The following is a 288,358-nucleotide window of genomic DNA, read 5'->3' as shown; positions in this document are numbered from 1 at the left end:
CTTATAAAACCCTTGGTTTGATTTTACCTTTTGTGCCAAGGGGTGTTTATGGGGATTGTTGCAAGTATTGGGAACAGCATCATTAAGGTGGGATATCAGCTAGGCCTAAGTTATTCAGCATTGTGTTCTGTTTTGTTTGTTTCATTTAGTAATCTTGTAAATAAATTCTGTTTTGTTTAAAACTAAGGGATTTATCCAGCTGTGTCACTCCTAGAGTATCCACTGCACACCTGCTTAAAACTGCTAGCAAAGTTTAGGGTTTGGATTACTTTGTTGAAGTGTTTTGAGGGCATCTGGTTTGGTCCATTACAGGACCCAACTATAATTTAACTCGATCCTGTTAGGAAATCATGGCTTCCTTCTTACTCTGTAGAAAAAGTAGATAAATTCTTCTCTGGGCCATGCAATAAAGTTGGCCTACTCCACTGTGGGCACCTCATAATCTCATGAAATGATTCCCAAAGGCTAGCCCATCTCCTCGTCACTGATGCTTCCACCAGCAGGTCTCCCGTTGGGCACAATCACCTTTCTCAGATTACATAGCATCTGTTAAATCTTCAGGGATGATAATTGAATCAGTGAAATTGCCTTTTTTTTATTACACAGTACGTTAGCAGGAGTTAATTGGCTAATACATAGATAAAAATAACACAAACAGTGTGAATTGAATTCCCATTCTGGCTGAGGTAGAATTGGGACCTGCCCCATGCTTGATACTTGGAATCCCTCAAGCTAAATCACTAATTGTCGGTCTAACACAGGAAGATGTCTGTGATCATTTTTGTACTATGGTTAATTACGTATTATGTGATAGCATCACTAATGATTATTTCAGCATTGCAGCTCTAGGACCACAAGTGCATTAGTTTGCAAATTGTAAACAGATGGTTTTAATGTTAATTTAACTTAGTTTCTTCGTACTAATGGGTTTGAGCTCTTTCTTCCTCTTAATGTCCAGCATTCCAATAAGGAGGCAGAGGAAACTGTTGTAAGTTGACAAGAGGTAGGAAGGATATAGTGGTGGGTGTGGCTGGATAGTTTTGGGATGTAAGGTGGAATATGGATGTGGAGAATTAGGAGAAGAGAGTGTTTGGGAAGATCAGCAAGATGGAGACAGGAGGCAGCGATACTAGAAGAAATGTATAAGACAGAGTGAATGAAAGGGGGGGCTCTGCCAGTTATGAATGTACCAGAAGAAAGCTGCTGGATGTGACTGTGCTGACGGAAGGGTTTTCTAACTTACACTTACATATCAATAACATTATTGATCCTTAAGAGAACTATTGATCAAAATTGTAACAGTTTAACATAATAGATATATTCAACAAGGAAGTATATGTCCCCCAAAATGTTACTCATGCTGGTGTAGCTCTTTATATACATCTATTTTAGAGTGGAATATGATGTGATTAAAATTGTGAGAAACCTCTCTGCATAAATATTACACTACAAGAATTTAAGCTTTTTTACCCAGGTTCAGCTTCTGGGCTTAAGAAATCGCAATTTTACTGTCTGCAATGTCCAGACACTTGGGTGCATTAGGAATATGTAAAAAATGATGCACAGCTATGACCCACTCTGAAGGCAAGTGTAAGAAGAGTGTTAGTTTCAGTGCTTACGGGAAATGTGATGATGCTGTGGCTTTTGTCTTGGTTTTTCTTTGAAGAGTGGATGTAAGACAGAGGCACTGAGCAGTCTACCAAACCACTGCAGTGAGGCCTTAGACCTTTTTTTCCAAACGTTGGAACAATGGAGGCAGTCTGGTTGGGTGTAGCCAGCACGCTCACACCAGTCTCTGACAGCTGGCTACACCCAACCAGGTGGCTTCCATTGTCCCACCGTTTGAAAAAAAAATGTACTAAGTGTCTGGAAATTGTTTTCTGGCTTTAAGGCTTAGCTTTAAGCAGTTGTTGTTGTGGGCTTGAAGTAGAACCTATCTTTGCCTCTCTTGGCTGCAGCTAGAAAGTGGAGTTTCTCTCTGCTGCAGGCTCTCCTACATGAGAAAAAACTATTTTCCTGAACTTTCCTTTTTGGCAAGGAGTGTGTTTATGGGATGTTACTACACTGAAACAGTTAATTAGTAACAGTTACTGAATCTATTGTTGTTGTTGTTTTAAGTTTTTCAGTAGAGTTAAGTTATTCTACATTCCTCTTTCTTTGCTTGTATTTTAACTATAGTGTATAAATAAATTGTGTTTTGCTTAATGTCGAGCACTTTTGACCAGTCGCATTACATTGGGAACATAGCATTTCACATTAAATAAGAAAAATTTAGAGTCTAGGCTACCTTCTTAAAATATTTTGAGAGGAGTCAGATCTGGACCATGAAGTCATTATGAATATTTCTAGACTGTTGAAACCAACACAATTTACATGGCTTCCTGAGCTAGCACACAGTGATGGTGACCAGGAATACATCTACCTCAGAAAACAGCACTGTCTGACAGCTAATGAAGCACTCCCATTGATACAAAACATCAATCCATGCAATCGTCTGAAATCATGTGGCTCCTACTGCAATGCAGTTCATACTCTACAAAAGACAGCCCACCTTTTGCTGGCACACCTCCTAGCCGATAGTAAACCTCAGTAAACTGGCAACTGACCCAAGCGATAAAGGCCTAGGTTACAACCACCTATTTGTTGGGGACGGGCCAAAGAAGCAACTAGAACATGAGGCGTGTGTAAAATTGTGACTGTGCCCATCCAAGTCAAACCATTTTCCACAAATAGGACACATTTCTGCTCTAAGCAATTCATTCTTGATGGTCTCGCAATCATTCACCCTGTGCCAGATGAAGGTGTTAAACAGATTGTTAATCTCGATATCAAACTATAATTGCTTTCCTAGCTGTGTAAATACAAATAGGTATATAATCCCATTTAGAGCTAAAAAATGTGTTGCTGGAAAAGCGCAGCAGGTCAGGCAGCATCCAAGGAGCAGGAGAATCGACGTTTCGGGCATAAACCCTTCTTCAGGAATGAGGAGGGTGTGCCAAGCAGGCTAAGATAAAAGGTAGGGAGGAGGGACTTGGGGGAGGGGCGTTGGGAATGCAATAGGTGGAAGGAGTTAAGGTGAGGATGATAGGCTGGAGAGGGGTTGGGGGCGGAGAGATCAGGAAGAAGATTGCAGGTCAAGAAAGCGGTGCTGAGTCTGAGGGTTGGGACTGAGATAAGTTGGAGGGAGGGGAAATGAGGAAGCTGGAGAAATCTGCATTCATCCCTTGTGGTTGGAGGATTCCTAGACAGAATATGAAGTGCTCTTCCTCCAGGCATCGTGTTGCCATGGTCTGGCGATGGAGGAGGCCAAGGACCTGCATGTCCTTGGTGGAGTGGGAGGGGGAGTTAAAGTGTTCAGCCACGGGGCAATTGGGTTGGTTGGTGCGGGTGTCCCAGAGGTGTTCTCTGAAACGTTCAGCAAGTAAGCGGCCTGTCTCCCCAATGTAGAGGAGGCCACATTGGGTGCAGCGAATGCAGTAAATGATGTGTGTGGAGGTGCAGGTGAATTTGTGATGGATATGGAAGGACCCCTTGGGGCCTTGGAGGGAAATGAGGGGGGAAGGTGTGGGCACAAGTTTTGCATTTCTTGCGGTTGCAGGGGAAGGTGCCGGGAGTGGAGGTTGGGTTGGTGGGGGGTGTGGACCTGACGAGGTAGTCGCGGAGAGAGTGGTCTTTCCGGAACGCTGATAGGGGAGGGGATGGAAATAGATCCTTGGTGGTGGGGTCTGTTTGGAGGTGGCAGAAATGACGAAAGATGATACGATGTATCTGGAGGTTGGTGGGGTGGTAGGTAAGGACCAGTGGGGTTCTGTCCTGGTGGCGATTGGGGGGGGGGGCGGGGTTCAAGGGTGGAGGAGCGGGAAGTGGAGGAGATGCGGTGGAGAACATCGTCAACCATGTCTGAGGGGAAATTGCGGTCTTTGAAGAAGGAGGCCATCTGGGTTGTTCGGTATTGGAATTGGTCCTCCTGGGAGCAGATGCGGCGGAGACGAAGGAATTGGAAATATGGGATGACATTTTTACAGGAGGCAGGGTGGGAGGAAGTGTAATCTAGGTAGCTGTGGGAGTCGGTCGGTTTATAATAAATGTCCATGTTGAGTCGGTTGTCTGAGATAGAAATGGAGAGGTCTAGGAAGGGGAGGGAGGAGTCTGAGACAGTCCAGGTAAATTTGAGGTCGGAGTGGAAGGTGTTAGTAAAGTGAATGAACTGTTCAACATTTCTTGTGGGAGCATGAGGTAGCGCCAATACCGTCATCGATGTAGCAGAGGAAAATGTGGGGAGTGGTGCCAGTATAACTGCGGAAGATGGACTGTCCCACATATCCGACAGAGAGGCAGGCATAGCTGGGGCCCATGCAGGTGCCCATGGCTACTCCTTTGGTTTGGAGGAAGTGGGAGGATTGGATAGAGAAGTTGTTCAGAGTGAGGACCAGTTCAGTCAGTCGAAGGAGGGTGTCAGTGGAAGGGTACTGGTTGGTTCGGCGGGAAAGGAAGAAGCGGAGGACTTGGAGGCCTTCGTGATGGGGGATGGAGGTGTATAGGGACTGGATGTCCATGGTGAAGATAAGGCATTGGGGGCCGGGGAAGCGAAAATCATGGAGGAGGTGAAGGGCGTGGATGGTGTCCCGAACGTAGGTGGGGAGTTCTTGGACTAAGGGGGAACAGGACCTTGTCGAGTATGCAGAGATGAGTTCGGTGGGGCAGGAGCAGGCTGAGACAATGGGTCGGCCGGGGCAGTCAGGTTTGTGGATTTTGGGTAGGAAGTAGAAATGGGCGGTGCGGGGTCGTGGGACTATGAGGTTGGAAGCGGTGGATGGGAGATCCCTTGAGGTGATGAGGTTATGGATGGTCTGGGAGATGATGGTTTGGTGGTGGGAGGTGGGGTCATGGTCAAGGGGGCAGTAGGAGGAGGTGTCCGCGAGCTGGCGTTTAGCCTCAGCAATGTAGTGAGGTTGGGATTGGAGCGGAGGGAGTGGAGGGCTGCACGTTGCGAGGATGAGAGGTTGGAGTGGGTAAGAGGGGTGGACAGGTTGAGGCAGTTAATGTATAATCCCATTTACTAAGTATAGAGAGATACCATTGCCTAATATAACACACTAAATGAATACCATAGATAGAGATGGAAAGAACAGCAAAAGGTGATTTGTAGATGAGGATTCACATAACAGTAGCTGACCAAAAACTAAGACCTGGAGGAACACTCCCCAAAGTGTGAAGGGGAAACCTATAAGAACTTAAGTTTAAAGAATAAAATGGACCAAAGAGTCAATCACCCTGAGAACTGCAATGGTATTAGGAAAAATCTTGAGAAAAAGTCCATGAGCAAAAGGCAGAAGTTTAAGTTTTGTATACGTAAGCAGATTATACCAATTTAAATAATTAATCAGCAGAAATCTTACAGATGTCTAGATTACAATAACTCACACAGCGATCTTGTATAGTGCCTCTACCTCGAGGCAAGAATGCCTCAAAAGGTATGTCACACCAGGTTGATTAAAAATATCTACAATAGCTCGCACAAATTGATCTAATAGCCTGAAATAACAAGCAAGAATATTGCTTAGATCAATGGAATCGTGAGCCAGTGAGGAAGCTTGGGCATTGCTGGTTGCTATTCACATGTTAGCTGGCAGTGACTTGGCATTCACTCGTAGAGTCATAGAACTTTACAGCATGGAAACACACCTTTCAGTCCAACTTGTCCATGCCAATCAGATATCCTAAGTAAATCTAGTCCCACTTGCCAGCATTCAGCCCATATCCCTCCAAACCCAAGCTCTCAAAGAGATGTACAGCTCAGAAACAGATCCATCGGTCCAACTTGTCTAGGCCAACCAGATATCCTAAATTAATCTAGTCCCATTTGCCAGCATTTAGCCCAAATCTCTCTAAACCCTTCCTCTTCATATGCCCATCCAGATGCCTTTTAAATGTTGTAAATGTACCAACTTCCACCACCTCCATACACACACCACCCTCTGCATGAAAAAGTTGCCCTTTTGGTCTCTTTTAAATCTCTCAATGTGTAGTCCATAAACAGGTGCTACCACATAACATACACAGAAAAAAGATGCATAAAAGTAACATTATCTTACTAACAAAATTACTGTTTGAAACAGAAGGCATTAAGACTATTAATAAGATCAAAGGTATTAAGTCAAAACCACGCAGCCACACTGAGGAGACCATAATGCTGATCACTGTGAAGCTGCAGAATGCCTGATTGATAGACAAGTTGAAGAGATGACTTAGCTGATAATTGGATATTAATTATCTTTAATCATATGCATGTGATCAAAATTAACAGGGACTTCACATGCCCCTATAAATAGACACAAATTGAAACAGTGCTCGTTAAGTTAGGTGATGAATGTATTTATTGTATATCTTTGTAAATAAATAATAATAAGTCCGTCAAGTTTGGTTTCAGTACTATCTTTCACCACCTGGCTTCCTTATTACAACACATTCTTCCTACTTTGCACATTGCAACTTTATGTATAATTTTGTGAATGTATTTCAGCTGTTGTTCACCCTGGATTATTGAACACCATGCCTTGCTATTTATCATAGCAACAACATGCCTGGGATTGTAACTTGGTGTATCATAGTATTATCCTGATGCTGAGGGTGGGCCAAAACCCTGAGAAGCCAGAGCCTATCATTGACAAAAGCAAATACAGAGTGTGTCACTTTCCAAGACAGGAGTAGGTGTGGGCAGGGTTAGCAGTTGCCGTTTGCTTGAATCATTTCATAATTCCAACCTTTAGCCAACTCTGGAACAGCTGGTCAATCTCAAGAATGAATCATACACCGACTCTAATCACTTTGCCCTTTGCAAAGCATTGATATAGGCATATTGGTTAGACAGAGCACCATTTACCCATGGCACAATATCTGCTCTTCAGATAATTATCCATTTAGTCTTGAAATATGCCCTCACCACATTCTCAAGGGGATCCAGCTCAAATTTGACTGTTTGCTGTGTAAATAAAGGATTTTTTCTTAAGCCACTGTAGGTTCTTTTATTGATTCAGTGCCTTCCCGTCCTTCCAATGGAAATAATTTCTCCCTGCCTCCTTGGTCTTTATCTCTCATGACTTTGAAAAGCCTAATCAAATCTCCTCAAAATATTCTCCAAGGAAAGCAGCAAAATTCACTAACCTATCCACGTAATTGCAGTTTCACATCCCTGGAACTATCATCATGAATCTTTTCTTCACCCACCCTAATGTCTTGATAATCTTTCTAAGGTGCACAGAACTGGACGCAGCACTCCAGTTGATGTCCACCATATGGAATCATCTTGCTTCTGTACTCTAGACCCGAAGTTAAAAGGCCAAGATCCTGTATTCTTCATCAACATTTTCTCAACCTGCCACCTTCAGAGATCTTTGCAAACATCCATCCAGGCCCCTGTTCTCTTACAGCCCCCTTTCAAATTGCACCCTTTAATTTATTGTGTCTTCCCTCATTCCTCCTGCCAAAGTGAATGACTTCATACTTCTCTGCTCTTAAATTTAACCTGTCAACACTCCAGCAGCCTTCTGTGTCATCTTGAAGTCTGTCACTATCCTTTTCATGGTTTGCACTGCTTCCTGTAAAATTGAAATGGCACCCTGGAAATAGGTGTGATGGGAACATGAGAGCAGGAGGAGGTCATTTGGTCCCTCAAACATGGTTTGAAAATTCAGCAGCGAATTTGCAAACTAGTTCCATAGAGCACCTATCAACACGAAGGGATCACTGGTCATTGGATGACCGTTGTTCCACTCAAAGGGATACTGTCCTACAAATGAATGACCTCACTCTGCGAGGAGTACCTCCACTGCAGATGGGAGATGACTGACTCTAAGACAGCGCTTCTCAAACATCTTCCTGATGTGACCCCACTTTAATGTCCCAGATTTTTGTCTGATCCCAGAATGAGAACTGCGGAGAAGGAGGATGAGAGAGCTGTTCATGAGACTTGCAGGGTTATGGTGGTGGGGTGTGGGAAACAGGAAAGGAAGGACCAGGAGGCAGAGGAGTGGTGGGCTGTTTAAACCTGCTGACTTTCTGCTGAAAAAGGGTAAAGGGCTTCCCTGTTTACAGGCTGTAGTAGCAGCAGCAATTGACCTTCGAGAACAAATGAGCAAATTGTGCCGACTGACAGCAAATTTGCATTTAAAGGGGCGTCACAACTGTCAAAATTCAGACAGAGCTCCACAGCTGTCCTTACTGCCTCAAAGGATGCCAGAGGCCGTGGTGGGGTGGCACGATGGCTCTATGTGGAGTTTACACATTCTCCCCACATCTGCGTAGGTTTCGTCCCAGTGCTCCGGTTTCCTCAGACAGCCCAAAGGTGTGCAAGTTAGGTGGATTGGCTGTAGGAAATGTAGGGTTACAGAGATAGGGTAGGGGCGGTTCGGTCTGGGTGGGATCCTCTTCAGAGTCAGTTTAGACTTCCTGGGTCAAATGGCCTGCTTCCACACTGTAAGGATTCTACGATTCTAAAAGTAACTATAATTGCCTTTACCACCCTGAAAGTCAGAATGCAGGAGATTACTTCTCAAAAGTCAGAATTCAGATGTTTTGCAACATGCTGAGGTAAGTGAATCACTGTCAAGTTTGGATGTCTACCTACCTCCTAAGGGACCTGTCCCATCTTCTCATCTTCTATATTGTGTTTGGGACTCTGGACATGTTTAGCCTCCACATCATCTCTGGAAGCCTCCAAACCTTCACACAGACCCTCATGGTGCAAATGCCCACTATGACACTGACACCTGCACTTTTGGGTTGTCCCACCTGGGACTATAATATGGTGGCTCAGTGGTTGGCACTGCTACCTCACAGCACTAGGGACCTAAGTTCAATTCCAATCTCGGGCAACTAGCTGCATGGAGTTCATACGTTCTCCCCGTGTTGCGTGGGTTTCTGCTGGGTGCTCTGGTTTCCTCCCAAGGACGGACAAGTTAGTTGGATCGACCATGCTAAATTGCCCTGTTCAGGGATGTGTAGGTGGGTTAGTCGTGGTAAATACATGATTACGATGGTAGGGTAGGGGGCTGGGTTTGGATGAGATGCACATTGGAGTGTTGATGCAGACTCTGTGGGATGAATGGCATCTTTCCATACAAAAGAGGGATTCAAAAACATCTATCTGACCAGTTTTCAAATCTATGCTTATATTATTTGCCTTGAAACAGGACGCGTGCTGCACTTTAACTTGCTTCAATGGATTCCTTGAAATGGTTAACAAGCATTGAGGCATTGTCCATCTGACAGACTACAGTTACATTACAAAATAAAAACAAAATTGCTGGATTGCAGAAAATCCAATGAACGGTGGCTGGCCCTGACAATTAATACTTTAATTGTTGCCCCCGAAGCCATGGAAATCTAATTAAATCAGCTGTATTGTTTACTCTGAGAATGGAGAACATTCTCCTCTCGCCCACGCCAGTGATAGCCTCAGATTTTCTCTCCCTCTTCCTAATCAGAAGTGCACACAGCTTTATCATCAACCCTGATTGTTTATCGAATACACAGTAAGTTTTTGAATCTTAAATGTGCTGAGGATTCATCAATAAATCCTGAGTCATACATTTAAAGCAAAACACAGTACTGAGTCTGAGAGGTTGGAAAGATGCTCATGAACCTAATGACTAATTAGTTATTTCGGTAAGGGGCAAGATCAATGGCTACATTGCTAAACAGCTCATATGTAATTGACAAATGTGTTTTACTCTTTCTGTCTCACGTTGCTAATTAAGCTTAAATTGTTGCATTGATTAGGGTGAAGATTCTTGGAATATGTACAAATTCAGAAAACTTTGCCATCCACAAAGACTTCCAGATTGTAGCATTGGAATCAGGTCAAAATAGATCCGAAAAATTATGTCTTGAGGATACAGGTGACATTACAAAATAAATCCATTTTACATGTGTGAGGAACACATTGATGCTTTGAAGCACTATTCTTCAACAACAGGTTTTCAGAATGATGTAGAATAACAAGCATTCTCTGGGGGAAGTAACTGGTTAGGAATGAGATAGACTTCAATGATTAAATGTTCTGCACAGAACAGAATTTCCTGCCCTGTTTGCTTTGATCATTATTTGTGAGATCATTTAGCTCTGTCAGTCACACACTGCTTCTGCTATTTAGCATCCTGGAAGTCCTGTGCACTAACTTTATCAGGAGAAAGTGAGGACTGCAGATGCTGGAGATCAGAGCTGAAAATTTGTTGCTGGAATAGCGCAGCAGGTCAGGCAGCATCCAAGGAGCAGGAGAATCGACGTTTCGCCTATCGCATTTCCAACACCCCTCCCCCAAGTCCCTCCTCCCTACCTTTTATCTTAGCCTGCTTGGCACACTTTCCTCATTCCTGAAGAAGGGCTCAGGCCCAAAACGTCGATTCTCCTGCTCCTTGGATGCTGCCTGACCTGCTGCGCTTTTCCAGCAACACACTAACTTTATCAGCAAAACACCTCATTTTAGTAATTTCTGGTATATTCTTCTGTATTAAAAAAATATTCCATTGCTCCATCTCAAGTAGAACAGATCCAGGGATGATTATGAAAGACTCTGAAATATCATCTCAAAGGCATGTTTTGGTGAGAATGAAGTTTGTTGCTGTCCTAGCTCTTCTAATTATGGTGTATGTCTCCGGGTGTCAGTGAAGAGGATGAGAGTCAACTGAGCTGGGGTGTACTTTTGTCAGTTCTGGTACGTAGTTCGACGCTGAGGGCCTGTTCCTGTTCTCCTTCTGGATATTATCGAATCAATCAGTCCCGTCACATTACACATCTCTGGAGCAGGTGGTACTTGAACCCAAATCTTCTGGCCCAGAGATAGGAGCACGGTCACTGCAACACAAAAGCCCCTTTTCTTCCTCTATTGTTTAAGGCCACTTAAGGGCTGATCTTGATATGGAGTAAGAGTTTCCTGCACTGCTTTAAATGCTGCCTTCATTGCTGTGCATAACTTGGAAAGGCTCCTCCAACAGCAAAGTCTAAACCTTTGTAGAAGGATAAGGGCTATAAGAAGGATGTTATTAAATTGGAAAAGATTTACCAGGATGTTGCCAGGAATGGTGAGTTTGAGTTATAAGGAGAGGCTGGATAGGCTGGGACTTTTATTTGCTGGAGTGTAAGAGGTTAAGGGGTCAACGTATAGAACATAGAACATTATAGCACAGTACAGGCCCTTCGGCCCTCGATGTTGCGCCAACCTGTGAAATCAATCTGAAGCCCGTCTAACCTGTACTATTAGGGTGGCACAGTGACTCAGCGATTAGCACTGCTGCCTCACAGCACCAGGTCCCAGGTTCAATTCCAGCCTTGGGCGATTGTCTGTGTGGAGTTTGCACATTGTCTGCGTGGGTTTCCTCCCACAGTCCAAAAATGTGCAGGTCAGGTGAATTGGCCATGCTAAATTGCCCATAGTGTTAGGTGCATTAGTCAGAGGGCAATGGGTCTGGGTGGGTTACTCTTTGGAGGGTTGGTGTGGACTAGTTGGGCTGAAGGGCCTTTTTCCACACTGTAGGGAATCTAAAAAAAATTGCATTCTCTTCCATATATTTATACCATTTAAATGCTCGTAAAGTTGGTGAGTCTACAAGTGTTGCAGGCAGTGTATTCCATGCTCCTACTGGGGAGAGAAACTACCTCTGACATCTGTCCTATATCTATCGCCCCTCAATTTGAAGCTATGCCCCCTTGTGCTATCCATCACCATCCTTGGAAAAACAGTCTCACTGTCCACCTGATCTAAGCCTCTGATTATCTTATATGTCTCAATTAAGACTCCTCTCAACCTTCTTGTCTCCAATGAAAACAGCCTCAAGTCCCTTAGCTTTTCCTCGTATGACCTTCCCTCCATACCAGGCAACATCCTGGTAAATCTTCTCTGCACCCTTTACAAAGCTTCACATCCTTCCTATAATGCAGTGACCAGATCTGTACTCTATACCAGAGTTTTGTTCAGCTGCAGCATGACCTCATGGTTCCCAAACTCAATCCCTCTACTAATAAAAGCTAACACACCATAGGCCTTCTCAACAACCCTATCGACCTGGGTGACAAGTTTGAGGGATCTATGTAAATGGACACAGATCTCTCTGCTCATCTACACTACCAAGGACCTGACCATTCACCCAGTACTCTGCATTCCTGTTACTCCTTCCAAAAATAGAGATTGATAAAATCATAAAGGGTCTAGATAAGATAAATAACAAAGGTTTTTTTTTCCCCCAGGGTAGGGGAGTTCAAAACTAGAGGGCGTAATTTGAAGGTGAGAGGATAAATATTTAAAATGAAGCTGAGGGTTAACTTTTTCACACACAGGGTGGTTCATATATGGAACATTTTGCCAGAAGAAATGGTAGAAGTGGGTACAATTACAACATTTAAAAGGTATTTGGACAGATACATTGATAGGAAAGGTTTAGAGGGATTTGGATCAAATGCAGGCAAATGGGATTAGCTTAGTTCGTGTGACCTGGTCAACCTGGACCGAAGGGTCAGTTTCCATGCCGTATGATTCAACTAATCTATGATTTGTATGGCAACCAACATCCTCACCATTTGCAGGCTCCCCTCTGAGACACGCATCACCTCAAATTGAAGTGATATTGTCATTCCCTCGTCATCACTGGCTCAAGATCCTGAAACTCCTTCCTCTCTGCGCTGTAAATAAATAGACACAACGTGAGCTGCAGCATTTCAAGAAGGTAGCTCACCAGCACTTGGGGAAATTAGGGATGAGCTTGCGAGGATACCCACATTCAGTGAATAAATTTTAAAACATAGTTACACATCAGTCAGCCCTGAATGATATTAGTGAACCACATTATTTATAAATAACAGCCTACTTCTTTCATCATCACCATTACTGGTATTCATGATTGATTTAATTTAAATTCTGCAGTTGGATTTGAATTCATGTCTGCAAATTATTCACTTCTAAATAACCTAGCATTATTTACCTATGTATTTTCAGAGCTTTGATGTTTTCCTACTACAAGCAGCACAGTGGTTAGCACTGATGCCTCACAGCACCAGGGACTAGGGTTCAATTCTGGCCTTGTGCAACAGATGGTGTGGAGTTTGCAAATTCGGTGTCTGCATGGGTTTCCTCCAGATGCACCAGTTTCCTCCCACAGTTCAAAGATGTGCAGGTTAGGTGGATTGGCCATGCTAAATTGCCCATAGTGTCCAGGGATGTGTTGGTTAGGTGCATTAGCCAGGAGTAAATATAGGGTAGGGGAATGGGTCTGGGTGGGTTACTCTTCAGAGGATCAGTGTGGACTTGTTGGGTCGAAGGGCCTGTTTCCACACTTTAGGGATTCTAATGCTAAAAAACAACTCGAGTCTAATTTCAAACTCAGAACATGAGCCCTTGTATAGATTCGTTAGGAGGAAGGAGCTTATTTTTATCTAATAAAACAACTCTGAAGCAATTAAATTGGTCCCAAGCTGTGTGGTAAAGATATTTTCGTAGAGAAAGTAAGAGGAGCTTTGAATGTTTTGCTAAGCAGTGAAATTCACAAGATGCTTTCGTGAAAAGGAGAGATGTGATAGTTTCATTACTTCATTCACTGTCAATTAATGAAGAAGGCAGCAACAGAACTAATATTACCAAAAATCAGCCAAGTGTCAATTTTGATGAGTTTTTGGAAGGTTTTCTTCCATGAGGCCTCGCAATATTTCTCATGCTATCTTCCCAAACTCCCTTCATTTTCCATGCACCATGCCTCATGCACCTCATATTGTTCCCCTACCCACACATAAGTATTAGCCACAGGCTGAACCTTCCAAGATTCCTGATGGCAATGCCACCTTTAAAGCCCAGCTGTGCACCTGGTCAAGCTATGGCGGTCCTGCACAGTTCCTGTCAATTGCCTCAGACATGATGTACAAAGGGAAATTGGCACCCTGCTTTACCAATGGAAGTCCTGCTAAATGGGAGTTACATTCAGTCATTGCCCATGGATTATGTGCTGAAATGTTGGTTACTGATAATCAAATGAAGGGCTGGAGAGCCAAGTGGCAAGCTGGAAATGTCAGTTTATCACTCAGACTTTCACGTTCATAAAACTAGAAGTCCATGAGGTATAGGACTAGAATAAACCCATTTAGCCCATCGAGTCTGCTGCGCCATTCAATCGTGGGTGATATGTTTCTCAAACTCATTCCCCCGTCTTCTCCTTGTAAACCTTGATCCTTTTACTAATCAAGAGCCTATCTATCTCTGTCTTAAATACACTCAATAACTTGGTGTCCACAGCTTTCTGCAGCAATGAGTTCCACAGATTCACCACCCTTTGGTTAAAGGAATTCCTGTTTATTTCAGTCCTAAAGGATCGTTCCTTCAGTCTGAGGCTGTTCCCTAATCTCTCCTGCTAGTGGAAACATTTCTTCCACATTCACTCTATCCAGGCTTCTCAGTATTCTGTAAGTTTCAATGAGATTCACCCCTCATCCTTCTAAAGTTCATTGAGCAGAGACCCAGAGACTTCAACTGTTCCTTGTGTTAGGAAATGTCACTATTTTTGCCTATTTTGTATCTGGGGAATGGGAAACCTGCTGTCAATGAGGCATGATGACCATGCTTGTTAATGTATGAAATAGGCCTCTTGCCACTCATTAGTGAAAACTGTCTCACCCTTCTACATTTGAATGGGAAACAGGACACATTTTGCTTTCAATATTGGGAAGCTCTTTACTGCTGATCTTATGTCATTCTCCCAACTTTCTATGCATTGCACACATTCCTTCAGGGACCGGGAAGATTCTGGAAAGATCCATTGATATTTAAACAAGTGGTCCCTGAACATCCTTCCTCAATCCTCTCCAATATACTCAATAACATCTATCCTTGGGATATGGAAAAGTAATTCATTTTCCCAGAGGTCAGTAGGTCTCAAGATTGGATCTGTTTAACTTCCTTGATATTATGAGATGTTTTCTCCTTTAAAATAAATGCTGAAAGGGAGGATTATTTTTGCCTGAGATGAAATAAAACTCTATCGAGGGTGATATCAAATCTGTGAACTGACCTATTTGATTCCAATCAAATCCAACCTACCAATTGGCACTGTAAATAAAACACCAAAACCTGTTCAAGGATGTTATGTTGTATCTGTGCACATATTTATGGACAAAAAAAATCTATGAGAGCAACTAATTCCTTTGAAAAGTATGCTTTCATATTCTATGTTTTGGTTTAGCTTTCTGTGTTTTAAGATGGCGCAAGAGAGTGGCAACTCTATATAACAATTTTCATTGTATTTTGGAACAAAACACATGTGACAATAACTAAACCAAATCAAAATCAAGTATGGTTGGTCGCATTTTCCATTTCATTGGGAAACATTGTGACAGTTATAATTCTACTTGTAAAGAATCCTTCACCACACATTACACCTTTTATGATATTGTGTACTGAGTAGGAAGGTATGTTTATCCAGGCTAGCTTCATAACAATACCTCTGTTTGGTCTTTGGAGAGATAGGACATGCAAGGCCAGTTATATCTAATAACATACCATGGATTTGGTGTTGGCTACTTCCCCCATCTCTTTGACAGTTATGAACTGAAGCGATGAACAGCAATATCACATCATCGCTCACTCAGATCTACGTACAGTATAAACTATCAAATCGACAAGTGACTCAGGCAACAAAAGAAAATACCTTTAGAAATTTATGTAGAGCATTTACCAGACAGGGAAATAAGTTAACGTTTCTCCACTCCAATCAGTTTAATCCTGTTGTGATCTGAAAACAAGAATAAGAGTCAGAACCATAGAGATGTACAGCAAGGAAACAGACCCTTTGGTCCAACTCGTCTGTACCGACCAGATATTCTAAATTAATCTAGCCCCAGTTGCCAGCATTTGGTCCATATCCCTCTTAAACCATTCCTATTCATACTCCCATCCAAATGCCTTTCAAATGTTGTAATTGTACCAGCCTCCACCACTTCCTCTGCAAATTCATTCCATACATGTACTGCCCTCTGCATGAAAAAGTTGCTCCTCAGGTCCCTTTTAAATCTTTAACCTCTGACCTTAAACCTTTGCCTTCTAGTTCTAGAATCCCCCAACTCAGAGAAAAAAAACCTTATCTATTTACTCTATCCATGCCCCTCATGATTTTATAAATCTCTATAATGGTATCCCTCAGCCTCCAACGCTCCAGGAAAAATAGCCCCAATCTATGACTTTTGTTTTATTAGCCAATGCAGAAAAACACCCATTGCCTCTGATCTTTTTGTACCTCTTCTCTCAGTTTCACCCTTAAAGATTAAAGGAAGGAATATTATATATAAATTATGAGACAAAAGTTTGTAATAGGAACCATTACAAATCTGAATCCACCAAAGTGACCTGTTTAACAATTATACAGATTCAGTCAGCTTAATCTGTGGAACTAATTGGTCAGCATTATTTGAATAACATCTTGTTTAGACATCCAATTGTGCTTTAAGTTCTTTTGGGTCATGACTTTTTGCAGTCCCTTCATACTGCTCACTAAAAAAGTGACTCTTGGTCCATTCAATGTTCCACTGCATCAAATCAGCCTTCTTTTTTAATAACAAGTGTAATTAATGTTTTATGGAAAAATGAACACAGCAATGAATCTAAGCTTGGCTGTCTTTACTGATTGAAGAGAACAGTCAGCACAAGGCAACATCATCCATCTTTGTCAGCCAAACATCAAAACCAACATGACAGCTCTGCATTTCAAGGATGTCATTTCTGTAACATCTTTGGGAGCTCAGAACATGCCCAAATGCTTTACTGACAATGAAATGCAACAGTTATAATGTAGAAGACACGCCAGCTAATTTGTACACCGCAATCTCCCACAAAGAGAAATGTGATAATGTTCAGATAATCTGCTTTAATAATGAACCATCAGCAAGACCTGCAGGTCAGCAATAAACATATTTATAAAAATAGACTGTCATACTTAGGAGGTACGAAAGAGATTGTACATTATTTAAGACGACTATACCTTTTTGTTTTTTTAAACATGGATTTTAGTAGCTTAAAATAACTGCTACAAATCATATGATTTCCATGTCACCGACAGTTATAGTAATTTCCATCAGCATAATTATAAAAACGAAGGTTAAACCTCACCTTCATGGGAATTCATGTCTGTTATTGTGTGGATCCATTTCAAAAGTGATGAGACAAAAGAGGACAGCAGGGCTTATGTCTCCAAGCCTGGACATATAACAAAGACGCTAAATTAATACTTACTATACCTACAGCAGCGATAATAGACATTATCGATTTCTTAAAGTGGACAATGGATTTTGGCCAGAGGCATTCAGACTTACTTGTTAACCTAACTGATTCATCCACGGACAATGTCGCATGACAAAATTCCCCTCTGGTCTTTGAGAAATTTTAATGATATCCACTTGAACCTTTATCTCCATCGGCTTTTAAAGTCAAGTCAGTCTCCAATACCATCAACAAAAGCAGGTCTCCAATCTGAAAACTAAGCATACCTCAAGTCCAAGTTTCCTCAAAATATTTTTCTGGAAGATCCTTATAATTATCCACAAAGTGAACTGAAGTAACAACAGAAATTGCTCAGCAGGCCTGGCAGGATCTGTGGAGAGAAAACAAAGGTCATGCTTCGATTCCAGGGGCCCTTCCTCAGAACAGAGCATCCAACAGTCACATTTCTTTGATTTATTGTCAAGTTTGAGTTTGATTGATTGTCGTAATATGTACTGAGAGGCAGTGAAAAGTGTTATTTTGCGTGCCATACAGGCAGATCGTATCATACTAAGTGCATCAGGGTGGAAGAACAGAGTGCAGAATACGATGTTACAGCCACAGACAAGGTGCAGATAGACAGAGAGAGATCAAAATTAACATTCGAGACGTTTGTTCAAAAGTCTGATAACAGCAGGGAAGAAGCTCTTCTTGAATCTGTTTGTGTACGTGTAAGCAAACTTTTATATCGTCTGCCCGATGGAAGAAGGTGGAAGAGAGTGTAACAGGGGTAGGAGGGGTTTTTGATTATGTTGGTTATTTTCCCGAGGCGGTGGGAAATATAGGCAGGCGGAGTTAATGGATGGAAGGATGTTTTGCATGTTTGACTGGGTTCTGTTCACAACTCTGTAATTTATTGTGGTTTTGGGAAGAGCAGTTGCTGTACCAGGCTTGTGATACATCCAGATAGAATGGAAGCAGGCCACTTTGCCCATCGAGTCCCCACTGACTCTCCAAAGGTCATCCCCGACAGATCCACCACCCCCCCACCCCCCCACCCTATCCCAGTAACTCTGCATTTCCCATGGCTAATCCACCTAGCCTGCACACCTTTGGACAAAACCAGAGAGCCCAGAGGAAGCCCATGTCAATACAGGAAGAATGTGCAAACTCCACACAGACAGTTGCCCGAGGGTGGAATCAAATCCTAGCTCAGTGCTAACCAATAAGCCAAATGGGATGCTTTCTGTGGTGCATCTATAAAAATTGGTAAGATTCCTTTTGAACATGCCAAGTTTCCTTAGCCTCTTGAGGAAGTAGATACATTGTTGTGCTTTCTTGACCATCGCATTGACATGGGTGGGCCAGGACAGATTGTTGGTGATCGTCACTCTCAGGAACCTGACGCTGTCGACCATCTCCACCTCAACACCACTGATGCAGAAAGGGGGTGACCCCTTCCAGACTAACATTATCTTGTGGCATTATTTCTAAATCTCATGCCCATGCATCAACCATTGGCGCATCCTTGAACTTTAAACCGTGATTGAAAGAACCCTCACTAGATTCCATGCATTGATTTTTAGATTTTTGTTTTAATATTCATCTCTTTTCTTTCCTGAATGATTTTAGAATCATTAGAAACTACAGAGAGTTGTGAACACAGCTCAGTCCATCACGCAAACCAGCCTCCCATCCATTCAGTCGAAAAGCGTGGCGCTGGAAAAAGCACAGCAGGTCAGGCAGCATCCGAGGAGCAGGAGAGTCGATGTTTTGGGCCTAAGCGCTTCATCAGGAATGGGCTTACGCCCAAAACATCGACTCTGCTGCTCCTCGGATGCTGCCTGACCTGCTGTGCTTTTTCCAGCGCCACGCTTTTCGACTCTGACTCTTCAGCATCTGCAGTCCTCACTTTCTCCTCCCATCCATTAGTCTGTACTTCCTGCTGCTTTGGGAATGCAACCAACATAATCAAAGATCCCTCCCATCCTGTTTATACTCTCTTCCGCCCTGTAAAAGTTGTATATATATATATATATATATGAACAGATTCAAGAACAGTTTCTTCCCCATTGTGATCAGACTTTTGAATGGACCTCTTTAATGTTAATGATGATCTCTCTCTGCACCTTCTTGGCAGTTGTAACATTCTATCCTGCACTCTTACCCTGATGCACTTGTATAGTACGATTTCTCTGTAAAACATGTAAGACAACACTTTTCACTGTAACTCAGTACATGTGGCAGCAATAAATCAAATCAAATCATTTTTGTTTGCTTGTGTATACATGTGTGAAGTCACAAGTAACATTTGGGGTTTGAATGTATGAAAGATAACAGCCCTTTTTTAAACTTGCTGTGAATCATTTTTTTAAATATTGACTAGGAAACTGACCACAGCTATTTGAAACTAAGTTACTTGGCTTTCTGACAGAAGATGAGGCGAATTCAAAAAATCACTCTATCTCTTTAGAGGGAAATCAGGAGGTCAAAAAGGAGGCTGTGAGACAGCCTTGGAAGATCAGGTTAAGGTTAACCCAAAGAGTTTCTACAAGTACATTAAGAATAAAAGAGCAAGTAAGGAGAGAATAGGGCCCTTAAAGATCAACAAGGTTGCACATGTGTGGCACCACAGGAGATGGGGAAGATACTAAATAAATATTTCGCGTCTGTTTTTACTGTGAAGTAAGATGTGGGGGCTAAGGAATTAGGGGAAATAAATATTGATGTCTTTAAAACATTCCACATTACAGAAGAGATCTTTAAAAATATAAAGTTGGATAAGTCTCCGGGAACTGGTCAAGTATATACCAGGACATTGTGGGATGAAATTGTGGGGCCCCTAGCAGAGATATTTGTGTCATGTACAGACACAAATGATGAGGTGCCTGGACTGAAAGGTGACTAATGTTCTGCCTTTAGTTAAGAAAGACTGCAAGGAGAACTCAGAGAACTATTGACTGGTGAGTGTGACATCAGTGGTGGGTAAGTTGTTGGATTGGATTCTGAGTGATAGGATTTACATGCATTTGGAGAGACAAGAACTGATTAGGGATAGTCAGCATGACTTTATGTGTGGGAAATCATGTCTCACAAACTTGATTGAGTTTCCTGAGAATGTGACCAAAACGATAGATGATGGTGGAGTGGTAGACATTGTCTGCATAGATTTTGGTAAAGCCCTTGACAAGGTTCCACATATAGACAGGTTAGTAATGTTAGATCACATGGGATTCATGGAGAGCTTTCCAACTGGATACAAAATTGGCTTGATAGTAGGAGACATAGGGTAGCGGTGGAGAGTTGTTTTTCAGGCTGGAGACTTGCCATCAGCGGTGTTCCAAAGGGATTGGTGTAGGGTCCACTGTTTTTTGTCATTTATATAAACAATTTGGATGAATATAGACAGTGAAAAAAAAATCTAAGATTACAAAGAGATCTTGATTAATTGGGCCAGTAGGCAGATGGCATTTAATTTGGATTAATGCAAGATATTGCATTTTAGTAAAACAAACAAGGACAGGACTTTTACCATTAAGGTTAGGCTCTTGAGTAGTGTTGTCGAACAGAGCGACTTAGTGAACCAGTATATAGTTCTTTGAAAGTTGCATCACAGGTAGACAGGGTGTTTAAGAAGGCTATCCTTCATTATTCAGAGCATTGAGTATAAGAGTTGGGACATGTTGCGGTCATATATGATGCTGGTAAGGCCACATTTGGAATACTGTGTACAGTTCTGGTTGCCCTGCTAAAAGAAGGATATTATTAAATTGGAGAGGGTTCAGAACAGATTTATAATGAAGTTGTTGGGATTGAAGGGTTTGAGTTGTAAGGACAGGCTGGATGGGCTGGGATTTTTTCCACTGGATCGTAGATGATTGAGGGGTGACCTTATAGAGGTTTCTCAAATCATAAGGGGCAGAGACAAGGCAAATAGCAAAGGTCAGGGAGTTCAAAACTAGATAGCATATTTCATTTGATTTAATTTGATTTATTATTGTCACATATACAGAGATATCATGAAAAGTGTTGTTTTGCATGCTAATCAGCTAAATCATACCTTATATTAGAATAATAGAACAGAGTGCAGAATACTGTGCTACAGCTATAGAGAAGGCACAGAGAAAGATCAACTCTAATTTCTGAAAGGTCCATTCTTAATGGCAAGGAAGAAGTTGTTCTTTAATCTCTTGGTACATGTTTTCAAACTTTTGTATCTTCTGCCCAATGGAAGAGGGTGGCAGAGAGTAAAATCGGGATTATGTTGGTTGCTTTCCCAAGGTAGCAGGAAGTATAGACGGAGTCAATGGATGGAAGGCTGGTTTTCGTGATGGGACACAGCTGCGTTCAAAATTCTCCGTAATTTCTCACATACCAAGCCGTGATGTATCCAGGCAGGAAGTTTTCTATGGTGCATCTATCAAAATTGGTAAGACTCACTTTGGACATGATGAATTCGCTTAGCCTTCTGAGGAAGTAGAAACGTTAGTGTGGTTTCTTAAGTCGACATGGATGGGCTAGCACAGATTGTTGGTGATATTTACTCTTAGGAAATCGATGCTCTCAACAACATCCACCTCAGCACCATTGATCAAGTCAGGGACATGTCTTCCATTCCACTTCCTGAAGTTTTTAAGATGAATGGAGAAAGATCTAAAAGGGACCGATGGCCAAATGTTTCACACAGACAGTCGTTTGTATGTGGAATGGACTACCTGAGTTAGTGGTAGATGCAGGTCCAGTTGCAACATTTAAAAGACATTTGGACAGGTAAATGAATAAGAAAGATTTAGAGGAATATGGGCCAAATGCTGGCAAACGGGACTAGTTTAATTTGAGAAACTTGGTCAGCATGGATGAGTTGGACCAAAGGCTCTGTTTCTATGCTGTATGACTATGAATCTCCCTTGGCTGTAACAGTATGGATTCTATATAATTAGACATGATCAGTTACCTTAGTAAAATGCACATGATGAGCATTCTTCAACTAAGAGCAATATCATAATGTAGTGACCAGATATTTGGGCCCTATGTAACTAACTCTCTGTCTTGAATATGTAGTAATAGCTTTTTTTTTTAGATTAGATTAGATTACATTACAGTATGGAAACAGGCCCTTCGGCCCAACAAGTCCACACCGACCCGCCGAAGCGCAACCCACCCATACCCCTACATTTACCCCTATACCTAACACTACGGGCAATTTAGCATGGCCAATTCACCTGACCTGCACATCTTTGGACTGTGGGAGGAAACCGGAGGACCCGGAGGAAACCCACGCAGACACGGGGAGAACGTGCAAACTCCACACAGTCAGTCGCCTGAGTCGGGAATTGAACCCGGGTCTCTGGCGCTGCGAGGCAGCAGTGCTAACCACTGTGCCACCGTGCCGCCCACTGCTCTTTATTCCTTAGAGCATTAGCCGCATCTGTCTCACCATAGCCCTGGTGATGGTTTGTGCCTCAGCAGCTCTTGCACATGGCCAGAACTAAAGAGAATTATAAAACAAAGAACTGCAAATGGTGAAGTTCTGAAAAAAATACAGAAATTGCTGGAGAACCTCAGCAGCATCAGTGGAGAGAAAGCAGAGCTAATGTTTTGAGTCCAGTGACCCTTTTTCTTTTTCTCAGGAGAGTCATGTTCCTTAGAAGTCATCAATCAAGCCTTCCTCACTCTTCCAACAACAGTGGCTGTGCAGGAAGTTACACAATGGCGGGGTCGTCAATACTCCCAGGAGACAGTCACTTGCGATCACATTCTGGTCATGAAGACCTGCACAGAACACATGAATGTCATCAATAATGCCTTGTGCCATACTGATTGTGGTTGCATGAGAAAAAAACAAGAGCAGGAATGTCTTTTGCTACAGCGCTGCCTTGTTTTCCATTGGGAGAAGTAAAGGAACTGCTTTCTCTGCAAAATGAGGGTTCTGCCACCTGTTTTATGCATCTGCTGATTGAGAAATGTTGCACACATCCCTTGCTACCAGTTTAAAGGCTGTCTGTAGCATACCAATTTGAAACTGTAATAATCTTGTCAGCCACCAGTAAAGCGCCCATGTTGTCTGTAGGTCTGGCTTGAGGAGAGGGCCTAATTCTGTGACAGTCTTTCTGATTAAATTTGGTTGGCGCAGGCAGATCTTGCTAGTCACGCCTTTTGATCTCTGGAGACGCATGCTCGAGTAAGGACAGATGATTGGCCTCTAGTTGCACCATCCCTCCGTGGACTTGTCTCTAAAATATGCTAAACGGATGCATTTCCAGTGAGTCTCCTGTCATTTGAATTGTTGGAGCAAGTTGCAGCTCTTAAAAAAATAATTTTAAATCTTCAAACAACCAAATATATGAATGAAAGAATCTGATTATAAATTGTCACCTGCGGAAAATGAATGAGCTCCACCATTGCAATGACACTTAATGAAATGGCTGAGGGATCTACTGTTCACCATTGTTTAAGATCCAAGTATTTTGACAGGGCCTGGTGATAGTATGTACAACAATCCTTCACACACCTGGTAGCTGGGCAAAATGTTGAAAAGTGAGCCAAAAGACAATACAAGTGATGACACCCAATTGACAGTAGTGCTTTCTGCTCAGCCAAGCCTTGTCAAAGTGTTTGGTAGTAGGTTAGGTTCACAGGCAGAAACTATATAGTAAGTAATAGTGCTAGTAGTTCCACAGGTTTCCCAGTACAGACCTTAAAAACACTTATAGACTGTGACTTACAATCACTCATACTTATGAATGCCACCTCATACAGCAATGTATGAACAATATGCTGCCTCACAGCAACAGGGACCTGGGCCCAATTCCAGCCTTGGCTCTCTGACTGTCTGTCTGGAGTTCGCACATTCTCCCTTTGTCTGCATAGGTTTCTGTCAGGTGCTCCTGTTTCATCCCACAGTCCAAACATGTGTAGGTGAGGTGGATTAGCTATGCTAAATTGCCCTATCGTACCCAGGGATGTATAGGCTATGGAGATTGACTATGGTAAATGTGGGGCGCTGGGATTCTCTTCGGAGAGTCAGTGCAGATTCAATGGGCTGAATAGTCTCTTTCCACACTTCAGGGATTCTATGTAATTTTAAATGTCAAACAGCTGTTTAACATTGTCTTGCACTGTGTTCTGACTTGTGAATAAATCAACTTGCGAACTTCAGAACTGGACTGCCTGCACAGGAAACGTGTCTTATATCCATCTGTAGCCTTTTTATCTCTCATATGCAGCCCACCTTTCTGATTATCCTAGCCTCCGTTTGTTCTACTAATGTGACTAAGTTATAAACCGGCTAAACTTCTCATTTTGCTGTCCCTAAGCTACAGAGATGGAGCAGGATGGTGGGGATGAGATTTACTTAAGGAAAGTTGGAAATGGGTGACAGCAGATTAAAAAGCTCTTGGGCATCCAGTCTAACGTTCTTTTCCACTGATTTCATTGGAAGTATAAAACCGGACATGTACATGATGGGCAGCAGGTTTGATTTCATTTGTTCAGTGCCTCTGTTGAATTGAAATGTTACCCTTTCTCCTTAATGCTGCACACCCCTCACGATTCTTACATTGCTATGATGTTAAATTATATAGAACTAAATTGATCTCCTACACCAAGCCATTACTTTTCCTCAGGATTTCAAAGCAGCATCTCAGCTATTCTGTTTTAACCACAATCTATAAGATTTTAAAATGCAAACTTGGTATAAATTAATATTGATTATCACTAGTATTAATTATCACATCTTCCTTCATAATCTTGTCAAACCGGTCCACAAAAATACCAATGTTACAAAACAGGAGCCTATTAGCTATTCACGCAAGATATTTATAGATCAGCTTGAACTTTACTGTGCTTGAGCCCTGAGATATTTGGATGGATTTTCTTAACTGTGAATCCATCATAAGTGAGATTTTTGTGGCTTTATCATTGCGGCTTTGTGAAGGAGAGACGTGATCAATTAACAATCCCACCGGGGTGGAGTACAGGGAGACAGTGTGACAGAAACAGCAAATTGAATATGTTCATGAATTTTAATCAGGCATTCCAAAGTAATAGCTGAGGGCTATTGGTCCTATTCTAAGTCAATATAATGCTTTGATAACAATTTAGAAAATTTAAGATATTGCAGCTTTATTCAGTAGGCTCAAATACAATGTATTACTATGGAAAATCATAAACTGAATAATCCTCCACGCTTTTTCTGTCATAATATTCCAACATTCATATGAGCTAAGTCACAGTGTTCTTATTTTGTATCAGGCGAACATCTACCGACAAAGAAATATTTAATGAGCCTCCTGAAGGTATGGCAGATTTCAATAGATTCAAGGTGAACACATGTCATGGCTAGGGTTGTCAATTTCCTGGATTGTCCTGGAACCCCAGAGAAAATTTATAGAGGTATTAGAAGACTGTGAATTATTTTCTTTTCTGGGAAGAGATTAGTGTGGTCAGGCATCATTTCCTTCATGATAACAAATATATTCATTTGCCATAGACATTGAGATAAAATTTTAATGTGTTTACAGATTCTATGACTATGTTTTGCTCCCTTTATTTTTCACGTACTGTTAAATGATCTTCCCGTACTGTGTAAGTCAGAGAAACTTGTGTGAATGTAATCTAGCCTAAAATAGTATTGCGCAGTATTGCACTCCAACGTCAAATTATTAAGCTCCCTTCAGCCTGAACTAAGTGTTAAGGACTAGGCCAGACTACTCAAAACATTCTTAAGCAGGCAGCCCTAGACCTAACTTTGCAATTTGTCTCGGTAAGTGTACAGTGAAAATTACCGGAGTAAGATAGCTAGGTTGACTACTAGATTTTAAAACAGACAAAAACTTTATTCACAAAATTATACAATTAAACACAAAGAACAGAATAAAGAACCTCTACAGAACTCAATCTATCCAGCTAGACTTAATTATACTGTTCCAAATACACACAACAGTCCCAATAAACAAATTCCCTTTAAAAACCAGTGTAAATGGAATGTATGCTTACAGGTTGAAGTTGAAGGGCAGAAAAGAGAAAGAGTTTCCACACAGCTCCCTGTTGAACTTCCCAGTTCAAGACTGAACTAAAACTGCTCAGTTCAGCTTAGCTAAAAAAGCTGACTGCTCCCCTTTCTTTATACAGGTCACTTTTAAAGCATGACCACTTTGGCCTGAAGTCTCATCTGTTTACATATAAACAAAAGGCCTCTCAAAATCCTTCTCATCTCTGTACCAAACCACACTGATCGGAATCGGGCTGGTTTATTGCCCCCTGAAAAATATCAAGGACAGAGTCTCCTTGAGCCAAGGAGCAGCTTTTAGAAACAAAAATGGACTAGCTTTATGACATAAGCAATTTCTCATTGCTTTGTGAATTGGGTTTTCACTCACAGTGTTCATACTGCTGTAAGATCATATATACGCTATCTCTGCAATTACCCTCAGAAGAATTACTCTTTGACACAAAGTTGCACTCATGGGTTTGATAGGATTGTTGGTCCAATGGGAAGGGTAAAGTTGATTATCAATAATGAGTGAAAGGTTGACAAGATCAGGATTAATAGGATTTGGCCATGAACCTGAAAATGGCTGTGATCCCTCTTCAATTACTGAGGGCAGAACAGAACTCATGACTTGATTAAATAATAAAAGACAAAATGCCTTTCTGTGGTTGCAAGGTTTACTAATCATTCAATGAATATTGATCGGAATGTATCATGGATGGCACTTGTAAATCAGACGTGCACCCAGTATCACAGTTGGATTCATGAGGCGCAAGAATCATATAGTTGGCAAAATGTCAGTGTTTGCAAATGGCACCTAGAGATATCCTACTTTATTTTAATATTCATTCATGGGATGTGAGTGTCCCTGGCTGAGCCAGCATTTATTGCCCAATTCCAGTTGCCCTTAAGAGAGTAATCCCTTCATCTACTTTGCAGCCATTTATCAGGCATGCAGCCATTCTCTCCAGGATTGTTTAATGATAAATATTGGCACAGTTCTACTCTCTGCGGGAAAAGAGGTAATCAGTTTTAACCAATCTGACTCCTGCACCTCATAAGGATTTGTGACCCTTTATGACAATATGATATTAATAACATACATAGTTATTTGTGTTGAAAGTATACTATTGCAATCAATATATTGGAGAATTGCTAACAATTAAGCAATCACTCTTAACATTTATTAATCCATTGTTGATTAGTGTATCCCATTGCTGACCATAACTGATTGTTACAAAGTCACTATGCAAGATTAGAATCAAAAGAGTTTTAGTTCCAGTTTTAATGTCACCATCTGTGAATAGACATGTATATCCATTGGAGTAGGAGCAACTTTACCATACATAAGGGAAGTGAAGATCATGTCCACTCCCCTCATTGGAGGAATTGAGATGGGCGGTAAGAGGATATTGCATTGTTTATGTTTTCATAACCCTGACCTTTAGTGATTAGATCTTGTAAGTTGTTACATCCACTAGTTAACCACCTTATTAAATAAGTTGGTGAGCTTTGAGAAGATTTGTAGCTCAGGTTGAGGTTCTGGATGTAGGTTTGCTCACTGAGCTGGAAGGTTCACTTTCAGACATTCCATCACCACCACTCCTGGAGGCTCACTGAAGATGTTACCTAGTATGGTGATGAAACATCTGAAAATGAGCCTTCCAGCTCAGCGAGCAAACCTACATCCATTATTAAATAAGTGGTTATTTAATTATTAAAATAGAGTACTCTGTATGTTCTCATCCCCTTTTGGTCCCTTTCCTTTAATCATACCAATATCCAGAATTGACTTAGTCTGAGTAGTGATCTTCCGTTATTTAGCAGTGTGGGGAACCACTGCTAAGGGATGACTATTGGGTTCTTTATAATGCCATCAGCTGATTAACAAAATCTTTGAGAGTGTGATAGCATTTATCCTATTCATCTTCTTCATTCTTTGAAAGGTTGGTACTACCATACACTGAGGCATGAGGCAACAATGCCTTTTAGAGATTAGAGGGAAGCTCACTTTGCAAATAAGTAAGCAACCACATCAGGGAAGTTGAATTGAATTGAGTATGGAGTGAATTGTGATTTTTCTGGAGTGTATCCCTTATATGCAAGGGACATTTTTCACATTATTTGTCATCTCATATCTTCTCAGAATTTTACAGACAAATTTTTAATAAACAATAATCATTTGGTCATACAGAACTTGCGTTTTGCTGTAAAAGATAACATTTTGTCAAAGTCTTTCTTCTTGCACTCAACAGGAAAATTCACCATTTGAGGGGAAAACAAACACGTGTAGTACATGAGACGAAACTGCTGAATAATTAGCAAGTTGGAAGGGACTCTGATTTGGAGAGGTGTTGCCATGGCGCATGCACCAATTAGTGATGATTGGCAGTTAACAGCCAAGTGTTGTTAACGTTCTAAACTCAGGCATTAGCCTGAGAAATGAACCAGTGAATGGCTGTCACCTATTTAGTTTAGCTGAAAGAGGTGCAGAGCACATACAGGTTTTTTCTGTCTGCAAAGAATTGAACCTTATGCATTAATAGATGTAGCTAACTGTGAACTCAATTGACAATTCTAAACTGGGTGTCAGTGTAATTCTTTGTATACTTTTGTATATAAATATTAACAACATTTAAAAGTCAAATGGACAAATACATGGATAGGAAAGGATTATAAGGATTTGGGCCAAGTGCAGGGAAATGGGGTTAATGTGGATGGACATTTTGGTCGGCATGGACCAGTTTGGGCCAAAGGGCCTGTCTCCATGCTGTAGGATTCCATGACTGTATGATTCTTTGACTTTTTCATATAGGACAGTAAGTCGAGAGCAGCCTAGGATACCATCCAAGGGTTTGGATACAATCAGCCAGCTACATGTGTGTACAGAGTCAGAATGCTCTCCACATAAGGGCAGGGGAGCTGCATGCTCGGTAGCCCACCATCCATCTTCAGTCTTTCTCCCCTGTTATGGGCTGTTTGTCTCCTGGAATGAAACAGAGGTAGGTATTATGGGGGATGAAAGTGGGTAACAACAGCTCTGCCTCTATTGATAAAATCCAATTATCACTCATTGGTGCATTCTGCATGCCCTCCTGGAATGAGAAAGAGGCAGGTATTCCAGGAGATGACGTGGGTGGCATACTGTAAGTGCAAGTGAGTAGGCAGCACGAGGGCATGCACGATTAGTAGTGTGTTAGGGTCTAAAATGGGTGAGAGTGGGCGAGGGAAGGTGCTGCAGTAGTGAGAGTGGTAGGGCATGAGCCTTGATGGGAGGTGGGTGCAGTGACAGAGATAGAGGGAGTCTGCGGTATCAGAGAGAAGATGGTGAAACCTAGGATGGTGGCAGAGTGGAGAATCCTTTTTCCTGAAGTGCTGGCATTCTGCCAGAGGGCTGAGACTGCACTGACCTGGCTGGTGGCCTCGGACCAGTCTAGCATAGTCTAGTGTTGTGGCCTCTTCTGCTGGGCGCGTGGGATAAGGATGTCCACTCCACCTCATCCAGCAGGATCTCCAGAACCTGGCCCACACAGTGGGACACAGATTGCCCCCCTCCCTGCCTGTCGTGTCCAATTCTAATGTCAGGAACCATGCAGGGAACCCCAGACAGACAATACTCATCCAGATGCAAAGCGGGCTTTTAAAGATGGCAAAACATAATTTAAGTGGATATCTGCTGAGTGGCGAGATATTCCAAGAATGGTGTTTAGTAAGATGGGGCTAGGGTTGAATGAAGGGTCAATAATATGGAATGATTGTGCAAAGTTGTCAGTGTAAAACATCTCTCTGATGAGGATTTGGCATTCCATCTGGCTGGTATAGAAGCAGAAATATAGGTACATTAGGGAGTTAATGAAAATAGTTTAGTAAAACTTCAATCCAACTCACACTTCACCAAAAAAAACCTCATAAGATTAGCTCATTGCTACTAAGATTATTGGGAATATGGATGATACATCAATCTCCCTGCAAGATCCAAATCTATTCCCCTGATTTCCCCATCAAAACCTACGTAACATCATCTGATTGGGTGGAGCTTAATGCATTCTCCAACATGAACAGTTTCAGAGTTGATACCTTATGCTACAAGACTCTAATACCTAGCCCTGAGCAATCCTGATAAATACTATCTTCCAGTCTGAAATTTGCTGCTGTGCTCCTTTGAGGCAAAGAATAAAGTGAAATTGTGTGAGTGCAATGAGCATCCCATAGTGAACAACACCTCCAGTGGAAAGTGGACAGACTCTTTCGCGCTTATAAAAAGTTTGGTTGGTTCAGGAGGTCAAATGCAATGTCTCGGATGTTACAATGTTAACATCTATTGGCGTTGACATTGTGACATTGGAGGTTGTTGACAGCTTCACATAGCTTTTCATTTGATGCCGAAATCAACACTCACATCACTAATGGAGGCCACTGAACTGCACATCTACTGAGCCAGCAACTCCAACGTATCCCTCTTCAATATTGCGACCTGAGCAAACAGGCAGGAGAAAAGACTGATTAATTTCCCCCTTTGCTGTCTCAGACCCATGCTCAGCAACTCTTGAAAGGACAAGGTCATCAAATCAAGAGATCCTGGTGTGCTAATTCCATCACAATACACACTTTGCTAAAACAACAATATCTACACTGTTTCGGTCACATTCGTCAGATGAAAGAAAGCCTTAGAGTCAAAGATCTTCTGAATGGCGTCTACATCACAATCTGATGATTGCCCTTACCTTTGCCAGGTGGACTTCAGGTCATGCAGCAACGCAGAGTGACTGATAGCCAAGTTTGGTACCCATGACGATGGCCTCACCCGGACTTTGGGTTCATGTCACATTACAGGTGACCCCACTATACTATACTATCTCTCTCTCTCACACGCACACACAAACACACTCTCTCACTTGCATTCACACTGACATGCACACACACACTTTTTCTCTCTCCCTCACATGCACACACACATGCATGGGGTGAATTTGCATTTGCACAATTATATTTGCAGATACATTCTATTTTTTCTCAAAAAGCACACAATCTACAGGCAGTCAATGCAGGCTGTTAATCTATATAATATTTTATGAATTCCTACTTTGGAAATAAAACCAGTCTGACTGAAGATTGGGATACAAACAGACTCTAACCTCACATCTCTAATACATTGTCTGAGCTGAGAAGTCACCTTTTTTTATAAAATCTTAAGCTATCTCAAGAATGGGACTTAAAAGAAGTTCTGGGATTTACATATTAATGAACCAAAACCTGCAACCCATTCTAATAGATGAAAGACATAACAGCAATCGAGATTTGTTCAATATATCCTTTTAATTGCATGACACTATGATCTTTGTCATAAACTCTGTGTCTTATGATCCTGCCCCACTAATTACCTGATGAAGAAGCAGTGCTCTGAAAGCTAGTATTTCCAAATAAACCTGTTGGACCTGGTGTTGTGTGATTATTAACTTTTCTACAAGGGCAGCGGTGATATGGAATATGAAAACCCTGGATATTGAACACAGTTGGGAGCCAGTTGTGGGTAGTCAGGTTCTCTTGAAGCTGACTGTTTGCAGGAGGTGAGCAGCACTGTACAGCTCCACTGGCTGAAAAGATGATTCCTGATGAAGGGCTCCGACCCGAAATGACAATTTTCCTGCTCCTCGGATGCTGCCTGACCTGCTGTGCTTTTCCAGCAACACACTTTCAACTCTGATCTCCAGCATCTGCAGACGTCACTGTCTCCTGGCTGAAAAGATGACCCAAAGAAAACAAAAGCCAATGAATCCTGCACCCATTCAGTTCATTGTCTTTCACTATTGATGAATGTTTCCAAAACCATCATACTGGAGTGAAACTCTTGAGCAACACCACTGATGATTAACACAGAGTTGGCCACCACAGCACAAACTATCATCTTGAAGACCGAATGGATGATTACTTTGTACTGTGCAATCAGATACACTAGTAACCCAAAGGACTGCAGATAATCTTGTGAAACTTTTTTTTTCTGAGATTATCTTCAAAGAAATTATCAGATTTTTTACAATGGCAAATTATTTCTCAGATTACTGGATCATAACCTTTCACCAGCTTTGGGTCCTGCTAAAGGAAGCTGTTACTATTTTTAATTCTCCTGTTTGGAGTTTTGTTTTAAACACCTACAATTGTTTTAGCAGCTCTGGAATACCCTCTGCAACACCTCTCATCTTCTTTACCTTGTTTCTTTCTTGAAGACAGTTCTTAAAACTTGACTAGGTAAAAACAATGACTGCAGATGCTGGAAACCAGAGTCTAGATTAGAGTGGTGCTGGAAAAGCACAGCAGTTCAGGCAGCATCCGAGGAACAGTAAAATCGACGTTTCGGGCAAAAGCCCTTCATCAGGAATACAGGCAGAGAGCCCGAAGGGTGGAGAGATAAGTGAGAGGAGGGTGGGGGTGGGGAGAAAGTAGCATAGACTTAAAACTTGACTCAATGACCCAGCTTTTGTTCATCTGATCTAATATCTCCTTATGTACCTTAGCCACACTCTGTCCTAAAATGCTACAATGAGGCAGCTTGGGATATCTTAAATAAGTTTAAAATGCTAAGCAAATATAAGTTGTTGATACGATGGAGAATAGTTAGATAGCACAGACAAATTTGTACACTTTGTTTACATTATATAATTCCGGGATATAACCTGTCCCAATACAGAGCTAAACAGTGTCTGATATAAATCTCAAGCATTCATTTGCATCTGAGTGTTTGCTTTTAGGGGCTTTAAAGGGAATAATTTTTCCTGAAAGCTAACAAATTTCACAACATTAATGAAAACTGCAGTTTCCTCTCGTACATGTTGTTCTTGGAGTTCAATGTAATATATCAACATAATGGCACAATTCTCGCAATTTATCACAATATCCCAAGAAGGATGATTCTCCTTTTCATTGTTGATCACCAGGCTACATGTATGTGTTCAGCTCAGCAGAGCCTAGATAAGGCTGTGCACTCCCACTACAGAGGCTTCATTACAGTCTCTGCCACCACTAAACCTGATGAATTTTGAAGTGAGTCACTAGGTGAAAACACAACTGTCTGACTGCTGTCACTGAAGTGCAGTAAAAGCTGGGATAATCTATGCTGAAGATGAATCCTGCAACCGTGTGAAACTTCTGCGGAATAATTATTGGTAACCTCTGCTGACTCCTGCAGCACCTGTGCAAAGTGGGCACTGTAGATGCTGGAAATTAGAGTCAATATCAGAGTGGTGCTGGAAAAGCACAGCAGGTCAGGCAGCATCCAAGGAGCAGGAGAATTGATGTTTCGGGCAAAAGCTCTTCATCAGAGTGAGGCTGGGAGCCTCAGAGGTGGAGAGATAAATGGGAATGGGGTGGGGCTGGGGAGAAGGTAGCTAAGAATGCAATAGATGGATGGAGGTGGGGACAAAGGTGATAGGGTGGAGCAGATCCACCTATCAAACCCTGGCAAAGGTAAAGGGAAGAATTATCATAGAATCCTGTGAAAGCAGGCCAGTCAGCCCAAGTCTACAGTGACCCTCCAAAGAGATCCTACCCACACCCAACCTCATAACATTGCATTTACCCTGGCTAATCCTTTTACCTACATATCCGTGGGCACCATGGGCCAAATTAGCATGACTAATCCTCCTAATCTGCACATTTTTGGACTGTGGGAGGAAACCAGAGAACCTGGAGGAAACCCACACAGGGAAAATGTGCAAACTCCACAAGGTCACCCAAGGGTAGAATTGAACCCTTGGTACTATGATTGGAAAAGAACACTGCAGATGCTTGAATCCAAGGTAGATAAACAGGAGGCTGGCAGAACACAGCAAGCCAGGCAGCATCAGGAGGTGAAGAAGTCAACCTTTCAGGCGTAGAAGAAGGGTTACACACAAAATGTTGACTTTTTCACCTCCTGAAGATGCCTGGCTTGTTGTGTTATTCCAATGTTGACTCTTAATTCCAGGTGACACAAATTTCAGTTTAAAAAGAAACAAACTTTTAATTCTGGATAGCCGGTGAAAGATTCCGGCTGACACCAAAGGAGTCTCATAGCCTTCTTGTGGTGGCACCCCTCGATGAATCTCTGAACATTGCATGCAAGCAGTATACTTTATATCTTGTTCAGGTGTGACAACTACAAAGTTCTTAACATCACATGGCGGACTGCTGTTATATTGTTAAAACAGGTATTTCTCAATCCTCCGATGACTAGTGATTGCTACCTTCCTGTGACAAATACCAAATTGTTCACATGAGCCGGTTACTGAATGATTTGGATGTGAGCACAAGAGGTATAGTTAGTAAGTTTGCAAATGACACCAAAATTGGAGGTGTAGTGGACAGTGAAGAAGGTTACCTCAGATCACAATAGGATCGTGATCAGATAGGCCAATGGGCTGAGAAGTGGCAGATGGAGTTTAATTCAGATAAATGCGAGGTGCTGCATTTTGAGAAAGCAAATCTTAGCTGGATTTATATGGTAAGGTCCTAGGGATTGTTGCTGAACAAAGAGACCTTGAAGTTCATAGCTCCTTGAAAGTGGAGTCACAGGTAGATGGGATAGTGAAGAAGGCATTTGGTATGCTTTCCTTTATTGGTTAGAGTATTGAGTACAGGAGTTGGAAGGTCATGTTGCGGCTGTACAGGACATTGGCTAGACCAATGTTGGAATATTGTGTGCAATTCTGGTCTCCTTCCTATCGGAAAGATGTTGTGAAACTTGAAAGGGTTCAGAAAGGATTTACAAGGATGTTGTCAAGGTTGGAGGATTTGAGCTAGAGGGAGAGGCTGAACAGGCTGGCGCTGTTTTCCCTGGAGCATCGGAGGCTGAGGGGTGACCTAAGAGAGGTTTACAAAATTATGAGGGGCATGAATAGGAAAAATACACAAAGTCTTTTCACTGGGGTGGGCGAGTCCAGAACTAGAGGGCATAGGGTTTGGGTGAGAGGGGAAAGATATAAAAGAGACCTAAGGGTCAACTTTTTCACGCAGAGAGTGGTACGTGTATGGAATGAGCTTCTCGAGGAAGTGGTTGAGGCTGGTACAATTGCAACATTTAAAAGGCATCTGGATGGGTATATGAATAGGAAGGGTTTGGAGGGATATGGGCCGGGTGCTGGCAGGTGGGACTAGATTGGGTTGGGATATCTGGTCTGCATGGGCAGGTTGGACCGAAGGGTCTGTTTCCGTGCTGTACATCTCTATGACTCTATGACTCTATTATGTCAATAGGTAGATAATAGTACCTAGTATTGTTCTCATTGCTGGTCTTCACATACCCTTGTTAATAGCCAAGTAAGTATGTTAATAGGAACAGGAGGCAGTTAATAAGATCTATAACCAGGGCTCACAGCCTTATTCAGGGAAACAAATAGCATTGCCAGAGGGCTGAGGGCAAAATGCACACCTATAGCTCCAGATAATTCCAGAGGGCAAGGACGCAGTCAAAATTATAGTAAGCCAGTATAATATAGGTCTTTTAGCTGTTGAATTCCCAATGCCCTGATAGGCCATTATAATAGACATGCTTTGCAGGAGCTGGTGTTGGACTGAGGGGTACAAAGTTAAAAATCTTCATTATAGGCATCATTCTAATGGAATATCTATATAATAAAAATCATTATAATGGAATTTTTGCTGTTGATTTCCCAAAGCTTTATCACCAGCCTCCTGCTTGTCTACCTTGGCTCCATGAGACAGCAGTATTAACCACTGAGCCACTGTGCCAGCCACTTGGAAGGAAAGAATAGTGCAACCTAGCATTTTGAAGATAATTGAATTTCTCTTATTTCTGAAATCAAGTCAATATTAATGAGTGTTGAATGACATGTGCATGTGTCAGATTTGATTCTGTCACCAGGTAGTCCAAACATGTTTCCTGTAGTTACAGGCCATTAAGATGCCACTGATCTTCATGTTTTTCACCTCTGAAGTTGTCATCCTTGAGGTGTGTAGAGAAACCACCTCCAGCTCCCTCCACCTGCCCTGTAGTTTGCACCCCTTTCTCTTGCAATGGGTAAAACGGCAGCCTAATGACTCACTGTTATTGTTATGTATTCACCTAATCAATGGAGTGTAATTGCTGATCGTGACCCACAATCCCTCCAAACCATTCAAGGTTGCACAGAAACAAAAAATGTGTCTGGGGACCAAACAGGCTGTGAACGAACAATACTTCCTTTATAAAAACTGAAAGAACCGAGGATGCTGGAAAACAGGAATTGCTGGAAAAGCTCAGTAGGTCTGGCAGCATCAGTGGAGAGAGAGCAGGGTTAACATTTTGGATCTGGTGACCCTTCCTCAGAACTGGAACTCAAAACAGTTCTGAAGAAGGATCCCCAGACCCAAAACGTTAACCCTGATTTCTCTCCACTGATGCTGCCAGACCTGCTGAGCTTTTCCAGCAATTTCTGTTTGCAGTATTTCCTTTATGTTGGACGTGTGATCAACAGAGCAGCAATCTTAAAGGGCGCAGAAAAAAGGGTCATGAGAAGGAACAAGGGGGGAATTAGAGGGAGTATTGTTGATGATTGTCAGTGGGACAACAAATTACACAAGAGTTAGTCTGAATGGCTGGTAGTGGATACAAAGATGGAGGAATGAGGAAGTGCATTAAAGTATATTCTGGGAAGGGGAGGGATGCTGTGATAGAATAGGCTTAATAAGCAGAGTGAAAATTGGGAATGGAGGTGATATGCACAGCAGAAAGCAGATGAAAGTAAAATTGTACTGACCTTTCCAGGTTAGGTCATTGAAGGCTTCTTGCATTGATCCCAAAGCTGGGCAGAGAGCTCTTGTTGCAGGTCCCCTTTGCCACCTCCAGCCAATCCCATCATGTTTCTTTCTCCTGTGACTGGGTAAAAGTATCTCTACCCAGCTACTCATGGCACAATCCCAGGCACCACTGAAGTGGACACAACCTTTAAGTATTCTGAATTTATTGCCAAAGTTTCTCTTCTCTTGCTTTCAAATCTAAACTCCTCTGTTTTGCATTTTTGGATTAGGTCTTCAAACATTGGAGTTCAGAGCTCCTCAAGCAGGTTCTCATCATGTCTGCTCACAAACCTGGAATTAAACTGATAATGAGTTAGGTTGCTTTAACATGCAACACACAGATATACTGAACTCATTCCTGGGTTTCCCATACAGTACCAGAACCATTCCCTCTTAGAACTACCCTCCATCACTCTCAATATGCTGCCAAGTAATTATCTGAGCTACTTTCTTGCAAGCAGTGCATACCATCAAGTTAATTTCTTCCCTCAGTCCACAGTCACTGCCATATGTACAATTTTAGGAATTGGCTCCACTTCCTTAAGATTCAATTGGATTCCCTACAGTATGGAAACAAGCCATTTTTGTCAACAAGTCCATACCAACCCTCCGAAGAGTAACCCATTCCCCTACCTTATATTTACCCCTGACTAAAGCACCTAACACTATGAGCAATTTAGCATGGCCAATTCACCTGACCTGAATTCCTTTTGATTATGGGAGGAAACCAGAGTACCCAGAGGAAACCCGCGCAGACACAGTACTCCACACAGACAGTCGCCTGAGGTGGGAATTGAACCTGGGTCCTTAAGTGCTGTGAGGCAGCAGTGCTAACCACTGAGCCACCATGCCACCCACAAAGATTTGAACTCACAATCTCTGGTTAACTACCACTGTCTCCAGGAATGCTTTATTATTTTAAGAATTCCTATCCTTTGTTGATTATCTGATTGCATCCTAATTAAGAATTTTTTCTCTGTTGCCCTAGAGTTCATTCTATTCATTCCTTATCCCTCTGTTTCAGAATCAACTTACAGGGTGACTTCAGAATGGAGGTATGCTTGTCAATGATGCAGTTAAACACAGTTGGACTGTGAATGCTTACATGAGTAACATCTACAATGAGGTCTAATCTGATCATAGATTCTCTTATAGTGTGGAAGCAGGCCATTAAGCCCATCGAGTCCACAGGGACCCTCCGAAGAGCATCCCATCCAGCCCCAGGCCCTTCTGTAACCCTGCAATCCCCATGGTTAACCCACCTAGCCTCCACATCCCTGGGCAATTTAGCATGGCTGATTCACCTCACGTGCACGTCTGTGGACTGTGGGAGGAAACTGCAGCACCTGGAGGAAACCTGTGCAGACACTGGAAGAATGTACAAACTCCACACAGTTGCCGGAAGCTGGAATCAAACGTGAGTCTCTGGCGCTGTGAGGGCTCCCAAACCACTGTTATCTTCCAATAGGATTTCAGCCACAGGAAAGATACCCCCATTGACCTCAGTTTTACTGATGATCCGAGTGGTTTTGGACGCTAAGAGATGGTTGAGTTGCTTTTCCACCTCCACTTCTTGAATTGTCTTATACTAATTTTACAATCAAGGTACAAAATAGCCAACAATTTAAAATCAAACCTGGGTGCTTTACTAAAGCTCCCTGGATTTAATTATTTCCACTTATGGTTTAATGCACATTTGACCTTAAACATATATAAGTGTTGGAGCTCCATCAGGTCCTTATAAAAATGGACAAATTCTGGAAAATGAACTCCAGACATTAAATTCCAAGGAATTCTGAAGGAAACCGAAGGTGCATCAATATCCTGGCAAGGAGGATTGCTAGGGCCACTCAGAAGGGCTTAAACTGGTGTGGCAGGGGTTGGGAACCAGAACAGTAGGTCAACAAGTGAAATGACTGAAGAAGAGTTAAAGATTTAGGTCCATAAGGCTAAGAGAAAGAACAGACAGGGAGAGATTATAGGAACATATTATTGCAGATGCTGGAATCTGTACTACTCTGATAAAGAGTAATCTAGACTCAAAATGTTAGCTTGCTCTCTCTCCATGGATGCTGCCTGTCCTGCTGTGATCTTCAGCATTTGATGTTTTCAGACAGGGAGAGATTACTGTACATGACAGGAGTGGTGGCCTGAAGTATATTTGTTTTAATGCACGACAGATAAAGCAGATGGACTTAGAGCTTGGATTAGTGCATTTAACTGTGACATTTTGAATGATGAATGAATGATTTTATGGTCACATGTATTTTACATTGAGAGAAACAGTCAAACACAGAGAAAAGTTCCAGACTTATTTTGATTAGTTTTAAGAAAAAAAAAATTGCAGCTTAAAGCGAGTCCATCAGTCCTAAGCCAGCTCATTGTCAACAATGCCTGCACCGCCATCCCTCCTCCACCGCCTCACTACCATCTATACTGTGCCCAACCAGCATTCAAATCACCCCTCCTCAGGTGCAATCTTTTGCTGCTGAGCCCAATCTCCTCAGCCCTGGCCTTGCTGCTACCTGCGCTGGACCAGACCAACACCAGATCCACATCTCTTGCCCACTGGGCCCACCTCCACATCGCTGTGATGCCCGGCTGCAACCATTTCACCAGTGCTGGACCCAATCAATGACAATGTTGCTGATGCACGGGCGCCATCTTTGTTGGAGAAGATTCTTAAGTACAGGATTTTTTCACTTTTGGAACAATGTGGACCTATTAGCAGCAAGCAATATGGCTTTGTGCAGGGATTTGTTTCACAAACTTGACTGAGTTTTTTGAGGAAGTGACAAAGATCATTGGTGAGGATAGAGTGGTGGCTGTTGTCTACATGGACTTAAGCAATGCCTTTGACAAAGTCCCACATGGCAGGCTGATACAGAAGGTGAAGTCACATGGGACCCGCAGTGAACTGGTAAGTTGGATACAGAACTGGGTTAGTCATAGAAAATGGAGATTAGTGGTGTAAGGGTGTTTTTTCTGACTGGAAATCTGTGGCTAGTGGTGTTCCACAGGGACTGGTTCTGGGACTGCTACATTGATGACTGTATCGGCGCTACCTCGTGCTCCCACGAGGAGGTTGAACAGTTCATCCACTACACTAACACCTTCCACCCCGACCTCAAATTCACCTGGACAGTCTCGGACTCCTCCCTCCCCTTCCTAGACCTTTCTGTTTCTATCTCAGGCGACCGAATCAACACGGACATCTACTACAAACCAACCGACTCCCACAGCTACCTGGATTACACCTCCTCCCATCCTGCCCCCTGTAAAAACGCCATCCCATTCTCCCAATTCCTTCGTCTCCGCCGCATCTGCTCCCAGGAGGACCAGTTCAAAATACGTACAACACAGATGGCCTCCTTCTTCAAGGACCGCAATTTCCCCCCCGACGTGGTCGACGGTGCCCTCCACCGCATCTCCTCCACTTCCCGCTCCTCCGCCCTTGAGCCCCGCCCCTCCAACCGCCACCAGGACAGAACCCCACTGGTCCTCACCTACCACCCCACCAATCTCCATGTACAGCGCATCATCCGCCATCACTTCCGCCACCTCCAAACAGACCCCAGCACCAAGGATATATTTCTCTCCCCTCCCCTATCAGCTTTCCATAGAGACCACTCCCTCCGCGACTCCCTTGTCAGATCCACACCCCCCACCGACCCAACCTCCACTCCCGGCACCTTCCCTTGCAACCGCAGGAGGTGCAACACTTGCGCCCACACCTCCCCCCTCACTTCTCTCCAAGGCCCCAAAGGAAACTTCCATATCCGCCACAGATTCACCTGCACCTCCACCCACATTATCTACTGCATCCGCTGCAGCCGGTGTGGCCTCCTCTATATTGGGGAGACAGGCCGCCTACTTGCGGAGCGATTCAGAGAGCACCTCTGGGCCACCCGGACGAACCAACCCAACCACCCTGTAGCACAGCATTTCAACTCCCCCTCCCACTCCACCGAGGATATGCAGGTCATTGGACTCATCCACCGCCAAACCACAACAACGCGACGGTCGGAGGAGGAGCGTCTTATCTTCCGACTGGGAACCCTCCAACCACAGGGGATGAACTTGGACTTCACCAGTTTCTTCATCCCCCCTCCCCCCACCTTGTCTCAGCCGAATCCCTCCAGCCCGGCACCGCCTTCCTGACCTGCAGTCTTCTTCTTGACCTCTCCGCCTCCATCCTACTCCGACCTATCACCCTCACCTTGACCTCTTTCCACCTATCACATTTCCAACGCCCCTCCTCCAAGTCCCTCCTCCCTACCTTTTATCTTCTCCTGCTGAACACTCTCTGCTCATTCCTGAAGAAGGGCCTGTGCCCGAAACGTCGAATCTCCTGTTCCCTGGATGCTGCCTGACCTGCTGTGCTGTTCCAGCAATAAAGTTTCAACTTTGATCTCCAGCATCTGCAGACCTCACTTTCTCCTCGACTGGTTCTGGGACTCCTGTTGTTTGTACTATATGGTCTGGAGGAGAATGTAAGTGGTCTGATTAGTACATTTATGGATGACCCAAAGGTTGGGACGGCTATGAACAGTGAAGATGATTGTCAGAGGATACACCAGGATATAAATAGGCTGGAGACATGGGGGGAGAAATGGCGGATGGAATTCAATCAGGACAAATGTGAAATATTGCACTTTGGAAGATATAATGCACGAGGAAAGTACACAGAACCTTTAGAAGCATCAACATACAGAGGGATTCAGGTCTGGTTTAATGAAAGTGGCAACATAAGTGGATGAGGTGGTCAAAACATTGTATGGCATGCTTGCCTTCATTGATTGAGGCTCAGAGTATAAAAATTGCCAAGTAATGTTGCATCTGTATAGAACTTTAGTTCAGCCACATTTGGAGTATTGTGTACAGTTTTGGTCGCCACACTACTAGAAGGGCATGAAGGCTTTGGATGGGGTACAGAACTGGTTTACCAGGATGTTGCCTGGATTGGAGGATATTAACTATAAGGAGAGATTGGAAAAAAAACAGTTTGTTTTCACTTGAATGGCAGAGGCTGAGGGGGTGGCCTGACAGAAGTTTACAGCAAAATGAGAGTCATGGTTAGAATGGATAGTTGGAGTCTTTTTCCCAGGCTTGAATGTCAATTACTAGGGAACATAGGTTTAAAGTAAAAGAGGGAAAGTTAGTGAGAAGCAAGTTTTTTTTTACACAGAGGTTGGTAATGGACTGCCAGAGGAGATGGTAGAAGCAGATACAATAGCAATGTTTAAGAGGCATCTTGACAGATGCGTGAATCAGCAGACATTAGGGGGATATGGACTACATAGAGACAAAAGGTTTTTAGTTTAGTAAGGCATACCATGTTGGTGTAGGCTTAGTGAGCTGAAGGGTCTATTCCTGTGCTGTATTGTTCTTTGTGTGTAGCTGTAATGTTGAGTTGAAATAATCACTAGCCAAGCTTCCTTAATACATTGTCATCATCTGCTCTGCGCTGGGTATACTGTCAACCTTACTAACCGTCCATACCGTAACTTCCATCATTTTTCAAACAGTTTGTTTAGAACATTCCAGTTTGCTCAGTGTAATTCTAAATATACTATTTGTCCTATTTTAGGTATTGTTTTCTTAAATGTTTGTCTGGCAATTCTCTTCTTCCTTGGAAATGTCAGAAAGGCATATGATCAATATTTTCCTCTCCTACTGGAGGGCTGAAAGTTATTCTTTTATTGTAGAAGTGGGAGCTGCTGACTCACTTTGTTTTATTGATACTGCAGCAGTTTGAACTTTTGAATTCATTGTTTCTTCTGACATCTGTGAGTTTGCGTAATGGTTTTGGTCCATCCTGACGTCAAATTTATTTTTCCAGATAAAGGATTGTGATTACATTATGTCCAACTGTACAGGACACAACATAGCAACTCATCAAAGCATCTTTCAAACCTAGTACATCCTTCACCTAAAAAGAAAAACAGCCAAAGGTGCTTAGGAGCACCATCAACCTCTAAGTTACACATAATCCTGACTTGGTTGAATATTGTCATCTCTTTATCATTGCTGGATCAAAATTCTGCAATTCTCTGTTTACCAGTTTTTCAGGACTATAGCTACAACATCAGTTAAAGATTAAGGTCTCCCACCATCTTTTCAATGGAAATCAGTGGTGGTGGGGGGGGGGGGGGGGGGGGGGGCAATGAATGCTGGTTGTGTTGCATTCAGCTCTGGGCATCACACTACCAGAAGGTTGTGGGTGCTTTGGAGAGGGTACAGAAAAGATTTACCAGGTATGGGGAATTGTCTGGTATGGGGAATTTTAGCTATGAAGAATGGTTGGATGACTTGGGTTTGTTTTCACTGGAACACAAGGGGTTCAGGGGCAACCTGAAAGAAGTTTATAAGTTTGTGAATGGTATGGATAGAATGGATAGTATGAGGCTTTTTTTCCTCAGGGTGGAGGGGTCATTTACTCGGGGTCACAGGTTCAAGGTCACAGGTGGAGAAGTTTAAAAGAGATGTGCAAGGTGAGTTTTTCACACAAAGGGTAGTGAGTGCCTGGAATACGTTGCCAGAGGAGGTTGTGGAAGCAGACACAACAGGATCCAGAAACATCTGGATGGATACAAGAACAGGAAGGGAATAGAGGGATATGAATCATGTAAGTAAAGACAGTTTTAGTATGGAAGACAAAACGTGTCGTCACAGGCTTGGGCGCCAAAGGGCCTGTTCCTGTGCTGTATTATTCTTTGTTCTTTGTTTGTTGTTGTTCAAGACACTCTGACACTGAAAGTAAACTAAAATAACAATGAATATAAAGTTATAAAGGAAAACTATCAATGCTGAAAGCCTAAAACAAGAAATGCTGTAAATGTACAGCAATTGAAACATATATATAGTATTTGAAAGAGAAATATTTCAGTGTGGAGATCTTTCATGAAGTCTGAATATTAGTCACGCAAAATGTTAGTCACGCTTGCTGGTGTACCTCACCCTCAACATATTTCAATACAAGATATTCTCGTTCATCAAAGTTCAATCTGTCTCAATGTTTCCTCATCACAGTACACCAGATAAATTCATATATATTTGAAAGTTTAAGCAAATTTATCTATATATGTATAATACACATGTATTACTTTCTTAATATCTCTGTGTCACTGCACATGGAAAACAGAAACTCAGTCATCAAAACAATTTCTCTTTGGAAAATAATTAAGCAAGAGTTTGACTTGCTTCTGAGTGTGGAAACCATCTCATACAAGAGCTAATCATCTAGTAATGTTATTCAGAGCAAGAGTGGTCTCCTGGACTAGATTGAGTTGCCAAACTAGATTAGAAAGGAGTTTCCAGTTTTTTTGTTCATTTCCCCTAATTGGCACAATCTTTCATTTTCTTTTTGTTGTCTCTCAAGACAGATCAATGTCTCCTAACTGAAAATGTGAATGTATCTATTGTGAGATATGAACCATGGTAAGTGTATGCTTTGTGTATGTTTGTGTGTGTGTGTGAGAGGTTTTTGGTCCCTCAGAACAAGGATGATTCTTACTCTTGGCAAGAACCTGCACATTTAAGATGGAGAAGCTGTTGTTTGCAGTTCTCACATGATTATGACTGGCCAGTAATCTGCCGCACTCCACTGGGGGGATTTTAACTTTTACAATAAATCTATTTGGCCATATTATGTCACAGCTCCTGTAACCATCAGATGAGGGGATTGGTTTAGCTCATTTGGCTGGTTGGTTTGTGAAGCAGTGTAATACCAGCAGCATTGGGTTCAATCCCCATAACCCACGAGGGTTACCATGAAGGAGTCTCCTTCTTAACCTCAGACCTCGCCTGAGGTGTGGTTGCCCTCAGGTTAAATCGCCATCAGTTGTCTCTCTCTTGTGAAAGAGAGCCCTATGGTCTGGTAAGACTATGGTGACTTGAACCATCAGGTCCTGAGATGGAACTTGAACCTCCAGCTTCTGACCCAGAGCTAGGTGCAGCTCCAAAACTTATGGTACAGCCCAGCTGGATCATTAGGCTTTTTCCTATAGAATTTTCTTGTAATTGATATATCTCTGCTGTTCCTAACTAGTAAAGTTCAGAAGATCAATATACTGGATCTCTTTATCCATGCAAAATATATGATCGAGTGAGTAGAATTTACTTCTGTTCGAAAGATTCTCTCCAAACAGGTTATAATTATTTGTGTCGGTATAACATGCACGTTCTGTAAAGCTGAATCCTCCCTCTTGCAATGTGTTCGCACAACCACATTGCTGAGAATACCTCATCCACAGGATTGGATGAATTGAAGTAGTAGCCTTTATATTTCAATCCTGGTTTTCAGGTTTCATTTTGATTTACAGTATGTTATCCAGCAACAGAATGCCCAGGTAGTGAATCATACACCAACGCTGCTGGAGCTATCGCACAAGCAATGATAATCGATAATGAAGTAATCAATCAAAAGCAAGGAAATTTAAAAATCCAAGCGAGAGGACTGATACTGTCATGGAGCCCTGGAGACGAGATGCTTTACCCTTTTAGCTATAATCTTTTTCAATAGGCAGGAGAGCCACTGATATATTGAAAATGGTATTTTGTCTGAAGCATCTTCAAAAGCTCTCTGGCGAGCAGCCCACAAAGTAAACTCCAGTGGTTTAGAAACTCCATGATTCTTCATTGATGCTTACAGTTTTTCTTGCATGTAGCTGTAAAGTAAAATGTTTTTTCGATTCATTCATGGGATGAGGGGTCACTGGCTGGGCCAGCATTTGTTGTCCATCTCTAATTGCCCAGAGAGTGATTAATTATGAGTCAACCACATTGCTGTGGGTCTTTAGTCACAAGTAGGCAAGACCAGGTAAGGATGCCAGTTTCCTTCCCTAAAAGCCATTAGTGAACTAGATGGGATTTCCCAATAATAGCTTCATGGTCACTTATGGCTTTTCATGGTTCTTAATATCAGTTTTTTTAAAAATTGTATTTCAAATTCCACCATCTGCCATGGAGGAATTTGAAACCAGGTGCTCAGAACATTACCCGGGTCTCTGGATTAACAGTCCAGCAATAATATCACTAGGCCATTGCCTCCCCTTCAAATGGGATCAGATTGGGAGAACTTTGTGTGTGCTAGCTGACTGACTGCTTCGGTCCCCTCCCCACCAGTCCTTTGTTTCTCTGATGGGAATAACTGGGTTGGAAGTTAACTATTTCTTACGTTCCTCCTATGTCTACTTGGAGTCCATGTTCTCTCTCTCTCTCTCTTTCTCTCTCTGTCCATTTGCTCCTTCATGGCTGTCAAGTTCCATTGTTCTCTTGCTCTGCCGCCATGTCCCCATTTCCATTCCTTCTCCCATTGACATGTTTCTCAAAAGCTTTAATTTTCACATGGTAGCTGCACCAGCTCTCTAATACCTCGTGCCCACTGTCATCCAAATGCTTATTGACAGCCCACTTTGCTCTTCCTATTTGCCCAACATTACATATTCACACACCCAATAACTAATCTCTACCATCCAAGTTCATATCCAAGGGGCAGCTTTTTCACGCAGAGTATGGAACGAGCTGCCAGACAAAATGGTGGAGATTGGTACAATTACAACATTTAAAAGGCATCTGGATGGTACATGAATAGAAAAGTTTTAGAGGGATATGGGGTAAATGCCAGTAAATGGGAGTAACTTAATTTAAGATATCTGGTCAGCATGGATAAGTTGGATCAAAGGGCCTGTTTCCGTGATGTACGTCTCTATGACTCTATATTGCCTCACTCAATGTATCTGTCGTCTACTTTTCCACCATCCAATAAACCAATTCTCACCACCGTACTTCCAGATACTAATTACTATTACTGTAATTGCTCAAACTCCATCAATACCTCTCACCATGATTACTTTCTATTGCAAATTCCCTGAGTACCCTCCTAAATTATGCTTGCACAACTGGAAATGAAGTGGACTAGAATGGTTGTTAACAGGCTGATCCCTACCTCTTCAACTGTTTTGCACTCTTACCAACAGACACCAGCACAATATGCTTCATTCTTTCAAACTGTCAATTTTTCCTTGGCTCACTACTGTTTCCAAAATACTCACTTGCACACCCTTCAGCTTACGTTACCAATTGATCTATTTTTAAACTCCTTCCCAAATCAATACATGACCAATATCTCTCTCAAACACCACAACAGACCATTTATTGCCACCATATTATTTCCATTAGAATAAGATTAATCCAACTTTGCAGCAACAGCAATGTGACAGCAAATTCATTTAGTATGTATCATCACATATGGGTGTCGCATTATTGTAGTGACAGGATTTAATAGTTAGGTCAATGGGCCTCTTGGGTAAGCAGTGGTGCCTCTGAGACCTTTGGTGGCCTTGTTTAGGGTCCCACTAAGAGGTGGAACCTCCTGCTCCAATGCCCTACCACCAGGTACAGTGTAACAATAGGCATATGTTAATACTTGCCATGGAGTCTGGCCTGAGATTGTATCAATGTTCAAAGAACCCAGATATGATTTTGTGTGATTTTGTGAGACACAGTAGGAAAATTATGAAAGTCAATGTGGATCTGCCCTTTAGTTAATCTTAGAATCTGTCTAGGATCAGTTGGTTTCCAAATGGCCTCTGACCATTGCATTGCAATTAGGTACCAAGGGATACAGAGTAACATAAAGTTGTAGTTTAGCAATGGAACCATACATTAGAGTTAATTTTAACTACTGGCATTGATAAATGGTATCAGATTGGTTGAATGTTATATATATTTCCTGATTCTCATTTCCATTCAAAAGCTAAAGCTGTGGGTTGTGTAAAAATCAGATCAATAAACTGTGAAAGGACTGGGTGACTTGTTGTTCTCAGACCAAGTGAATGAACAAGACACCTCATGTCATAGCAAGTGACCTGCAATATAGTTGACATGTTTTGTATGGAATGGCTGAATTTTGTCCTTTGACTGGGTTCTTCTTTGGAGCAAGTGTTGGGTTCCTGAGAAACCATGTGAGGTGTCAGCCTAATTTCCTGCGGCAACTCCCTCACAAACATCAAAATGTTCCTCACATTATGGAATCTTAGGAAACCAGGTAAAGAGGCTGCTGCAACAAATTCAGTCCCCCTGCGCTACAGAGGTGAGCACGGAAGACAACAGGATTCAACTCCAGCAATACAATTGACAATGTTTGCTGAGATCAGGATTGTTAAACTGCCAGGTTCGAAAAGGGTACAGAATCTGGATAAATGGGATCCCCTGCTGTTTCGTAAATCATACATTGAATATAACACCAGCTGATTAGAGTCAGCAATTAGTTTACATAAAGCACTATTAAGCCAACCACGCAACAGACAAAGAACATTTGTTTCCAAGACAACATATCAATAATCTTTCTTCCCAAGGACAAATCGACAATGGAATAAGCTGCCAAGGAGATAGTTACAGCCATCATTTTAAATCATCAAAACTCATCTTTGTACTATTATTTCCATTTTCAATTTATTCATACTCATGACTACCAGATGAGCCAGTCATGTCTGCTTTAGCTGATGCCAACCAAATAAATGTTGCTGGAAGATGAATGTTAACATGTGATCCCGACAACAACCAAAGCAGAAGTATGTGGGAAAATATTCCAAGTGAATAAGACAATTATTGTGAAGTTTTAATATGTAGAACCACTTCAGGCCTAGGACTTTTGTTTGAAAGAAAACACCATTAAATGAATCTGATTGTTGTGTTTTAAAATGTCTGCAGAAACCACCTGACAAGTTAAGCTGGTCAAAATCCACAGGAAGTCATAAAATGGCTGCCTGATCAATATCACAAAGGATATGATTTGTATGAAGATAATTCAAGCTGTCAATAGGTGACATACTTCACTTCTGTGGGAGTGGCCAGGAAATCGACCAGAAATCATTACGCCAAGAACCGCATGAAAGCTTCCTTTTCTACTTCAATGGCACCTTGATAGTTTTGTGAATGGGAGATCAAAACTCCTATGTTCATATAGATTGCCTGTCTTGTAGTCAGCTAATACATTACCCCATCTGAGAATAACTAAGATTATAAACTTGTCTGTGTGTTGTGGAGGGCTCTGGCATCAAGAAGGCCTGCAGAATGGAATAGTTCTTTCTCAACAGTGTTTTCATTTGATTTGATTTGATAATCAGCCGCAACATGATGTCCCAACTCCTATATTCAATACTCTTACCAATAAAGGAAACCATGCCAAACACTTTCTTCACTATCCTGTCTACCTGCGACTCTAGTTTCAAGAAACTATGAACCTGCACTCCAAGGCCTCTGTTCAGCAACACTGTTCAGTTACCATTAAGTGCATAAGTCCTGCTAAGATTTGCTTTTTCAAAATGCAACACCTCACATTTATCTACATTAAACTCCATCTGCCACTCCTCAGCGCATTGGCCCATTTGATCAGGATCCAGTTGTACTTCTTCACTGTCCATTACACCTCCAAATTTGGTGTCATCTGCAAACTTACTAACTATACCTCCTATGTTCACATTGAAGTCATTTATATAAATGACAAAAAGTAGTGGACCCAGCACCGATCCTTGTGGCACCTCATTGGTCATAGGCCTCCAGTCTGAAAAGCAATCCTCCACCGCCAACCTGTCTTCTACCTTTAAGCCAGTTCTGTATCCAAATGGCTAGTTCTCCCTGTATTCCATGAAATCTAACCTCTCAAACCAGTCTACTATGGGGAACATTGTTGAACGTCTTACTGAAGTCCATTTAGATCACGTCCTTCACTGCCCTCATCAAGCCTCTTTGTTACTTCTTCAAAAAACTCAATCAAGTTCATGAGACATGATTTCTGACACACAAAGCCATGCTGACTATCTCTAATCAATCCTTGACTTTCCAAATAGATGTAAATCCTGTCTCTCAGGATTCCCTCCAACAACCTGCCCACCATCCCTGTCAGGCTCACCAGTCTAAAGTTCCCTGGCTTTTCCTTACCATCTTTCTTAAATAATGACACCAGGTTAACCAACCTCTAGTCTTCCAGCATCTCACCTGTGACTATAGATGAAGCAATTATTTCAGCAAAGGGCCCGGCAATCACTTCCCTAGCTTCCCACAGAGTTCTAGGGTACACCTGATCAGGTCCTGGGGATTTATCCACTTTTATGCGTTTCAAGACAGCCAGTACTTCCTCATCTGTAATATGGACATTTTTCAAGATGTCACCATCTTTTTACCCACATTTTATATCTTCCACATCCTTCTCCACAGTAAACACTGATGCAAAATACTTGTTTAGTATCTCCCCATCTCCTATAGCTCCACACATAGTCTGCCTTGCTGATCTTTGAGGAGCCCTATTCTCTCCGCAGTTACCCTTTTGTCCTCATGGTATTTATAAAAGCTCTTTGGATTATCCTTAACCCTGTTTGCCAAAGCTATCTCATGTCCCTTTTTTGCCCTCCTGTTTTCTCTCTTAAGTAAACTCCTACTACCTTTATATTCTTCTAAGAATTCACTTGATCCCTGCTGAGGATACCTGACATATGCTTCCTTCTTTTTTTCTTAATCAAAACCTCAATTTCTTTAGTCATTCAGCATTCCCTACATCTACCAGCCTTTCCTTTCACCCTACCAGGAATGTCCTGTCTCTGGACTCTAATTATCTCATTTCTAAAGGCTCTCCATTTTCCAGCCGTCCCTTTACCTGCAAACATCTGCCCCCAATCAGCTTTGGAAAGTTCTTGCCTAATATCGTCAAAATTAGCCTGCCTCCAATTTAGAACTTCAACTTTTAGACCTGGTCTATCCTTTTTCACCACTATTTTAAAACTAATAGAACTGTAGTCGCTGGCCCCAAAGTGCTCCCCCACTGAAAACTCAGTCACCTGCCCTGCTTTATTTCCAAGAGTAAGTCAGGTTTTGCACCTTCTCTAGTAGGTACATCCACATACTGAAACAGAAAACTTTCTTGTGCACACTTAACAAATTCTTCTCCATCTCAACCCTTAACACTGTGGCAGTCCCAATTTATGTTTGGAAAGTTAAAATCCCAGACCATAACTGCTCTATTATTCTTACAGATAACTGAAATCTCCTTACAAATTTGTTTCTCAATTTCCCTCTGACTATTGGGGGGTCTCTCATACAATCCCAATAAGGTGATCATCCCTTTCTTATTTCTCAGTTCCACACAAATAACTTCCCTGGGTGTATTTCTGGGAATATTTTTCCTAAGTACAGCTTTAATGCTATCCCTTCTCAAAAATGCCACTCCCCCTCCTCTCTTGCCTCCTTTTCTTTCCTGCCGATAGCATTTGTATCCTGGAACATTAAGCTGCCAGTCCTGCCCATCCCTGAGCCATGTTTCTCTAATTGCTATGATATCCCAGTCCCATGTTCCTAACCATGCCCTGAGTTCATCTGCCTTCCCTGTTAGGCCTCTTGCATTCAAATAAATGCAGTTTAATTTAGTAATCATATCTTGTTCTCTGCTTTGTCCTTCCTGCCCTGACTGTTGACCTGCTCCCTGTCCCAACTGTACCAGTCTCAGATTGATTGCTTTCCTCACTATCTTCCTGGGTCCCATCCATCCACCACCTGCCACGTCACTCACTTAAATCCTTTCGAGCAGCTCTAGCAAATTTCCCTGCCAGTATATTAGTCCCCTTCCAATTCAGGTGCAATCCTTCCTTCTTGTACAGGTCACATCCACCCCAGAAGAGATTCCAATGATCCAAAAATGTGAATCCTTCTCCCATACACCAGCTTCTCAGCCATGTATTCATCTGCTCTATCCTCCTATTCCTACCCTCACTAGCTCAGAGCACAGGAGTAATTCAGATATTACTACCCTCGAGGACCTCCTTTTTAAATCCCTGCCTAACTTTCTATATTCTCCCTTCAGAATCTCATTCTTTTCCCTTCCTATGTCGTTGGTTCCATGACCTTCTGCTGGTCCCTCTCCTCTTTGAGAACATTCTGCACCCTCTCTGAGACATCCTTGATCCTAGCACCAGGGAGGCAACACAACATTCTGCTTTTTTGCTGCTGGCCACAGAAACGTCTTTCTGTGCCTCAGACTAGAGAGTCCCCTATCACAATTGATCACTTGGAACCCAACATACCCCTTAATATAAGCCTGTCTTGATGCCGGAAATTTGGCTGTTTGTGTTACATTCCCCCTGTGAGTCCATCACCCCCTACATTTTCCAAAACAGCATACTTGTTTGAGATGGGAATAGCCACAGAAGTCTCCTGCATTACCTGCCTACCTCTCGTACCTTTCGTGGAGTTAACCCATCTATCTGACTGTACCTGCAACTTTTCTGCCTTCCTATAACTGCCATCCATCACACCCCATTGTTCTTGTAAACACATCTTGCCTCTAACTGTTGCTCCAACCGATCAATTCGATCTGATAGGATTCGCAACCAAAGACGTTTCCTGCAGACATAATCTTTAGTAATATGTAAACTCTTGCTAAACTCAATCATCCAACAAGATGAGCGTATCACTCTGCTCCTTCACAATCAACAGACCCAGAAAAATAGCATTGTATTATTGCTCTAAGAAAAAACACTGTTCCAGGCTAACTTAATATGTTTGGCTTATATTTTTAAAACTTTAATCAAGAGACAGATCTCAATAAAACATATAATGAAGAAAGAAGTCACTCTACTCACCATTGTAGATTTAAAGCAAGGCTACACTTAAAAACTATTCACTTATCTGTTCCTGTGCTGTGAGCTCTCCCACACAGATTCCTCCAAGATCAGTCATGAATTTCACTGTTTGTTAAGCTTTCCTAGACGCACTCTGATGTCCAGAGATACATTAATTCAAACAGCAAGACAGTAACTGTGCAAATTCACTGTTGTGTCAGTTAGTAGTGTGGGTTTCTTTTTCTCTTTCTCTCTCCTTCACTGACCAAGATTAGCTTATATGATGGAATTGCCTGTGTTCACAACTCTTTAGTTTCTTATAATGTTTTTCAGGATTGGATTTTATCTCAGTTACAAGTTGCAATACATCACTGTGATAGATCATTTAAAAATAATAAGAGCTTCAAGTACCATAGTACCCACTCTGGGACTGATTACAGTTTAAAAGATATTGTCTTCAAAAGAACTGTCTTACATTGATTGCAACACCATTGGACTTCCAGACAACAAAAGGACCTTTGGAACATATAATTCTTTCACTTATGTACCTTGTTCTGCTTTCTTCCATGTTGGTGTATTTGCATGTTGTAGGATAGAGGACGGGTCTTAACTTTGAATAATGCTTTATGATTTAAACAGAGTGAGTTTTTTAAATAACAAAATCTAGCTCAAGAGGTCTGGCTGACTTGTTTCTTCATAGCTAGACACACAGAGTCAAGTACATCATGAAGTGAAACAGGGCATGTATTTTTAATAACAAAAACATACAAAACTCACCAGGTCTGGCGGCATCCATGGAGAGAAAGCAGAGTTAGCATTTCAGGTCCAGTGACCCTTCTTCAGAACTGAAGCTGCCAGATACTGCCACAGCTGTTGCCAGACCTGCTGAGTTTTCCCTGCAATTTCTGATTTTGTTTCTGATTTCCAGCATCCACAGTTCTTTTCTTTTTGCTATGTGCTTTTAATAATTCAAACTCTGTTAACACTGACATTATGAGAGAAAAGAGAGGGATTTGTTATACTCTTCCAGAGTTGGTTGTAGCAACATTCATTGAGGTCCAAGCCTAAGGGCACAGCCTGCAATGATGCATCAGTCTTGTTATACAGGATTGTTAGAAGCCAGTAGCAATGTTGATCAATGCCTTCTTACTACTCTCAGTAGTAGTTGATGTAATCCCAGAGGGCCCCATGGTTGTTCTCTCATTAGAGAGAGATGAGGGTTCATCATGGTTCTGATGAATGGCAAAGCTGAGGAGGTAGGATCTTCATGATAAGTTCAGCCTGTATAGGAATTGAACCTATGTTTATGGCACAGAGTCATACAGCATTGAAACAGACCCATTGGCCCAACTCATCTGCATTGAACATGCTCCCAAACTAAATTAGCTCTATTTGCCTGCAGTTGGCCCACATTCTTTTAAACCTTTCCTAATCATGTACCTATCCAAATGTCTATTACATGTCGTAACTGTACTTTGTGACAATGCTGTCTCTTTAAGAGGCTATATTGTCCTTTTTTTTGAAAGAGAGGTTGTAAGGCGGAGGTGTAGAGCTGGCTACTGAAGACCACTTGAGTAAGCAGTTTGGGAGACCTTGGTTTTTTTTTACCAGTCTGAATGGGTATGGCCATCTCTCTCAGATTAGGATTTCTGAGTAACAGCAGAAGGCATTGGGGTCTCAAATGAGTTGGAAACTTCAGTGAATGTCTCTTGACTGCTACTTTCTCTGAATTTCCTGTGTCTAAAATTGCCTTTTTGCCAATGGGTGTGTTTATGGGATGTTATTATATTGGAACAGTTAATTAGTATTAGATGCTATACCTATTAATCTGTTAAATTTTCCAGTGGAGTTAAGTTATTCTAAGTTCCTCTTTCTTTGATTGTATTTTAACTACAGTGTTTAAGTAAATTGTATTTTGCTTAATGTCGAGTGGTTTGGCCAGTCAAATTGCATCAGGAACAGACACTTTATAATTGCCATTTATAATAAGAAAAATTTAAGGTCTAGGCTACCCTCTTAAAATATTTTGAAGGGATCTGTTCCGGTCCATAACAACCTGCATCTATCACTTCCTCTGGCAGTTCATTCCAAGTAGGAACCACCTTCTATGTGAAAAAGTTGCACCTTAGGTCCTTTTAAAATCTTTCTCCTCTCGGTGTAAAATTATGCCCTCTAATTTTGAACTCCCCCAACCTAGGGAAAAGACCATTGCTATTCATATCACATATGCCTATCACGGTTTTGTAAACCTCTCTAAGGTCACCTCTCAACCTCCTACAATCTTGTGAAAAAGGTCCCAGCTTAACCAGCTTATGATGTAAACCCTCCAATTGTAGTAACATGCTTATAAATCTTTTCTGAACCTTCTCCAATATCCTTCCTATAGCAAAGCAACCAGAACTGTACATGGTATCCCAATAGGCCTTACCAATGTCCGGCACAACCACAACATGACATCCCAACTCCTAAACACAATGGTCTGAGCAATGAGGGCAAGCCTTCTTTACCTCTCTATCTACCTGGAATGCAATTTTCAACGAACTGTGTCTGAACTTCCAGAGCTCTCTGTTCTACAACACTCCCCAGGGCACAACCAATAACTGTACAGTTGCTGCCTTTATTTGTTTTACCAAAATGCAATACCTACCATTTACCCAAATTAAATTCCATCTGCCACTTCTGAGCCCATTGATCCAATTGATCAAGATCCCTTTGTAATGGTTAGATAATCTTCCTCATTTTAGATCAGAGTGGTGTTGGAAAAGCACAGCAGGTCAGGCAGCATCCGAGGAGCAAAGGCCTGAAACATCGATTTTCCTGCTCCTCGGATGCTGCCTGACCTGCTGTGCTTTTTCAGCACCACTCTGATCTTAAATGAGGAAGATTATCTAACATTACAAAGGGATTTTTTTCCAGCACCACTCTGATCTAAACTCTGGTTTTCAGCATCTGCAGTCCTCACTTTTGCCTAATCTTCCTCACTGCCTACTATACCACAAATTTTAGTGTAATCCGTATACTTACTAGCCATGCTTCCTCTCATCTCATCCAAATCGTTTATCTAAATGACCAATGACAGTGGACCCAGCACTGATCACTCAGACACCACTGGTCACTGTTTGTCTGAAAACCAACCCTTGACTACCACTCTCTATTTCCTATCATGTCTCTGCTATATAGACCAGCCAATGGGGCTAACCACCACCTCCACCTTCACACCTTTCCTGGCTACTGTTGAAGAGCTGCTCAGAGACTAACAGCCAGTGCTGGAACAATATCTCTCAGTGAAGGAAACTGGACTGAACTACAGGCCCACTAACTGTCCCTCTGTGATTTTCTGGCCTGGAGACTGAACGCAAGGACAGTTAAACCATTTTGGCAGCCTGTCAGCTAAAGTGCAGTGAGATAACGTGGCAAATAAGGAAATCATGACATGGGGTAGACCCAACTATTGATTTGCCCTTCTTGATTTCTCTTATGTGGATATAACTATTAACGTTCTATACACTCATCAACACTACACCATATTTACTTGGAAAAACTTATGTCAATTTATATTTTTTATGTTTCATTTTAAGATTGGATTTTAAATAACACATTGATATAATTGAATTCCAATCTTTGATGTTTCATTATAGTGGATTGTAGCTATTACATTTTTTATGCTCTCTCAGAGCTGATCCACAAAACTGTAGGAGTTAAATTAAATAAATGAAAATCAGATAAGGAATGGCAAATCTGATCTACAGTTGGCACAAAGATAGATATATCTATAGATCAGTATCTTGAATAGAAATGCATTTCCTGCAAAGCCTTAGACACTCAACCTTTAGTTAAGAGATGTGTTGTATGGCGGCTTCGAGCCATAAATTGTAACACAGAAAGCTAACCCAGTTCCTGAAGTAGCCAATTCCTTATCTCAACCCTTGCTGTCACAAAATTAGAGCACATCAGACAGTAGGGCAGATAAATTAGTGGCAGATGAACTCCAAGATAATTCTTGAACAGTGGGAATTAAAAAAGATGTTTTTTAAAAAAAAAAAAAATTAGAAAAGGAGGAAATAAATATTGATTAAGAATGAAGTAGTCAATGGGCAAAATCTTTCTTGTAAAACACAGCATGTTACTCTTACTGCATAGATACACTTTTGCTTCTTAGATTTTCTCTTTTCATGGGGAAGCCCAGCACATCAGTGCAAAAGGTATGGCTGAAGCGTTTGTAATGATTTTCAGCCAATAGTTTCCACTAGCTGATCTATCATGACCGCCTCGTGAGGTCCTCAACAGCACAGTTGCCAATCTTTAGCCAATTTGATTCACCCTATGTGATATCAAGAAATTACTGAATGCATTGAATACTGCAAAGACTGTAGCTCCTGATAATATTCCAGCAATAGCAATGAAGATGTGTGCTCCAGAACTTGCTGCACCCTTGGCCAAGCTGTTCAAGTACAGCTATGACACTGGCACTGACATTGTGGAAAATTGCCCAGTAACGTCCTGCACACAAAAAGCATGACAAATCAAACCAGTCAATTACTGTCCCATCAATCATCAGCAAAGTGATGGCGGGGGTTATCAATGGTGCTATCAAATACTTCATTGTAACCTGCTGACTGACACTCAGGCCAGGGTCACTCAGCCTCTGACCTCAGTACAGCCTTGGTTTAAACATGGACGAAAGAGCTGAACACCACTGGCGAGGTGTAAGCAACAGCCCTTGACTCAAGGCTGCATTTGACCGAATATATCATCAAGGAAGCTAGAGAACCTAGGGTTAATTTATATGAGAGGGAAAACTCTCCATTGGTTGGAGTTATACCGAGCACAAAGGAAGATGGTTACAGTTTTTTTGGAGGTCAGTCAGCTCAGTTCTAGGATATCACTTCAGGAGCTGCTCAAGATAATGTCTCAGGCCCAACCATCTTCAGCTGTTGGATCAATGACCTTTCCTCCATCATAAGTTGAGAAATGGGATTGTTCACTTATGTTTACATAATCTTCACCACACCCATGATTCTTCAGGTACTGAAATAGTGCATGTCTTGCAATGCAGTTGGTCCTGGACAATGTTAAGGTTTGTGCTAATAAGTAGCAAGCACATTTACATTACATTTCTTTTTTATCACTTTTGTGTTTTTTTTTCACTCCCTTCTTCTATCTTGGTGACATCCTGAACTCAGCGTGGACTCAGACTTTTAGCCTCAATGCTGACCTGGTGAGGCATACTCTCAATCCAAATTGGTGTTCTCCCGGCCAGGCATGGTGTCATCCCAGCTCAGCGTGGTGTCCTCCCTGCACAGCATGGTGCCCTCTCAGCCTGGAATGGCATCCTCCCAGCTCAGCGTGGTGTCCTCCCGGTTCAGCATGGCATCTTCTTGGCCCAGCATGGTGTCCTCCAAGTTCAGCATGGCATCCTCTTGGCCCAGCATGGCGTCCTCCCGGTTCAGCATGGCGTCCTCCCAGCTCAGCGTGGTGTTTTCCCGGCTCAGCGCAGTGTCCTCCTGGCTCAGCGTTGCGTCCTCCCGGCTCAGCATAGTGTCCTCCCAGCTCAGCTTGGTGTTTTCCCGGCTCAGCGCAGTGTCCTCCTGGCTCAGCGTTGCGTCCTCCCGGCTCAGCATAGTGTCCTCCCAGCTCAGCGTGGTGTTTTCCCGGCTCAGCGCAGTGTCCTCCTGGCTCAGCGTTGCATCCTCCCGGCTCAGCATAGTGTCCTCCCAGCTCAGCGTGGTGTTTTCCCGGCTCAGCGCAGTGTCCTCCTGGCTCAGCGTTGCGTCCTCTCGGCTCAGCATGGTGTCCTCTCGGCAAGGCGTGGTGTCCTTTTGGCTCAGCTTGGCATTCTCCCGGCTCAGCGTAGTGTCCTCTCAGCCTGGCATAGCATTCTCTCAATCCGGCGTGGTGTCTATTCGGCCCGGCATAGCATCCTCTTGAACCTGTGTGGCCTCCTCCCGGTTCAGCGTGGCATCCTCCCGGTTCAGCATGGCATCCTCTTGGCCCAGCATGGCATCTTTCCGGCCCAGCATGGTGTCCTCCCGGTTCAGCATGGCATCCACCTGGTTCAGCGTGGTGTCCTCCCGGTTCAGCATGGTGCCTTCTTGGCCCAGCATGCTGTCCTCCCGTTTCAGCATGGCATCCTCCCGGTTCAGCGTGGCATCCTCTTGGCCCAGCATGGCATCCTCCTGGTTCAGCATGGTGTCCTCCCGGTTCAACATGGCATCCTCTTGGCCCAGCATGCCGTCCTCCTGGTTCAGCATGGCATCCTCCCGGTTCAGCATGGTGTCCTCTCGGACTGGCATGGCATTCTCTCAATCTGGCATCCTCTTGACCCAGTGTGGCCTCCTCCCGGTTCAGCGTGGCGTCCTCCCGGTTCAGCATGGCATCTTCTTCGCCCAGCATGGTGTCCTCTTGGCCCTGAATGGCATCCTCCCGGTTCAGCATGGCGTCATCCCGGTTCAGCGTGGTGTCCTCTCGGCCCTGAATGGTGTCCTCTCGGCTTAGCGTGGTGTCCTCCTGGCTCAGTGTGGTGTCCTCTTGGCCTGGCGTGGTGTCCTCCTGGCTCAGTGTGGCATTCTCCCAGCCCAACATGGCATCCTCTCGGTCCTGCATGGCATCCTTCCAGGTCAGCATGGTGTCCTCCTGGTTCAGCGTGGCATCTTCCTGGCTCAGCGTGGAATCCTCTCAGCCCAGCATGGTGTCCTCCCGGTTCAGCGTGGTGTCCTCTCGGCCCAGCATGGTGTCCTCCCAGCCCAGCATGGCATCCTCCCAGCCCAGCATGGTGTCCTCCCGGTTCAGCATGGTGTCCTCCCAGCCCAGCATGGTGTCCTCCCGGTTCAGTGTGGTGTCCTCTCGGCCCAGCATGGTGTCCTCCCAGCCCAGCATGGCATCCTCCCAGCCCAGCAAGGTGTCCTCCCGGTTCAGCATGGTGTCCTCCCAGCCCAGCATGGTGTCCTCCCAGCCCAGCATGGTGTCCTCCCGGTTCAGCATGGTGTCCTCCCAGCCCAGCATGGTGTCCTCCCGGTTCAGCATGGTGTCCTCCCAGCCCAGCATGGTGTCCTCCCAGCCCAGCATGGTGTCCTCCCGGTTCAGCATGGTGTCCTCCCAGCCCAGCATGGTGTCCTCCCGGTTCAGTGTGGTGTCCTCCCGGTTCAGCATGGTGTCCTCCCAGCCCAGCAAGGTGTCCTCCCGGTTCAGCATGGTGTCCTCCCAGCCCAGCATGGTGTCCTCCCAGCCCAGCATGGTGTCCTCCCAGCCCAGCATGGTGTCCTCCCGGTTCAGCATGGTGTCCTCCCAGCCCAGCATGGTGTCCTCCCGGTTCAGCATGGTGTCCTCCCAGCCCAGCATGGTGTCCTCCTGGTTCAGCGTGGCATCCTCTCGGCCCAGCATGGCATCCTCTCGGCCCAATATGGTGTCCTCCCAGTTCAGCGTGGTGTCCTCTCGGCCCAACGTGGTGTCCTCTTAGCCCAGCATGGCAATCACTTGGCCGATCTGATAGTCTTTCAGCCAGGTGGCACCTTACCTCAGTGTGGACCTCCAGCCTCAAGACTTTTCAAGGCCTGGCGAGGACTGATGTAAGTTGCCAGTGTGAAATCGGTTAGAAAGACTGTTATCCTGACCTTTTCATTTCTTTATTTTTCTAATTTGTTTTTCTAAGAACTTGTACTGAAGGATCTGTGCCTAGGTTCCTTGCACATAAGATGGCACCGTAAGTGGCAAATTGTAAACATTTTACTGTATCACTTGAGTCCACGTGACAGTGACGCTAATTCAATTCAATTCAATTCAATTCAATTCAATTCAATGATACAATTGAGGCAATGGCCATCTCCAATGAGGATAGACCCCAACCATTGCTCCTTAATATTCAATAGCATTACCATCACTGAATCCCACCCTATTGACACCCTGGGGACACCACTAGCCAGAAACTGAACTGGACCTCCCCAAATAAATACAATGGCTACAAAAGCAGGTCAGAGGCTAGGAATCTTGCATTAGGTAATTTTCCTTTTGATTCCCCGGTTCCTGTCTATCATCTACAAAGCACACATCAGGATTATGATGGAAATGTTTCGACCTACTTGGATGACAGAAGCTCCAATAAGAATCTTGACATCATCCATAACAAAACATTTATTCCCTCTGTCACCAATGAATATTAGAAGTGGTGTATAATGCACTTCACAACCACATGAAACTCCTTAGACAGCACCCTGCAGGCCCTGAGATCAAATGATACTTGGAAATGCCATTGTCTCCCTGTAAGCCACTCACCATCCTTACTTGGAAATATATCACCGTTCCTTCACTATTTCTAGGTCAAAAACCTGGAACTGTCTCCCTAACAACAATGTGGGTGTATACACCAAACAGACAGAAACAGTTCCAAAAGGCAGCTCACCAACACTTCTCAAGGGCAATATGGATGAGCAATAAAAACTGGGCTAGTCAGCACAGCCTACAACCCATGAATGAGTAAAAGAATTCATGTGAGGAGCGAGAAGATGGGCAAGTACTGACTGACAGTTTGATGAAACAAACTCACCAGTAAATTGTACGGCAGTTACAGGGAACAGTTTAGCAGTGAACTTGCAATTGCTGTATTGCTGACTTCGATTCAAACAACAATTTAGAGACTTCTTATCAAAACAGTGAACTGTGTCTGGAGCTCTAAATATTTTCTACAAATGGATGCACATTTTGGAAGAAGACAAGTAATTGCAATCCAGAGACTGATTGACTCTTGCATTGGAGTTCATCTAGTTCTTTTTAAAATAATTATGAGGTTTAGTTAGTATGTAGAGAGAGAAAATTCTTTTTGAATAGTGAGACTGATTTTATTAATGTGTGAGGCACATTCCATTAGCAGATATGAACTGACTTAAAAAAGACTAATCCTTTAATTTTCATTGCACATGAATAGTAATTTCAGTGTAAAATGAGCATTGTCATTATTTATTTGCATGGAGAAATAGGGTTTGTCATTGCACAAAATGTTCATCATTTATTCACTGGATCTGTGTTTATGATACCCACAGTATAACTGTGTCTCACCCACTGCAAGTTCAGCCATAAGCATCATTTCAAGATATTTTGTTTAGTGGAAATGGATTTTCGCAACATTTACCATGAACAGATTATCACCACAAGCAGAATTTCAGGAAATTCTCCTATCTTAACAATCTTACAATCCAACAATCTCCTAACTTTCATATTGTTGCTCCTCATAGCATATGACTGTAAATTACTTTACTTCAAAGTATGTGGGAAATAGACTGTCAATGTATCTGAGATTGTCCTCAATGATCTTCCAACATGTTGATTGTGGGTTCTTGAGAATATGAATTTCGTGATTCAGAATGGTTATTGTAAGAATCGCTTCTGGATATTATACCAGAGAGTACATGGTTATTAAAGATCACTTATAGTATTCTATTCATTACAATTTGAAATCATTGAACTTTAGCTTCCATCATCTGATTTTTATACCTGAAACTTTTCATGGATTAGAATGAACAAGTCAATGTAATCTATTTGGATTTCCAAAAAGCGTTTGATAAGGTATCACACACAAGGAAAATTACGAAGATAAAAGCTCAGGTGTTGGTGGTAGTACATCAGTATGGATAGAGGATGGATTAAATAGTGGAGGATAGACTCAAAGAGTCACAGAGTCACAGAGATGTACAGCACAGAAACAGACCCTTCGGTCCAACTCATTCATGCCGACCGGATATCCCAACACAATATAGTCCCACCTGTCGGCACCCAGCCCATATTCCTCTAAACCCTCCTATTCATATATCCATCCAAATGCTTTTTAGATGTTGCAATTGTACCAGCCTCCACCATAGAGTCACAGAGTCATAGAGATGTACAGCATGGAAACAAACCCTTCGGTCAAACCTGTCCATGCCGACCAGATATTCCAACCCAATCTAGTTTGACCTGCTAGCACCCGGCCCATATCCCTCCAAACACTTTCTATTCATATACACATCCAAATGCCTCTTAAATGTTACAATTGTACCAGCCTCCAACACATCCTCTGGCAGCTCATTCCATACACGTACCACCCTCTGTGTGAAAAAGTTGCCCCTTAGGTCTCTTTTATATCTTTCCCCTCTCACCCTAAACCTATGCCCTCTAGTTCTGGACACCCTGACCCCAGGGAAAAGACTTTGCCTATTTACCCTATCCATGCCCCTCATAATTTTGTAAACCTCTTATAAGGTCACCCCTCAGCCTCCGACGCTCCAGGGAAAACAGCCCCAGACTGTTCAGCCTCTCCCTATAGCTCAAATTCTCCAACCCTGGCAACATCCTTGTAAATATTTTCTGAACCCTTTCAAGTTTCACAACATCCTTCCGATAGGAAGGAGACCAGAAATGCACACAATATTCCAAAAATGGCCTAACCAAAGTCCTGTACAGCCACAACATGACCTCCCAACTCTTGTACTCAATACTCTGACCAATAAAGGAAAGCATACCAACACCTTCTTCACTATCCTATCTACCTGTAACTCTACTTTCAAGCAGCTATGAACCTGCACTCCAAGATCTCTTTGTTCAGCAGCACTCCCTTGGACTTTATCATTAAGTGTATATGTCCAGCTTAGATTTGCCTTTCCAAAATGCAGTGTCTCTTATTTATCTAAATGATACTCCATCTGCCACTCCTCAGCCAATTAGCCCATTTGATCAAGATCCTGTTGTAATCTGAGTTAACCTTCTTCGCTGTCCACTACTGCTCCAATTTTGGTGTCATCTGCAAACTTACTAACCATAGCTCTTATGCTCACATCCAAATCATTTATATAAATGACAAAAAGTAGTGGACCCAGCACTCCACTGCTCACAGGCCTGCAGTCTGAAAAGCAACCCTTCACCACCACCCTCTGTCTTCTACCTTTGAACCAGTTCTGTATCCAAATGGCTAGCTCTCCCTGTATTCCATGAGATCTAACCTTGTTAACCAATCTCCCATGGGGAACCTTGTTGAACACCTTACTGAAGTCCATATAGATCTCATCTACTGCTCTGCCATCATCAGTCCTCTTTGCTACTTCTTCAAAAAACTCATTCAAGTTCATGAGACATGATTTCCCACACACAAAGCCATGTTGACTATCCTAATCAGTCCTTGCCTTTCCAAATACATGTACATCCTGTCCCTCAGGATTCCCTCCAACAACTTGCCGACCATCGACGTCACGCTTACTGGTCTATAGTTCCCTGGCTTTTCCTTACTACCTTTCTTAAATAGTGGTACCACGTTAGCCAACCTCCAGTCTTCCTGCATCTCACCTGTGACTATCGATGATGCAATTATCTCAGCTAGGTGCCCAGCAATCACTACCCAAGTTTCCCACAGAGTTCCTGCGTACACCTGATCAGGATTTATCCACTATTATGCGTTTCATGACATCCAACACTCCCTCCTCTGTAATATGGATATTTTTCAAGATGTCACCATCTATTTTCCTACATTCTATATCTTCCATTTTTTTTCCACAGTAAACACTGATGTAAAATACTCATTTAGTATCTCCCCCATTTCTGCAGCTCCACACAAGGACCGCCTTGCTGATCTTTGAGGGGCCCTATTCTCTCCCTAGTTACACTTTTGTCTTTGATGCATTTGTAAAAACCCTTTGGATTCTCCTTAACTCTATTTGCCAAAGCTATTTCATGTCCCTTTTTGCTGTCCTGATTTCCCTCTTCAGTTTACTCGTATTGTCTTTATACCCTTCTAAGGGTTCACTAGATCTATCCTGTCTATACCTGACATATGCTTCCTTCTTTTTCTCAACAAAACTTCAATTTCACTAGTCATCCAGCATTCTCTACACCTACTAGCCTGACAGGAATATAATTTTTCTGGACTCTTGTTATCTCATTTCTGAAGGCATCCCATTTTCCAGTCATCCCTTTACCTGCGAACATCTGCCCCCAGTCAGCTTTTCAAAGTTCTTGCCTAATATTGTCACAAATATCCTTCCTCCAATTTAAAACTTCAACTTTTAGATCTGGTCTATCCTTTTCCACTACTATTTTAAAACTAATAGAATTATGGTCGCTGGTCCCAAAGTCCGCACCCACTGACAGCTCAGTCACCTGCCCTGCCTTATTTCCCAAGAGTAGATCAGATTTGCACCTTCTCTAGTAGGTACATCCACATACTGAATCAGAAAATGTTCTTATACACCCTTAACAAATTCTTCTCCATCTAAACCCTTAACACTATGGCAGTCCCAATCTACGTTTGGAAAGTTAAAATCCCCAACCATAACCATTCTATTATTCTTACAGATAACTGAGATCGCCTTACAAATTTGTTCCTCAATTCTCCACTGACTGTTGGGGGTCTATAATACAATCCCAATAAGGTGATCATCCCTTTCTTATTTCTCAGTTCCATCCAAATAACTTCCCTGGATGTATTTCCGGGAAGATCATCTCTCAGTGCAGCTGTAATACTATCCCTTATCAAAAATGCCACTCTTCTCTTGCCTCCCTTTCTATCCTTCCTGTAGCATTTGTATCCTGGAACATTAAGCTGCCAGTCCTGTTCATCCCTGAGCCACGTATCTGTAATTGCAATAAAATCATAGATCCATGTTCCTAATCATGCCCTGAGTTCATCTGCCTTCCTTGTTAGGCTTCTTTCATTCTTGTTCTCTGCTTTGTCCCTGCTTGCCCTGACTGTTGACTCGCTTCATTTCTCAATTGTACCAGTCTCAGGTTCATTCTCATTCCTCACGATCTCCCTGGGTCCCACACCCCCAAATTACTTGTTTAAATCCTCCCCAACAGCTCTAGCAAATCTCCCTGCCAGTATATTAGTCCTCTTCCAATTCAGGTCCAATCTGTCCTTCTTGCACAGGTCACTTCTACCCCAGAAGAGATTGCAATGATCCAAAAATGTGCATCTTTTTCCCATACACCAGCTCCTCAGTCATGTATTCATCTGCTCTATCCTCCTATTCCTACCCTCACTAGCTCAGAATCCAAGATGGAGGATGGAAAAAATTTTTGACTGTAACAGTCTGCTCCTTTTTTGAGGTATTTCAGGTGTTGGAGGTGATTTCCTTGAATTCCAGGAGCAGCAATTACTGTTTTATATGCTGTTACATTGTTTTGGAACTTTGGAGAAAAAAAGTCAAAACAACAGCACTTTTAAAAGGGAGAGGGACAGACATAGAAAGCACATGGTGAAGTCAGTGCAGGAGAGAGAGAAAGAAACCCACACTGCTAACTGACACAGCAGTGAACCTGCACAGTCACTGCCTTTGAAGTTGAATTCATGTATCGCTGGACATCAGACTGCGTCTGGAAAAATTAACAAACAGTGAAATTCATAACTGATTTTGGAGGAACCTGTTTGGGAGAGGTCACAGCACAGAAACAGATAAATGAATACTTTTAAGAATAGCCTTGCTGTAAATCTACATTAGTGAGCAGAGTGGGTTCTTTCTTGATGATATGCTTTATTGATATACATCCCTTTTTTAAACTTAAAAATATAAGCTGTAGGTATCAAGTTAGCCTGGAGCAGTGTTTTGTAGAGGAATAAGATGGTACTATTTTCTGGGTCTGTAGATTGGAAGAAGCAAAAGTGGCCCTTAGTAGAATGATTTGCTCTTCTTGTCAGATGTGGGAGTTTAGGGAGAGTTTACATGTTACTGAGGATTATATCTGCAATAAATGCCATTGGTTGCGCATCCAATAAGATTGAATGGATTGGTTGGAGCTACAGTTAGAGGCAAAGAGGAACTTGCAAGAGCAAAGGGGTGTGATGGATGGCAGTTATAGGAAGGGAGAAAAGTCGCAGATACAGTCACTTAGATAGGTCAACTTCAGGAAAGGTAAGAGAGGGAGGCAGGTAGTGCAGGAGGCTTCTGTGGTTATCCCCATTTCATCGAGTGTATTAGGGGACTCTATAGTCAGAGGCACAGACAGACGTTTCTGTGACAAGCAGCGAAAAATCAGAATGGTGTGTTGCCTCCCTGGTGCCAGGATCACGGATGTCTCAGAAAGGTGAAGAATGTTCTCAAGAGGAAGAGGGCCCAGCAGGAGGTCATTGTACACATTAGAACCAATGAATAGGAAGAGAAAAAGGTTGAGATTCTGAAGGGAGAATATAGAGAGTCAGGCAGGAATTCGAAAAGGAGGTCCTTGAGAGTAGTAATATCTGGAATACTCCTGGTGCTCCGAGCTAGTGAGGGCAGGAATAGGAGGATAGAGCAGATGAAAGCATGGCTGAGGAGCTGGTGTATGGGAGAAGGATTCACATTTTTGGATCATTGGAATCTCTTCTGAGGTAAAAGTGACCCGTACAAGAAGGACGAATTTCACCCAAGGGGGCATTTTCAAGGTGGCAACCTGAAAAAGTGGAGTGTCGGAGAATTCAGTGCTGGGGTCAGAACTATTTACAATCTGTATTGATGACTTGGATGATGGAAGTGAATGTGCTATCACCAATTTTGCAGAAGACACAAAAATATGTGAAAAGGAAATTACTGAGATGACACAAGGAGTCAATAGAAGAATATAGATAGATTAAGAGTGTAGACAAAAACTGGACAGACGGAAAATAATATGTGAAAATGTAAGGTTATACACCTTTGACAAGACAAATACAGGAAGTGAATGTCAGTTAATTGGGGAAAGTGCTGAAAGTAACAGTATAGAGGTATTTGAGGGTTCTAGGGCATGAATCACTAAAAAAGCTAGCATCATAATTTGATGAGTAATAGGGATGGCAAATGGAATGTTGGTCTTTATTTTAAAAGGAATAGAGTATAAAATTGGGGAGAACTTGCTAAAACTATACAAGGCACTGATCAAATCACGGGTGGATACTGTAAACAGTTTTGGTCACCTTATCTGAGGAAAAATGGAGTGGCATGGTGGCTGAGTGGTTAGTACTGCTGCCTCACAGCACAAAGAATCTGGGATCCATTCCAACCTTGGGGACTGTCAGAGATTGCACATTTTCCCCATGCTGTGTGCGTTTCCTCCCACAGTGCAAGTTAGGTGGGTTGGCCATGCTAAATTGTCTTGTCATGTCCAGGGACCTGTAGGTTAGGTGTGTTAGCCATGGGAAAGGTGAGTGGATGTGTCTAGGTGGGAGGTGCTCTTTAGAGGGTGGGTGCAGCCTTGTTGGGCCATAATGTTTCCATACTGTAGGGATTCTATGACACTGGAGGCAATTCAGAGAAGGTTCACTATATTGATCCTAGATAGGGAGGGATTTTCTTATGAGGAGACATTGAGTATGTTGAGTTTGTACTCAGTGGAGTTGAGGAAAATCTAAGGAGACCTTAGTGAAGGATATAAGATTCTTAAGGGGCTTGACTGGATAGATGCAGAGATATTGTTTCCTCTTGTAGGAGCTTCTCGGACCAGAGGGCATAACCTCAGAATAGGAAATTGCCCATTAAAGATGCAGATGAGGAGTAATTTCTTATCTCAGAAAGTTGCAAATCTGTGGAAATCTTTATCATCACAATTTCTCTTGGCTGCATCATTCAGCGTGTTCAAGGTTGTGATAGACAGATTTATAACCAGTAAGAGAATCAAGGGTTATGTGCTCAGTGCTACAGCAGGCTCACAGAGAGGGGAGCCGGACGGTAAGCGGAGACCAGTTTAAATTAATGTTTTTCTTTTCGCAGTCTGTTTTTATTTAACTAGGAGCGGGAACCCGGAAGTCGTCAACAGAGGCTTCTGGGAAGGTAAGAAGTTTGAGTGGAGAAGGAACCCGAGACACTACACGTGTAGTGTCTCCCACCCTACCTCCTCCTCTAACCTAAAACAAAGGACTCAGTAGGCTGAACAGGTAAGCTACTTAGTGTTCTTGTTTTGGAGACTAAGTGTAGAGTTATGGCAGCACAGGCAGTGGAATGTTCCTCCTGCAGGATGTTTGAGGTAGGGGTGACCACCGATGCTCCTGCCGACTTCACCTGCAGGAAGTGCAGCCAGTTCCAGCTCCTCACAGACCGCGTTAGGGAGCTGGAGTTGGATGAACTGAGGATTATTCAAGAGGCTGAGAGGGTGATAGATAGAAGCTACAGGGACATAGTTACGCCAGAGAACAGAGGTAGCTGGGTAACAGTTAGAGGTGGGAAGGGGAGGAAGCAGGCAGTGCAGGGATCTCCTGTGGTTGTTCCCCTCAACAATACGTATATCGCTTTGGATACTGTTGGGGGGGAACGGCCTAGCAGGGGTAAGCTGCAGTGACCGGGTCTCTGGCACGAGGTCGGCTCTGAGGCCAAGAAGGGAAAGGGGGAGAGGTGGAGAGTGCTAGTTATAGGAGACTCTATAGTTAGAGGGACAGGTGGTTCTGTGGACATGGGCGAGACTCTCGGATGGTTTGTTGCCTCCTGGGTGCCAGGGTCCGAGACGTCTCGGACCGTGTCTTTAGAATCCTTAAGGGGGAGGGTATGCAGCCAGAAGTCGTGGTGCACATTGGCACCAACGACATAGGTAGGAAGAGGAGTGGGAGGTCATTCAGGAGCACTGGGAGTTAGGCTGGAAGCTAAAACCTAGGACGGACAGAGTCGTCATCTCTGGGTTGTTGCCGGTGCCACGTGACAGTGAGGCAAGGAATAGGGAGAGAGTGCAGTTGAACACGTGGCTGCAAGGATGGTGTAGGAGGGAGGGCTTCAGGTATTTGGACAATTGGACTGCATTCTGGGGAAGGTGGGACCTGTACAAGCAGGACGGGTTGCACCTGAACCTGAAGGGCACCAATATCCTGGGAGGTAGGTTTCCTAGCTATCTTCGGGAGGGTTTAAACGAATTTGGTAGGGGGTTGGGATCCGGACTTGTAGTCCAACAAGTAGGTTAGCCGTTTTTCAGGATGTCCAAGAATGTAGGGAGGCTGTGGAGAAGGTAGCACTGACATGGAATACTTGCGGACACAGAGATGGGCTCAAGTGTGTATACTTCAACGCAAGGAGTATCAGAAATAAGGTGGGTGAACTTAAGGCGTGGATCGGTACTTGGGACTACGATGTTGTGGCCATTACGGAAACGTGGATCGAAGAGGGACAGGAATAGTTACTGGAGCTTCCTGGTTACAGATGTTTCGGTAAGATTAGGGAGGTGGTAAAAAAGGAGGGGGGGTTGTGTTGCTAATTAGAAATGGTATAACGGCTGTAGAAAGGCAGTTTGAGGGGGATCTGCCTTTGGAGGTAGATGGGCTGAAGTCAGAAATAGGAAAGGAGTAGTCACCGTGTTGGGTGTTTACTATAGGCTCCCCAATAGCAGTAGAGATGTGGAGAAACAGATTGGGAAACAAATTTTGGAAAGGTGCAGATGCCACAGGGTAGTAGTCATGGGCGATTTCAACTTCCCAAATATTGATTGGAAGCTCTTTAGATCAAGTAGATTGGACAGGGCGGTATTTGTGCAGTGTGTCCAGGAAGCTTTTCTAACTCATTATATAGATTGTCCGACCAGAGGGGAGGCCATATTGGATTTGATACTTGGTAACGAACCGGGACAAGTGATGGGCTTGTTAGTGGGTGAACATTTTGGTGATTGTGACCACAATTCTGTGACTTTCACCTTGGTTATGGAGAGAGATAGGTGTGTGCAACAGGGTATTATTTACAATTGGGGGAAGGGTAAATACGATGCTGCAAGACAGGATCTGAGGAGCATAAATTGGGAGCACAGGCTGTCAGGGAAGGATGTCGTTGAAATGTGGAACTTTTTCAAGGAACAGATACGACGTGTCCTTGATATGTATGTACCTGTCAGGCAGGAAAGAGATGGTCATGTGAGGCAACCTTGGTTGACGAGGGAGATTGAATGTCTTGTAAGGAGGAAGAAGGAGGCTTACATAAGGTTGAGGAAACAAGGTTCAGACAGAGCGTTAGAGGGATACAGGATAGCCAGGAGGGAGCTGAAGAAAGGGATTAGGAGAGCTAAGAGAGGGCATGAAAAATCTTTGGCGGGTAGGATCAAGGATAACCCCAAGGCCTTTTATGCATATGTGAGAAAAATGAGAATGACGAGAACGAGGGTAGGTCCGATCAAGGACAGTAGTGGGAGACTGTGTATTGAGTTGGAAGTCCCCTGGGCCTGACGGGATATATCCTAGGATTATGTGGGAAGCAAGAGAGGAAATTGCAGAACCGTTGGCAATGATCTTTTCATCTTCACTGTCAATGGGGGTGGTGCCAGGGGACTGGAGAGTGGCGAATGTTGTGCTCCTGTTCAAAAAAGGGAATAGGGATAACCTCGGTAATTACAGTCCAGTTAGTCTTACTTCAGTGGTAGGCAAAGTAATGGAAAGGGTACTGAGGGATAGGATTTATGAGTATCTGGAAAGACACTGCTTGATTAGGGACAGTCAGCACGGATTTGTGAAGGGTAGGTCTTGCCTTGCAAGTCTTATTGAATTCTTTGAGGAGGTGACCAAGCATGTGGATGAGGGTAGAGCAGTGGATGTAGTGTATATGGATTTTAGTAAGGCATTTGATAAGGTTCCCCATGGTAGGCTTATGCGGAAAGTCAGGAGGCATGGGATAGTGACAAGTTTGGCCAGTTGGATAGAGAACTGGCTAACCGGTCGAAATCAGAGAGTGGTGGTGGATTGTAAATATTCAGCCTGGAGCCCAGTTACAAGTGGAGTTCCACAGGGATCAGTTCTGGGTCCTCTGCTGTTTGTAATTTGTATTAATGACTTGGAAGAGGGAGTCGAAGGGTGGGTCAGTAAATTTGCAGACGATACGAAGATTGGTGGAGTTGTGGATAGTGAGGAGGGCTGTTGTCAGCTGCAAAGGGACTTAGATATGATGCAGAGCTGGGCTGAGGAATGGCAGATGGAGTTCAACCCTGTCAAGTGTGAGGTTGTCCATTTTAGAAGGACAAATAAGAATACAGAGTTAACGGTAGGGTTCTTAGTAAGGTGGAGGAGCAGAGGGATCTTGGGGTCTATGTTCATAGATCTTTGGAAGTTGCCACTCAGGTGGATAGAGTTTGTAAGAAGGCTATGGTGTATTAGCGTTCATTAGCAGAGGGATTGAATTCAAGAGTCGTGAGGTGATGTTGCAGCTGTATAGGACCTTGGTAAGGCCACATTTGGAGTACTGTGTGAAGTTCTGGTCACCTCATTTTAGGAAAGATGTGGAAGTTTTGGAGAGGGTGCAGAGGAGATTTACCAGGATGTTGCCTGGAATGGAGAATTGGCCGTACGAGGATAGGTTGAGAGTGCTAGGCCTTTTCTCATTGGAACGGCGAAGGATGAGGAGTGACTTGATAGAGGTTTATAAGATAATCGGGGAATAGATAGAGTAGACAGTCAGAGACTTTTTCCCCAGGTACAACAGAGTGTTACAAGGGGACATAAATTTAAGGTGAAGCGTGGAAGGTATAGGGGGATGTCAGCGGTAGGTTCTTTACTCAGAGAGTGGTGGGGGCATGGAATGCGCTGCCTGTGGGAGTGGCAGAGTCAGAATCATTGGTGACCTTTAAGTGGCAATTGGATAGGTACATGGATAGGTGCTTAAGCTAGGACAAATGTTTGGCACAACATCGTGGGCCGAAGGGCCTGTTCTGTGCTGTATTGTTCTATGTTCTATGTTCTATGGTTAAGACAGGAAAGTGAAGTTGAAGATTATCAGATTAGCCGTATTCCCAGTGAATGAGAGACACTGGGCCATATGACCCATTTCTCCTCTAACATCTTGTAGTCTCATGGTCTCTTTATTAGGGCAAACTGTGAACCTTAAATATCTATAGTAACCATGTGACCACAGACTGAGGCAAAGCTATCCACATTGAGATTATCACTTTATCTGAGGACATCAAATGCAGACAACAGAATCAGCAGCAAGAAATTTACACCTCTTGCTTAATTCACTTGTGCATCATAATTTCAAATATTGGAAGATGAAATGCTCACTTGCCAGTTAGTCGACTTGGAAAGACAATGGAGATAGGCTCTGGAATACACACTGAATTATATTTTAACAGCTTCTCTTGAGCAGCAGAGCAGACAGACAAAGAAATGCACTTGTGACAAAACCTGGAACTTTCTCTCTCTCTCTCTTGCTGTCTCCTGTCTGTCTGCTTCTGTCATCAGCTTAGGAACTATGCTCAGTGAAAAAGCAAATTGGGGAAACAATCATTTACTGACAATTCAAAGATCTATAGACTCTGCTACTATTAAGGATACCACACAACCATTAAATGTCAGTACCAAGTTAAAATTGGACACCTCAAAAACTGTAGGAATTTTTGAATGGCACAACCATATTTCTTTTTATTTTATCACTTGCACTTATGGCACGTGCTTGATATCGCATTTTAATTAGTTTATCTTGGGATTGGTCAGTAATAAATTTCCTTTTTGGTCAGTAATCAGATTCCTTTCCTTACACTCAAGAACACCTTGGGTAATTTGCTGCTTAATTTTCTAGCAAACTATGTGTTAGTTGAAGCATAGCAGCAGCGTGCTACAAACAAAAGTTGCAACCAAGTCGGGGAGGGGAGAGGTGGGTTAAAAAGATGGGAGCCAATTGCCTCCAGTTCACCTGGTTGTCAAACAATTCCACTGTAAAGTTAAACCCAATCTCCAAATCCATTTATGGAAGAAATGGATATTCAAACAAGTATGCTAAGAAGGTTAGAATCACAATCCAGTATAATTTCTTAGTTAGGTAAAGTGTCTTTGTCTGATCTATTCATCAAGATAGAGACTTTCTTTTTTTAAGACATTAATTCTATAATACCGTCAAAACATAGCTATTCAAATCTGCCTCTACTAATCCACAAAACTTGAGTTTTGAAGACATTTCTAATCATTGTCAGTGGGTCTAAAAAAGAGCAATTATTTGTTGTTAATCTTATGAAAGAATCCTTTATAGAACATTATAATCCCTTTTCAAAAGTCTGTTTCACTGCAAACAACCTGAGAGAGACAAGACCACCCACACTTTCCTAATTGTCTGCAATGCTGTCTCAGTGTATGTTCATGGTAAAATTTCAGATTCTCATGCTGTTTAGAGTTTAGGGGTGGCACAGTGGCTCAGTGGTTAGCATTGCTGCCTCACAGCACCAGGTTCCTAGGTTCAATTCCAGCCTCAGGTGACTGTGTGGAGTTTGCACATTCTCCCCATGTCTGCGTGGGTTTCCTCCCACAGTCCAAAGATGTGCAGGTCAGGTGAATTGGCCATACTCAATTGTCCATAGTGTTAGGTGCATCAGTTAGAGGGAAGTGGGTCTGAGTGGGTTACTCTTCAGATTGTTGGTGTGGTCTGGTTGGGACAAAGGGCCTGTTTCCACACTGTGTGGAATCTAATCTAATCTTACTTCTATGTTAAATTTAGCACCCTAATTGCAGGATTAACTTGATTTTTAAAATATAAATGGTTGTGAATTCAAACCCCATTCCAGAGATTTGAGCACGAAATTCAGACTGTTACTTCACTACCCTACTACTGCACCGACAGAGATGCCAACTTTTGAATGAGATGTTAAAAGGGTATTGTAGTAACCATCTCTTGTGAATTTTAAAACTCCAATGGCTTATTTTGAAACAGACCAGGGAATTTGTCCTGGTGTCATAGTTAACATGTATTGCTTAATATACATCATGAAAATAAGATGATCATTATTACATTGTTGTTTGGTGGAGTTTACCATGCAAAACATGCCCTTTCCTATATTTAATACTACAAAGCACTCAATCAGCTGTACAACACCTAGGGATAACCTGAGATCATGAAAGTTTCTTTAAGAATACATGGTTTTCTTTCAGTCTTAAAAGTGGTGTGCTCAGCATTGGTAAGCCTCTCTCAGCGAGTAAATGAGCAGTATATCTCTAGTTTGATTTGCTTCTTGGATTGCATATTTCTCTTGTTTGTGGTAGAATGTAATTTATTTAGTAGTGTGTCATTGTGACTAGGCCAATGATTTCCTTGTCCATCTTTGTGTTATTATCAGTGACATCTCTGTCAATGTCTCTCAGTATGTCCCTGTGCGTCACCGGCTCAGATTTCCCTGTCAGTGTCTCCCAATGTGTGCCTTTGTGACAGTGGCTGTGCTTTCTCATTCAGTATCTCCCAGTTAGTGCCAGAGAGTAACTGACAATCATTTCTCAATCAGTGTCTCCCAGAGTGTACCATTGTGTCACTAGCTGCAGTAGCTCCATCAGAGTCCCCTAGTGTGTACATTTGTGTCACTGGCTGTGAGTTCTTTGCCAGTGTGTGCCTTTGTGACAGTGGCTGTGATTTCTCAAACAGTATCTCCCAGTCCATACCTTTCTGAAACTGGCTGTGATTTCTCAGTGTCTCCCAGTGTGTCTGCCTTTGTGACAGTGACAGTGATTTCTCAGTCAGTGTCTCCCAGTGAGTGCCTTTGTGATAGTGGCTGTGATTTCTCAGTCAGTGTCTCCCAGTGAGTGCCTTTGTGACAGTGGCTGTGATTTCTCAGTCAGTATCTCCAAGCGTGTGCCTTTATGACAGTGACAGTGATTTCTCAGTCTGTGTCTCCCAGTGAGTGCCTTTGTGACAGTAGCTGTGATTTCTCAGTCTGTGTCTCCCAGCGAGCGCCTTTGTGACAGTAGCTGTGATTTCTCAGTCTGTGTCTCCCAGCGAGCGCCTTTGTGACAGTAGCTGTGATTTCTCAGTCTGTGTCTCCCAGTGAATGCCTTTGTGACAGTAGCTGTGATTTCTCAGTCAGTATCTCCAAGCGTGTGCCTTTATGACAGTGACAGTGATTTCTCAGTCTGTGTCTCCCAGCGAGCGCCTTTGTGACAGTAGCTGTGATTTCTCAGTCTGTGTCTCCCAGCGAGCGCCTTTGTGACAGTAGCTGTGATTTCTCAGTCTGTGTCTCCCAGCGAGTGCCTTTGTGACAGTAGCTGTGATTTCTCAGTCTGTGTCTCCCAGCGAGAGCCTTTGTGACAGTAGCTGTGATTTCTCAGTCTGTGTCTCCCAGCGAGCGCCTTTGTGACAGTAGCTGTGATTTCTCAGTCTGTGTCTCCCAGCGAGCACCTTTGTGACAGTAGCTGTGATTACTCAGTCTGTGTCTCCCAGTGAATGCCTTTGTGACAGTAGCTGTGATTTCTCAGTCTGTGTCTCCCAGCGAGAGCCTTTGTGACAGTAGCTGTGATTTCTCAGTCTGTGTCTCCAAGCGAGCGCCTTTGTGACAGTAGCTGTGATTTCTCAGTCTGTGTCTCCCAGCGAGCGCCTTTGTGACAGTAGCTGTGATTTCTCAGTCTGTGTCTCCCAGCGAGCGCCTTTGTGACAGTAGCTGTGATTTCTCAGTCTGTGTCTCCCAGCGAGCGCCTTTGTGACAGTAGCTGTGATTTCTCAGTCTGTGTCTCCCAGCGAGCGCCTTTGTGACAGTAGCTGTGATTTCTCAGTCTGTGTCTCCCAGCGAGCGCCTTTGTGACAGTAGCTGTGATTTCTCAGTCTGTGTCTCCCAGCGAGTGCCTTTGTGACAGTAGCTGTGATTTCTCAGTCTGTGTCTCCCGGTGAATGCCTTTGTGACAGTAGCTGTGATTTCTCAGTCTGTGTCTCCCAGCGAGCGCCTTTGTGACAGTAGCTGTGATTTCTCAGTCTGTGTCTCACAGCGAGTGCCTTTGTGACAGTAGCTGTGATTTCACAGTCTGTGTCTCCCAGCGAGCGCCTTTGTGACAGTAGCTGTGATTTCTCAGTCTGTGTCTCCCAGTGAATGCCTTTGTGACAGTAGCTGTGATTTCTCAGTCTGTGTCTCCCAGTGAATGCCTTTGTGACAGTAGCTGTGATTTCTCAGTCTGTGTCTCCCAGTGAATGCCTTTGTGACAGTAGCTGTGATTTCTCAGTCTGTGTCTCCCAGTGAATGCCTTTGTGACAGTAGCTGTGATTTCTCAGTCTGTGTCTCCCAGTGAATGCCTTTGTGACAGTAGCTGTGATTTCTCAGTCTGTCTCCCAGCGAGTGCCTTTGTGACAGTAGCTGTGATTTCTCAGTCTGTGTCTCCCAGTGAATGCCTTTGTGACAGTAGCTGTGATTTCTCAGTCTGTGTCTCCCAGTGAATGCCTTTGTGACAGTAGCTGTGATTTCTCAGTCTGTGTCTCCCAGTGAATGCCTTTGTGACAGTAGCTGTGATTTCTCAGTCTGTGTCTCCCAGTGAATGCCTTTGTGACAGTAGCTGTGATTTCTCAGTCTGTGTCTCCCAGTGAATGCCTTTGTGACAGTAGCTGTGATTTCTCAGTCTGTCTCCCAGCGAGTGCCTTTGTGACAGTAGCTGTGATTTCTCAGTCTGTGTCTCCCAGTGAATGCCTTTGTGACAGTAGCTGTGATTTCTCAGTCTGTGTCTCCCAGCGTGTGCCTTTGTGACCATAGCTGTGATTTCTCAGTCAGTGTCTCTCTCTTTCTCTGTCCCTTACCTGTCTGATAGCATATTTGATTCTCTCTCTCTTTCTCTGTCCCTTACCTGTCTGATAGCATATTTGATTCTCTCTCTCTTTCTCTGTCCCTTACCTGTCTGATAGCATATTTGATTCTGTCTGTCTCTCTCTCTTTCTGCTGCCATGTCTCTCAGCCTCCCCCTTATCTCTGACTGGAAGTCCGTGTCTGTCAGTGCTACGCAGGGCGGTCCCTGCGCAGTTGGATGACCCTGAATGGTTGTGCTGAAAGCGGTAATTCTTTCATTCAGTTCGGAGGCTCCGGAGCACTGGAGCCGGGCAGAGGACAGCTCCGTCCGGGAAGTGCCGGAGTAAGTTATTACTGTAGCGAGAGCTTTGGCACCGCAGAGAGGCCGGCACTCACTCGCGAGGTTTCCCGGCACCGGGAGCAGCCGGAGTTTTTGTTGATCTGTAGCGGGAGCGGACTCGCTTGGCGGAGCTCCGCCAACAACAACTTGCCTTTAAACAGCGCCTTCTGAAACGTCCCGCGGCCGGTGGGACGGGGGTGGGGGGAGGGGAGGGGTTTTGGGGAGCTACATCTTGAACAAACACGCTCACCCTCCCGAACCTTGGCAGCACGACTGAGGCTGGAGAGCCCGGAGGGTTAACACCGGGGAGCCCGCTGAGTCTCTGCGGCAGGATCTTGGGATAGAGGCACCGCAGAGGAGAGAGAGAGAGAGAAGGGGGAGCGCTGTGATAGCCGGTGGCGCTCAGCTAAACCCGGGAGGCACTCGGCACACTTCCCAAGTAAGTGCTCTTCCAGGGAATAGCGCCGAGAGAAATTGCAAAACGTGCAACTGCATCTCCTATAATTGCCCGTCAGTGCAGTCCCGGACACAAGAATATGCCAGTCCCCCAGCTTGAGGCGAGATAGTTCCACATCTGAGTTAGCTTCCCTTTTTTTTGGTAGGGGAGATGTGGGGAGGGAAAGAGAATGTCTTGGACTGCGATGGAGTTGATAGGGCTTAGGAGGCTCGTTATTTGCTCGATGCTGTAGCTGCTGAGAGTTATTTGGTTGGGCTTTGTGCCTGGTTAGACGCCGAACATATAGGGGATTGTCGCGGCGGATGCACTCGCTACATTTCGGTAGCCCCCCTCCCCTCCCCCCCATGCTGGGAGAGAGGGGTTGTTGCAAGATTCTCTGCATGTTTTACAGGGCTTCAGAGCTGGCGTGCTATGTCCAGTGGGTTGTATTAAGCAGGATTCTGTTCATATGTTTGGTAGGAATCGTGCACTGACAAAGGGTCAGTGGAAGGCAGCATTAACTCTTGAGTCTCCTTCCACTGATGCTGAGTTTCTGCACTTTCTGTGTTTCAGATTTTCAGCAATCCTTTATGTTTCCAGCTTTCCATAGTGTTGGTCGGAAGGAGAGTTTAATTGATCGTCTTTGCCGCTGTAGTTCGGACAGGATCCCTGTCCTGTGTGACTGACACTTCCTGACCATCTCCTGTAGTATTGGGGGGGTCACTATTCTGCAAGCTGGTGGAACTGCCGTGGTCAGATTTCAGGCAGTGTCGCTGTCCTTTACATTCCTGTATTCTGGAGATTTACCCCTGTTTGGGGAGACTGTCCCGGGTCTGATGAGCCGCGATGGCTTTTGAGTTTTGGGGTTGGGATCAGAGACGGAGAGATTGCTTTGTGTTCATGATTATAAACCATTCCCGAGAGACACCCGCAGCAGTGGCAGCGCCGAGCCTCAACCACTGGCTTCCCCGGGATAACTCGGCTGAACCGCTTGGAGGTGTTAAATAACGCCCATGAACCCACGGCAACCTTCATTCGTTGAATAGAGCGTCAACTTGAATGAATGAGGTACTCCCGGTGTAATCGTTCCGCACAGTGTTCAAACAAAACAGCAGGACTGTCGTTAGAGTACTGTTATAGCACACTGAGGTGACCAACTTTCGGATCAAAGATTTCCTAATGGAAACCAATTCTACAAATATTGCTTTTTTCTCTCTCTGCAGTCCAGAGCTCCATTAATCTTGATCTTCTAGGCCAATTATGTTAAGGAAGTAGGGGAGGGCGTATTTGTGATCGTTTCTCACCCTCTGTTGTGAATTGAAACATGCGGGTACTGAAAGGTTCACGCCAATAACAAAAATATTGAATAGGCTGGGGTCTATCTGCTCCAGTAAGGAGGGCAGGAGCGAATTATTCCCCAGGTATTAGCAAATCCATGTAATACATTAATGTGGAAAATAGTTGTGATTACCTACATACAATATAAGGGGAAGCATATGAGGGAGAAGGGAATGGGATATATTTATAAGATTAGATTTAGAAGGTTTTGATTAAAGGGACATAAACGTAGGTCTGATCTGTTGGCTCAAATGACTCATATTTGTTCAGTAATACGCCACGCAGGGTGACTCTGTGCTGCCTGGGGTATGTGCTCTTGGATATCCCCAGATGGTCATGATTTGTACTTGGAACCTGTCAGATTCGAGAGTTCGCGCAATGCTCCAGCGGACAGATGACTGTCGGTTAAAACATTGCCGAATGCATTTGAGTGAACTAAAGCGTGTGAGCTTTCAATCCTACTCCAGGGGCATCTCGCTCAGGCGTAACAATGAATCCTCAAAGCCATCTCCAATACATTGTGCATTTTGCTTAGCTCCATTTCGAATGCATTACAGATCAGAACCCTTACCACCAAGTATCAAGAACAAAAATCTATCTCTGAAGTTTTTAGTAGCTAAGTCACAATCATAAATCGGTCCAAACTAGAGTTGTCTTTTTATTTAAAAGGAAAGCTCTAACAGAAATGCTATTGTGAATCGATTTATACAATCAGATCTTTCATCAAAAGGCTATATGTTTCTAGTTTTATTTTCTAGATGGGATATTCCAGTCTTAGTAACCGTCTTATGTCGAACTGCTAACTCTGTTCTTTTTGCCACGATCTCAAACTGATGCATTACAATTACCGATTCCCGTTCAGAGATCTACCTTATTAAGACTCGCGTCATTTTGAGCCCTCCTATCAAAACCACCTTACAATCTTCTTTGTTCCAGAGGAAAGCAAAATGTCCAATTTCTCCTCGATCATCTCTCCTAATTGAAGTCGTTCAATCCTGTGTGAGTGCTGTAGTGTCAGAGGTGCCATCTTTCAGATGAAATATTATTGGGAAGCACCATCTGCCTTCTCAGATGGATACAGACAATTCAGTACCACCATTTCAAATGATCTCTGCTGTCCTGGCTAATATCTATCCTCCATACAATGTCATAAATACAGTTGATTTGTCATTCATAACTCAGGACATACATTGGCTGCAATGTTTCCTATACTACCAAAGAACTAAACTTCAAATGTTCGTTGTGGTGTCCTGAGTTATAAAAGGCACTATGTTATCTCATGCCTTTCTTTTGCTCTTAATGCATTGGAAATATATGAAAGAAATGACCCAATGTCTCATTTGCTTCATGTTGCAATTGAGCTGCATTAGCCCAAGTGCGGAACAAGGTCTGGTTGTCACAGTGAGAGCAGCGACAAAGTGTGTTCATGTTCAAGAAGAGGTATGAGATGGAAATGGCAGCAATATATAGAGCTATATCTCATTAAAAGCAGCAACATCACTCCAGGTAGTAATGACACCTGAAACCTACAGTTTACTGTTTCAAAACAATATGCTAAGTACAACCAATTAAGAATTTCATCGCATTCAAATTATTTTTACTTCAAAGAGTACACCAAACCTTTGTTTTTACTTTTTGTTCCTTCTCTATTGCTTTTTGTTATTCCCTTCATTATGTTTTTCTTTTTTTTTGTAATTTACATCTCAACACTGTAAAAGGACAAAATTACCATAGACAAGGCAGTTTATAGATAACCTATGTATGGTATTAGCATTTTGCACAAGTTTACCTTCCAACCTTTTATAGTAACATACTCAGTGAGGAAAATATAATCTGCCTAAGTGTGCACACTAACTACATGGTGTTTACTATATATATATTGGTGTTTGCATTAAGTCCTACTAATAGTTATATGGGTTTAGGAAAATGCTAGGGTCCAAGTGCAAAACATCAGCCTCCTCATTTAAAGAGTTGATCAAAAGCATTGCGGATTGTCATGGTGGTAATAAAATAGTGAATATCAATTCTTAAAATTCTAACATCTGTCTTTTCATACTTGAACTCTCATGAACTGAAACTGTTTTAACATTGAGAAAAACTTAAATGCAACAGCCTTATCTGACGACACAGTCACTAAGCTCTGTCAAAGAACAACCAATATCATCTAAACTAAAATTTATTTTCATTAAAATATACTGAAATTAGTCCATCCAATCAGGCATAAAGAAACCCCATCTCCTATTTTGCTTTATATTTGAGTAATAAGTTTCACGTTATCGGGAATGGACAACAACTTCTCCGGTAGTTAGGCATGCAAACAATGAGCTCAGACATCAAAATGCACAAATCAACCTATATTTCAGGAAATTGCATTTGGCAGAACCGAGGAGAGAGATTAATGACTGAACCAGCTGGAGATGGTGCTTTCTTGACATCTCAAGAAGGAGAAATGTCCAGTGACAGAATTGATTCAAATGGAAATCAAAATGTTTGAGAAATCAAAAGACAATTGAAATATTTGCTACTGCTGCAGATACAACACATCAATTAAAAGACTGTAGTGCTGAAAATGTGTTGCTGGAAAAGCGCAGCAGGTCAGGCAGCATCCAAGGAACAGGAGAATCGACGTTTCGGGCATAAGCCCTTCTTCAGGAAAGCCCTGAAGAAGGGCTTATGCCCGAAACGTCGATTCTCCTGTTCCTTGGATGCTGCCTGACCTGCTGCGCTTTTCCAGCAACACATTTTCAGCTCTGATCTCCAGCATCTGCAGTCCTCACTTTCTCCTAAAAGACTGTAGTCCCAGGTTAAAACTGTGCATCATGCCTCATTTGTGGAGCTTGTCTAACCCATATGGTCAACAAATTCCATGGCCATTTTAAGGCAGGTTTTCTCTTCTTAACACCATTTCATCCCTCTAAGAATTATAGGCTGTATATTTCTTTTATACTAGACAGTTTCCCCTTTTAATTTTGTATCTATTTGAGTGTATGCTTGATTGCTTTATTTTTTAATTATTTTCTTGGGATTAACAGGTTTTAAAAGTCTTCTCTTTTTCACTCAAGAAAATCTTGTAATTGGCTCCTTACTGATTCAAAAGCCTTGGATATGACATTTTTATTATATGGCCTCTTTCAAAAAAGAACTTACCTTTTTTTATTCATTCACAGAATAAAAACATCACTGGCTGGGCCAACATTTATTGCCCATCCCAAATTTCCAAGAAGGCAGTTAAGAGACAACCACAACACTATGGGTCGAGAGTCCCACATAGGCCAACCAGGTGAGGAGGGCAGTTTCCTTCCCTAAAGGGCAAAAGGGAATCAGACTGGCGTTTCCACATCAATCAACTCATGGTCATCATTAGACTTGCAGTTGCAGATTTTTATCGACTATATGTTATTGTGGGTTTTTAACCCAGGTCCCCAGGACATTACCTGGGTACCTGGATTAATAGTGCAGTGATAAAACCACAAGACCATCACCTCCCCAGTTGAGGAGGTTGACAGGTAAGGAGCTCACCCTTCCTCACCTGCTTGCAACAGGGATATACACATGGATCTGTGCTTCTCCTTCAGAATAGTACTGTCAGAGCTTTACAGTCAGAGATGTCATCTTTAAAACGAGACATTAAAATGTTTAAAGTGGATGTATAAGTTCCCATGTCAAAAAAATGTGACGCTGGAAAAGCACAGCAGGTCAGGCAGCATCCAAGGAGCAGGGGTATAAGTTTAGCATCCAGAGTAGAATAGGGCATTGTCCAAGCTCCCTATTCAGTACTCTAAAGAAAAGGAACTGGCCATTTACCTTACTGGAATTGTTAAAACATAGTTCCAGACACACTGTCTTCAGCTCAGTTCTTTTGCTCATTGAGGCAATAGCAACCACTATCAAATATCAATGGAACCAGTTAACACCACTGGAATGTGGACCTACAAACTCTGGTTACCAGACAGATACCTGCTAATGATCAATACTAATGAATCAGAGTCGGGGAAAGAAAAAGCTCTACAATTGAAAATAAGAGTATCATATCACTCCTCAAAAGTTATTTGGGATTAGTCTGTCCAATGATCAATTGCTATGAACGAGCAAATGCTACAGCTGAAGTCATTTAGAACTTTAAGTGATGGGAAGGGATTGTGTTGTATAAGATAATGGTTTAGAAGGGGATAATGTTCACGATACATTGGCACTGTGCATTCCACAGTATTGGTAGAGACAAGAAGTTATAGTTCCTAGAGTAAACAGATGTATTGGTATCAGCTCGCCAAGGTGCAATTAATTATGCCTGACCAAATTTATTTCTATATTGCTATCATACAATAAGCCTGCTTGCTATCTGAGAACAGTGCCTGCTTTGTAGCTATTCTATGGTGTCTTATCCTCTATCACTAATAACTAGATAGGCCGAGGTCAGAGCAAAGACAGAAGAGGCTTGGAGTAAAGTACCTGAAACAATCCTTATGCTGCACAACACAATGGGAGAAGTGACAAATACACAAGATATCAGGAATGGTCAATTGTGCAAATTACATGAGGTTCCAACATTACAAATCTGATGCCCACTCCAAGGAAAAGAAAGATAGGAAGCAAATGAGGAAACTGTGAGTTTATCACCTTTAAGAGTATTATCACTTTGAAAGGGGAGGCAGTGATGTAGTGGTAATGTCACTGGGTTAGCAATCCAGAACTCCAGACCAATGCTCTGGGCTCATGTTTTCAGATCCCTCCATGACAGATGGTGCATTTTGAATTGATTAAAATATCTGGAATAGAAAGAGCGGGCCTCATGGCAACCATGTAACCTCTGTAGATTATATTTTTAAAAAACCTTAATTTTACTATTGTACTTTAGGGAAGGAAATCTTCCAATCCTCACCTGGTCAGACCTACATGTGACACCAGATGTGCAGCAATGTGTTTGACTCTTAACTGCCCTCCAGGCAATTTGGGGTAAGCAATATATGCTTACCAAGGCAACAATACCCAGCTCCTGTGAAAATAAAATAAGCGGCATAATCAGGCAGCACCGGAAATGTGATTATTGATAAAGTGAGACAGTAGCAGCCATGGAAATAGCAAAAAGGCAAGTTTGAACTCTAAAAGCAAAACTACATTCAGGAGCTGGTATGAAGTACAGGCAGGAGTGTGACCTTGGAAAAACGGGGAAAAGAAACAGCCACACATAGAAAATGCTTAGTAAAGGAGGTTCTATAGGGAGAAACTGAGGTTCTGGAGGTAGAGTTAGAGATTCATAGAGATATAGAATATGGAAACAGACCCTATGGTCCAACTCTTCCATGCTGACCAGATATCCTAAATTAATCTAGTCCCAGTTGCAGCATTTGGCCCATATCACCAGCCTCCATCACTTTTTCTGGCTCCTCATTTCATACATGCACCACCCTCTGTGTGAAAAAATTGCTTCTTCGGTCCATTTTAAGCCTTTCCCCTCTCACCTTAAGTCTATGCCCTCTAGCTTTGGACTCCCCCACTCTGGAAAAAAGACCTTGGCTATTCACTCTACTCATGCTCCTCATGATTTTTGTCTGTTTTTCTCCTTTTTAAAGTGTCATTGTTTTGATCAATTTTTCCCCCAAAGCTCCAAAACAGTGCAACTGCTTATAAAACAGTAATTACTGCTCCTAGAATTCAAGGAGATCAGCTCCAAAATTGAAAATACCTCAAAAAAGGAGCAGCTCTGACAGTCTCAATATTTTCTCATCTTCCATCTTAGATTAGCCAGAATCCTTTTTTCCTAAAGGGAAAGCAAATAACTATTAAAAAAGGTACACAAACCAGAAAGTGAAGGCAAGTGATAGTGAATGAAGTTCTGTCTTCCACAATGAGCATTAAATGAAACCGGGCTATAGGAAACCATGATTTTTGAGGCTGTGAATTCCAACACCATAAGCTTTTATTTTCTGTACAAAGCATTGATGTGGCACCTTATCAAATGTTTTTTGGAAATCCAATTACAATAAACTCAACAGCCGAGGTTCTTCATCAAAGTATTCCAATAAATTGCTTAAATATTATTTACCTTTTGCAATACTGTGTTGAATATTGATGGTTACCTATAGCAATCTTAGTAACAGTTTTATCATCTTTCTGATGATGGATGTTTAACCAAATTACCTGAAATGTCATGCTTTCTGATTCCTTCACTTTTTGATTAAAGGATTTGTGTGCATACTGTATTCTGATGGAGGGTTTTCCAAATCTTGGAAATTCTGTAAAATTAAATCCAATCTGAGTCACGGCAGTGAGTATTCATCCTGTTTTAGAGGAGCACAGTGGTTCAGTGGTTAGCACTGCTGCCTCACAGCACCTGGGGCCTGAGTTCAATTCCTGCCTTGAGTGACTATCTGTGTGGAGTTTCCTCATTCTCCCGATGTCCGTGCGGGTTTCCTCTGGGTGCTCTGGTTTCCTCTCAGAGTCCAACGATGTGCAGGTTAGGTGGATTGCCATACTAAATTGCCCATTGTGTTCAGGGATGTGCAGGCTGGGTGGATTGACCATGGGGAATGCAGGATCACAAGGGTAGGATAAAGGATGGGTCTGAGTGGAATGCTCTTCAAAGTGTCACTGTGGACTCAATAGGCCAAATGGCCTGCTTCAATGCTGTAGGGATTCTATGACTCAACCATCTCTCTAGCCACTTTAATTGAGTAGTCATGAATATAGCAATGCAAGCTAAAGGAACAGCAATGTTATGACAGTACATATTTAACATACCTTTACAATAATAAGATGAAACAACATTGTGAAGAAAAAGTAAAGGATATAATAGTTTCTAGCAGCTTCAAGGTCAGCAAAGGACTGTACAGAATACAATAGACAATAGAAAATAGGTGCAGGAGTAGGCCATTCTGCCCTTCGAGCCTGCACCACCATTCAATATGATCATGGCTGATCACCCTTAATCAGTATCCTGTTCCTGCCTTATCTCCATAACCCTTGATTCCACTATCCTTGAGAGCTCTATCCAACTCTTTCTTAAATGAATCCACTGCCCTCTGGGGCAGAGCATTCCACACAGCCACCACTCTCTGAGTGAAGAAGTTTCTCCTCAACTCTGTCCTAAATGATCTACCCCGTATTTTTAAGCTGTGTCCTTTGGTTCGGCACTCACCCATTAGCGGAAACATGTTTCCTGCCTCCAGAGTGCCCAATCCTTTAATAATCTTATATGTCTCAATCAGATCCCCTCTCAGTCTTCTAAACTCAAGGGTATACTCAAGGTCGCTCCAGTCTATCAGCGTAAGGTAGTCCCGCCATTCCAGGAATTGACCTCGTGAACCTACGCTGCACTCCCTCAATAGCCAGAATGTCTTTCCTCAAATTTGGAGACCAGAACTGCACACAATACTCCAGGTGTGGTCTCACCAGGGCCCTGTACAGCTGCAGAAGAACCTCTTTGCTTTTATACACAATCCCTCTTGTTATGAAGGCCAGCATGCTATTAGCCTTCTTCACTACCTGCTGTACCTGCATGCTTACCTTCATTGACTGGTATACAAGAACACCCAGATCTCTTTGTACTGCCCCTTTACCTAAATTGATTCCATTTAGGTAGTAATCTGCCTTCCTGTTCTTGCCACCAAAGTGGATAACCATACATTTATCCACATTAAACTGCATCTGCCATGCATCTAACCACTCACCTAACTTGTCCAGGCCACTCTGTAATCTCCTAACATCCTCCTCACATTTCACCCTGCCACCCAGCTTCGTATCATCAGCAAATTTGCTAATGTTATTACTAATACCATCTTCTATATCATTAATATATATTGTAAAAAGCTGCGGTCCCAGCACTGATCCCTGCGGTACCCCACTGGTCACTGCCTGCCATTCCAAAATGGAGCTGTTTATCACTACTCTTTGTTTCCTATCAGCCAACCAACTTTCAATCCAAGGTAGTACTTTGCCCCCAATACCATGCGCCCTAACTTTGCTCACTAACCTCCTATGTGGGGCTTTATCAAAAGCTTTCTGAAAATCCAGGTACACTACATCTACTGGATCTCCCTCGTCCACCTTCAGAGTTACATCCTCAAAAAAATTCCAGATTAGTCAAGCATGATTTCCCCTTCATAAATCCATGCTGACTCTGACCTATCCTGTTACTACTATCCAGATGTGTCGTAATTTCATCCTTTATAATAGACTCCAGCATCTTTCCCATCACTGAGGTCAGACTAACTGGTCTATAATTTTCTGCTTTCTCTCTACCATCTTTCTTAAAAAGTGGTACAACATTAGCCACCTTCCAATCCGCAGGAACTGATCCCGAATCTATCGAACTCTGGAAAATAATCACCAACGCATCCACGATTTCTGGAGCCACCTCTTTCAGTACCCTGGGATGTAGACCATCAGGCCCCGGGAACTTATCAACCTTCCGACGTAACAGTCTCTGCAACACCAATTCCTGGCAAATATAAATTCCCTTCAGTTCAGGTCCTTCAGCCACTGTTACCTCAGGGAGATTGCTTGTGTCTTCCCCAGTGAAGAGCTGAAAATGTGTTGCTGGAAAAGCGCAGCAGGTCAGGCAGCATCTAGGGAACAGGAGAATCGACGTTTTGGGCATAAGCCCTTCTTCAGGAATGAGGAAAATTTGTCCAGCAGGCTAAGATAAAAGGTAGGGAGGAGGGACTTGGGGGGGGGCGTCAGAAATGTGATAGGTGGAAAGAGGTCAAGGTGAGGATGATAGGTCAGACTGGGGTGGGGGCGGAGAGGTCAGGAAGAAGATTGCAGGTTAGGAAGGCGGTGCTGAATTCGATGGATTTGACTGAGACAAGGTGGGGGGAGGGGAAATGAGGAAACTGGTGAAATCCGAGTTCATCCCTTGTGGTTGGAGGGTTCCTAGGCGGAAGATGAGGCGCTCTTCCTCCAACCGTCGTGTTGTTGTGGTCTGGCGATGGAGGAGTCCAAAGACCTGCATATCCTTGGTGGAGTGGGAGGGGGAGTTGAAGTGTTGAGCCACAGGGTGGTTGGGTTGGTTGGTCCGGGTGTCCCAGAGGTGTTCTCTGAAACGCTCCGCAAGTAGGCGGCCTGTCTCCCCAATATAGAGGAGGCCACATCGGGTGCAGAGGATGCAATAGATGATGTGTGTGGAAGTGCAGGTGAATCTGTGGTGGATATGGAAGTTTCCTTTGGGGCTTTGGAGGGAGGTGAGGGGGGAGGTGTGGGCACAAGTCTTGCACCTCCTGCAGTTGCTGGGGAAGGTGCCGGGAGTGGAGGTTGGGTTGGTGGGGGGTGTGGATCTGACGAGGGAGTCACGGAGGGAGTGGTCTTTACGGAATGCTGATAGGGGAGGGGAGGGAAATATATCCTTGGTGGTGGGGTCCGTTTGGAGGTGGCGGAAATGACGGCGGATGATGCGGTGTATATGGAGATTGGTGGGGTGGTAGGTGAGGACCAGTGGGGTTCTGTCCTGGTGGTGGTTGGAGGGGTGGGGCTCAAGGGCGGAGGAGCGGGAAGTGGAAGAGATGCGGTGGAGGGCATCGTCGACCACGTCAGGGGGAAAATTGCGGTCCTTGAAGAAGGAGGCCATCTGGGTTGTACGTTTTTGGAACTGGTCCTCCTGGGAGCAGATGTGGCGGAGATGAAGGAATTGGGAGAATGGGTTGGCGTTTTTACAGGGGGCAGGGTGGGAGGAGGTGTAGTCCAGGTAGCTGTGGGAGTCGGTCGGTTTGTAGTAGATGTCCGTGTTGATTCGGTCGCCTGAGATAGAAATAGAAAGATCTAGGAAGGGGAGGGAGGAATCTGAGACTGTCCAGGTGAATTTGAGGTCGGGGTGGAAGGTGTTGGTGAAGTGGATGAACTGTTCAATCTCCTCGTGGGAGCACGAGGTGGTGCCGATACAGTCATCGATGTAGCGGAGGAAAAGGTGGGGGGTGGGGCCAGTGTAGTTGCGGAAGATGGACTGTTCCACATATCCTACGAAGAGGCAGGCATAGCTGGGGCCCATGCGGGTGCCCATGGCTACTCCTTTTGTTTGGAGGAAGTGGGAGGATTGGAAAGAGAAGTTGTTCAGGGTGAGGACCAGTTCAGTCAGTCGAAGGAGGGTGTCAGTGGAAGGGTACTGGTTGGTACGGCGGGAAAGGAAGAAGCGGAGGGCTATGAGTCCTTTGTGATGGGGGATGGAGGTGTACAGGGACTGGGTGTCCATGGTGAACATAAGGTGTTGGGGACCGGGGAAGCGAAAATCATGGAGGAGGTGGAGGGCATGGGTGGTGTCCTGAACGTAGGTGGGGAGTTCTTGGACTAAGGGGGACAGGACCGTGTCAAGGTATGTGGAGATGAGTTCGGTGGGGCAGGAGCAGGCGGAGACAATGTGCGGAGATGAGTTCGGTGCATCACCGAACTCATCTCCGCATACCTTGACACGGTCTTCTACCAATTATTTGTTCCCTGTAATATATTCCCCTGTTTCTGTCTTCAAGGGCCCAATTTTAGTCTTAACCATTTTTTTTGCCTTTCGCATACCTAAAAAAGCTTTTAGTATCCTCCTTTATATTTTTGACTAGTTTACCTTCGTACCTCATTTTTTCCTCTGTGTATTTCCTTTTTAGTAATCCTCTGTTGTTCTTTAAAAGCTTCCCAGTCCTCCGTTTTCCCACTTACCTTTGCTATGTTATACTTTTTCTCTTTTGTCTTTATATATTTCTTAACTTCCCTCATCAGCCACGGCCACCCATACCTCCCCCCAGGATCTTTCTTCCTTTTTGGAATGAAATGATCCTGCATCTCCTGCATAATACACAGAAATATCTGCCATTGTTCCTCCACTGTCATCCCTGCTAAGGTATTGCACCATTGAACTTTGGCCAGCTCCTCCCTCATAGCTCCATAGTTCCCTTTATTCAAATATTGTCACTTCCGATTGTACCCTCTCCCTCTCAAATTGCAGATTGAAGCTTATTGTATTATGGTCACTACTTCCCAATGGCTCCTTCACTTCGAGGTGGGAAGATGGGACTTCATGGAGGTGGTGTTTCTTAGGATAAAGCATTGCTTCAAAGTTAAATACTAAGACAGTAGTTGAGTAAATGGATCCATTGATTTGTAGCAGGCCTGATTGCAGATGATGCTACTAACTGACAATAATTCAAGGAATGTTTGGATTCTTTTGTAGAAGTCGTAAAGCTATTGATAATGACTTCAGTTTGCAGTGAGGCTCACGCGTGTGCATTGGAGGCTTCATAAAGCCTGTTCTAACTCTACAAAATAGGTGACAGCCATTTGCTGGTTATTTTCTCATAGTAATCTGTGGTCAACCTAAGTCAACCAACTCAGTTCAAAACTTAAACAAAGCCTGCAGTTAACTGAAAATCATTGTTAGTTTGTACATTCTCATTCTCCACTAACAATCTGTTAATAATCAGAGTCCACTTGCCAGACATCACTATTCTCCTCTTATCCAGTACAACTTATTGGTTTTGCCCTTCAATTGATATTCTTGCAAATTGTCTTAATGAGTGCAAGTCAAAAAGGATTCGATAAAATGTGTATCTTTCAGCAATACAAGAGATTAAATGGTAGGCTGGACAGAATCCAGGCATATGCTTTTCTAGTCTTGAGTTTTATTTCAACTTACTCATCAGTACCCTCCCCACATTGATTGCTTATTCAACACACACACATCACACACACACAGACACATCACACACATACACACACTTCTCACCCAGTTATCCTGATATCAATCTACAGTCATCCTCCATCCCTTTATTCCATTGGGTCTTGAGCATCGCTGCCAGTCCCTTCAGGGTGATCACAAATTCCCCTCTTTTCTTTTTTTCAAATAAATTAATATTGCAATAATTTAAGATGCACAAAATAAAAAAAAAGAAAATGCTGCATATTATATTCCAGCTTCTTTGATTATCCATTGGAACTTCAAATATCCTTTTCCAGTATTGCTCACAGTTTCTTAAAACATATTGCATTCTTTGAAAATCAATTAGATGACTGCTGCTAAGCATTCATTTCAATTTGTCCATTTCTCCAATTCCAGCAACTATTTTAAAGTGCAATATTGATCCTCAGACATTCCTCATTCACACATTTTGTTGAATATATGTTATCCCATAGTGATTTGTTATCAACTTCATACAGGCAGTTTTTGGGTTGCCAATGGGTCCTGTTTGGAGTCTGTTTCTTTGTGCTCAAGTCAGAATGCAATGTAGGACAATATAAAGGAGCTATTTGTAAGTAGAGGAAATGGTCATATATGGGATCTTTAAAATTACACTCCAGTATGAGATTGCATTCATAAATATGAGCGTTTGTAAGTCAAACGTTCCTATATCAAGCATCCCTTGTACTCAAAATGGATTTTGTTGCATAATCCCTTTTTAGAATTTCTTCAACTTTAAACTAAGAAAATTGTCATCTCTGCAGCCTCAATGTGACTCAGAGTTTCTGTCACTAAAGTATATTTTAACTACTCTCAGATCTTTTTAGTTTCCTGAAGTAAGGTCACATTTAAGGCTAAACAGGCTGGGGCTGTTTTCCCTGGAGCGTTGGAGGCTGAGGGGTGACCTGACAGAGGTTTACACAATTATGAGGGGCATGGATAGGGTAAATAGACAAAGTCCTTTCCCTGGAGTCGGGGAATCCAGAAGTAGAGGACATAGGTTTAGGGTGAGAGTGGAAATATATAAAAGAGATCTAAGGGGCAATTTTTTCACACAGAGGGTGGTACGTGAATGGAATGAGCTGCCAAAGGAAATGGTGGAGGCTGATACAATTGCAACACTTAAAAGGCATTTGGATGGGTATATGAATAGGAAGGGTTTGGAGGGATATGGGCCGGGTGCTGGCAGGTGGGATATCTGGTCGGCATGGACAGGTAGGACCGAAGTGTCTGTTTCCATGCTGTACATCTCTATGACCCTATGGCTCTACTTCCCTTTCCCAAAAAAAGGTCCTGCAGTTAAGAAGCATCGCAATAAGTTTCATATCTCTGGCATCTCCTAATGATGGAAATTTCAAAACACAATGTTCCATTTTAAATCTCCATTTTCAAAGTGTTGTTTGCCTGAATAATATATTCACCTTGGGACATTTCATAGTTGAACTCAACTCTAAAACCTCAAAACTATAATTGGCCTCATTTGGGTGAGCAGTTCAGCTGTCCCATCAATCATTGCAATTCCTCCATTTCAGCTTTGGAAGCTGCTGCATTTTTTCCTGAGATTTTACTTTGATTAACTGCAACGACACTAATGTTTTGTAAATAAGATTACTGTGTAAAATGACCCTTGATCCATTCTGCCTGATTTCCAATCTAATGTACTGAAAAGCCCTGGAGGCCTGATTTCTCAGTTTGCACACAGCTTCCAGCCTATTTATGCTAATGTTTTGTGTTTCATTCCTTTAAGCCTAATGGTGACAATATTTTCAAATTCATCACTTCTTCCCCAAAAAACATCATATGCATCATAAAGACACCTGCAAGTTGCTCCCCATAATACCAGTAAAATGTGGCAGGGTGTGCTTTTAACTGGAGACAGCCCAATTTTAATGACAGACCTTACTGAGAAGTTTTTGAGGAGAAAGTGGTCTGCAGATGCTGGAGATTAGAGCTGGAAATGTGTTGCTGGAAAAGCGCAGCAGGTCAGGCAGCATCCAGGGAACAGGAGAATCGACGTTTCGGGCATAAGCCCTTCTTCAGGAGAAGTACTGAGAAGTACCAATCTCATGAGGCATCCTTTGGGCTGTATACACACAATTTTTAAGAGTTTCCCAAAAAAGTTGCATTTGACTGCCCTTTTGGAGGATGAAGAGAACATCCCTTTTGAGCTCATCTTGCTGCAGATATCAATTGATCTTCCTTCCCAAGTATTTTTTGATTAACAAAGCAAATAAAATTGCTTTTCCTGCCCAAGGTAATTCAACTGTTATATCTTGGTCCCTCAGATTTTCATCAAATCCTCATGTCACTAGCCTTGCATGTCCCACCAGGAGACAACTTGATCATACATATCTATCTATGTGATATTGATGGCTGTTCCTTATTTGGCATCCTTTGTATACACCCCCAAATTCTCTCCAGCTTTGTAGTTCTTGCTGTTTGTTATTAATTTGTTTGTAGCAACTAAGAATGACCCAATTGAATGGGCTTCTGCTTCTAGTGGCATTCCTGGTCTGCACTATATTTCTTGTCCTTGAAAAGCTGCATCATCCATTTTGCCTTCTATCCCATTCTGAATTGTTACAGTTTGATCTTTCCCTTCTTCTAAAAACATTAGAATCATCAAAAACCTACAGTGCAGAAAGAGGCCATTCGGCCCATCAACTCTGCACTGACCCTCTGAAGGGCATCCCACCTTGACCTAGCCCCCCAACATATCTCCATGTTAACCACCTAACCAAGCATCCCTGGACGCTAAGAGAAATTTAGCACAGCCAATCCACCTAATCCGCACATCTTTGGAGTGTCAGAGGAAATCAAAGCACCCAGGGAAAAGCCACGCAGACATGGGGAGAATGTGCAAACTCCACACAGACAGTCACACAAGACTGGAATCAAACCTGGGTCCTTGGCACTGGAGGGTAGCAATGCTACCCGCTGAGCTATTATGCTACCCAACACCTCACCTATGTAAGAAGTCCAATTCTTCAGTGGCCTATTGTAAATAGCCACCCTCTCTACAATAGGTATATGTGCCTATTTCCTTTCAACAGGTTGTGATTTCTTTCTAGGGATATATTCACATCCAGGTCTATCGTCGAGGCTTAGATTATATTTCCTTGCCTTCCATTTTTGTACTTCATGTTCCCAATCCACGGGCTTCATCTCGTACCATTCATCTGGTACATTAAATCAGTTGTTGCCCTTCCCTTCCCTGCTCCACTTATGATGTTCAGTTCACTCCTTGACTATCCCCTTCTGATTTGACTTTAATATTCACTTTTAGAAGTTGCCTGTTGGGACCAAGGACTTAATTTAATTCAATAGAACTGATCTGTCCTTCATCAAACAAATTGTGAATTCCAACTAGCTGACCCTCACGGTTGTGAAACATCTGGCCATGAGAAGTACCCAGCTCTTTGTTGCTTTCTATAACCTCAATAGAATTAATACCAAACAACACTGAATAGTGCACCTGAATAGTCTGGTTCTCATGTTACTGTACAATTATTATTGGTCTTTACCAATAACTAACCCTGGCCTTGTCACTCTTTAAGTCCCTCTCTCTACACTAAGCAAGGTGCCCTTGTTTGAAACCAGCATCTAATGCATTAACCCACTCGTAATATTGTATATGTCATTGAGAACAACTCTTAATTTTCTAAACTATTAAACTATTATACTCAACCTTTCTTCACAGGACAACTTTTGCATCCCCGAGACAGCCGAGATTTGTATTGTCAGCAGTTTAGGATATCTTACTCTCATTCCCATCACATAAGTCATTAAATTTACTCTCTCCACTATCATTTCTCTTAGAATCCCAGGATGTAGTTGATTAGGTTCAGGAGATTTGTTGGTCCTAAATTTGTTGGTCTCAGCGTCAGAGGCTGAGGGGTGACCTTATAGCGGTTTACAAAATTATGAGGGGCATGGATAGGGTAAATAGACAGAGTCTTTTCCCTGGGGTGGGGGAGTCCAGAACTAGAGGGCATAGGTTTAGGGTGAGAGGGGAAAGATATAAAAGAGACCTAAGGAGCAACTTTTTCACGCAGAGGGTGGTACGTGTATGGAATGAGTTGCCAGAGGATGTGGTGGAGGCTGGTACAATTGCAACACTTAAGATGTATTTGGATGGGTATATGAATAGGAAGAGTTTGGAGGGATATGGGCCAGGTGCTGGCAGCTGGGACTAGATTGGATTGGGATATCTGGTCGGCATGGACAGGTTGGACCGAAGGGTTTGTTTCCATGCTGAATATCTCTATGACTCTATGACTATGACTCAACTGATATTAAATAAGTTCCACATTCTTATCAACCATTTGGGGTTTCCCATTATTTGAACCACTGGAGTCAACTTGGTGCAAGCAGACTCACAATGCAGTTAGGGAGTGAGTTCCAAGAATTTGATCTAATGCCACTGAAGATATATTTCTAAGTCAAGGTGGTGAGTGGCTTAGAGGGGGACTTGAAAATCATGGGCTTCCCATGAATTGGCTGCCCCTGTCCTTCTAGGTGGAAATGGTTGACAGTTTGGAAGCCTCAGTGTCTAAGGACCCTCTGTGAATTTCTGCAGTGTACCTTGTAGGTCGTGCATCCTTCTGATGCTGACCTTCAATGTAGGTGATTGTGGATATGGTGCCAATCAAGCGGGTTGATGTGTCCTGGATGGTGTCAAGCTTCTTGAGTGTAGTTGGGGCTGCACCCATCCAGGGGAGTATCAGACTCTTGACTCGTGCTTTTTTGAAAACGGACAGACTTTTGGGAGGCCAGAGGTGACTCACTCACTGCAAGATGTTCACACCACACAAGTGCCAGGCAATGACCATCTCCAACAAAAGAGAATCTAACCATTGCCCCTTTGATATTCAATTACCATCACTGAATCGTCAACTGTCAACATCCTGGGGGTTACCACTGACCATTAGCCACATAAATGCTGTGGCCACAACAACAGGTCAGAACCTAGGAATCTTGCTGTGACTAACTCACCTCCTGACTTGTCAAGGCCTAACATGATATTCGGGAATAAGGTACAGCAGATAAGACGTTTGTACAGATGTAAAATTATAAATTAACTCTGAGTAAACATTGGAATTTTATTTTGCTAAAATGAGAAAAATCTGGGAACCTCAGTCATCTGGTTTCATTTATCACAACTGGGTTTGGGTTGTTCCATAGTTACAATCCAAACTTAGTTTTGATAAATGACTGAGTTATTAGATGGCCAATTATTGGAGCCAGGGACTCTCGGTTGCAGCTGCGGTAGGTAGTCCTGAAATAGGTACTCCTGGTTATGGGCAAAGTGGCAATAGACCTGGGGACTCCAGGTTGTGGTGTGAGTGTGGGTTCAGCACGGGACCTGGTATAGGCGTCGGCAGAGTGGGCCCAGCGGCAAAGAGATGGAACCTGAAGAATGGCGACTGCCACATTGGTGGGACTGGCGCAGGCAGTGGAGGAGGGGTGGAGGCCCAGGTGTCATTGGTGACTCTGGACTCATGGCAGAGGTGGTGGAACGAAGATGAGACTCTCTTTCCGTTGTATCTTTTTATTCTTTTTGATCTTCAACTATTCAAAATGGCTTTGGATTGTGATGACGGTTGAAGCATTTTGCTGTATTTTATTCTATTATTCACTGAAAGATACAAGTGACAATAAACCATTCAATTCAACTCAGTTAGAAGCCTTGAGGCAGGCATCTGCAAAAGGCAGCAGAAGGGCCAACAAATCACTGGACAATGATTCACTCATCCATATATTGTGTCAGAAGAATCCTGAAAGCAAAAGACACAGATATAACATGTAACTCTTTAATCACACATCATGTGCTATGTTTAAAATAGTAATTGGGTTCTGTATAACTAGAAGTCACATTTCCTCTAAAGCAATGTGTGTCTTTACCTCTGTAAGAAACTGCAGCAGGACTTAGGATATTAAACAGAAAGCTCTTGTTGCCTGCATTTGGTTTCAGCTAGAATATAGCAGCTGATGCCATGTGTTCTTGTCATCAATAAATGATAAACTTCTATTCCATCAAACTACAATTCAAACTAATCAAATTTATTGAGTACTAAAACAAACAATGAAAGCACTACTAAAAGCAGAAAATGCTGGATGTAATCAGCAAATCAGGCCTCATTTGTGAAGAGAGAGTCATTTTAGGTTGACAACCTCTCCTCTACTGTTCTGTTTTTTTTAATATTTGGATAAGGAATTGGCTAGCAGATAGGAATAACTGTCTTTTTCTGACCGAAAGGCAATGCCGAGTGTAGTACTTCGGAGATCAGTGCATAAGCTCCAGTTCTTCATGATATACATCAACACTATAAATGAGCAAATCAACTGTAATATTTCCAAATTTACTGACAGTGCAAAAACTAGGTGGGATTGTGATTGGTGAGGAGGATGTAGAAAGATTTCAAGGTGATTCAAGTTGAATGACTGGGCAAATGAATGGCCGGTGCAGTTATTAATTGTGAAGTTATTCACTTCGGTAGAATAAACAGAATGCCGGAGTATTACTTAAATGGCGATGAATTAGGAAATGTTGATGTTTAGTGTTATGAACTAGACCAGACTCCCTCAAAATATTTTAAGAAGGTAGCCTAGACCCTAACTCCTTTTCTTGTTTTAAAGGCAAATGTAAAGTGTCTGTTCCAGAAGCAATGTGACTAGTCAAAGTATTCAACATTAAGCAAAATACAATTTATTTAAACACTGTAGTTAAAATACAACCAAATAGGCCTTTTCTCATTGGAATGGCGAAGGATGAGGGGTGACTTGACAGAGGTTTATAAGATGATCAGAGGAATAGATAGAGTAGACAGTCAGAAACTTTTTCCCCGGGTACAACAGAGTGTTACAAGGGGACATAAATTTAAGGTGAAGGGTGGAAGGTATAGGGGAGATGTCAGGGGTGGGTTCTTTACCCAGAGAGTGGTGGGGGCATGGAATGCGCTGCCTGTGGGAGTGGTAGAGTCAGAATCTTTGATGACCTTTAAGCGGCAATTGGATAGGTACATGGAGGGGTGCTTAAGCTAGGCCAAATGTTCGGCACAACATCGTGGGCCGAAGGGCCTGTTCTGTGCTGTATTGTTCCATGTTCTATGTTTTAAAGAGGAATTTAGAATACCTTAACACTACTGGAAAACTTAACAGAATAATAAGTACAGCAACTATTACTAATTAACTGTTCCAATATAGTAACATACCCTTAAACACATCCCTTGGCATAAAAGGAAAATTTAGACACAGATTCTCACATGCAGTTCTCCAATCCAGGAGGGAAAAAAAACATTCAGAGAACATTAAGAGAGACTAGCAGCGAGGAGACATTCACTGAAGATTCTAACTCTGTTGAGACCCTAATAGCATCTAAAGGGGCTAAAAAAATAAAACACATAAATCCTAATTTGGGGGAGATGGCCACAACCAATCAAACTCAAGTTCTCCCAAGCTGTTTGCTCAAATGATCTTCAGTAGTCAGTTCGATACCTCTGCCTTACAACCTCTCTTCAAAAAAAAGGACAAAATAGACTCTTAAAGTGGCAGCACTGTCACAACAAAGCAAATTGGGTGTGTTTATACCACTGGTCACTGAAAACAGGAATGTCGGGTCATCATACAGTCAGGAAGGTGAATGGTATGTTGGCCTTCATAGCAAGAAGGGTTGAGTACAGGAACTTTGCTTTAGCTGTACAGGGCTCTGGTGAGATAACACGTGAAGTATACTGTGCAATTTTGGGTCTCCTTCCATAAGAAAAGATATACTTGGCATGGAGGGAGTACAACAAAGGTTTATCAACCTAATTCCTGGGATGGCAGGTTTGTTTTCTGAGGTGACAATGTGTCAACTGGGCCTATATTCACTAGTATTAAGAAGAATGAGTGGTAATACATTGAATCATACAAAATACCTTCAGGATTGGACATATGCAGGGATTATGTTTCCCCGGCTCAGGCATTCAGAGCAAGGGGCCACAGTCTCACAATACATGGTAGGCCATCTTGAATTTTGAGGAGAAATGTATTCGCTGGGAGGGTGATGAACCTGAAGAGTTCTCTATCACAGAAGACTGTGGAGGCCAAGTTACTGAATATATTTAAGAAAGAAGCTGATCGATTTCTAGAATCCAAGGGAGTTTAGAGGTATGGGGAGAAATACAGGCTCAGTTTTTATCACGTTGAATGATGAATTCTCTAATGGATGCTATGTCATAGAATCATACAGCATGGAAATAGACCCTTTGTCCAAGCAGTCCATACTGACCATGTTCCCAAACTAAACTAGTCCCACCTGCCTACGATTGGCCCATATCCCTCCAAACTTTTCCTATTCATGTACTTATCCAAATGTCATTTAAGCATTGTAACTGTACCTGCATCAACCACTTTTTCTGGCAGTTCAATCCACACGCGATCCACACTCTGTTAAAAAAAATCATTGCCCCTCGTATCCTTTTAAATCCTTCTCCTCTCATCCTAACAATATGGCCCCTAGTTTTGAATTCTCCTTCCCGAGGGAAAAGACCCTTGTCATTCATTTTATCAGTGCCCTCACGGTTTTATAAATCTCAATAAGGTCACCTCTCAACCTCCTATGTTTCAGTGAAAGAAGTCCCAGTCTTTCCAGTTTATTTTTATATCTCAAACTCTCCAGTCCTGGCAAGATCCTGATAAATCTTTTCTGAACTCTCTCCAGTTTAATAATATCCCTCTGGCGACCAGAACAGCCCACAGTAGTCCAGAAGAGACCTCACCAACGACCTGTACAGACTCAATGTGACATCCCAATTCCAATACTCATAGATCTGAGCAATGAAGGAGAGCATGCTAAACGCCTTCTTAACCACCCTGTTTATTTGTGACACAAAATTCAAAGAATTATGTAATTGAACCCCTAGGCCTCTCTGTTCTACCCAGGACCCTACCATTAATTGTAAAAATCCTGTCCTTGTTTGTATTACCATAGTGCAATATCTCATATTTATCCATATCGAATTCTATCTGCCAATCCTCAGCCCATTGATCAAGATCTCTTTGTAATCTTAGATAATCTTCTTCCATGCCCCCCCATACCACTAATTTTGGTGTCATCTGCAAACGTTCTAACTATGTCTCCTATATTTTCTCATCCAAATTATTTATATAAATGACAAACAAAAGCAGACCAAGCACTTATCCGGTACACCACTAGTCAGGGGCCTCTAGGCCAAACACCAACCCTCCACCGCCACCCTCTATCTTCTGCCATCAAACCAAGTTTGTATCCAATTGGCAAGCTCACCCTGAATCTCATGTGATTTAACTTTACTAAGTAGTCTACCAATGGAACCTTATCAAAGGCTTTACTAAAGTTCAAGTAAATAATGTCTACCGCACTAGCCTCATCAATCTTTTTGGTTACTTTATTAAAAACTCAATCAAGTTTGTGAGACATGATTTTCCCACAGAAAACCATGCTGACTGTCCCTAATTGTTCCTTGCTCCTCCAAATACGTATAAATCCTTATAAATACGTATAATTTCAGAATCATCTCCAACAACTTACCCAACACTGATGTCACACTCACAAGTCTATAGTTTCCAGGCTTCTCCTTACAGCCTTTATAGAGTCATAGAGATGTACAGCAGGGAAACAGACCCTTCGGTCCAACCCGTCCATGCCGACCAGATATCCCAACCCAATCTAGTGCCACCTGCCAGCGCCCGGCTCATATCCCTCCAAACCCTTCCTATTCATATACCCATCCAAATGCCTCTTAAATTTTGCAATTGTAATAGCCTCCACCACATCCTCTGGCAGCTCATGCCATACACGTACCACCCTCTGCGTGAAAAAGTTGCCCCTTAGGTCTCTTTTGTATCTTTCCCCTCTCACCCTAAACCTATGCCCTCTAGTTCTGGACTCCCCGTCCCCAGGAAAAAGACTTTGTCTATCTACCCTATCCATGCCCCTCATAATTTTGTAAACATCTATAAGGTCACCCCTCAGCCTCTGACGCTCCAGGGAAAACAGCGCCAGCCCCAGCCTGTTCAGCTTCTCCCTGTAAGCTCAAATCCTCCAACCCTGGCAACCCTCCAATCCTTGTAAATCTTTTCTGAACCCTTTCAAGTTTCACAACATCTTTCCGATAGGAAGGAGACCAGAATTGCACGCAATATTCCAACAGTGGCCTAACCAATGTCCTGTACAGCTGCAACATGACCTCCCAACTCCTGTACTCAATACTCTGACCAATAAAGGAAAGCATACCAAACGTCTTCTTCACTATCCTATCTACCTGCAACTCCACTTTCAAGGAGCTATGAACCTGCACTCCAAGGTCTCTTTGTTCAGCAACACTCCCTAGGACCTTACCATTAAGTGTATAAATCCTGCTGAGATTTGTTTTCCCAAAATGGAGCACATCGCATTTATCTGAATTAAACTCCATCTGCCACTTCTCAGCCCATTGGCCCATCTGGTCCAGATCCTGTTGTAATCCTCTTTGCTGTCCACTACACCTCCAATTTTGGTGTCATCTGCAAACTTACTAACTGTACCTCTTATGCTCGCATCCAAATCATTTATGTAAATGACAAAACGTAGAGGGCCCAGCACCGATCCTTGTGGCACTCCATTGGTCACAGGCCTCCAGTCTGAAAAACTACCCTCCAGCACCACCCTCTGTCTTCTACCTTTGAGCCAGTTCTGTATCCAAATGGCTAGTTCTCCCTGTATTCCTTGAGATTTAACCTTGCTAATCAGTCTCCCATGGGGAACCTTGTCGAACGTCTTACTGAAGTCCATATAGATCACATCCACTGCTCTGCCCTCATCAATCTTCTTTGTTACTTCTTCAAAAACCTCAATCAAGTTTGTGAGACATGATTTCCCATGCACAAAGCCATGTTAACTATCCCAAATCAGTCCTTGCCTTTCCAAGTATATGTACATCCTGTCCCTCAGGATTCCCTCCAACAACTTGCCCACTACCGAGGTCAGGCTCACCGGTCTATAGTTCCCTAGCTTGTCTTTACTGCCCTTCTTAAACAGTGGCACCATGTTTGCCAACCTCCAGTCTTCCGGCACCTCACCTGTGACTATCGATGATACAAATATCTCAGCAAGAGGCCCAGCAATCACTTCTCTAGCTTCCCACAGAGTTCTCGGGTATACCTGATCAGGTCCTGGGGATTTACCCACCTTTAACCGTTTCAAGACATCCAGCACTTCGTCCTCTGTAATTTGAGCATTTTGCAAGATGTCACTATCTATTTCCCTATAGTCTTTATCTTCCATATCCTTTTCCATAGTAACTACTGATGCAAAATATTAATTTAGTATCTCCCTCATTTTCGTGGCTCCACACAAAGGCCGCCTTGGTGATCTTTGAGGGACCCTATTCTCTCCCTAGTTACCCTTTTGTCCTTAATATATTTGTAAAAACCCTTTGGATTCTCCTTAATTCTATTTGCCAAAGCTATCTCATGTCCCTGTTTTGCCCTTCTGATTTCCCTCTTAAGTATACTCCTACTTTCTTTATACTCCTCTAAGGATTCACTTGATCTATCCTGTCTGTACCTGACATATGCTTCCTTCTTTTTCTTAACCAAACCCTCAATTTCTTTCGTCATCCAGCTTTCCCTATACCTACCAGCCTTCCCTTTCACCCTGACAGGAATATACTTTCTCTGGATTCTTGTTATCTCAATTCTGAAGGCTTCCCATTTTCCAGCCGTCCCTTTACCTGCGAACATCTGCCTCCAATCAGCTTTTGAAAGTTCTTGCCTAATACCGTCAAAATTGGCCTTTGTCCAATTTAGAACTTCAACTTTTCAATCTGGTCTATCCTTTTTCATCACTATTTTAAAACGAATAGAATTATGTTCGCTGGCCCCAAAGTGCTCCCCCACTGACACCTCAGTCACCTGCCCTGCCTTATTTCCCAAGAGTACGTCAAGTTTTGCACCTTTTCTAGTAGGTACATCCACATACTGAATCAGAAAACTTTCTTGTACACACTTAAGAAATTCATCTCCATCTAAACCTTTAACACTATGGCAGTCCCGGTTGATGTTTGGAAAGTTAAAATCCCCTACCATAACCACCCTATTATTCTTACAGATAGCTGAGATCTCCTTACAAGTTTGTTTCTCAATTTCCCTCTGACTATTAGGGGGTCTATAATACAATCCCAATAAGGTGATCATCCCTTTCTTATTTCTCAGTTCCACCCAAATAACTTCCCTCGATGTATTTCCAGGAATATCCTCCCTTAGCACAGCTGTAATGCTATCCCTTGTCAAAAATGCCACTCCCCCTCCTCTTTTGCCTCCCTTTCTATCCTTCCTGTAGCATTTGTATCCTGGAACATTAAACTGCCAGTCCTGCCCATCCCTGGGCCATGTTTCCGTAATTGCTATGATATCTCAGTCCCATGTTCCTAACCATGTCGTGAATTCATCTGCCTTCCCTGTTAGGCCCCTTGCATTGAAATAAATGCAGTTTAATTTATTACTCCTACCTTGTCCCTACCTGCCCTGACTGTTTGACTCACTTCTGTTCTCAGCTGTACCCGTCTCAGATCGATCATTTTTCTCACTATCTCCCTGGGTCCCAACCCCCCCACCTTACTAGTTTAAATCCTCCCAAGCAGTTCTAGCAAATTTCCCTGCCAGTATATTAGTCCCCTTCCAATTTAGGTGCAATCCGTCCTTCTTGTACAGGTAACTTCTACCCCAAAAGAGATTCCAATGATCCAAAAATGTGAATCCTTCTCCCATACACTAGCTCCTCAGCCATGCATTCATCTGCTCTATCCTCCTATTCCTGCCCTCACTAGCTTATAGCACTGGGAGTAATCCAGATATTACTACTCTTGAGGACTTCCTTTTTAAATTTCTGCCTAACTCTCTGTAATCTCCCTTCAGAATCTCAATCTTTTCCCTTCCAATGTCGTTGGTTCCAATGTGGACAATGACCTCCTGCTGGCCCCTCTCCCCCGTGAAAACATTCTGCACCCTCTCTGAGACATCCTTGATCCTGACACCAGGGAAACAACACACCATTCTGCTTTTTCCCTGCTGGCCACAGAAACGTCTGTCTGTATCTCTGACTACAGAATCCCTTAACACAATGGATCTCTTGGAAGCCGACTTACCCCTCATTGCATTACAGCCAGTCTCAATACCAGAAACTTGACTGTTTTTGCTACGTTCCCCTGAGAATCCATCACCCCCTACATTTTCCAAAACAGCATACCTGTTTGAAATGGGTATATCCACAAAAGACTCCTGCTCTAGCTGCCTACCTCTCTTACCCTTCCTGGAGTTAACCCATCTGTGACTGTATCTGAGACTTTTCCCTCCTTTCTTTAACTGCCATCCATCACATACTGTTGCTGTTGCAAATTCCTCATCGCTTCTATCTATCTCTCCAACCGATCCACTCGATCTGATAAGATTCACATCCAACAGCATTTATGGCAGATATAATCCGCAGTAACCCTTAAACTCTCTTTAAACTCCCACATCTGACAAGATGCACATATCACTGCAAAGGCAATTTTTGCTCCTTCACAATCTACAGACTCAGAAAATAACACCGTCTTATTCCTCTACAAACACTGCCCCAGGTTAAATTAATAGCTATGGCTTATATTTTCAGTTTAATCAAGAGACTTATCTCCAAAAACATACAATCAAGAAAGAATCCACGAAACCCACTACTGCAGCCTTTCTCTTGGACAGACTTAAAACAACAATTAACTTACCTGATTCTGTGCTGTGAACTTCACCCAACAGGTCCTCCAAGATTAGTTGTGAATTTCACTGTTTGTTAATTTTCCCAGATGCACTCCGATGTCCAGTGATACACGAATTCAAACAGCAAAGGTGGTAACTGTGCAGGTCTTCTCTCTCTCTCGCCCTCTCTCTCTCCTGTGCTGTCCTCACCATGTGCTTCCTTTGTCTGCTCTTCTCCCTTTTAAACTGCTGTTGTTTTGACTTTTTTTTCCCCAAAGTTCCAAAACAATGCAAACAGCATATAAAACAGTAATTGCTGCTCCTGGAATTCGAGGAAATCACCTCCAACACCTAAAATACCTCAAAAAAAGGAGCAGCTCTTACAGCCAGAAATTTTTCCCGTCCTCCATTCTTAAACAATGTCACAATATAAGCCAGCCTCCAGTCCTCCAGTACTTCACCCCTGTTTATAGATGGTACAAATATTTTTGCTAGGGGCACCGCAATTTCCTCCTTAACTTCCAACAACATCCTGGGATACACTTGATTTGGTCTTGGAGAATTATGTACCTTTCTGTTTTCCAAGTGCTCCAGCACTTCCTCTTCCATAATATGAACTGTTTTCAAAGCATCAATATTTATTTCCCTAAGTTCTCTCGCCTCCATTTCTTTCTCAACAGTAAAAAAGAATTATATATTAGGTACAGACAACAGGGATCAACTAAATCTCTTGAAGAGTATAAAGTGTGTAGGGACATACATCAGTAAAAACCAATGTGAAATATTCATTTAATATCTCTCTCATCTCCTGAGGTTCAACACAAAGACAACTGCATTGATCATTAAGGGTTTCAATTCTCTGTCTCTAGTTGCTCACTTGCTCTGAACATATCTGTACAATATTTTTGGATTATCTTTAACATTATATGCCAAGACTACCTCATGTCCCCGTTCTTCTTCCTGATTTCTTTCTTAAGAATGCCCTCAAGCTCTTGATATTCTTCAAAGATTCAGTTGATCCTAGTTGTTTATGCCTAAAATATGATACTCTTTATTCTTGACCATAACTTCAATACCTTTATTCATCCATTATTCCCTAATCTTACCAGCCTTGCCTTTCACTTTAACAGGAACATAATGCTTCTGAACTCTCGATATCACATTTTTGAAGGCCTCTTACTTGTCATCTTCCCTTTATCTGTGATCAATCTATTCTGATCAACTTTCGAAAGCTCTTGTTTCATACAATTTGCCTTACTCCACTTAAGAGCTTTAACTTCTATGGAAGACTTATCCTTTTCTATAGCTATTTTAAAACTAATAGTATTATGATCACTCGTCCCAAAATGTTCCCCTACTAACACTTCCGTCACTTGCCTTGCCTTATTTTCCAAGAGAAGGTCAAGTTTTGCTTCTTCTCTGGTAAGTAGAAACATTTGCACGTTGAGAAAAAAGATTTTCTTGAACACATTTGACAAATTCTTCACCATTCATACCTTTAATATTTTGGCAGACCCAGTCAATATTGGAAAATGAAAATCCCTTACTGTTACAATCTTGTTATTCTTACATATATTTGAGATCTTTCTACTTGCCTCTCAATTTCCCTCTGACTTTTGAGGGGCCTATGGTGCAATCCCATCTAGGTGATCATCCATTTCTTATTTATAATTTCAACCCATACGTTTTGGCTTAATGATTCCTCGGAAATATCTTTAATTACAATCGTGATGTTTTCCGTAATTAAAATCGCCATTCCCCCTCCTCTCCTGCCTTTCTTTTATCCTTCCTATAACATCTAAAATCTAGAGAATTGAGCTGCCAGTCCTGTCCTTCCCTCAGCCAAGTTTCTGTAATAGCTATGATGGCTCAGTTCCATATTCCCATACATGCCCTGAGTTCATCTGCCTTACTTGTAAAATTTCTTGCATTGAAGTAAGTGCAGTTAATTCTTCAGTTACTTCGTTCTCTGACTTGCTCTTGTCTGCCTTTTCTAATTGTCCTTTTCTGAGTCAGAACCATCTTCATGTTTCTTCCTATTTTCATTGTTCCTTAGGAAACCCCCAAGCTCCTCTCTGAAGCTGTAAAGGCTACTAAAATAGAACTAGCAAATCTCCCTGCCAGGATATTGATCCCTTTCCAGTTCAGGTGAAACCCATCCTTTTTGAAGAGGTCTTATCTGTCCCAGGAGAGATACCAATGAATGAAGCAGCTCAATCCCTGCACCTTGCACCACCTCTCCAGCCACTGATTTATTTCCCCTATTCTTGTATTCCTTTCCTCATTAGAAATTGGCTCTGGAAGTAAACCCATAGTGTTCTGTTTTTTTTAACCTTCTTCCTAACCTCTTATATTCACACTGCAAAACCTTAAAACTTTCCATAACTATGAAATTCCTACTAATGTGTGTAACAACTTCCAGATTGTCACTCTCCCTTTTGACAATAAACTTCAACTGTTTTGAGACATCCTTAACCATGGCATCAGGAAAGCAATATACAATCTGAGATTCACACTCACTGCTGCAGAATCTCCTGCCTGTGCCGCTGACAGGAGAGTCCCCTACAACAATTACTCTTTTAAATCTAGACAAACTCCATTTAACATAAGATTCATTCTTAGCGCCCAAGATCTCACTGCGGCTTCTATTTTCCTCTAGAGAATATTTCTTTCAATAGTACACAAAACAGAATATCTGAGAGAGGAATAGCCACAGGAGAATTATGAACCACCTTTTTACTTTTTCTGACAGTCAACCATCTATCTGACAGACCCTGCTGTGTACTCACTTCTTTAAATCTACTCGTCATCCCACTACAATAATACCATTCAGTTTATGTCTGTGTGCATCAGTTTGGTCAATTTAGGGAATTCATCAGTTGGTGGGTAGTGCCTATATTCTATAGTCTAGTGCATGGAGTGGCATATGGGGCATGTTGAGGACTGGAGCACACAAAACATGCAGCTTCTAGTAGTTATTGGCAGAACAGAGTATTGAAGGATGTGTTGAAGTAAGATAAAAGCAGTGCAGTGTAAGGAGAACCCAAGAAGATAATTATCCCGGTTGCAGAATGTGCTTCTGGATAGGATTGGAGATGGCACGAAACTGTTGATATCAGAAGGATGGAATGGAACAGAATTGGGAGGGCGAAGGTGCAATATGAATGGTTGATGTGGAATTGTGACAAAATGGTGGGGACGAGAATTTGACATGACATTATCAGAAAGCTATCTTCATCACAAAAATGAGGATTCATTGAGTATTAATGAAAAATATTTAGAAATGCTATCAGGTGAAGTAAAGGAATATATCAACATTGAATGTACAGACGAGTAAAATAAATACAGCTGGGGATCCAAGATGACGGCGACTCAGCAAGTCTGAGTCTATAGTGCTCCTCCCAAGACGTAGGCAAAGTGGGCCACCCTCCTCCACCACACTCACCAAATCAATTAAAAATAGTTTTTATTTAATGTAATTAGTGATTTAGTACTAAATTTATACAGTTCAGTCTTCTATAAAAATGATTAGGGGGAAAGGAGCCCGCAGTTCTCAGCAGGCAGGAGCCCCTCCCCCACCCTCCCCAGCTGCAGCAGAGGTGTCCGCAGCCACCCTGGGGGACTTACCTATGGTGGCGAGCCTCGTGGAAATAATCTCCAAAGTCGATGCGAAGATTGATGCTTTCATAGAAGAGTCCCGAAGTCGGCCGGGCTACAAAAGCACAGCCGAGACATCGAAGAAATTGAATGCCGAGTCGGAGGGGCGGAGCTAAAGGCCGCGACCTCCGAGGCCGTTGCAGAATTGGCCATGGATCGGGTCTGGACTCTCGAGCAGCAAGTCCAGACTTTAGAGAATCACATTGACGACCTCGAGAATTGAGGTCATCGAAAAATATTCGTTTGCTGGGCCTTCCCGAACGGTAAGAAGGCGGCCAGCTTATAAGGTTCCTTCAACAGTGACTTCCGCAGTTATTGAATCTGAAGGCTGGATCAGGCCAGGTAAGGGTAGAATGGGCCTACCGGGTCGCAATACGCGGGCCCAGCTCGTCCAAGTGCCCCCGCCCTGTCCTGTTCCGGCTGCAGAGCTATAAGGTGATGCAGATGCTCTTGGAAGCCTCCAGAAATCTTGGATGGAAATGTGTTGCTGGAAAAGCGCAGCAGGTCAGGCAGCATCTAGGGAACAGGAGAATTCTCCTGTTCCCTAGATGCTGCCTGACCTGCTGCGCTTTTCCAGCAACACATTTTCATCTCTGATCTCCAGCATCTGCAGACCTCACTTTCTCCTCCAGAAATCTTGGGAAAGATCCACAAGCCATGACTCATAAAGGATCCAAGATTATGTTATTTCAGGACTTTTCCCCAGCTTTGGTCCGAAAGAGGAAGGCGTTTGATGAAGCAAAGTGTTTAAGGAATTTAAACATTCAATACTCCTTGCGCTACCCAGCTATACTACACTTTAGCCATGAAGGGTCCGTGTTTAACTTCTGATCACCGGAGAAAGCCAAGGAACGTTTGGACTCTCTTAGACAAATTATAAGAATTAATTGATGTTGTTTTGCCCTACCCCCACCCTGGTTTACCCCTTTTGTTTCCTTTCATTATCTTACTGTTTAATATTGTCTCCGGGTGGTGAGAAGAAGGGCTTATTTATTCATCCTTTACTTAGCGATTTCCTTTCCCCCCCTTTTTTTTAATATATATATATATATATATATATATAGGCCAGGGAGTCTAGTTAATATAGATGAGGGGGGAAGGTGGCTACCTTATCTTATTTAATCTTTGTCTTTGGGAGCGGGGTTGTTTTCCCCTGTTACTTTGTATTAATATATTTAATTATTATTTGCTGAGACTGTAATTTTATAGTCATATATATTCATATATGGTGTTAACATTACCAAATATATCCAGGTGTTGGTGTGGGTGGGAGGGGAGATAGGGTACTCACTGTTAGTTCTAGTTCAGTAGTGTACTTGAATTTTCTTTATCCTGTCGTGGGGTGCCTGAGTCAAGGGTGGAGCACTGGTTGGGAGAGGTTATGTATGATGGGTTTTTTGGAAAGGAAGTGATGCCCCCTGGGAATAAGGGGGAAGATCTCCGTTTAAATACGTTTTATACTTTTTTTTACTATTTAGGAATAGTTTTATTTTATTATATTGATCTGAATGTACTAAAGAGCTTTTATTTTTGTGAATTTTATATGCTCTATGCTCGGGATGATTTGGATAAATATGGGTTTTGTTGTGATCTGATGTTAACACATTCCGAGCATGTATATCACTGCTCAATTTATGTGTTATCCGTTGGATTTTTTTTTCTCTTGAATAATGTAAGAATTTTAATGATACACTCTGGTCAGTTGTAAGTTAGATGAGTAGTTAGTTGAGTTTTGTCTTTTTTTTTCCCTTGGTATCTCTGTTTTCTTGTTTGATAGATTTTGGTTATCATATCTTTAAGATTTAACTGTATATCAATGTTTATACTTGAGTCTTTTTTTGAGTTTTCTTTTGTAAACTTGTGGAAAAAAAAATTTTAAAAATAATTTATAAAAATGATTACAGCCGTCGTCTACCCTCCAGAGTTTCTGCACAGTCTAACTCCTATGGGCAGGCTACTGCATAAAAGGCCAAGGGAAAGAACAGTTATAATGTTACTATGAAACTTGCATCTTACACAAGGACTTTGTACTGGAACAGGATATCTATTTAGGAAGCTATTTTCTTCACATGAACATATATAAATAATAGATAGATAGGTAGATAGATAGATAGATAGATAGATAGATAGATAGATAGATAGATAGATAGATAGATAGATAGATAGATAGATAGATAGATAGATAGATAGATAGATAGATAGATAGATAGATAGATAGATAGATAGATAGATAGATAGATAGATACTTGATTAGTAGAAGAATTAAAGGTTAAGGGGGAAGGGTAGGAAAGTAGATTAAAGTAGTGTCAGGTCACGATCCGTGCTCCTATTAAATGGAGGAGCAGGCTCAAGGGCAAAGCCACCTACTCCTGGTTGTATTTTTTAGTCTTATGATTGATGATGAATTACAACAGGCACAATTCAAGGTAATAGATTTATTCCTTGAAACAAATTGAGCCCATCAAATGCAAACCTGCTTTTCACCTCAGGATTCAATAGCTTCAAACTAAACTGTCATATTCTATGAATACAAAGAAGACACCAAACAAAACTCGACAAAATTTGTATTTGTAATTCAAGGCTTGTTTTTACATGTAGACCTTTCGATATAAATATCTGACAGAGTGAGATGTTTCGAGTCGATCAAATAAGGACTGTCTAACCTCTTCATATGGTAAAGGGCAAAATCTCAATTCTTTTCTCACTTGGTGGGTTGGTGAACAAATTTCAGAGACATTAGGTTTGACACAAACAATAAAACTGAAAACAGTGAGACAGTGGCTTTCAGTGATCAAAGCAATTCCAAAACAATACATTGAAAATTTAAATGAGTAATTGATAAAAATGACCAAGAAAATGATACCAGTTAGTAGCACTAACTAATATTTTTGGCTTTTAGCAAGCCGGGCTATTGATATTAGACCAGGTTCCAAGTCCTGGTCATCAAGGAAATCTCGGTCATGAAGGAAACAGGAGAGAAAGGGTCAAGCCAATGAATTTGGTTTAACTAATATTGACCTTTATATGATCCTAAGGGGACACACTCCAAGCTGGCCTTGATGGAATTCCCATCAGGTTGGTTGTTGGAAGCAGATTACTTTTCAATCTGCGATTTCCACTTCTCCCAGCCTGCTTTATGAATATGCTTTTGGAGGGAAGATGAGGAGGAAGTGAAGAGTGGGTGTGTGTCTGCCTTATTCTCAGTCTCAGGGTTTACACACCCACACATGCACATACACACACACACGTGCACACCTTCTCGCACACATACACATCCTCTCACACATGCACCCTTTCCATCTCCCATTCATGTGCACACTTGACTTCTTTCTTCCCAGCCCCGACTTGCCTTTATTGGTCGGAGCATTGAGTATAGGAGTTGGGATGTCATGTTGTGGCTGTGCAGGACATTGGTTAGGCCACTTCCAGAATACTGCTTTAAATTCTGGTCTCCCCATATTATAGGAAAGATGTTGTGAAACTTGAAAGGGTGAAGAAAGGATGTATGAGGGTTTGAGTTATAGGGAGAGACTGAATAGGTGAAGGCTATTTCCCTGGAACGTCAGTACCTGACGGACAACCTTATAGAGATTTATAAAATCATGAAGGGCATGGATAGGGTGAATATCCAAAATCCTTTTCCCAGGGTAGGGAAGTTCAAAACCAGAGGCTGGAGGTTTAAGATGAGAGGGGAAACATAAAAGAGACCTGAAGGGCAACTTTTTCACGCAGAGGGAGGCTGGTACAATGACAACATTTTGATGGCATCTGGATGGGTACATAAATAGGAAGGGTTTAGAGGGATATGGGCCAAATGCTGGTAAATGGGAAAAAATTAATTAATTTCTGGTCAACACGGACGGGTTGAACTGAAAGATCTGTTTCTGTGCTGAATGACTCTGTGACTAAAAATTGCACTGTCTCCCTCCTTCCCACCCACCCAAACTCTACACCCCCTTCCTCCCATGTACACATACGTTCTCTGCTCATCCCCCGCAACACATCCCTTCCCCAACATTCTGTAGCTCTCCACACCCTCTTCCTCCACCCTACCCCACCCTCGCGCACATACTCTTCCTCCCTCCCTCTCACACTCTCAACCATTCTCCCTCCCTCACACATTCTCATCTCTTTCTTCCCTCCACACGTTCTCGCTCTCCTTCCCTCTCGAATTCTCTCTCGAATGTATGAACAAGGAAGAAGACAAGACCACGCAGCCCTTCGAGCCTTCAGTAAGATCACAGATATTCTCATTTTAACCTCAAATCTCCATTCCTGTATATCCCCAATAATCATTCACCTCCCTGGTAATAAAGAACCTATCTACTTCTGCCTTAAAAGTATTTGAAGATTCTGCTCCCACTGCCTTTGGGGGAAAGGAATTTCAAAGACTCTCAACCCTCTGAGAGAGAAGAAAATGCATCCTCATCTTTTGTCTTAAATGGGCGACACCTTATTTTTAAACTATGATGTATAAACTTTGACCACATTTTGGACAATTTCCTGAATTCTTCAGTTGTAGCCTTGACGGTCCACATTCTGGACACCAGGCTCCTTGCTGGACGAGCCGTATTAACTCTTTTAGTGGAAATTTCATTCAGATTCTAATTTGACTGCAAATGCTTTGCAGTTCTTTGCCAGTTTATTTTAAAATTGTCAAACAAGGATCAAATAAATAATTCGGAAATAATTGGACTCATAAAAATGGAAGTACGTGAAATGCATTTCATTGCTTGTTTTAAGCAATTTTGTTTTCAATTTCAAACAAAGGCTTAACTATTTAGCCACGAAGTTGCTTATATGTGTTCTTTATCTCTAGAGGTATAAAATGGAATTGTTTTATTCACTCAGGAGACTTAGGCATCATTAGCTGGGCCAGCGTTTATTGCTTATCCCAAGTTGCCTTTGAGAGGCTGGTAGTGAACTGTTTTCTTGAACAGCTGCACCCATGTGCTGTGGGTAGATCCACAGTGCTGTCAGAAAGGGTATACCTAGATTTTGTACCAACAGCAATAAAGGAATGGCAATATATTTCCAAGTCAGAATTGTCAGCGGCTCAGAGGGGAACTTGCACGTGCTGATGTTCCCCTGTAATCTATTACCCATGTCATTCTTGATGTTAATGGTCATGGCTATGGAAGGTGCTATCTGAGGAATTTAGTGAATTTCTGCAGTGCAACTTGAGGTATTAATCACTGCTGCTACTGAGCATTGGTGTTGCAGGGCGTGGATGTTTGTGAATGTAGTGCCAATCAAGTGGGCTGCTTTGTCTGGGATTGTGTCAAAATGAGTGTTGTTGGAGCTGCAGTCATCCAGGCAAGTGGGGAGTATCCCATCACACTCCTGACTTGTGCTTTGTAGATAGTTGACAGGCCTTGAAGAACCAGGAGATGAGTTACTCACTGCAGTATTCTTAGCCTCTGCAAGTTTGGTTACCTCAGTTGGCTGGATGGCTGGTTTATGGTGCAGGTAAAAACAAGGACAGCAGATGCTGGAAACCAGAGTCTAGATTAGAGTGGTGCTGGAAAAGCACAGCAGGTCAGGCAGCAACCGAGGAGCAGGAAAACCGATGTTTCGGGCAAAAGCCCTTCATCAGGAATAGAGGCAGGGTGCCTGTAGAGTGGAGAGATAAATGAGATGGGGGTGGGGTGGGGAGAAATTGGCATAGAGTAGACTCACTGAGATTCTTGTGGAGAGAGGAGGAAAACTTCTTCAAGGCAGGCATCCTTGCAAGAGGGTTAAAATCAACTAGGTAAAAACAAGGTCTGCAGATGCTGGAAACCAGACTCTAGATTAGAGTGGTGCTGGAAAAGCACCAATGCTGATTTTCCTGCTCCTCGGATGCTGCCTGACTTGCTGTGCTTTTCCAGCACCACTCTAATCTAGACTCTGGTTTATGATGCAGTGTGATGCCAACAGCATGAGCTCATTTCCAATACAGGCTGAGGTTACCATGAAGGTCTTGCCTACTCAACCTTCCCTGAGGTGTGGTGGCCCTCAAGTTAATCTCACCATCAGTCATCTCTGTCTAATGAAAGTGCAGCCCTGTGGGACTATGGCAACAATAGCTCTATTTATTTGATTACTCTAGTTCAGTTTCTGGTCATTTGTAGCCCTCACAATGTTGATAGTGAAGGATTTGGTGATGGTAATGCTCTTGAATGTCAAGAGTTGGTAGTTAGATTTTTCTCTTATTGGAAATGGTAATGCCCTAACATTTGTGTCACTCAAATGTTAAAATTAAAATTCTATTTCCTCTCAAAGGTATTCTGAGAGCTCCTTTAACAGCAATTGCTTACTTGGTTTTTGATGGACAAATTATTCAATTCATTGATTGCCTTAATTATTATGGTGGTCATCAAGCAAAATAAAATGTAAGGGAAGATTAAATTCATTTGCATTTTTTCATCTGAAAGTTGATCCAGGGAAACCTGGTAATTACAGACTGGTTAGCCTAAAATATTTAGAGTATTAGTCGTAGAGATGTACAGCACAGAAACAGACCCTTCGGTCCAACTCGTTCATGCTGACCAGATATCCCAACCCAATCTAGCCCCACCTGCCAGCACGTTCCCTTTCTATTCATATACCCATCCAGATGCCTTTTAAATATTGCAATTGTACCAGCCTCCACCACATGGTCTGGCAGCTCATTCCATACATGTACCACCCTCTGTGTGAAAAAGTTGCCCCTTAGGTACCGTTTATATCTTTCCCCTCTCACCCTAAACCTATGCCCTCTAGTTCTGGACTCCCCCACCCCAAGGAAAAAACTTTGTCTATTTATCCTATCCATGTCCCTTATGATTTTATAAACCTCTGTAAGGTCACCCCTCAGCCTCCTACGCTCCAGGGAAAACAGCCCTAGCCTATTCAACCTCTCCCCATAGCTCAAATCCTCCAACCCTGGCAACATCCTTGTAAATCTTTTCTAAACCCTTTTACATTTCACAATATCTTTCCAGTAGGAAGGAGACCAGAATTGCAATATTCCAACAGTGGCCTAACCAATGTGCTATACAGCTGCAACATGACCTCCCAACTCGTGTACTCAATACTCTGACCAATAAAGGAAAGCATACCAAACTCCTTCGTCACTATCCTATCTACCTGTGACTCCACTTTCAAGGAGCTATGAACCTGCACTCCAAGGTCTCATTGTTCAGCAACACTCCCTAGGACCTTACTGTTATATGTATAAGTCCTGCTAAGATTTGTTTTCCTAAAATGTATCACCTCACGTTTATCTAAATTAAACTCCATCTGCCACTTCTCAGCCCATTGGCCCATCTGATCAAGATTCTGTTGTAATCTGAGGTAACCTTCTTCGCTGTCCACTACATCTCCAATTTTGGTGTCATCTGCAAACTTACTAACTATACCTCCTATGCTCACATCCAAATTATTTATATAAATGATGAAAAGTAGTGGACCCAGCCCCAATCCTTGTGGCACTCCACTGGTCACAGGCCTCCAGTCTGAAAAACAACCCTCCGCCACCACCCTCTGTCTTTGAGCCACCACCCTCTGTCTTTGAGCCAGTTCTGTATCCAAATGGCTAGTTCTCCCTGTATTCCATGAGATCTAACCTTGCTAACCAGTCTTCAATGGGGAACCTTGTTGAATGCCTAACTGAAGTCCATATAGATCACGTCCACCGCTCTGCCCTCATCAATCCTTTTTGTTATTTCTTCAAAAACTCAATCAAGTTTGTGGGACATCACTTCTCATACATAAAGCCACATTGACTATCCCTAATCAGTCCTTGCCTTTTCAAATACAATTGCATCCTGTCCCTCAGGATTCCCTCCAACAACTTGCCCACCATTGACATCAGGCTCACGGGTCTATAGTTCCCTGGCTTGTCCTTACCATCTTTCTTAAACAGTGGCACCACATTAGCCAACCTCCAGTCTTCCGGCATCTCACATGTGACTACTGGTGATACAAATATCTCAGCAAGGGGCCCAGCAATCACTCCCCTAGCTTCCCACAGAGTTCTAGGGTGCACCTGATCAGGTCCTAGGGATTTATCCACTTAATTGCATTTTAAAACATCCAGCACTTCCTCCTCTGTAATATGGACATTTTCAAGATGTCACCATCTATTTCCCTATGTCTATATCTTCCATGTCCTTTTCCACAGTAAATACTGACACAAAACACTTGTTTAGTATCTCCCCCATTTTCTGCGGTTCCTCACAAAGGCCACCTAGCTGATCTTTGAGGGGCTCTATTTTCTCCCTAGTTATGCTTTTGTCCTTAATGTATTTGTAAAAACCCTTTGGATTCTCCTTTACTCTGTTTGCCAAAGTTATCTCATGTCTCCTTTTCGCCCTCCTGATTTCTCTCTTAAGTATTTGGTTGAGAAATTATTATTGTCTATAATTAAGGACAGAATGGCTGGACACCTTAAAAATTTTCAGCTGATTCGAAATAGTCAATATGGATTTGAAAAGATGGAGTCAAGCCTAATGAACTCGAGTGTTCCTTTTGAAGAGGTTACTGAGATATTGGACAAGGGAATGCCTATGGACATTGCTTAAATGGAGTTTACTTTTGATAAAACCCCTCACAGGAATCTGAATTGAAGGCAAATTATTAACTTGGTTGAGAAACGGACTGTGTGTAGAATTATGGAGAGGTTTTAATTGGCAGGATTTATGAAGTAGCATTCCACAAGGACATGTGTTGAAACCTCAAACCTTCATTGTATTCACTAACACACACAAATGATGGGACGGAGTGCCAGCTATCAAAATTTACTGATAGCATGATGAGAGATAGTGTTATAAGTACCATGGATGGAAATTACCAAGGTATTAATAGATTAAGTGAATGGGCAAAACAATGGCAAATCAATTTCAAAGTGGGTCTGACAGGTCATTCACTTTGGACCTAAAAATGATAGAATGAGAAATTTCTTCAATGGCAAAATGCTAGAAGTAATAGAGCTCCAAAGAGACTTAGAGATCCAAGTTATAGGTCATTGAATACATTTGTTATACTTCATCTGCAATTGCTTGTAAGAATTTGCCCTACACACAATAATGGGTTCCATTCTCTGCTCACAATTACCTTTTGAAATGGAGCAGTCAAACAAGCTCCCTTTACTCAGTGTACTGTTTCTGCTACATACTGTACATCTGCCTTCAGCAGTCAACAAATATATTGGGATTCTTATAGTTTTATGCAGTATAGGTTGGTCTTATCATTAACTTTTGTAAGTAGGACCCATGGCACTTACTGACCATAGAAGCGTAGTGTCAAAATAGAGCTTTTTGTGGGATAATGGCTACCTTGATCAGAACATTGCTCACTGCATTTTGAATAAACTCACAAGTACGTCTAAGGTTGCCATTTTCTGTATTGAAAAGTACTCGGATATTGGAAAAAATTGTGTAACGGGTTTTTAAAAAAATCTTTTTTGTTAAGTGAAGGTATTAAGGGATATGGGCCAAAGGTAGGATACAGAGATACAACAGACATGGTCTTATTAAATTATAGAACAGGCTCAAGGGGCTAAATGGCCCAGTACTATTCCAATGTTCCTATATGTTCCTATGAACCCTGGTGCATTCCCAAAGACAATATCTTAACCAACCTGAGTATGCTTGCCTTATCTGAATATAAATAAGATGCTGGGTGGCATGGTGGCACAGTGGTTAGCACTGCTGCCTCACAGCGTCAGAGACCCGGGTTCAATTCCCGCCTCAGGCGACTCTCTGTGTGGAGTTTGCACATTCTCCCCGTGTCTGTGTGTGGGTTTCCTCCGGGTGCTCCATTTCCTCCCACAGTCCAAAGATGTGCAGGTCAGGTGAATTGGCTGTGTTAAATTGCCTGTAGTGTTAGGGGCAGAGGGAAATGGGTCTGGGTGGATGGCGAGTCGGTGTGGACTGGTTGGGCCAAAGGGCCTGTTTCCACACTGTAAGTAATCTAACCTCTTTCTGGTTGCATTTTTCATGGCAATGTCTCAATCAATCAGGTCCACTTGCCAACAAGTCAGTACCCCTTTTCGCATACAAAATATTGTTCCCTTTGAATTATGGCATTAATATGTCTATCCTGATGAGTGGAAGACAGAAAGCTTCAACAGCATCTCCTTTTTTTGTCAACAACGCCTAAGCTCTGTACAAACAAACTACACTTAACAAAAATCAATTATGACTAAAATCTGTATGCCGAAATGAAAAACAATTGCAGGTCAATGAGGAAAAGCAATGTCTATTTTACATTTGTGTCTGAGATATGGGTGTCACCAGCAAGTTCATCAATTAATGTTCATCCCTAAGTACCCTTGAAAAGATGGTGGTGGTGAGCCAGTTTCTTGCACCACTGCAGCCAGTTTGACGAAGGCCCTCCTACAGTTAAGTAAGGAGTTCCTGGGTTTTGAGCTAACAATGACGAAGGAACAATAATATATTTACAAATCAGAACGACCACCCCAACTCTCCCACATCCCCCATGTAATTTGATGCTCTAAGCTGTGTTTTTCTTTCAGAAAAATAAAACATTTCAGGCAGAAATTTTTGTTGTGCTTATCTGTGACATCTACTTTGCATATGCAACACTTTCAAGTGTGATGATCTCTTGCATGATGGTATTAGATGCATTAGCTGTGGCTGTGAATTGGATGCTTGACTTTTAATTACATAGCTAAATGTGACGGGAAGCACTTTCTACTGCAAGTATAAACAGGTTCAGCAGATAACTTTGTTTGAGCTATAGGGAGAGGCTGAATAGACTGGGCATATTTTCCCTGGAGCATCGGAGGTTGAGGCGTGACCATATTGAGGTTTATAAAATCATGAGGGGCATGGATAGGATGAGTGGCCAATGTGATCTTCCAAGGGTAGAGGAATCCAAAACAAGAGGGCATAGGTTTAAAGTGAGAGGAGAATGTTTTAAAAGGGATCAAAGGGGCAACATTTTCACGCGGAGGGTGTACGGCATGAGCTGCCAGAGGAAGTGGTGGAGGCTGGTACAATTACATTTAAAAGATATCTGGATAAGTTTTTGAATATGAAGGGTTTAGAGGGATATGGGCCGAACTAATGGTGACATTTGAGACTAGATTAGGTTAGGATATCTGGTCAACATTGACGAGTTGGACAGCAGGGTCTGTTTTTGTGCTGTATATCTCTGTGACTGAATATTTGAGAGAAAAGTGTTAGGAGATAGAGTTTGAATAAGTCAGGATTTTTTGCTAAATTTAATTTCTGAAGAAACTAATTTAGCTTATGCATTTATTTCCCACACAAGAGAGCCTTTTTGAGATATTGCATCTTCACCTTTAGAAATCAGCGTTAAAACACTGCTTATTTAACCAATGAGGAGGTTGCTGATATATTGCCTTAACTGTAGGAAACAAAACTGACGAGGCCATCATTTCAATTCTTGTTCATCACATTCTTACTTGTCTTTATTTTATCACAGCATTATTATCATGATGATTCTTTGTACAGTCCACTCTTTATTCTTCCAAGTTTCAATATAATCACTTCTTATACACTTCGTACTTTCATTGTAACTGATGAATAATCTCACACCAGTAAAGTGAAGTGCTTCAAAAACAATTTGCTTCCTGACATAGGGATATGTGGAATGGTCTTAGGAGATTTAAAACTTCTAACCATGCCACAAGAAAGATGCTGATTTTTGACTGCACAACAAGTGATATTGTGTCAGCAAACTAGTTCATGATTAGATTAGATTAGATTAGATTAGATTCCCTACAGTGTGGAAACTGCCCCTTCAGCCCAATCAGTCCACACTGACCCGCTGAAGAGTAACCCACCCAGACCCATTTCCCTCTGACTAATTCACCTAACATTATGGGCAATTTAGTAGGGGCAATTCACCTGACCTGCACACATCTTTGTGATTGTGGGAGGAAACCTGAGCACCCAGAGGAAACCCACACAGACGCAGGGAAAATGTGCAAACTCCATACAGACCGAGGCTGGAATCTAACCTGGGACCCTGGTGCTGTGAGGCAGCAGTGCTAACCACTGAGCCACCATGCCACCCCATGGCTCATATCTCATATGCAACTCATATCTCATCATTCACTTCGGTGGCTAAGACATAGGTGAGGAAGCTGAAAGGAATGAATCTTAAGTCAAAAATCTATCTCTGAATGCCTTCAGAATCCTACATTCTATATTTTCTGGCATTTGCATTCCATCACTTCTCTCTTAAATTATTACTGTGCATCTCTCATCCCTCTCTAAGCATTAGCCATATACTTAATCAGGTTATTTGAGTCAAAATTCTTTATGCCTGACTTTGTCAGTAGAAGCCTGGCAAAGTCGCCTCTAATCCTATTGAAAAAATTGCCTGCTTGGTTAATAGTTATAAGAGTGCATCATACTGTGAACTGACACGTGTCTGGAGATGTACTGTAGCTCCAAACTACTTTGCGCGATGAAGCAGAAGCTGAGAAACAGCCTAACAAAAGTGCTCAGTCTTTTTCCTTTCTACACCGAATGAAGTCAGTGGGAATTCCAGTAAGACCAGTACATTCCCTTTGGGATTGGTTGCCTAGATTTGCTATGGGGTTGAGTCATTTGAAAAGGTCACAAATGAGACAACATCATACTGGAACAGAATTTTCTGGAGTAGCCTAGCAACTGGCCCCTTTGGTCATTTCTTCATTCACGAGATGAGGGTGTCATTGGCTAGGCAATAGCCCATTCCTATTTACCTACAGGGCAACCACTTTTCTGTGGGTGCGGAGTCACATGTAGGCCAGACCAGAATGGCAGCTTCCTTCTCTAAAGGACATGTACTCCTTGGGATGGGAATATGGGGAATCAGAGTAGGGAGAACTTCTGAATATGCTCCAACCCTGAAAGTTTTAAAGGCAGCTGTGAAGATTGTGGAATCCTGGCTGAGCCAAAACCTCTGGCCAGCCGAGCCAATTGATTGGCAAATTAACTTCCCACACTCTGTCACAATTTCACAATCTGTGGACTGAGGCCCACAGGGGAGGTCAGAAACCTGATGGGATGCTCTGTTTGAGTCTCAGTAAAGGATGCTTTATATGCCGGCCTTTGTTTCAATTGGAGGCACTGGGACTTATTCCATCCCATTATTGGGTTTTAGACCCATATGAGCATACCCCGTTAGATCAGGTGCAGTATCGTGATCGCTGAAATATCTTCTTGGGGTTTATTACCTACCATATTTGGCAGGGATGAAGGTTAGAGGTAAATTTAGAGGCCATCTTAGAGTTAATTCGAGTGTCAAATGAAATCTGGGTTGTAAGGTTAGAGTTAAGCAGTAGGCTGTAAACTTAGGCTTAGGCACAACACGAGGCTCAGGTGTTGGGGTTAGAGCTAGGGTTAGAGTTCTATCCAACCTTGACCCTTATCCACCTCCCATTCTGCACTGAGACCTGCCAGCCTGGCCCCAGAGATTCCCTTGTAACTGATTCCCTTGCATCCAGCTCCATGACAAATACTTTTGGGAATTAGATGCAGTCCCAGTTGTGGCCACAACTCCAGGTGGTGTTGTTGAGACGAGACAGCTGCTAGACATCCAAAAACCAGCAGCTCGAGTCATAGAGATGTACAGGTCACCCCTCAGCCTCTGACACTCCAGGGAAAACAGCCCAAGCCTGTTCAGCCTCTCCCTATGGCTCAAATCCTCCAACTTTGGCAACATCCTTGTAAATCTTTTCTGAACCCTTTCAAGTTTCACAACATCTTTCCGATAGGAAGGAGACCAGAATTGCACGCAATATTCCAATAGTGGCCTAACCAATGTCCTGTACAGCTGCAACATGACCTCCCAACTCCAGTACTCAATACTCTGACCAATAAAGGAAAGCATTCCAAACGCCTTCTTCACTATCCTATCTACCTGCGACTCCACTTTCAAGGAGCTATGAACCTGCACTCCAAGGTCTCTTTGTTCAACAACAGTCCCTAGCACCTCACCATTAAATGTATAAGTCCTGCTAAGACTTGTGTTTATCTGAATTTAACTCCATCTGCCACTTCTCAGCCCATTGGCCCATTTGGTAAAGATCCTGTTGTAATCTGAGGTATCCCTCAGATTTCGCTGTCCACTACATCTCCAATTTTGGTGTCATCTGCAAACTTACTAACTGTATCTCTTATGCTTGCATCCAAATCATTTATATAAATGACAAAAAATAGTGGACCAAGCCCCAGTCCTTGTGGCACTCCACTGGTCACAGGCCTCCAGTCTGAAAAACAACCCCCACCACCACCCTCTGACTTCTACCTTTGAGCCAGTTCTGTATCCAATGGCTAGTTCTCCTTGTATTCCATGAGATCTAACCTTGCTAATCAGTCTCCCATGGGGAACCTTTTCGAACGCCTTACTGAAGTCCATATAGATCACATTTACCGCTCTGCCCTCATCAATCCTCTTTGTTACTTCTTCAAAAAACTCAATCAAGTTTGTGAGCTATGATTTCTCACGCACAAAGCCATGTTGACTATCCCTAGTCAGTCCTTGCCTTCCTCTCGCAAGCTGAGCTTCCATCCAGATGTGGCTGGAAGTCTTGTCTTCAGGCAATTAACTATGGGACTGGGCAGTAGCCAAAGACATGCCTCTACCCTTAATATCTGCTTGCCAGATGCAAAATCCACTACACAGAGACTATTCTTCAAAGACAAGAGATGGCAGCCTGATGCATGAAAGAGGAACTCTAACAAATGTGATGTAGAGGAATGGTGTTGGACCAGGATGGACAAAGTTAAAAATCACATAATACCAGGTTATAGTCCAACAGGTTTATTTAGAAGCACTAGCTAGTCTATAACCTGGTGTTGTGAGAATTTTTAACCTTGTCTAACAAATGTGTTGAACATCTTGGAGGATGTGAATGAATAACATTTGGTTATTATCACAGTTCTTGATTTTAGAAAGGTCTTGACAGCATTTGGATTAATTAAATAAAGGTGAAGTGACAAGTTAGATGGAAGTTTAATTTGAAAGCAAATGTTAAATTAGTAGGGCTGGCTGAAGACATTTGGAACCTTCAGTAAGAACAATTCCATGAATATCCAACTCATACCTTTCCCTCCTGTAAACTCTAATGGAGGGAGCTTTTAACCCAAGTGCTGGGACATCCATTTCCCTTGGAACATTCTGGAATTTGTATGGAGAATGATGTGATCTCACTCGTGTATTCTCTATCCTATTCAGTGATTTTATTTTTTATTCTACAGCACACCATAATACATGCCAAAGCAAAAATGTCCCCAATTATATTCAGAAAAGGTTTGCTTAACCTCATTGATCAATATTAAAAATTATCTGAGGAACACTATTACAGTTTTAGTATTTGAATATCTTCCCTGTTAATTCCCTTGCTCTGCCTCCATTGCCATTTCTTTGCAGTCTCCCTCTCATTCTGTATTCTGTGGTGTTCCTCTCTATTTGTATCTTTCTGTCAAACTTCGCTTTTCTCACATTCTTCTTCTTTACTCCTTTTTGGATTTGTCTGTCATCCCATTTCTATGTATTTTTTTTTCCTATCTCTATATTTCAACCAGATTATCTGTTGTTCTTTTGCAATGCGTGTGTCTGTGTGTCTGTGTGTGTGTGTGTCTGTGTCTGTGTGTCTGTGTGTGTGTGTCAGTGACTGTGAGTATCTGTGTGTCTGTGTATGTCTGTGTGTGTGTATCTATCTGTATATATCTGTGTGTATGTGTGTCTGTGTGTGTGACTGTGTGTCTGTGTGTGTGTTAGTGTCTGTGAGTATCTGTGTCTCTGTGTCTGTGTGTCTGTGTGTGTATCTGTATATGTCTGTGTGTGTGTCTGTGTGTCTGTGTGTGTCTGTGAGTATCTGTGTGTATGTGTGTCTGTGTGTGTGTCTGTCTGTGAGTATCAGTGTGTGTCTGTGTGTGTGTGTGTGTCTGCGTCTGTGTCTGTGAGTATCTGTGTGTGTCTGTGTGTGTGTCTGTGTCTGTGAGTATCAGTGTGAGTGTGTGTGTGTCTGTGTGTGTGTGTCTGTGTCTGTGTCTGTGAGTATCTGTGTGTGTGTATGTGTGTTCGCTCTCTGTTCCTTTGTCATTCTCTGTCATTTTCAGAATATGGTTGCTCTCTCACAAATGATCTCCACATTCTCCTACCTGTGCTTTTGTTCAAGTAACTGCCTGCCTCTTCCAGCAGTGAGCTCTTTGGCAAACAGTCCTAACAGTGCACAGAAGTGAATAAGATGCTCATGATTATGCAATGTCTAAGCCACTGCTAAAATAAAGATCAGTGCATTTTGACACATGTTTATTCTGCTTCTCACATCTCCAAAGAGCTGATACACATGCTGTTTGCAATTTAGCAAAGTAAATCAGAGCTTTGCAATTCAGCTATGGAGTCATCATGAATAGAGAATCCCTGGGATGCGAGACTTGCTTTGACCTGGTCCTTTCAATTATAATGACGAATTTAACATAATAGAAACTTTGGTTAGAATTTTGTTGGGATCTGAGCTTTCATGTGGACTTTCATGAGATGCATGGCAGAATAGGGTAGGAAATCTGATGAGACCTAACTCAATGTCAAGATCATCTCACTCCATCCTTTGTAATTTTCACAAGTGGCATGGTGAGATTCTCACTGGCAGCAGAGAGATGCCATTGCTGAGGAATAATGCTCACCAAATGACATGTTTATGCCACAACCTGCTTTATTAATATTAGGACTCTCATCTGACCAAACCTGCCACCAAGCCCAAGGTCAGGAAAGCTCAGCAAGGAAACCAGAACAAGTGTCTGGCAGAGTCAGCCCACCACTGGCTCCTGGTGACCTCCATGTGGACACTAGGCAAAAAAACATGTCAGGGCTCAATCCACGGGCGCCAGCACATACTTCACTCATGGTCATTGGCATTCAACATCTAACAACCCACCATGATCAACATGGCATCTCCCCTGTACACTATTAGGCCACACAGTGATTCCCATCTATCTTTCAGCTGTGTTCTAGGGTAGGGCCTGAATGGATTATGTCAATGACAAAAGAAGTGGAAGAGACAAGGCCTGAGAGTGGGAGCAAAATTGTATGCTGTGGTGGGGAGAGGGGTATATTATTGACTTTGATCACCACCATTGTGTTCTCAGGGGAATGTTATCAGAGCAGAGTAGGTATTATCGAGGTTTAATGCTGGAGTTCAGGGGAGAGGCAATACAGTTGTAGCTGAAGGTTCAATGTTGTGGGTCTCAGAATGCATGGAGCCCAGAGTTTTCCGATCCACTGCAATCTTAGATCTCCTGAGTGGCAACTCCCGACTGATGTGGAGTGCAAGTTTAATGTTCCCCATACCTTAACCAGGACCACGGGAGAGCAGACAATAGGGCTTCTGAAGGTACAATTCTCTGTTTGGACCAATGGTCTGCACCATTGGAGCAGGAAACAAGGTGATATACTTAAAGCAGTGAAACTAGAGAAATGGGAGCAGTCTTCCAAGGATGTGGATGGGACCACGGGAAAGGAGGAAGCTGATGTTGTCCATGACAGAGTTCATCTGCGACTGGAACTACAAGCCAGATAGAATCTCATTGACACCTGCATCCAACAAAAGAGACCTGAATTCAGCAGAAAACCATTGGTTGTACAATATATTTTGATCACAAAGCTGAAACCTGGTTGGCATTATGGGAGAGAAGTACAGCCTCTCTTTACTTTGTTCATGTGCTGTTTTTGTAAGTATCTTTTTTTTTGGATTGCTTGCCCATACGTAATGATCTCCTTTGTGACAACAAGATTCAGGTCTCCAGCGTGCATTGCGGACTGTCTCAGAATGTGTTCAGACACAATGTAGCTATGGACAAGTAACATGTGAGGTGATTAAACAGTGAGTGGGGTAAGAGAATGGGCTTGTATGTGTGAGGGAGTGTCAACCATGTACCTAAGTGATGTTGCCTATGAGGGGTAATGCCTGATTGCCAATACTTGTCGAGGCACACAGTAACCTTTCAAAGGTGGCAAAGGAGCAAGGGTATTTGCTGAGTGATAGGTTGTCATAGCATCACACAGGTTAAGATGGGGCTGAAATCGGTCACTAAAGTGGCAGAGTTGGAAATAAAGTGAGTTTGGTAAAGATATGATTAGATGACCTAGGAGGCCTCATGTTAAGACACTTTGCACAACTCAGACTTAACCATGAAAAACTTAAGATTCAGCACCTTTTTTAATTAGGAAAAACCTAGGTGATAGACCAAGACAGATCATAATGAAGAAAACGGAGGACATTCAAGTATTGGTTATATGGTGTCAAGTTTGGGTGGAAGGGAAGAGTGAAGAAAGAAAAGAAATGGATAGGGAAAAAATGATATGGGAGGAGAGGAAAAAACACATTGAATAATTGTCATTCAACATAACAGCTGGTGGAGGCCCATTAAACTAATCTCAGAGACTTCATTTCATAATGTGAACAATTTACAGAAGGTTTTTAAGAGGTATTCTTATTATAAGTCTCATGCTAAATAGCGAGTGAAGGTCACTGTGAAGAATACAGTTCTAAAGATCAGCTCTTGCATAGGCAAGAGCCAAATAGCATTCAACACTCAGGCATTTGCACTAGAAATAACAAGCATGTAATCAGGAGGGATACAATCGTAAATGCAATGATTCAGAGAAGCTTTCATCTGCTAGTCAGCTCATCAGAGAAAAGGGCTTTTCACTTGAGAAGCAACGATTGCCAATGAAAATTGCAATGTGTCATCAGTTATGTAGACTGCAAGCTTATGGAAGCACCTTTAGTTTTCTCTAGAGCGTCAGTGGAAATGATTTAGATTATTGCATCTCATTCTGGTTATTGTACTTACAAAAACGACTGGGATTAAAAGAAAGCAAGATGTAACCAATTAATAGGAAAATCTCCATTTTTGTTCGAAAAAAGGCTGAGTAAGATTCAATTCAAATGTTTAGAAATTGTAATGTGTTTGTTAGAGAACCCAGGTCATGAATAAGAAGTGCAAATGCACAAACCGGACATGATCCAAATCTTTATCAATTCCTATTTCCAACTTAATGTTTTAAATTGAACCAAAGTAAGAATGAGGCATTTGTTTGGAGCTATTTAGCTTTAAACATGAAAAAGATAATAAAATATAGCACACCTATACACTCAGATTAGAAATGAGAGTGGAGTCCAATATGTAAAAGTTAAAGATGAATATACAAATCATTCTTTGGCTTGTCTGTGCCAAATAAATGATTAAAGGTTTTGGTGGGTGATTCTTGTAGCACGAGCTTTGGCAGTTGAGTAGTTAGTTGGATATTCTTGATTCTGCATGGAATTTGCCTAGTTTCCTTCAACAGTGACTGTTCTGAATTGATTGGATTTTCACCAATTGGAGTGAGACTTTATTTATTGTTACCTGCATCAAAGGAGGTCTTTAATGGAAATCCTCAGCTGTGCCTCTTCACAGAAAAGTTTAGAACAGTGAAACTTCAACTACAAGCAATGCTGTAAGACGAAGGGTTGTAGTCAGTTTTTAACCCATCTTCTTTATATTCCTGGTGGGTAAAACACAGGCGCATCTTTCATCCAGAACTACCTTTCTTTCATTCATATCCTGTCTGCAATTTAGGATACAAGCTACAAGAGATCTTTTTCTTGTATGACATCTCTCCACTCGAAGTGTTGCTATCTGAAGTTCTCTTGACACTCATCAGATGAGATATTCCACAATTCCTCATGGAAGTCAGTGTACTCCACACAAGGATTTAGATTGCCACTGATTTCACGTTCTCAGGCCTCCTCAGGTTTGTTTGCTTTTCTTGAAAAACATATATGTTGTAATTAAATCTCCAATACATCCATAAATAATTCAGGGTTATGATCCATTGTCATGAGAGACCAAAAAGAGCCATACTGCCCTCAGAGCTGTTCCTATTCACTGCTGTCACTTCACCAAGAGGGTGGCACAGTGGCTCAGTGGTTAGCACTGCTGCCTCGCAGTGCCAGGGACCTGTGTTCAATTCCATCCTTGGGCGACTGTCTGTGTGGAGTTTGTACATTCTTCCTGTGTCTGCATGGGTTTCCTCCCACAGTCCAAAGATATGCAGGCTAGGTGAATTGGCCATGGGAAGTTGCCCATAGTTTTCAGGGATGTGTAGATTAGGAGCATTAGACAAGGTTAAATGTAGAGTAATAGGGTAGGGGAATGAGTGGGATACTCGTCGGAGGGTCGGTGTTGGGCCAAATGGCCTATTTCCACACTGTAGGAATTATATGATGATGATGAGGTAGAATTCTATTGCTCTGGGTGAAATCTGACACACTTTCTGAAAAGTTTCATGCGTCAAGCAGGGACAGCTGGAAGGAAATGGTCATCTATATTAACTTAGTATCAGGAAATAGTCTAGCAATGACCTCAATGCACCCTTCAGGTTTACTTATATCTGTACTGCTTTTCGCTTGGTAAACACTGGGTGTTCCATTATGATAAGCATTTGTTTTAAAGTACTTACTTATAGACTTACACCAGGCAAGGCACTTAAGAAATGTTAAGAGGTTGCATAATTTAATTGTTTCAGTGAAGCTCCTGCCTGTTTTTTTGTGAGATTGATACTATTCATTGTCCTCCCAGCTAGAAATATCAGCCATAGATTGGGGGTGGAGATCCAACATTGTGGGAACCTGTCACTTTTTCATGCCCCTGAATGTGCTTCTGGGGCAGGCATTAATGAAAACGTTTAATGCAATCCAGTAAATTACAAGTTTAAATGCAGGAAAATATGAAGGTAAATTTTTAACTTGGTGAGGATATGAATTGGATGTCACAATCAATTGCAATGCTTTTAAAGAAACTGTCCACTTTTCGCTCGCTTAGAGATGAGTGCCCAATTGAACTCGGGCACCGAGTTGAAAACTTTCTTGTGACATCTTTTATGTATGATGCACATGGAAGATATTGGAAACTACACAGTTCAAGAGAGGTCACAAGAATATTTTAAGTGTATGGCATGCATGCACAATCCTGTAGACATGTGAGGTGTCCTTACTTCCGGTCACTACAATTGTACTGTTCAGATGTCACACATCAAATGCCATGCTTCAGTGCATCTCTGGCTCACTGATATAAAAATAATGAGAGTTCTGCAGTTTATTTATTAATAAAGTTTAGATGGTGACCTATGTATTTTATATGGAGGATACTGTATAAGGTAGAATTGATGAAACATTATTATTGTCTACCATTGGCATATTACATATTCAGAATGCTCATATTGATTTAGAGTCATAGAGTCATAGAGATGCACAGCACGGAAACAAACCCCTCGGTCCAACTTGTCCATGCCGACCAGATATTCCAACCCAATCTAGTCCCACCTTGTTAATGTATCAGGGTTTGTCATCAACTAAATAGAATAATGTAAGCTAGTTATTTAAACCATTTACAAAAGCATCACCTGTGAATAATAGGCATCATCATAATCTTACAGCTACGTATATCAACATATAAACATATGAAATAGTTACCATCTGCAAACATGACTCTATTGTTCAACGCTGAAAAATGTGTTGCTGGAAAAGCGCAGCAGGTCAGGCAGCATCCAAGGAGCAGGAGAATCGACGTTTCGGGCATAAGCCCTTCTTCTGGAATGAGGAGGGTGTGTCCAGCAGGCTAAGATAAAAGGTAGGGAGGAGGGACTTGGGGGAGTGGCATTGGGAATGCGATAGGTGGAAGGAGGATAAGGTGAGGGTGATAGGCCGGAGTGGGGGCGGGGGCGGAGAGGTCGGGAAGCAGATTGCAGGTGACTATTTCATATGTTTTTATGTTGATATACGTAGCTGTAAGATTATGATGATGCCTATTATCCACAGGTGATGCTTTTGTAAATGGTTTAAATAAATAATTAGCTTACATTATTCTATTTAGTTGATGACAATCCCTATTGTTCAACCCTGACTGAGGCTAAGCAATGCTGATCATTCTTCTATCAGGACCATCACAGAACAAGTGACAGGCATGCTGAAGATAAGGTACAGATGCTCTGTACCTTATCAATCTGGCGGAACCCTGCAGTACACTCCAGGCAGAATTTCTTGCTCTGCTGGAGCAGGCAAAGAGGGAATGTGAAGAGATGGGAGAATGGCAGCAGTCATCTGTGGGGGATGATGAAGATATTGAGCAGGAGGCATATCATATGATAGAATGCTGCAGCATTAGCATCAAGGAGCCAAACCAGATTTAATTGAAGCTAGGTTTCATTAGATCTGAGTTGTGTAAAGTCACATTCATTTAATGTAAATTTGTTGAAAAGCAAGCAGTGTCTGTTTAATCCCAAAATGAAATGCCCCTTTCTTTCAGTTTGTTTCTTCACTTTTCCTGTTGTTTAAAAAAAAAGACTAAAATTAACAGCTATCTGAAAGCTTTTCAACATGTGAACAATGATGAAGCAGTAGGCTACATGAGGCATTAAGGAAAGAGCAGCACTCCTTCATAACATTGTGTGACACAGGTGGATTCTGGAGCTTCATACACATAGCTGCAGTTACAATGACAGTCGATCAGACAGATGGTGATGAAATGTAGCAATGCACTTTCAAATATGATCTTTTATGTCCAAGAAATGCCATCAGAAGCTTTTCTTCTTCGTTTCTCTCCCACTACATGCACAGTGAAGGGTTATTCCCGTCTGGCAGCGTTTCACTTGGGTTTTAAATATGGAGCCAGTGGTGTGACCCCTGGAAGGTTATGGCAGTAGTAAGTACTTCCAGCATGGGTGAGCGCACAATGGCACAAACATATGCATTAGAGATATGGTGCATACATAATGTAGTGAGCAGCCATGAATAGCATGAGATAACTCACTAGAGCTTGGGGAGAGAAACTCTCCATGAAACCCACCGAAATTAGCACTTAGCTGATTTATTTTATAAGTGACCTCTCTGTTTTCTACATGCATGCTAATACATGTTAATCCTTAAGTATTGATTTATAACCTATTTAAGCACAAGATCACTTTGGATTTAAGTGCAACTCTGGACCTACCCTGAAGAAAGCATAGAATTTTTTATACTGTATAAATCTTATACTGAGTGGATATAATTGTTCACTTCTTCCTCTACTCACCAAGTCTCAGTGACACATGTGACTACACATTATCTGCCAGTGCCTTGAAGTCTGTGCTATAATTTCAGATTTTAATCACATACAATCCATCAAATGTGTGTCAATGAGAAAGATGTGATACTTGAATTTGATTATCTTAATTTGGGAAAATGCTGTTGCACTGAGGTCTGTGGAGTCAAATAAGCTTTCACGTTAAAAGCCCAGGATGAAAGGAGTGGTTTTATTTTCATCTAGGTGAAAGTGAGGACTGCAGATGCTGGAGATTTTATTTAACATTTTCTCCAGGCTTGGGGTGTTTTGCAGCATTTGATTTAATTGGGAGGACCACAGATGCAGTTTCAATTTGAATGCATTCACAGCACTGATCAAATGTGCTATGTCTGTGTGCTTTCACTTAAGTTCATAGTTCAGCTTGTTCAGTTTTAGTGTTATGTTTGTAAGAACCTGAAATTAAGTAGCAATGCATTGTCTGATTGCTCACTGCACACTTCATTTCTTGAGTTAAGAAACGTCACACAATTTCAGGCATCAGATCTAAAAATCTTTGCAGAACCTTCCCTCAACTAAATAGACAAGGTCCTTTCCCCAGGGTAGGGGAGTCCATAAATAGAGGGCATAGGTATAAGGTGAGGGAGGAAAGATTTAAAAGCGGCAACTTTTTCACGCAGAAGATGGTGCATGTATGGATGAGCTGCCAGAGGAAGTGGTGGAGGCTGGTACAATTGCAATATTTAAAAGGCATCGGATGAGCATATGAATAGGAAGTGTTTAGAGGAATATGGGTCAAATGCTGGCAAATGGGACTAGATTAGGTTAGGATATCTAGTCGGCATGGACGAGTTGGACCGAAGGGTCTGTTTCCATGTTGTACATTTCCATTTCTATAACTTAAGCACATCACATCAGCGTGGATGATGAGTTCACTGTAGGCAGCAATAAGTTTGTCTAGTAAGGATTTAAACGAGTGATACTGAAGGGCGCTTACTTGAATCGAGTTTACAAGCTTAATAAATTTCATTACATAAGAAAGTGCCTAACATACTCACTAATTCTTGCTGGTAGATTATGCAATGATAATTGATAAAAGAGGGGAGTCAGGATCAGTTTTGCAAGATGCAGCAAAGCAAGCAGGCTGGTACCAGTTTCTTGATTGGAATGTTTTTCTAAAGCACATACCGATAGAATTTGTTGTGGGTAGTCTCACCCTACATTCTCTCCTTAAGTGGCAAAAGGGTGAAAAAATCTTCTTCCTCTGTCAGTTTTTGTAAACATGATTTTAATAAATCTATCAGCTGGGCTGTTTCGGTCAGGTCAATGCAATCCTTCAGGCAAATCTTTGGACAAAAATTCCACTTGTTTTGCTATTCCAGAAGCATCAAGTGACAGATTCTGGAATGTTGTTACTTTTTTTTTTGCTTTGTTCTTAAAGTCTTTATGACTGTTGCCTTTTTATTCAATCGTGGCATTGTTAATTGCTTTGCCATCTGTGAGCAACTTTTTGTGTTCTTCCAGAAGATGACAAATGTGAAATGGTGCTTCTGTGCAGGCCTTGCTTCTTGCTGCTGGTTGAGAAGAAAAATGCCTATTGAGTTTTCAAAGTGGCATGTAGCTTGTCAACTTTCAGAAACATGTGGATCAAGGGAAAACATTCTTTGAATTTACAGTGTGTGATTGTGTATTGTCATTCCAAATTCCCCTTTTTACATGTCTATGTATTTTGGTGACAGAAACAACGTTTATCTTTTGCAGCTGGGCACAGAAAAACACTCTCCCTTTCCAGCTGGAAGTTGTATAGATGGTCCAGGTTCATCACTCATCATTATTGCTTCACCTTGTAGTTCAAGATGTCCCTCTGCCATTGATCACGATTCCAGGTCAGCCTGTAGAACCACACCGCTGAAAATTCCAGGACGTCGCTGCTGCTTTCAAGTGTGGCAGGTTACTTCAAATTTGCGACTTATATCTGAGTTGATTTGCAAGCTCAGATGTTGGATGAAGGGCTTGGCACTGTACTCTGCAACTTTTCTTCGTTCTTCATAGGCCTGTTTGATAAATAGCTAATTAATGGAGGAAAAGAATCTGCAAGTCTGGCAGAACAGACAGAAAAATGGAACTAACTGAGCAGCCATTGCAGGAAGTATTCATGGATATGATGCACTTTAAGATACTGGCTTCACACATCAGCTTCTATTGTATTTCTTCTACATTTTTTTTGCATTGCCAACACAACACTTTCTTTATCCTGCAACGAAACACTATCTGGACCGAAATGAAACATGATGTAACATGTAGCAAGACCTGTTAAGTGCATTCACTGTTCTATATCTGCGTGGCTTCATGCAGCAGCAGAATTGTTGATGGGTGAGAGCAGAGGGAATGTGGATGGGCACTGAGGTCAATGGTCAGAGACACTGTGAGAGAACGCAGGAGGGCACTGTGGTCAACAATCAGAGACACAAATGGTCAGGGAATGCAGGAGGGCACTGTGGTCAATAATCAGGGACATACATGGTGACGGAATTCAGGAGGGCACTGAGGTCAATGATCAGAGACACACAATGATGGAACGCAGGAGGGCACTGAGGTCAACAATCAGAGGCACACACAGTGAGGGAACGCAGGAGGACACTGAGGTCAACAATCAGGGACACACACGGTGAGGGAACACAGGAGGGCACTGAGGTCAACAATCAGGGACACACGGTGAGGGAATGCAGGAGGGCACTGAGGTCAACAATCAGGGACACTCACGGTGAGGGAACGCAGGAGGGCACTGAAGTCAACAATCAGGGACACACACGGTGAGGGAATGCAGGAGGACACTGGTCAATAATCAGGGACATACATGGTGAGGGAATTCAGGAGGGCACTGAGGTCAATAATCAGAGACACACAATGATGGAACGCAGGAGGGCACTGAGGTCAACAATCAGGGACATACACGGTGAGGGAACACAGGGGGACACTGAGGTCAACAATCAGAGACACACAGTGAGGGAACACAGGAGGGCACTGAGGTCAACAATCAGGGACACAATGTGAGGGAATGCAGGAGGACACTGAGGCCAACAATCAGGGACATACAAGGTGAGGGAACACAGGAGGGCACTGAGGTCAACAATCAGGGACATACAAGGTGAGGGAACGCAAGAGGGCACTGAGGTCAACAATCAGGGACATACACGGTGAGGGAATGCAGGAGGGCACTGAGGTCAACAATCAGGGACATACACAGTGAGGGAACGTGGGAGGGCACTGAGGTCAACAATCAGGGACATACAAGGTGAGGGAATGTAGGAGGGCACTGAGGTCAACAATCAGGGACATACACGGTGAGGGAATGCAAGAGGGCACTGAGGTCAACAATCAGGGACATACACGGTGAGGGAACGCAGGAGGGCACTGAGGTCAACAATCAGGGACATACATGGTGAGGGAACGCAGGAGGGCACTGAGGTCAATGATCAGGGACACACATGGTGAAGGAATGCAGGAGGACACTGAGGTCAACAATCAGAGACACACACGGTGAGGGAACACAGAAGGGCATGAGGTCAACAATCAGGGACACACTGTGAGGGAACGTGGGAGGGCACTGAGGTCAACAATCAGGGACACACGTGGTGAGGGAACACAGGAGGGCACTGAGGTCAATGATCAGGGACACACATGGTGAGGGAACGCAGGAGGACACTGAGGTCAACAAGCAGGGACATACACGGTGAGGGGACGTTGGAGGGCACTGTGGCCAACGAACAGAGACACACACAGTGAGGGAACACAGGAGGGCACTGAAGTCAATGATCAGGGACATACATGGTGAGGGAACACAGGAGGACATTTCTCTCTTTCAAACTGGATCTAAAATTCAAAATAGTGGGTGGTTGCCCTCACAGGGGAAGGAGAGGGTTGGCTTTTTTTCCCATACGTGGGATATGAGCATCACTGGCTGGTCAGCATTTATTGCCTGTCCCTAGTTGCCCTTGAGAAAGTGGTGGTGAGCTACTTTCTTGAACCACTGCAGTCCACATGCTGTAGGTTGACCCACAATGCCATGAGAGAGGGAATTCCATGACTTTGACCTAGTGACAATGAAAGAATGGCTATATATTCTACATTAGGATGGTGAGTTGCTTGGAGGGGATCTTGTGGTTTTCCCATGTATCTTCTGCCCTTGTCCTTTTAGATGAGAATGGTTATGAGTTTGGAAGGTAGTGCCAATGTACCTTTGGTGAATTTCTGCAGTGCATCTTGTGGCTAGTATATACTGCTGTAACTGAGCATTGGTAATGGATGGAGTGGATGTTTGTGGATGTGGTGCCAATCAAACTAGCTGCTTTGTTATGAATAGTGTCAAGCTTCTTGAGTGTTGTTAAGCTGCACCCATCCTTTGGAGTGTTCCATCACATTCCTGACTTCTGCCTTGAAAATGGTAGACAGGCTTTAGGGAGTCAGGGGGTGAGTTACTTGCCATTGTACTCATGGCCTCTGACCTGTTCTTGTAGCCACTGTATGCATGTGGTGTGTCCAGTTGAGTTTCTAGTCAATAGTAATACCAAGGATGTTGATAGTCAGGGAATTCACTGATGGTAACACCACTGAATGTCAAGAGGCGATGTTTAGATTGTCTCTTATTGGAGATGGTCATTGCCTGGCATTTGTGTGGTGTGAATGTTACTTATCACTTGTTAGCCCAAGCCTGGATATTGTCCAAATCTTGTTGCATTTAGTCATGGTCTGCTTCAGTATCCGAGGGTAGCATGGCCCCCTTATATTGAAGCCATTAATGAATCCTGTCATGTTACACAATAGCAAATCCAATACAGCCTGCTCTCTGCTTGGTTCTGCAATGCGATGCTCTAAGAAACTAACACTAATGCAGTATATGACTTAACCATAGAAAAATTCCTCCACCTCCTTGATTATTTGTAATTTATTGATTTTAAATTCACAGAATATCAGCTTTGCAATGCACAAAGCAGAATTCAATTGCAAGCTGCCAAAACAACAATTAGCAACAAATGTGATTAGTGCTCATTGCTGGCAATAATTCCATTTACCAGCAATGTAGAAAATTAGAATGAAACTGAAAAAAGGAATGTTCACTGCATTGAATGATAATAATGAAGTTTGTGCCAATATAAGTCTAGAGAAGTGAAGCAAATAAAATGTGACAAAAGTTTTTATATTTACTTGTACATTTTCTAAGGGAAACCACATCACCATAAAACATAAGACTGATACATTCTCAATCACCTACAGGCAGAAGTGCTCAGGGGCTGATCCATTCAGGTCTCAAGATGAGGTTTCCAATGTCCCACTCAACGTGACTGAAAGCACTGAATACTGCAAAGACTGTGGACCTTGACAACATTGCAGCAATAGTACTCAAGATATGTACTCCAGAGCTATGCGTGCCTTTTGCCTGTTTTAGGAAAGCCATAACACTGGTATCTGCCTAACAGTATTAATTTGCCCAAATATTTGCTGACCACAAAATCAAATCCAGCCAATTCCTGCCCATCAGTCTAACCCCAGCCTACTCTCCTGGTTTTCTATTCATTGCCCCTTTGCTGCCCACCATTCCTGCTCATGCAAACCTCATAAAATTGAAACCTGTTGTTGCCATGTTAAATAGGACCTTGACTTCCGCTAGCCTTGACTGTTCTCCAGCTTGTAACAAATGGGTTCATGAGAAATATTCAAGAAAGGAAATCACAATTTATTCATTTGTAATGGTGTCATGTGATATGACCAGCACCTGCTCTTCATACATTATTATATGAACATGGCACTAATACTAAGGAAGAGGAACGTTCAGCACAATCATTATTCATTTGAAAACATTATTATCATGCTAGTTGGTTTTAATTCCTGGTGCATCTCGATATCAGTTACTTGAGGCAGTTCAAAATAAAGTATTCAGTGATGTATAATGATATCAGTGTAATTGTGCAAATAGAGATCATGATGCTCGGGGCTGGTTATTTTGAGTGAAACAAGTAGATTATCTGCATGCTTTGCATAATCAACAACTCTGCAATTCAGCTTGTGAGCATTCCTAATGAGCCACACAAAAAATGGGGAACCAATTAGTGGAGAAAATGCCAAGTAAATTGTAAATCAGACCTGTCACTTTGCGATGGAGTTTAATCGCAATGTCACCTTGGCTGTGAGGATGGGATTACAATTAGAACCATGCATATTGAAGAGACATGGACGTCTGGTGCTATGACAGTGAGTCATAAGGAAGAAATATGTTTGTGATGAAGGAGGGTACTGGGTTATTTTGTGGATGCATGGTTTAGTTAATTTCACCTTACAGTATATCATTTTGTATCTGTCTTCAGCTGTCTTTGGGAATTACAAGGAATGTTTCAGCTATTTTCCAGAAATTGGCTGGATGTTTCCTTTCTTTGGGCTTTCTTGCTTTTGTGACCACCATGAATAGCATCTGGGATACCAGTGCATGATTAAGGTGGGTTATAGATGGACCTAATGGAGTGCAAGAAGCCAAAAGTTTCTGTAAATCTCATTATTTTTACAAACAGCTTTATGTTTGTTACTGCAAATCTTAAATGGTGGTGTGGAGTATAATAAATCGGTCGATAAATCTTAAGAAGGTGTGCTCCAAGGGATTTTGTGGTAGTGTCTCTACCTCTGAGCCAGGAGGCTGGGGTTCAAGTCCCTTCTGCACTGGAGATGTGTAATAACATCACTGAACAGGTTGATTTAAAACAAAATTTATAACGATGTATTTTCTCTTGGCTTATTAAGTGTTGCACTCTGTTTAGACTCAGCATGATTCAATTGTACAGTTTGTAGTACAACTGATCTCGAAATTTGTTCTGCTTCATAATGAACTTGCTTTTAATTAGTTCCCATGATGTGACACAGCCACATGCATTCACTGTCTGCATTGACAACGGTTCTGTTCTGCAGCAGTAATTTTCCTCAGTCAGTTCAGAGGATAATATGTCTCACTTGAGAACGGGAGTCACATGTCAGCCAGATCAAGTAATGATTGCAGATCGCCTTTTCTGAAGAACATTAGCGAGCTTCTGCAAAATTCCAGTGGCATTTATGTTTATTTGGTTAGTGCTATCACAATTAGAGCTCTCAGCTTTCCACCCTGAGATTGAAACTCATATAACCTTTGAATCACTAGTACAATAATATTAACATCAGACTTGACATACACATCTGAAACTTGCGATGGAATCCAATATTGAGAGCTCTGTGCCAAACCTTTCCAATCCAGGATATTCTGACTGCTTTAGGATCCAAGCTCACACACAAAAGTTATCAGAGCTTGTTCGATTCGGGGAAAGAAGTGGGAGAAGAGGGAAGTTAAAAAAAAGAGCAATTTATATGGTCTCAGATCAACCATACAGGCAGAACAGTATAAATGGAAGAGACTGAGATAGTTCTCTAGTCAACCGTAAAGGAACCACAGTGCACATGCATCCCAGACCGAATATAAAAATATAGCAATTTAGTATTGTAGGTCTGCTCAAAGTACCACTTATAAATTGTGCACTGGCAATGATTGCAGTAAAGTAATTTGACCCCAGGTCTACAAAGTGAAAGTGGATATGCCTGATGAATGACAGCAGCCAATTTCTTTCTTAATGATTCTGTTTAATCTTTAAGATTATTTCTGCAGTTCGAATCTGCTCTTGAGATCGCCACTGTCCATCTTTTTGATTGGTGGCTGATTGTAATTTAACACCACTCCCGCCACTTTCACTCTCTGTGCAGCAGGAGTATGATGTGTACTGGTTCGAAACTAATGGTCAAGAGTGTGGTGCTGGAAAAGCACAACAGGTCAGGCAGCATCCAAGGAGCAGGGGAGTCGACGTTTCGGACAAGAGCCATTCATCAGGAATGAGGCTTGTGAACCGAGGCGGGTGGAGAGATAAATGGGGGGAGAGGGGGTGGTTGGTCTGGGACGGGAAGTAGCTGAGAGTGCAATAGATAGACGGAGGGGTAATGGTGATAGGTCGGAGAGGAGGTTGAAGTGGATAGGTGGGAAGGAAGATGGACAGGAGGGACGGGTCATGAGGTGGTGCCGAGTTGAAAGGTTGAATCTGGGATAAGGTGGAGGAAACTGGTGAAGTCCATATTGATGCTGTGTGGTTGGAGGGAACTGAGGCAGAAGATGAGGCATTCTTCCTCCAGGCATCAGATGGTTAGGGTTTGGTGATGAAGGAGGCCTAGGACCTGCATATCTTTGGCGGAGTGGTAGGGGGAGTTGACCTGTTCAGCCACGCGGCGGTGGGTTGGTTGGTGCGGGTGTCCCAACACTCGACTCTCATCTCCAGCATCTGTAGTCCTCACTTTCTCCAAACTAATGGTGCCTGTGTTCAAATAACTGTGAACTCTGAACAATGAATAGCCATTATTCTACTGAGCACACACAGCAAATAATTCTTATTCTGCTAAGAGGAGGCTCCATACAATGATAATGAAAAATGTTTTCCCTGCTGAGCAAACAGGAGCTCAAGACATCCTTATTCCACCGAATAAACAAAAAAAAAGTTCATACTTACACGGCAAATTATCCTGAACTGCTGAGTAAACAGGACTTCCCCAGGCAAATTAATCTTATCCTGCTGAATAAAGAGGAATACCATGAAATTGCATTCAGTCAATGTTTTACCCTGATAACTAAGGTCAGATTTGCATTATTTGTGTTATCATCATAATTTGGGCAACTATGTACAAAATAAAACAAAACAAAAATTTGATGTTGCATCTTTCAGATTCACACCAATAAATTGTTCCTGCAGGACTGTTTTAATACATGACTGGATCGTTTTCACTTCAGGATACCATTCTTCCCTTTCGGTAAAGTTTTTAAAGAAGTGACTAACCTGGAATGAACTTTTTAAAAATGTAAATATTTAAGGATATTCCAAATTCTACTATACCATACCAAACTTTTGTAAAATGATTGAATGGCCTTTTGATTAGATTAGATTCCCTACAGTGTGGAAACAGGCCCTTCAGCCCAACAAGCTCACACTGACTCTCTGAAGAGTAATCCACCCAGACCCATTGCCCTCTGACTAATGCACTTAGCACTATGGGCAATTTAGCATGGCCAATTCACTAACCTGCACATCTTTGGACTCGGGGAGGAAACCGGAGCATCCGGAGAAAGCCCACACAGACACGGGGAGAATGTGCAAACTCCACACAGACAGTTATCCAATACTGGGATCGAACCTGGGCCCCTGGCGCTGTGAGGCAGCAGTGCTAACCACTGAGCCACTTGAGCTTTCCAACGCACTATACTTCTACTGAGGTTAGGCGAAAGTGAGTATTGCAGATGCTGGAGATGAGAGCCAAGAGTGTGGTTCTGGAAAAGCCCAGCCAGTCAGGCAGCATCCAAGAAGCAGGAAAATCGATGTTTCAGGCAAAAGCCCTTTGTCAGGAATCTATTGAGGTTACACCATTCTTAAAAAGGACTACATAGAACATAGAACAATACAGCACAATACAGATCCTTCAGCCCCCAATGTTGTGTGGGCCTTTTACCCTACTCTAAGATCAAACGAACCTACATATTGTTCATTGTACTATCCTCCATGTGCCTATCCAAGAGTCACTTAAATGGCCCAAATGTATCTGACTCCACTACCACTGCCACAGTGCATTACACATACCCACCACTCTCTATATATTTCTGGGCTGTGGCTGTTGTGGGTCCCTGGAGCAACCTTGCAGTGATGTCAATAAGCTGCAAATTACTGAGAATAAATGGTACATTGTGCGCAAATTTAAATCATTCCATATGAGACTAAAGTAGAAAGACTATGGCTTGAATATTACTTGCTTTGGCCAAATCCAAGCTGCATCAAGTTTATTTGAGTGCTTCTGTCCACAAGACCTACAGAGATTTCTCCCCTTATCTTACCAAACTCATCTTATTATCAATCTACCAATATCTCATTGCTTCCCTTCTATCTGATTCCAGTCCTATTTTACCAGGCTTTATTTCCAGAACAACTCACCACTCCCCTGACATTGACCCAAACACCAGCATCTGTTGCATCTGCACCATCTTTAAACAGTCGCCATGCATCCGGACAAGTGTTGGCAATCCAGGGTTGCCCCTCACTAGCAAAATAATGGTACTAAAAAGTTCATCCCACGCAGTTGGCATGGCTGACACTCCCTTGCACACACAACCCCATTGCTTCACTGTCAGTGCTGTTAACCCCTCATCTTATCTGTCCTCAGCTACTTCCCATCTAATACCCACTGGATATCAATGCTACTTTGTTCCTAATGCCAATGGAGAAGAAGAGATACAAGCAAGCAATCACACAATTCCACACATTAGCCTTAGCTTCGGTTCTGAGGAAGGATCACTGGACTCAAAACTTTAACTGTGCTTTCTCACCACAGACATTGCCAGACCTGCTGATTTTCTCCAGTCATTTCTGTTTTTGTTCCAAGTATTTGCAGATGGCAAAAAAAAACAAACAAAGGTAGCATTTCACCCCAAACTACAAACTGAATGCTGGCATTGTCACCAATGTCAGTTGTATATTCTGTGATGGTTCGCTGCGCTCAGACCTTGGCTGGTGTCAGTCAGCTCCTCCCTGGCGTGCAGCGCCCAATGCTTTTGACATTTGTCATAGTCAATGATGGCTTCGTCCTACCTTCTGCCTCCTTCTTTGAAGAATGCTCCTCAGCATGCAGGACATTGTCTCATTGCCTACTCCAATTGTCCAGTAGACAGAACACCAGGATAATGCAACAGACTCTGTCCAGACTATACTGGAGGGCACCCCCAGACTAGTCCGTGCATAAGCCTTATTAGTTGCTCGCCACGGCCTTGGTCGACTTTATTATACCTGTGAACCGTGTCAGCCAGTCATTCAGAGGTCAGTGCAATAAGCCCTGGTTGCAGTGGGTAATTTCTGTCGCTAGGTAACCAGCCTTGTAAAGGCATCTGGACCCTCAAAAGTATTTGGTACATGAGAGTGCTTCAGAATGTGAGAAATTTCTGAACAATTTACATGACAACATAATTAACAATGGGAAGTTGAGATAACTCTTCAGTATAGGCTTGAAGAAAATCAAATAGCAATAATGTTTTTTTTTGCTGCCCATATTTTTGAAATCTTTTTTCAATATTCACAAAAAAAACATTTGTTCGTACCATGGGGAAGGAAGACAAGTTTGAAATAAAGGATAGAACAGTGGAAAGTAAAAGTGGAAGGCGGAGGTAACAAGAGCTTACACAAAGTTACGTCACAGTACAAAAAGAATGTGTAAAACTGTTAAAGAGATAAACCTAGAGGTTCTGTGTACGAATGCATAGAATGTTCACAATAAGATGGATAAATTAACAGTGCAAATCATTCTGAATAGGCACAATATGATTGTGGGATGAGAGTGTGGTGCTGGAATAGCACAACCGGTCAGGCAGCATCCGAGGAGCAGGAGAATCGACGTTTCAGGCATAAGCCCTTCATTAGGAATGGCTTATGCCTGAAACATCAATTCTCCTGCTCCTCAGATACTGACTGACCGACTGTGCTTTTCCATTACCATATTCTTGACTCTCATCTCCAGAATCTGCAGTCCTCACTTCCTCCATAGCTTTGTTGTGATTGTACAGGCATGGTTGGTGGTGACTTGTGCGTCTGACTTCGGTGGTGGGTGAGCTCTTGGAAGTGATTCTGAAAGATAGGATTTGCATGCATTTGGAGAGGCAAGGATGGATTATGGATAGTCAGCATGGTTTTGTGCATGGGAAATCAAACTTGATTGATTTTTTGAGCAAGTAACCAAGAAGATTGATGAGGGAAGAGTAGTAGACATTGTTTACTTAGACTTTAAGTGAAGCCTTTGACAAGGTTTTGCATGGTAGACTAGTAAAGTTAGATCACATGGGATTCAGAGTGAGATTGCCAATTGGACTCAAAATTGGCTTAATGGCAGGAGACAGAGTGATGGTGGGGGTTGTTTTTCAGACTGGAGGCCTGTTACCATGGTGCTCCATCGGAATCAGTGCTGGGTCTGCCTATGTTTGCCATTTATATAAATGATTTAAGAGAGAATATAGAAGACATGGTTAGTATGTTAATGTATGACGCCAAAATTGGTAATATAGTGGACAGTGAAGAAGGCTATCTAAGATTAAAAAGAGATTCTGATCAATTGAGTCAATGTGCTGAGGAATGACAGTGGATAAATGTGAGGTACTGCATTTTGGTAAAACAAACAAGGCTAAGACTTATACATTTGAAAGTATGGCCTTGGGTAGTGATGTAGAAGAGAGAGAGCTAGAGGTTCAGGTATATCATTCTTTGACGTTTGCATCACATGTGAACTGATTGGTTAAAAAGATGTTTAGCCCACTTGCCTTTATTGCTCAGACCTTTGAGTGTAGGAGTTAGGATATCATGTTGAGGTTGTCCAGGATGTTGATGAGGTCTCATCTGGAATACTGGCGTCCAATTCTAGTCACCCTGTTGTAGGAAGGATATTATTAACCTGGAGAAGGTTCAGAAAAGATTTGCCAGAATGTTGCAGGGAACGGAGGGTTTGAGTTATAAGAAGAGACTGGATAGGCTGGGACTTTTCACTGGAGCATAGGAGGTTGAGGGGTGACCTTGTAGAGGTTTATAAAATCAAGAGGGGCATAGATAAGGTATATGGCAGGTATCTTTTCCTTAGGGTTTGGGATTTCAAGGCTATGAGACATATTTTTAAGGTGAGAGGAGAAAGATTAAAAAAAAGATATGGGGGCAATTTGTTTTTGCACAGAATGGTTCATGTGTGGAATGAACTTCCAACGGAAGTGGAGGACGCGGGTACAGTTACATCGTTTAAAAGATATTTAGATGAATAAGAAATGTTTGGACGGATATGAGCCAAGAGCAGACAGGTGGAACAAGTTTAGTTTGGGATTATGGTTAGCATGGATTCGTTGGACCAAAGAGTCTGTTTCCTTGCTATATGACTCTGTGACTTTATGATACGAAAGTAAGGATCTATTGAAAAGGGAGAATTGAAAGAAATTCGTACTGGGGAAGAAAACGTACTGAAGTCAGTAATGGGACAAGAAGTGATAAATTCCCAAGGCCTGATGCCACAGATATTTTTGTAAATCCTTTCATCGGAGATCTTCATATCCCTCAAAACTCCCTTCATTCCAAAAAATCCAAAAATGAACCATGGGTAATTATATGGAAAATTCTCTGGAAATTAAAAGAAACAGAAAGCAAGTGTAGATGGGAGCAGTTTTCAAATCCAGAAGGTAATTTTCAGTGAAATCAAATAAATATTGTAATAGTTTACAGAGCAGACATGCAAAAGTAGGATTCTTTGGCAAGTGAAAAATCACTGAGATTCAAAATATAACATTAAACTTAACATTCCCTTTTACTTTAAAGTGGTATAGTGCATTTAAAGTCTTTGGGCAGTATGAGCTGCACTTCATATACAGATCCACTGTACTGTTTTAATCAGCTATATAATGGTGATTGGACTCCTTAGAGTCACAGTCCACAGTTATAAAATACTGAACTTGTAGTATTTTGTTGCCAAATTGGCAATACTACAAAGACAGAATCAGCAGCATTTCAATAAAGCTGTTGGAAGGCAAAGATTATTGCAGTTCCCTTATGATATTAAGGGCATGTAGGCACTGGGGAAGGTGCAAATAAAGCTGTATAAAAAATGGAATGCGGACTCCAAGCTTGTGAGCGTTCGTTCAACCCAAACAGACTGGAGTGATCTTCTTTAGAAAAAGAGAAGGCCAAAGGGGTGAGATCCTTAATGACACAAGGGTTAATAGTGTGATACAATCTTGGTTAGAGACAAAAACAAAACTGCAGATGCTGAAATCCAAGGTAGACAAGTAGGAAGCTGGAAGAACACAGCAAGCCAGGCAGCATCAGGTGGTAGGAGAAAGTGAGGACTGCAGATGCTGGAGATCAGAGCTTAAAAATGTGTTGCTGGAAAAGCGCAGCAGGTCAGGCAGCATCAAAGGAACAGGAGAATCCTGAAGAAGGGCTTATGCCCGAAACGTCAATTATCCTGTTCCTTTGATGCTGCCTGACTTGCTGCGCTTTTCCAGCAACACATTTTTAAGCCAGCATCAGGAGGTAGAGAAGTTGATGTTTCAGGTGTAACCCTTTTTCAGGACTAGAGTAGGGTTACACCTGAAATGTTGACTCCTCCACCTCCTGATGCTGCCTGCCTTGTTGTGTTCTCCCAGCCTCCTGCTTCTCAGTGTAAAATCAGCAGTCAGTTTGCAGATGGAGTCATCAAGAAAATTGAACCAATTCTGCAGCTAAAACAGTGGAAAACCTGAGAATTTGGGAGTCATGCAAACCGGCGACCATGATAGGGGGTGGAATCATTATTAAGGCTCAAAGAGAATGGACAACAGAGAGAATCATACAATTCCTTCAGTGTAGAAGCAGGCCATTTAACCCATCAAGACCACACTAACCCTCCAAAGAGCATTCCACTGAAATCCAACCCCACCACTCTCTCCCTGTAACCCTGCATTTCCCATGATTAATCCACCTAGGACACTCCAGGGCAATTTAGCACAGCCAATCCACCTAACCTGCACAGCTTTGTAGGAGGAATCCAGAGCACACGGAGGAAATCTATGCGCGCACAGGGAGAATGTGCAAACTCTACACAGGCAGTCGCCCAAGGGTGAAATTGAATCCAGATCCCTGGTGCTGTTAGGCAACAGTGCCAACCACTGAGCCACCATGCCACCCTACAACGTGGTAGAAACCCAGTGAGGCCTATCTCGATGTTGGAAACAACCCACCCCTTTTTTTAAAAACTAATTTCTGGGCATCGATGAGAGATTTTCACTCAGCAGTAGTGAGCTGCCTATGAAGGGTGAGTATGGCTTGTTAACTACCTTATTAGTGGCAGATCTTGCTTCATTAAAATCTTATCACCCAGTGCAAGCAAACTACATGCCAAGGAATACTCAACGTGGGTTCCTGAAAGCTGTGAGGAGCCTCCATGTTGATCACCATGCAACAGATTCTCAGGGCACACTTTGTGGGCACAGGGAACCAACATCCACACACATTGGTAACTGACATGCCAGCCTCTAAGAATCCCCTTACAGTATGCTTCTGTATTGCAATGCTGCACCTTGGGGTACAATGGCAGCTGCTATTAATGTTGCAACAAAGACACATTGTATAGGCCCAGTTCGTGGACTTGCCATAGGCTGCATTTCTGGCCAGTTTGCATATTCGCTTGGCACTCGTTTACTTGGATCTGAGCTGGGAGATGCCCACAGCTTCTTGCTCCTTGCCTTACTTTGTCTTTTTGAGCCTTGCCCCTCCACCAGAGATACCAAGCTCACAGTACTGCTGTATGGTCATTATCATCTAGCACAGATACAAAGCTCGATGTGGTTTTCAGACATCCTCAGTCAAGTCAAGGAGATCGCCTTTGGTCAGGAGTCCTGAGGCAGAAACTCAAGGGTAGCCTCCAATACTAGTCCGGAGGCTTGGACATGGTCAGTCACTCAGGGCTGTCAAAGTCAGGATCCTTTTCTCATAAAGGCTGAGGGGTTGAATGGCAGGCATACTGCCACCAGTTTCGACTTCTCCTGCCCTGTTGTGAGCTGCTTTTTTTTTTCCAGATTATGGTAGAGGCGGATGTTAAGGGAGATGAAAGTGGGCCACACAGATGGTTTAGCTACAAGTATCCTCGGTGAGTGAGTGATTCAGCAGAGGGCAATCAATGGGGTTATTGGGTTTGGATGGATGAAAACCAATGACAGAAGGTGCTGCAGGCCAACAGTGAGAGTGGCAGAGCATGAGCTTTGGTGGGAGGTGAGGGCAGTAGCAAGGGTAGAGTGAGTGCCAGGTATCGAGAGGGGATGGTGGCACTTTTGCTGGCAGAGTGGAAAGGGACATTGACTTACATCCAACAGCGCTGAGAAATTCCCCTGAGAGGTGAGACTGCACGGACTTGGGGTGATGGGGAGGGCAACATATGGACCAAGCTGGCACAGCATGGTGTCTCGGCATCCTCTTCTGGCCCTGGAGACAAGGGAATATTACACATCTGCACTCCCCCCATCAGCGTCAGGATTCCAGAGACCTATCTGCATAGTGGGACACTAGTTGCTCCTTCTTTGCATGTCCAGAACTAATGTCAGGAAGTGTGCAGGGCAGCTGTGGAATAAACTATGTTTGTCCAAATGTCCAACAGCCTTATAAAGATGGCACCAGTACCAGGGATGCAAGCCCATTCCAAGATATTCCCAACATTGAATTGAATTGTTTTAGAGTTATATTTTCTGCAGCTTTTCTTCAGAAAAATGAGGGGTGGGGTGGGTGATGTCTAGAAACCTATAGCATTTTAACAGGATTAGACCAGGAAAGTTTCTCATGGCAGGCGAGTCCAGGTCCAGAGAAGTGACCGTGTAAATATTCAGGGTAAACCATCTAGGTCTGGGAGGAGGAGAAATTTCATAACCCAGAGAGTGGTGAGCCGGTGGAAAACATTAACACAGAAAGCCGTTGAGGGCAAAACATTGCATGATTTCAAAAACAAGTAAGATATAGAATTTGGAGCCAAAGGGATTGAAGTATTGTGGGAAAAGTGGGAACAAGCTATGAATTGAATGAGAATAATGAATGACAGAACATTTTTGAAGGGCCAAATGGGTACTCTTGCTCCAATTTTCAAGGCTTCTAAATTTGTTTCTATGTTTCAGGTACGGTATTGGATTGAACAGGGTTGCATTCAGATGAGAGAGGCAGGCTGGGTAGTTAATGAGGAGATTTTGGTAAGATGTGGTGAGGGAATGTGATAGACGTCTATGCAACACGACAAAGCTAACATTTCACCAACGCAATGTAAGACTCATTTCTGAAGAAGGGCTTATGCCCGAAACATCGATTCTCCTGCTCCTTGGATGCTGCCTGACCTGCTGCGCTTTTCCAGCAACACATTTTTCAGCAATGTAAGATTCAGCCCAGTGTGATCGGCTTTCGGAGAACACTCTGAGGATGAGCTACAGTATGCCTGACCAAACAATGTCTCTGGGAAAGAACCCTGATTAATGAACCTTGACCCTAAATTAATAATCACTAATAGTTGTACAGGTTAGGGCATGAGCCTGTGGTGGGCAGTTGGTAAAATGTACTGTGAGGCCGTGTCATTGGTACTAAGAATGACAAAATCTCTTGCTTTCCATTTTTGAAGAGATGGGGTCACTGATGGATTTTAACTTTTGCCAAGATTACGTTCTGCATCTGCAGTGAGCAGGCTCCACCATTTAATCCCACTCCTGCCGTGCCGCCACCCCACAATCATCGCCCACCACTGACTTCCCCAGGTCATTCGTGGACCTTCTGTGAAATTGGGCCAACGGGAAGATGGCCCAAATTGGCCATGTAGTGGGATCTGCTGGTATCGAGCAGCTGGGCTACACAAAACCCCAGGAGCTGGGTCACAGCTTGGTCAGCAGACTCAGTTGGTGTGGCAAATTTCGGGCTGTCTAACCATATTGGGAAAAGAGATGGGGAGACAATTCGAGACATTGAATTTATGCATAGACAACGACCCAACAGAGCATGCCGCCCGCAGATGGTGGAAGCTGAGACCAGTGTCACAACTCCTTCCAGTGATGTATCTTGCAGCAGATCCCAGTGCACTGCTATCTCCAATCTCATGATCCTTCTGTATGGCTAGTGGAATCACACATCCTCATGGCCAGCCTAACTCTGAGATGCCAATTGGCACCAGAGAGAAGGGGAGGAAAGTGTGACTTGATGGTCAAAGAATAATCTGAGTGGAAATAGAGAGTGTGTGTTGTCTATTACATTTCAAGTGGCAAAATATGTTTTCTTTGCTGTACTTTCTGTAATTGATTATTTATGAATGGCATTTTGGAAAGGATGCTTTCAGCCAATGTGAATATTTGCACTTAGGGCACTGTCCATGTATTGCAATACTGAGAGACAGCTTGAACTTCAAACACATGGACTTAAGTTGGTATCATTCCATCAGACTTTGCCAGGGCACCCTCAACGATCAGTCAGGTGGCTGAGACATGAATAGTTTCTATTACTATTTAGGTTGAAAACACAGGATGGGCAACAGCTGGATAGTCCTGAACAATGGCTTACTCCAACTATTCTACGTTGCCTGCAGAGCTCCAGAATTACTCCAGCCTTATGGATGGTTACTGGCACAGTCCTGCAGGGACTGCTTAACAGTCATAAGTTGTGACTGTGTAATGTTAACAAAGATCATTACCTTCTTGGCAAATGACACAGGAGGAGGTGACAGGCCTGATATAGCCCACCTGTTCTTGAGCAGATCCCACACTCTGACTTCCGAAGCAGCAGTTCTTGTCCTGCCAGATTGAAGAGGCCTGCAGCCTGCCCCACATTGACCCCTGTCCTGGGGCAGCACTGAATCTTCTGAATTGATGGCTTTACTGGGATGTTACCCTACAAGACTAGAAGAAATATCGCTCTGAGGAAAGATTAGATGGGCTGGATTGTTTTCCTTGTAACAGGAGAGGCTGAGCTATGACCTGTGGTCTATAAAGTTATGAGGCACCTGGTAAGAGTACAACTGAGGTGGTTACTTATCTCAATGGAGGGGCTGCTTGGGGTGGTGATGCATACATGGTAATTTCTAGAAGTAATACAGGAGAGAAAAGGGAACATATCTTTTACGTAGCAAGAGACTGGGACTCGATTTAGAGGCAATAGCTTGCCCCACGGCGTTTGGATGCCTACTTAAATCATGGGGCTATGGACTCAGGGCGACAAGATGGGATTTGGCTTGACCAGCATGGACATAGTAGGCTGAATGCTTTGTAAAGTTTCTATGAATCTACGGTTCAAAATGAAAGCATTGTCCCAGCACGCTTTCCACTGACAGGAAGGATGCTTCGGTTTGCAGCAGACAGAATATTCAATGGAATCCCTTCTTCAAGGGTTCCTCTTTTGGAGTCTTCAGTGACACAGGGGTGCAGGGCCATCAATGGCAACTTGCGGTCTTATCAATGTAGCAAAATTCTGGGTGTTGTCCCCTTTACCTAGCAGCAATACCAATCTAGATGAACTCAGCAACTCTGCTAAAAATAATTTCCAGGACTAGTTGATTGCTCAGTGTCGCTCGAATCCACGGTAGCAGCTTGTAAGGACCCAAATTTTACAAAATGTATGACAGTGGTTATTTTTATTGTGACAAAAATGTCCCTTGGGTGCACTTTTCTACTCCATTATTATAACACTAGAGAAGCAACTGCACTCTCGCTGAGAAAAAGTGTGAGGGGATACATGTACCTGGTCTAGAGTTTTAAGTGGACGACTATAGGATGGAGGGTAAAAAAGGCATAACTGAATGGGATTGTGTGAATGAATTGTAGGTCTCAGCTGTGGGGGAAACAAAGCAAGTTTAAAGCAAGGCTTGTGCATGCCAAAAATCCAGGAAGTAAGTTGAAGCTCAAAGCTCTGAAAGTCTTCACTGCAGCTTGGATCAAGTGACTGGGGAGCAGCTGTCCTCATTTATATGAATCTAATTTACTCAGAGTGCAGTAGTGCCTGTAAAACAGGAATATCTCACCCGGAGCTGTACCAGACAATTGGCACCTTTACACACATGAGCTGTGGGAGGGTTTGGGTGGGTGGATTCTCAAAGCTGCCAAAAAGATCAAGGAAATTTGAGTCTACTGCAAGAACATTGCAAAAGCCACCTAATACATATTCAATTGATCTTTTTACCATGGCAATGACCAAACTGCAGATTGCTATTTAAGTTTGCAAGGGACATCGTCTCCATGAGTTCGAATTCAACTATAATCCTTTCTTTCAATTTACAGTCCAGTTCTTAGATTTGGCCTTACAGCAATTTGATTACTACTCATAAAAACATGGAGAATCACTTCTCTCGAAGGCAGTGTCCCTGAACTGTAAATTGCCACACAGGGCCTGTGAAGAGATGGCGTGCTCCTGAGAGTGAAATCAAAGTGGAGTGTCAAGGTTATGATAAGTGAAATGTACACTGTGTATCTCACAGCCAAAGTGAGAGTGCCTGAAGCAAAGTAGAAGAGAAATGGTTGCTTCGTTCCCAACCTGTGTGCAATTTTCATTATTGGAAAAGGGAAAATTTACAAGGATGCAGTTAATAGTTTCACTGCTGCTACAAAAATAAAAGAACACTGCAGATGCTGGAAATCTGAAATAAAAAGAGAGAGGGCTGGAAATGCTCAGTATCAGAAACTGAGAGAGTGAGTTAACTGCTTTTTGTAACGTAAATGACCTTATACCAGGACCAGGAAAATCAGAGATACAGCAAGGGGAGGAGGCAGGAGGGTAGTCTGTGTCAGGATGGAATGCAAGATTGAGCAAATGACAGGAGAGATGATGGTGCAGGGCAACTAAGTGGTATTGCTCTCACCTCATTCCATTCATTTCTATCTAAGCATGACCAATGCAACATTTTCTTCTGCTCATGCATCATTACCTCTGTTGCTCCCCAAGCATCTAACCTCTTGTCCCACCATGCTTATCTCACCTATCCCTGAGCAACATCATCTGAAGACTCAGCATTAAGTTTCACATATATTCTGATGACACCCAGCTTTACCTCAACTTTAACTCCTCCACTTTTGCTAAATGGACAGATTGATTATCCAACATCCAGTGAATGTTGGGAGAAACTCAGCAGGTCAGGCAGCAGCTATGGAGAGAGAGAGAGACAGTGTTCATGTTTCGAGTTCATTGACTCTCCCTCAGGTCTGCTAAATGCTGCCAGACCTGCTGGGTTTCTCCAGCCTTCTCCAGTGTTTGTTTCCTCTTTCCAGCATCTGCAGTAATTTGCCTTTTTCCAATATCCAGTACCGCATGAGCAAAAAATAACCCCTCTAGTTAAGCATTCAGAAGACTGGACTCCATTGCCTTCAGTGGGGCCCATTCCGAATTCCCTTCTCTAGCTACCAACTCTGTTTCTCTCCCAGGGAACACCTGAGAATGCATAGAATCCCCACAGTGTGGAAACAGCATGTTAAGACCGACCCTCTGAAGAGTATCCCACACAGACCCATTTCCCTGTTACTCTACATTTACCCCGACTAATGTACCTAACCAATACATCCCTGAACACCATGGCCATTTCACTTAATCAGCACATCTTTGGATTGTGGGAGGAAACCAGAGTACCCAAAGGAAACTCACGCAGACACGGGGAGAATGTGCAAATTCCACACAGACATTTGCCCGAAGGTGGAATCAAACTTAGGTTCCCAGAACTGTGAGGCAGCAGTGCTAACCACTGAGCTATCGTGCTGCTCTTCTCTGTCTGAAATATTGAGGTGAACCAGTTCTTCTGAAGGATTTTTAAAGTGACATCTATTCTTTTTCAAGTGAATTTTGTACGGTGCAACCATAAATCACAGCTATGAAGTTTTAAGAATTTAGTATACAAAAATCCATATGCTAGAAGATTCTGCTCTAAAGCTGTTTCAGTGAAAGCTGAGTTTAGTTCTATGTTAGGTAGCTTGAACGTAGATTTTTATTCTCATCCTTCTAGATGTTAGATCTTATATTTTAATAAGTTTCCTCAAATTGCCTGCAGCTCCAGTAATCTAATGTTAACTTCCTGATCTGAATTCAATATACTTTTTCCTCTCAAAATTGAATCTAATTTAATCTGATTTTTCAATGAGTCACTATCTTTTTGCAACCTTTCGGGGATGTTTTTAGTTTGTCTCTGAGACACCTAATCAATGATCTTTGAGATATTTAATCAGTGCTTATATTTTGTCATCTCAGCCAAAATAACCTCCACTGTTCTAGTACGTAGCTCCTAAATGAAAGTTAGTTCCAAGACTGAATTTGTTAGCCAATTTTTTTTAAAATTCTCTTATGTAGGAGAACAGATATATTCCCTCCCATTTGTTATTTGTGAAAGGAGTGGGGAAGGGAGACATTTTCACAATTACTGCAGGGGGTTTGGGTCCTCTCACGCACTTGGTGAGTGCAAAGGAGTATGAGACATTCCCCTTACCCACTGGAGTGAGAGTGAAACACTCCTCAATCCCCTGAACACCATCTATTTACTTCATCCTCACATGAATGTGTGATGATGCTGTGGCTTTAAGAGATTATTTTGTTTTTTTTTGAGAGAAATTAAACAAGAGGTGGCGAGAGCTGTCTGGAAGAAGGTAAACAGCTTATTAGGCCTTGGTTTTATTTAAGTTGGAACAGTAGAGGCAGCCTGGCTGGGTGTGGCCAGCTCTCACAACCAGGCTTTCTAGCTATTTTTTAGTTTTTAGTTTTAGCTTTAAGCAGTTGCTGTTATGGGCCTGAAGAAGTAAAAGCTATCTTTACTCTCTCTCAGTTACAGCAAGAAACTGGAGTTTCTCTCTGTTGCTGGGTATCTTGTGAGACAAATCTATTTTTCTGAACTTTCCTTTTCACCAAGGGGTGTGTTTATGGGATGTTACTATATTGGAATAGTTACTGTAATTGTTACTGCATTTATTAATCTGTTAAGTTTTCCATTAGAGTTTTTATTCCAAGTTCTTCTTTCTTTTGTTTGTAGTTTAACTATAGTGTTTAAATAAATTGCGTTTTTGCTTAATGATGAGTACTTCGACCAGTCGCATTGTCTCTGGAAGAAAGCACCTTACATTTGCCTTAAGAAAACATTAGGGTCTGAGAATATTTTGAGAGGGTCTGATCTGATCCATAATAAATGTCAATAAGGTCGTTTCTAATTCTAAGCTTTTCTCAAGTGTAGAATCCAATTACTTACAGTCAGTTCTACTATAATGCGGCAGCTCTGTTCTTGTGCAATCCCGTGTTATAAGAAAATTGCATAATAGCAGCACCATTTAAACTAATGAAGCCGGAATCGTGTTATAACCAATACATGCTTTAAAACTTTGCGCTTTAGAAACAGTGTCCTCAAATCAATTGTGTTATAGCCAATTTGTGCTAATGAAACGTGCATTTTAGCAGAACTACTTGTAGGTAACATACTTTATAATAGAAATTAGTTTAAGGTATACTGTCCACCTCCACACACACAGCCCCTATCCTTTCGCATCACTTTCCAAAGTTAAAATATCATTCAACATATGTGGAGACCAAACTCTATAGTGTGTTCTAAATGAGGGTTTTGTCATGAACACTGAGTAAAATCTTGACATAGGATTAATTGTTCTGAGACTGCAGTACACATTCCATTTGATTTAATATGAACCTTCATTGATATGTTCACCAGGCCTAGATTCTATAACTCTATCTCTTTCTTCTTTCACTTTCTTTAATGTGTTTCCCTGAAGGAAGTAAGCTCTCTGAGTATTATTCCTGCTCACATATGTAACTGTTCTTTCCAAATTACTAATCATTGCTCTAACACATCAAAATTTGCCTAAGGCAGTAGAGTGTTACAGTTCTAATATTTGTAATGATCTTAATATCATTTATAAATTAAAATTTCATCTATATGTACAAACTTTCAACTGTCCTTTAAGGGTTAATATCTGGAACAGTAACACCTCCCATTCTAATGATGGCGGAGATCATATGAGAATGGAGCCTTCATGGAGTTGAACAGTCAGATTTATTCCTGTGATGTTCTTCATGGTACACGGATATACAATAAACTAGTTTCTGATAATGTATTGTAATCTGGAATCTCTATTGATGAGTCCCAAAAGCTGAACAGTCTCCATTCCATCCTTTCCAGAACCAGCTAATGCTCAATCCAGTTCAACATATTGCCTTTATAACCAGAGGCTTCAATCTTGTAGAGTCGATCGCAGTCTCTTGTGTGACAACTTATCAATGCCTTGTGGATGCCGAACAAAACATTGTTCCCCGGGTTTCCCTTATCCATGTTAGTGACTTCTTGAAATAAATCATATTTTGCAACTCCCTTTTTATGAAGCATGTTGGCTAATATGTCTCTCTCTATCAAGCAACCATGTTCCATCCCTCATCATCCTCTTAAACATCTTTTCCATTATAGCAGCAAACATTTGGGCTTAAAGTTAGTGAGGATCATTTGTGACCTTGTTTAAAATTGATCCATACCATTAGCTTCCTTCCCGAGGGCATCATCCCAGGATGCTCATTGAAGATATAGGTAAGGGTTTGATATCACATGTTCCATCTCACTAAGGACCATCCAAGTGATATTATTCAGTCTGACCATCCTATGTGTTTTTGGGTGCTTAGCCGTTCTACAAAACAATATGTTCATCTCAGTTACTGTTATTAATTTTATTATTTTCATTATGATTTATTTTACTAGTTAAGCATCAACTTGAAGAGTAGAGACCCATGCAAAGTATTTGTCTAATATTTTTGCCATACCCATAATCCTTCATAGGTTATTTTTAAGCATTCTTCAATGACCACACAGGCTTTGACAGTTCTCTAACTCTTAACTTAATGGAAAAAGCTTTTCCAATTAGTTCCATTATTGCCTGTGACACAATTTTTCCATTCTCCATTTAACTATTCTAATAGCAACTTTCATTCTTACATGCTTATCTTTACAACAACAACTTACATTTATCTAACACATTTAACATCCTAAACTGTGCCAAGGCACTTGGAGCATATGTATGAACATAGTAGCAGGACATAACAGAAAAAATGGTAGTTTTCCTTGGAGCGTCAGAGATTGGGAGAGGCTTATAAAATCATGAGGGGAATGGATAGGATAAATAGACAAGGTCTTTTCCTTGGGGTGGGGGAGTCCATAACTAGAGGGCACAGGTTTAGGGTGAGAGGGCAAAATTTAAAAGAGATTTAAGGAGCAACTTTTTCATGCAGAGGGTAGTGTGTGTATGGAATGAGCTGCCAGAGAACATGGTGGAGGCTGGTATGATTACAACATTGAAAAGGCATCTGGATGGGTATATGAATTGGAAAGGTTTAGAGGGGTATGGGCCAAGTGCTGGCAAATTGGACTAAATAAGTCTAGAATATCTGGTTGGCATAGACGAGTTGAACAGAAGGGTCTGTTTCCATGCTGTATGGCTCTATGACTCTATGATTCTATGTCAAAGGTCCCATAGCCTGCATACCATGCAGGAGCTGCTCTCTTCACCACCTGGATGATAAAACATCATGTAGTGCTAAGCTCAGCTAGCCTCTATACCTTCATTCTTGCAATCACAGCAGGAAAGACATTTGCTCAAACAACTGCTGCTAAAAGGTGAACATCGAATGCAACCTCACAAGGCTAAGGGAGGAATTGGCAGCTGGAGAATGTGAGGAACTGGACTTTTTGCAGATGACGATTAAGGGAAAGAAGATTTTGGGGAGGTGTCTGTTGCTACTCCAGCTGCTGATGCCAGGGCGATACAGTGAAATGTCGCATTGGCCCATGAGATCCTCAATGCTCCCCAGTCTGAGCCAGGGTAAGGACTCATGATTTCCAACTCAACTAATGTAGAAATCCCAACAGATCAGGTAGGCGGCTTCCAGACCAACCTATAGGCCCGGGAATGCTGACACTAAGAAAGGTAAAGGCTGCAGATGTACAGCTTGAACAAGCCCAAATGCAGGGCCCTATCAAAACCACAGACCCTCCTGCCTTGGAATGACGTGATAAATAACTCAGTGACACAAGCTGCCATCATTAAAAGGACCTGACCTGAATAACAAAACAGTGAAACATGGAAATACAGGTCTGACTTGTCTTCTGTGCCTCAGAATTGGATTTCCAGTGTTTTGGTTTAGGATTAGTTTATCATTGTTCTTTTATTGCTTTTTGTTTCGCTTTGAGTGTTGACAGGCTGACCTCACTATCCACAACTGAGCATTTGCCCAGTTTCCCAGGCCAAATTGAGCATCTCCTCCTCTGCAGGGGTCATTATGAGAAGGTCAGGTGCATTGCAACCAGTCTTTGAGCTCTCCCTGATGTTATGCACTCGTCTGTCCTGCAAACAGACAGAAGGATTGAGAATCATTGCAACTGCACAGCAAATTCCTTTAGGAGCATGCAGGCTGATGACAGCTCATGACACCTCCTCAATAAGTATCCCTAGACACAACAGGTACCACTTTCACATCATGAGCTGGCTTCCACATACACACATACATACATGCACACACACACACACACACACACACACACACATCCTCTGACATCCCACTCCACTTGTACATTTGCATTGCTTGATGCTCTCATATGTGACACTTTGCAGTGACTGCCTACATTGTACCTCTTATCTTTGCAAAATCCAGGAAGTCACTGAGCTTTTTGGACCCAGCAGTTTTGTTTATGAACTCCAGGGATGTTGCTGCTGCTGTAATCTCCACCAAGCCAGTTGGTCAGGAGTAAGGATTTCCACTGCCATTACTGGGAAACAGGACTATCTGCCACTCTGGGATGGCAAGACTTGGCTGGACAGTGAAATAACTCCACAGAGACTGGTATCCCGTAACCAAGTCACTCTTTATTTACACATGAGAGCCCTTGACATGATCCAGCTCCCTCAGGGCCAGCTCTCAGAGTGAATAGAAGCCCTGACATTCCTGACACTGTTATATCTGTCAGCCAGGGTTCCCTGATTGAAACAGATTAACAGCCCCAATTTGGGAACTCATATTCTTTGAGGTCCATCTGGCTGACCTCATTACAATCACTACATCCACTTGATTCCTGAGCTTTCTGGCCCTTCACTTAAATGGTCGTATTTCACACAGGATCACCTTCGCAGAAGAGGAGTAATTTGAGCAAAAATACAAGTTCCCTCCTTTACCCAACTTATGTCTCTTGCAGAATGAAATCTCAAATCTTTCCATCACAAAATTGGTGATAGTTTTGCATCTCAGGAACACGACTATTAGTTGCAATGAATATCAAAGTGTTAACTAGATAATTAACACTGAACAGCCTGCTCTGTTTGACAGAATAAAGAGACAACTGTACCACCGGTTGTTTCATTTGCGAGAACCACATAATCACAAGTGTCTGTTGCACTTGTGAAAGCACAGGCACCAGGGTTTAACAGAACTGCTACATCTGATCTATATTTACATCCCTGGCTATGTGGAGACCAGCTTGCATTTTGCTGAATTTGTGAACTAAAGGAATAATGAACTAGCAATATTCTTATTAGCTCTTTCTAATGGTGACTCTGAACACAAGTTCTTGCTTGTTTTGGTTGGTAGATTGGTTCACTGTGTTTTTTCTGTGTTGACAAAGCACAGATGATTTCTATAATTAAGTGTTGGTGTAAAATCGATGATGTATATACAGTCATTCCTATACCTCTCTCCTGGTTTTCTTTTCCATTGACAGTTTCAGTGTCAGAATGTCCAAAGTCAAAGTGATTACTTGTGACTGAGTCTCCACCCTATTGCATCTTTTCTACTCAGATCCCATTCACGTAGACACTGCTATCAACCTGGACCAGGAGCCTGGTATTATTTTCTTCTCACCATTGAATCTTCTTCTTCACATACATCTGGACCCACTTGTTTCTGAACCTCAAACTCAATTGTCATAAATTACACCAGCGAAACTGTAACATGGAGAACCAAAGGTGTCAGAGGGGGAGGATGTTTAACACGTTGTGTAAAATCTCTGCTTGGTGTGGCACCAATTGGAAAGGCCTCTTGTTCAATCCCACAGCTATATATACCAGCCACATGCAGCAGCAGTCCTGTCAGTATTGCTGGCACAGGGAAGAGAAACAGGAACATATCTGCATGGGTTTTCTCTGGATGCTCTGGTTTCCTCCCACAGTCCAAAGATGTGCCGGTTACATGGATTGACCATGCTGAATTGCCCATAGTGTCCAGGGATGTGCAGGTTAGGTGAATTAGACATGGGAAACGTGGGGTTACACGGTTAGGATAGAAGGAAGGGACTCAGTGGGATGCTGTTCAGAGGGTCGATGTGGACTCGACGGGCTGAACGGCCTGCTTCCACAATGCAGGGATTCTATGATACTACGTAAAATGGGATTCTCTGTCTGATCACTATGGAAGGACCCCTGCAGAAAGGATTGAAAGGAGACATTTGTACGTTGGACTGACGGCGAGCCAGGATGCAGATAGAATGAGATATAGGCAGAATAATAAGAGTGCAGAAAGGACAAAAAAAATGAAGAAAGTGACATGGTAAGTAGCAATTGTGGATGGAACAGAAACCCAGTATAATAAATTTGATATGCTGTCGATGGAATTGGTGAAATTTAATACTTTTTATCTTGAATATTAGCAGTAAGAAATCTTATTAATAAACTAAAACCATTTTGTGGTGAACAGTTTGAAAAGGGAGTTTGGTTTGGTGTTGGGAAAGGCACTCAGTAAAGGGCTATAAATCTTGCTGTAAGGTTTCCGTTTCTTAATCGGGATCACATTAAGCTATACACAAGTTACTTCAAGAATATAAAATGTAATCTTTAAACAATATCCCTAATGCAATAAATTCAAAGACATTAAATAATTATTTTAACTCAAGGCAGCCAAGATTCCTTGTCCTAATTGATTAAATGAATGAAGAAGTGATTTGAGAATCAGAACAGCCACTTTCCAAGCATGACATTTGTGTGGAAATTGTATTCATTTGGCATAGTGAATGTGGTCAGAAATTGGAAAAGTCAGCACTAATCCCATCTCTTCCTATCACGCTGATGAATTTTATTATTTTCCATTTGATCAATGTATTTTCAGTGATCACAATGTCCTTTGACTTCTGTTTTATTCCTGTCCCATAGCAATGTTTCCACCAAATATGTCATGGCATATCCTGCCTTGCATAAGACTCAAGGCAGGCAATTCCCCAGAAATCACTGCTCTTTTCAAGGTCAAAGTTACACTCTCTGCAAATCGATAAGCATCAGATTCCACAGTGTTGCAATCGTTGGTGAAGCTGGGAACACAGACCATTTTATTCAGTGTTACTGTAGTGGTATCCCTGTCTGAAACCTATGAGATAAAAGTAGAAACTATAAATACTGGAAATTCCAAAAAAACCCGCACATAATTGTGAAGGCTGTACATGACAACAGCAAGGAAAATAGCATTGAGCATAAAACAGGCAACCAATTTGGCTTAGATCCATTTTTCACTTCCATCCATACAGTTCCAGGCCCCGGGTACTGGAGAGATACAAAAATGGACATTGCCAAACCCTGGGTAAGGAGTGAATGGTGACTATTTGAGGCAGTGGACAGTAAGTGATAAAGAAAAGAGGCCCAGGTTCATTTTGCCATATTATCAGAGAGCAACAATTCCTCAACCATACATCCTCCAGTTCCAGATTTTAGATCAGAGTGGTGCTGGAAAAGCACAGCAGGTCAGGCAACATGCGAGGAGCAGGAAAATCAACATTTCAGGCAAAAGCTCTTCATCTTCCAGTTCCAAACTATTCACCAAACTCCCACTTTTCCCAGGTGTTTCACTCCTCACGATCAAAATTGCCTTCTTCAGGGGTCCCAACTGGCTTTATAGAATCATAGAATCCCTACAGTGTAGAAGCAGGCCATTCAGCCCATTGAGTCCACACCGACCCTCCGAAGAGCAAGCCACCCAAAACCCCAACCCCCACCCCACCAGCCCATACTCTCCATTTCCCACAGTTGAATCTCTGGACACCACAGGACAATTTATCATGGCCAATCCACCCAACCTCCACATTTCTGGATTGTGGGGGGAAACTGGAGCACCCAGAGGAAACCCAAGCAGACACAAGGAGAATGTACAAACTCTACACTGTCACCTGAGGGTGGAATTGAACAAGGTCCCTGCTGCCTTAAAGCACTTGTTTGATCTTTATTATTAACTAATAAATATGTTATCATTCATACTGACCAATATAACAAAGTCCATGAGTCCTGAAGCACTCTGCCTTTAGGAATGCCAAGTCAAGAGAAAATTCAAAGGCAACTTGAACAATGGCTACTACACTAAGACAGAAATGGGCCAAAAGGCAGTATAAAAACAAAGGCAAAGTCCAGGTTTTCACAAAGTCGCAATGACTTCAGCTTTTAAGAATAATATACGGGACCGAAATGCAGAGTTCCAATTGTCCCCATTTTGGATGTTACAAGGACATTAATAATAATTGTGAGAATCAGAAATCCATGGAGTTGACGTAATACTCTGGAAGGATAGATAAGATCTGCTCAACTGTCACGAGCTGAAGGTTTTTACATCCCACAATTTTTCAGCTGTCAAAAATAATCTGGTTGTAGCTGTCAATGATTATTAAACAAAAACTTGTCCTGAACTGTTTTGCTTAACAAGTCAGCTTTTATTTTACCTGTTTGAGCAGTTTCAGTGGAGTTCTTTGTTGATACTACCCTAAGAGTTATTCACTAGAAGTGGTTGACTGTGTTTCAAAAGGTATAATCACCTCAGTCGGGTAATTCTGGTTCACAGTTTAAACTCGGCACCCTAAATTCTTTGATACAACTGGGACTAAGTCCACTGGAACTGAGAGAGACTTCCTTGTCAGCCTGGCCTGGAAATCACCCACCTCTCTAGGTATTTTTGCACTGCTTCCAAGGTGGTGGTTCTGACTCAGAATCACGATTGTTCGAGTGCAGAAGGAGGCTGTTTGACCCATTGAGCCTACATTAGGCCTTCAAAAGAGGATCTCTACTATATGCCAACCTCCTGCTTTGTCTCCATTCCCTTGTACTCTTTTCCTATCCAAATAATCATCCAAAGCTCTCTCAAACACCTCATTTGAACATAGGAACTAGGAGTAGGAGTAGGCAATTCAGCCCTGCGAGTCTGCACTGCCGTTTGATACACTCATGTTGTATCTCCATCATTAGGTCGCCAATGGATGGACAATGTTCAGCAACACTCCTCATGTACTGAAGCAGTCCAATGTTCAAATGCAGCAGGATCTGAACAATATCAGGCTTGGGCTGACAAGTCACAAGTCACATTTGTGTCACAGAAATGCTAGATAATGACCATAAGAGTAAATCTAATCACTGCTCCCTGACATTCAGTAGGGTTACCATGACTGAATTGCCTGCTATCAACATTCTGGGGGTTACCATTGACCAGAAACTCACCAAGACTTGCCATATAAATACAGTGGCTATAAGAGTGGGTCAGAGACTAGGAATACAGCAGCAGTAACTCAGCTCCTGACTCTCCAAAGCCTGTTCACCATCTTCAAGGCAAAGGCAGGACTGTGATGAAATGCTCTCCATTTGTCTGGATGGGTGCAGCTCCAAACATATTCAAGAAGCTTGACACCATCTGCTTGATAGGCACCTCATTGACAATATTCCACTGTCTGCACCACCGATGCTCAGTAACAGCAGGGTGTACCACCTACAAGCTGCACTGCAGAAGTCCACCGAAACTCCTTAGACAGGACTTTCCGAGGATACAAACACTTGCATGCAGAAGGCAAGGGCAGCAGATATGTGCGAACATTACCACCTCCAACGTCCTGTCCAAGCCACTCACCATCCTATTTGAAAATATATTGCCCTTCCTTCACTGTTGCTGGGTCAAACTCACAGAATTCCTCCTTAAGGGCATTATGAATCTACCTACAGCAGACGGACTGCAGCAATATACAATAGACAATAGGTGCAGAAATAGGCCATTCGGCCCTTCAGTCCAGCACCACCATTCATTATGATCATGGCTGATCATCCACAATCAGTATCCTGTTCCTGTCTTATCCCCATAACCCTTGATTCCACTATCTCTAAGAGCTCTATCCATCTCTTTCTTGAAAGTATCCAGAGACTTGGCCTCCACTGCTTTCTGGGGCAGAGCATTCCATCTATCCATTACTCTCTGGGTGAAGAAGTTCCTCCTCAACTCTGTTCTAAATGGCCTACCCCTTATTTTTAAGCTGTGTCCTCTGGTTCTGGGCTCACCCATCAGCAGAAACATGCTTCCTGCCTCCAAAGTGTCCAATCCATTAATAATGTTATATGTCTCAATCAGATCCCTCTCATCTTTCTAAACTCAAGTGCATACAAACCCAGTTCACTCCAATCTTTCACCATATGATAGTCCCGTCATTCTGGGAATTGACCTTGTGAACCTACACTGCACTCCCTCAATAGCCAGAATGTCCTTCCTCAAATTTGGAAACCAAAACTGCACACAATACTCCAGGTGCGGTCTCACCAGGGCCCTGTACAGCTGCAGAAGGACCTCTTTGCTCCTATACTCAATTCCTCTTGTTATGAAGGTCAACATGCCATTAGCTTTCTTCACTGCTTGCTGTACCTGCATGCTTGCTTTCATTGACTGATGTACAAGAATACCTAGATCTCATTGTACTTCCCCTTTACCTAACTTGACTCCATTTAGATAGTAATCTGCCTTACTGTTTTTGCCACCAAAGTGGATATCACACATTTATCCATATTAAACTGCATCTGCCATACATCAGTCCACTCATCTAGCCTGACCAAGTCACCCTATATTGTCATAACATCCTCCTCACATTTCACCCTGCCACCCAGCTTTGTGTCATCAGCAAATTTGCTAATATTACTTTTAATGCCTTCATCTACAGCATTGCTGTATATTGTAAACAGCTGCGATCCCAGCACCGAACCTTGTGGTACCCCACTGGTCACCGCCTGCCATTCCGAAAGGGACCAGTTTACCATTACTCTTTGCTTCCTGTCAGCCAGCCAATTGGCTCTCCCTTGTCCATCTTCATAGTTACATCCTCAAAACAATCCAGAAGATTAGTCAAGCACAATTTCCACTTCGTAAATCCATGCTGATTCTGACCTATCCTGTTACTGCTATCCAAATGAGTTGTAATTTCATCTTTTATAATTGACTCCAGCATCTTTCCCACCATTGATGTCAGGCTGTCTATAATTCCCTGTTTTCTCTCTCCCTCCCTTCTTAAAAAGTAGGACAACATTAGCCACCCTCCAATCTGTAGGAACTGATCCTGAATCGATAGAACATTGGGAAATGATCACCAATGTGTCCACGATTTCTAGAGCCACCTCCTTCAGTACCCTGGGATATAGACCATCAGGTCCCGGGGACTTATCAGCCTTCAGACCTAACAGTCTCTCCAACACCATTTCCTGTCTAATATAAATTCCCTTCAGTTCATCCATTACCCTAGGTCCTTCAGCCACTATTACATCTGGGAGATTTCTTGTGTCTTCCCCAGTGAAGATAAATCCAAAGTACCTATTCAACTCTTCTGCCATTTCCTTGTTCCCCATAATGAATTCACCCATTTTTGTCTTCATGGGCCCAATTTTAGTCTTAACCTTTTTTTTCTTTTCACATACCTAAAAAAGCTTTTACTATCCTCCTTTATATTTCTGGCCAGTTTGCCTTCATACCTCACTTTTTATCCACGTATTGCCTTTTTAGTTATCCTCTGTTGCTCTTTGAAAGTTTCCCAGTCCTCCAGCTTCCTGCTCAACTTTCCTATGTTATGCTTCTTCTGTTTTATCTTTATACAGTCCTTAGCTTCCCTCGTCAGCCATGGCTGCCCTTGCCTTCCCTTAGGGTCTTTCTTCCACTTTGGAATGAACTGATCCTGCACCTTCTGCATTATACCCAGAAATACTTGCCATTGTTGTTCCACTGCCATCCCTGCTAGGGTATTGCACCATTGAACTTTGGCCAGCTCCTCCCTCATAGCCTATAGTTCCCTTTGTTCAACTGCATATTGACACTCCTGATTCTCCCTTGTCCCTCTCAAATTGCAGATTAAAACTGATCATATTATGGTCACTACCTCCTAATCGCTCCTTTACTTCGAGGTCCCTGATCAAATCCGATTCATTGCACAACACCAGATCCAGAATTGCCTTCTCCCTGGTAGGCCCAGCACAAGCTGTTCTAAGAATCCATCTCGGAGGCACTCCACAAACTCCCTTTTTTAGGGTCCAGTACCATCCTGATTCTCCCAGTCTAAAGTGCATCTTGAAATCCCCCATAATAACTATAGTAATACCTTTGCGACAGGCCAATTTTAACTCCTTATTCAACTTACACCCTACATCCAGACTATTGTTTGGAGGCCTGTAGATAACTCCCATTAGGGTCTTTCTACCCTTAGAATTTCTCAGCTCTATCTATACTGACTCTACATCTCCTAGATTCTATGTCCCCCTCACAAGGGACTGAATATCATTCCTCACCAACGGGGCCACCCCACCCCCTCTGCCTGTCAGTCTGTCCTTTTGATAACACATACAGCCTTGAATATTCATTTCCCAGGCCCTGTCCACTTGAAGCCACGTCTCAGTTATCCCCACAACATCGTACTTGCCAATTTCCAACTGAGCCTCAAGCTCATCCACCTTATTTCTTATTCTCCGTGCATTCATATATAATATTCTTAATTTGTTACTCCCCTCACCCTTCCTATCAATCCCTATTTCACTTGACCATGCTGTATGATCCCTTCTTGAGGTTTCTGCTCCATTGATTCTGTTGTCTTTCTTAACTTCTCTTATTCTCACTTTCTCTTTAACTTGCTTCTTAAATTTCCAGTTTGTCCCCTCCCCCCCACTACTTAGTTTAAACACACCTGTGGTGCAGTGGCAAACCTGCCTGCCAGAACGCTGGTCCCCCACCTATTAAGGTGCAACCCGTCCCTCTTATCCTTACTGCAAAACATATCCCAGTGATCCAAGAATTTAAATCCTTGCTTCATGTACCATTTCCTCAGTCGCACATTCAAGTCCATTATCTCCCTATTCCTGCCCTCTCCAGCCCGAAGAGGTGGATGCAAACCGGCAATAACCACGCTGGAAGTCCTGCTTTTCAGCCATCTTCTGAGTTCGCTGAAGTCCCGCTGAAGAATGTCCCTCCTCTTATTCCCAATGTCATTTGTTCCGATATGCACCACTACCTCTGACTCTTCACCTTCGCCCTTGAGGATTCCCTGCACTCTATCGGTGACATCCTGGATCTTGCACCCCGTAGGCAACACACCATCCTCAAATCCAGCCTGTTGCCCCAGAAGCCCCTTTCAGTCCCCCCAGTGAGTCCCCTATTGCCACGGGTTCAAGAAAGCAGCTCACCAGCACCCTCTCAAAGGCAACTAGAGACAGACGATAAATGCTGGTCCAGCCAGGGAGGCTCACATCCCATGAATGAATAAAAAGATGTCCAAGGTCATGTGCTTTGGATCAAAAAAGACAAATCATAATATTTTCTTAATGGCAAGAGAATAATACCTGTGACAGAGCAAAGGGATTTAGCTATCCATGTTCAGGGTCTTATTGAATTGGAGCTGACTCGAGAGGAAGTGTTTTTTATTCATATTCTTGATTTTTAACATTCCTCTGCATGTAAATAACTTCTAGCTAGTGGATAGATACTAAAGATAATCATACTGTCTGAAGAAATATTAATCATAGGAACCTGGAATATAAAGAACTAGAATTGGAATTAGCTTCATTGTCACATGTACACACATGAATGCAGTGAAAAGTTCACAAGTCGCCACGTATGTCTTCATCTTAGGTACAGATTCTTAAGTACAAATCGTACGGAAATCAGAAAAATAAAGAAATAAGAAGTCTAGCAACAAATTAGAAAAACAGAGAAATAAGAGTTCTGAATAACAGTCCTTCCAACCCAGACAGTGCCAGGCTTCAGCTTGAGGCTGGGAATTTGAGTCCACACCGAGGCCGGGAAAAAGGTGAACCTTTAGTAATATAGAACTTTGGCAATACTCCAAATGGAGTGTAGGCACCATATGTCAGGAAGGATGCATTCACAGATTCACCGTAATTAAACATGATCCTGAGGAGTTAAATTGTGGCAACAGATTGCAAACCACGGTCTATATTCCCTTGAGTTCAAAAGGTTGAGGGCTGATCTAACTGAGTTGCTGAAAACGATATAAAAATATTTATTCTGCACAATTAGTGCAGAAACTGTTTCTGGAGAAGGGCAGGAGGACATCATCTTAAAATTAGAGCAGCATTCACTGGATTTTGAAATCATGCTATATGTCAGTCCTTTACCTGCCAAGCATTTGTGATTCCTGTTTTTCTCACTTTATAAAGCAGCCTCTTGTTTTTGTATTGGTCCCTGTGACGTTGCTTCAAAATCTTCTTATCAGTTCAGTCCATTAATGTCAGATGTGAGTTGACATTCAAAACCATTTCAATCTCTTTCCATTCCCCTAAATCACTGGATATGAATTGTTTGTGACTGGCTTTTAACAAGGTCTTAACAAGCAAAGGAATAGAACAACTGTACTATTGCCAAAATATGATAGATAGTCCAATGCTTTTGTCCACTGTTCCCACATCTTTATTTTTGAATTACAAGCTTTGAGAATGGAAGGCAATATGAGCCAAGCTACTTAACATAACAATAGCTGGTTTTCAAATGGAAATCTAAGCTGAAGTGAAAATTATCAGCAGGTTCCCCTTCGCATTCAGAAATTCATAAGAAATAGAATTAGAATTAGAATCCCTACAGTGTGGAAACAGGCCCTTCAGCCCAGCAAGTCCACACCGACACTCCAGAGAGTAACCCACCCAGACCCATTCCCCTATTACTCTACATTTCATCCTGACTAATGCACCTAACCTACACATCCCTGAACACTATGGGCAATTTAGCATGGCCAATTCACCTAACCTGCACATCTTTGGACTGTGGGAGGAAACCAGAGCACCCAGAGGAAACCCACGCAGACACGGGGAGAATGTGCAAACTCCACACTGACAGTCACCTGAGGCTGGAATTGAACCCAGGTCCCTGGCATCTTAACTACACTGCACTGCAATGAATGATAGCTGTGTAGGGTGCTTGAGCTGGACCCAGTAACAAAACCAAGGTTGGCTGAATAAAATTGACTCAGTGAAAAGGCACTCATGAGTTAAGGGAAAAATTGCACAGGGTGTTCTGACATATGATTGAATTCTGCAATGCTTGTATTATTAACAATCAGCACCAGGTTACTGTCTGGCAATTCAATTTTATTATGTTCGATCAAATTTTAGCAATTAATAATACACATTTTAAGCCATTAATTAAACAGCAAAGCAAAGACCTCTGTAATGGCTTAGTTGGCAAATGCATAGCACGGATACAATTAGACACGTAAAAAAATGCAAGCTTGTTTAATTTTCCCAATTAAGCACACTAAGCAAATTGCTGCAAAGCTCCAGAAGCCTTTCAAATGCCGGAAGCTGTGGAAAATTGCAGGAAGAGAAAGAGCAATTTCTGTTTCTGCCCCAGGTGATCGTGATGTCCAGGGCATTATAGTTAGCTCAGTTGGCTGGGCTTTCAATGCAAAGTGATGCCAGTAGAGCGGTATCGAGTCCTACACAGGCTGAGGTCATCATATAGCACTCTCCTTCTCAACATTTCCCCTCTCCTTTGGTGACTCTCAGGTTAAACCACCACCAGTTGTCTCTGTAATGAGACAGCAGCCTGATGGTGGTAAGACTATGGTAAAATAATTTACCTTTCACAGACACCTGGAGCTATATAATCACCTGAGATTAGGGAAAAACGTAATGAGAAAATTTTGCTCTGATCCCATTAGATAATTGAAACTAGGGTCTTGTGATTAGCCTATCCCTTGGACTAAAGAGCAAAAGGTATTGGCAAGGGTTTCTTCTCTGGATCAAAATCCACTGATAGTGAAACATTCCTGCATGTGGATGCCAGATCTCTACAGCTCTAGCAGTCAGAGAGTCATGAAGAACAACTACTTTTAGATTCCCTACAGTGTGGATGTAGGCCATTTGGCCCACCAAATCCACACTCACCCTCCGAAACGAAACCCATCCCGACTCATTCCCCTACATTTAACCTTGACTATTGGACCTAACACTATGGGCAATTTAGCATGGCCAATTCACCTGACCTGCACATCTTTGGATTGTGGGAGGAAACCGGAGCACCCGGAGGAAACCCACGCAGACTCAGGGAGAATGTGCAAACTCCACACATGCAGTGGCCCAAGGCTGGAATCGAGGCCAGGTCCATACTTAAGAAATTAATTGAAGCCAGGCTGATTTAAAGGCACTGTACCCCAAGTTTCAGGAGACTAAAGGGTCCATAGACAAAAACATTACGATTAGTGACCAACAATTTGTCGACAGAGATGGACATGTGGACCAGATTAGTAAAGGCATTAAAGTGCTTTGAGTATAGAAAACTGTTTGCCCGAGCCAAATGAATTTTGAACTAAGAACATTTCAATTTTTTTTTTCAAGTTTAATCAGATGATCAATTAAGTCTATTCCAAAGTGTATATTAATGCATCTTCCCTCTGTAAGAGTACAGAATCAAAATCTGTATTAAAGTAGATTCTGTCTTCCTTTACACCCAGGGAGTTTTTTTTAAAAAATACCATATCTAATAGTCATAAACTGCTATGTTTCAACTGCTGTGATTTACAGAGCTAATAGAATTCATCACAAGTGACTAAAATGCAAAGTGGAGCTACAGGACTGGTTAGCAGCATGTGTATTTTTTTAAAGTAGTTACAATAATTATAAGACATACTAATATTGATTGCAAAGGTATTACCTAACAGCAAATTGTATTCTTTCCAACTATTGATACAATAACACAGCCTACACAAAGTTACTTCATATTTAATTAAAGGAAGGCCCACTGAAGAAGGCGAAGGAATATTTGTTAAAATCCATATGAGAGCTAAACAAAATTTGTAAAATATATGCACATCAGTCAATCTCCCACAACATTGTGCATAGATTATCAAGATCACTATCAGGGTTCTGAGAAGAAGTGGAAGAACATGTCCTCAAATCACTTGTCTTCTGGTCAGCTAGCACCAACCTGATATCTTTCACCGATTTGAGCTCATGCATTGCATGACTCTGCAGCCTGTATCCAAACTCACACTAATCTTGTTCATGTATTTCCCCTCTGCTCAATGACCAACATTGGCTCTCAGTCTGATAACACCTCAACTTTCCTTGCTCTACAATTGTACAATGCCTTCAGTAACACTCTATTAAACTCCACTATTTCCTCCAGCTTCTATATCTATCTTTCTTTTCTTTTGAAGATGCTGCTTCTGCTCTATTTATTTGAGAGTTTTTGATCACCCGCTTTAATATTTTCCAATGTGACATGATGTCAAATTGGTGAAGTAGTGGAGTATTACTGATTTGTAAGCAACCTGACAGTGCACTCTTAAATTCTCATTGTATTCTCCCGAACAAAACAGATCCAGTAACACAATAGTAAACCTCTGGCTTTATTCTTCTTATCTCAAAGGTGGAGATTGCTATTTTTTAATGCAGCTTTTATTTTATAATGTCTTCTGCTCTCAGTCTATAGCAGAAAATCAATATGGTATTTTAAAAAAATTCCCTGGGTGTAAAGGAAGACAGAATCTACTTATTGGCCTTCAAGATGCTGTATTTAAACTGTATGATGGAAAACCTGTTCTCAGACTTCAGTAGTCCGATTGTGTTGCAATAAGGCATGCAGGGATGGGGAGAGGTGGTGGACGCAAAAGGTTTCCAATATTAAAATGGCAAGCATCATCAATTTGCAACTTGGAGTAGTTTAAATTGTTCACAGCAAAATAGACAAACCAGAACTTTCATAAAACTGTGCTTCTTCTATAAAATACTTCGATAAACATGTTGTAGCAATTGCAATAAGATCAGCCAGGTGGATCTCATAGAATATGAGTTCCCTGATTGGGACTGTTAATCTGGCTCTGTGAGAATTGAATCGGAGTCAAGAACAATCTACTTGTAAATAAAGGGTGACATGGTGACGGGATACTGGCCTCTGTGGAGATATTTCATATATCTTAGAGTCATAGAGTCATAGACTCATACAGCTTGAAAACAAACCCCTTGGTCCAACTCATGAATGCTAATCGAGTTTCCCAAACTAAACCATCCCATTTACCTGTGATTCGCCCATATCCCTCTAAACTTTGCTATTCATGTACCTGTCCCAATGTCTTTTAAATGTTGTAACTGTATTTACATCTATCCCTTCCTTGGTAGTTCATTCCACATATGATCCACACTCTGTGTGAAAAAAAAACTCAGAAGAACTGCAGACGGTAGAAATCAAAAACAAAACCAGGAATTGCTGGAAAATCCTAGCAGGTCAGGCACTATTGTGGAGAGAAATCAGAGTTCACATTTCCGTTCTAGTGACCCTTCTTCAGAACTGAGTACTGAAGAAGGGTCACGGGACCCGAAATGTTAACTCTGATTTCTCTCCGCAGATTGTGCCAGACCCGCTGAAATTTTCTAGCAGTTTCTGTCTTCATCTCTGTGTGAAAAATTGTCTCTAGGGCCTCTCTAAATCTTTCTGCTTTCACCTTAAAAGTATGCCCTCTAGTTTTGAACTCCTCAACCCTATGGAAAAGGTTGTTGCTATTCACTTTATCTCTGCCCCGCAAGGTTTTATAAACTCTGATAAGGCCATCCCATAACATCCTGTGCTTCATTGAAAAAGGTCCCAGCTCATCCAGTCTTTCCTTGTAACTCAAACCCTCCAGTCCTGGTAATATCCTTCGAAATATTTTCTGCACCCTCTACAATTTAATAATATTTTCCAGTAGCAGAGCGACCAGAACTGTATATAAGACTCTAAACGTGGGCTCACCACCATTCTGAACAACCAGAATATGACATCCCATCACCATTACTCAATGGTCTGAGCAATGAAGGCAAGTGTGCCAAATGCTTTCTTTACCACTTTGTCTACAAATTTGTGACACAAATTTCAATGAACTATGTACCTGAACCTCTAGGTCTCTCTGTTCTGCAAAACTCTCCAGCACCCTACCATTAACTGTGTAAGTCCTACCCTTGTTTGTCTTACTAAAATGCAACACCTCACATTTATCTAAATTACTGTGGGTGGCATGGTGGCACAGTGGTTAGCACTGCTGCATCACAGTGCCAGAGACCCGGGTTCGATTCCTGCCTCAGGCAACTGTCTGTGTGGAGTTTGCACATTCTCCCCGTGTCTGCGTGGGTTTCCTCCAGGTGCTCCGGTTTCCTCCCACAGTCCAAAGATGTGTAGGTTAGGTGAATTGGCCAAGCTAAATTGCCCATAGTGTTAGGTGAAGGGGTAAATGTAGAGGGTTGGGTTGCTTTTTGGAGGGTCGGTGTGGACTTGTTGGGCCGAAGGGCCTGTTTCCACATTGTAGATAATCTAATCTAAACTCCATCTGCCACTTCTCAGCCTATTGGCTCAATTGATCAAGACATTTGTTGTCAATGTGAATACTGAGTCACAATTAAGTAGAATGGATGGCTTTGAGGTAAGTAGAGAAGAGGTGTTGGAAATTCTGGAAAGGGTGAAAATAGATAAGTCCCCAGGGCCTGATGGCATTTATCCTAGGATTCTCTGGGAAGCAAGGGAGGAGATTGCAGAGCCATTGGCCTTGATTTTTATGTCCTCGTTGTCTACAGGAGTAGTGCCAGAAGATTGGAGGCTAGCAAATGTGGTTCCCTTGTTCAAGAAGGGGAGTAGGGATAACCCTAGTAACTATAGGCCGGTGAGTCTCACTTCTGTTGTGGGCAAAATCTTAGAGAGAATTGTAAGGGATAGGATTTATGAACATCTGGATAGGAATAATGTGATCAAGGATAGTCAGCATGGTTTTGTGAAGGGCAGGTCGTGCCTCACAAACCTTATTGAATTCTTTGAGAAGGTGACTAAGGAGGTGGATGAGGGGAAAGGGGTAGATGTGGTGTATATGGATTTTAGTAAGGCGTTTGATAAGGTTCCCCATGGTAGACTACTGCAAAAAATACGGAGGTATGGCATTGAGGGTGAGTTGGAGGTTTGGATTAGGAGTTGGCTGGCTGGAAGAAGACAGAGGGTAGTAGTTGATGGCAAAGGTTCATCTTGGAGTGCCGTCACTAGCGGTGTTCCGCAAGGATCTGTTTTGGGACCATTGCTGTTTGTCATTTTTATAAATGACCTGGAGGAGGGGTTAGAAGGTTGGGTGAGCAAGTTTGGGGATGATACGAAAGTCGGAGGAGTTGTAGACAGTGAGGAAGGATGTGGCAGGTTACAGCGGGATATAGATAAGCTGCAGAACTGGGCAGAAAAGTGGCAAATGGAGTTCAATGTAGCTAAGTGTGAGGTGATTCACTTTGGTAAGAGTAACAAAAAGATGGGGTACTGGGCTAATGGTCGGATACTTGGTAGTGTGGATGAGCAGAGGGATCTTGGTGTCCATGTACACAGATCTTTGAAAGTTGCCACCCAGGTAAATAGTGCGGTGAAGAAGGCATATGGTGAACTGGCTTTTATTGGTAGAGGAATTGAGTTCCGGAGTACTGAGGTCATGTTGCAGTTGTATAAGACTCTGGTGCGGCCGCATCTGGAGTATTGTGTGCAGTTTTGGTCGCCATACTATAGGAAGGATGTGGAGGCACTGGAACGGGTGCAGAGGAGGTTTACCAGGATGTTGCCTGGTATGGTAGAAAGATCGTATGAGGAAAGGCTGAGGCACTTGGGGTTGTTTTCATTGGAGAAAAGAAGGTAGGGGTGACTTGATAGAGGTGTACAAGATGATTAGGGGTTTAGATAGGGTCGACAGTGAGAATCTTTTTCCACGTATGGAGTCAGCTATTACAAGGGGGCATAGCTTTAAATTAAGGGGGGTAGGTATAGGACAGATGTTAGGGGTAGGTTCTTTACTCAGCGAGTCGTGAGTTCATGGAATTTCCTGCCAGTAGCAGTGGTGGACTCTCCCTCATTATGGGCATTTAAGCGGGCATTGGATAGGCATATGGAGGATAGTGGGCTAGTGTAGGTTAGGTGGGCTTGGATCGGTGCAACATCGAGGGCCGAAGGGCCTGTACTGCGCTGTATTCTTCTATGTTCTATGTCCCTTTGTAATCTTAGATAACCTTCCTCACTGTCTGCTATACTAACAACTTTGGTGTTATCCGCAAACTTAGTAACCATGCTTCCTACATTCTCAGCCAAATCATTTATATAAATGGCAAACAACAGTGGACCCAGCACTGATCTCTGCAGAAAAACACTGGTCACAAGTCTCCAGTGTGAAAAACACGGGTCAGAGGTCTCCACCACCACCCTCTGTCTCCTATTGTCAAATCAATTTTGTATCCAAATTGGCAGGCTCTCTCTGAATCCCATGTGATCTAAATTCACTATCCAGTCTAGCAGGCAAAACCTTGTCATAGATTTGACTAAAGTCCATATAGACAATGTCTACAATTCTGCCTTCATCTGTCTTTTTAGTCACATCCTCAAAACCTCAGTCAGTTTAGTGAGACATGATTTTGCATGCCATGCTGACTATCCCTAATCAGATCTTGCCTCTCCAAATGCATGTAAATCCTATCTCTCAGAATCTCCTCCAACAACTTAGCCACCACTCACATCAGACTCACCTGTCTATAGTTCCCAGGTTTCCTCTTGCAGCCTTTCTTAGATAAAGGCATAACATTGGCCACCTTCCAGTCCTCCGTCACTTCACCCGTGGCTGCAGATGATAAACATGTTTCTGTTACGGTGACAACAATTTGTTTCCTAGCTTTCCACAATGTCCTAGGATACTCTTGATCAGCTCCCAGAGATTATCCACTTTCATATTTCTTAAGAACTTCAGCAGCTCCTCTTCAGTAATGAGGATTGTTTTCAAGATATTGTGGTAAAGTCTGGGCTGCCAGTAATCCTCATGCATTTGGAAGGTAGCATTTTCGGTCATAAGAATACATTTAACATTAATACACTTATAATGCATTTTCTATCTGAGACCAACGTTCTGACATTTATAGAATCCTAAGCATTTTCTACCTGAGACTAATATCCTGACATTTCGATGGCATCTGTTGGCCTGGTTGTTCATTTGTCTGACTTTTAGAGTTTGATATTCAATCTGAAAAAAGAATGAAAATTCTATTCACTAAAATTGTCAATTTAGCCAAATTTAGTTTGACATTTGCTTTATACTCCTTAAGCTAACAGTGCACTATATCTCTGTCAGGCTTTAGTGTTAAAATCAAATGAAATGCTAAGACTAACTTTCACTTCACTGCCTTGGGGGAGTTGGACCCCTTGCCAATCTCCACACTCATGCAAATTTAATATTAAAAACTTAACTTCATAATGTCAATCCTTTTGGTAGTGAATACTTCTCTCCTCACTGGGCAGAGCAGCAGCTTGAACAACCAAGATGAGCAAAGGAAAGAGGGGTATATAAGACAAATACCAATTTTAAATGATTTGACATCGGCCGATGTGTCAGCTCAATCAAGCAAACAAATACTCACAGAGATGTTCCTAAGTTGTTCAAATTTTACAGTATTTCTCCCATTGCTACTTGTATTGCTGTCAAAAATAATAAAAACATCAAAATATTCATGAGAGTGATTTCCCTGTCATTCAACAAACACGCCAGTGTTGCTGCACAAGACAATGTATCCTTGGAGAAGGGGATGGCATATTGATGGAGAAGATTCACTCTTTTATTTACTTTTCTAATACTGAGGAGAAACATATGATCACACAGCAAACTTTGCTGTATCTTTGCTGGCTTTATTTCAGAAAGCTCGTTGTGACTAAATGTATTCACAGAAGGCAAAAACTTGCATAGTGTATGGAAATTAGACATTGCAAGCAGGAGTTATGTTTACTGCACAGAGGGAGTTCATATCCCTGTGTGTAGCATCAGCCAATCTAATAGCGTTTATCAATCATAAAGTTTTCATTGCCTTAACAAGTAGGAAGGAGAATTCCAAGAATTTCCAAATAGATTCTTTCAAACTTATTTTGGTGGAATCAGTGGTTAGCACTGCTGCCTCACAGCGCCAGGGACCCGGGTTCGAGTCCAGCCTTGGGCCACTGTATATACTGAGTTTGCACGTTCTCCCTGTGTCTGCATAGGGTCCACCGGGTGCTCTGGTTTCTTCCCACAATCCAAAGATGTGCAGGTTAAGGTGAATTGGCAATGCTAAATTACCCATAGTGTTCAGGGATATGTAGGTTACATGCATTAGTCAGGGGGTCAATATAGGATAATAGGGTAGGGTCACTCTTCAGAGGGTCAGTGTAGATTTGTTGGGCTGAAGGGCCTGTCCCAACACTGTAGGGATTCTATACACTGTAATGATGGCTGAAAATTTAGGGTAATGATGCCAACAGCTGAACTTCCAATAAGAAAATGGCAGTAACCTCATTGGAGATTCTACCTCATGATATCTAGGATAACTCCACAGTTCCCACTGACATCAACATGACTTTCACCTTTTTTTCAAATCTTATGTATCTGGAGCTATCTGAACACAATAAGCAAGTTTAGTATTGGTCAATGTTGATCTTCCACTGAAAACCATGAATGGGTGGAAATTTTGCCTTGGATTGTGAATATAACTCAGAACTGTTGCTTATAATTCAATTGCATTATCCATAAATGCAACTCGAGTATGTAATTAAATTCAGGGAACATCTCCAGGACACCCGCACCAATCAACCCCACCGCCCCGTGGCCCAACATTTCAACTCCCTCTCCCAATCTGCCGAGGACATGCATGTCCTGGGCCTCCTTCACCGTCGCTCCCTCACCACCTGATGCTTGGAGGAAGAATGCCTTATCTTCCACCTCAGAACACTTCAACCCCAGGGCATCAATGTGGACTTCACCAGTTTCCTCATTTCCCCTCCCCCCACCTTACCTCAGTCCCAACCTTCCAGCTCAGCACTATCCTCATGACCTGTTCTACCTGCCAATCTTCCTTCCCACCTATCTGCTCCACTCTCCCCTCTGACCTATCACCTCCATTCCCACCCCCATTCACCTATTGTACGCATTGCTACCTTCTCCCCAGCCCCACCCCCCCCCCCCATTTATCTCTCCACCCTGGAGGCTTCCTGCCTCTATTCCTGGTGAAGGGCTTTTGCCCGAAACGTCAATTTTCCTGCTCCTCAGATGCTGCCTGACCTGCTGTGCTTTTCCAGCACCACTCTGATTTAAACTCTGGTTTCCAGCATCTGCAGTCCTCACTTTTGCCGATGTAATATATCCCACCACTGTACAAGTGGATATGGTTCACATTTAATAGGTAAAATGTGGCCCATGTCATCGCCAGGATGCTTTGAATTACCAGACAGGAAAGGAGAGGAATCTTGCAATATATTTTTTTCACTTGTTAGCCCTAGATTTGTCAATTTTTCCTTTTTTAACCCCTCTCAAGGCTAACATGTGCAGTAGGGGTAATGAGTGTTTACACTGGATGTTTCATCTTTGAATGAAATAGAGTGGGTTGATCCGCTGGTCTTTTCTTGCACTTTATTATTGTACAGTCACATACAGTTGGGTATTGAAGCTGAGTGATTTCATGGTATTGACTGTTATCAAGGGAGCTTGCAGCAAATATCATTCAAAATGCCTGGAGGCATGATGTGGTGCACTGACCTCCGTCATATTCTCACAATTCACCCTGACGTTACTCAAAAATAAAATTGTTCTTCAATTACAGAGAATACCAAACTCCCACACCTCTACCAAGAATGATGCTGTCACACTGCCAAGAGAAATTTATAGCAGCATCAGTACACTGATAGCATGGTTTTTCAGACTGATGCTGTGTCGTCAATCCAACATTATATAACTGCACACCCCTGCCATCTAACTTCTGACACAAAGTAAAACTGCTTGAATTTATATAGCAGAGGCCCATTGGATTCTAAAATCATTATTTCAAAAACAATGGAAGATCCATCTGTAAAGGAAGAACTTCCATGAAGATAAACCTCTTTCATTATCTCATGGTATGCAAACCATTCCATAAGCAATGGAGCTGTGCCCTTGAATTATAGCTACTGTTGTCAGGAAAAACAGCAGCCATACTGCAAGGTCAGCATTTGCAAGCTCTCCCTCATCTTCCCTGAGATGGTGGTGGGCTGCCTGCTGTAAATCATTGCAGTCTGTGTAGGTTAGGTACACATGCAGTGCTGTTAGGGATGGTTTGCAGCATCGGTGGAGGAATATTTGATATTTTCATGTCAGGATACTGCATCACTTGAAAAGGAATGAGCAGGTAGTGGCATTTCCATGAGTCTGTTCCTTTTTCTTTCCAGGTAATAGAGGTTGATGGTTTCAAAGCTGCTATTGAAGGACCTGATTTGATTTGATTTCTTTTTGTCACATGTACAGTGAAAAGTTTTGTTTAGCATGCAGTACAGGCCATTCATAGTGCATTAGGGTGATAGGACAGAGCACAGTATATAAGGTTGAGGCTGCAGAGAAAGTGCACAAAGAGCAAGATCAACATTAAATTTAAAATGCAAAGGGTCCATTTAGGAGTGCATCTTATAGATGGCATCCAGTGCTGCCACTGTGTGTCAGTGTTGAAGGAGTGATTGTTTAAGTTGCTGGATGGGATGCTGCTATTTTAGTATTAAACTTCTTGAGTATATTTGAAACTGCAAGTGAGGAACATTCTGTCAAGCACCTGATTTCTGTCATGACAGTGAACAAGCTTTGGGCAGCCAGGAGGTGGGTTACTCATTGTAGAATTACTGGCCTTTTATCTGCTTTTGAAGTTAAGGTATCTATGTGTTATAACCACAGGCATCTTCTGTTGTGTTGACAGGGACTTCCTTCATTCCTATTGCCTTCAGCTTTGGTGGAGTTCTCTGATGCCACATTCAGTCAAATGCTGCCTTGGTGCCCAGAGAAATCAGCTCATCTTGCTTTTTCTATTTCAGCTCTTTTATTCATGTTTGGACCAATAGGGTATGGAGCTGAGTGGTCCTGTGTGAAACTGAGATTCAGTGAACAAATTGTTGGTAAATAACTGTTGCTTGATTGTACTGTCAGTGATACATTCCATGACTTTATTGATGATTGAGAGTAGATTGATGGAGCACTGATGGATCGGATTTTCCAGCTCTTTGTGGACAGGAAATACTGGGCAATTTTCCACCATGTCAGGTGCCTGCACTGTGGCTGCAATGGTACAGCTTGACACGAGTCATAGAGTCATACAGCACAGAACCAGACCCTTCAGTCCAACTCATTCATGCCAATCAGGTTTCCCAAACTAAATTAGTCCCATATGCCTGCATTTGTCCCATATCCCTCTAAACCTTTCCTATTCACAGACATCTCCAAATGTCTTTCTGATGTTGTCACTGTATCTGCACTGCCACTTCCTGTGGCAGTTCATTCCATATATGTGCCACCCTCTGTGTGAGAAAGGTTCCCCTCAAGGCTAGAGGTACATTTGGAATACAAGTCTTCAGTATTATAGCTGGCATGAGCCCTTAGCCTTTTCTGGATCCAGTAGCTTCAGCTATTTCTTGATATCACATGCAATGAATCAAATTGGCAGAAAATTGGCTTGTATGATAGTGGGAACATTAGGAAGAGGCTGAGATGGATCGTTCCCTCAGCTCTTCTGGCAGAAGGTGATTACAATTGTTATCTTTTCATCATGCTGCACTCTGCTGTTATTGAGGATGGGTATGTCCATGGAGCTTACAGTTAGTTGTTTAATTGTCCACCACCATTCACAATGTGTCAGGACAACAAAGCTTCCATCTCATCCACTGATTGTAAGAGTATGCAGCTGTTTCTATTACTATCACTTTCTCTGACTAACATTCTGTATTGTCGCTTCAATAAGTTACATCTCATTTTTACCTATGACTGATGCTACTTCTTGCAGTTTCTTCTCCATCCTGCAATGTCTGTGCTCTGGTCACCTCCACCCGTAGTGTAATGGACAGCTGCATCTGTGATAGGTTAACCAACGTGGTTGTAACCAAGCAGATTTTTTTCTTTTCTTGGTTCTCTTGCTCCCTGCTAAAGGCTCAGTTTGACAGATGTTCTGAAGGTGCTGTAGGATCTTGTGCATCTTCCTGGTAAGACAGATGGGGATTCATTCTGACACCTCAGCTTTCCAGCAGTGCAGCCCTCTTTTAATACAGCAATGTATTATCAGCTGAAGTGAAGCAGACATGATTATTTGTGCCATATGTTGTCTCAATATGCATGCTATCAACAATCTGTTATTCAATCAGCATCATAATGATAGAGTCACAGATTCATGAAGTAAACATTACTTTATGATGTCTAAAATTATTTATCTAAAATTAATGCGTCTATCAGATCTGTAATCTTCTGAATTTTGCTAAGATATGTGTAAGGTGATTGTTACTGTTTCAGTGCAAATTGCAAGCAAAGGATATTTCCCCACCGACCTGTCTCTCTGTGCCCAGCTTGTTTATTCTCATCAGAATTTCTTACAGCCACAAATTGGACAGTCCCTTTTCAGAAAAGTCCCACATCTCAGAGGCTGCAAATGCTGGAGATGTTTTTATTTTAAAATGACATCCTGTCAGATGGGGCTCTTGTTTGAAATTAAAGATTTCCTGTGCTCTCTGAAACTTGTGATGCATTCAATCCCTGCAGAGAACTCAGTATGTTTACACTTGATTTACTTCTCAGCCAATTTTGAGATCTTTTTGGTCGAATTCCCTCAAGGGCTCATTAGCTTTTAATCAGATTGCTGAGTTTCTTGGCACTTGGACCAAATGCATTGCTCCAAATACTTGGCTTCAACTTCTAAAAAGACTTTGCTGCTTCATTAACTATGATTTCTCTGACACACACACATATTTCCAAAGTAGCCAAAATTTTAATGTCAGCCCCAATCTCTTAATCACAGAATCTTCTTCACCTTTCAACTGTTAGCTTTACTCCATCTGATTGGATTATTTCTGAATATTTGGAATAATACTTGATCACAAATGTCTTTTTACAAAGTATTTATTAATGAAGAAATACATAACTTTCACACCATCTCAGTGAATCTCAAAATTACCAATATAATTTCCAAGTTTTTATAAGGTAACTGAGGATTTAAACCTACAAAATACCTAATTATGTTAGAACTGTATTGAAATTTTTCAATACGTATTTTATACTGACAAAAAAGTTACGTTCCACCTTATCCCTCACAACCCTCAATGATGTATATGCTGTACATCAGTAAATTAGATTGAGACTTCATACGTTGTACCTTATATTAATAACATCTAAATTCTGCTCATTCTGTTCCAGAACATCCAAATCAATCAACAATTTTTTCCACTATACAGATGAGTGAAGTATAACTTAAAACTACCTTGTCAGGGAATATAATGGAGAGTAATCCAAATTGGAAGGAAATCATTTTGGTAATAGGGAGTCAAAATGATGTGAGTGAGATAAGAGATAGATAGATAAAAGATAGGAGAAACAAGGTTAAACAAGTATGCTTTGAAGTTGGAATGATGTCAGAAAGACAAAGTTAAGGGCACTCTACCTGAATGCCTGCAGCATTCACAGCAAGATAAATGATTAAAAGATATAAATAGAGGCACATGGCGATGATCTAATTGCCATTACTAAAATGTGGCTGCACGGTGACCAGGACTGGGAACTGAACATTCAATGATATCCAAAATTTAGGAAGGACAGACAAGAAGGAAAAGGAGGTGGAGTCGCATTGACAATAAGAAATGGGATCAGTACGTTAGCAAGGGAGGAAGAACAACATGTGGAGTCAGGTTGGGTGGAACTAAGAAACAGCAAGAGGAGCAGCAAAGATTGGTTTAAGTTATTTATGGGCCACCAACTAGTTGTTGTAGTGTGGGGCACGGTATTAATCAGGAGATGAGAGAGGTATGCAACATATTCAATACAGTTACCGTGGGTGACTTCAATGTGTATTCAGACTGGGTGAACAAATTGAACCATAAAGCTGTGGAGGACAAATTTGAGGGGTTTGTTAGGGGTGGTTTTCTAGCTCAGTATGCTGAAGATCCAAACAGAAGACATGCCATTTCAGATCATAGAATCTCTAAAGTGTGGAAGCAGGCCATTTGGCCCTTCAGTCTACACAACCCTCAGAAAAGCATCCTACTAAAACCCAAGACCTCCCCAACTTTATCCCTGTAACCCCACATTTCCCATGGATAATGCACATAACCTATACATCCCTGAACACTACAGGGCAATTTAGCATGGCCAACTTACCTTATCTGCATATCTTTGGACTGTTGGAGATAACCAGAGCACCTGGAGGAAACCCACACAGACACAAGGAGAATGTGCAAACTCCACACAGGCAGTCACCTGAGGCTGGAATTGAACTCAGGTCCCTGGCGCTGTGAGGCGGCAGTGCTAACCACTGTGCCACCCTATTATTATTATGTAATAAAAAGGTGCTGTTTAACAATTTTATTACAACAGAACATTAGGGATACAGAAACACAATCTGATAAAATTTTACGTTATATTTGAAAATTCTGCCTGTTCAATCTGAAAAGGAGTATTAAATTTGAATAAGGGGAATTATGAAGTTAGGAGGCATAAATTTGCTGAGGTGGATTGTGAAAATACATTAAAAGATAAGGATGTACAAGGTAATAAGTAGCCTTTAAATAATTAGTACATGGTTTATAGCAACTATACATTCCATCAAGGTGCAAAAACTCAAAAGGATCACTCAAGCATGGTTAACAAAGAAAGTTAAGAATCAACTAAGTAATTCTGTGAATTAGAAGTTCATAGACTACAACCAATGAGGACCATGAAACCAATAAAGACGGGAAGAACAGAATATGATTAATCTAACAAAAATACATTTAAAATAACCTGTTAAAGCTTTGATAGGTACATAAAAATGAAACATTGGCTATAACGAATGAGGGTCCATTACAGGCAGTCAGATGCATTTACAATGGGGAATAGAGAAATGGCAAGAAATGAGATGGTTTCATTGCCATTTCATTGAGTCTATTTCATTGAGGAAGGTACCAGAAATTTCCCAGATCTAGAGATCCAAGTAGCTCGGGAGAATGAGGAGTTGACCAAAATCAGCATCAGTGAGATGATTGACCTGGGGAAATTAATGTGTTTGAAAGATGATAAATCCCCAGGACTTGATGGTCTACATGATAGATTGTTGAAGGAAGTGGTGATAGAGGTATGATTCTTATGGATTAGAAGGGAACACGGGTCACCCAATATTTAAGAAGGGAGGTAGAGAAGAAAGCAGAGAACTGTTGATATGTTAACCTTACATCAGGGAAACAATTAGAATCTGCATAAAGGTTGGGATAGACACCTGGTTGATTATGATCTGACTGAAAGTACCATGGATTTATGAATGGGAAATTACTTTTGTTGAACTTGTTGGTTTTTCTTGAGGCTGTTACTCATAAAATTGATAGTGGAGAGCTGATGGAAGAAATATGCTGAGATTTAAAGAAGATTTCTGATAAAGTCTCTTTCCAACCACCCCCAAATAGATGCTGGTTAGAAAAAGTAAAGCACATAGGACAGGATATAATGTACTTGCAGGAATTAATGATTGTTATGAGACACAGAATAAATGGTAGACTGAAACGGGGCATCATAAGGATCAGTACTTGGGCCCCTGGTGGCCAAAATATAATATTTCAAAAATTGTGGATAATATAGAGCTAAATGGGAATGTGTGTTGTGAGGAAGATTTTAAGCAGTCTCGGGAAGATTTGGAAAAGTTTAGTGAGTGGGTAAAAAACGTGGCAGATGGAATGTAATGTGAAAAAAATGTGAGGTTAACTGATTTGGTAAGGGGAACAGATGTACAAATTATCTCTTAAATTATAAGAAGTTGGAAAATGCAGATGGACAAAGGGAGCTCTCTGTCATTGTCAATAGGTCAATAAGGCTAACATGCTGGTGCAGCAAACTATTAGGAAGGGCAGTGGAATGTTAGCCTTCATTGAGTATGAAGGAGAATTTGAGTATGGGAGAATTGCTTCAAGCTTAGTTAGAATGCATCTGGAATAATGTGTGCAGTTGAGCTCTGGTTATCTCAGGAAAGATATTCTTGCCATAAATAGAATACAGCAAAGGTTCACGAGACTTGTTCCTGGGATGAGAATGGGTTGCTGGAAAAGTTCACAAGTCAGACAGCATCTGAGGAGCAGGCGAATTGCCACTTCGGGCATAAGTCCACCATCATCCCTTCCTGATAAAGGGCTTATGCCCGAAATGTTGACTTTCCTGCTCCTTGGAAGCTGCCTGATCTGCTGTGCTTTTCCAGCATTCCACCCTCGACTCGGACTCCAGCTTCTACAATCCTCACTTTCTCCTTGGTCCTGGGATGGCAGGACTGTCCTTTGAAGGGAGACTGGGGCATACTTGGCATATATTCGAGAGTTTTGAAGAATGAGAGGTGATCATATTGAAACATTCAAAATACTTAAAGAAATAGACAGGGTAGATGCAGGTTACATGTTTTCTGTGGTTAGGGAGTCTAAAACCCCATAATTTAAAAATAAGATGGATTCCACTTAGATCCACAATAAGGAGAAATATTTTTACTGATAATGTTGTGAAGCTTTGGAATTCTCTGCAACACAAGGCTGTAGAAGCTTAGTCTTTGAGTCTGTTGAAAGTTTAGGTAAATAGATTTTTGAATACCAATGGCATACACGATTATTGGAATAAACTGTGTAAAGTCATCGAAGTTTCTGATCAGCCATTGAATGGTGGGTCAGGCTCAATGATTGGTCTACTCACTGCTCTTAAATCAAAGACTGAGGTGGCCACAGAGATCCATTAACTAATGAACTTTGTTGTTACTGTTAATTTACACAGTCAATAGCACTACGAGTATGGGTAATTACAGGAAAGGGAAGTAAGTTGTAAAATAATATAAATCAACAGAATCTAAATCATCACAATTACAGCAGTAACTGGATTGTAAACTTCACCATATTTCAGCAGTAGGTTTATTGAACAACAGAATTATGCCCAGTGCCTAAACTTGTACTGGGAGAAAGTGAGGTCTGCAGATGCTGGAGATCAAAGTTGAAACTTTATTGCTGGAACAGCACAGCAGGTCAGGCAGCATCCAGGGAACAGGAGATTCGACGTTTCGGGCACAGGCCCTTCTTCATACTCCAAGTATAGTTTCCAGCATTACATTCAGTACAAAAGATTGTCCATGAGAGAGGACAAGATATTGCCTCTTTCTTGAATAAGGTTTGGAAGTTATATGACTCTGACTGCATTGTCATGCCTGACTGATCCAGGCATCTAAGTCTCATTTTCAAGACCACCCCCCACCCCACTACCATACCCACCAGCACCCCCATCACCCTCCTCCCCCCCCTACCCCCCTCCCCCGTTGCCACACACACACACACACACACATACAGCCTCTGGTCTGTTCTATAATGGCCCTTGTGGACGCATGTGCATTGCCAGTCTGTGGATTCCTGACACGTCATGAGCCAGGGTTTGAAGGGAGAGCTTGTCATTGACCTACCCCATCCTTGTATGAGTTGAGGGGAGACAGCTGTAAACATTCTAGTATGAGAACCTTGTGACATCTCCCTGGATATTATGCACAAACCTGCATTAATTGCTGGTCTGCTCACGCATTATCTGCACATTCATGGAGAGGTAGCCTTTCCCATTCACAAAGGCTGTTGGTGGCTGATGGGGTGCTCCGATGGGTGCAGTCTGTTGCACCCTGCAGAAATCCTGCAATGGCAATAAGTCATTGCTGCCTGACCACCAGCATCCAATCAATAGGCCAGCTTTAGCAAACAGCAGCAGTGACCTCCTGGATACATTTGCGAGTGAATACCTGTGAGATTCCGGAAGAGTCCCTCATGGTTCCCTGAAATGATCTACAGAACTTGAGGGCTGCTGTCACCTTCAAGACCTGCAGGCTGGTCAGCAGCTGGTATCTGCTGGATTCTGCTCTGATTGCTGTTGCTGCTGCTGCTATAGCTGTTGCTCCTGTTTTAGAGTGCTGGACACCTCCCTTGGACACGCTTTGCTGAGAAGCAAGATGACCTGAAGAATGGCAGAGTGGGTGTTGATGTTGTTTTCAGGAGATCCATGGAGAGTGGTAATGTTCTGAAGAAAGTTCTGTTTCTGTTAGATACCTGTGCTGCCAGACTGCTCCATCAGCCCTAGGATAGTCCATAGTCTCACAATGTTTCCCACCTCACCTCCTCCCCTACAATCAAGGGTTCCATGTGTAAAATAACAGCTCCTTGCAAGCCACACCTGATGATGCTGAGTATCTCCAGGTTATTGAAACCAAGGCCAGTGCACCTTCCCATATTCATAGGAATGTAGAAGATAGGAGCAGGAGTAAGCCATCCTCTCCAAAATGTCCACATCCTTTTGCTAATGTGATGACCAGAACTGTATTCTAAATGCGGCCGAACCAATGTCTTTTACAATTTAACATGACCTGCCAGCTCTTGTACTCAATATCCCATCCAATGAAGCCAAGCATACCATATGTCTTCTTGACCACTCTATCCACCTGTGCAGCCACCTTCAGGGTACAATGCACCTGAACTCCTAGATCTCTCTGCTCATCAAATTTGCCCAAGGCTCTTCCGTTTACTGTATAGTTCACTCTAGAATTAAACTTCCAAAATGCATCACCTCACATTTGCCTGCATTGAAATCCATCTGTCATTCCTCCGCCCAACTCTCCAGTCTATCTGTATTCTCCTATATTCTTTGACAGTCTCCTTTGTTTTCTGCTACTCCACTAATCTTCGTGTCATCTGCAAACTTACTGATCAGACCAATAATGCCCTTTTCCAGATCACTGATGTATATTACAAACAACAGTGGCCCCAGCACTGATCCTTGTGGAACACTGATCCATTTCGAGAAACTCCCTTCAGCTACTACTCTGTCTCCTGTTGCTCAACCAGTTCTTTACCACCAGCTAGAAAACCCTGCACATTATGTGACTTCACTTTCTCCACTGGTTTACCATGGGGAACCTTATCAAACGCCTTACTAAAGTCCATGGATATGACATCTACAGCCCTTCCTTCATTTATCAACTTGGTCACTTCCTCAAAGTACTCAATTAAGTTGGTAAGGCACGATCTCCCCCGCACTGATAAGCCCATTCTTTTCCAAATATAAATAGATTTTATCCCTCAGTACCTTCTCCAGCAACTTTCTCACCACTGATGTCAGGCTCACTAGTCTGTAGTTACCTGGAATATCCCTACTAGCTTTTTGTACAGGGGGACGACAAAGGCAACTCCAGTCCTCCAGCATCTCACCTGTATTTAAGGATGCTATAAAGATATCTGTCAGGGCCCCAGGTATTTCCTCTCTTGCCTCCCTCAGCAACCTGGGATAGATCCCATCCGGTCCTGGGAATTTGTCCACCATAATATCCTTTAGCCTACCCAATACATCTTCACTCCTTATGTCAATGTGATCCAGAGTAAACTTCTATCTCTAATCTCAGCATTCATCACCTCCTGTTCCTCAGTGAGCACTGATGCAAAGTAATCATTGAGAATCTCATCCATTGTCTCACCCAGCAGAATGAACGCCACATACAAAATACCCTAAAAAGACTGCAATAAACATTACATTGGACAGACAGGCAGGAAACTAGCCACCATAATGCATGAGCACCAACTAGCCACCAAAATACATGACCAACTATCACTGGTATCCATACACTTAGACGAAGGGGGATGATAGGATAGTGAAGAAGGCGTTTGGTATGTTTCCTTTATCAGTCAGAGTATTGAGTACTGGAGTTGGGAGGTCATGTTGCAGCTGTACAGGACATTGGTTAGACCACTATTGGAATATTGCGTGCAATTCTGGTCTCCTTTCTGTTGGAAAGATAGTGTGAAACTTGAAAGGGTTCAGAAAAGATTTACAAGGATGTTGCCAGGGATGAAAGAGTTGAGCTATAGGGAGTCAAGCTGGGCCTGTTTTCCCTAGACTGTCGGAGGCTGAGGGCTGACCTTATAGAGGTTTATAAAATCATGAGGGGCCTGGATAGGATAAACAGAGAAAGTCTTTTCTGTGGGGTGGGGGAGTCCAGAACTAGAAGGCATATGAGAGGGGAAAGATATAAAAAAGACCTAAGGGGCAATGTTTTCACGCAGAGGGTGGTACATGTATGGAATGAGCTGCCAGAGGATGTGATGAAGGCTAGTAAATTGCAACATTTTAAAGACATCTAGATGGGTGTATGAATAGGAAGGGTTTGAAGGGATATGGGCCAGGTGCTGTCACATGGGACTAGATTGGGTTGGGATATCTGGTCAGCATGTTTCCATGCTGTACATCTCTATGACTCTGTGACACCTGCATTGCTTGATTTTCCTTCGAGTTCAGCAGCAAGTGATGTTGCTTCAATTCTGAGTGCACAATTAGGCACAATAAATATATTACTGCAGCATTCTACCATCATTGCTATATTATGATGCCTTGATAATCTACCAATGTGCTGAGACCAAATTCTGCATGTTTAAACTCTTTTACTCTCCTTCCTCAACCCCCCCACCCCAGCTCACCCACTTCATTCCACCTTTGAATCTTTCCTGCCAATCATGAGGAGAGGAAGCAGTCAGTTGTGACTAACTCTAATGTAAATTTCTTTTGGCAAGTAATATTTCACAATAACGTATTGGAGTAATTTAAGAGATGACATGGAAAGAACAAATGATTTTCCACTTTTGATTTTCAAAGCTGTCCACCACTGTGGTTTTCTTTGCTTCGCGTCTGGGTTTGTTGCAGACCAATCGATTCAAGATTAATTACCATTATTGGTCAACTCCATTACTATTGTTTCATGCGCCTTCTAGTAAGATTGGAAACGAATGAAATGGGGCTTGATCTTTGCTCATTTCAATTCCTATCTGAGGGAAAAATATAATCTCTATTGATTCTACTTTTTTGGTTATTATTGTGTTTTTAAATGCTGCAAAATAATATTCGTTGTGCTGTTTGCAAAGCAATAGGAAGCATTATCAGGAACCAGTTCTTTTGTATAAGTGTTCCGGGGGACACATTCATGTATGCACTGGAGAATCATACAATGTGTACAGTGTGTAACAAGACATTGGCATAAAGCAGTCTTCTAACTAGGCAACATGGCAAGCTGTTTTTTTTTCAAGAAAACAGCTCTAACATTTTCAAGCCTAAAGTGTGATTGTTTTTAACATGGGTACCAGAAGACAAAGAGCTTTGCAGACCCCTTTGGCTATGTGTCAATGTTAAATCAGTGTAGTGTAAATTTGGTAAATAATTGATTTTAAAAGTTGAGCCCTGTGATACTGTTTCCCCCAAGGAGTCTTGCTGTCTTCAGCTTTGGTATTTGTTCAGCCCTCATTTGCACCAAAACGAAAGTTTTGTTGCAAAAACATTACTGCATCACTTCAGTGCTAAGGCAGGAGTTTGATTTGCCTCAGTTGTAGATTTCTCATTCCAGGTGAATAGGTAAGGAGAATCAATAAGTCTGAATTGAGCCTCTCTGGTTGACATAGTCGTTAAACAGGCTAAATGAACCACAAAAGTGATAGGGTCCCCTTGTCCTTACCTACCATCCCATCAGCATCCACATCCAGAGGATCATCAGTCACCAGCAGGTGAGATGCCACCAGCAGACACATATTCCCCTCGCTTGTCAGCCTTCTGCAGGGACTGTTCCCTCTGGGACATCCTGGTCAACTCTTCCTTCACTCCCAACACACACACACACCCTCCACCTGCCCCCCCACCCCCACAGCCTCACAGCACCTTCTCCTGCAACCGCTGACTGTGTAACACCTGCCCAATTACTTCCTCCCTCCTCAATATCCAAGAGCCCAAACACACCTTCCAGGTGAAGTAGCACTTTACCTGCACTAATCACAAGCTAGTCTACTGCATTCACTGCTCACAATATCGTCTCCTCTACCTTGGGGAACTAAAGCATTGACTGGGTGACCGCTTCACAGAACATCTACATTCTGCTCACCAGAAAGACCCTGAACTTCCAGTTGCCTGCCACTTTAACACACCACCCTGTTCCCTGGCCACATCTCTGTCTCAGGCTTGCTGCAGTGCTCTAGCGAAGCTCAGCGTAAACTGGAAGAATAATACCCCATTTTCAACTTGGGGACACTGCAGCCTTCTCGACTCAATATCGAATTCAATAACTTTAGGGCTTGAGCTCTCCCACGTCCTTATTTCAACCCCCAGACACCAGGCCTTGTTAACACTTGGTCTGTTATTATACACAACCCATTGTTATGTGTTGCTATTCAACAATAGCTATTCACTCTATGAGGCAGACTGTTATCTACCCCGTTGTACAATTGTTCTTCTCTTTCTTTAGTCTCTATCACCTACCTATCACTTATTCCTTACCCTCTCCCCCACCCTACCTTCTTCATAAAAATGATATTTTTCTAACTACCATCAGTTCTGAGGAAGGGTCACTGGACCCGAGATGTTAACTCTGATTTTTCTCCACAGAAGCTGCTGGACCTCCTGAGCTTTTCCAGCTATTTCTGTTTTTGTTTCTGATTTACAACATCCGCAGTTTCTTTCGGTTTTTAAATGAACCCCTTGCTGAATCTGTAATGTTTACATATCTCTTCTCGATATCTTTTCTCATCGTGAAATCCTTTGACGTTCCCTGAGCGTTGGTTAAAAATCTGATGTTTGTTTTGTTGTCTGGGTGAAAAATGTAGGTCCCAAATCCCACATCCTGAGGTCTTATTCTCAGAATGTACTTTGGCAAAGTCTTTGCATTTTGCATTCGTTCTCACGCTGACATCAGGATAAACGTGCTCCTTCCATTTTACAGCACACATTGTTGCAGTTCCCCTGGATTTCATAGCTTCGCTTCAAAGAACCTAACTGTTATAAACAGTTATTTCTTCTGCAGTAATCACTTTGTCAGTGTATCATCGGCTTTTTTGATTTCTTGCGGCACATTGAAAGATAAACTGTCTAAAATTTGAAACCTTTATTAATGGCCCTCATGAGGAACAAATCAACTCCCCTTGATTTGCAAGGAAACCAATTATTTTGCAAGTACTTTGCAGAGAGTCGCTGGGAATTTGAACAGATGCTCCGTTTTCCTATATTCTGCTGTATTTGTCTGTATTCATTCTCCAGTTTCATTGTCGCCCTCACCCAGGCATTGTCTTTCATTCTACTCTCAGAGTTGATAAGGAGAGCCAGTGGGCAAAGGGGTATTGTCAGTACAGTGTTAATCCACAGACTCTGAGTGATTTTCTGGGGACATAGATTCGCATCCCACCACAGCAATTTGAAATCAATTTTAAAAAGCCTTGAAGTAAAAGCTTTCCTAATAGTAATCATGTAACTCTTGTTTGCCAGGTATATAAATGATTTATAGAGTCATAGAGATATACAGCACGGAAACAGACCCTTTAGTCCAACTCGTCCATGCTGACCCGGTATCCTAAATTCATACAGTCCCATTTGCCAGCATTTAGCCCATATCCCTCTAAACCTGTCCTGTTCATGTACCCATCCATACGCCTTTTAAATGTTGGAATTGTACCAGCCTCCACCACTTCCTCTAGCAGCTCATTCCGTACACGCACCACCTTCTGCATGAAAATGTTGCTCCTTAGGTCCCTTTTTAAATCTTTCTCCCCTTTGGGTGAGAATATGAATACATGTTTAGTAAGTTTGTGGATGACACCAAAATTGGTGAGATAGTAGACAGTGAAGAAGGTTATCTAAGATTACAAAGGATCATGATGAAATGGGTAAATGGGCTGAAAAATGGCAGATAGAGTTCAATCTGGATAAATGTGAGGTATTATTTGGTACAACAAACAGGGGTAGGGCTTATACAATTAATAGTAGGGCCTTGGGTGGTGTTGTAGAACAAAGGGACCCAGGGGTTCAGGCACCTAATTTTTTGAAATTCATGTCACACTTAGGCAGGGTGGTTAAAAAAAAGCATTTAGTGAGTCTGCCTTTGTTGCTCAGTCCTTTGAATGTAGGAGTTGAGAAGTCATGTTGAGGTCATACAGGACATTGGTGAGGCCTCTGATCACCCTGTTATTGAAAGGATATTATTAAGCTGGAGAAGGTTCAGAAGAGATTTTCCAGGACGTTGCCAGGTTTAGAAAGTTTGAGTTATAAAGAAGGGCTGAATAGGCTGTCACTTAAGATGAGAGGGAAGAAATGTAAAAAAGACATGAGGGCAAATTGTTTGCACAGAGGGTTGTTCGCATGTGGAATGAACTTCCTGAGGAAGTGGTGGATATGGCAGATATGGGCACAGTTACAGTATTTCAAAGACACTTGGATAGGAAATGTTTGGAGGGATATGGGCCAGGAGATAGCAGGTGAGATTAGTTTTGTTTGGGTTTATGTTCGGCATGGTCTGGTTGGACCGAACGGTCTGTTTCTTGTGCTGTATGACTCTGTGACATATAACTATCAGTTGTTGTGAAAAAAACCCAGCTGGTTCACTGCTGCCCTTTAGAGAAGCAAATCTGCTGCCCTCACCTGGAACAATGATATGTTTCCAAGTCAGATGATGAGGGACTTGGAGGAGAACTTGCAGATAGTGGTGTTACAATGTAACTGTATTCTTGTCTTTCTTGGTGGTACTTGTCATCGATTTTGAAAGGGACTCGCTAAGGAGCCTGCGTGGAGTTTTACATTGTACCTTGCAAATGGTAGACTGTGCTGCTGCTGAACATTGGTGTTGGAGGTAATGAATGTTTATAGATGTGATGCCAATTAAGTAAGTTGCTTTGTCTCTAATGGTGTCAAGCTTCCTGTTGTTGGAGCTACTCAGTGGGGAGTATTCCTAACTAAAGAAAGAATAAAATTGTCATAGTCCCAGAGGATCACAGACTGCTTTGATTAGAAAGAGACAACTGGTTGGGGGAGAGTGGGGGGGGGTGGTGGGAGGGGGTTAACCCAAGGGTCACCACATCTTGGGTATATTTGAGAAGGCAAGACATGAACCCTGAGCTTGAATGGAAATTGAATCTGAGCTGTTGGCACCATTCAGCATTGCAAACCAGCCATCCAGCCAACTGAGCTAACCAACCCTCATATGATGGAGTAACCCATCACACTCCTGACCTGTGCCTTGGAAATGATGGATAGGCTTTGGTGAGTCAGGAGGTGAGTTACTCACTGCAGTCTTCCTAGCTTATGACCTGATTTTGAAGCCACAGCATTTATGGGGCCAGTCCAGCTCAATTTGTGGTCAATGGTAACTCCCAGGTTATTGGTAGCTGGGAATTCAATGATAGTGATATCACTGAATATCAATGGATTTTTTTTCTGGGTGGAAAAGGCGGCTGTTGAATAGCCCAAAACGTGGATATTGTCCAGGATTTGCCGCATTTCGACATCGACTGCTTCAGTTAAAATAGTCTAAAAGCTACTTAAGAATTTGTTAGTGTTGGAATATGGAATTTTGAATGGGGCACGTGTCTTTCAGATACTGTCTGTTTGCTAAGGCAGTGCATATGTGACAGGGAGAGTGTACACAGTGCTCGGGTATTGAAAAGGGGTCAACGCCACCAGCAGATGGAAAAGCTACTCATGACAGTCGGATGGCCATTAATCCAGACAGGAAGGTGACATCTGGTAGTGTGGAGCAAAACTATCAGAATGTGAATCCAGTGGAAATGAGGGGCTATTGCCTTTAGAGGAAGTTGGAACCCTGAGTATTTGGGGTGATGAGGGAGGGCACAAGAGAGAACAGAGGGCAACTATGCAATAAAGGCAATACCTGGTGTGAATTTGTGTCATGCAGCGTTGTCTACCAGATGCAGCAGTGCCTATGCTATCCTTCATTAAATAAACTTGTCACAGTGTAAGTTAATGGGTCTTGATCATGCATTCACGTATAAGTTCACATCTCCCACATGCAACAGACATCTGCTGTTCTGCAGCCCTGCCCCATCAGGGGAGATACAACAACAACCACAAGCACAACTGTTCAAAATGAACACCAAGTCAAAGAGACATATTTGGAGGAAGAGTTAGCAAGAGCTTGGTCAAGAATTCCAAAGAACCATTTGTTACAACTAATTATTCTGTAAAATCATTACATTCTCAGGCACGTAAGGAGGAGTGCAAAATTTTGGATGTGATAAACACAGAGTGAAAGGAAATATTGAGGAGATTAACATCCTTAGATAAAATTCCAATGTACATCAGGCTGCTGAAAGCAGGGAGGATTAATTTTCCATTCCTTACTGGAGCACTGGAGGTCTGTGAATATTGTACCTTCATTTAAAAATGGAGCAAGGAATTGACTAATTATAGTCGTGAGTGGGTGCTGGAAAAACACAGTAGGTCAGGCAGCTTCTGAGGAGCAGAAAAATTGACATTTTGGGCATAAGCCCTTCATCAGGAGCTATTCTTGATGAAGGGCTTATGCCCGAAACATCGATTCTCCTGCTCCTCGGATGCTGCCTGACCTGCTGTGCTTTTCCAGCACCCCGCTCTCAACTCTGATCTCCAGCATCTGCAGTCCTCACTTTCTCCATAAACCAATTATAGGCCAGTCAACTTTATCATGGTAGTGATAAAATTATTGGAATCAATTCTGAGAAACAAGATCAACTGTCATATAGAAAGGTGCAGAGACAACAGTCCAGATCTGATTATATTAAACAACAAATTGATATTCTATTTCAGGGTTCTTGGTTAAGGAATAAATATTTACCAGGATATCGGGATAAACTCTCTGCCATGTAGTGTCACAGGATCTTTTCTTACTGTCACACACAGCCTCAGTTTAATGTCACATCTGAAAGACCATTCATCCATCGTGCAGAATTTCCTCAGTATTCTACTGGAGTGTCAGTCGAGATTTTCTGCTTAAACCAAAATGTGTTATACACCAATTCATAAAAAAGAGTGATGTTACATCTCTCACATAGATGCCAAAATGCAATTGCTATTTCATGATGACAAAACTTTTTTTATATCAAAAACAATACTAACAATCAACATGCTTAGAACTCAGAGAAGTTTAAAAAATCTTCTATGAAAACCAATGCAAGCTGTAGTACACTTGATTTAATTATTGTTCATGGAGAGCTGTTGGCTTCCTTTATCAGCAGTAAACTGATGTCAGCAATGCAATATTCTTAAATTGTTCAGGGTCTTTGAGGAATGTACCCTGGTTCATTGCTGAGTAATTTTTTTTTCCCACATGGGGTGAAACAAGCCATTCCTCCCAGTACACTTCTGCAAGATTTATCATTCACCCTGTTTCATCTAACCCTGTCAGCATTAGTTCCATTCTCCCTCATGTTCTTACCCAGCTTCTGCTTAAGTGCATCTGTGCTATTCACCTCAACTCTTCCACGTGGGAGCAAGTTCCACATTCCATTATGGCAGTGAGAATGACTTGATGTTATTTAAAGAAAACTGTCATTCTCACAGCAGCAAGGCAGCAGAGACTAGCTGATTACAGTGTAATCTCCTAAATGGATCTAGAAAAAAAGCCTCGCATTGAGCAAAGCACTTAATCACAAAACAAGCCTTCAATAATTAACTAGCATTTCATGTCAGTTTTAAGGGATTGCTCATAAATCTTATTAAACATTTATAACCAACTCAAAATCTTGTTTCTGCTGCAGTCAATCCTGATGGACGTACTTTTATTGCTATTAGAGAAACAAAGCAAGGCAAAGTATTTTCACTAATTAATGCAATTAAATAGTGACAAAGGGGGAGGAATTAAAAAATTATTTGTAACAAATGGGTTGAAGTATGAATAAAAATTGTCCATGGGGAATGAACTGTGAGGATGGAGCATGGTGAATGTCAATCATACCTAAATTGAACCTAATCTTGGGGAAATTCAGAACAAGGTGTGGGGGCTGGGTGAGTTATCTGCTGAAAATTGCTTCTTTGGAGGCTGTGTATTTAAGTAAGAACTCCAACATATCAAAAGGATAATTTGTTACAACTAATTATTCTATACAGTCATTACACTCTCCAGCACATGAGGAGGAGCGCATCATTTTGGATGTGATATGCACAGACAGGGAAAGGAAGTATTGAGGAGATTAGCATTCTTGGATAAAACATTAGGGCCTGAAGCAATATATACCAGGCTGGTAAAAGAAGCCAGGGAGGAATAATTTTCCATTCCTTACTAAATGAACTGGAGTGTTGGAGCACTGGAGGTTAACTTCATCCATTATGGACTTTCTCAAGGGGCTGTCTGAGGAAAGGCTTTGTATAAGCTCTCACCAAAATGTTTTTGCATGAATAAAATCATTTTTGCACTGCACACTTTAAGTATGGTAGTGGATGGTTTGTGATAACATACATCGTTTCTATGTCATTTTTCTTGTGAGTTGTCCATTACTGAAGATCAATTTGGCTTAAAGTTTTATGAACGTTTGCCTTAGGAGTCAGTAAATGAAAATAATCCAGCCTGTGTAACTCAGACAGTTGTGGCCAGGCAATGTGGATAGGAGGAAAGCCACCTTTCGTGAAGGCGGGAGAAGCTGATCACTTACTGATGGATTAATCAGAAAAGTAAAATACAGCAAATGCTGGAAATCTGAAGTAAAAGCAGAAAATGCTGAAAATACTCACCACATGTGCCAGCATCTCTTCTTTTACTTATTAGCTCATGGGATATCGGTGACACTGGAATGTCCATTATTGCCTTTCACAGTTCAGTTGGCTGGATAGCTGGTTTGCAATGTAGAATTGCACCAATAATGTGGGTTCAGTTCCTGCACTGGCTGAGGTTACCATGAAGGACTCTCTTTCTCAACCTCTCCCCTCACCTGAGGCGAGGTGACTCTCAGGTTGAACCACCACCAGTCATCTTTCTTTAATACTAGCACTATGACAACTTTGCCTTTTCCTTTCATAACTGCATTTGAGAAAACATTTGAGCTGTCTGCATAAACTGCTGCAGTCCATAAACAGAGATAAGGCTTCAGATCAATGCTCTTCCATCAAAATTGGGAAAAGTTGGAAACGTGATAGATTTTAAGCTGTGCCCTGCGCTTTGGTCAGAGTGGGATCTCTGTGTCCGACTGGGGGACATGGGCCAGGTCAATGAGAGCTGGTGATTTCCCTTCCTTTGTCTGCCAATCCTGTGTACTTGTCACGATTATGAAAATTACCTGTGGTCCCAGGACTGGCAACCACTCTGACTATATTCAACCACAATCTATAACATCTCTGCCTGGCATATCTTGCCAGCCTAGCAAATCTGGATATTAACCATGGTTCAATCCAGTGTTCAGGAATGGCACAACTCTCTAAGGTAACATGCTGAAAATCAAGCCTGTATTCCAGGAATCACCAGAAAAGTTAAAGATGTTTTTAAAAGTGCACTCAAAATTCCCCAATGTATCTAATTTCCAGTTCCAGGTTGACAGAAAGCATGAGCAAAATGTATGTTCTTAACAAGACTTACTATTTATTACTTGTAATTAGACTCTGGCAACAGATAAACAGTTATAAACCATCAGCATGTAACTCTATAAATGTTTTCCCTGGACCGTAGAAGACTGAGGGGTGACCTTATAGAGGTCTATAAAATCATGAGAGGCATAGATTACATCAATAACCAACAGCTTTTCCCCAAGGTAGGGCAATCTAAAACTAGAGGGTATAGGTTTAAGGTGGGAGAGAAGAGATACAAGAGTTCAGAGGGGCAATTCTTTAACACACACTGGGTAGTGAGTGTCTGGAAGGGACTGCCAGAGGCAGTGGTGGAGGCGAATTCAATTTTTTTCATTCAAAACACATTTAGGCAGGTACATGGATGGGATAGGAATGGAGGAATATGGACCAAATGGAGGCAAATGGGATTAGCTTAATTATGAAAACTGGCAGCATAGGCACTTTGAGCCAAAGGGTCAGTTTTTACACTCCTAGACTCTAATCTCCTTACAAACGTCCACTTACACACAGCCAGAGAAAAATAGGTTATGGGCAAAAGAAAATTGGGAAAGCAGTTCGTTGCTAGCCTGGTTCTGCTGGGGCTGTAAGGTGAGACTTCTTCCAAAGGTAAAAGAGGAAGGCTCAGTCTTAAATGGTTAATGTTGCTGCCAGCATTACAGGGCCGCAGCACAGCTGGCTTTTGGATGGTAAGCTCATGATCACCTTTCATTCGGAAGGCTCATGGAAGGAAGATGTGGATAAGTGTGCAATAAATTTGAACACTGTTTCAGTGTGTCTGAGTCTGACTAGATGGGATTCCTTAATGAAGAAGTTATCTGTCTTGGAATCCGTGTTGGGTGGTTCAGAAGGATGATTCCCTTTCATGTTGGATTACCTCATGACAGGCACCACCAGTTGGCAATTCAATGTCATGCTCCATAGAAATGTACACCCTCAGTGCTCTCTCTGGCTGTAGGATCTTTCAGTAGGAGCTCTTCTTGGTGCCATAAGTTAATGGTTTTTGGTCATGCGTTCACGTGTAAGTTCACATCTCCCACACACAACAGACACCAGTTGCCTCAGCTTCCCTGCAGCCCTACCCCTATCTGTGGAGATGCAAATACAACCACAAGCACAACTGTTCAAAATGGACACCAAGTCAAAAAGACACATTTGGAGGAAGAGTTAGCAAGAGCTTGGTCAAAGAGGTGCATCTTAAAGAGAACCCTGTAGGAAGGGACCAAACACCCTCAAAATATTTGGATGATAGTCTGGACCCTTACAGTTTCTTATTTTCGAGGTATATGAAAGCTGTTGCATTCCAGATGCAGTTTGATTGGTCAAACTACTGGAGGAAAACAAAACACACTTTATTCATCCACCATAGTTAAAATTGAACAAAAGAAAGAAGGAATTGGGACAATGTAACTCCATGGGGAAAACCTAACAGAATAATAGACGAGTTAGCTACTAAACAGTAACTGTTTCAGAATAGTAAAATTCCATAAATCCCATCAATGGAAAAAGGCAAATTCAGAAAACAGATTGTCTCATATACAACTCCAGCATCAGGAAGGGAACCCCCAGCTTTTGGCTGTAACTGAGAGAAGGGAAAAAATAGCATCCGCTTCTTCAAGACCTCAGCCGCAACTGCAACTGAAAAACTAAAAAACTAAAAATCCTGGCTGTGTGGGAGCTTGACCACACCTATTCAGGATGCTTCTATTGTTCCAACTTCTTAAAAAACACACACAAGGCCTTACATGCTGGTTACTTTACGAGTTTCCAATAAAAATTTCAGTACCTCATTCTTAAAAAAAGATTGGACAAAATAGACTTCTTAAAGTCATAGTATCACCAGCCATAGTGAAGCAGTATCTCTGGGAATGCATTCAGGGTGTGAGCCCTAAGACACAGCTTCTCAGCAGAGTGTAAGGCTGGTGGAAGTTGCAAAAATGAGCGCTGAATCCCACAAAAATGGACAAAGGCCAACTCAAGATCCTACTCCACATGCATACTCCACATTTTGATGCTCCAAATTATCTGCCCACAAGGATCCCAGAGTCAGTTACAGTTAACACACCACAGAACCAATCTGAAAGGAAAAATGAAGAAAAAAAATAATCAGCCATTGATCTGGGGTCAAAAATAGGTAAGGATTGTTTTTCTAAGCAGCATTGTTTAAAACTATATTGTCACTCTCACATTGCTATTAGAGGGAGGTTTTTTTGTGAAGATCAGTTGCTTTTCTTCATGCATTACAACAGTAACTCCATTTCAAAAGTATTCCATTGGCTGCAGAGCACTCTGGGGCTCACTGTGGCTGTCAAAAAAGCTACATAAGCATAAGCCTTTCATGCAAACATGAAATTTGCGACAATTTGCTCAGTAGTCAAAGGAAAACTATTTCTAAAATCCTTCTCACGCATGTTAAAGAAATGTCCGGCTGTTTGAGGGGCATGAATGTATTCAACTTAACTTAAGCTGAACAAAAATAAAATCCTTTCTGCCATAAAGGTTGCCACATTATTTTGATGAGTGCACAATTCGATTTATCTAAGTAACTTGACTTCATACTGAATCAACAATAAACTTACACTCCAGTCAGAATGCCAGCAAATTAGAAATGTGACATGGATTTCAAATGTTTGCATGAAAGGCTTATGCTTATGTAGCTTTTTTGACAGCCACAGTGAGCCCCAGAGTGCTCTGCAGCCAATGGAATACTTTTGAAATGGAGTTACTGTTGTAATGCATGAAGAAAAGCAACTGATCTTCACAAAAAAACCTCCCTCTAATAGCAATGTGAGAGTGATAATATAGTGTGATATTGAAGCAGGGATAAATATTGGCCAGGGAATTTGGAATAACTCTGCTCCTCTTCTTTGAAATAGTGCCCTGAGGGGACAGACCGGACTTCAGTTTAACACGTTAGCTTAAAGACAGCACTCCCGACAGGGTAGCCTTCCCTCAGTGCGATGCACCAGAGTGTCAGCTGCGATTTATGCACTCAAGTCCTGAAGGGGTCTTGAAACTAGAGTTTTGTGACTGAAAAGTGAGAGTGCTACCAACTGAGCTACAGCTGACACTATTTGGTATGTTTATGAATATATTTTGATGCTGTTTATCAACCTGTCTATTCAAGTTAGAATTTCTACCCAAAAACTTTGAGAGGAAATAATCAGGCCAAGACGTTGCATGATTCAGTGGGGGAAAGGAAGTAGCTACTGCACCGAAATGTTTCCATAGGAGAAGAGTTCAGTTACTGTCATTTATAATAATGTCATTGCAATAGGTTTAAAGGATAGTTATACTCATATACATTTTGAGAACAATGCACTTTAACAAAAGTGTGAAGTGGTTTATTTTTGCTATAACATTATTTTGCCCCGGTTTGCAAACTAAAGTTCTATTGTTGTGTGTTAAGTAGAGAGTGGAATAACTTTTCTCACTGGTATCTGAATGTTAGTTTAAGTAGAAAATTGGAAAAGCAAGCCACTGTGGTGATGACAGCTATGGGGAGAGTTTCCGTTCCCAGACATGTTTTTGAGGTATGCTGAACATGCTAAATAAGATAATCAATGTGTCAACAACTGGCAGGCAATGGTATTTTTGATTTGTTGCACCAAAGAAATTTTGGTGAAACAGTGACTAGAAGGTGATTGTGAAAACATCAGTCATGGTCTTGCACCACTGTACAGAAGGAATTGCATGTGGAATGAGAGGTTCTCTTGATTACAGAAGTTGATTGAATTATTACATTTCACCTGACTGGGTCAGTTATTGATGTCCTTATTGATGCCAGGTCCATACGTGGATTCATGTGTCAATCGTTTTGAGGATTTCTGCATTCATGTGACCTAAATTTATATGGTCTAGCATATCTTGACATAGAGCTTTCAGAATTATCACTTCTTTGCTCCTGAATAGCACATTCTCAAAGGGGCCTAGCTTATCTCTGAATGGCCAGAGGGATTATTCAAGCTTGGCGAGCTTTTGGAGGTGTTCAGGCAACCCATTGATGATCTTTTTTGAGCTGTTGCATCACCTGATGTAGCTTGCTGGATCCTCACTGCTTGGCTGATGCCAAAATATCAAAGTTATTGTTGTATCCCACCTCAGATTCAATAATATCGACTTGTAGACCTTAAAGACCTTTGTTTTGCACCATGGTATCCAATTCTAGTTTGAGTTCTTGCTGAATCTGAATGCTGCACTTATGGGGAAGTTTGGGTAGGAACGTTCAGATATTACACTGTACCACATTTAAAGTTGTTGATAGCTTTAAACCTGACCAATACAGTTTGTCGGGTAATGGATAAACTCATTGTTGCAGTCTGGAATCTTTGTCGGTGCCACTATCAGACTTGTCACCTTGTGAATCATGGTAATGTGTGGATTTGTGGCAAACCAATAATAAGTGGTCCATCTGTTTCAATGATGTAAAAGGATTCATCTGTCCATCCCAAGATTCCATATTGGCATTTAAGGTGGGAAATGCCATTGTGTGGAATGTTGGACCTGTTGTAACTTATCTAGTGTGGAGTGCACCACACTGTGTCATTTTCCTGAGTATATCTCATGTAAAATGCATAAATAATTGCTATTGCGCCAGTGTCAAATTTGGATATCCTTCCTTTGGGGTATGTCACTTGGATGGAGGTACAAGTTTCAGTTTTTCTGAAGGTGTCCATGTAAGATTTACCACATCTACTCTCTGACAGATGTCCGCCAGCTGTGATGTTGTGGTTTATCTCTCTTGCATTGTTGAAATGCCAGTATGCCATGGACTAAACTTTGAAAACTACTATCATTAGTCTTTGGTTGGCTCTTCTTCACATGCTGCTATAAAACATTGTATTGCATTTTGGGCTTCTCTAGGCAATTAGATTTCTTATACATGTTAGCACAACTTCCTTTTGTAGAGTGTGGTTATAGACTAGGCCAGACCATTCAAAACGTTCTTAAGTAGGCTGCACAATAGTAACTTTGTGATTTGTTTTAGTAAGTGTACAGTGAAAATTACCCGGAGTAAGTTAGCTAGGTTGACTACCAGGTTTTAAAATAGATAAAATTTATTCACAAAATTACAGAATGAAACACAAAGAACACAATATAGAATACCCACAGAACTCAGTCTATCCAAACTTGACTTAATTATGCTGTTCTGAAAATACACAACAGTCCGAATAAACAAATCCCTTAGCACAGAGCAAAAATGAAACAAAGACGTACAGGTCGAAGTTAGAAGGGCAGAAAGAGAGAGAGTCTAGCAGCCTGCTTCCACACAGTCCACTGCTGAACTGACTCAACAAGAATTCAGCTTCCAGGACTGACCACTCCAGGTCAGTCATTATCCAGGTTACTTCTAAAACATGAAAGCTGTGGCCTAAAGTCTCACCTGCTTATGTATAAATAAAAAGGACTCCCAATATCTTTTTCACCTCTGTACCAAACCAGTCATTTCAGAGCCAAGAGTGTTTAGCGGTCCCTCTGAAAAAGACCAATGATACAGTATCCCTGAGAAAAGGAACAGCTTTTATAAAGCTTGTATTTGGCATGAAATGCTGGGCAGCAAGACAAACCAGACTTCATACTAGATTTGGATGTTCTGATAAATTCGGTGACAGCTGTAATAGTTGTTCCCAAGTCAAGCACTTGCAGATGCTGCTGGCCTATTGCTTTGAATTTCCGTCCTCTTCCTTGTACCGTGCCAATGGTTATATTCTTTGGGTCTGCCCTAAAGTGCTTCCCTAAAGGATTTAATGAGTGTGGAAGCAGAGGCCAGATCCAAAAAAGCCTCCCAGCTAAGTTAGCTTCAGTGAAGTCATGTTCTGTACCTTTGCGCTGACTCCTGTCTACAAATTGGTTCATTGATTTACCTGACTGGTGGTCATATAATGTGATTTCAAACCTGTGCATCCTGAAACAGACTCAAACTTCAATCTCTTCTCAAATTTGAAAATAATGTGAAGATCTTTGCTGTCATCATCAAAATACCAAAGGGTTGTATCCTTATTGTTTCAAAGTCCAAAACAAGAAGATGTTTGACTGCCTACTGTTCTTGTAAGCTATCTGCTGATTCATAAAGATTGATTATTTCTTTAAATTACTAATGTCCTTACAGCATGTCAATACTCGTTAGTCCATAGTGCAACAATTACATTCCACCTTTCTTCTGTACCCTTATGCTCTGGTAAATATCAGTATTAAGAATCATATTGTAGTGTAGTGCCTTCTTATTTGTTTTCTCATTGTCTTCACTTCACTAACATCACTTTAAAAGTTGCAGGTTTGTGACTGGACATGTCATTCAAACGAAATATTAGTGATGATGTGTAGGGTTTTTTTAAAAGAATTTAAATGCCACTTTGGAAAATGAAATTAGCAGAATTGAATAGCATCAAGAATCTCATACAACTATTTTTAGCATAGAAAGTATATTTTTCTGTTTGTGTTTTCTTTACTTTGTTCCAGGATCACGTTCTTAAATCAAAGCTATCCTTCAACACTCTCAAACTACAGATTTTTCTTTTTAAATCAGAGCTTTACAGGTCCCCCTATAAGCTGTATTTTTCTTAAAAGAGTTGCAGAGTACTCCCTGTGTTTCAGTGGAGGTCTGTAGCCTTTAGTTTTAGTTGTAGCACTTTGGTCTTGATTGTATGGAACTTCAGCTCTGTACTCAAACAAATTGATGGACTGATGACAGGAAAATTACTACAACTACCACGCTGCTGTCACATTTTCAGCCTTTAGTGTTATTTACTTCTAATAACTAGTTGTCACAACTAGTTTTTGGTGCCCATTTGCTGCCACCAGATCTGCTTTTTGGTTTTCTATTTGTTAGTCCACACAATATATACCACAGTGAGTCAGGTTCTGGTTGAGGCAATGTCATGAAGTTAAGTTACAGCACTGACTATGTACATAGCTACAATATTGCAAGCTGACACACTGTGCGTTCTGTGCTTGCTAATATTACTGTACGTTACACATAGCTGACTGAAGACACTACAGTGACTGCATTACACAGAAAAAAGAACTGAAGCTGAGCCAAGTACTTTTATACCAGAATGTCACATTTTGTCCCATCTTGTAACTGCCTTGCTATGTTCTGAAACCTCGCTCATATGAATATAACAAATCACTGACATCACTATCAGACAGTATAATAGATTGTAATTATTACTCTTCTTTCTTTATAGTCTAAAATATTCCCATATAATTCTAAGAGGAGTAACCTGTTGCATGTTCATTGAAACAACTAAATATGTCTCTGTCACCAATACTTAAAAAAATATAATAAAGACATGCAATTTTCCAGTCTATGAATAACCTGGTGTGAGATCAATGCAAAAGCGAACTTTAAAAATATACTGAACCGTTGAATAATGACATTAGTAAAGACTAGTTGGTTTATTAGTAAATTAAACACATTTTTATGTGAAAAAAGCTTTTAAATCATGCATGAGTGTATAAATGCCCAAGAAAATGGATTTATTTGGTAGACCCCTCCAAAAATCAATGCAATCAAACAGATTCAAATTATAGGTGTGAACAGTGGGTAAGAGTCAAAGAGCATGGTGCTGGGAAAGCACAGCAGGTCAGGCAGCATCCGAGGAGCAGGAGAGTCAACGTTTCAGGCATAAGCCCTTCATCAGGAATGTGGAGAGTGAAGGGGTTGAGCGATTAATAAGAGGGTGGAGTTGGGGCTGGGGGGAAGGTAAGTGGGAAAATGATAGGTGGATGTCAGTGGGGAGGTTGGAGCAGATAGTGGGAAAGAAGATGAATTGGTCAAGAGGGCAGTGCCAAATTGGAGGGTTGGATCTTGGATGAGGTGGAGGTGACAGAAGATTTGGAAGTAGTGAAGTCGATATTGTGGTTGAGGTGTGGCAAGGCGGAAGATGAGGTATTCTTCCTCCCAATTGGCAGGTGGCTAGAACTTGGCAGTGGAGGAGGCCCAGGACTTGCATGTCCTTGGCGAAGCAGGAGGGGGAGTTGAAGTGGTCAGTCACAGGTTGATGGGGTTGTTTGATCTTGTTACCCAGAGATGTTCCCTGAAACATTCTTTGAGTTGGCGTTCTGTCTCCCCGATGTAGAGGAGACCACATCAAGAGCAAAAGACACAGTAGATGAAGTTTGGATGCGCAGGAAAATCTCTGCCTGATGTGAAAAGATCCTTTGGGGCCTTGGACAAGGATGAGAGGGATGGTGTGGGCTCCTACGGCGAGAAGGGAAAGTGCCAGATGTGGAGGTTGGGTTGGTGGGGGGGGGGGGGGGGTAGGCGTAGACCTAATGAGGATGTCACGGAGGGAATGGTCTCTGTGGAATGCTGATAGAGGTGGGGAGGGAAATATATCCTTGGTGGTAGGGTCTGATTGTAGGTGTGGAAATGTCGGTTGGTAATGCGTTGTGTCCGGAGATTGGTGGGTGGAATTTGAGGACCAGGATGGTTCTATCCTTGTTGCAGTTGGAGGAGTAGGGTTCAAGGGTGGAGGTGTGGGAAGTGGAGGAGGTACACTGGAGGGCATTGTTGACTATATGGGAGGGGTAATTGCAGTTCAAATTTCCAAATCTCCCCTCCCCCCCCACCTCATCCCAGCTTCAACTCTCCAAGTTGGCACCACCCTCTTGACCTGTCCTACCTGTCCATCTTCCTTCCCACCTATCGCTCCATCCTAGCCACTGACCTATCACAATCACCACTCACCTGCATCCACCTATCACTTCCCACCCAACCCCACCTCCACGACCCTATTTATCACTCAGCCCCCTTCCACTTCCACATTCCTGATGAAGTGCTTATGCCTGAAACATTGACTCTCCTGTTCCTCAGATGCTGCCTGACCTACTGTGCTTTTCCAGCGCCACGCTTTTCAACTCTGGCTCTCCAGCATCTGCAGTCCTCATTTTCTCCTAGATTTATGTGTAAGGCCTGCTCGGGGTGAATTGAACCTTGAAAAAATAGAAAAGATTGCATTAATTATGAACCTAAATGATTGCGGATATACCTTGCTTACCAAATAAAAATCCCCCAAACATCTGAGCTTGTTCAGCCCAGCTTGCACTGACGTAAGTGATGGACTACAAGAGCTATCCTCATCCAATGAAATTTTAAAAGTTTCCAAACCCATCCTGGAGGTTTTGAAAGTTTTCTTGGCACCATTAACTGCACATGGTGGAAAGCAGAAGTGGTGCAAGTCTGGCTGACTGAGTTGTTCTCACACTGTTCCCTCTGGCTTGGGTTACTTCACACATGAGTTATGCAACAAGTGTAATATCAATGTGAAGGCACGACTCAACCAACGGTGTTGAGTTACTGACCTTGGAAATGGATCGAACCTTGTGCCAGCTATTCGAACAGTCCCACTCAACAATAAAATAACTGAACATTGTTCAAGTTCTTTGCAGGGAAAGTAATTAAGCAGGCTGCTTTAAGACTAATTAGGAGGTATACACTACAACTTTCAGCCTAATTTGTGTGGGATAAATCTCAGGATTGTTTGAGCTCTGAGGAGGCAGAGAGCTGAACAAACCCCTTTCCAAAGCTGTTTCTCCTGTATTGAACCCAAGGGAATTACTGCAGCTTCCATGCATTAATGTACATGGTTATCTTCTGCAAAGTGTTTATTGTTTCAACATTGTGGCATTAATTAGTAGTTAAACAACTGATTTTTAATTACTTGTAATAATTTAGAGGTATTCTGAATGCATGAATCCCCATAATTTATGTAGTTGTTATGGTTCTAGATTTTTTTAACCATTTCACTGTGGAAAGCATGTGGAAGAATGGCTGATAATTAATTATAGCATTTTAACGCACAGTGGAGAATACAATGGGTCAGAATTTAGCTTAGAATCATATGTACAAAAGAGGCCATTCAGTCCATCAAGTCTGTACTGCCAAAGATATACTACACTAGTCCCACCTTCTTGCACTCAGTCCATAACCTCGAATGTTATGATACGTCAAGTGCTTGTTCAAGTACTTTTGAAAGGTTGTGAGATTTCCCACCTCACATTTCCTCCCAGACATTGCATTCCAGGCCCCCACCACCTTCTGGATGAAAAACCTTTACCTCAAATCCCCTCTAACCCTGCTGCCTTACACTTTAACATTATGCCCCCTTGATATTGACACTTCAACTCAGGGGATCAAGACAAGAGAGTATTTAATGAATGGCAAGTCACAAGGAAGCTGAGAGGAAGAGAGGAATCTTGTGGTGCTTGTCCACAAATCCCTAAAGGTGGCAGGCCAGGTTAATAGGGGAGTTTAGATGGTAGATAGGATGCTAGCTTTTTAGCAGGAGGAAGTGGGACTGCAGATGCTGGAGATCAGAGTCGAAGAGTGTAGCACTGGAAAAGCACAGCAGGTCAGGCAGCATCTGAGGAGCAGGAGAATGACGTTTTGGGCATGAGCCCTTTGTCAGGAATAAGGCCTACAAGCCTCATTCCTGATGAAGGGCTCATGACCAAAGTGTCGACTCCCTTGCTTTTTATCAGTTAGAGTTAAAAATCACACAACACGTTATGGTCCCAACAGGTTTATTTAGAAGTACAAGCTTGCCTTTATCAGTCAGAGGATAGATTATAAGAGCAGGGAGATTATGTTGAAGTTGTACAGAACTTTGGTTAGGCCACATCTGGACTACTGTGTGCAGTTCTGGTCACTGCACTGTAGGTAGCATGTATCTATCCTCACTCTCCATTACCCCTTATAATCTGTCAGGTCCCCATTCAACTTTCTCTGCTCCAAAGAAAACAACCTGAACTTAATCAGCCTCTCCACAGTTGAAATGCTCTGTCCCAGGCAACATCCTGATGAATGTCCTGTGCATGCATTCCAGTGCAATCACATCCTTCATATAGTGCAGTGACCAGAACTGCGCACAGTAGTCCAGACGTGGCCTAGCCAAAGTTCCGTACAGCTCCAATATAATCTCCCTGCAAGTCCTGCAATGTATTGCTCTAAGAAACAATCTCTGATACACTGTATAAGTTTATCTTTCATGTTACCCTTGCCTATCTAATTTATCTAGTCAATATGCAGATTAAAATCACCCATAAAAACTTTAGTACCCTCTTTCCAACTCTCCAACGTTTCTTAGCTTATACTTGGTCCAATGACTAAAGCAGCTTATACATGACTCCCATCCTTGTAAATCCTTATTTCCACTCAAACTGTTCCGCATGGCAATCCATTGATTTATATCATTACTCACCAGGGCACTGATTACCTCCTTTTCCTTTCTGCCTATTCTCTGAAACAATTTCATAAGTATTGAGTTCACAGTCCTGGTCATCCTGTAATCAAATTTCTCGAATAGGTATCAAATCATATTACTTTGTTTCTACTTGTGCTCCCAAATTCTGCTTGCATCCAGATAAAGAGTCTTATCCTTTTTTTAAAAATCATTATTACTTACGCTGGTTCTAATCTCTGCTGAATTGTTCTGCATATATTTTCTACACTTTCCTATTACAGTTCAAGCATTTTCTTCTTCACTACCCTGCACCTCTGCTCTCTTGTTTCTTTCCTCACTTTTCAAACTACCTATCAATTGAACCTTGCCCCTTCACATAGTTTGGTTAAAATCCTATCCACAACTCTAGTTAAATGACATCTGTCCCAGTGTGATTCAAGTTAAGCCCATCCAAACAGAACAGCTGCTTCCCCAGGGCTAGAGTCAATGCCCCATGAATCTGTACCCATTCTACCGAGACCAATCTGTGATCCACATATTCACCTCTTTATTATAATTTACCTTATGCCAATTTACAAGTGGCACTGGTAATAATCTGGAGATTATTACCTTTATGCTTCTGCTATTTAGTCCCAAGTTGCTAATAATCCTTCAGTAAAACCTCCTTCCTAGTCCCAATTATGTTGATACCTACATGGATCTTGACAATGGATCTTTTGCCCATCCTTCCAAGTTTCCCCCAGCTCAGATGGTACCAGATGGCCACATAGCTTCATGACTCTTTTGTCTTTGCTGCAGACAACAATCCCTATTCCCCCAACTTGCTATCCCTTTTTACTACACGTTTCTCTTTTGTCCCATCACTCTGGGCCACAGTTCTGTGATAACTTCCCTACAATCTGTGCCCTTGTCCACACTGGAGGAGCAAGATGCTCCTACCAATTGGACCACGGCATTGACTGAGGCTTCTCCCATGCTCAGTTCTGAGTCTCTGTATCTGCCTTACTCACAGGAACATCCTCCTGTCTCTGACCCCACCCAAATTTCACATAATTAATCTAAGACTGCCTCCTGAATCATAGTGTCCAGGCAACTCTCCCATCCCTAATGTACCGCAGCATCAACAGCTCAAACTCCAGCTTGTGGTCGAAGGTCCTTGTGCAGTGAACACTTGTTACACATGGGTACATTCACTATGGATACCACTGACATCCACTAGCTCTCACATACTTTTGCTGAAATACATTGCTTACCCAACCATGTACTAAATTCTATTCTATTTAATTCAATTGTTCTATCTGACTTTGATGTTAAATATTTTAAAAGTTGTTTTTTAACTGTACTCTTCAGCATATTTAAACCACATCACTCTTCAGCTCTGACAGAATCATAGAATCCCTACAATGTGGAATCAGGCCATCAAATCCACACTGCCCCTTCAAAGACCATCCCAACCAGACCCAACCCCCTATCCTATCTCTGCATTTCCCTTGGCTAATCCCCTGAGCATAGCCTCCTTGGACATGAGGGGGAATTTAGCATGGCCAATCCACCTAACCTGCACATCTTTAGACTGTGGGAGGAAACAAGAGCACACAGAAGAAAACCACGCAGGCACGGGGAGAATGTGCACACTCAATACAGACAGTCCCCTAAGGCTGGAATCGAACCTGGGTCCCTGGTGCTGTGAGGCAGCCGTGCTAACTGTTGAGCCATCTCTGACAGCTACTGGTTTAAGCGGCTTTCTGCCAATTTTTTTTATCTCTAACTTCACACAGCCTTCCTCAAGCTGGCCTGTCCTCTGTGTGAGATTACTTGTTTGCCTGTGTAAACTTTGTGCTTGTTGAACAGGTTCAGAGTTACACACTGCAGAATAGTTGGGAGCCCCTAATTATTCACCAGGGTTGGCATTAATCTTGTTACAAGTATATGGTATCTGTTTATTTGGTGTTCACTGTGTATTGCTACATCAGTCCTGCTTATTCAGCAGGGAAACACCTGAACATGATAGAGTGAGTATTTGTTTCACAACTGTATGGCAGTCATATACAAATAATAAAGGATTTGTCACAGGAACTCTATTGAATGAACAAAGCAAGGATTACTTACTGTACAATAAGACAACATTGTTATTTGCTTCAGATACTAGATTCCTTACTGTGCAACAGTATGGATATCCTACTTTGCCTTCATAAGTTTCTGTTTCTATAACTTTGCTTGATAATTATTGGTCACAGTAAAGGTAAAGTAATAGTCAGAGCCTTTTATCTGCCATACTAGGCTGTAATGGTTCCATCTTCAAAACCTCTCTCTAAACTTGCGAAGAGACAGTGGTAACTGCATGTTTTCCAATTTTATTTGCTTTATTTTATTAGAAGTGACCTGAATGTTCTGGAGAGTGTGAGAAACTAGGTGAATTTGATCTGAAGCTAATTTGTCCCTGAGCTAAATAAGAGGATCCCGGGCATGAAAATAAATCTACTAATACAAAAGTGTGAATGAAAGAAATTAGAAATTGATCAAAAAAATGGATCAATCCTCCACTCTCTCTCTCTCTCTCCTGTAATTACGATTGCATTAAATCTGCTTCAGGATTCCTCCAAATAATTCATTCAGTTCAAACAAAAACAGTTAACCAGTGGGCATTAGGTAAATTAAATTTACAGAGCAGAGGGCAGTAATGAAGATCATGGGTCCGATTGTATAATCTGCAAGATAGGGGATTTTACATGTGGAAAATGCAGTTGTTTTTATCCCTCAGGAGAGCAGTCTCCCACAGAATGTGTTTGGTAACGCTGCAGAAATCCAGATTAAACACCCACGCACTAACAGCCCGGCTTTTAATGAAAGACATCAGTGGATAGGGAGCTATGTATTTGTGTCTTCAGCTGTGTCCTCCCAATCATCCCCATTTCATCCATTCTCCAGCTGATTCTCATTTCATTTTCAAAGTTGACCAGCTAAATTAAATTTGTATTGACTATTTGGAAATTTGGAATATCTTTATATTAGTACTTTCATTTATGTTTGTGAGACAATGCAGTCTGTTCAATATTTGTAAGTATCATGCATAAATACCTCCAATACACATATAGCAAGTTAACAGATGAAAGCTGCTTCCATGTGGATTTACGTACAGTGTGAGCAAGTATGGTTTGTTTTATGCAGAAATATGCCTTAGAAAATGTGAGATGGGCCAATTCCCGATTTCTGAAACCCAAGCATTTCTCCAAATCCCAGTCTCATTGCACTTTTGGGTGGGGAGGAGACAGGTTGTAAGAAATAAAACAATGTGGGAATAATGTGGGTCTGGAGACAGGCTGGATACAAGCAAACCTAGTTTTCAGAGACACCAGCCCAGCTCCCAATACTGTTCTTATGCCCCCAAACCTCACTCTTCAAGCCCCCATCCACCCTCCATGTTCTGCCATAACCCCAATGCTCTCTTCCCTTCTCAAATTCCTTTGATCTTCAGGTGCCCATGCTTTTCAAAACTTCCATTCTCCACTTGTTCTTCCCCATGTATCTTCTGCAACCACTCACCTCCAGTTAGCATGATGGCCAGAGTTCAGTAGTTAGTGGGGGGGAAAAAAAACTTTGCACAATCTTATAGAATTGTAGTTCAAATATACTGAATACTGAAAAGTCTCTCTTCCTAAAGGTCTTTTAAAAAATTATATTACCTCAAGGGGTCAATCGGTTACATAAACAAACAGATATCTATTCAGTAACCCAACCAAAGACAGGTAAAATTTCAATATCCTCTTAAAATTGCCTTTGAACTGTGAACATAGCCCCCTGCTAAGATAAGTGGAACTGAAACCTGTGCAATGCAGTCAAGCATTCATAATTGTTCCAGCTACCTCAATAAACTATTGGAAATGTAAACTTATAAGTCTGTTAAACTTATAAACACATCTTTTCTTCTTTAAGTTACAATTATTGTGTCTTCCATTTTAAAGTCAATAAATGGAGTGGATCAGATTTTTACACATACAACAGCATGGCAATTTTTTTTTCAAAGGTAAATACCTTTGATGCTTAATTCACACTCCAAAACACAATGAAAGAGTTTTTCCAACATATCTTTTACAGTTTTAAATGCAATTTTATCCAATGGAAAAAATATTCCAATGTAGCTGAATATTTCAAAGAATGGATTATTCAACTGACTTTTACATGACTAGCTCTTTCACAACAGTGAAACTGCAAATACGTGACAAAACAGCATCCAGAGGTGACATTTGAAGTTGTCAAAATATTTACATGTCAGAACATCTATGATTTATACTTAACTGTCAGAATGGCCATGACTTTTCAGCAGGCTTCTCCCAAGGGTCACAGAATCTTCAATATACACAACAAAAGTCAGGACAAGGCATGACATTCCAATTTCCTATAAGGCTCTCAATGGTGTACCCAAACTCAGAGAAGTGGTGTTTCTGGGATCATGATCCAAGGCATTCCTGACCTCTCAAGACTGTATGGGCCATTGGATTTTTGGAATTCTGCAGTCTGTTCTGGTCTCCCTGCTATAGGAAGGATGTTGTGAAACTTGAAAGGTTTCCGAAATGATTTATAAGGATGTTGCCGATTTGGAGAGTTTGAGCTACAGTGAGAGGCTGAATAGGCTGGGGCTATTTTCCCTGGAGCCCCAGAGGCTGAGGGGTGACCTTCATAAAAGTTTATAAAATCATGAGTGGTATGGATAGATAAGGTGAACAGGAAAGGTCTTTTCCCTAGGGTGAGGGAACCCAAAACTAGGTGAGAGGGAATAGATTTAAAGGAACTTAAAGAGCACTTTTTTCACACAAAGGTGGTTTGTTTAGGGAATGTACTGCCAGAGGAAGTAGTGGAGGATGGTTTGTATATGAATAGGAAGGGTTCAAAGGTATATGGGCCAAATGCTGACAAATGGGATTAGATTAATTTAGGATATTTGGTTGACATGGACGAGTTGGACCCCAAAGGGTCTGTGTCTGTGCTGTACTTCTCTATGATTCTACATCACTCAAAAATAAACCAAAGTCAGGAGGGCACTGGAAAACAGTGATTTGAAAAAACACCCTTTTTCATTTCTGACCCTATTTCCACCTTCAACATCAAATGAGAATGCAACTCAGAATGGTTGTACACCCTATCAGGCTCCAGAAATCTGAGTGTAAATCCAACCAGACATTTCAATGCCATACTGAGGGAGTGCTACACTTCCAAAGCCAATGGGGAAGCTATCCTCTAAAATGTGAATAACAAATCCCAAGGCAATACTTACTTTCTCTGTGGTGGCCTGGACAAGATTTACTCCTCAAACAAGTCAAACTGATGCTCTGGTTATTTATTTTATGTTGTATGTACAAAGGTGCAGTGCACAAATTGGTTTTCATGATTCGGACATTACAGTGGCGACTGCTGTTGTGAGATGAATCATCAGCACTATGTGAGAGATATGCTGTCACCATTCTCTTTCTTAGTAAGATCTATTGGACCTACTTGGTCTGTGTAAGGAAAGCCATTTGATCATCTCAGAGTAAAATGCTCCTGTCTTAAATGAACTCATTGCACTATATCTACTGTATACAAATGACATAAAGACAATTGTTACTGGGACTGTGAGGAAATCTAGATGCTAGGCCTTAATCCTTGATGGTCATAAGCTCTTCTTTCTCTGAGCCCACATGACATTGTCTTAGTGGCTGGTGCTTCCAGCATTCTTCAACATTAACCTTCCAACCCTGGCACATTCTTGTAAAAATTTTCTGAACCCTTACAAGTTTTACAACATCCTTCGCATAGCAGGGAGACTAAAACTGTGCACAGTCCTCCAAAAGTGGCCTAACCAGTATCCTGCACAGCTGCAGCATGACCTTGCAACTTCTATGCTCAATGCACTGACTAATAAAGGTACACATACCAATGCCTTCTTCACTATCCTATCTCCACTTTCAAGGAATTATGAACCTGCACTCCAAGGTCTCTTTGTTGAGCAACATTCCCCAGGACCTTGGTAGGTGTGTGAGGATAAGGTGTGAGGATATCTGCATGTTAAATGTGAGCCCAAGTCGCTGATGGATGGTTGACAGGGCTGTGAGAATATTGAGTTGTCTGAGAGAATGGAGGTGCAGTAGACATGAAGTGATTTTAGACACTTAGTGATCTTGACCATCTGTGTGAGATAGTTGAGCGTCTTCTAGCGTTGCAGCCATGGTCTCGTGGCAGACTTTGAAGACTGACCTCTCCAGCCACTTCCTATTCCTGTCCATGAGTTTGACTTCTGGCTCCTGAGAAAACATTGCCTTTCACTTCCTTCGGCCTCCAAGGTGTCCGATGTTGCATCAGAGTTTTGGGCAGCTGGCAGGTGACTCCACCCATCCCACTCTTTCTGACACAGTTCCAGCAGCACATGCTGGAGAGTGAGTGCACATCTCCTTGAAGAGAGAACAGCTAGTTGGAAAAAAGGGTAGGTTATTGATGTATCCTGGGAACCATCCATGCTCATTGGTCCAATGCATACATGTAACTGATCAGCTGTTCATCCCATACTGCACTGCATGGTATAGTCATTGATATGAACTGAATGCAAAAAGTTCATATACAGGCTGCTTCAACATGGGCTAATCGAAATGTTGCAATCTATGTCCTCAAATGAGCTTCATCATGTGGGAAGGCAGTTACATAGCGGTAATATCACTACAATCCAGAACACTAAATTCAAGGGACATTGGTTCGAATCCACCATGGCAGATGGTGGAATTTGAATTCAATATGAATCTGGAATGAAAAACTTGTCTAATGGCCACCATGCAACCAGTCAATTGTAAAAATAAAACCCATCTGGTCTTTAAGGAAGAAAATCTGCCAGCTTCTCTTAAAGAGAAGTCTTTACCTGGTCTAGCCTACATGTGACTCCAGCAAATTGGGACTGACAATAAATGCTGACCTTACAAGCAAAGGCCACATCCCATGAATGAAATTAAGAGTGAATATTAACCTAAGACCTTTAATCATATCAACAGTATGTCATAACATTCAATTCACAGCATTCTAAACCTTTCCTAATATTTAATGTTCTTTGTTTCTGAAACAGTTTGCAAAACATGGAATCTAGAGCAATCAGCATGTACAAAAGATGCACAACAATTTGATTAATTAAAAATAAAAGACTTGCAAAGAAAATGTAGGTTGAATAGATGTTAATTCTAAATGTATTTCAAACAGAACATACAATTCTATGGATCTTCAAATCAGTTCATTCCAGTTGAAGTCTTAATTTAATCAGTTATTAGGCAAATTTGCACCCTTATTGTATTAGAATAGAATGTTGAGCAAAAAATTTCCATTCTCATTTAATTTATTCTAATGAGAGTTGAAAGGGGTTTCCTTTGTTGAGATTCCAGCTGGTGTTATTACTAGGCCGGTCAAATCCCAGCCTCAACTCTGACTTGTTAGATCAATTTATTTTTCCCTAATTTAATATGGTTTCACTGAAACATAAGCATGCAATGTAGCAGATATGATTTTTGAAACAAAACCAGTTTATTAGGCAAAATAAATGAGAATAAAATGCAATAAACTAAAGGGCGAATGCATTGCTATTAGTAATTGTAAGATCACAAAGAATCTGATTTGAATTAATAAAGTGTGTGCCCAACATTCACTTCAGAACTTTTCATGATTGCTGAGATAAGAATAGTTGATACTTGAAATATACAGGCAAAGGGGACACTGGAACCAGATTCAATTGTGATTTTTCAAATTTATTCTGTGAAGGAAAGGGATTTGTGGGATCGCAGGGAAAGGACAGATGAGTGGGACTAGCTGAGTTGCTCTTGCAGAGAGACAGTACGGACATGACAGACCAAATGGCCTCTTTTCTCAACCATTCATGATCCTATTTCTCCCTTTTCCAGTTCTGCCACTTGTGTTTTAAATACAAGTTATCACCTGAAAAATTGTCCTTGTTCTTTATTACAAGAAAGTGCCTCAGTTTTCACATTGCTATTAGTAATTGTAAGATAACAAAGAATACAATTCGAATTAATGAAGTGCGTTTTCAATGTCCACTTCAGAAATTTTCAAGATTGCTGAGATAAGAATCTCCTCTCTGCCATGTACGTGTATTAATTTTGATCTAACTGGTGGCGATCTTAGAGTTGGATTCGGCATACCTGATACTCGGGTGGAAACATCACTTCAGAGGCACCATTAGAAAGATGGATTTTAAAAATGGTACCTTCTTTGTTATATAATTGAGGCAAGCTTGATGCAATGTTATAAATGCAGTTTTAAAGCTAAACCTTACAAGAATGGTACAACAGTAATCAATCCTATTGTTTCCTCCGAAGCTGAGGGGACTTTATGCTATAGCTGATGGTCAATAATCTGATCTGGGCATGTTCCCATCCGATTGTTGGTATCTGCAATAAAATCATGTTGTATTCTCCAAAGCTAATCTTGAAAATCATAGAAACACCAAAAAAAAGTGAATTTTGAACAAAAAGGTATTCTGGTTGTTTCATTTTGATGATCTAACCAGAACTCTTCATCTGCCCTTTTATTTGATGATGCCATGCAAAGGAATCTTGACAACATTGTCATGGACAGGGACAATCTGGTCCCAGTCATAGTGCAGCCTGATATTCTCCCAGGATGTGTGCTGATCTCACTCAGGTTATTAGTTCCAGTGGTGAACAGAGCCAGAATGCCTTATCAGCTGAAAGACACGAAAGCTGTCAGAAGGTTTTGCTTGGATCATACTGCAGTACTAATTTTGCCAACAGAGCCCAGAGTCATGATTGCGTTTCCCATCCCTGCCAGAGTTCAAGATTCACAGACTCAGTTAGTATAGTGCTGATAAAGTTGGAAGCAAATGCACCGAAACATTTTTAAAACAAAGTTTTCCTAGCTGCAATCAACAATAAATGAATTGCTTTCTATGTTAATGTAATACATTTATTAATATAGAATTGCAACATTATTAATTTTAACAGTTAATTAGTAATTGTTTATTTGATTAAATTTTATTTGACATTTGTGTTCCAATGAAATTTCCTTGAGTAATGATAAGTGCTCGAGAGCAAACTGCAAGTGACATTAGAGTCCAATGACTCCTGGGCAACAGGGGGGTGAATCTGTTATATTCTCATGAAAAATGTTCTGTCATTTAATCAAGAGACTGTACTTTGCATAGACATTTTATATTTCTGTATTGAATCCTTTAAATATATCTCAATAAAGTTGGACATCTGTACTCTCTTTAAATTGCATGAATATATTTTATAATTGCATGAGTAGTAAACCGTTGTGTTTGAAATTATATTTAATTAATTTGCACTCTGTGTTTCATATATTTTATTTAAGGGTTGTCTGAGAACAAGGGACACTTGGAGAGTGAGATAAGAGTAATGCACAAAGGAGTGAAGCTGTGAACTAGTCTGGAGGTTCGCTATTCCTATGCTTGGCCAAGTTGTCCAGGATTCTATTTAGATTTTACTTAATTAAGAGTGATGTGTGGAACATTTTCAGACAACTCCAGCTTCTACAGTTGGTGTTGAGGTGCTGTACTATAGATTTCCATTGTAATGACTTAACTAGGACGACCTGTTGGACTATAACCTGATGTTGTGTGATTTTTAACTTTAAACTGATAATCATGTCCTGCTATTCTGCAAGACATTCCATAATATATAAAAAGCCAATTACACACCAAATGTCCAATGTTGTTGATGGCCTGCTATTCTGTTGCAATTCTATATGAATGAATATATTACATTAACATTATATTCAGGGCAAAAATAATTCTTGAACTAAAATAGAAATTGCTGGAGAAACTCAGCAGGTCTGGCAGCATCATTGGAGAGAAAACAGCATTTACGTTTTGGGTTCAATGACTCTTCCTCAGAACTGATTGTAGTTGGGAATAATTTGGTATATATGCTGAAGATAGAGTGGGGATGTGGGAGTGTACATTCGGTAGAGACATAGCCCAAAGAGAGAGAGAGAACAACAGTTGGGCAGACAAAGGAGTGGGTAATGATCAACCTGGGCGAATGAATAGCTGCTAATAGGGAGCATTAGTGGTTGACAATGGGTCATATGCAGTAGCAGACCAAGTGTGTATGTAGAGGGGGTTGGGGTAAGGCCAAGGGAGAAGGTGCTCAGCTCAAATATTACAGAAATTGATGTTAAGTCCAAAAGGTTACTTGGTTCCCAAGCCAAAAATGAGATTCTGTTCTTCCAGTTTGCGCTGAGCTTTGCTTGAGGACTGCAACAAGCCTGAGACAGAGACGTAGACCAAGGAATATGATGGTGTGTTGAGGTGGCAGACAACAGGAAGCTTAGGGTGATTTTTCTCAGACAGAATGTCAGCGTTCTGCAAAGTGATTGCTCAGTCTGTATTTTGTAGGGGAGACCACACTGTGAGCTGCAAATACAGTAGACTCGATTGAGTGAAGGCCAGGAAAATTGTGCCTTCATCTGGAAGGGGTATGTGGGGCCTTGGATACTGAGGAGTGAGGAGGTAAATGAAAAGGTGTTACACCTTTTGCAATTGCAGGTGACGGCGCCATGGGGGTGTTGGGAGGGAGGAGGAGTGGACCAAGATGTCCTGGAAGGAAAGGTCCTTGCGGAAGCTTGGAAAGAGAGAGGAAAGGTCTGGTGGTGGCATCCCATTGGAGGTGGCAGCAATGGCAGCTAATAACCCTTTGGTTGTGGATGGTGTGGCATAGTAGGTGAGGATAAGAAGAGTTTAGATCAGAGTGGTGCTGGAAAAGCACAGCAGGTCAGGCAGCATCCAAGGAGCAGGAAAATCGATGTTTCAGGCAAAAGCCCTTCATCAGGAATGAGAAAACCTATCGCTGTTGCAGGAGGGAAGAGAAGGGGTGAGGGCCAAAGTGCAGGAAATGGATTGGAATGGTCTAGGGTCCCGTCAACCACGGTGGTGGGGAATCCTTGATTGAGAAAGATTGTGGATATTTCAGAGGCTCCCTTTTAGAAGCTGACATCATTGAAACAGATGTGACAAAGACTGAGAAACTGAGAGAATGGAGTGGAGTCTACACAGAAAGCAGGGTGTGAAGATGTGTAGTCAAGGTAACTGTGGGAGTTGGTGGATTTATTGGTGATATTTGTGATGAGCCTGAAAACAATCCTTACTAGGCTTTGTCAGTAACAGAAAAATAACTATTCATTGTAACATATTTAACCTTAGCAAAAGGTAAAGATAAGTAACGGTTACTAATCTACTACTATATGTCTTAAACTGTACCCCATTAAAAATATGTTAACACTCAATCATGATTAAGACAGGTAAAACACAAAACTTTTAAATAACTGTTATGGGTGAAAAATGAATATCTAGATGTTTAACAAAATTCCAAAGACCAAAAGTCTGAATCACGAGGTGGAAAATTAATTCTCACAATCCTTTTAAATTTTGGCAATGATGACATACTGTTGTCTACAGTGATGGTCATTCTTTGCTACGATAGTTGATGGGGGGTTGGGAGGTGGGTGGAATCTCGGTCTTCTCTTGGCGTTCTTCTTTCTGGGTTTTTTTCTGTCTTTTTCTCCCCCTGCACTGAGAGAGAGAGAGAGGAGAAATGGACAACTCTGGGTGTTTGTTCCTTCACTTGCAACATTCTGTGGCTCAACCAATCAGGGGTCCAATGTCAGGTAGAAATTCTTTAACTCAAAAGACTCTCCCTGCCACTCAGTTTCAAACTCTCCCTATCGTTGCACCAGAAAGCAACTTTGGCAAAATTGTACCAAAACTTAACTGTCCATTTTGGGCAGTTTCATTCAGGGTTTCTCTCCCTGAGATTTAGCAAGGTATCTTATGGACTTGTAAGCAGCTCACCACATTAGGTACAAACTATGGCACTGTGCTTGCATTATCATGTGCTCACCAGCTGCAGAAATGCTCGTATTGACCAGATTTTCCAGGATTTTCACTGCTGGAACCATATTTTAAGCCCAGTTGTTAGATTGCCTACAGTGTGGAAACATGCCATTTGGCCTAACAAGTCCACACCAACCCTCTGAAAAGTAATCCACCCAGACCCATTCCCCTACCTTATACTTACCCCTGACTAATGCACCTAACACAATGGGCAGTTTAACATGGCCAATTCACCTGACCTTCACACCTTTGGATTGTGGGAGGAAACCGGAGCACCCAGAGGAACCCCATGCAGACATGGGGAGAATGTGCAAACTCCACACAGACAGTAGCCTGAGGCTGGAATCGAACCCAGACCTCTGGCACTGTGAGGCAATAGTGCTAACCACTGAGCCACTGTGCCGCCATTTCAAGTGCTGCCAACCAGGAGGAGTTCTCCATAGTGCACGTAATGAATGGGCAATGAGAAAGAGAAGCTTCTGAGGGCACATACATAGTGTGGCATGACAAATACTTCATTGGGAATCCAAGCTTGCATTCAGAAATAGATTGTCATTTTATATTATCATCAGATTGATTGTAACTGTGATTGTAACTGCAGCTAAAAGAATTAGGCTCTGCATGCTACCAATCCTAACAATCCATGTCCCAGGACCACCATTGGGACACAACCCTACACAGAACCTGACCACCATGGTAGACTGGTTAGCAAGGTTAGATCTCATGGAATACAGGGAGCACTAGCCATTTGGATACAGAACTGGTTCAAAGGTAGAAGACAGAGGGTGGTGGTGGAGGGTTGCTTTTCAGACTGGAGCCCTGTGACCAGTGCTGGGTCCACTGCTTTTCATGATTTATATAAATTATTTGGATGTGAACATAGGCGGTATACTTAGTAAGTTTGCAGATGACACCAAAATTGGAGTGTAGTGGACAGAGAAGAAAGGTACGTCAGAATACAACGGGATCTTGATCAGATGGGCCAATGGGCTGAGAAGCGGCGGATGGAGTTTAATTTAGATAAATGTGAGGTGCCCTGCATTTTGGAAAGGCAAATCAGAGCAGGACTTGCACACTTAATAGTAAGATCCTGGGGAGTGTTGCTGAATAAAAAGACCTTGGAGTGCAGGTTCATAGTTTCTTGAAAGTAGGGTCACAGTTAGATAGGATAGTGAAGGAGGCATTTACTTTCCTTTATTAGTCAGAGTATGGAGTACCGGAGTTGGAAGGTCATGTTGCAGCTGTACAGAACATTGGTTAGGCCACTTTTGAAATATTGTGTGCAATTCTGTTCTCCCTCTAATCAGAAGCATGTTGTGAAACTTGAAAGGGTACAGAAAAGATTTACAAGATGTTGCAAATGTTGAAGAGTTTGAGCTATAGGGAGAGGCTGAATAGGCTGGGACTGTTTTCTCTGGAGTGTCGGAGGCTGAGGGGTGACCTTATAGAGGTTTATAAAATCATGAGGGGTATGCTAAGGGTAAGTAGACAAGGTCTTTTCCCTGGGTTGGGGGTGTCCAGAACTAGAGGGCATAGGTTTAAGATGAGAGGGGAAACATTTAAAAAGGACCTAAGGGGCAACTTTTTCACGCAGAGGGTGGTACGTGTGTGAATGAACTGCCAGAGGAAGTGGTGGAGGCTGGTACAATTACAACATTTAAAAGGCATCTGGATGGATTTATGAATATAGAGGGTTTACAGGGATATGGGACAAGTGTTGGCAAAATGAGATTAGATTAGTTTAGGATATCTGGTTGGCATGGATGAGTTGGACTGAAGGGTTTGTTTCCGTGCTGTACATCTCTGTTACTCTATGACTCAACCTTCCTCCACTCCCTCCATCTGAGCTGACCTGACTCCCTCGTTGCTGGATCCCAGTTCCCCAGATCCGACACCTACACTCCGCCTCTTCTAACCCCCTCCCCCTACAACCATTGGACCTGATTTCTCCAGCCCTCCTTTAACTGCTCTAAACACTTACCTGTTATCATTTTGGTAGCATAGTTTAATTTAGAGGGAATCAAGATGGATGCATTAAGGGAGAAAGGAACGGAAGGATGTCCTATTAGATTGAAATTAAGCATGTGACAGGAGATTTGTGTACAGCCTGAACACCAACTTAGAGTTGTGATAGCCTGTCTCTGTGCAGTAAATTCTATGCAATCTGTCTAGAATCTGGGTTAAGCTGAATTATGAGCACTATCGTACATGGGATACAAATTGTATCTAGGTGGAGTTTTATGAAACATTCCTGTTAAAATTAATCATCTTAAAGAAGTAGGTCAAGTTAATTAGGATGTAACACCAGTGTACCCTGTTTCTTCAGAGACATGACTTATTGCACTCAGAAAAGGTATGAGTACTAAAAAGGCTGCTATGTGATGTGAATTTGGAATACTAAATTTTTAATTCCCTTCAAATGTATTGTCACGGGAACTAGAATGTTAGTCATTAGAATTCGATGGATAATTCACCAGTTCCTGTGCTTGTGATATTGCACCATGTTCCCTTTAAGTGAGAGTTGGAAACACAGGGCTACAATGTTTAATCCCAGCTATGAAGATGGCTCTCTTTGAACACATTTTCTGCTCTGATTTGAGATCCATTCCATAAGATCTGAATAAGAGGAATGTATTGAGAAAGTAACATTCTCTCCAACTGAACTCTATGAATAGCAAGGATGGGAGAGTTCAAAACTAGGAGGCAAATCTTTAAGGTGAGAGAAGAAAATTTAAAAAAGGACATGAGAGGTGACTTTGTTTACATACAGAGTGGCTTGTGTGTAATGAACTGTCAGAGGAAGTGGTGGATGCAGGTAGAGTTAAAAAATTTTAAAAGGCATTTGGATAAGTACATGAATAGGAAAGGTTTGGATGGAGATGGGCCAGGAGCAGGCAGGTGGGACCAGTTTAGTTTGGGTCAGCATTGACTAACTGGACTGAAGGGTCTGTTTCTATGTTGGTATGACTCTGCTGTAGGATTATACATGTACAAATTGAACTTGGCTGGAAATGACAAAGCCGCAATATTCTTGACTTATGGTGAATGACAAGATGAAGGTTGAATCGACATTAATCTATTGTGTATTCCCAGCATTATTTTAAATTCCAATTTCCTGTATTTTAAATTCTTGTTTTAATTCATCAAATCAGTTAATGTGACATTAATGATGACTGAATTAAGGTGCCAACACTGTGAGTGAATAAATAGAGATCATGAGGAAACAAGAATTTGTGTTAATTGGAAATACATTGAAAATGTTTGTTCGTGAACATTGCTCTCTCCTTATCTGGACAAGGCGTGATGTTCCCGCTTGCTGGTAGAAGTGAACTGAGCTGGGTATTTGGGCTCCCTCTTGTGCTGCAGAGGTAATGTCCCTACCCTTGGACTGGGAGGCTTAGATTCAAGTCCTACCTGCTCCAGAGGTGATTAATAACATCTCTGAGCAGGTTGATTAGAAAAACATGTCAATAAAAAAAAAATAGCAAGTTGCTTAATGTCAATAAGCAATGTGTAGATATTTTCTAATTAACCTGTCAGAGATGTTATAACACACCTCTAGAGTAGGGTGGGACCTGAACCCAGACTTCTGACTCAGAGGTAGGGACATACTACTATGCGACAAAAGCCCCAGCAAAGTGTAAATAACTAAAATGATCACTTTGTAAGTATATGTGTCCCAATTAGCATTGTTTAATTCATGTGTTCATTTAACATGAGTTTACAAAACACTGTCAAAAGCATATTATCAAAGTGAGTTGTGTTAAACCCGCACTGTAGCTCTATGGACAGATGATAACAAGTTGGAGGTGGTGTTAAATCAGAGGAGGAGTGCAACAAAATGCAGAAGGATAAAAAGGTCACAGAATAGGGTTTAACTGACTAATAAACTTCAATGTACCAAGTCACGAAGTGCTTTCAGGTACAGAAACTTTCAACCCAACCTGGTAGTATTTATATTTGATACAAACCTCCACCAATCCTTTCCAATTTAAATTCACCAACATATCTTTTTATTCACTTCTTCCTCATTTACTCATAGACTTTGAATGTGTCTCTTTATCTCTATATCTCTATCTATTAATTGCAGTAAAAGTGGTTAAATCAGACTATGGCTATGCTAATGAGACATTATCTTTGCAAAAAGAGATACAGAGTCACGCAAATTTTCATTCTCTTGCAGCCTCATAGCAAATTGAAGCTGCAGCAAGATATAGGTTTTAAATAAAGTTAATGTTTTCTTTACTTCTGTAGAGTCCGTGAATATTATTTAGCAATACATTGAGTCCAAGAATATGTCAACTACTTCTTGTGATATTTCTGCATCCTAATGGTTCCTGAGGTAAAAGAAAATCATGAATTTTCTAGTTTTTAGAGAAACTAAAAAAAACTAGAAACTACTGATAGTTGTTTTATGAGTAACTATCTGCATATTTCTAGCCCTGCTCTGTTTTCACTCATGAGTGTGAAAAGGTTCTCCACACCTCTCCTATATTTTCTTAATCTTCTGTCTCAATCAGGTCTTAGTCTTCTATTTTCCAGAGATAGTGAGCCCCAGCACTATTCAAACTTTCCTAATAGGCGTTGCACCTCCACTTAGTACCATGCTGGTACAACATTTTGCATCATCTTAGTGTCTCCATGTCCTTTTAAGAATGTGGCGACCAGAAGTGATCGGATGTGTGGTCTCACCAAGGTCGTACACAAGTTTAACTTAGCTTTAATTCTTTTCTTCCATTTCATTATTTTTGAAAAGAACTAAAGGGGTTTTGTTTACATGCTTAATGGCCTCACTAATAACCATTTTCAGCGATTTGTTTGTTTGTGCACCAAATCCCTGTCTTCCTCTACCGCATTTTGACATATATTTTCCAAGTGATTTGTGGCCTCCATATTGTTCCTATAAAACTGTGCAACCTCACTCATATCTATTGAAGTTAATTTGTCAGTGACACTTCCGTTCTGCAAGTTATTGATGTTGTAGGTTACAGTACCACAGGCAGGCAGCTTGTAGTTGGGGTGGAATGGTCAGGGAATCCTCATTGACCTGGGAACTGCATACACCAAGTATGGTTTTGCTGGAGAAACTGGACCAAGATGTATAATCCCTAGTGAAATTAAGAAGCCAGATCTAGCACAGGCTTCCAAAGTAATTCAGTTTAACATCAATACTAAAGATCTTTATGGTTATTTGAAGGAGTTCATTCACATGCTTTCTAGTTACTTTTGGATGTGTTATGACACACATCCAGGGTCAAGTAGGGCTCGAACCTGGACCTTCAACCTCAGAGTTAGCGATACTATCACTGTGCTGCAGAGCCTTAATACTCCTTTCTATTGCCTTTGGGAAGGTAGAAGTGAGATACCTTCTTTGAACTGCAGCTTGGCCTAACCAATGTCCTGTAAATCTACAACATGACGTTCCAACTCCTATACTCAATGCACTGACTAATAAAGGCAAGCATACCAAATGTTGCCTTCGCTATCCTGTCTGCTTGCGAATCCGCTTTCAAGGAACTATGAATCTGTACACCAAGGTTTCCGTTCTGGTACTTTGCTGTATTAATAAGTTGGACAAAGAGTAATCTCTTTGCAGGTAAAGGAATCATTCACGCTGGGGATGCCAGCTCTCCTGGTGAAGTTGTATGCTTCACCTATTTCCCTTCGGCAAAAGTGCTCAGTAAACTCAAGATATTGTAGATATTCTGGAAGGAACACAGCATGCAAATGTTCACAGCCATGGCCAATCCACCAAACTTAGTTATGAGGGAGCCACCTAATGAAATATTACTGGGGGCTTCTAATCATTGTGGTGAAATAATGATTAGAAGTTTAGCTTCAATATTCCCACTAGAGGGTTTTGCAGCTAACAGGGGTGAGGCAGATGTCATAAATCCTGGAAAATAATAATCTATTTGTTATGTAAATCTGAAAGATGCACTGGCACCTGTAGTTTAATTACATCAAAATCAATGTATTCTCCTTGAATGGAGGAATTTATTATTAATATTATTTATTTATGGAATGTAGGCTGGGGCAGCATTTATTTCTCATTTCCTGTTGTCCTTGAGAAGATGGTGTTGAGCTTCTTGAACCGCAGCAATCCATTTAATGTAGATACACCGGAGCATTGTTAGGAAGGGATTTCCAGGATTTTGAAACAGAAACAAGAACTTTCCATTTTCTTTCGATTCTTTTGCACCGAGCAATAATGTGAGCTCTCTTACCTTGCGTGGTTTTATTCAGCTAATGCATTTCACTGACTGAGTCTGCAAGGTAACCCAGTTTAGCCACCCACACATCAACATTCGCTGGCTTGTTCAAGTCTATTATCTGCTAAAAATGCATGCATGAGTTCAAATTCATGAATAAGGATATTGCCCCAAGAAAGTCATCCTAGTCCAGTTGCAAGAGTGTGGATTGTGCTCCGAATCTACTTCAGCACGAGGTAGGGGTTGGGGGGAAGTGGTGGTGGTGTCCGGATGTTTATCCACAGTGACAGGGAGATGGTGGGCAGGACCTGATTCTGGGATTCCCACCCCCATTTCCCATCACACCTACTTTAAGCAGCGCAGATGGAAAGTCTGCATTCATTGGTCCTGACTTTGCCAGCTCCATTGTTAGAGTAGCCAATCCTGGAGTGTTGATGAAGTCTGAAGGAACTGAGGTTCACAAAAGCTTAGAGGTGTTGTGAGCTATAGGGAATTCCTTTTCTGTACTTTGGGAGCCTTCTGACAGGTAAATTCTAACTTCAAGCATTGCTAACTTTGCACATCATAATAAAATGCTTGTTGGTTAAGTTATTTTAATGCAGTAATTGATTAGAAGATTCTATCCTTAAAAGATAAGTGACTATTATATTACTATTCCATTGTAAGTGGAAGAGTCTTCAGCTGTTTAGAGTAAATTATTGTGTGAATAAAGTTATGTTCTATGTTGAACAATGTTGATATTTAGGTTTGACAGTGTCAGTTGAACCCTGTGGTTTAATATTTTCATTGAATGTCAGCTCAGACATCTAATTAGCTGAGTCTTAATTGTTTCACTTCTTCAAAACTGGAATAGAAGGCTGTGATTTTTCAGTGACTCCAAAGGCTTTAGTATATTCAGCTTTGGAGGTTATGTTGACAGAGTTTTACAATGGACTCCCATTATGAATGCTTTGCTGAGTTCTAAACACCCCTAACAAATTCAGCTCAGCAGGTGATGATTTAACCAGCCTTCAAGGGAATTGTGATTTTATTTGACAGTTTTATAACCGCACTAGAATATAGAATTGAAGTGGCCCTTCTGAATGGTGGTCTGTTTAATTTGGCCATTTTTTTTTAAACATCTCAAAGATTTCCCCATGTTATCATAGGTGTTATGAATTCTGTACAAAATGGATACTTGTAAATTAGCATTTCGAGTTCAGAAAATGGTGAGTGACCATGGGAGATATAGAGGGAGCATAGATCAATGAGGAGTATGGCATGATCTTAGGCCATGAACTGAAGGGAGATAAGAACAAGGAGAAGTGAAGATGCATGGGGTTGAGAAATGAAGGGATGAAGGTTTGCTGCCTCACACTCATTACAGAATGGGACTGATGCCCCAATGAATAAAGATGGACTGAATGGAGGCAGGGCTTCTAACATGCCCACCTTGTGGTCTGCCTTCCTTTGTTACCGTCTAAAGGTCTGCTTCAGTAGATGATGGCCCTGACTCCAGCCTTTCCTCACTACCCCGTCATGAAGGTAGAGTAGGCAGGCACTGCAAGTCAGCATACAAGGTCACGACATTGGCTCTGGTGCAGAGTTACCTGGACTCAAAACGCTAGCTTGCTCTGTCTCCACAGATGCTGTGTGATTTCTAGCATTTTTTTTTTGTTTTCAGTACAGATGTCAGCATCTGCAGTAATCGGCTCCTGCATCATAATGTTGGGAAACGGTCTTTCTTCAAGAACAAAATTTCAGCTCATGTAATTTGTTGCTCTACATCTGAAGAAAATAAAGACTCACACTTACATAGTGCCTTTCATGACCACCAGACATCTCAAGGTATTTTACAGTCAATGAAATATTTTGGAAATGGAAAGGTCACCCTAGTCCTAGTGGACCCGTGGGCTGCTCTCTTATTAAAGAGAACCAGCTGGTGATGGTTTAATGTGAAAGTCTCTACACCGCGGGTGAGGGTAGAGGTTGAGAGAAAGAGTCCAGTGTTGGAATTGAACCCATGCTGCTGTCATCACTCTGCATCGCACACCAGCCATCCAAACTAACTAACTCCCTATGCTGAATACAGGAAGCACATCTATCAATCTGTACACAGGAGGCTTCCACTAACAGCAATGTGAAAATGAGCAAATCTTTTGCTGATGTTGATTGGAAGATATGTATAGGACAGTTACCATGACAACTCTCCAGTTTTCTTTGAACTAGTATCATGGAATTCTTTTGAGGGGTCAGATGAGGTCTTTGTTTAACACATCATCTAAAAAATTGGCATCTTTAGCAGCACAGGTGTTACCCCCACTAAAGCATTAGGGTGTCAGCCTTGATGCTTGTTTGGAAATCCTAGCATTGGCCTTAAATACACATTGGTCTGACTCAGAAGCAAAAGTGTCAACTGAGCTATTTCTCTCACACTTCATCATATTAACAAGTTCAACAACAGCGATGTTGAGAAGATCTGGCTCAATATCTATCACATCAAGCCCCTTGTAAGTAAAATATTAATATAGTGCATATGCAAAGGCTTTTTAGGTCTTTCACAATGCCAGAATCCTTTCGGGTCATTGCTGCACTCAATGCAACTTGTACAGCTGATTTCATTTCTGTATGAACAGAATAATCAGGTGCAGGAGTAGACTATTCAGGCCCTCAAGCCTGCTCTGCTCCTTCACATATTGTGGCTGATGGATACTCAGCTCCAGATTCCTGCCTGCGCCAATAACCTTTGATTCCCTTGTTGGTTAAGAGTTTATCTACCTGAATTCCTGAAGAAGGGCTCATGCCCGAAACGTCGATTCTCCTGCTCCTTGGATGCTGCCTGACCTGCTGCGCTTTTCCAGCAACATATTTTCAGCTCTGATCTCCAGCATCTGCAGTCCTCACTTTCTCCTATAAGAGTTTATCTACCTCGGCCTTAAAAATCAATGCAAACAGTTCAAAGATGTCATCAGTTTTCTGTTGTCTTGAGCTCTTTGCAAAACAAAACATCTCCTTGTATTTCCTCATTCTAAACATACTAAGCAGGCAGGGGGATGGGACATTTTAGAAATGTTTGTGTATTCAACCAAGTACTTGCTACACAGTTGAACATCCCACTGTGAAATATGTCTTTGACATTAATTAATTTGACATTAAATGATGTTTGACATTAATTAATTTGGCATTAACTGAATGTCATTTGATATGAGTATTTCTGCTTTACAAATATTTCACTTACTGCTACTGATATTCTATCAACAGCTCAGCAACTGTGTGTGTTTTTTCTTTCTGCTTTGACAATTTTCTTTGTCACTAATTAGGATGAGACAACAACACTTTAAGAGTGCCTCATTGTAGATTTTGATACTTTGGTGCTGAAGAAATCCTTTCACTGAAACAAAATTAATTTTGCCTATCCTCCTATCTTTTACACAGGGTGATTGAATGTCTCTGTAATTTAAAGGGTTTTAAAAATGCATCAGGTAGTACTAGTGTTCAAACTTACACATTTAAGTTGGCGGCAGCAGGGTAGGTAGGAAGTATTCAGCTCCTGGATCTGTCTGCTTCTGATCAGCAGGCCTGCCACATCCTGCTTCTTTTTCCACCACTTCATAGAAGCCCTACAGTGTGGAAGCAGACCATTCAGCCTATCGAGTCCACTCTGACCCTCTGAAGAGCAACCCATCCATGACCACTCCCCTACCTTATCCCCGCAGGCCTGCAGTTTCCACATCAATCCACCTAACTGAACACTATGTTCAATTTAGCATGGCCAATCCACCTAACCTGCACTTGTTTGGGCTGTGGGAGGAAACCAGAGCACCTGGAGGGAACCCACGTAGACACGGAGAGAATCCATAATGTACTATCCACTGGATTTTTTGTAAAACCACGTGTGACAATAAATTACTATTCTATTCTACATTGCTAAAGTAGTTTATTTCCACTTGCCGTACAAATAAACCTTAAATTGAAGCAGTCAAGAGTAGAGTGGTGCTGGAAAATCACAGTAAAATAGACGTTTTGGGCAGGAGACGTTTCCTGCTCCTCGGATGCTGCCTGATTTGTTGTGCTTTTCCAGCACCACAGTGATCTTGACTCTAATCTCCAGCATCTGCAGTCCTCACTTTCACCTGAATTGAAGCAGCTGAGCTGTCTTCCTATTCGTTAATTTTATCAGCGTTGTGTTAGTTTTAGACATTGGTCACTGTTTTAAAAAATTCTCAAGGTCAGGTTCGTGGGAGAGTAGTCTGACACAGAACAAACGACCAAGAGGCGAGTCTGCTAGAATATGAGCATTTTATTCCCCGCAGCATCGCCACAACCAGGTCTCATACTTACAACGGGTCTGGCTTATACTCACTCTACATGTTACCGGAACTGGGAGCCGTCAGTTCTCGTAGAGCGGTTGCCAACAACCCACGCTCGGCGGTTAAACGTAACCCCGGAGCAGACTCACCGAACTGGAGACTTCTCCAGCTGATATACTCTTTTCCAGATATAAACATTCATGTGAACAGCAGAGCAAGGCTAAAAAACACATTCCATTCTGGTTACATACAGATAAGAAGATTCACACGGGGAGGTGTGTAATAAGATTCACACGGGACTAAGCAACACCTCCATTCCGGTTAGATTCACACATGTATTGGGACATAATTTTTTAACCGTTTCACCACATTCCACTGCTTGGCCCAATACATGTGTTACATTATGATTCACACATGTATTGGGACATAATTTTACACCACATTCCACTGCTTGGCCCAATACATGTGTTACATTATGCTTAATTCAGTTCAATTCGTTTCAGTTAATTTCAGTTCAGTCAATTCAGTGTAGTTCAATTCAGCTCAGTTCAGGTCTGTTCAGTTCAATTCAATTGTGTTCAATTCAGTTCCGTCCATTTCAATTCAATTTAGCTCAGTTCCATTTTGTTCCGTTCAATTTGATTCACTTCAGTTCCACTCAGTTCAGTTCAGTTCAATCCCATTCAATTCTGTTAACTCCGCTTCAGCTTTTTGGACATGCCCACATCCTCCGCTGTACCCCAGGCAAGGGGTTCTTCGGCAGGACTGGGATCCTCTCAAGGGTGGACAGCAGCGACCCTGGGGTTCCTCCGGTCGCCCCCCACCATTTCTCAAACAAACTGCCACGTCATGCCACGGTCCATGCCATCCCGGGACGGTCGGGACCTCCACAGTTTGTTCTTCTGGTTTCTTAGTCTTTTTCCAAAACATTGTTCCGTATCAAAATCTCTCCTCAATTGCGATTGACCCTGCTCGCTGCGCCAAAATGTTTTAAAAAATTCTCAAGGTCAGGTTCGTAGGAGAGTAGTCTGACACAGAACAAACGACCAAGAGGCGAGTCTGCTAGAATATGAGCATTTTATTCCCCGCAGCGTCGCCACAACCAGGTCTCATACTTACAACGGGTCTGGCTTATACTCACTCTACATGTTACCGGAACTGGGAGCCGTCAGTTCTCGTAGAGCGGTTGCCAACAACCCACGCTCGGCGGTTAAACGTAACCCCGGAGCAGACTCACCGAACTGGAGACTTTTCCAGCTGATATACTCTTTTCCAGATATAAACATTCATGTGAACAGCAGAGCAAGGCTAAAAAACACATTCCATTCTGGTTACATACAGATAAGAAGATTCACATGGGGAGGTGTGTAATAAGATTCACACGGGACTAAGCAACACCTCCATTCCGGTTAGATTCACACATGTATTGGGACATAATTTTTTAACCGTTTCACCACATTTCACTGCTTGGCCCAATACATGTGTTACATTATGATTCACACATGTATTGGGACATAATTTTACACCACAGTCACAAAGGGGTTGTTCAGGCCTGAGGGGTGAATTGGATGGAGAAAGATCTGTAGCATCACATATGGGTTTAGTTGTTATGAAGCTGTTGGTCTCATTAAACATTTATCCATATCTGGTATACATTGCATGCATTTACCTCAATTTTTCTTGCTCTTTGCAATTTTTCTAGCTCCTTCTAAAAGATAGTTGGCACAAGGGGTCCTGGATTTATGTCATCTGTCTATCTGCTGCCAACATTGGCTCCTATGCTACTAACCCAGCCAATAAATGCTGTCCTAGCCAGCAATACCCACAATCCATGATGGAATATAACAGGAAAAGAATTAGGGGGAACAGCAAACAGTATTCACTACAACCTTGAATTGTACACATTCAGTCAGACTGGACTGAAAATCCAAATCTACATCCTTCATTTCAGAAACAGAGCTTTCTCCTATTTCAGGACTAATTTGCAAAGTGGTAGGGAATTAACCTTACTGGTAACAGTAGACGGCAGGAGAGAAGTCAAGAATAAGCAAGGCCCTAAGTAACAATATTCACCTGACCCCGTTGCAATAAATCCTTGAGCGACAGTGACACCATGTCCCCACTATTTCCCCTTATCCACCTTAATTCCAAATATCGATTCACAGGGCACACACAGCCAGATGAGACCCAGAGGAACCCACCATATTGCAAGTGGAGCAAGAGGATTGCAAGGAGAATGGTACTGAGCTACCAGATAATCCCATGGCAAGCTCAGCCAGAACGACTCCGATAATTTGAGCGTGCAAAACCTTGGTTGCACCTCAAGGCCCAACCACTGCTGTCCCCCTACTGACCCCAACCCCTACTCACAATCCCCAAGAGAAATCATTCCCAGATTTGAAAATTCTTCCATCTCACTCACATTCTTCCTGATCTCCAAGGCCACCTCCTCTGCACCATCCCCAAGATTCTAATTTCTCTCTCTCCCTCTTTTATTCTCTCTCTCTCTCTCTCTCTCTCTGTGCTGCCTTCTTGAACCACTGCAAACCATGTGCTAATGCTGACAGACTCGTCCCTAACTTGAATGCTGGGACTATTGGACGGTGCTCCTGTATAAATTCAGTCCAAATTCCTGCTCACTCATCACCCATATTTACTGACCTACATTAGCAGGAATGGAATTGTCTGTAAAGTCTAGGAATCAATGCAGTAATGATAAAGATCTGAACTCCAGGCATCTCCATGTTTAAGATAACTTGTAGCTTAAAGAGTGGGATTAAGCAGAATTCTCATTCTCTTTTGCACATTACTGTATGAGCCCAGAAAGGAATTGATCAAGTTTAGCCAATTGTGAGGCTGTTGGTCATAGATTTCTGCCATAATTTCTTCAGATTGCTAGGGCTCCATTTTCTATGCTCTGCACTGAATCTACTGGGGTCCAGGAGTCACACTCTCATTCTTATGGATTCCGGAATCTTCCTTGAGAAATTGTGAATGCACAGTGACTGCTTTCTGGGAGATTATCATGGGAGGTGAGGGGAACTTTGGATGCACCACAGGTGGGTCCACAATAATGACCACCTAATAATGGACAGATAAGTGGTATGGGTGATGTTAATGAGGGAAATAAAGTTGCCATAATCCCAGAGGACCATAGGGCTGCTTCTCATCACAGAGAGATGAATGGTGGTGGTTTAACCATCATGCCTCAGGCAAGGGGAGGGGTTGAGAAGAGGAGTCCTTCATAGTAACCTCAGCCAATGCAGGAATTGAACCCACACTGTTGGCATTACTCTGCATCACAAACCAGCCGTCCAGCTAGCTGAGTTAACTAACCTGTCATGAGGGGAGTACATTATGGGCAAGGGCGTGGTTTGCCTCATTTAGCCCTTAACCCTCATTGCCAGGGACACCTGTGAGTTCCTACCAAGAGCATTGCTTGGGGTGGAAGTGGAGATGTGGAGTAAAAAAAATAATCACAGTCCACTTTCAGAAATGTAGTCTATCCCAAAGCAATTGATTGTCATGCAGAAACTGGTAGAATAATACCCATTTTGAGCGGTTGACCTTTCCCAGAGTGTAACAGGCTAGCACACATAGTGCTACAACAAAATCCTTCCCCTCCCTGAAAAGCCTAGCACTCCATTTCACATCTGTTCCCAACATTTAAATTTTGCAGAGGCTAGTTAGCACTGACTAGGTGCTGAAATTTAGCTCCTCCCTAGACCTGTGCTTGTCCACTCCCATCCCTCTCGAAGGCTTATGATCAGATTAGATTCCCTACAGTGTGGAAACGGGCCCTTCAGTCCAACAAGCCCACACCGACCCTCCGAAGAGCAACCTACCCAGACCCATTCCTCTACATTTACCCTTGATTAATGCACCTAACACTATGGGCAATTTAGCTTGACCAATTCACCTAACCTTTGAACGGTAGGAAGAAACCGGAGCACCCAAAGGAAACCCACGCAGACACGGGGAGAATGTGCAAACTCCACACAGACAGTTGCCCGAGACGGGAATTGAACGCAGGTCCCTGATGCTGTGAGGCAACAGTGCTAATCACTGAGCCATCGTGCCACCTGTGCTGAACTGTTTGCATCCTGTTTTCTCCAAAGCATTTGTTGCATCTCAAAATGGAAGGGTCTCCTGTGATTTAACCAGGATATGAAAAACAACTGCATGCCACAATAATAATGATGCTTTGATTTTTCAACAGCAGATATGCCTGAATGTGATTGGCCTGCCATTGCTGCCTGACACCTGAACCAAGGAGCAGGGTTTTATGTCTCCAGAGGCACTGGGAAGGCATTTGGATCAGTGGGCCACTATAAGGTAGGTAGAACATTGCTGAGCTACTGCAGCCAAGGTCAGACTATTGCCATGTCAGCTCCACTTGGGAGCTCATCATAAATAGCAGCTGGGACCCAAATCTAGGAATCCCCACACTATTCCCAGGTCTTCTGATTTTTGGCTGTGCCTTTTTTTAAAAAGGGGTAGTTGGTTTAGGTCACAGATCTACATCTAGCATTCCCACCGTGACCGGCTTTATTGCGGAGATGGGTATGGACTATTCCCCTGCAATTATCATAGAGTTGACAAGATCTATCAGTGAAAGGCATTTCAGAAGTATAGTGAACCATTGTTTGCATGAGGGATCCTGTTGAAGGTTGGGTTCAAAGGATCCTCTACTTGCTCTCCATGTCAAGGTATGGTCTCTTGAAACAATCTCCATGGCACATCATGGTATCCCCCTCTCCCATGACCAATAAGGCCCCGTCTCAAGATATGGCCCTTCCATGTCTACTCACCCACTCTACCTGGATAAAAGCAAGGAATGCAATAGTGTTGCTGTATTTGTTCAAAATACAGCCTTTAATAAATATGGTTCATTCTTAATGGAAGTTCAGGGAGCAAGGCCCAGGAGATTAGAATGGGTTATTAATTGGTGGGAGAGAATGAAATTGCAGAGAAAATGCCCCAGGAGATTGAGCTCAAATAGAGGATGTAGAGAAATGGGTTGAGGGTGGCCATAGATACCAACATTTCCTGCAAAGCTAGGAGCAACACCACTAAGGCTCCGTTGGGATGCCCTCTGAGAGGTGGCCCAAACACCCAGCCCACTGCCTGGGTGAAATCTCTCTTGGTTCGGGTTGGTCTGTGCCATTGGGTTTTACTCTGTAAAGTTCAACGAATGGCTGAGGTTCTCCATTCAGATTTTATCACCACACTGATGCCGAGTCAAAACAGAATCCAGGGAGAGAAACTTGGCCTGTTAAAAATGGCATTGAGCAGGGATCCTCATTACATTCTAGTCACGGTTTCATGAGCAGGTTGTACTATCACTACTAGTCACATCCATGTTTGGGGCATTATATCTATAGCTATCAGAGACGTATAGATTCTTAGGGAGGGACACTGGGCTGAAACTTGTGTTTTTTTGGCTGTCAATTTTGTCAAGTTTCATGGAGAGTTTCTCTCTGCAGAGCCTATTGAATTTTCTCATTTGTCTTTCCAAACACAGCATATTAATTACTTAGTACACCACTATTGATACCCTCAAGTTCGATGTTTTGATTCTTCCACTCAACAAAGCCAAAAGAACTCCCCACTGCCTGGATATCCCAGAGTGGATTACACTCTACCTTTGCACCTGTACCCATTGCCCATCAAGAATTGTGCTCTACCCCTCTCACTCTTACAAGCAATATCCTCACTCACTCACTTTCACTTTGCCCTGCCCCCAAAACTCCAATACTACATGCCCTCTGCACTGCCTGCTCACCCACTCAGGTCACCTCAGCCCTTTCCCCCTGTATCAACACTAGCAACTGTTAACAACTCCCTTACTACCTGCCACTCTCTTTTTACAGTAGAATACAGCACACAACAATGCAGGGAAAAGCCGAGAGAGGCAGTGGGCTGCCTGACACTCAGCTCCTCAGCCGTTATATGGACAGCATCTCGTTTCTGACTTCCCCATGTAGCTGATTGATGGTGTTCAAGCACCTGGACTGATATCGCAGGCTGTCCTTGACTTACCGCACTGGGACCCCCTGACCAAGAGGTCTCTTGATAGACTGCTGACAACAGAGATAACCTTTGTATTTGCACTAAATGGCAAGGCAAGACAGAGGTAATGCAGGACTGGCAGCTCTGGTTAAAAGGGCAATATGCAAAAAGGCAGAGCAGGAATGCTGTGAATGTTCAGACAGGTTTAAAGGGAGCAAGTGCTAAAAGAGCAGACAAATATCCCTGAAATGCAGACTGGTCCACTCCATGAATGCAGCAGCATTGCGATAGCTGCCAATAATCCCCGAGATGAAGCATGGCCATGTGGTATCATGTTTCACGTGGGTCAGAGATGAGCCATGATAATGCAGAGAGGCAGGAAATTGTCTGATGTCAAGGTCCATGGAACTGGGGAAAGTGTCACAGTGACTCAGTGGGTGGCACTGCTGCCTCACAGTGCCAGGGACCTAGGTTCGATTCCCACCTTGGGCAACTGTCTGTGTGGAGTTTGCACATTCTCCCCGTGTCTGCGTGGGTTTCCTCCAGGTGCTCCGGTTTCCTCCCACAATCCAAAGATGTACAGGTTGGGTGAATTGGCCATGCTAAATTGCCCATAGTGTTAGGTGCATTTGTCAGGGGTAAATATAGGGTAGGGGAATGGGTCTGGGTGGATTACTCTTCGGAGGGTCAGTGTGGACTTGTTTGCCCGAAGGGCCTGTTTTCATACTGTAGGGAATCTGGTCTAATCTAATCTAGGTTCTTGCTGCCTGTGGAATGTGCTCTGTGATGCTGGAGATGGAGATCCAGTAGTTAGCATGGTTTACCCACTCTGACTTTCTGAATTCTCAACGTCCAGCTTCCTCACAGAGGCTAGGATAGGAAGCTGGACAAGAATGAGGCTGAAAATGAGCAATGATTCCCATAAATAGGTGTCTCATTACTCCCCAGCCAGACTCTCACTTGGAACTCTTTTGGAAAATGTTCCAAATGTTGAGCAAGGCCTCACTGGACTTCTCATATGGTTTTCCCAGATTTCTTGTCATCTACCATGTTGTTCAAGCCCCTGTAAGATTCCAAATTGTGTTACTACTGATCATGAGGGAACTTAATCTTAGACTAATACATTTTTACTTCCCATTTGTTAATAACAGTTACTGTTTTGCTCTGTGTTTGGAGTCTAACTCATCTCTCAAAGTACTGCTGCTGAAGTCAATGGAACTTTGTGCACAAACTCTTTATTTACAGCTTGGACATGGCATGGTGGCACAATGGTTAGTACTGCTGCCTCACAGTGCCAGGGACCCGGGTTAAATTCCAGCCTCGGGTGACTGTCTGTGTGGAGTTTGCACATTCTCCCTCTGTCTGACTGGGTTTCCTCTGGGTGCTCCGGTTTCCTCCCACAGACCAAAAATGTGCAGATTAGGTGAATTGGCTATGCTAAATTGCCCATAGTGTTAGTCAGAGGGAAATGGGTCTGGGTGGGTTACTCTTCGGAGGGTGGGTGTGGACTGGTTGGGCCGAAGGGTCTGTTTCCACACTGTAGAAAATCTAAAAAAGAATCTGCATCTTAAATATTATCCATGGCTCTTTTCTTTGGCTGTATAGGTAGACTGGTTTCATAGTAATCTTATGGTAATGTAGTTCCCTGTCTTCAATTGTTCCAAAGCTTAGAACAATGTTTGGAACTCCCCTCTACATTCACTTCCTTAAGCTACACTTTCATCCATCTTGTGAATTAGTGTAAGCTTTCAGCATGCCTTCCTGCTTAACAGAGAATATTTTTAACTCTGAACAGCAGGCAGATTCCATGATGTTTCTGTTGTGTCACCTAAGCTTTGCCATAAGTTGTCCTTCTACAAGTGATGATCCTCCAGGTCTCTTTAAGTTCATAGGGAATGGCTGTAACTTAGTCGTTCTTAGCCAATAACACTGAGACACCGACTCTGACAATCCTTTTCTCTCGGTGTGCTCATTGGGTATTTTTAAAGATGTCGGACAGATCTTTGTTAGGCAAGGTGTTGAAGGGTTAGGAGGGATAGATAGGAATGTAGAATTCAAAAGAATCACAAACAGATCTTGTTGAGTGGTGGCACAAGCTTAAAAGGCTGAAAAGCGTATTTCTGCTCCTAATTAAATGTTCCACTCCCTCCCAATTCTCTTTACATAATAATGTGGCACTGATATCATAATACAACATCATCATATATTTTTCTGATGTTGACCCCATTACTGTACAGTTATTAATGAAATCAAAGTTCATTCCTATTCTAGTTAGTAAGTTGCCCTGCAAGCTTTGTATTCCTTTTTCTTGTCTGTTCATGGGTGGTCTCCTGATTCTTGGAATAGTTACAGAGCAGCAACTGATGCAAAACCACAAGCAAAAATGTTAACTGGAGGGGACCCAAGGTTTATTTGATAAAGTCATGTAAAGTTGTAGAAGCCACTGCGTATATTCAACTGTCACGTGATCACGTTTCATATATCAGTGTGAAAAATCACATCAAACCTCAAGTAAAGACTCTAATTAGAGTTGGCAACCCTGCCTGTATACCACTTCTGTGCTTCGAACCAGATTTCCCTCACCTCTGCTCTTGTTGTCTAAATCCCATCTATCAAACATTGATGCGAATGGATAGACTGAGCTCCGCACACCAGGTGCACCTCTGTCATGAATTCTCCTTGGGACTGCCTGACAGAAGATGATAAATCTCTCGCTCTCTCTCGTTCTCTCTCTCTTCCTTCCCCCTCCAAATAAGACCCAAAATTTACCTTTGATTGGGTCTTGTCAAGTTTGACACAAATGTGACATTTTTGAGGTTCGCTGTGCCTTTTCAAAGGACATCCTTATTCATTATGATTTGGAGATGCCGGTGTTGGACTGGGGTATCCAAAGTTAAAAATCACACAACACCAGGTTATAGTCCAACAGGTTTAATTGGAAGCACACTAGCTTTCGGAGCGACGCTCCTTCATCAGGTGATTGTGGAGGGCTCGATCGTAACACAGAATTTATAGCTATAAATTCTGTGTTACGATCGAGCCCTCCACAATCACCTGATGAAGGAGCGTCGCTCTGAAAGCTAGTGTGCTTCCAATTAAACCTGTTGGACTATAACCTGGTGTTGTGTGATTTTTAACCTTGTTCAATATGGCTGTGTCCCTGCTGGAGAGCCATAAAATTCTTCTTAATTGCCCTAACTGGCTGCTTTAATGTGGCAGGAATCCTGCTGAAGGCTAACCAGGGCACTTCAGTTATCAAGATTGAGGACCATGAGTAAGGTGAAGTATCTGTAAATGCATAGATTCATAGTAGAGTGCATGTGTAAACTCTGACAGTTCAATGAGGGAGAAAATGGGACCTCCAATGACTAATGTATTTAACTGATCTGAGAAGCCAGATCAGTTAAACTAGAATGTGAAACTAGAATGTCACCTCATTTTACCACTACCAGGAATACATGATCAGGAGCTGCCTCCATTCTCAAATTCTCTCAAGAGGCAAACTCAAAATTCCTCTTATTCATTCACCTCACGGCTGAACATGAACTTGTTACTACCACCAGTTCATAAAATATTAATGAAAATTTGGTTCTCTCTCCCAGGAGACCAGTGGGTTGCCTTGGCAATGTGATTTTAATATAAAAGGGTCTCAGGCAATGTTCCATTATGAGCACAGTATTAACCAATTATTGTGATCTATGGCCTAAGAAAGAGGAAAGGGAAAAGCAGATTTCTCTTTTACATCTTGGCTTACAATCATCAGCATTGGCTGCCATTTCTGCATGGCCCTGCACAGCATTGTGGGAAAGATGGCTCCTCAAGGACAGCGGTGTTATTTAACGGGGGGGGGGGGGAATGAAAATATCAGAAAAGGCCTCAGAAGCTCAGCAGGTCTGGCAGCATCTCTGGAGGAAGACAAACAAAGTTAACCAAAGAAGAGCCATATTGCGCTGAAGATGTTAACTCTTGGATGACCTTTACCAGAAATTTGTCACGATTTGTCAGTGTTTCTTTCCATGATACCTAGTCAGTTTGTTCATGCTATTTTCCAAAACCTGCTACATTACCCATGTGTCAAGCCCCAGTGGTAGCCAGCTTGTCATATCTCTGTCTCACCACAGGCAGATATACTCCCTACCTCCAGAATGTCCTGGGATTCCTGGCCTGGGTCATTTTTAAAGCCTAGCCAGTCATTCAGCCAAGTGTTTCCAATTGAGATCTATCCTTCACCATACACGGGACACCAAAATCCAAACATTTCTCAGGTCACATGGGTGGCTCAGCTGGCCCTTCATTACAAACACAAGTGAACATTCATAAATCTCTTACTGTTTAAGAAGCAAACTAACAGCTTTTTTTCTTGTCCCTAGCATCATCACATCTGAGAGCCTTGTTTTTAAGAGAGTGGGACCTTTATCCTCAATGTGGTCTTACACCTTTCTCCTTGTTCACTGTCTGACTGTAATGTACTGGAAAACCTTCAAATGGTTTAAAACATTCATTTTTATTCCACAGCAACAAAAATGAAGAAAAACACAAACAGACACACATTGCATTTACCTTTGTGAACAAATATTGACTACTTGTCTTTTGAGCAACACCGATTTTACAATCATTGGGTAATAACTGCTTCCAGGTCTTTTCTAATGGAACTGCGTGTAACTTAAGTCATGCCTGGCTTATTTTGCCTGGCCCAGCAACAATCTCACATACAGAATGCAATGTGCCTCCTGCTCAATATTCTCATCTTCCATCTCTGAAAATTGCTACTGCACTCTCAGTCTATCACGTCCCTTCTTTGCCTGCTCCAATTCTGCAGGGAACAGCATGCTAGAATTACGCCGCACACTCTTTGTGGAGTGTACTGGAGGTTTTCCCAAACCGCTCCAAGCATTAGAACATTACCTTCAGCAGACCCATCTTCTGTTCCACAGTGGGCCTGGTTGTAGCATGGGCTGCATTGTAGCTACGCTCAGCCTCAGTCAAGGGATTGAATAACAGAGGGATCAACCACATTTGCAGATGATAACTTTGTGTCCCAGTTACCGTCCTCGTCAGGCAGCCGGCCCTTGAACTGAAGTAGGAACAGGAGAATTCTCAAAGGTACAGGGATCATGGTAACTCCCCGGTTACCTGGCACACACTTCTAAAATGGGATCACACATGACTTCTACATTGGTACAATGAAAACCTTGCCTATTGAGGAAGTACGTCACAGTATGATACAGCACCATCAACATGACGCATGTACAATCAATCACATGCTGCAACTGGGGAAAGCCAGCTACATTGGCACAGCCTCCCTGGCTGGAGGCAAGGGCAATGGAATAGAATGGTGTAACCTGGCACAAATAGCACCAGTCACTGCCTTGATACATTCGTGGATTGAGGACTGTGACATGCCAGTGAAGCTCCAGCAGTCAATTGCATTAAACTTTAATGCAGCTGTCACTTTGACGACCACCAGTATGGGTGTTGCACCCACCCCTCCATGTTGCAAGTCCTACTGCAGCAAATGACATCATTCTGTGACAGTGTCCCAGGACATCCTTGGACTACCGTAACACTGTGCCTCACACATCTGGAGGAAATACAATCAAAGACGATGGACTGTGAGTCTACTGTACATCCTGAGGGGACCTTCAAATGCATGTGGAGGCTGTTTAGCAACCGCTGGAGGTTGCTGTGTATCTGAGTTTCCTGACAAATTATTCCTCCTCAATTTCTCTGTGTCTGGGTTGCGCTGCTACTACAGTGACCCCAATGGCTTACTCTTCCAGTGAACCGATGTGACGGCTATCAGCAAGGGTAGGTTCTTAATAATATGACCTGTCAGAATTCATATCACTCACAAACGATGGTTTACCACAGTGCTCCAATGCAGTGGGATAAGGAGCACCACAGAAATCTTCTACATAGACTTCTAACATAGGGACCTTGCTCTGAACAATGCAGCAAAACACCATTCTGGGTAAATACAGTAAGAGATTTTAAATGCTATATGATTACTGAATTATTGTTTCTCTATCCCAACATTACTCTACCGAAGCAGCATTGTATATCAAATCATGGTTCAAATAATTACAGTTCAAGATGCAAGGAAATCAGTTCTGTGCCTTTGAGCAACCTATGATATCTTTCCTTTACGGCCCACACGTACCACTGTTAAAGTGATTACTCCTGCCTCAAAGGAATTACTGTGATCAATGTGTAATTGTGGAGATTATTTGTGTCCAGGACTTGTATCTCTCACAGTGAGGTAGTGTATGAATTTGGCATCACCCTGTAAAGTTGATGGGGAATTGCGGAAATCAGGCACTTAGCTGCGGAGCCCACATGTGCAGACAGAAAATACACACTCAGTTCGCCCACCTCTAGCTGTGCTCGCTGCCATCTTCTATTTCTGGCTTGTCCTTACAGGTCACACGAGTGTGGAAGGCAACGCAGGTCACACTTGGCACAGTGAGTGTCAGACTCAGCCTGGTATTCAAGGCACTCCCCTGAACCACTGTGTTATTTCCTTCCTCCCTACTGAGCTTCCAGCTGTTCACACACACCTCTTTGAATTATAACTTCCTCTCTCAACAATCAATCCATGAGGCCCAGACTTTCAGGTTAGTGATACAAACCACCATGCTGCACTTTCTCCTTCTAAGTCACGTTAGTATGATCAACGGTGACACACCCTCCTACAGTAACCCCTCGACACAATGCACTTTCATTATCCTCTCCTCCAAAGTATAAATTGTTTTCCCCATCACAACTATTGCCCCCTCTGTATCCCAACATTCTGCCCTCCAATGCCCACAACTGAATTCCCTACTTCCCCATCAAAGCGGTGGCCCCTGATAACTTGCCATGATTTTCAGTGAGCTGATCCCCAGGATTATCAGTGGCCAGCCCCCAATGACAGACAGCCCCAGCTGATGAGTGACCAGAGCCTTGACCGACTTCTGTGCAGCTCCCTGACTGACTTACCATGACTCCCTGGACTGGTTGCCCTGGACCTGCAGCACTGACCATGGCCCACACGTCAGACTGTAGCAATGTGGACCACCGAGACCTGACTGTCCTAAATGGCTGACTGACTGTGCCCATCCCCTTGACTTGCTGTGCCTGAACCCTCTTACTGATTTCTGCTTCTCTTGTCTTGACTCAGGATTTGACTTGACTTTACCTCTTCGCAACTTTGAGACAGGGCCATTGGTGGATACACATTGAAGGTTTTGGCTGTTGTACAGATGTGAGATTGGCATAGCATGTTGCTGTATAGTAACATGTTCACCACCCTGATTGATCACTGCTGACAAAGCCTGGCTTTATGTCTGCATGAAAATGAGACTCAAAACAGAAGTACTTGGAGTCTCAACAAGAGGGCAAAGCACACAAAGGCCTGGCACGGCAAGGCAAAGATGGCACAAGCATCAAACTCAACACAAAGCAAGTGACCACTAACAGACTGCCATGAGGTGCACCCTGATCGAATCTATGAGATGGGTGCCTTTCCCTGCATTCAAAGTGTCCTCTCAGCAGCATTGCAATGAAAGGTGCTGGTACACTCCAATATTATAAATGGTTTGGAGAGTGATGAGCTTGCAGAGAGACTAATATGTGAGCAATACCATTGTTCATGTTCAGAGGGTATGGGTGGCCACTGCCTGGGGAGCATGCCCTGAGATGTTGGCGTCTGGTATCCAAGATAGATGACTGGAGGAGCACTCAGTGAACCAGAAACTTTCGCATGCGGTATTGTTGTTGAATGGTTCCTGTCCAGCAGTTGGGAAAATGGGAAACATCATATAAATGAGGCGCAATCAGGTATTACTTTGCGCTGATACATACAAATGGATGCCAATAAGTCTTTCTCCATTCACTAGCAAAATTTTCATCTCACCATTCACACCTGGTTGGAGAATGGGACATCCTTGTGACATCCAGAATCTCATTCTTGCTGATTTCCCCCAATGTTTTCCCTCACTTTCTAACTTTTGATGTCAATCAGAGCCTGTTTTTCTCTATCTGCACAGATGCTGTTTCTCCAGCACTTTCTGATATTATTCCAGGTCTTCAGCTTCTGCAATGCATTACTTTTATATTGATTTACTGAGCACCATCACAAAATTCACAAAAATATTAAGATTTGATTGCTTTGCTTTATTCAGGGTTTTTATCGCTTGATCTGTCAGATTGCTGTGGATGATATAATTGCCCTGTTTCTCGTCTGCAGGCAAATTCAAAAGCCACACATCCATCATGGAAGAAAACCCAACAGAACATCCCATAAGTGGTGAGTAATGCAGGAAACCTTTAACACCAACTAGCATTGCAGCTTTTATAGTAAATGGTTGATGTGGCAGATAATCCTCAAAATTATCTATTTGGTTGTTGGGAAATGTGGGTGTAAAACTGTTAAAGACACAAAAATGAGTGAGAAGGGAAATTAATAAAAGAGATGATAAATATAAGTTAGTAATCCACAGAGCTCAGGGCTACATTTGCCTAGGAGTGTAAAATCATGACGGTAAACCAGCAGCCCATTTCCTATTTCCAATGGATTTTAATGGAGATAAAATCGTAAGGAGATGTAAAACAGCCCCTCCACTTGTTTCATATTATTGCATGGAACCAAGAACGACTCTGCACGGTGGGAAAAAAGTGCAATCCAGCAGAATTAGCAGAAAAGGCATTGCAGGAACTTCATGGGAATAATAAATAAAGAAGGACAGGAAATCTGTGATCCTCACCCGGTCTGGCCTACATGTGACTCCAGACCCACAGCAATGCGGTTCACTCTCAACTGCCCTGTCAAATGGCCTAGCATGTTAGTTGTATCAATCGTTACAGTTTCAAGAAAGAAATGAAAACAAACAGACCACCCACCATCAAATTAGGCACCAGAAAAGGCAATGACAGAAACAGTCCTGTTAACCCTGCAAAGTCCTCCTTACTAACAGCTGGGGGCTAGTGTCAAAATTAGGAGAGCTATCTCACAGACTAGTAAAGCAACAGCCTGATATAGTCATACTCACAGCATCATACCTTACAATCAATGTCCCAAACACCACCATCACCATCTCTGGATACGTCCTGTCCGACCATCAGGACAGACCCAGTCGAGGTGGTGGCACAGTGGTATACAGTCAGGAGGGAGTTGCCCTGGGAGTCCCCAAAATTGACTCCAGACCCTAAGAAGTCTCCATAGCTTCAGGTTAAACATGGGCAAGGAAACCTCCTGCTGATTACCACGTAGTGTCCTCCCTCAGCTGATGAATCAGTACTCCTCCATGTTGAACAACACTTGAAGGAAGCACTGAGGATGGAAAGGGCCCCAAAATGTACTCTGGATGGGGGATTTCAATGTTCACCACTAAGTGATTCGGCAGCAGCACTACTGATTGAGCGGGTCAAGTCCTAAAGGACATAACTGCTAGATAGAGCCTGTCGCAGGTGGTGAGGGCAACAAGACCAATCTGCCAGTATCGGTAAGGGTCATTGTGGAGGCAAAGTCCCACCTTCACACTGAGAATAACCTTCATTATATTGTATGGCACTATCACCATGTTAAATGAGATAGACTTTAAATAGATCTAACAACACAAGACTGGGAATCCATGAGGTTCTGTGGGTTGTCAATGGCAGCAGAATTGTCCTCCAGCACAATCTGCAAGCTCAGGGCCAGGCGTATCCCCCACTCAAATGTTACCATCAAACCAGGGCATCAACCCTGGTTAATGGAAAGTGCAGGAGGGCATGCCAGGAACAGCACCAGGTTTATTTGAAGATGCGGTGTTAACCTGGTGAAGCTACCAAACAGATCTGCCTGTGTGGCAAATGACATAACCAGCAAACGATTGAACTAAGCGATCCCACAGCCAGGAGTTCCTCAGGCTAGTGTCCTGTCATCACCATCACAAGCATCCATTCCCTCCACCACCAACGCTCAGTTGCAGCAGCATATACTATCTCTAAGATGCACTGCAGACATATTCCAACGATTCTTAGACAACACCTTCCAAACCCAGCAACGCTCCCATCTAGAAGGGCAAGGACAGCAGATCAATTGAATTGAATTGAATTGAATTGAATTTATTGTCACGTGTACCGAGGCACAGTGAAAAGCTTTGCCTTGCGAGCAATACAGGCAGATCACAGAGTTAAGTAGCATAGATAAGTAAATAATAAATAAAGAGCAGCAAAAACAAAAACATAGGTACAGGCGAATGTTAAGAGTTTGTGAGTCCATTCAGTGTACTAACAACAGTAGGGTAACAACTGTTACGAAACCAGCTGGTGCATATATAGAGGCTTCTGTACCTTCTCCCCGATGGTAGAGGTTGTAGAAAAGCATTGCTAGGATGGGATGGATCTTCGAGAATGTTGGCATCCTTTCCTTGACAGCGGGCCTGGTAGATGGATTCTATAGATGGGAGGTTGGCCTTTGTGATTGTCCAGGCCAAGTTCACCACTCTCTGTAACCGTCACCAATCTTGAATGGTACAGTTGCCATACCAGGTAGTGATACATCCAGACAGAATGCTCTCAATGGCACACCTATAAAAGTTGGCAAGGGTATTCGCCGTCATGCCAAATTTCCTCAGCTGCCTGAGGAAGAAGAGACATTGTTAGGCCTTTGTAACTAGTGCATCCACATAAGTGTCCAAGAAAGCTTGTTGTGGATGACCACTCCCAGGAGATTGACACTCTCCACTCGTTCCACCTCTGCGCTGTTAATGTGTAGGGGAATATGAGTAACATTTCACTGAAAGCCAATAATTGCCGGCATTGAGAGCTAGGTTATTCTCAGTGCACCATTTTTCCAGGTCTTCCACCTCCTGCCTGTAGTCTGTTTCGATGCCATCTGAGATTCAACCAACTATGGTGGTGTCATCAGCGAACTTGTAAATGGCATTAGTCTGGTATTTGGCAACGCAGCCATGGGTATACAGTGAGTACAGTCGGGGGCTGAGTACGCACTCCTGGGGAGCTCAGTGTTGAGTCCTTGGATTCACACAAAGGAAAACTGATCTGACCTCTGATGCAGTGACTGTTGGGATAGGTTCATTAGGACTTGTCGGAATAGGTGTTACCTCTCCACCGAAAATCTGCTCAAAGCGAGCATAGAGGGCGTTGAGACGATCTTGGAGGGGTATGTCATCGTCTGCCATCTTGCACTGTCTCTTTTTTGAACCTGTGATGTCCTCCAGTCCTTGCCATTTTCGCCAGGTGTCTGTCTGGGTTTCTAGTTTGGATCGGAATTGGCCCTTGTTTGTCTTAATGGCTCTGTGAAGGTCATACTTGGATTCCTTATATTTGAGTTCTTCTGCTGATCTGAAGGCTTCACGCCTGATTTTTAGCTGGTTCTGTATATCCGAGCTCATCCAGGGATTCCTGCTGGGGAAGACCTGGATTAACATCCTTGGTATGCAGTCCTCTACACACTTGCTGATAAAGGCAGTGACAGTTACATGGGAGCACCATCACCTGAGAGTTGCCCTCCAAGCCATTCACCATTTTGCCTTGGAAGTATATTGCTGTCCCTATTGCTGGGTCAAAATCCTGGAATTTCCTCCCTTACAGCATTGTGGCTGTACCTACAGCTCATGGACGGCAGTGGTTCAAGAAGGCAGCTCACCACCACCTTCTCAAAGGCAACCAGAAACGCTCACGAGACAGCATTGCCCATGTCCCATGAGTGAATAATGCAAAAATGCTGGTTAAAGAAGATTCCAATGGTTCAACTGTAAACCAGTTTCCAATAGGGATCATTTGTAATGAGGATTACTGACAGAAATAGCACATTCTGACTGAGTCTGACTGGAACTCCAGAATGTATTCAAATTCAGCTTTAGAGCAGAGGTGAAATTTCTACATCCGCAAGCTAGACTCAAACTCTTAGGTTTTCAGCTTAGATTCACAAAATAAGAGTCAGGCTCTTTTGCAACTTTCAAAAGGTGAAGCCTGCCTCAGAGACCTATTGCTGCCATTTTGATTTTGTCTCTGGAAGCTGTGGGTTTGGGTTCTGTGAGCCACAATGCTGTGCAGGAGGAGTGTGGGTTGGTTATAAGGCTGCAACAGTTCTTAAGAACAATAGCCCAACTCTCAACATCAGTCTGACGCCCCTTTAGCATCACTCCTCATTCCCAACCACCCACAATGCTCCCTTGTTTTCCCATACTCCTCTTCTTGCCCAAAGGTTTTTGTTCTTTGTTCATGGGATATAAGTGTCACTTGTTGAGACAGCATTTGTTGTCCATTCCTAATGCCCTTGAGCTGATTGGTTCTCTAGGCTATTGCGGGGGCAGTTAAGAGTCAACCACATTGTTGCTGTGTGTCTGTGGTAACATGTTGGCCAATCCAGATAAGATTGATAGATTTCCCTTCCTAAGTGATAGGCATTCAGGTTGCATTAACACAGAAACTTCAGGATTGCTTCGGTCTGCTGTTGTGGGTGTTGTGAACGCATTAGTACATGCCAGTAGGTTCTTGTGAGCTCTTCAGTAGTAAAATTCTGATTAAGGCAAAAGCCACTTTCAATTTAAATGTTCTTAAGTTGATTCCAAGCCTGCTGCTGGCAAGTTGTTTTATAATACCTTTTTCATTTCGCAATAAAAGTAATACTTCTAGGAATAGATGTTCTGTGCTGTTATAAACTACTAATAAAGTTGATGCTTCGCTGCTGGATCCTAGCTTCTCATTTGTCACCTTCGCTGGGCCTCAAAGGTAGCCCAAGTGAACAATGTAATCAACAAGACCGTGAGCAGTAGGAAATTCATTACAGGGCAGTTTGAAGACTAAATGGCTCATTTTCATGCAGCCATTGTAAAACATGTTACCGATTTAAAATGCACCAAATATCTATTCATAGAGTCATTGTTCTTTATCACAGTGGAGCAAAAATACATTTTGGAAGGTCTAATGCAAGACAAAAGTATACAGTAAATGGCAGAACCCTTAGAAGCATCAACATACAGAGGGATCTGAGCATACAGTCCACAGTTCCCTGAAAATGCCACCACAAGTGATTAAGGTGACCAAGAAGGCATATGGCATACTTGTCTTCATCAGTCAGGGCATAGAGTTGGCAAGTCATGTTGCAGCTGTATAGTACTTTACTTCGGCCACTTTTGGAATATTGAGCACAATTCTGGTCACTACACAACCAGAAGGATGTGGAGGCTTTGGAGAAAACATAGAAATGGTTTACCAGGAGGTTGCCTGATTTGGAGGGTATTAGCCATGAGGACAGATTGGAGAGACTTAATTTGTTTTTACTTGAACGTCAGAGACTGAGGAGTGACCAGATAGCGATTTACAAAATTATGAGAGGCGTGGATAGAATGGAGAGTAGCAGACTTTCCCAGAATGGAAATGTTATTTACTAGGGGAAAAGGGTGCAAAAAGATTTACAAGGACAATACCTAGACTGGAGGGTTTGAGTTATAAGGAGAGGTTGGACAGACTAGAATTTATTTCCCTGGAGCGTAGGAGGCTGAGGTTAATAAAATCATGAGAAGCTTCAATAAGGTCTGTTCCCCAGAATAGGGGAGTCCAAAAATAGACAGAATAGGTTTAAGATGAGAGGGAAAAGTTTTAAAAGGGACCCGTGGGATAACATTTTCATACAGAGTGTGGTGCATATGTGGAACGAGCTGCTGGAGAAAGTGGTACAATAACAATGTTTAGAGGCAATCTTGACAGATATATGAATAGGCAGGGAGTAGAGAGATATAACCACTAGTCTTCTCTCTATAATGAGAAATCAGCCCTATGACTCAGTAGCACTTTGGTGACTTTACCTTTACATTTGCATGACAGTGTGAAGTAAATTATACTGAATTAGAATCCCAACGTACATCTCCAGAATTTTATTTCCATTAAAATCCATTAGAGATAGAAGGCAGGTTGCTTCTCGGAGTTATCTCCCACTTTACATGACCCACATAGCCTGATGGACTGAAATGTGTCCAATTTCCATCACAGAAACTCAAGAGAAACACTCAACCCCTGATGGGACAGCAGAAATGAATTACACGTGGCCATGGACTACTTCCTAAGTTAAGATGAGACTTAACTGCTACAGCAATTGTAAACCTTAATGTTGTGTTTCTGAGAAATAAGCCCATCCTTATTAGTCTTCCTTCAGCTTTTGAACCTTGCTGTTCTGGTATCTTTGATCCCATGTAACTGGAAATGCAGTCCTTTAAGCAGCTTCTTCTACATTGGCAGCTGTGTACATCATCCATCCATGTAAATACAGTGCTGCAGTTTGCACATTCAGCTATGCCAGCACAATGCTGTGGTATGCACTGCCAGCACCTAACTTGATGTAGAATCTAGAGTGTGGTGCTGGAAAAGCACAGCAAGTCAGTCAGCAGCTGAGGAGCAAGAGATTCTGATGTAGATTCTGATGAGTGTCTGTTTGCAACTCTCTTGTAAATGTCCAGGTACAGCTGAGTGAATGGAAGATTTTCTTTGAATGTCTGTATTATTAACCACAGTAATGCTTTATTACTGATTCCAATAGTGATCAAAAATCCACCGGCCTGGGAAATGGGAATATATGGATCAGGAGTCCTGATCATCCTGATGGTCATTGGAGTGAACCTCTGGAAACTGTGGAAATCTGGAAATTATCCTGCTCCCTCTCCTTTCCCAAATTATGATTATAGATACTTGGAGCAGAAGTATGGAACATCATATTCAGAGGTTCGACAAAAGGTAAGCCTATCGATGCTCCCTAATAATAGACCCGAGCTGGGTTAATCTGTAGTGATCTATGAGAGTGAATTGGACCATCTTTTGGCAACCCGCTGAATTCTGTTCATTTTTCGAAAGTGAGTTGGATATAGAAAAGAAAAACAAAAGCTTGAGTGACAAAGGAATGGCAGATGATACTGCAGCTATGGGAATTGCTGTTTCAAAGAGCCAGAGTATGGACTGTGGGCCGAATGGCTGTCTGCTATATTGTACAATTTTCTTTTTGAGAATCGGGGACTACCATTCAGTAGATATTTTGGAGAAGCTGGGGCTATAATCTTCAAAGAAGGAGATATTTGAATGAAATTTGATGGAGGTAGGAGACAGAGAGTGGTAGTAGATGATTGCTCTTCAGACAGGAGGTTTGTGACCAGCAGTCTGCTGGGTCTACTGTTGTTCATCATTTATATAAAACATTTGTATGAGAATTTAGTAAGCATGGTTCATAAGTTTGCAGATGACACCAAAATTGGTGGTATAATGGACAGTGAAGAAGGTTATCTAAGAGTGCAACGGGATATTTATCAACTGGGCCAGTGGGCTGAGGAATGGGAGATGGAATTAAATTTAGATAAAGTGAGGTGTTGTATTTTGCTACAACAAACCAGGGCAGGACTTACACTGTCAATGGTCGGGCCCTGGGGAGTGCTCTCAAACAGAGAGACCTAGGGATGCAAGTACATAGTTCCTTGAAAGTGGCAGCGCATGTAGACAGGGAGGTGAAGAAGGCATTTGGCATGCTTGCTTTCATTGGTCAGAAGATTAAGCATAGGATTTGGGATGACATGTTAAGGCTGTACAAGACATTCGTAAAACCACATTTGGAGTACTGTATACAATTCTGATCCACCCTGACTATATGAAGGATGTTTTTAAACTGGAAAGGGTGCAAAAAGATTTACAAGGACATTACCTAGACTGGAGGGTTTGAGTTATAAGGAGAGGTTGGACAGACTAGGATTTATTTCCCTGGAGCGTAGGAGGCTGAGGGGTGACCTTACAGAGGTTAATAAAATCATGAGGAGCTTCGATAAGATCGGTTCCCCGGAATAGGGGAGTCCAAAAATAGACAGTATAGGTTTAAGATGAGAGGGAAAAGCTTTAAAAGGGACCTGTGGGATAATATTTTCATACAGAGTGTGGTGCATATATGGAACGAGCTGCCAGAAAAATTGGTAGAGGTGGGTACAATTACAACATTTAAAATACATTTAGGCAGGGACTATGGATAGAATAGGTTTAGAGTGATATGGATCAAATGCAGGCCAGTGGGACTAGTTCAATTAGGAAACCTAGTCAACATGAACAAGTTGTGTCTGTTTCCATATGGTATGACTCTACATTCAAAATTATAAGAGATCTGGAATGAGTCAACAGGAGAAACTATTAATGGAATGGTTGAGGACATTGATTTAAGATAACTGGTAAAAGAAGTGAGGGGACTTTTTTTTACATGATGTTTTTTTTGAATCTGGAATGCCTTATCTGTGGTGGAGACGGATTCCATTGAACCTTCAGAAGAGAATTGAATAATTATCTGAGTAGAAAAAAGTTGCAAGGCTTTAGAGAAAGGTGGGTAAGTGAGAATAGTCAATTTGTTCTTACAGATAGCCATCTTCTATTCTGTTCATTTTTGTAACATTCTATGACCGATATAATGAGTGGCCAATGCAATCCTGGGGCTGTGGCACCAACCTTTATTTAGCACATGTACCACCCCTGTCACATAGTATTCAGTAGCGACAATCTAGTTACTGCTTTCAGGGGCCTGAACTTCACCTTTTTGACCCAATGGGTGGAATATTATCACTGACCAAAGGGAGCTTGCTCCAGCTAACTGGCATATGTTATCCAATTTTCAAAAATGGTGGAAATTAGGAAGTTTAGCACAGAGTTTCTAAGCAACTCCAGTCTTGCATCTCATTTGCAATCATTGGATATTTTTGAAATGAAGAAAACTGCTTGGGTCAACTGCCAACAGAACACATAGGATATGGGTGCACTTGATATTTGTACTCTTCAGAGACAGCCTTAATGTTTAAATCCAGTCTTTAACATGGTTACAATACTGAGGGAATTTCACAAGAGAACTATCAAACAGAATATGTCTCCAAGACAATAAGGTGATGTCAGGTTCCCAAAAGCGGGGTCAAAGATGTAAGTTTTAAGAAGTATTGTAAAAGTAAGAGTTCAAGAGATTTATAGAAGGAGGCACTAAGGCTAGAATTCAAGGCTACAGAGATCTCAGAGGCATGTAATATCGTTGAAGGTTTCCATGATAGGGAGAGATCAATACCACAACATGATTAGGGCTCAAGGATGTCCTTGCATCATGAATTATGAGCAGCTCAGCAGATTTCTTTTTCCTGATGTTTTATTCTTTTCCAATGTGTTTCCTGGGGCCCTGAGTCGGGGAATGGGGGTAATGGGATTTTTACTGAGGTGACCCGCAGTTGGCGTGAAAATATCAGTTCAGGGTGAGCTTTGTAGTGGCAAGAGGAGCACTGCTGCTCTCTCAACTCCATCTAATTGAGGGTAAGACAGGCTCCTGAAGTTGGAGGGCTTCTCAAATTAAGACGAGCAGCGCACTGCACTGAACACCAGGCGGCACGGTGGCTCAGTGGTTAGCACTGCTGCCTCACAGTGCCAGGGACCCGGGTTCAATTCCCACCTCGGGCAACTATCTGTGTGGAGTTTGCACATTGTCCCCGTGGGTTTCCTCTGGGTGCTCCGGTTTCCACCCACTGACCAAAGATGTGCAGGTAAGGTGAATTGGCCATGCTAAATTGCCAGTAGTGCTAGGTGGATTAGTCAGGCGTAAATGTAGGGGAATGGGTCTGGGTGGGTTGCTCTTTGGAGGGTCGGCGTGGACTTGTTGGGCCGAAGGGCCTGGTTCCACACTGTAGGCAATCTAATCTAAAACTGAGCAGGTACTTCAAGAAAGACCTCTCGCCAAACTTTTTTCAAAGTCTAAATTTTAAAAATCACAAGCGGGCCACAACTATTGGTATTAGAGGTGTTCCTGTACAGGGTGGCCTTCGGCTTTATCTACACCAAAACATGCTAGCCATGTACCCCTCTCCAAGCAATTGAAACCACCAACCGTCAGTTCAGGAGAAGTAGAAAATCCCAGACAATCTTACTTCAGAGCCTTTAAAAGCCTATTAATGAAGCAATTGGCTGCCTGGCTCAACAATGCAAGTTGCCCACACGTGCAGAATATGGTTGGGGATCTAGCAAGCCACTGAAATTGGTACTTCGAGCTTTATCTGTATCAGTTCCCAGCATTGGCCAAGAATTCTACACCAGTTAACCTTCAAATCCTGGCTCACGTGAGCCAAAACAATACAGTTACAATGCATTCTGTTGCTGGATAGACAGGTCCTTTATTTAAGTGGCCACAGCATATCCCTGTGCTGAGCAAGGCCTCATTTTCACTCTGAGGGTTATTAAATTTAGTTTGATGTACAGTGCAAAAGTACGCACTGGCATTTCCAGGTCATGAACTGTCGTACATCACAGGACTTAAACTACTGAATGCCACTGAAGAATATTGCTCCAAAAAAGTCAAAAGAAAAGCTAGGATCCGTGGAGTTGAGAGAGCAGCAGTGCTCCTCTTGCCTCTACAAAACTCACCATGAACTGGTATCAGCCTGTACTCACCTCTACCACGCTCACATTCCTGTTGCCCCTTATATGCCCTCCTCATGCATTGACTACCTCTCCTCCAACCTCCACTGGAGATTCTGCAGCACTTGGAGCCAGTTGACATTGGTTAGAGTGGGCCAGCAACTTGCTTGTGTTATTACGATGAGCCCAGAGAATGAACATAGGACAGTACCAAGTTCGCACTTGGGGATGTGGGGTGTAAATGTACCTGCACCCCAGTGAGTTGACCACCATAAAGGAATGTCTGCCTGACCTCTCTCATTCCAAGAACTGATCTGTACTGCTCAACTCTGCACTGCAGACTACATATTTTCATAGGGAAGCAAGGACATTAGCTGCAATTATTTTAAAAAGTAAAGCTTAACAAAAGAGAAAATCGCACAATTATTCCATGCTAAGAATCAGACCATTAAAAGTAGTTGTTTAACACAATTCTCTGCTTATTTTTGTAACTTTATCATCTTTCCAAGATGGTACTTAGAACTATAATTACTCAGTGCAGACAAGAGCCAAACGCAGCCTCATTTGAATGAGCCAGAAAAGCGAGTCAGTGTCCCTATGAAATATTCATGAATTGTCTATAAGTATTCAGGGACAATGCCAACGGAATGGGGCACTTACTGTTTAAAAAGCAAGTGTTCCTTGCCTTAGTATTCATTGGAGTGTCAGCAATGCAGCTGGCAGATTGTGAATGCTGACATAATTTATTTGGACAGAGATATTAACAGAGGCAAACCGACTGAAAATAATAATTGAACGTGATCATGACTGATCTGAATTTTAAAAAAAGCCTCCTGCTCACCGACAATGAAGTACCTACTCCTGTTACTTATGCAACAACATTGGCAGCACAATATAGGTAGATAGATTTAATTAACCAGAAAGCAGTGATGCAGTGAGCTAGTTCGCACACTGTTCTTCCACCTCTGAGTCACGAATTTGAGCTCAGTCCACGTTGATGGGATGAAGACCATCTCACTTTGCTGACTGCATGTATCCTATTGAATAGCAGTTCTAATATTATTTCCATCGGGATACCTTAGGCCCAACAGCCCAAAAGGCCTAAAATTCAGTAGGAGGGGGAAATTTACATCTCATTCAAGGCCTTGCATGGCTGATTTTAGCATCCCCAATCTGGGGGAAGCTCGGCAGGGAATTGGTTAAATCATTGGAGGAGACTTTTCCACAATTTCTAAACAAGATAAGCCCAACTGTAATTTTACCTTACCAGTGGAGTCCACAGATCAGGCCTTGATGATTTAATCTGGGGCCCAATCTGTTACTTTGACTTGACTTTGGGGAGTGGAGAGGAGGACAGGGAATGCAATACTTATATCTTCCTGGAAAGCTGAAAGAACCAGGGGCAAATCAAAAGGGGCTCAGCAAAGTAAGCTAGGACGAGGCTGCACCAGGGAGCCTTCTCCCTCCATTGCCTGGGATTCTCCTCAGCCCTCAACCTTGTCCTAGCTTCCCAACTGGGAATCACTTCTTGGAACCCTTATCTTGTGCTGGAGCTTATCGCTCCGATCTCTTTGTGGTGATCTCCTTTCAATTGATGTTGACAGTCACTTACTGAATATTTTTGCAGCCATTTTGATTGAATTATCAGCCGGAGACATCTTAATAAGGCCTGAATGCTATTGTGCTGCATCCTGAGCACTTCGTTTAAGCATAAATATCTTTCAGTATATCAAATAAGGAAATAATGATAAAAGTTAGGAAGTGAACATTGAATAATACATTTATTGTGTTTCAGACCCTTTTGATTTGCATAATTTATTCAACTCTTTTGCCATCAATACAAGATTTAATCATAAAATGAGATGATTTTATAATTCGTCTTGCACCAGGTTTAAAGTCCTAACTACATACTCACTGCCATTGTGAATATTATCCCAGCATCAGGCCATTTTAACGTTGTAGCCTTAAATGTGTTGCAATGGTAGCAGTGATGAATTTGCCAGTGTAGGTCTCCATTTAATAGACCAGTGAAGGAACTAAAGCAGTTGATCCATCATGTCTAATTGATAATGTCATGTACCAGCATCATTAACATTTATTTATAGATCTTTAGACTGCCAGTCAATCACAAATCTAGATGTTTGGCAACTCTGTAACAAACAATTAATAACACATAGTAACCGAGGTTGTTCCTATCACTGCATTTAATATGAGTCACACTTTAACGATGAAAGTCCTGCAGAGAGAAGGAGAAAGGTCAACCATAAGAAATATTAGATTCTTGGTTTAGAAATAAAGGTATTCAGTTTATCTTTTTATCATCTAGGCAGGCAGGAGAGATGACGGAAAAAGCATTATTTCAATCTCCATGATGATGTCATAACATAGTGGCGCATTCCAGCACCATTAACGTCATCACAACACAGATAAATAAAGGAGATTTCACTTTGTCTTGAAGGCAGTGAGAGAAAAGCTTGTAATGTATAGCACTTTTCATGATCTCAAAATGTCCCAAAGCACTGATGTGGTGTAGGCCCAAGGCCAATTTTCACACAAGACACCACAACAAACTTTGGGATAAATGATTATAACATCTAGCTTACATGATGTTGGCCAAGTTATAAATATTGACCAGGGAAATCTCTTGTTTCCTTTTTCACAATAATGCAAGGAAACTTGTGATTTAGGTGTGGCACAGTGGCTCAGTGGTTAACACTGTTGCCTCACAGCTCTAGGGACCAGGGTTCAGCTCCACCTTTGGGTGAGTGCCTGAGTGGAGTTTGCACGTTCTTTCCTTGTCTGCCTGGGTTTCCTCTGGATGCTCCAGTTTCTCCCCATAGTACAAAAGATGTGTGGGTTAGGTGGATTGGTTATGCTAAATTGCCCCATAGTGTCCAGGGATGTGCAGGCTAGGCTATGGGAAATGCAAGGTTACAGGGATAAGGTTGGGTGGGGAATCTGGGTGGGATGCTCTTCAGAGATTCAGTATGGTTTCAATGGGCCAAATGACCTGCTACCACACTGTAGGGATCCTATGCTTCTAATCTAACTGTGTTTTTAATTCACTCATGGGCACTGGTGGTTGGCAGCATTTATTGCCTGTACCTAGTTGCCCTTGGTGGTGGTGAAGTGCCTTCTATTACTGCTGCAGTCCATGTGTTGTAGGTAGGTATCAGTGCTTCCCAAATTGGCATAACATTAATTTAATGCTCCACATCTAAGAAAGTCTAGTTTCAGTGTTACAACATCAAAATCTTGATTAGGATTGACTTAATAATAGAGCAATAACCTTCAAGGTATGTGCTGGATAGGTTTGTGGTTATTGTACATTTCTTACACTTTAAAAACTTTAATGGTATTGGAATGAAGACACATGACCTGTTTATAAGGTGAGGTAGGCAGGTATTTTAGGGTATGATTGCTGGGAATGGGGAGAGGGGTAAGCTTGGTTGCAGTATTCAGTTGAGTTCAATTTTGTACCTACTGAGGTATGCCAGATATTAAACAGCATAATACCTTCTGGGTAAGTATGCAGTTCAGTTCCACTTATATGGTCCAAGTCTTTGCTCTGAGCTAAGCTTTGGAGACAGTCACAGAAAATCAGCCCATCAAAAGTGAAATATTCTTGAGGAATTTCCACATATGCCTGTGTGCCAAGGTCTCCAGAGGATTCTCACACTTATCTCCCAATTTATGTTTCATCACCTTCAATCCAGACATCAGAAGACTTAGGCCATTATCCAAATTTCTTTCTGATTCTTTTGACAATAATCTTAAACGCATGTCCTTTAGTTTCTGGCCCTTTTTCCAATGAAAACAATTGCTCCTTATTTATTCCAACAAATTTATTAACATGTCTACTAGCTCTCACGTTCACTTTCTATACCCTAAGAATAATCCCAGGTTCTCTCATCTTTGTACAATACTGAATTCCCTCCCCTTCTGGATTACGTCTGATAAATCTGATGTGTACCTTCTTCAAAGCTTTGAAATTCTTCCTAAAGTGCAGTAAACTAGTCACTTTCAAAGGGAATTGAATATATACTTGAAAATGATATCTTGTATTCCCAAGAAAGAGCTGTGGAGTCTTTCAAAGTACGCATTGTATTAGCATACCATGATTAAAGATTTATCTTAAGTAAATTGACTAATCAATCACCCTCAATCAAGGTTTGGATTTCACTTAAAACTACACAAAATCGTCAATAAACTTTAGTTATCATGTTAAATTGATCTCTGTGCCCTCTCTGCATCAACATTTAATTAAAAGTTAACGAAGTGCATGTTATTGTTAAAAGAGCTGTTCTAAGCCTTTTGGTACTCACCTCATTAGTGAAGTGGCATTCATAAATGAGAAAAGTTTCTTTATCTGATGGAATCTTACGTTTATCAGTGCCTCCCAGTGAGTCAATTTGAGTCAATTATTGTATATTGGGATCTTTTAAAGAGATTTCAACATTATATTGTTGAATTTGTTACAACTCTTTCTATAATATTGTTATCATTGTACAAAAACTTACAGTGCTGAATGACAATGCAGTATCCAGTCTTCACTAAGTAGGATAAATTCTGTGTCTATTTAAAAAGGAAACCAATTGCACCCTGTTTACATGCTAATGCATTGCCATAAATTAATCATCTTGCTGAAAAATGTAAGTAAAAGTGAAGCTTAAAATGTCTAAAAGGATGATAAGGACCTTGATTTATTAATCTAATTTCCCAGAACCTATCGTGAGTTTCACTATTCATTTTAGGGTCAGTAAATGGAGGAATCTAAAATTTCTCTTTGTCACATTTTGTGGAACCAACTGCAAATAGCCTATCAGCTTTCGTACTGATTATTAACGTTATGAAATGAACTTGAAAACAAAATAAGCAAACTTCTGTCAGTGAATCATAGAAATGAAGAGTACAGTAAGCATTTTCACATGCATCTTCCACTGAGCAGCTCAAGTGCATTTCTAGGTGGTTTCTTTTCCCTGCCTTGAGAAATATTTACTCCACTTACTGTTGTTCTGCAAGACTTGTTGTAGGCTCAGAATATCAAGAGACAGTCTGCTCCCAGGGCCACTGTCAGGACCAAGCTGCAGCCATACATTGTGAGTTGTGTATGAATTGCTGGCTTTTTCAAGGCGAAATTAGCTAAAGTCTATTGTCGATTGTACAAGCAAGATGGTCAACTCTTCAAACTCAGGATGAAGGATGGGAGGAGTCTTTTGTTACATTTTGCTGCCTTTTGTTACATTTGGAGAGACAGGCTTGGATGGTATGAAACACAGATTTGGTGGAATAAAGCCTAGGCTAAGAAAGATACAGGATAAAGACAAGTTGCAGGGACTAGGCGTGTGTTCCCTTGAGATTAAAAGATTGAAGAGTGATCTCACAGATGTGTTGAAGATGATTAAAGCATTTTATGGGGTGGATAGAGATAAACGATTTCCAGAACAAGAGAGCATAACATTGTAATTACATCCAAGCTATTTAGCACTGATTTGAGAGAGCAGTTCTTCACTCAAAAAGTGGTGGAATTCTAGGGCTCTGTCCTTAAGAAAGTGGCTGAGGCTCGGTCAGTTCAAAATTTAAAACCAGAGATTGGTAGCTTTTGGGCTTAAGTGCCTTAAGGGACATGAAACTAAGGCACAGAATTAAAATGCAGTGTAGTCATGATCAAATAGCATGACATAATAGTCTGAAGAGGGTGAGTAGAGTGCTAGAAATTATTGCACGTTAACTCATTTGCTAACGGTGCAAATGATCTGAAGTTGAACCTATTTTAAGTGTGTCTGAATGGTCTATTACCAAACCACATACTTAACATAAAATATATTGAGCTATCTACAAATTTTTTTCTATCACGTCAGGCCTTTTAATCACCTGGTGATTACCAAAACAGTGTAAAGCTATTACTGTGTGAGTGTCACAACGGGGTCAAACTTACAGATAAAGATTCCTTTCCTAAGTTAAAGACATTTAATCAATATTTCTTTAACCAGTATTGTTTTTATATGAGGACGATATGGATTGGCGTTTTACAAAATAGTCTAGGGTATAAAGATACAAGACAAACTATCAATAATATTTTTGATGCAGGTCCAGTAACTTCAGTGAACAATACTGCAAATCACTTCAAATAATTGCTACTGTTTTTCACGATTATGGAAGTGTGAAAATTTGGATGCAGAAACCCAGTGTAGTTTCTCATTTAAGTTAGTTTCAGACAATAGAGTCAAATGTTCAAAACAATTACCTAAATTGCAGACAGAAATATGCATCAGTGCTTGAATTGATGGTTTTTTTCTCCTTCTCTCCTCAGAGAACAGTGGGTTCAAGTTATAAAAAGCCTACAGAGAAAAGTTTTCCCAGCCGTCAATCGAGCCTAAAGATAGATGAACCATATGAAACCATTAATGAGCTCGGAACTCTGGAACTGATGACTAAAGATATGGAGTTGACGTCCTATGGACCCATGAAAAAATCTGTATCTACAGACTCATTGAATTCCATATCTTCTATTGGTAATAACTTTGGCCATGACTTCACTGTTGGTCAAATTGAGATGTGCTTGGAGTACAACATGAACTCAAACACCTTGCATGTCACTCTGGTACAAGGGAAAGATTTGCTTGAGAAAGAGGATGTCAACTTTGAATCCTGTTTTGTGCGCATCAGCTTGCTGCCTGACGAGCAAATTGTTGGAATTTCACGGGTAAGCTGGATGAATTTTCACTTTCACACTTGGCTGTGCAGGGATGGAGGTTAAAAGGATGATGATTTGATCTTTCAATTCAGAGAGCTCAGAGTATTACATTCAAGGACCAACTGGCAGATTTATCTCACAGGACTCCAATTGATGCTGAACACAATGGGTTGGGTTAATGATTGCTCCACAGCAGAAGTGGAAAAAGGTATTCCAGGGAAAGTGCAGGAAAGGAACAGATTCAGCAATCAAATCCATCGTTCACAGTAATGAGAATAGCTGGACGATATGTTGCTCATTGATTGACCATCATTTTTCTGTTCAATCTCGTCTTTGAGGTGACTGTTTTGTGCTGTTCTGTACCTGGAAGTCAGTTTGTTTTCATTTTACTTATTTTCAGGTGCAATAAAAGTTTTGCTTCATTTCAAGTAAATGCAAGCAATTCAATTAATGGTGTAATTGTGATGTGTCATCCTGTTTTAGCAAAAAAAATCAATTTCATGGAGAATGAAATACAAAGAATTAATTTTGAATATTAAAGTATGACATCTTGTTTGCAAGGAAACCAGCTTCTCAGGGAGGTCTTATGAGTCTGTAGGTTAAGTCCCAAGATCAGAGAGGTAGCGGAATTGGTAATGCCCAGTTTACATAATCACCCAAAGTCAAGGTTAATATGTGCAAACAACTTCAGGATACGTCGAAAAGTGTGGTGCTGGACAAAGACAGCAGGCCAGGTAGCATCTGAGGAGCAGGAGAGTCGACATTTCAGGCCTAACGCCTTCATCAGGAATGTGGGGGGAAAGGGGGCTGAGAGATAACTAGGAGGGTGGGATTGGTCTGGGGGAATCTAACTGGGAAGGCGATAGGTAGATGCAGGTAGGAGGATGATAGTGATAGGTCGGAGCAGAGGGGTGGAGCATGTAGGTGGGAAGGAAAGATGGACAGGGAGGACAGTTCAAGAGGTGCTGAGTTGGAGGGTTGGATCTGGGATGAGATGGGGGAGGGGAGATGAGGAAACTGGGGAAATCAACATAGATTCCATGCGGTTGGAGGGTCGCAAAGATTGGTTGGTCAAAGTGATAATCCTGAGATTATTAAGAAAAGGTTAAATAACATAATGTGAAGAGGTAACCCTGGATGTATGAATTGAGACGGCCACTGGAATCTCTCATCCTGAGGAAGACGATACGAAAGGATAGAGGAAATATAAATAAAAGCAGAACCAAGAGAGCGGCAGCTTCAGGTTCAAGAACCAGGAGAGAAAGCAACACAAGAATCAAAGTTTTTTAAAAGATTATGTTGGAATTCAGTACACGTACACATGGTGTCAATTTTGAAAGATGAATAGATATTAAATTGTCAGATTTATTTCAGATAAAACAAGCCAAGCACAATTAAGAATCTGGAATAACTGAAAGTTATTTCTTTGCTTGCATATCTTTGTGTTATTATTTTTTAAGTTCCATGTTCCAATAACTGTATTCCTTCTTCAAAACCAGGCAGGAAAGAAGACAGACTTGCAATTAAATAGAGATTAGAGTGGTGCTGGAAAAGCACAGCAGGTCAGGCAGCATCCGAGGAGCATTCCTGATTCCTGAGGCCTCATTCCTGATGAAGGGCTTTTGTCTGAAACGTCGATTTTCCGCTCCTCAGATGCTGCCGGACCTGCTGTGCTTTTCCAGCACCACACTAATCTTGACTCTGATCTCCAGCATCTGCAGTACTCACTTTCACCTTGCATTTAAGTAGCATTTTCCAAGGTCTACAGTACTCACTTTCACCTTGCATTTAAGTAGCATTTTCCAAGGTCATCAAAGGTCTCACAGCCAATTGTTGAAGTCGCTGTTGTAATGTGAGAGTCAGTAACTGCAGCTTTTTGTTAGGGGAATTAATTCAAATAATAATGTGTTTTGCATGTGAGAGGTAATGGGATGGAAACTCACCCTCTCCACTCTATTTTTGACTGGGGCCTGTGGCTCAATGGATAATAGATCTGACTGTGAATCAGAAGCTTGTTCGTTCGACTCTTACCTGGCTTGAGTGCATTTTAAGTGGGCGGAGTGGTAGTGTTTTTATTTCTGAACCGGAAGGCCCTGGTTCAAGTCTCATCTGCTCCAGAGGAGTGTCATAACATTTCTAAGCAGGTTGATTTGAAAATTAGCAATGAGCTAATGACGCGATAATCTGTTTTTCTGATGTTAATTAATGGGCAAATGCAGGGCTGGACCAAAGGGCTAACTCCCCTCTCCACCTTCAAAATTGTGCCAATGGAACCTTTACATGCAGTTGAAAGGGCCTCACAGTTTAACACCTTCTCCTAAATCTGGGATCCCTGATAGTTCTGCTTTTCTTCAGTAATATTACTGGAGTATCTTGATTCTTGTCCTCAAATTCTAGAGTGAGGCTGGAACCTAAAAGCTACTCAAATGGATGTGAGAGTGCTCTACCAACTGAGCTACGGCTTTAGGAGATTGCAAAGGTGCTGATTTAAATTTAGAATCAATCCAAGTTCGTATCTTTATCATTTCAACCTGCAAAAAACAATTGGAAAAGATCATTGAGTTCTTCCTTCTATAAACTTCCATGTCCCCTTCAGCCTTCTAACCCCCTCTCAAACTAATCATGAGATCATCAGGTTTAGGCCAAGTGATGCAGGGGAAGTGTGAGGAAGAACCTTTCTTCAGGCAGAGAATGGTAATAACCTGGAGTTCATTGCCGACTCAGGAGAGTGGATGCAGAAGAGCTGAATGAGTTCAAGATGAAATTGCATGAGCTAAATAAACTTACTGGACTATGGGGGTGTGGGATTGATGTGAATGCTCCATGGAGAGCTGGAATGGATCTGATGGACTGAATGACTCTCCTCTGTGTTGCCGTGATTCTGTGGCCAGAATTTCTTTGCAGAGGCAGTAGTTTCTCCCTCAACGGAGAAAAAAACAATTAGGGGTGAACACATCTCCAAAGGGCATTTTATAGCTGGCAAGCTGTTAAATGGTTAAGATCTTGTCTTCTGTTCCCACGGGGATGATTGAGTTAGCTTAGTCTGGCTGACAGCTCTCTGTCCACTTGCCAGGTCTGGTAGGGGTGCTGCAGCAGTTATAGGTACCCACCTGTTGCTGGTTAGAATATCAGTGGTGGCACAGGTAGGTCCCTAAGTGGGGATTGGCCAAAGGACAAGATGGCCACGTGGCACCTATCCCACTGTTGTTAATATACCAACATAGACGGGTAAACAACAGGCACAGTATCCTTGCCATGGCACCTGTTGCTATGTCAACCCACTCTCCTCACGATTTGGAGATGCCGGTGTTGGACTGGGGCGTACAAAGTTAAAAATCACACAACACCAGGTTATAGTCCAACAGATTTAATTGGAAGCACACTCCGAAAGCTAGTGTGCTTCCAATTAAACCTGTTGGACTATAACCTGGTTTTATATGATTTTTAACTTTGTACACTCTCCTCACATTATCCCACTTCAAGGGGAACATAAAATTCAGCTGTTTGACTTTATGACTCGTTCTCCTTGAGGAGGCAATATTCAAAAGAAAATCTTGAGATCAGTTTAAGATGACTGCATCCATACCATCAGATCCCAGGTTTTAATTTGATCTGAAGCTCTCGGTCAGTGATATTCTAATCCTCTTATATATCTGAGTTTACAGACAGAATGAGTGAGTTTTGCATATTAAAACATTGTCATTAGTAATAAGAACTAGAATAGGGAGACTCAGAAACTTTAGATTTTAACTAACCTCGCCATTCAGCCTTCAAGTTGATTGCTGGATATACTTAGAGAGAATTGTTTTTTAAAGTAAAGTATATTTTCCAGCAGGGTTCATCTTTTGTAACCATCTCGTGAGCAACGTAAAATGCCTGATTCTTCACAACATAGGGGAGCGTAGGCATGAACATTACTAGTTACAAGTTATATGTCAAAACGATTTCCTCCTCAGGAGAGATGCTGTCTTCCTGTTTGCAATGAGGACCTTTCTTGCAGATGAAACTAACCTCCACTACTGGGTTCAATAAATTTTATTAACGTTTACACCTGAAAGAAGGTTCTTGCTGTGTACAAAGGAACTCTCCTCCCCTCTTATAAATGTTGAACGGAGAATGAATCGAGTCTGTGCTACCTGCAGTCTTATAGGAGTTCTCATTCAGTATTGATTCTGAGTGGCCAAAAGTCCACACAGCAGAATTACTGTGGTGGATCTTGGTCCCCATAGGCCTCTATGTTTCAGCAGCAAGGCCAATAGCCAGTGGTTTAATCAGTCATGTAGAACAGGTAGCCTATATCAGTGGTCTTGCTTACTTGGAGAGAACTGGTGGTAGACTCTGTGGAAATCCATTTAATAGCTTTAAGATGCCAAGGCATTCAGTGTTAATTCTTTTTATATCATACCTATTGGAACTGAATTAGGTTTTGTTACCACTCGGTTATCAGTATTGCCACTGTCCAAGTGCTGTGACAGCTGCTTCTTCACAGTTGCCAGCAGACCGGCCATCACAATCATGTCAATGCAGGTGAAAACACTGTCACATCCCTGTAGTGATTCAAAGATGTGCATTTCTGCTCTGCATCAGGTGTATGTATAACTTGCTCACTGCCTGATACTGTTTTCCTCCCTGTCACATTCTGATGTACAACAATGTTATCATAAGTGAGAAGTGCATCAGGGACACTGTTGTATCTCAGCACATCCATCTCTCCTGCAGTAACAAAGAATATGACAGAAGGCTATATAACTGTGAACTCATCCCTTTAGCAACCTGATTATCATAATGAAGCTGGTGTTGCAAAAAGTGCACAATACTGAAGATGATGAAAAAAAACTGAAGTTGCTTGGGTGTAAGTTAGAATGTATTTTTTGAATCTCACCTCCTGAACAATGCTGGAGCTGGCAGTTTGCTGTCATGGATTTTGTGCCTGAGATATATGTTCTAATTATATGTTTGTTCTGATCTTTGACAGTCTGCTCTGGCGCGGTCAAATCTTATTTTAACCATTGCCAATTAGGAACTGCTCCTTGTCAAGGTACAACTCTACTATTTCCTGAATAACCACAGTTCTGGTTTTGTAACAAGTGTCAATATGATCTGACCCTCTAATGTCAGTTATACCATAAATGAGATGCAATAGCGTGCACTGCTGTCATTTTTTTGAATGGAACAAATCCTTGTAAATCCTGAATAGTCTTATTTCTCAGTGTCCTACTTTCCAAAGACGTCAGAGGCTACTTGCGTATTCCTTCACTGTTTCATGCAGATTTTCAACCAGTGCTGAAAATTGAATGGATGACATGGAAAGGAACCTTAACCAGTTTTTACTCTCTCTTGGGACTTGAGTAAGCAACAGAATTTGTCAGACTCTGGTACATTTCCTTCAATTACCATTGCATTCACTTACAAGCAGCTATTCGGAATGCACTTCACACGGACAGCTCACTGCCTTCTGAATGTTTGCCAATTACTATATTTGTGAAGAGTTAAGCTTTTGCATTCTGTTAAGACATCAGGACAGATTCTTTGTCTTAACTCTTTCCATCCCTTCCTTTTGACTGGGAGCTATCTGAATAATGGAAATGATTCCTGATATGGGCTGACGTTTCAGGAACAGTGTCATTATTTTTAATTGTTTTCGGGATGTAAACAATGCATGCTGGTTAACAGGCACCCTCTAATGATAACATCTCTCCATACCCTCTGCCACACTATAGAACTTTAAAAACAATTGTGGATTTCGTTCCCAACTGAGTGCCCACACCAATCAGATTTGGGCAACATGGTGGCCCAGTGGTTAGCACTGCTGCCTCAAAAAGCCAGTGACCTGGGTTTGTGTGACTGTCTGTAGAGTTTGCACATTCTCCCCACGTTTTTCTCCCAGCTCTCTGATTTCCTCCCGCAGTCAAAGACGTGCAGGTTAGATGATTTGGCCATGCTAACTTGTTTGTAGTTTCCAGGGAGGTGCAGGCCAGATGGATTAGCCATGGGAAATGCAGGGTTTCAGGGATAGGGTATGGGGGGTGAGTCTGGGTGGGATGCTTTTCGGAGGTTTGGTGTGGACTCGATGGGCTGAATAGCCTGCTTCCACACTGTCGGGATTCAATGATAATGGCATGCGGAGAGTAATACTGGGATCGGTTGAGTTGTTGAGCTTTAGCAGGATCAATTGACACTTAATTATTTATTTACATACATGGGCAAACTGCTAAATTTGGTACTCACCCACACTCTGCGTAATGGAGGAGGCTGGGAAGGGTGGGACGTGTTGAACCATTCAGCTTATATACATAATCCTCACCCCAAAATACTCCTAAAGAGTGTATGTGGATTTCTAGCCAAGTGTTTTCTTATAAAATCTGTATGGTGTCTACAAACCAGAACTGTAGAGAATGGGTTATACTGTAAATTAAAACAGATTAAAATATTATACTGTTTCAAATATAGTTTCAGGAAAGCTTTTTGACAGCATTCATAAATCCGATGAAAAGCATGTAAAAATTGCAGTTAGAGATTCAACCTTTTTAAAACTTTATTCATGGGATATGGGCATTGCTTGTTAGGCAAGTGTTTATTGCCCATCCCTAACTGCCCTGAAGAAGGTGGTGGTGAGCTGCCTTCTTGAACTGCTGCAGTCCTTGAGGTGGAGGGAAGCCTACAGTACTATTAAGAAGGGCGCTTGAGGATTTTGACCCAATATCAATGAAGGAACAGTGATACAGTGCCAAGGCAGGATGGTGTGTGGACTAAAGGGAACCTGGTCATATTCCTGGACATCTGCCCACGCCTTTATTAATAATAGTGATCACAGATTTGGAAGGTGCTGGTGAGGCCTTGGTGAGTTATTGCTAACATCAGGCATTGTAAAACATACTTTATCAATAAACCGAGGATACATAGGCAAGGACGATTTCAGTTTGACTCACTAGGAGGAGAAAATGACTTTGTGATGGAGAAATTGCTCTAATAGTAGGATACTAGTGACACTGTACAGACTGGAATCATTATGGGTTGTCACCAGTTCACAGATTGGCTTATTTCTGCTTTATAATATTTGTGAACACCACAGGAGATTTAACTTGATTGATGGAATGTCTGCAGATGACATTTTGTGTTGAATCACTGCTGAGCTAAATTGCTAATGAGATCACATCTGAAGGACATAGCTGAGGACATAAAAGATGTTAGTGAGTATGTGATAGTATTCCCATGTGCACTACTGGAGAGTTGGGAAGCAGTCTATGTAATATTTAAGAAAAGAAAAATGAGACACTGCACAACTAAGAACATAAGGACACAATTCATTGGGTTTTAGTGACCTTAACTTATTTGATATGAGCTTAAATTAAGTTGGTGACTAGTGAGGTTCCACAGTGTTGGAACAACAATATTCACATTATACATTAGTGTAATAGATGAAGGAACTGAGGGCATTGTTGCTAAGTTTGCAGATGACACAAAGATAGGTGGAGGGACAGGTGGTGTTGTGGAAAGCTGCAGAAGGACTTGGGCTGGCTAGAGGAGTGGGCAAAGAAATGGCAGATGGAATACAATGTTAGAAACAAGGAATAATACAACACAGGAACAGGCCCATCGGCCCTCCAAGCCGGCGTCAACACATTTTGCCCTTCCATACTAAAACTGTCTTCACTTACAGGATCCATATCCCTCTATTCCCTTCCTATTCATGTATTCATCCAGGTGCTTCTTGAATGCTGCTATATGAAATTATACACTTTGTTAAGAAGAATAGAGGTGTGGACTAATTTCTAAATGGGGAAAGGTTTTGGAAATCTAAAGCATAATGGGGCTTAGGAGCTCACATTCTGAATTCTTTTCAGTTGAAGATGCAGGTTCAGTTGACATATGGAAGACAAGTGTATTGTTAGTATTTATTTTCAGACAGTTAGAATACAAGAGTAGGGATGTGCTGCTATATTCCTACTCTTGCTATATAAGCTATATAAAACATTAGGAGAAAGTGAGGACTGCAGATGCTGGAGATCAGAGCTGAAAATGTGTTGCTGGAAAAGCGCAGCAGGTCAGGCAGCATCCAAGGAGCAGGAGAATCGACGTTTCAGGCATGAGCCCTTCTTCAGTATGTAAAACATTAGTCAGGCTGCATTTGGAATATTGTGAGCAATTTTGGGCCCCATATCTAAGGAAAGATCTGCTAGCCTTGGACAGGTCCAGAGGAGGATTACAAGAAAAATCCCAGGGATAAACAGCTTGTTGTATGAGGTGCAGTTGAGGACTCTGGGTCTAGATGTGTTGGAGTTAAGAAGGATGAGGGGGTTTCTCACTGAAACTTATAAAGTACTGAGATGACTGGATAGAGTGAATGTGGTTAAAGCTGTTCCCACTAGAAGGAGAGATTACTGAGGGCACAACCTCAGAGTAAAGGGACGACCTTTAGAACTGAAATGAGGAGGAATTTCAAATTGTTGCTACAGAAGACTCTGGAAGCCAAATCACTGAGAGTACTTAAGACAGAGATAGAATGGTTCTTGATTAATAAAGAGATCAAAGGTTACAGGGTGAAGGTGAATGGAGTTGAGAAACATGTCAGTCATGATTGAATGGCAGAGCAGACTCAATGGACCGAATGGCCTAATTCTGCTCCTGTACCTTATAGTGTTATGGTAGGTTTACTGACAAACCTCAATAACATAGTCATTTGAGTTTGATTTATTGTTATCGCATGTACTGATATACAGCGAAAAGTGTTGTTTTGTGTGCTTTACATGCAGATCTTGCTGTACAAAGTGCACCAGGATAGCAGAACAGAGTGCAGAGTACAGTGTTACAGCCACAGAGAAGGTGCAGAGAGAATTAGATCAGAATTAACATTTGAGAGGTCCAATCAAATATCCGATAACAGGGGGAAGAAGTTAGTTCCTAATCTTTTATATTTTTGTCATCCTCTCATCATCTTGCCCCCTCATGTGGACACAAAGGTCCCTATGATACTATTTTGAGGGAAAGAAGTTCTCCCCAGTGCCATCAGCACTTTCATCCCTCAATCAACATCTAACAAAACAGATTGAATATTACCAAAATCACATTGTGCTCAAGAGAGCTTAATGAGGGCACATTGTTTGCCATGTTTCCTATATTATGGATGTGGCTGTATTTCAAAAGTATTTAATTAGCTGTAAGTGCTTTGGGCAACCTAGAGGTTGTTAAAGGTGCTGCATAAAGGCCTTCCTACCAGGTCATTATACAAGGTGGTCTTTGGGGTTCAAGAGGACAGCTCCTCGCCATTTTTTCAAGGCTAATTAGGGATGCACACCAAATGCTGACTTTACAGTGACTAGAACATCCTATTAAGGAATATAAAAAGTTTATCTCTTTTCTTCTAACACCAGTGAAGCAGTTGGAAAAATACCTTATTTTTTTCACTGAGTTCTTTGATGACAGATAAAGATTGAATAATGGATCCCAAATAGTATTGCTTGGAACTCTTGATTCCCCAGTTACAAGTTCATAAGCTGGTATTTACAATCAGTGCCAGCAAGGCAATGGATGTCATACCGCAAGATGCCTTCATAGTTGGCTGCTCATCATGCTTTCTTATCTTGAGCAAAGTATCTATGTTGCATTGTTTCAGTTTCTTTCGAGTCATTTTCATATTTCTATCACTAACCAACTCAAAATCACTTCCCAATTGTCAGGCCATCATAAAAGATCTCCTTCTGGTTGCATATTAACTACAGCCATCCCTCAAAAGGTCTCCTCCTTCATGTTACACTTTGAGACAGGAGACACCATAAAAGCGCAGCACGCCAGACATGTTGTGCAGATTACCAATAACTAACCCTGAAAGAACCAGCTCTTTAAGATGGCTGGGTTTGGCTAGCTTAGTAGCTTGGCTTTCTTAGATGTTCACAGCTGCCATCCTTTGTCTGCAGCACAGGAATGTTGTCGAACAACCCTACCTGAAGAGCTTTGTTGAGACAGTCAAATCAATCTCTAATGCTATAATGAGGTTTCTAAATCTCCTGGAAAGGGAATATAGTTGGCATCCTTCAAATGTGGTAATAATAAATGCATTATAATATTTATATTATTTTGGGGATTATTAGTATTTATTATAGTAACATTGTGTTGTAGAGATTAATGTGATATTACTATGTAGTGTTATGGCTTTGCTGTAACCTTAGAAACTCATGTTGCTGTTGCATTCATGTTTTAATGCCATTATAATTTAAATGATTGTTACTCACAGCTCTCTACATACACCTTACTTCAAGCAAAGGCTCAACAGATAAAAAAGGTGGCATCTTACACTGAATGAAAAGAGACTTGGTCGTGGCATTAATGTGTTGTCAATCTCAAATGCTATAATAAGGTCTCTAAATCTCCTGGAAATGGAATGTAGTTGGTATCCTTCAAGTGCATGTCACAGTAATAATGAATGCATTATAACATTTATAATATTTTGGAGATTATCAATGTTTATTGTAGTAATACTGTGCTGTAGAGATTGTGATATTACTGTGTAGTATTATGGCCTTGCTGTAAACTTAGAAAGTCATGTTGCTGTCATATTCATGTTTTAATGCCATTATAATTTTAAATGATTGTTAGTCATATCTTACATTTAAATGAAAAGAGAATTGTTGTGGCATTAATGTGTCAAGGGAATATATGGTTTATTCATAAAGGTTTGTGCTGTGAGGCCAAACCTAATTTAGTCTTGGGAATAGTTTAAAAGGGTCAAACTCACTGCACTGAGGCTAATGATGGGTTTTGTTTTAAAGTTATACTCACTCCTGGAAGATAACAATCAGAACTATCAGCACCGTGTGACAATATCAGCATAGTTTTCATTTGAAGCCATTAGATTTGTGGCTATTGAAATTGTAAGTGATGCAAATGATCTTGGATGATCGAGGTGAAAGTTGGGATGATCCTAGATCACTGTGATCGCAAACTGAAATATAGATTATTATTTTAAGCTACACCCTTTCTTTTGCGTAGATTCAGAGGAATGCATTCTCTGTATTCTTTGATGAGAAGTTTTCCATTCCACTGGACCCTTCTGCTCTCGAGGAGAACAGCCTGCGCTTTTCAGTATTTGGGATTGACGAAGATGACAGAAGCATCAGCACAGGATTGGCAGACCTAAAGCTGTCAGATCTGGATCTCAGCAGCCGTGCCTTTAATGCTTGGCTTTATCTGCAGGATGTCAATAAGGTGAGAGAGACACCAAACAAGTAACATTCAGCAAGGGCCATTCACATCTGAAATAGCCGCATGTTTCATTCATAATTCTTAACAGACCTAGTCTTTTAACAATGTATTTAGCATTGGCTGAGAAAAGTCCCAAGCTAGTTGTGAGAATCACTCCAGGTGATAATAACCATTTAATAACAATTAAGAGTGAGTTAAAACTGATCATGATTAAGGATGTTATGAGAGTGAGTTAAAATTGCTGATCACAGTTGCAGGGACTGAGGTGTTACTAGCCAACAATGAGGGGTATAATTGCTTTACTGTTGTAGAGGCTCAGGTATAATAGCCACCACAGAGGGCCCACAGTAATTTAATGGCCACAGGGGATGTCAATGCACCACAAATTAAACTGCTGGGAAGTAATTAAAAATACTTGTCCAACTTTACTGTTCTGTCTGTGCTTAGTGCTGATTTTCATTTTGCTGGGTCACTGAACTATTATATGGAGAACTGACCATACCTCTGTCTGTTAGGCAACAGACACAGTTGGAGAAATCCTGCTCTCTCTCAGTTACCTACCTACAGCAGAGCGGCTGACAGTGGTGGTGGTCAAAGCAAAAAACCTAGTCTGGAACAATGGAAAGGCCACGTCTGGTAAGTGAAGCAGGTGGGATTGAATCAGGTTATAAGCAAAACTTCTCAAAAAGTCCAGTATAATCCAAAGAAGTACTTGATGCTCCACAAATTCATAGGACTTGCTAGCAGATTATCAAAATCCAGTTATTATTTACTCCACATTAGAATTGCTAACAATCACACTGTAAAGACTGAGATAGGGATGTGTTTCTTTCATTTTCTGTGAATAGTGATGGACGATTAAACATGGAGGAGGAGGCTCCACAAATATCCCTATCCTCAATGATGGGGGAACCCAACACATTGGAGCAAAAGATAGGGCTGAGGCATTTGCAGCAATGTTCAGCCAGAAGTGCTGAGTGGATGATTCAACTTGGCCTCCTCTGCGGACCCTAGCATTACAGCTGCCAGTTTTCAACCAGTTTAATTCACTCCACGTGAGATCAAGAAAAATTTGAAGGGACTAGTGCAATGTCTATAGGCCCTGACAACATTCCAGCAATGGTAGCAAAGACTTGGGCTCCAGAACTTGTGCCTCTCCTGGCCTGTATAGTTATAGCACTGGCACCAACCTGACAATGTGGAAAATTGCCAAGGTATGTCCTGTACTCAAAAAGCAGGACAAATCCAACCCGGTCAAATTACTGCCCCATCAGCCTACTCTTGCTCATCAGTAAAGTGATGGCAGGTGTCGTCGTAGTTCTATCAAGCAGCACCTGCTCAGTAATAACCTGCTCAGTGATGCCCAGTTTGGCTTCTACCAGGGTCACTCAGTTCCTGACTGCATTATAACCTTAATTCAAACAAAAGAGCTAAATTCCAGAACTGGGTGAGAGTGACAGCCCTTGAAATCTTGGCTGCATTTGATCATGGCATGAAGGTGGCCTAGCAAAACTGGAATCATTGGGAATCCGAGAAATACTCTCTGCTGGTTGGAGTCATACCTGGCACATAAAGAAGATGGCTGTTGGAGGTCAGTCATCTTGGCTCCAGGACATCTCTGCAGGAGTTCCTCAGGGGAGTGTCCTCGGCCGTTTGGCATTGCCATTACCAAATATCCTACTATCAACATCCTGGAGGTTACCATTCTCCAGAAAATCAACTGGACTTGCCATGTAAACACAAACCACAAAAGCAGGTCAGAGGCATGGAATAGTGCTTTGAGGAACTCACCTCCTGACTCACCAAAGCTTGCCAGTCATCTACAAGGCACATCAGGAGTGTGATGCAATACTCCAATTTGCCTGGATGAGTGCAGCCCCAATAACACTCAAGAAATTGGACACGATCCAGGACCTAGCCATCTGCTTGATTGGCATCACATCCACAAGCGTTGTGCCCTGCATCAACAACGCTTTGTAGCAGCAGTGTGTACTATTTACAAGATGCACTGCAGAAATTCACCAAAGATCCTCAGACAGCACCTGCCAAATCCTTGATAAATAATGATGTGGAGCTGCCGGTGTTGGACTGGGGTGGACAAAGTTAAAAAAATCATACAACACCAGGTTATTGTCCAACAGGTATATTTGGAAGTACAAGCATTCAGAGCGCTGCTCCTTCATCAGGTAGCTAGTGGGGCAGGATCATAGGACACAGAATTTATAGCAAAAGATCATATTGCCATGCAACTGATACGATATATTGAACAAACTTAAATTGCTGTTAAGTTTTTAAACTTTTAGAATGGTTGCAGGTTTCTGTTTGTTAATATGTAAATCCCAGAACTTCTTTCAAGTCACATTCACGAGATAAAGTTTTATTTTAAAAAAAAAAGGTGGCATCTCAGGTCAGACAATGCATTAAAGGTATGAGGTTAGACCACCGCTCTGAAAGCTTGTACTTCCAAATAAACCAATTGAACTATAACCTGGTGTTGTGTAATTTTTAAGTAAATTTGCGCATGGCGCAAAGGTTGGCTGGCAGGTTGATAGTGAGGAGAAAAGTGTTAGGTTACAGGATGATATAAATGGAGTGGTCAAATGGTCATATCAGAGACAGATGGAATTTAACCCTGAAAATTTGTAAGGTGTTGCACTTTGGAAGAAATATGAAGTCAAGGGAGTACCCAGTGAATGTCAAGACCCTCAGAAGCTCAGAGCAATAGAGAGATCTTGAGATGCTTGTCCACAGATCCCTGAAGGTAGCAGGACAGGTCAATAGTGTAGTTGAGGAGGCATAGGAGATCTTGGCTTTATCAGTTGTGCCATAAGAACAGGAAGGTTATGTTGGAGCTGGACAGAGTTTTGATTAGGCCCCAGCTGGAATACTGCATGCAGTTCTGGTCACCACAGTATAGGAAAGATGTGGTAGCACTTGACGGGTTGCAGAGGAGATTCACCAGGATGTTGCCTGGGAAAGAGCATTTCAGCTGTGAAGAGAGGGTTCTTTTTGGAGTAAAGGAAGTTGAGCGGCAACCTGATTGATTATGATGGGCATGGAGAGAGGGAATAGGAAATAGCTGTTCCCCTTAGTGGAAGAGTCAATAACAAGGGGCAATACTTAGGTAGGAGGTTTAGAGGGAATTTCTGGATAAAAACCTTTTCATCCGAGGGTGGCAGGGATCTGGAATGCACAGCCTGGGAAGAAAGTTGGGGCAGGAAATTGCACAGCCTTTAAAAAGTACTTGGATGAGCACTTGAAGTGCCATAACATTCAAGGCTATGACCGCAGTGTGCAAAAGTGAATTATTGTAGGTGGCAGTATATATTTGGTAGTACATACTATATGCGCCGAAGGGCCTGTTCTGTGCCGTATAATTCTGTGATACTTTTTAAAAACAAATTCTGTAGGTTGCAATACAATCCAATGACAAGAATAAAGTAACTGGATCAGTTAAGTGGGTGGAATAATGACTGTGGCTCGATGTATAACTTGGATGATGTTTTAACACCTCTGGTCTCGGAGGTTGGTTGAATATTCTATCAAAGAAGTAGTGAAAGGGTAAGTTAAGAAGGTGGATTCACTGCATGAAGAAACACAATGCATTCCATACAGAGGCTGCTGAACTTCCATACACTTGCTGAGACTAACAGGACTAATATGAGCTCAATTTTACTTGATTGTAAAAGCATTTTACTGCAAATTGGTCTCTCAGGAAATAACTGTAAAATGATAAGGCCGCTGGCAATTACCCTTCCAATTTTTTCGTGCATTTTTTATGCAATAGATGCAGGTTAAAGCACTTTTCAGCTGCTAAGTGCAGTGTACTAATTATCATTAGCAATTTCTCACTGCACGCCAGATACCAGGAGAACACTGATGTTTTTCAACACAAGCAGCTCTGAACCCACCCCTTCAGAAACTTCAATTCATCTGTTTTCAAATTATAGGTTTCATACTTTCAAAAGTAACTCTGAAAATGGAAACTTTCAGCATGTCCTGTGAATAACGATCAACCAAAGTGCCACTTGGTAATGCCACGGCAATATGCTGAATACTCCTCATCCTTTGGAGATGAGAGGAGGAGGACTGGCAAAATGACCTGTGTGGCACACTGGCTCAGTAGTTAGCACGGCTGCCTCACAGCACAAGAGATCTGGGTTCGATTCCACCCTCAGTCGACTGTCTGTGTGGAGATTCCACATTGCCTCCATGTCTCTGTGGGTTTCCTCCCATAGTCCAAAGATGTGCAGGTTCGGTGGAATGGCCACGCTAAATTTCCCATAGTGTCTTTGCAGATCTTGGGGATGCAATGGACTCTGTGTTCGTCCTAATGTTTGAATTACACAAGGCCAATATGTGGCTACAGAAAGGGATTAGGAAAGCTAAATAGAATCTTATCTCTTATTGTGAGAGGAATTAAATGAAAGTGGGGAGGTTATGCTTCAGTTATACAGTTATACTGGTGAGACCATGCCTGGAGTACTGTGTACAGTGTTGATCACCTTATTTAAGAAAGGATGTTAAAGGAATTGGACACACTTCAGAGAAGGTTTACTAGACTTATACCTCGAATGGGTGTGTTGTCTTATAAGGAAAAGTTGGCAGACTTAGGCTTGTATCCAGTGGAGAAAGAGTTTTGGTGTTAGGAGTTGCTACTTGTTTGAAACATCAGGCCGTAAGGGGCCTTGACAGAGTGGATGTGGAAAAAATGTTTCCTCTCATGGGAGAGTCTAAAACTGGAATTAAAAATAAGAGGTTGCCATTCAAAACAGAAGAAGTGAAATGTTTTTGAAAAATGTGTTTTTCTCAAAAATGTGATTGAAGTAGGGTCCTTGAATATTTTAAGGCAAAAGTGAGAAAGGGGTTGAAAGTTTATGGGGTAGATGGGAATGTAGATGAGGTTACAATCAAATCAGCCATGATCTTCTTCAATGGTGGATCAGCATCAAAGGACCAAGTGGCCTACTCTTGTTCCTCCTATGCTGCTGTGTAAAGGGGGAGACAGAAAACAAATGAATAATGCTTAGTTAGCCAAGTATCTGTCATAGGGAAATTGCTGGAATTCATTATTAAGGAGGTTTAGCAGGATGCTTAAAATATCATCATGGTTTTGTGAAAGGAAAATGTGTTTAATTAATTTATCTTTGAGAAATTAAGGTAGGTAAAGGGGAACCTATAAATGTGGTATACTTTGATTTCCAAGAGACATTTTATAAGATGCCATATTAAAAGTTACTGCACAAGATGAAAGCTTTTTGGAAGTAATAAATTAGTGTTGATAAAGGACTAGTTAGTTAACAGAAAACAGAGAAAAAGTGTGGCACTGGAAAAGCACAGCAAGTCAGGCAGCATGCAAGGAGCAGGAGAATCGATGTTTCGGGCATAAGCCTTTCACTGCAGTCCTCACTTTCTCCAAGAAAGCAGAGAGTATACGTTATTGGAAATTTTTCAGGTTGGCAAGCTGTGACTAGTGGAGGGTTCAGTATGGGGGTCTTCAGCTATTTGCAATGACTGAACAACCAGGGACAAATAAGGGTATGTAGGTTAGTTTGATCTTAGAGTAGGATAAAAGATCAGTGCAACATCGAGGGCTGAATGACCTGTACTGTGCTGTACTGTTCTATGTTCTTAAGTATTAGCTGAATAAGGGGCTACCTGCAAGGTATATTCCCTCAAGTGAGAAAGGTAGGACCAACAAATCCAGATCTTCCTGGACAACCAAGGAGATAGAAATTATGGTAAGGAGAAAAAGTGTGCATAAGAAGGTGTTAGGCAATAAATTGCAAATCATGCTCAATACAGGTCATCAGAAGAAAGTTGAGAAAGCAAATACAATAAGCAAAGAGGAATTATGAAAAGAAGCTGGCAAATTTAGGGAAATTTCAAAGTATTCTCTAGGCACATCAGTAATAAAAGAACAATGAAAGGAGGAGTGGAGTGAGTAAAGACCAAATAGGAGCTTTACACTTTGAAGCAAGCAGAATGGCTGAGGTTCTAAATGAATACTTTGCATGGGTTTTTATCCATGAGGCAGATGCTATCCAAGCGATTGTGACAGAGGAGAAAACTCAGTCATTAGAAGGGATTTAAAATTGACTAGGAGAAGGTATTGTGTAAGCTGTTGGTACTTTAAAATTAACTAAGAGGTCACATTTCTGAGATCAAGGACTGATCTTACAAAGAGACATTGAGCAATTTGGGCCTATCCCCATCCAAAATAAGCGGAATGAGAGGCAAACGTATTGATTTGTAAAAGCTTGTGGGAGGACTTAATAGGGTGGATACAGGAATTATGTTTGCTCATGGGAGGAAGATGAGAACTGGGGGACACAGATTAAGATGGAGATGAGGAGAAATCCTTTCTCTCAGCGTTGTTAGCCTGCGGAATCCTCTTCCCTGGTAAGCAATTAGAACCCGGGTTATTAAATTTTTTCAAAATAGAGTTAGATAAATTTTTGACAGACCAGGGAATCAAAATGAAGGGGGTGAAGGACATGGAGAGGAAATCGCAACCAGAGTCATGATCTTATTAAATGGCAAAGTAGGCTTTAAAGGTGAATGACCTAGTCCTCCTCCTCCTAAATCCTATGTTCCTACTCTTTCCTCTGTCTCAGAATGTATTGATTTATAATTGCTGTACTGTAAATATAACTGGATTTTAATTTCCCCATCTCCCCTTTTCACGGCTCTGAACAGATCCATTTGTGAAAGTTTATCTCCTTCAAGATACGAGGAAAATAAGTAAGAAAAAGACAGCAGTGAAGAGAGATGATCCTAATCCTGTTTTCAATGAAGCCATGATATTTTCAGTACCTGCGATTGTTCTACAGGTAAAAATTTAACATATGACTGTTCTTTTTTTGCCGACCCCGTAGAGTCCATAATTTAAACGGAATATGTAATAGTTCACTTCCTTTTGTTCAGTGTTGGGCTGGAGTCAAGGAAATGTCCAAAAAAAAAAGATTATCATGGTCGATCATGGGAGAACTATGTAGTTCTTATAAGTGTCATTCAGCATAAAAAAACTGGCAGTGCAAAACTGATTGATGTAGGCACTTCAATGTCCCTTGGTTCTATTTTATAGACATCACTGCTAACATTTCACACAACAAGCTACTGTATCATCACTGTCTTGCAGCTTAGTCAATATAGATGAATTTCAATTTCATAATAAATAAGCACTGATGTGAAAAATAGTTGGGCTAAACTGATTTATAGTCTTTGAGCGAAATGCAGAAATTGTGTCCAGTGTGGCCTGTTATCTGTTGGATGCTGAAAATATGACTAACTGTGCTGAGCGTCAAGAGTCTCATTCCTTTTCTTGATCATTACAGCAGTGACTTGACTTCAAAAGTACTTCATCAGCTGTAGAACTCTGGGATGTCTGAGATCATCAGAGATGTTGTATAAATGCTGGCAATTCGGACTAGATTAATTTTTAGGATATCTGGCCAGCATGGATGAGTTGGACTGAAGAGTCTGTTTCTGTCTCACTCTAAATGCAAGTCTTTCCTTTTCAGTCCGGGTGAAGCAATTAACTGATTTAATTTGAAGATAGTATCCAATTGGGCTAACTATCTATCATTCTGTCACATCCAGATACAATCTGGTGTAACTTCTAGGCTTTTCTTTCTAGCTCTAATACAGTAAATCTTGGAAATCTTTATGTATAAGTACATTTTATTATATAAAGGAACAGAATTTATAGACAGATTTGCTTCTCTGCTTGTTCTTCTCTCAGCCAGTCCAGAAATTAAAGGGAAGATGCATCTCAAAGCAACCCATATATTAGTGATTAATGGAGATTTCAGCAGAAAATATTAGCTTTAACATCCAGCATCTAATTTTTATCACCGAATTAGAGCAGGTAGACCACGTTCTTGCCAATCCACCACCTAACAAGTGATGAGGACAATATTAATTACACACACATCTTCCTCACTGAAGAATGCCTTTGAATACTTGCACTGCAACATATCATAGCTGGACACTGCAATTCCCAATTCTCTTGGGAGTTTAAATGACCTATGAATTTTGTTGTGGTTCAGGAATTATCGCTGAGAATAACAGTGGCTGAATGTGAAGATGGAAGAACTGAGAACATAGGGCATGTAATCATTGGGCCTGAGACCAGTGGGATGGGTGGCACTCATTGGAATCAGATGCTGGCAACATTACGGAAACCTGTCTCCATGTGGCACGCTCTCCGAAAGAAATAATGCAAAGGAACAGTGACATGTTCTTGACACTTGTGTAAATATTTTGCATGGTGACTAAATTCTTACACTTTATTGCTGGTGCTTTGGGAAATTCAAGTTTGAAATATTAAATTTCCTTTTACTTTATTGACTTACTTGCATCAGCTTTGTACTGGAAAATGTGTAGCCGGAAGAGCCAACTACGTATCACTGAAGTTGGTATAACAAATGAATGCATCGATAACAAGAGCTGATATGAAGTGGCTATTCTATTGTATGCTTCATATTGAATAGTTCATACATAGATGAAGAATGGTCAAAGATAATAAAGAAGTATATTTGTCTGATGTTATTACCCATTCAGAAAGCAGAGCTATGTTAGCCCTAGACCTACAAACAGCCCCACATATTAATACTGAACAAAATCCTTTCCAGAATATTTTCCTATTTCAAAATATTTATGCTGTAAAGTAAAAGAATTGCAAATAATTGACTGATGTGTTGCAATGATCAGACTTTGTGGGTAAGCAGGGATCCTGGATGTATATATTGGAAATGTTTTGTGCATATTCTGGCTATTTATTAGAGCATTTTGTCAAATAAATAAGAGGACCAAGCCCACTGTTTATATTGTGCGTAGAATGGTAGATTGTTAGGTTGCACTCGAGGTATATGTGGTCTTGAGTTCATCTGCTGTTAAAATGTACACAGGTATCTCTGTATATATATATATACATTTGAATTATCCATTATGTTGTGCTGATGAGTCAGACTTATTTTATATGTAATTCTCGATCTTTCCTTCTGATATTTCCATTGAATGTGCAATTTATTAGAATTTGCCGGTGAATCATTGAATATGTACTGGTTTTCAAAATGTGATTGCTTTACAGAAAAATGTAGAAAACACTTAGTTCTGTTTGCAACCTATGTATGTCTAATGATCAATCCTAGCTTTCTGATAACTGCTCTGATATCCACCTTTCCTGAGTTTGAGATTTGCAAATGATTGGGCAAGAAAGTTTTGCCCCTATTCTTCCTTGGACAATATATTTAACTTATCCCCTAATGTACTTGTACTGCTTGGGTCCTTGCATTGGAACACATATAGATGGAATGGCTACAGCTTAGAAGATTAGTCTTTTCTCATGGGGTTCCATTTGAGGCCATTTCTGGCAGGGTTAAATATGTATTCTTGATTTTCTGGAATCCTGATGTAATGAAGAGAGAAATTCAACTTATTTTTTAAAAATATAATAAAATAGCATACATTACGGTATGGGAACCTGAAGGCTTCCCCATTATAATTTCAACAGGCACAACCCCTTCCTCCAGATGTAATCTCAGCTGTAGGAGCAAATAGATCCTGCCACGATGGGTATAGCTTTGTTTGTTTGTTTGTACCTTGCTTGCTGCAAATCCAATTGTTGGATTATAAAGTATTTGTCTCTTGAGGACAGATCGCATTCGGTAATTATTTAAAATAAATTTAAGCAATAACAAACAACAAGTATTAATGACAAACTGTCTCAAATATATTGGGTCAATACTCTTGAATTAATAATGGCATACTGACCCTGATCGATGAGTGCTGATGCTACACTTAAGACAGAGTAAAAGCAAAACAATTTTGTTGTAAAACATTGTTTCTATAATCATGGTCAGTTTAACAGTATTTTAAATGTACAATGTGCACCACTGATAACTGACATTCTTTATTATGATCTGATTTCCACTTCAGATACTAATAGCCACAAAGATTAATTCTCTGCTGCTTGCTTTTCAACAACAACTATTGTTTATAGGTGTCTCTGACAAAAGGAAAGTCCATCTCAGAGCTCTCCAGTTTGCCTTGACAAATTTTGTGTGAATCTCTGCTTTCTTAAGGCAGAGTGTTGGGGAGCTACATTCTTTTCCAAGCTCCGTTAGAAATGAAAGTATTAGATTTTAAAGATCACACCCAGGAACAGATCACCACCGTCTCTTTGTAAGGGAGAAGAACTCTTTGTCCCTCTTCATTCAATAGGTATAAACCTTTATCCCCGACATGAAGATCAATGTTTCAGCTTGGTTCAGGGTAGCAATTTGCTCAAGTCATAGAACCCCTACAGTGTGGAAACAGGCCCTTCGGCTCAACAAGTCCACACCAACCCTCCGAAAAGCAACCCACCCAGAACCATTACCCCACCCCATTACTCTACATTTACCCCTGACTAATGCACCTAACCTACACATCCCTGAACACTATTGGCATTTTACCATGGCCAATTCACCTGACCTGCACACCTTTGGATTGTGAGAGGAAGCCGGAGCATCCGGAGGGGACCTGCGCAGACGCTGGGAGAATGTGCAAACTCCACACAGCCAGTTGCCTGAGGCTGGAATCAAACCTGGGTCCCTGGTGCTGTGAGGCAGCAGTGCTAACCATGGAGCCAATGAAAATTATAGGTTAAAGCCACACCTAGACTTGAACGTATAATCTTAATTAATATTACATTGTAGCACTTACAGGGACCGTTGCACTGTCGGAGATGCTGCCTTTCATATGATATATTTCAAGTGGGTGTAAAAGATCACATGTACGAATTAGAAAAATAGCCAAGTTCAGGAGGGCAATTTATCATATTATTTGTGGGACATTACTCAGATTATTTTGGCATTACACCATTGGCTACAATTGGCTTTGGGCTGACCTGGTTGAAAGATGCACACATGCGCAAACTCTTAATTATTTTTTGAGGACTAATAACCAAAATCCTGAAATAAAGCATTACTCTTGTTCTCTTTCTTGTACTCATCAATGGGAACAAACAAGTACCATCAAACTGCACAGGAACCTCTGTTGATTAAAAATAAATCTAGTAATAACAAAATATAAAGTATGATATTTTCCTCTTTTTGAAGAAGAATTAAGAAAAAGGTTCAATGGTTAGAAAAGGATTCAACACAGAATCATTCTCTTCTCTGCTGGGAGACATCCAGAACAAATTGGTACAATAGCAATGTTGGAGCAATGCCATTCAGGAATAAAATCAGAAAGCACTTTTTCAGGAAAGAAAAGGTTATAGAAATCTATAACTCCCACAACTAAAAGTCTTTGGAAGTGGGGTAAATTGAATTTTTTGAGTCTGGGAGTATTGGGATTCCAATAATTGAGTGATATGTACCAAAGGGGACCTAATTGGGTTGAGGTACATGTCTCTCATAATCTAATTAAACAGCAGAACAAGTCAAAGAGTCTGAATGGCTCACTGTTTCTCCAAAGGCAGTGTAACCTTTAGGAATACCTTAAAGGCAATAAGCTTCATTATTGTGAGGCACTAAAAAATGTTTTAACAAAAATTTGATAATATGAAAAATAACTGCCACAATTTAAGAATATTTCAGTACAATATGAAGATTGGATAAGTATATGGAGATTAAATTAAGTGGATGTTTTATAGATTTTTAATGAAAAACATGTACATAATTTACTGCTTTGAATTCCTCATTTTTCATTATCACTCCTAATGTAATAAACATATATAGAGATGATGCTAAATAGTGGCTCTTTTCTATAAGTTTTCAAACACTTTTTAAAAAGTTTGCAAAAACCATAGAGAGAAATTAATTTCCACGTTTGGAATCTCACTCTGTTTTGTTTCAGAATGCTCTTAAACAATAAGTAGTAAAACGAGTGTTTGGATCACTCTGCAGATACTATCACTTCATGGGAAATGAAAATTTGCAATTAATAATGAGTTGGAATGCAGAGTCTAAAGAGTAATTCCACATGGAATAGGCTTCCTGCAGAGATAGTTAGATGCAGTTATGTGAGAAAGAACATTTACCATATGGGTTGGTGCACTAAAGTAGGCCAATACATGATTGTCACCTCTATCAATTTTATGATTTGTTAAGCAACTTGTACATTTACAATGACTACTGGAACAATTAAGCATTTGTACATAATGACAACACACTGCCCATGTGGATAAGCATGTTCATAGAAGTGCCATCTTTGAGGGATCCCAAACACCCCCAAGTTTTCACCATATCTCTAATGTTACTAACAAATTTCCTTGAGATTCCCAGAAACTCCAGGGAGTGGTTTCCAGTTTTCCCTCTTCACAAAACAAATTGAATGGCTGGAGAAAGGAGTAGGGATAAGAAATAAATTAGGTAAACACACCTGTAACTATTTGAATTACAAGTTAGATTAATTAATCTGAATGATCAGTTTTTGTTTTGTAACTTCTATACATTTAAATGTGTAAGGATTCCTGGTTAATGCTCCATTAGTGTCTGTTCTGCTTTTCCAGAGAGGGCAGCTATAGTAACAGTATTTCACAATTTATCACTCAGTAAACAGATTAAGAAGAATAACTAGGACTGAGGGCTGATAAATAAAGAGAATTTACAGATAGTGCTAGGGGATCTTGTGAACCAGCTGTAATTCACTACTTAGCTGATTCATTATTGCACTTTCATCAGGTAGAAGAGAATTTAACAATAGACCATAGGCACATACAAAATTATGAATTGGATGGGGTCAATGCACAACAGAAAAGCAGTGAATTGATGGTGTCCACACATTCAAATCTGGATCTGAAAACAAAATTGTCTGAGTTTAATAACTCTTGCAATGCATTACTTCCTTAAAAAGGAAAGCAATAGGTATCCAAAAATAAGCAACTGCTAGACAAGTTGGGCATTTGATTCTAGTTCCTGAACCAATCCCTGAACAGAAGATGAACAGGAAAGTGGGACCTATTGGAAAGCACTGACATAATATGATAGGCAATGAGATTAGGTTTTATTTTATCTCATTATTGTGTAGAACAGTGGTCAGATGCTACACAGCTTTGTGTGCTAATGTTCAGATAAATAAATGAGTAAGATAATAGTTGGCTGGCCCTCAGAGGTTAAGGATGGCAGAGGTAGTGAGCACGTGAGGGGCAGTGGTGGGGAGTGAGAGTGGAGATCTTAGAACGGGGAGCAATGTTGATTAAAATATTAAACTTTCCTTCATTTTATGCAGTTTAACATTGCAAATAATGACCTCTGGCAAAACCACTGATGCTGACTTGCCTTAGGTGTTTGGAAAAAGCAATAAAGAAGGTGCTAGTCTTCTTGTTTAAACACATTAATGACCCAAAGCCTGCTTCTCGTGTGGATGAAGGACATGTCTTGTATAACCCTGACCAAAATGGCATAGCCTGAACTGTATATGCATAGGAGAAACACCACATTGGAAATAAAGCAGTGCCAGTGAAAACCTGGGTGGCACAGAGCTGTATTTTTAGACCAATGAACTTCTCTTCAAGATCTTGGAAGCATTCTACACACAAATATTACATGGCTGCAGTGGAATGAAACGCATCAATGATCTTAGCTGAACCATTGTCGCAGCTACCCTACAGAATGCGAGCCTCAATGTACACCAATTCCTTCTCACTCCCAGGTATGTGCAGTTAATGTTAACAATCCGCAAGCTTGTTTTGTAAGTACCTCCTCTGCTCCTGAACAGTCCACTCTCTCTGATCTTAACACACTAAGTTATAACCAGCAACAGCCAATGCATATATGTTGCATTCGATTTCCCTTTGGAGAGGTTTTACCATTAACAAAATATTTTTGTTCGTTTACACGGACTCATTCTGAGGTAGAAGCAAAACTCTTGAATACTAACAGATTTGGATGGAAGGTCTGCTGCTGTTTTTCTTTCCTACTCTTGGTCCCCTTTATGCATGCAACCATTAGTATCAAAATTTATACACAAAGATTAGCAGTGAGATGCCACTTTCTCCTTTCAGCATGCTTACCAGCACATGATTTTATTAATACATTATGTGCCATTAATTACCATGAATGGATTAGTTTAAATATGTAATTCTACACAATGGATAAGTGTGGAGGGTAGAACCACGATGAATAGTCATCCGCATTGCCGACTTACTAAACTTGGTGGCTCATCAAAAATATTGTCACCCAATTCATTAGGGCAGCACAGTGGCTCAGTGGTTAGCATTACTGCCTCACAGTGCCAGGGACCCGGGTTCAATTCCCGTCTTAGGCAACCGTCTGCGTGGAGTTTGCAGATTCTCCCCGTGTCTGTGTGGGTTTGCTCCGGTTTCCTCCCACAGTCCAAAGATGTGTGAGTTAGGTGAATTGGCCATGCTAAATTTCCGATAGTGATATGCACATTGGTCAGTGGTAAATGTAGAGGAATGGGTCTGGGTGGGTTGTTCTTCGGAGGATCGGTGTGGACTTGTTGGGTTCAAGGGCCTGTTTCCACACTGGAGGGAATCTAATTGTTGGTAACCAAGTGTTTTTGAGCCACTGTACACTCTCTGGTGAGATGTGGAAAGGGGTGGCTTATTCAGTTTCGACTTGGCATGTCAGTGACTGAAGTACAGATAGCAGCACAAGGAGAACTTTTAAAGGGTACAAACTTGACAAACCAACTAAACTTCTAGGATTTGAATTTCAGGTTTGCAAAATTTAATGGTTATTTGGCACATGCCTTGATTGACATTAATGTGCCTGAACCAGCCCTGAAGGCACTGCCATAAAAGCTTTTCCTTACGTTTATCAAGCAAACTAGAACTTATTCATTGCATGAAATATACTGATTTACCTGTACCATTTGCTGAATGTAAACATACAAACTTTTTTTTCCAAATAAACGGCATCTTTCAAAGTGACACTGGTTGTGAAATTAGTGCAATTTTGTAATCAATAACCAGTTTTGAGTTGAAGCTGTCAGAATGTGGTTGTAGAAGATATAGGCTCCTTTTCAAAGACCCAGATCATTTTGAGCTATTACCACTTGGTCCTTAAGCTTGTGTTAATATAATTCATTGCAATCAGCATTTTAGATGGCAAGAACAGTAGGAGCCTCTGTGTTCCCAT

At 42.0% G+C, this 288,358-nt stretch overlaps 1 protein-coding gene across 7 annotated transcripts; it reads left to right on the top strand.

Moving 5' to 3' along the window:
* The first annotated feature begins 77,298 nt into the window (after positions 1 to 77,298).
* On the top strand, positions 77,299 to 288,149 carry syt12 (synaptotagmin XII). 7 transcript variants are annotated; one of them, XM_087996730.1, is made up of 10 exons: positions 77,564 to 77,751; positions 235,188 to 235,303; positions 245,208 to 245,267; positions 250,961 to 251,034; positions 251,505 to 251,698; positions 261,681 to 262,073; positions 273,051 to 273,266; positions 273,779 to 273,899; positions 279,963 to 280,096; positions 281,315 to 288,149. In XM_087996730.1, exons 4-10 carry the CDS (start codon positions 251,019 to 251,021, stop codon positions 281,483 to 281,485), a joined length of 1,245 nt encoding a protein of 414 aa, XP_087852856.1. In that variant the 5' UTR covers positions 77,564 to 77,751; positions 235,188 to 235,303; positions 245,208 to 245,267; positions 250,961 to 251,018; the 3' UTR covers positions 281,486 to 288,149. The 7 variants fall into 7 exon arrangements, with proteins under 7 accessions (XP_043562107.2, XP_087852856.1, XP_087852854.1 ...); XM_087996728.1 differs by lacking the exon at positions 250,961 to 251,034 and adding an exon at positions 228,343 to 228,506 and having other exon boundaries at positions 235,191 to 235,303; XM_087996727.1 differs by lacking the exon at positions 250,961 to 251,034 and adding an exon at positions 228,343 to 228,506.
* Positions 288,150 to 288,358: the final 209 nt, after the last annotated feature.

This window comes from Chiloscyllium plagiosum, unplaced genomic scaffold (genome assembly GCF_037043375.1).
Source record: "Chiloscyllium plagiosum isolate Xiang-an unplaced genomic scaffold, Cpla_swu_hap1 HiC_scaffold_18, whole genome shotgun sequence".
Lineage (NCBI taxonomy): Eukaryota > Metazoa > Chordata > Chondrichthyes > Orectolobiformes > Hemiscylliidae > Chiloscyllium > Chiloscyllium plagiosum.
This window is presented reverse-complemented; position numbering and strand designations above follow the sequence as displayed.

Coding starts and splice junctions, on each gene's coding strand:
- syt12 (XM_043706172.2), top strand. CDS start 245,234: ATGGAAGAAAACCCAACAGAACATCCCATAAGTG. Junction 245,268..251,504: donor AACAGAACATCCCATAAGTG/GTGAGTAATGCA, acceptor TGATTCCAATAG/TGATCAAAAATCCACCGGCC. Junction 251,699..261,680: donor ATTCAGAGGTTCGACAAAAG/GTAAGCCTATCG, acceptor TTCTCTCCTCAG/AGAACAGTGGGTTCAAGTTA.